The sequence below is a fragment of the Solanum verrucosum genome, unplaced genomic scaffold, assembly GCF_900185275.1.
Source record: "Solanum verrucosum unplaced genomic scaffold, falcon-dt-bn FXZP01000284.1, whole genome shotgun sequence".
NCBI classification, from domain to species: Eukaryota; Viridiplantae; Streptophyta; class Magnoliopsida; order Solanales; family Solanaceae; genus Solanum; species Solanum verrucosum.
The window spans coordinates 355327-643684 of NW_026019936.1; the positions used below are offsets into that span (position 1 = coordinate 355327).

General features: G+C 32.6%; 29 protein-coding genes and 1 long non-coding RNA gene across 35 annotated transcripts; 14 read left to right on the top strand and 16 right to left on the bottom strand.

Moving 5' to 3' along the window:
• Positions 1 to 1918: 1918 nt before the first annotated feature.
• Positions 1919 to 6232, bottom strand: LOC125838528 (uncharacterized protein At4g14100-like). The gene is made up of 3 exons (XM_049517580.1): positions 5865 to 6232; positions 4609 to 4857; positions 1919 to 2389 (listed from the first exon to the last, which is right to left on the bottom strand). Exons 1-3 carry the CDS (start codon positions 6097 to 6099, stop codon positions 2223 to 2225), a joined length of 651 nt encoding a protein of 216 aa, XP_049373537.1. The 5' UTR covers positions 6100 to 6232; the 3' UTR covers positions 1919 to 2222.
• Positions 6233 to 11264: 5032 nt separating this feature from the next.
• LOC125838582 (40S ribosomal protein S27-2) lies at positions 11265 to 17789 on the top strand. The gene is made up of 5 exons (XM_049517642.1): positions 11265 to 11366; positions 11777 to 11878; positions 11983 to 12011; positions 12909 to 13006; positions 17756 to 17789. Exons 1-5 carry the CDS (start codon positions 11364 to 11366, stop codon positions 17782 to 17784), a joined length of 261 nt encoding a protein of 86 aa, XP_049373599.1. The 5' UTR covers positions 11265 to 11363; the 3' UTR covers positions 17785 to 17789.
• Positions 11265 to 18002, top strand: LOC125838566 (40S ribosomal protein S27-2). Of its 2 annotated transcripts, none has more exons than XM_049517622.1 (4): positions 11265 to 11366; positions 16686 to 16787; positions 16890 to 16918; positions 17658 to 18002. In XM_049517622.1, exons 1-4 carry the CDS (start codon positions 11364 to 11366, stop codon positions 17782 to 17784), a joined length of 261 nt encoding a protein of 86 aa, XP_049373579.1. In that variant the 5' UTR covers positions 11265 to 11363; the 3' UTR covers positions 17785 to 18002. The 2 variants fall into 2 exon arrangements, with proteins under 2 accessions (XP_049373579.1, XP_049373587.1); XM_049517630.1 differs by lacking the exon at positions 11265 to 11366 and adding an exon at positions 15885 to 15970.
• A 1306-nt stretch (positions 18003 to 19308) lies between these two features.
• LOC125838413 (uncharacterized) lies at positions 19309 to 26842 on the bottom strand. Its single transcript, XM_049517478.1, has 10 exons — positions 26598 to 26842; positions 24607 to 24673; positions 23983 to 24107; positions 22996 to 23104; positions 22856 to 22919; positions 22715 to 22770; positions 21458 to 21565; positions 20733 to 20882; positions 19970 to 20140; positions 19309 to 19694 (listed from the first exon to the last, which is right to left on the bottom strand). Exons 1-10 carry the CDS (start codon positions 26822 to 26824, stop codon positions 19461 to 19463), a joined length of 1311 nt encoding a protein of 436 aa, XP_049373435.1. The 5' UTR covers positions 26825 to 26842; the 3' UTR covers positions 19309 to 19460.
• Positions 26843 to 27590: 748 nt separating this feature from the next.
• LOC125838481 (uncharacterized) lies at positions 27591 to 36314 on the bottom strand. 4 transcript variants are annotated; one of them, XM_049517528.1, is made up of 10 exons: positions 36271 to 36314; positions 34275 to 34635; positions 33465 to 33623; positions 32252 to 32332; positions 29942 to 30037; positions 29616 to 29756; positions 29393 to 29536; positions 28325 to 28432; positions 27998 to 28049; positions 27591 to 27909 (listed from the first exon to the last, which is right to left on the bottom strand). In XM_049517528.1, exons 2-10 carry the CDS (start codon positions 34371 to 34373, stop codon positions 27878 to 27880), a joined length of 912 nt encoding a protein of 303 aa, XP_049373485.1. In that variant the 5' UTR covers positions 34374 to 34635; positions 36271 to 36314; the 3' UTR covers positions 27591 to 27877. The 4 variants fall into 4 exon arrangements, with proteins under 4 accessions (XP_049373485.1, XP_049373480.1, XP_049373504.1 ...); XM_049517523.1 differs by lacking the exon at positions 36271 to 36314 and adding an exon at positions 35949 to 36188; XM_049517547.1 differs by lacking the exon at positions 36271 to 36314 and adding an exon at positions 35949 to 36090 and having other exon boundaries at positions 34275 to 34627.
• Positions 36315 to 37542: 1228 nt separating this feature from the next.
• LOC125835571 (xyloglucan O-acetyltransferase 1) lies at positions 37543 to 39569 on the bottom strand. The gene is made up of 2 exons (XM_049514688.1): positions 39290 to 39569; positions 37543 to 38636 (listed from the first exon to the last, which is right to left on the bottom strand). The coding sequence occupies exons 1-2, from the start codon at positions 39477 to 39479 to the stop codon at positions 37543 to 37545; spliced, it is 1284 nt and encodes a 427-aa protein (XP_049370645.1). The 5' UTR covers positions 39480 to 39569.
• Positions 39570 to 40625: 1056 nt separating this feature from the next.
• Positions 40626 to 41873, top strand: LOC125838438 (F-box/kelch-repeat protein At3g23880-like). The gene has a single exon (XM_049517497.1). It carries the CDS (start codon positions 40626 to 40628, stop codon positions 41871 to 41873), a length of 1248 nt encoding a protein of 415 aa, XP_049373454.1.
• Positions 41874 to 43510: 1637 nt separating this feature from the next.
• On the bottom strand, positions 43511 to 44468 carry LOC125838615 (uncharacterized). Its single transcript, XR_007443586.1, has 3 exons — positions 44394 to 44468; positions 44184 to 44241; positions 43511 to 43549 (listed from the first exon to the last, which is right to left on the bottom strand). It is a non-coding gene; the product is annotated as an uncharacterized LOC125838615 (long non-coding RNA).
• A 6707-nt stretch (positions 44469 to 51175) lies between these two features.
• On the top strand, positions 51176 to 55094 carry LOC125838430 (equilibrative nucleotide transporter 1). Its single transcript, XM_049517492.1, has 2 exons — positions 51176 to 51753; positions 54222 to 55094. The coding sequence occupies exons 1-2, from the start codon at positions 51234 to 51236 to the stop codon at positions 54947 to 54949; spliced, it is 1248 nt and encodes a 415-aa protein (XP_049373449.1). The 5' UTR covers positions 51176 to 51233; the 3' UTR covers positions 54950 to 55094.
• A 402-nt stretch (positions 55095 to 55496) lies between these two features.
• LOC125838464 (uncharacterized) lies at positions 55497 to 59335 on the bottom strand. Its single transcript, XM_049517514.1, has 6 exons — positions 59096 to 59335; positions 58538 to 58678; positions 58306 to 58458; positions 57753 to 57875; positions 57415 to 57558; positions 55497 to 55980 (listed from the first exon to the last, which is right to left on the bottom strand). The coding sequence occupies exons 2-6, from the start codon at positions 58661 to 58663 to the stop codon at positions 55531 to 55533; spliced, it is 996 nt and encodes a 331-aa protein (XP_049373471.1). The 5' UTR covers positions 58664 to 58678; positions 59096 to 59335; the 3' UTR covers positions 55497 to 55530.
• Positions 59336 to 64052: 4717 nt separating this feature from the next.
• LOC125835580 (TATA-box-binding protein-like) lies at positions 64053 to 64625 on the top strand. Its single transcript, XM_049514699.1, has one exon. The coding sequence runs from the start codon at positions 64053 to 64055 to the stop codon at positions 64623 to 64625; it is 573 nt and encodes a 190-aa protein (XP_049370656.1).
• A 148-nt stretch (positions 64626 to 64773) lies between these two features.
• On the bottom strand, positions 64774 to 68733 carry LOC125838550 (ADP-ribosylation factor 2-like). The gene is made up of 7 exons (XM_049517598.1): positions 68632 to 68733; positions 67677 to 67846; positions 66617 to 66687; positions 66361 to 66480; positions 65223 to 65341; positions 65061 to 65142; positions 64774 to 64978 (listed from the first exon to the last, which is right to left on the bottom strand). Exons 2-7 carry the CDS (start codon positions 67822 to 67824, stop codon positions 64973 to 64975), a joined length of 546 nt encoding a protein of 181 aa, XP_049373555.1. The 5' UTR covers positions 67825 to 67846; positions 68632 to 68733; the 3' UTR covers positions 64774 to 64972.
• An 888-nt stretch (positions 68734 to 69621) lies between these two features.
• On the bottom strand, positions 69622 to 104252 carry LOC125838303 (cysteine-rich receptor-like protein kinase 2). 2 transcript variants are annotated; one of them, XM_049517375.1, is made up of 8 exons: positions 104237 to 104252; positions 71957 to 72721; positions 71735 to 71848; positions 71365 to 71504; positions 71050 to 71260; positions 70582 to 70816; positions 70347 to 70497; positions 69622 to 70248 (listed from the first exon to the last, which is right to left on the bottom strand). In XM_049517375.1, the coding sequence occupies exons 2-8, from the start codon at positions 72705 to 72707 to the stop codon at positions 69913 to 69915; spliced, it is 1938 nt and encodes a 645-aa protein (XP_049373332.1). In that variant the 5' UTR covers positions 72708 to 72721; positions 104237 to 104252; the 3' UTR covers positions 69622 to 69912. The 2 variants fall into 2 exon arrangements, with proteins under 2 accessions (XP_049373332.1, XP_049373330.1); XM_049517373.1 differs by lacking the exon at positions 104237 to 104252 and adding an exon at positions 73925 to 74083.
• LOC125838335 (cysteine-rich receptor-like protein kinase 2) lies at positions 84584 to 132982 on the bottom strand. The gene is made up of 8 exons (XM_049517398.1): positions 132273 to 132982; positions 132050 to 132163; positions 131670 to 131809; positions 131454 to 131578; positions 95290 to 95375; positions 94865 to 95099; positions 94630 to 94780; positions 84584 to 85061 (listed from the first exon to the last, which is right to left on the bottom strand). The coding sequence occupies exons 1-8, from the start codon at positions 132976 to 132978 to the stop codon at positions 84726 to 84728; spliced, it is 1893 nt and encodes a 630-aa protein (XP_049373355.1). The 5' UTR covers positions 132979 to 132982; the 3' UTR covers positions 84584 to 84725.
• On the bottom strand, positions 89712 to 92403 carry LOC125838323 (cysteine-rich receptor-like protein kinase 2). Its single transcript, XM_049517388.1, has 7 exons — positions 91650 to 92403; positions 91455 to 91571; positions 91162 to 91301; positions 90886 to 91096; positions 90430 to 90664; positions 90184 to 90334; positions 89712 to 90086 (listed from the first exon to the last, which is right to left on the bottom strand). Exons 1-7 carry the CDS (start codon positions 92398 to 92400, stop codon positions 89751 to 89753), a joined length of 1941 nt encoding a protein of 646 aa, XP_049373345.1. The 5' UTR covers positions 92401 to 92403; the 3' UTR covers positions 89712 to 89750.
• LOC125838343 (cysteine-rich receptor-like protein kinase 2) lies at positions 118047 to 120686 on the bottom strand. The gene is made up of 5 exons (XM_049517408.1): positions 119906 to 120686; positions 119191 to 119401; positions 118766 to 119000; positions 118531 to 118681; positions 118047 to 118433 (listed from the first exon to the last, which is right to left on the bottom strand). The coding sequence occupies exons 1-5, from the start codon at positions 120677 to 120679 to the stop codon at positions 118098 to 118100; spliced, it is 1707 nt and encodes a 568-aa protein (XP_049373365.1). The 5' UTR covers positions 120680 to 120686; the 3' UTR covers positions 118047 to 118097.
• Positions 123346 to 125965, bottom strand: LOC125838316 (cysteine-rich receptor-like protein kinase 2). Its single transcript, XM_049517382.1, has 7 exons — positions 125205 to 125965; positions 125008 to 125118; positions 124766 to 124905; positions 124469 to 124679; positions 124044 to 124278; positions 123809 to 123959; positions 123346 to 123711 (listed from the first exon to the last, which is right to left on the bottom strand). Exons 1-7 carry the CDS (start codon positions 125956 to 125958, stop codon positions 123376 to 123378), a joined length of 1938 nt encoding a protein of 645 aa, XP_049373339.1. The 5' UTR covers positions 125959 to 125965; the 3' UTR covers positions 123346 to 123375.
• A 4247-nt stretch (positions 132983 to 137229) lies between the features above and the next one.
• On the bottom strand, positions 137230 to 141692 carry LOC125838297 (cysteine-rich receptor-like protein kinase 2). Its single transcript, XM_049517369.1, has 8 exons — positions 141588 to 141692; positions 139148 to 139926; positions 138929 to 139042; positions 138588 to 138727; positions 138298 to 138508; positions 137930 to 138164; positions 137702 to 137852; positions 137230 to 137619 (listed from the first exon to the last, which is right to left on the bottom strand). The coding sequence occupies exons 2-8, from the start codon at positions 139911 to 139913 to the stop codon at positions 137284 to 137286; spliced, it is 1953 nt and encodes a 650-aa protein (XP_049373326.1). The 5' UTR covers positions 139914 to 139926; positions 141588 to 141692; the 3' UTR covers positions 137230 to 137283.
• Positions 141693 to 149161: 7469 nt separating this feature from the next.
• On the top strand, positions 149162 to 154283 carry LOC125838393 (uncharacterized). The gene is made up of 8 exons (XM_049517461.1): positions 149162 to 149576; positions 150626 to 150720; positions 151097 to 151200; positions 151490 to 151590; positions 151672 to 151775; positions 152124 to 152561; positions 153166 to 153297; positions 153982 to 154283. The coding sequence occupies exons 1-8, from the start codon at positions 149343 to 149345 to the stop codon at positions 154139 to 154141; spliced, it is 1368 nt and encodes a 455-aa protein (XP_049373418.1). The 5' UTR covers positions 149162 to 149342; the 3' UTR covers positions 154142 to 154283.
• A 1089-nt stretch (positions 154284 to 155372) lies between these two features.
• Positions 155373 to 157629, top strand: LOC125838402 (peroxidase 57-like). The gene is made up of 2 exons (XM_049517470.1): positions 155373 to 155966; positions 156798 to 157629. The coding sequence occupies exons 1-2, from the start codon at positions 155394 to 155396 to the stop codon at positions 157545 to 157547; spliced, it is 1323 nt and encodes a 440-aa protein (XP_049373427.1). The 5' UTR covers positions 155373 to 155393; the 3' UTR covers positions 157548 to 157629.
• Positions 157630 to 165752: 8123 nt separating this feature from the next.
• On the top strand, positions 165753 to 171028 carry LOC125838592 (glutamate--glyoxylate aminotransferase 2-like). Its single transcript, XM_049517653.1, has 13 exons — positions 165753 to 165902; positions 166452 to 166517; positions 166601 to 166718; positions 167284 to 167365; positions 167455 to 167542; positions 167660 to 167818; positions 168285 to 168458; positions 168554 to 168685; positions 169160 to 169225; positions 169432 to 169496; positions 169895 to 169986; positions 170078 to 170234; positions 170746 to 171028. The coding sequence occupies exons 1-13, from the start codon at positions 165786 to 165788 to the stop codon at positions 170849 to 170851; spliced, it is 1422 nt and encodes a 473-aa protein (XP_049373610.1). The 5' UTR covers positions 165753 to 165785; the 3' UTR covers positions 170852 to 171028.
• Positions 171029 to 175672: 4644 nt separating this feature from the next.
• On the top strand, positions 175673 to 179759 carry LOC125838448 (F-box protein At1g70590-like). Its single transcript, XM_049517500.1, has 4 exons — positions 175673 to 176296; positions 178413 to 178546; positions 178660 to 178842; positions 179481 to 179759. The coding sequence occupies exons 1-4, from the start codon at positions 175714 to 175716 to the stop codon at positions 179646 to 179648; spliced, it is 1068 nt and encodes a 355-aa protein (XP_049373457.1). The 5' UTR covers positions 175673 to 175713; the 3' UTR covers positions 179649 to 179759.
• A 1117-nt stretch (positions 179760 to 180876) lies between these two features.
• Positions 180877 to 182193, top strand: LOC125835591 (stemmadenine O-acetyltransferase-like). Its single transcript, XM_049514710.1, has one exon. It carries the CDS (start codon positions 180877 to 180879, stop codon positions 182191 to 182193), a length of 1317 nt encoding a protein of 438 aa, XP_049370667.1.
• A 2471-nt stretch (positions 182194 to 184664) lies between these two features.
• On the bottom strand, positions 184665 to 187619 carry LOC125838540 (nicotinamidase 2-like). Its single transcript, XM_049517588.1, has 3 exons — positions 187214 to 187619; positions 185890 to 186156; positions 184665 to 184960 (listed from the first exon to the last, which is right to left on the bottom strand). The coding sequence occupies exons 1-2, from the start codon at positions 187554 to 187556 to the stop codon at positions 185906 to 185908; spliced, it is 594 nt and encodes a 197-aa protein (XP_049373545.1). The 5' UTR covers positions 187557 to 187619; the 3' UTR covers positions 184665 to 184960; positions 185890 to 185905.
• Positions 187620 to 188237: 618 nt separating this feature from the next.
• On the bottom strand, positions 188238 to 195882 carry LOC125838456 (succinate--CoA ligase [ADP-forming] subunit alpha-1, mitochondrial). Its single transcript, XM_049517508.1, has 7 exons — positions 195433 to 195882; positions 194091 to 194300; positions 192571 to 192741; positions 191712 to 191835; positions 191016 to 191077; positions 189432 to 189513; positions 188238 to 188690 (listed from the first exon to the last, which is right to left on the bottom strand). Exons 1-7 carry the CDS (start codon positions 195643 to 195645, stop codon positions 188554 to 188556), a joined length of 999 nt encoding a protein of 332 aa, XP_049373465.1. The 5' UTR covers positions 195646 to 195882; the 3' UTR covers positions 188238 to 188553.
• Positions 195883 to 197914: 2032 nt separating this feature from the next.
• On the bottom strand, positions 197915 to 199771 carry LOC125838384 (sugar transport protein 8-like). Its single transcript, XM_049517456.1, has 2 exons — positions 199428 to 199771; positions 197915 to 199028 (listed from the first exon to the last, which is right to left on the bottom strand). The coding sequence occupies exons 1-2, from the start codon at positions 199769 to 199771 to the stop codon at positions 197915 to 197917; spliced, it is 1458 nt and encodes a 485-aa protein (XP_049373413.1).
• Positions 199772 to 207503: 7732 nt separating this feature from the next.
• Positions 207504 to 213920, top strand: LOC125838517 (tobamovirus multiplication protein 3). Its single transcript, XM_049517568.1, has 11 exons — positions 207504 to 207757; positions 209165 to 209255; positions 209413 to 209465; positions 209544 to 209636; positions 209714 to 209785; positions 210435 to 210501; positions 210585 to 210636; positions 211851 to 211914; positions 211998 to 212051; positions 212385 to 212462; positions 213331 to 213920. Exons 1-11 carry the CDS (start codon positions 207584 to 207586, stop codon positions 213421 to 213423), a joined length of 891 nt encoding a protein of 296 aa, XP_049373525.1. The 5' UTR covers positions 207504 to 207583; the 3' UTR covers positions 213424 to 213920.
• An 8142-nt stretch (positions 213921 to 222062) lies between these two features.
• On the top strand, positions 222063 to 227524 carry LOC125838421 (transcription factor bHLH111). Its single transcript, XM_049517485.1, has 7 exons — positions 222063 to 222508; positions 223840 to 224272; positions 224863 to 225027; positions 225533 to 225604; positions 226090 to 226155; positions 226639 to 226677; positions 227220 to 227524. Exons 1-7 carry the CDS (start codon positions 222141 to 222143, stop codon positions 227373 to 227375), a joined length of 1299 nt encoding a protein of 432 aa, XP_049373442.1. The 5' UTR covers positions 222063 to 222140; the 3' UTR covers positions 227376 to 227524.
• An 11535-nt stretch (positions 227525 to 239059) lies between these two features.
• LOC125838605 (protein indeterminate-domain 5, chloroplastic-like) lies at positions 239060 to 244379 on the top strand. Its single transcript, XM_049517663.1, has 4 exons — positions 239060 to 239216; positions 239912 to 240308; positions 242540 to 243519; positions 244036 to 244379. Exons 2-4 carry the CDS (start codon positions 239953 to 239955, stop codon positions 244371 to 244373), a joined length of 1674 nt encoding a protein of 557 aa, XP_049373620.1. The 5' UTR covers positions 239060 to 239216; positions 239912 to 239952; the 3' UTR covers positions 244374 to 244379.
• A 6750-nt stretch (positions 244380 to 251129) lies between these two features.
• LOC125838262 (protein ACCUMULATION AND REPLICATION OF CHLOROPLASTS 3, chloroplastic) lies at positions 251130 to 270433 on the top strand. The gene is made up of 16 exons (XM_049517345.1): positions 251130 to 251483; positions 254867 to 254925; positions 255817 to 255881; positions 257231 to 257365; positions 258491 to 258539; positions 259034 to 259146; positions 259311 to 259382; positions 260069 to 260179; positions 260451 to 260632; positions 263941 to 264198; positions 264298 to 264362; positions 264547 to 264944; positions 266737 to 266841; positions 267173 to 267310; positions 268982 to 269148; positions 270040 to 270433. The coding sequence occupies exons 1-16, from the start codon at positions 251140 to 251142 to the stop codon at positions 270110 to 270112; spliced, it is 2334 nt and encodes a 777-aa protein (XP_049373302.1). The 5' UTR covers positions 251130 to 251139; the 3' UTR covers positions 270113 to 270433.
• The last annotated feature ends 17925 nt before the right edge of the window (positions 270434 to 288358 follow it).

The window sequence follows — 288358 nt, forward strand, 5'->3', positions numbered from 1 at the left end:
TTTGATATCATATATTTGAGATACATGCATATGAATATATCTGGAGATATCAGAATTTGGTAAGATACGTAATATAGCAAACTAGAGTATCTAAGTAATTAATTATTAAACTGGTGATATTTATGCAAGTTCCCCTTATTTATTCACTTTTAATTTTGCATGTTTCTTAAGAAATACTTTCTCTATTTTAATTTATACGAGTTAGTTAGGGCTTGACACAAAGTTTAAGAAAGGAAAAAAAGATTTTTGAAACTTATAATCTAAAATAAGTCATAGATATTTGTGTGGTTATAAATAATTTCATCAAGCGTAAAATAGATATTTTAAAGTTAAATTGTTACTAAATATAGAAATGTGTCATATAAATTAAGAGAGAGAAATATTTTAGATGTCGAAATTGTGTTTGAACATGCATCTTACTTTAGAAAAAAATACCTAGTTTTTGAGTGAAAGTCCTAAAAACCCAAAATCGGGTTTGTGTACGTTTTTTTTGGAACTTAAAAATCAAAATTTCAAAATCTAATTAAATTTAATGGCAAAACAAATACTTGAAGATAATTTTTAAAAATATGATCCAAAATTTATGATCAAACGCTAACGATCCTTTGTTTGGATGGTTGTTTCTCGTATTGTATTATTAGTTTAAGTACAACGTTTGTTTTGACTATTAATTAAATTATAATATATCGTATCGTTTAAATTCATTGTTAAGTAACGAAAGAAAATCTTATTTTACGTAACGACTTATTTGGTGCAATCATGTCGTTACTCTAATATTTTTATTTTTATTTTGTCTTTACTTTTATCAAATTTGTTGTGGCTTGTTAGGTCTTTTCATTTTGTCTTTACTTATTATTTAGTAATTATGTTTATTCTTTACCCTACCTTTTCATAATAGTTCTACTTTTTATCTTACTTTTCTTGTAAGTGGGTCATTCTAATAATTGGTGTATATAAGACATTAAGTAATGACACAAAATAATAGAATATTTAAATATTATATATATTAAAATAATACAGTACGATACAATACAATATATTATAACAACCATCCAAACATAATGTAAATGGTAGGTGGAAGGAAATATTTAGTTTGGTTCTGACTGAGAAAGGAATCATAAATCATTAAAGATTTGAAATGTCAGATTAAAATTAATTAGGCACTAAATTAAACAAGGAAGAAAAAAGAAAAAATAATAATTGTGGCCATACCTCATTTAATTGGAAAGGAAATATAATGGCATGTGCTCTGCACCGGTGCGAATTTAGAATAGTAGAATTTCAATATAAATATCACAGATTGAATAAAAAAAATATAATCTCATTTAATTGGAAAGGAAATATAATGGCATGTGCTCTGTGCCGGTGCGAATTTAGAATAGTAAAATTTCAATATAAATATCACATATTGAATAAAAAAAATATAATGACATGGAGAAGATATCTTTACCTTCAAGAATTACAGAGTTCCAAATGTGATTTTTTATTTTTTAACCCTTCGGGGTGGCCCAGTGATTTGGGCTTGAGATTTCTACGTTGGAGGTCTCAAGTTCAAAACATCTTGACAACAAAAGTAAGGGGTTTGCCTTCTGGGTCGAGCTTGTCATACCGGACTTGCCTAGTGCAGGTTACCTCTCCCATGTGGTTTGTGAGCTATTGCATAGGAGAGGGGGTTTTACCCTGTGCGCACCTGGAGGGTAGAGTCTGTGGATTTTCCTAGTCATAAAAAAAATGTGATTTTTCTTTCTTTCTTTGTTTGGTAAGGATAACGTTTACGTACACTCAATCTTCTTCCGACTCTACTTATGAAATTCTATAGAAAATCAATTGAGACTCACTCCATAGTCCCACGAAGATCTTTACATACTTCTCAAGAATGTGAATGGTTATAATTTAACTTACTCAGTTTGATCCATCATTTTTACAATTTCAAACTTACATTTTGATTGCGCCGCTAATACAATAAAAAAGACCTTGTAGCATTAATACAATGGAGATTGTCTATGTTGATCGGACTCTCTAAAAATGCTACCACATATGTGCGGCCTATCGCCATTTATGAACGGTCTGAGCAACATAGGTTATTGTAATACACAACACATACATAGGGGGATGAAACTGGTTATTTCTATCATGTCAACTTCTGATTCAGGCAGAGGCAGCAAAACAAGGCAAATACATTACTAAGAACATCTAGCTGAGCTATTTATATAATTGCGCGGCTATATGAACTCTCTTAAAATACCTTTTGAGCCAATTTCCAGAATATCGTTGTCTGATGCAGGGTGATCGTGAACCTGTTTTTTATCGAAACAATATACAGGGGCTTGCCATTTTGCGTCCTCAAGAACTGCTCCCACTTCGAAAGTCATTACATGAATAGACCTTCCTGCAACATTAAACTTGTTACTCCTATAACACGAGCATTATTTATAAAGAGTATAGAAACAATGAGATCAATCTTGCAACAAGATTCTTTTGCACAGGTTTGTGAAGAAAAGGACTCAACTATCCAGAACACGTTAGGTAGCTGTACATACGCGAAGGACTTCAGAAAGCTAGTTGAGCTTTATATGTCAGGATGTACATAGACTAGATCTTATGTTTAGTGTAAAAAGATCAGATTTCTTCAACTCGAGTTTGCCTTTAATTAGTAGTTCCATCAAATGCAGATAGATATTATTGTGTCTGGTTACACCTAGTGACTAATCCATGCTGTTGGTCTGTCGGTTCATTTATAGCTGAATGAAGCTATGACTTTATGGGATATGGTTACGAATACTAGAGCTGATTGAGTTAAGATACAAGAAACATTGCATGAACTCGAGTTCTGACTTCTCGTAACAAGAACATGGTTGATGTAACAATCCATTTAGGTTGATGTAACAAGGCTGATGTCTATATATATGTGCAAAAAAATATGTTATCATTTCGAAAAACAAAAAAGAATATCGTTTGTACAGAAGCTGTGAGCAATGGCCACCAGTAGCTTTTCAGCTAAATCCCAACTACAAGTTATAGCAAATTCACCAGCTAAACTTTAGCCACTTTTGATAGTCTTGGGAACAACTAAAGCAGAGCTAGAGAAGACTAACGAACTCATACGCTGCACAAACAAATTAAGGGATATTCTAATACCTTCATGTTAATGTGCTAAGAGACTAGATTGAGAGAAATACAATTTGATCTCTCTATAACAGTCGTCCTCTGCAACAACATTTCATTATAATGACAGTTTTTTTTTTTTTATAACCGAGAAATTTGTCTGTGACCCGCCCTTTGGACCAATCACACCCTCGGTGGATAATGAGCCCGCCCCTCTACCCTTCTCCACTTAAATACCGGGCTTCGCTTTGCATGGTGTTGGGCTTGAACCTGCGACCTAAGCCACAAATCCTCCACCTTTTGCCACTTTGAGCTAGGCCTTGGGGGCATAATAACAGTTTGTTTTGAAATCAAATTTTCATCTTATGTTATATTATATGTTCTCTATAACATCATTTCACTATAGCAGCCAAAAAGTATCCAAACAAATGACGTCGTTATAGAGAGGTTAGACTTTAATATGTATGTGAATATGAAAGGAGTAAGTTAATGTTTGATTCCAAGCAATTTAACAAGTTAACCCCCAGCTTTCGTCGTTCCTTATTTTGTTGGTGGGATGGTGAAGAATTGGACAGTTATTGTCTCTCCTTGATAGGATGAAAAGAATGAAATATCACAACAAGGCAAGTCTCAGTTGACAGACCACTTTTAGGGAAGCGTCTACTTCAGCGAAGGCAGTAACAGAAACTGCATACATCTCGCCTAATAGAACAATGACGGCATAGTAGGAGGAAATAGAAGAACTAAGAATCTTGAAAGCTTGAATTTTCAAATAATGTGATTGAACTTGTCGATGACCACAAACAACTTGATGAGTCTTAACGACTACCCGAGCCCCTGAACATGCTGAACTTCATGATAACTCGATAGGAAAGCTTCAAACACCTCTCCATCCAAAGACTTCATAAGAAAGAACATTCCTCTATTTCAATTTATGTCTCTTACTTTACTTTTTAGTTTGTTTCACAGCGAATGCCACTTTCTATAGGCAGTAACTCTTTAGTTTCAATCTCCCATGTCATGTTTAAGACCATAAATTCAAAGGCTATTTTAATATATTTTTCACATCTTCAGTTTAACACTACAATATTTAAAAATCTCCTTTACTTTCTTAAACTTTGTGCCAAATCAAGTCCCAAAATGAAACAGAGAGAGTAGCAAACAAGTACCTACACCACCAAAGCCTCTTCCCGAAACGGAGAGAGTAGCAAACAAGCACCTACACCTCCTTTATTTGGCGAGTATTTCAATTAAGTGTTTATCAAATTTGTTCATTATTTCAACTTCAAACATGAAATATGGAATTCAAAGTTGAAACATAGTTTTTAGGAGTTCTTCAAGTTTTCACTCATGAAAATATCGATTGTGTTCTACTAATACAACCTCAAATGCTCTTTTTCAACTTAGCTTCATGCTACATTCTTTTTAAATATCAAACGATTCATGTCCAAACGTCATAAAATGGAAGATTAAAAAAAGAGGGATGGAGGGGATGAAGAGTACCAGTATAGAAAACCCAATGGACGGGTCTCTTTGTCACGATGTCTTCGTAATACCAAATGAAATCCACCTTCTGCCATACATTACAGTGAAATCCATCGATGAATTGTTGACCAAGATAAGTAGCACCATCAAGCCAATTTGGTCGAAGAATCCCAACATCAATCAGCGTTGAACTACATTTCTTCTTATCGTCTAGAGTGTAGCGGAATACAGTGCCATTGTTCCATTCGAGATCATAGAGAAGCTCACCTACAGAAGCGAAGCTAGGATTTTGAATTATTTCTGAAGATCCTATAAAAGCATCTTGACAAATTATCTGTACATATTACTCTTTGTACCAAATACCAATATATGTGATATATTTTGCTTCTCCATATTCAAATTATGTGAATTTGGATCAATATTTCAAAATGTATCTTTTCATTGAGAAAAATTACAAACTTATAATACTTTTTATATAGCTACTGAATAACCAGATTTTAATTAAGATATCAAATGAATCTTCAAAAGTTCAACATTGACTCTTGATAAGCGAAAAGCCACATATATTGAGATGGATAGAGACAGATATAAAATTTAAGTTTAAGCTATTGAATTCTGTCAAATCCATAGACAAAGGAGATGTAGTCTTTCATATCAAATTCATCTAAACCCATTACTATTGGCACAACATATAAATTCATACGTTTAAATTCCACTAAAAAACTAAATAGTATATATGAACTCATAAATTTAAAGATGTAACGCGTTCAATACTATTCTCTCTGTATCAATTTATGTGCCACAATTATTTTTTTAGCAGTCCCCAAAAAAGTCGCATTTCTATAAGTGGAAACAATTTAACTTCAAATAAAACAATTATTTTTTTCTAACAATCTTAATAATATAATTTACAATCACACAAATTATCAAAAAGTGTTTTAGACCACAAATTTCAAAGTATATTTTTTTTCTTAAATTGTATGTCTAAATCAAATTGTGTCACATAAATTGAAATATAGAAATTAAAAACTTAGGATCGTTTAGTACGATGGACAAGCATAAATAGTCATGAAACAAAAATGTACTCATAATTCCTTATCCCTTATTTAATTATTAATTGTGAGATTTTATAAAAACATTAGTAATTAATATTAAAAGGATGAAATAATAATATCAGATTAATTATACTAACTTATCTTCAAATCAAACGAGCCCCTAAAAAATTGAAATCATAAAATTTAAAATCCTAAATCCGTCTCTGCCCCCTTGCTTACCTAGCTGGTCTTGTATGATGTTGAAATTGCGGCCGTTGGTCCAATCGTACCAAAGGTCGATTAGGCTTAGAGATCCGGTGAAATTGACGAACAGTATCGAGTGGAATTGATGAGGCCACGGGGCCGGCGTCGGGTCTGAATTTGATTCTGCCGACGAGACATCGGAATAGTAAGAAATTAGTATTGCGGCAACAACAAATAGTACAGTGATCGGCGACACCGAACTCTTCTTCATACTCGACCTGAAATTGCCTCGAAATTTTGCAATGGCGGTTGTGAATCTGCTCTCTGAGAAGAAGATAAGGCTCAAAGAAGGGGAAAAATGTTGTGTAGTTTGTAAGTGAGTAGGTAGTGACACTCTCTTTGGATGGGTGATAGGTCGGTTAGGTTAGGTTTTGTTTTTCATTAAAAAAAATCTAAATCAATTATATTGGTTTATTAAATCTAAAAATCAAATCAAATTATGTAAAGTTGATTTTTTTGGTTTTGGTTTTAGTTGGGTCTTTCGATTTTTTTTTGGTTTTTTGGTTTTTTATAACTATATGATGTTTGAAAATATGATCAAATATATTTTTACTTATCTGTGTGATAAGCTAAACTTAAGAAATGTTAAATGAATAGAAATTTTCATAAAATTGGTAAAATTTACATGAGTACAAAATATTTAAAAAAAAATATCAACGTTCATTATATTAAATTAATAAGATTAAAGGATACAGTCAAATTGAATACAAAACGAAATATTTACAAAGTAAATTGTTAACTTCGAATTTGAAAAACTATAACAATATAATTGTAACTTCGGATCTTAATACAAAATAAAATATTTACAAATTTTACAAGCCCAAATTTGAAATAAAATGTATAAATATGAAAACTATAAACTAACTAAAAATATATTAACAAAGTAGATTATAAATAACATTTTTTTATCTATAAATAAAATAAAATTATATATATATATATATATATATATATTATGTCGGTTTGATTTGGGTTCGGTTTGACTTTTTTTCTTTTAATACCAAACCAAACCTTGTGGTCAGTTTTTTTTTCAACCGCCAAATCAACCAAACCAAACCACAAATCGATATTTTTTTTTTCGGTTTGATTTGGTTCGTCGGTTCGGTTTGACTTGTACACCCCTAGTTGTCATTATGGAAAAAAATAAACTTCCGTCGTTCAACTATAGTTGTCCATTAGTATTATTTTACTATATTGTCTTTTAAATATAATAAATATAGTGTCAGAGAAATGAGTATAATCATATATATATATATAGAAGGAGAACCCTAGGCCTACCTACGTGGCGCCACCACAAACCAGGATTCCCTTTCAATTTATTTATTTCCAAAATTAGTCTTCCTCTTTTATGAAAAATTGTGACTTTTATGAAAAGTTGTGACTTTTCTAAAACGCTGTAACGTTTATGAAAAGTTGGGACTTTTATGAAGAATTGCGACTTTTATGAAAGGTTGTGATGTTTATGAAAGATTGTGACATTTCTGAAGGGTTGTGACTTTTTCAAAGAGCTGTGACATTTCCAATAAGGCACAATACACATTTGTTCACACTACCCTTTGTTGTATATAAATAAAGGGATTTTCTCTCATTTTAAAACAAAGAAAATGCTAAACTTCTTCTTCTACTGCACAATTAAATATTTGTGTATTTTGCTCTTGTTGAGTGGCTTACTGACACCATTGGTTTTGTATTAATACGTTGGTGAATAAAATTGTCCATCCTGAGAGGATCTAATTCTTTAAACCTCAGGTATTAGAAGGGAATAATTTTCTTTAAGGGGACCCTGTGCATTTCGTGGACTCGGTTTTTTCCTTTCTATTTCATTCTATTTTTACATATCCTGGTATGTTTTTTACAGTCATTAATTTATGCTTATGATATTAATTGTTGCTTTTGAGTACATGTTTTAAACTCTATTGTTTGTGTTTGTGCAAAACTATTGTCTCCAATTATATTGAATGTATACACATATAGTAGATATATTTATTGTGTAGAAAATAATTATTGTACTCAGTTCCAAGAATTCATGTTTTAATATTCTATATAAAATTCTATAACTTAAAAGTATTATATATAAGCTTACATATTATCTATTTTTACATAGATATGAAGTTTCTCACTTATCAATTGTAGAAATTTATTATGCAAGTTCAAAAGTTATAATTACTTTCATGTTCAAGAGTATTTTATTTTTTTTGAATTTGTTAGCAAATTTTTGAATTTTTTCCTAAGACATATATCACAATTGTATGATCTATGCAACTTAAATGTGTTCTTTTTCTTACGAAATGCCTTTGTATATATATTCTTATTTTCCTTTTAATGTTGATTAAAGAACCAATGATTTATTATTTCCTGAATAATTCAGTCATTAGAAGTTTTTGAGTTATGTGATAATGACAAATAATCAAATTCATGTTGGAATATTGCTAATGTTTTTTTAAGAACCTATTTTTTCCATTATTTTTAATGTATGGATATTAGTAAAGGATTATTTGCAAGTTCAATGCAATTATTATTTATGACCGTGCGAAGCGCGGACAAATTACCTAGTTAATAATAAGGGTAAATTGGAAACTAAATGTAAAATTATCAATTAATTCCATAAAGTAGATAATTATTGTTGAACATTTCAAAATCGTATAGTGGACAACTATTGTTAGATAGAGGGATACTTATTAAATTTATCGATATTGAATTAATGATTTTATAATTTGGTTTTATTGAGTTATTAGTTTGGTTTTTTATTTTACGATTTTAGTTAATAGTTAAATTGATAATTCAATAAGATTAAATTTAAATTACTCTTTTATTTGTAAATATGTAATAGCGACTTTAATAATTTACAGATTATATTTTCTAAGTATTAGTATTACTTTCGGTAATAAGTCATACAAACTAGACTTGTTGTCTCTTTATTGTAATATATTTTCTCTTCTCGATAATGAGAATTAATCTCTTTTCTTTCAATTTTAGATTTGTTTGTGACAAAGAAAGACTAATGATATTGTTTTTGCAGTTTATTGTAGGAGTATTTAGAAGGAATTCAAACAAAGTGATCAATGTAAAATCAAATATCATGTTCTATTTTTGCTACTTTTTTTATTTTGTGAATGTCATGTAAATATTATTATATGAATATTTTTTTATAGGTTAAACCAAATATCGATTAATCAAAAATCAATTATCAATATTCTTATTGATTTAATTATGGAATTAGCGTGCTCATAAATCGAAAGTTGATAATACATAAAATTAAATCGAATTAATTGATAGTCAATATTATTTCACAATATATCATGTTGTATTGTTTTAATAAATATTTCTTTATCTAAAATTTATATTACACAGTTTTTTAGTAAGTTAAAAAAATACGTTTTTTATTTGACAAATATTCAATTACATTTTCAATATTTTATTCATATTAAGCCTTATTTATTTGACCAAAAAAGTCCACAAACAGTATACCTTTTTTTAAGGATAATTTTAACCATTAGCATGATTGGGAATAAATTAGTAGATGATAGAAGTATAATTTAATCTTATTTTTATGTTTTCTTACGTATTTCTCTGTTTTATTTTTATCTTTAAACTCATTTCTTCAACTCTTGTGTCCCTTCAGACGGTTGTATATCTTCGATTGTGTCACTTCAAAGAACTACCTATAAAAACTAGGCAAATTATACTAACTATTGTATCTTTTTCTTCGTGACAAATTTCATCCCTAGTTTTTGTGAAACTTCGTCAATTCCTTGGAAGTCTACTTTGGATCATCGCCCAAAATATAATGAAACAAAACTATAATTTCTTTGTAGTTTTTTCCTTCATTCAACATGTCAAAAGAAAACTATTTCAACTGGTCTATTCTCAAACAACTGAGTACAACCACATTTTTTGGTTCGTACCTACTTTTTGTGGGATTTTTCCATATGTAATCACTTTTGTTAAAAGGTGTATGCTTTTAATATATTTTTACAATTTAAATATTTAAATAAATATAATATAATATAAAATATAAAAGATATACTAAATTGGATGTTTTAAGTTAAGGCTATGATAATAATTTGATATTCAAGTTAAATAGTTTATACTTTTAAGGTACTATAGATAGATAGATAGAAAGAATCATGTATTTTTCACATATTTTCTTATCCTTTCATATTCGTTATTCATAAAAGATTAAATGTTTCAATTACTACTTTTCTATTCCTTATTAATGTCTATTACAAAAAAGTGGGGAAGTCTCAATTATTAAAACTACTGGTACTTGTAACCTTTTCTGAATTCTCCAAATTACTTGTAATTATTTTTATTTCCAATATTTTTTCCAGCTGGTCCCCTCTAGAATAATAAATATGTGATTTGGTCTGTTCATATATAAATATGATTTAAAAAGTTTTTAAAATCTTAACGAGATCTTTTTCTGATTTATTAGCTCTAGAATAATCAAAGAACACACTTTTGAGAATACGAGAGGCTGATATCATTGATATTATTCACATAATAAATTTAATATGACATATTTAGGGGTGTTTATGGACAATGACATGAAAGAGCAAGAAAAACTAATTGTTACTGGCTAAAGAATGAATAATAGGGCATCAAATTGAATATCTTATAATTTGCATGCACATGTACCAAACAATAGATAAAGTGATAATTGACTAATCTATGAAAAATCATTCAATATTGAGAAACCAATTATATCAAAGAACAAATATTATAATTGAAATATGTATAAGATAAAATCTTTAAAGAGTAAGAATTTTACAACCTTTCATGTTCTTAATATATGTGACAATACCAAATTTCTAATATTCAGATATTAAAAAATGATCATTCATAATTTTAATGAGATAATGAATTACCGCGCGAATCGCGGTTATATTATCTAGTGTTGATAGAAAACAGAGGGTGTTACCCTCCTAATGCATTTTCAAGCTTAATTATTCTTACCCATATGATATTTTATTAGATAAGTCAAAGATAATTTCCTTTTATCATTTTTTTTAATTGAATTTTTTGTACTTGATTTTTCTAATCTAATTTACATCTCTAATATAATTTAAAAACAATTACACAAAAATAAATTTACCAAATATACATTCAAAAAATAGTTGGTTATCTATTTTTTTCCCTAGATTTTTTTTTTTAAAAAAAATTATTCTTGAACTTAAAGCTTGAAGTTTTCATCAAAGAAAATAACAAAAGAAAGTAGATAAACATTATAGGGAAGAATTTTGTGAATGGACAATCCTACCCTCGGATCCCTACTGAATCTAATAGACCTTTAACGGACGGCCAAGATTAAAACACTTCTACTGGATCCAACGGTCCATAACATTCCTAATTCCCTTTATAAGCTTCGCGAAAAACCCTAGAAAAACCATACCGCTTCCAGCGTCTTCATCTCGGCTGCCTCCGACGCTCTTCCTCCATCGCTGCCGGCCGGAATTTCCTGTTAACCTCGCGAAAATGGTGAGTTTTTAGCTATGCCGATTCGAATTCCGTTCAAATGTTCTTTGTATTAATGTAATAACTGTTTAAAATTGGAGCGAAAACGGCGAGTTTTTAGTTATTGCGATTCGAATTTCGTTCTAATGCTCTTAACGTAATCTGTTAAAAGTTAGAGCTAAATCGGTGAGTTTTTAGTTATGGCGATGTGGAACTTATTCTAATGTTCTGTATTAATGTAATCTGTTAAAAGTTGGAGCGGAAATGGTGAATTTTTAGCTGTAGAGATTTGGATTTCGTTCTAATGTTCTTTGTAATAACGTTATCTGTTAAAAACTGGAGTGATAATGTTGAGTTTTTAGCTATGGAGATTTGAATTTTGTTCTAATGTTATTTGTATTAACATGATCTCTGTTCAAAATTGGATTTGTAAGGTTCTTCCAAATGATGTTGACTTGTTGAACCCACCAGCTGAGCAGGAAAAGAGAAAGCACAAGCTCAAGCGTTTGGTTCAATCTCCTAACTCTTTCTTCATGGTAAAGGAAACAGTTTGTCAATGTATCTGTGTATGCATTTGTGGTTTGAATTTATATATATTGTTTTTGAAATTAATCGGTGATTTGTTTCCTGTGTTGTTTAGGATGTGAAGTGCCAGGGTTGCTTCAACATGTAAGTTTTTTTTTTTTGTTGTTCATTTATCTTAGTTGGTGCTTTTGACATGAATTTAGTGATATTTGGAAAAAAGTAATATTTGAAGTTGAGATATGGTAATGAAAAAGTAAAGTTGATGAATTTAGTGATATTTGGAAAGTAGTATTTGAGATTGAAAATTGATATTTGGAAATTAAAGTCGATCAACTTAGTGATATTTTAGTATTTAGAAAAAGTAGTATATTTGAAGTTGAAATATAGTATTTGGTGATTAAAGCTTGGAAAAATGTATAGTTGAAGAATGGTTATTGAAAAGTAAAGTTGATGAAATCATTAACATTCCATATTAAGTAGTATTTGAAGCTGAAAAGTTGTATTTGAAAATTTTATTTGAGTTTCGGCATACATTGCACTTGGTTAGAAGGTTCCAACTTTTTGGCTGGAAAAACAAGTTTGGAGATGTCATCCTCGAAAATTAGTTGAAAAGTCATTCTAATCTATATAGCCAAACAATGTTTTCAATGCTTTTTGAAAAAAGGAAAAAAAAAAATGTCCAAACCTATGTGTTGCTCATACTCTTCAAAAAATGTCAATATGTGCGTGTTGTATTCGCCAAAAGTAGTCTATTTTTGGAGAATCCGACACGGGTGAGGCATCAAAAGTAAAGAGTCCGTGCAATTAAGGTCCAAACAGTAGTGTTTGATGAACAGAATTCTTCTGTTAAGGCAAGAAAGTCGCCTTAGGGAAGTAGAAGTCTGTGCACACTAACTGAATCTTTGGGGAAAGATTGTGGGACATTCAATCCTGAGTTTGTTTCAGTTTCGACTTCACCTTTAATGACACCTTACAGATTAGTCTCAGTCATACAAATATAACTTGGTTCATTTCTTAGTCTTTCTCTCTATATGTGTGCAGAACAACGGTGTTTAGCCACTCGCAGACAGTGGTGGTGTGTGGTAACTGCCAGACGGTCTTGTGCCAACCAACTGGTGGACGTGCTAGACTCACTGAGGGTTGTTCTTTCAGGAGAAAGGGAGACTAGAAAAGATGAGTAAACTATTTGCTTTTAGAGTTGGGAAGTGATAAAGTTAATATGGGTAACAAATTAAGTTATGGTGTAATCCTGTTTTTGTTTTAGAACAAAGGATTTTGGGTTTACAATGACTAGTTATGCTATGTTTTTCAATTAAATTGGATTTTGAATTTTTGCTATGTATTAGCTCTTTGTGGTGCCTTAACTGTATTTCCCCATCAATATCTTTTGAACCCCTTGATTGTTATTTACTTGTTAGGAAATAAGTCACATTTGAACTCGTAGATATTATGTTTTAGGAGATATCTTTGTATCTCACCGGTGGAGGTGAGAGATGCTTATCATTTGAGCAATCGTTTTGGTTGTTAACTTGAATTGGTTGGCTTTCGTGATAGGCCACTCTAATCTCCAAAATGTGTAGAGCATTAATTTTACCATTTATCTATAAACCATACAATACGAAAGAGATATATACATCAAAATCCTAAAATCTGCTCATTTTAGAAAATGTATTTTATTATAACTGCTCTTTGGGAGAATGACGTTGTGTTTAAATAATTCATTTTTGTCAATAATAGAACAATAATTCGTGTTTTTCCATAATTCCCAAAGTGCTCCATTTTAGCTTCTTTTACAATTCAAATCACTTGGTATAAATGTGATTATACATTTCAAACTCTCTAAAATAAGCATTTGCTTCTTAAGAAAAAGCATTTACCCCAATTTGTTTTTATTAAGATTGGTTTGATTTTATGATTTTGGTTAATGGTTAAATAGATAATTCAATAACATTAAATTTAAATTACTATTCTATTTGTAATTACATAAAAGTGACTTTAATATTTTATGTATTAGTGTTACTTTCGTTAATAGGCAATACAAACTAGACTTGTCGTCTTTTTTTTTTTTTATAGTAAAAAAGGAGCAAAGCTTTTATTTATTTATTGCACGACCTTAGTCCTTACAAAGTTTAAATTGTGATTGCGCCACTACAGGCACAATCGAACAAGCAGGTGGTCATGCACAGTGGCGTAGCCACCCTTATGTCAAGGTGTAATTGGACACCCTTCGTCGGAAAATTATACCGTATATAGAAGTAAAATGATAAATAAAGTGACTAAATAACATATTTTGAACACTCTTGACACAACAATATGATGCAGCCTAGTGGTTTCAGGTGTCTTGAAAGAGTAAAGGCCCGCGAACTTAAAATATTCGTGTGTTCGAATCTCACTAGTAGCAATTTTTTTCCACTTTTTAAGAAGAACAGGTTCACTTTAGCACTTGAACACCCTTCGTGAAATTTCTTGCGGATAGATACATTGGGGAGCAATTTCAAGAGGCTATTTAACCAATTAACTATTGTTATACCTTTTATCTTTTCGATGCAAACTAGTATTACTTTCTTCCTTTTCAATTTTAAAATTGATTGTAATAAATGCAAACTATTAATGTTATTTTTTGCAATTTATTGTAGGAGTTTTAGAAGGCATTCGAACAATTATGTCTTAAGCAAATGCTATTAATGTAAAATTTGTGTTGCAGTAATTTAATTTTGTGAACATGATTATATGAGCATTTTCTTATTTGTTAAACCAAAAATTGATTAATCGAAAAATAATTATAAATATCTTATTGATTTGATAATCGGATTAGCGTGCTCACAAATTGAAAGTTGATGATACATACAACTGAATTGAACTGATCAACAATGAGTATTATTTCATGGTGTATCATGTTGTATTGTTTTGATAAATACTTCTTTGTGTCAATTGATTATTCACAAATTTCTTTTTAAATAGTAAAAAAAATGATACATTTTTATTTGATAAATATTTAATAATACTATAATTAGCATTAAGGTTGTGTATCAGTCGGTTTGGTTTGATTTTGAAGTTTATCGGTTTGACTTTTCGATTATTGATTTGTAGACATACTAAACTTTTATAGAACTATTAAGGTATTGACTTATTGATTATTGGTTTATCAGTTATTAATCGTTATCAGTTTAACCGATAAGATTTGATACAATTTTTTATTTATTGAAAATCACTTAGAAACAAGGTGAACCAAATATACCATGCACATGAGTTGACAGATTATATCTTGCTCAAAAACAACACATTCACTTTGTATAATAACCGAAAGTTTGAGACAGTCAGAAATAACAGTATGAAACCGAATTCTAAGTCAAGGATTTTATACACTAAATGCTAAATATATAATTATTTAATTTACTATCAGGTTATCGGTTAACCTGTTAAGAAAAAACTTCAAACTTCTAAGAACCGATAATCCGATAATAAAAAAAATCAAAACCATTATCGAAATGGCTAAACCAATAACAAATTATCGATAAACCAATAACTTTTTATCAGTTTATATTATCAGTTTTGATTCAATTTTGAACGACCCTAATTAGCATGGTTAGAAAGGTATTAGTATAGGATAAAAGTAAAATTTGGAAATGTTGATAGAAAACAAAGGGAAATCTCTCATCAAGTTTCCCCCCCTCTTATGCATTCTCAAGTTTCATTATTCTTACCTATAAATTGAGTTTATGCATCATATGATATTTTATAAGAGAAGTTAGAGATTATTTCTTTTATCAAAACCTTTTTAATTGAATTTGTCGCATTTGATTTTTCTAGTTTAATCTACATTTCTAATATAGTTTCAAAATTATGCACAAGCATTAAAAGGAAAAAAATTGTGAATGGACAATCCTACCCTTTGGATCCCTACTGAATCTAAAAGACCTTAAACAGACGGCCAAGATCAAAACTCTTCTACTAAATCCAACGGCCCATAACATTCCTAAATCCCTTTATAATCTTCGCGAAAAAACCCTAGAATAACTCTTCCAGCGTCTTCATTTCAGCTGCCTCCGACTCTCTTCCTCCTCCGCCGCCGTCCGGAATCTCCCGTTAGCCTCGCGAAAATGGTGAGTTTTTAGCTATGGCGATTCGAATTCCGTTCTAGTGTTCTTTGTATTAACGTAATAATCTGTTAGAAGTGGTAGTGCAAATGGTGAGTTTTTAGCCATGGTGATTCGAATTCCGTTCTAGTGTTCTTTGTATTAAAGTAATAATCTGTTAAAAATTGTAGCGCAAATGGTGAGTTTTTAGATGTGATGATTCGAATTCCGTTCTAGTGTTCTTTGTATTAACGTAATAATCTGTTAAAAATTGGAGCGCAAATGGTTAGTTTTTAGCCATGGAGATTTGAATTTTGTTCTTATATGTTTTGTATCAACGCAATCTGTTAAAAGTTGGAGCGAAAATGGTGAGTTGCAATTAGAATTTCGTTGTAATGTTCTTAACCTAACCTGTTATAAGTTGGACGGAAATATGGTGAGAATTTTGCTGTAGATATTTGGATTTCGTTCTAATGGTCTTTGTAGTAACGTAATCTGTTATAAATTGGAGTGAAACTGGTGATATTTTAGTTATAGTTTTTCAAATTTCGTTCTAATGCTCTTTACGTTATGTGCTAAAAGATGGAGCAAAAATAGTGAGTTTTTAGCTATGGCGATTTGAAACTTGTTCTAATGTTCTTTGTATTAACGTAATCTGTTACAAATTGTAGAGCTTTTAGCTATGGAGATTTGGATTTTTTTCTAATGTTTTTTGTATTAACGTAAAAATCTGATTTGTCAGGTTCTTCCAAATGATGTTGACTTGTTGAACCCACCAGCTGAGCAGGAGAAGAGAAAGCACAAGCTCAAGCGTTTGGTTCAATCTCCCAACTCTTTCTTCATGGTAAAGGAAACAGTTTGTCAATGTATTTGTATATGCATTTGTGGTTTGAATTTTTTATTCTTGGAATTAATCTGTGATTTATTTGTTTTTTTGGTTTTCTAGGATGTGAAGTGCCAGGGTTGCTTTAACATGTAAGTTTTTTTTTCTCCTTTTGTTCATTTTTCTTAGTTGGTGCTTTTGACATGAATTTAGTGATATTCGGGAAAAGAAACTAGTAATTGAAGTTGAGAAACGGTAATGGAAAACTTAGGTTGATGAATTTTGTGATATTTGGAGAAGTAATAGTAATTGAAGTTGAAAAATGTTAATTGAAAAATTGAAGTTGATAACTTTAGGGATATTTGAAAAAAAAGAGTAGTATTTGAATGTGAAATGGTATTTGAACATTTGAGTTTGTAAAAAAATATAGCATTTGAAGTTGAATAATGGTATTTGATAATTAAACTTGTGTTTGGGATACATTTCACTTTGTTATGTTATAAAGCTCCCTGCTTTCTTTGGCTGGAAAAATAGTCCAACTAGTTTTATCAAGTTTGGAGAACTCATCCTAAATAATTAACAGAAAAGTCATTCTAATGTATATAATAACCAAACAAGTTTTTATGTACTTTTTGAATAAATGGAAACAAACTTCATGTCCAAACAGGGTTTGTAATGTGTGATGAACTAGTTAGCATCTGCAATTCTTTTCTCAAAGTAAAAAGTAGAAGTTTATGCACACTAACTGATTGTTTTCGGAAGGATGGTGGGACATCCAATCCTCACCTTGGTTCAGTTTCAACCTCACCTGCAATTACATCTCTCAAATTAGTCTCTTGTCATACAATGATAATTCAGTTCATCTAAGTCTCGTTCTCTCTTTACGTGCAGAACAACGGTGTTCAGCCACTCGCAGACTGTGGTGGTGTGCGGGAACTGCCAGACGGTCTTGTGCCAGCCAACTGGTGGACGTGCTAGACTCACTGAAGGTTGTTCTTTCAGGAGAAAGGGAGATTAGAGAAGAACAGGCAACTATTTGCTTTTAGAGTGGGAAGTGAAAAAGTTTATATGGGTAACAAAGTCAGTTTTGGTGTCCTGTTTTTTTTTCTTCTTTTTTGATCTTTTAAGAACAAAGGATTTTTAGGTTACCATGTCTGGTTATGCTATGTTTTTCAATTAAATTGGGTTTCAATTCACTTATGGATTTTGAATTTTGCTATATATTAGCTCTATGTTGTTCTACCTATGATATTCCCCATCAATTTCTTTGAATTCCTTGATAGAAATTTCGTCTGAGCTTTTATTCCCATTATGAGTGCCTTTTTCGGCTTCTTTCTCTGTGTTTGGTTTGTGTTTGTGTACATCCTATCTTCTCTCATCTTCGTGGGATCACACTGAGTACGTTGTTGAATTGTGGTATACAGCTGCTATGATCGGAAATTTATTAATGGATTGAAGTTAACTTGAGTGAGTATTATTAGCTTAGTCTTCCAATTCTAATATTGACCAAACATTAGACAACTTTGTTGTTTGTCTTAGGTCATGGGATTGTTTTGGTATTTAAGTGAAGAAGGGTGGAGTGGGGTGGGTTCATTTTCGTGTTTTGGACAGTGCGTCACTGGCCTGTGGATTGGCTCATTTATAAAATAGGCTCTCCTCTTTTTAGCAGTGTGTCGTGGTTGCATATTTTAGAGATAGAGGTAATCTTGATTATAAAATATGTAAAAACATAGACTATATGAGCTGTTGGTTTCTTTGTTAAAGAGTGTTTTACCTCCCCCAATGTGGGACACTTTTTGGTGTGAAATGTGAATTTAGATTTAGTTGGGCTCCAATCTGGATAACCAAACACCAAATGGAAACTAAAAAAGAATTGGTTGATTCCAAATCACTGTTACTATATTGTTTCACTTGCTAAGTGTCATTATAATTTGTACAAAAAGCAATGAAAAGTGATGTGTTTTCAGAACGTGAGAAGTAAAAACATTGGAGAAGGGCATGTCATATCCTTTCCTTCTTCAAGTGCTCCTTTTTTGTCTGATCTTAAGAGCGGAGGTGAGCAATGCTTATCATCTGAGCAATTTCTCTTGTCGTAACTTGAATTGCTTAAGCTGCGATTCGTTGGCTTTTGTGATAGGCCGTTCTAGACCAAAATGCGTCATATTCATTTCACCATTTATCCTTTATTCACATCATGTACGACAAAGATACGTACATCAAATTTCTAAACTCTGATTTATTTTTTAAAATGTATTATTACTGCTTTTAAACAAATACATTTCGAGAATAACATTTTGTGTTTGAATAATCCATTTAAAAATCACTTTCGTCAATAATAGAGCAACAAATCGTGCTTTGCCAAAATTCCAAAAGTGCTCGATTCCAGCTTCAGTTACTACTCAAAATCACTTACAATTCCATTTTCGTTCTAAAAATATGACTAAACACATCAATTCTCTAAAATAAACATATATTCTTTAAATAAAACAGTTGCTCCAATTTTATCGATCGTACACAGGTCATGATCAATCCAATACACAGATTACAATTGACATTACTAGTTACAAATAATTGACCTTTTTATACCAAAAATCCAAGTATACATTATACATGAGCATGACCAAATGTCAATCAAGTATATACAATCATTACAAATTATTAGGAGGGTTCATATACATACATTTTTTTAGCATATCACTGTAAAAGTCTTGGGCCTGTGTTAGAGTACATCCATGATGTTATTGTCTCCACAAGCATATCCAAGTCCTTTGAATTCCCAGAGTTAAGAATTATAGAGTCTACATTACCAAGTGTATTGCTGACTTCCTTCGTGACGTTTTCCCATGGTGTTCCTGCTGTCAAATTCGCCAATAGCTCGCTGCTCCTGTTAACAGCGTCCGTCATTCCTGGAGGAACATTTGGTAGAGCCTGAAAAATGAAAGAAAGGTAAGATATGGTGTACATTGTTTCAATCTCTAGAAAATGCACCTATTTGCAGAACAAGTTGGCCTGACATGAATGTGCCAGCAGAGTCACCCTCCGTCCCGTCCCAATTTATGTAGCTATAAATCGTCTCATTAAAGGTAAATGAGAAGATATATCTTTCTTTTTGGACAAACTAAAAAGGAAAATGCATCACATAAATTGTCGAAACTAGATGAGATGTACTTTCATTTCACTGAGTTTCGTAGTTTAAGGTGAACCTGCTGTAGAGGAAGCGCATGGTCTCCAGGAAGAGTGCGGATAGACATGTCCAGCATTGAGCTGATGGCAGAACCTGAGCTGAGCACCTGAGCTAGTGTTGAAGTTTCATCAATTGTATCATCTTTGAACTTTACTAAGAGATTCCTCGAAATCCCGTAGTAGGACCTTATCTGTAATATATATATATTAGATAAGAAAACTAACAAAATTTTGGACAACGAAGATAGATATTTTGTGTAGGCTACTCTATTATCCCATTTCCTATGACATTATTGCTACTTGGGAAAGTAAAATAATTTTATCCTCTAACTATGATTTTGAACATTTTTTTTTCATGAAGTTTAAATCACGAAAAAATCAGACCTGCCATTCTTTTAGGAATTGGGTTGGGGGCGGGGTGTGTGGGTGGGTAGGGATTTTGTTAAGAAACTGATTTGTGAAACCCGCAACCCGTCCTGCACAAGATGTTCAAAATTTTGTTTCAACCCGCAACCTGCCTTGCACAAGATGTTCAAAATTTTGTTTCAACCCGCCCCACCCCATACCTTCCCCACAAAAGGACAAGCCCACCCCGCCCCATTGCCATCCCTACATGTATCTGCTCTACATTTGCATAGTAGTCATTGAATTGGTCATACAAATAAACACTACACAAGTTACACCAGAAAATAGCAACAAAGTAAACTAAAAATGTTCATGATATGTACCTAGTTAATATGTAGCTACAGTTAATGAGCATTAAGATCTCAAAATTTTCCATACCAGTCTTTGAGTTTCTTCGGGCCTTGGAGTGAAATTTTCTTTTCCATTAATCAAGTCCGTGTATAGAGGAGTCAGTTGCTCAACCAGTGGAAAAACCTGCTTCATAATTGAGGGGCTAAGGTTCTCTATTTGCTTCATAGTCATCTCCGCCTGTAGATATAGAACATATGAGTGGAGTAAAAGATGGTATCCTCTTATTCAGTTCCATGTGAAATTTTATGAAAAAGTGACTTACAAGACTACAACAGTGACATAATGTTTGAACCTAGAAAACATTTAATACCTACCAACCATTACAACATCCCACAAAAAATGAAGGTCAACCGAAGGCACAAAAGAATGAGCAAAACCTTCAAGAAAGTGAAATCAGTTCAAAAGAAAATACTTCAAATAAAAGATGAATAGGACACTGTGAAGAGTTCAAAGAAGAGGATACTCTTGATCAATTAGCATTTTTTCAAGAGACAGTTAGAGTAAACATGGATACAAGTTAGATTAGAAATTCTAGTAACAAAGTCTATTATTGTTTGTGTTTGAGCAATTACACATGACACAATTATGTAGAGGCAATTTTACTAGTCTTGGCATCCATCCATCTGATGACTCAAAAATGGTCTCGATCCAACCCGTTCATCCAGGAAAAAACATCTATAATGTCACATGTGAAAGTCATCTAACAAGAACATTGAACAGAAGCTGGGTAGTTGGTGAATTAAGCTACTTACCCCAAGACGAATGGTTGGTGATGATGCGATCTGTGATAAAACTGGTCCAAAGTTTTGCATCATTGGAACAAGAACAGACGAGAACAACGGCACTGCAAGGCTGGCATCCTGGGAAAAGAAAGTAATAGGAAACTTGTTAAGAGTTCCAATTATTATATGCTAAGATGGTGATAGATTACCCAGGCCGCAGGGCTTCAGCACACATATATTATTGTGCACATTAAAATGTCCAGAAACTCAAACTCCTAGTGGTCTAACAGGAGCAGACCTAAAACATGTACACATATTACTGTTTTTTACTTGCATGAACATCTACAGGATGACTATAAAAACAGTAATTTGGATTCTTTTTATAAGGTAAACAATTTTATTAATGATGGGGAGATCCTCGTATAACAAGCCGTATATAAAAAAAAAACAGAACCTACACCAAAATATGGTTCTCCACAAATGAAAACCAATAAAAGCAGAAACTTTGATTCAACCAATTTGCAATATTTTCATAGCTAGGTCCATCAAAATTTTCTATTTTCCTTTTCCTACAAGTTTTAGAATTTAAATGGGGAACACGCTCACTCAGTGAGGATTCATATAGATGACCCCAACTTATTTGGGACTAAGGCATAGATGTTGTTGTATAAGACTTGGACTTTAGAAGTTCAAACTAAGGACAAGTTTCCACCATTCAAACAAGAGAGAGTGCAAAATATTTACCCTTTATATGATAAGTTGCCTAAAAGCAAATTACACATAAACTTCTAACTCTGCCACTCAATGTAACTGAAGCATAACGAACTCTAAAGAAGCCTCATTTAGCTCAGGCCAGATGAAACTAGAATTGTAACAGGGTTGAGGATAAGCCACACATTTTAAGATGCTATACCTAGGTTTAGTCATAAAGCTAGAAGTTAATATAAAAGGTGTCACAGAAGAAATTAATTCAGACTGGTACAGATTGTTCCTGCAATTCTGGAAAGACATACAATGATCCCATATCACCCATGAACATGCAGCAACTTGACCACCCTGAGCTTATGAAGCTGAATCTAATTTGATACAGTTGCTTGCAGCCCCTACCCTGTCCCACCATCCAAAAAAAGTAACGAAAAAAGAAAAAAAAGACAGACAAATGAAAGCAAAATATGGGAAATAAAGCCTGTATGCGTCAGTTCCATTTGTGTCTGTCTTTGCATTCCTAAAACTGATTTTGAAGTTGTACGAGTTCAGGATAAAGCTGAAAATAAATCCATCAAGTACCTTGTTGTTGAAAGCCATCAATACATTCCCGTTTCTTTTCACAGCATATCTAGCTCCTGATCATCAAGCATCAAACGTTGTGGACCAAGTTGACCAAATTTACCTCTATGTAAAAAATATTACCGAGATACAGTAACTTACCAATCAAAAGGTGAATTACAGATCCTAAAGAGTGCCCAATGCCAAATACAGGAAGGTCTTGTACCTATGTCACCAATGGACATTCATAAGAAACAAAGCATGATAAAACAGTCTCATCTTAGGTAAAAGCTGAAACTCACTCTTTCTTGGAGAAATCTAAGGCACCTATCAAACTTAAACTGCACTTCATCTGCAATGTAGAAATGGTCAAATCCACTAGCATAAGGTGTAGCAATCACCAAGACATCCCTGTCTCAGAATGTAATAAAAGTAAGTTGTTGCAACACCAACATATCCCTGTCTCACAATGTTAATAAGACTAAGCACTATATTTACCCCACTTAACAGATGAGACAAGAACAGGACAAGGATTATAGCTACCATCATCAGGTATATTAGCATACTAGTTTATAAAATAATACTGCTGGAATGGGTATCAGGTAATCTAATACAACTAATAGCATAAGAATTTTAGCTTCTTAAAGTCCGATAAAACAGTTGGAAATCCCTTTACCAAACTACTCAAGTAAAACATGACCATTTAACTTACAATAGGGGCTGACATGGGCTATAAAATGACACTGCTGGAATGGACATCAGGTAGGCTAATACAGCCAATAGCATAAATATCTTTGCTTCGAAAGTATGATTAAACATTTTGCACAAGTCTGATTAAACAGTTGGAGATCTCTTAAACCAACTACTGAAGTAAAACATGCCTTCAGTTGGTAAAGCACCGGATAAAGTTCGGTGCACTTCTACGAGAAAGTGAATGATTGTTACTGAATCATCTAGCAAGATACTATTTAAAAATAGGATCACTTCTCTTGCTTACTGAAAATCTGAGAGGTCAACCTTCAAGCTTTATATACAGCGAAAGAGAGAATGGAAGAAATTTATAGTACCGTCACCCCATTGGTGCAGTAATAAGTTAAAGTCTTCTACTTTTCTTATCCTGCTTATCAATAATGCGAAAAAGAGAGAAAAACTAACTATAATTCAGAATGATTTTAAGGTGTGTATACATCACAAATATAATAAAGAAGAGATGCTGCTTTCAAATAATAAGCACATAATTAACATAGATAGAATAAGATGGACTCTAGCATCAAGATCAAACAACTCACTTCTGTCTGAGCCGCTCAAGGAACAGGCGGTAAGAAAGCTGCGGAGCAGCCCCTACAAAAACACCTCCAACAAAATGTACGACTAACTTCGGCTTTGAGGTTTTTGGTTGCAATACCCATGCTCCCTGTAATAGCACAGTGAGTTTATTTCATTTATAATTCATCAAAGTATTTCAACATGTATATAGGACATGGATATGTGGGCCACCGTCCTTGTTCTCCTTCATAAGCGACCTACTGTCTTATTTACTGTCATGTCACAGTTGAGATTGTATCATATAAACGTCCATTCCAGACATACATTATAATGGCAAAACATACATTGATCCAACATTATGCTTACGAAGCAAGTTGCATAATGACCGATTCCTTCAAACTTAACAGTAATTTTGTGCCCTCTCAAACTAGATACTTCTTTTTTGTCTTTAAGCTTATTTGGAAGACAGAGAAGTTGTTTAAAGGTTACAACCCAAAAATGGTTTAAGTAACGCAAAATTGGGGTAAGAGATAAAGGAAGCAAGTTGCATATCAATACACACTTGTAAATTTACACAAAAGGAAAGAAGTTTCTTGATTCAATTCTTCTGAAACTAAAGCATATTTTTAGGGAATTCCTTTAGTAACCTCAATTTCATCCCAGTCCTGTGAGCTTCCCCAATCTTGAGATTGCTTCACTGTCTCTGTAAGTAATCTGTGAATAAACATGATCAGTAGTTACTTTTTAGGTTTGATGAGCGAAAAAAGACACTGTTTAACTGACAACGCTAAGCAAGAATCACCAATCATCTGATTAGTACTCCAAATTCACAATCATATATGGCCGTGTATAATTGACATTATGGATAGATTAGGTTAGACAAACACAACAATTCATACCAATGAATTTTCATCTTCTGATTAGCTAAAAAAGTAAGTTCAACAGTTTCCCACATTCATCATCAAGATTCCAATTATATACATATCCAAGTGCATGCGTCCATCAGTTTGTGCGTACACATACAAAATATAGTTGCTAACAACAGTTTACATAATTGTAGCACTGCTTTCAATTTATTTTTCTTGCTGTAGGGCCATCATTGGAAGTGTTAAAGGTATTTTTTATTTTATTTTATGGAACAAACAGATAATAGCACACACAACTGATCCATAAAAAGGGTTAAGAGCCTTGATAGTAAGTCAACGTGTAGAAGACATAAGGTTCATTAAGAGTGAGATTATATTCAAAGTGTCACCTTTCCTTGAAATGCCAACTTTGGCATGTACAATTCCTTTTTTTGTCTTCTTTCTTGTTCTGATTCTTACCTCTTAACAGTTATTCTTGCTTCAAAAGACAATTTATGGGGGCTGTCCTGGGTTTTGTGTCAATGCTTTTAGTCCTACTGCGCAACTACCTTAGGCACAAGGAGGAACCTATGGCTAATCTATAAGCTGTCGAGCTCACTTTGCACAGCTCAATTATAATGTATTTGTGCTGCTTATTAGGGACAGAGAGATGGAAGAGGAAGAATATGTCGCAAACTATATTTAGCGACATTCTTTTCCAATTTGAAGTTTGTCGTCGTTATATGATTCATTTTTTTATTATCATTATATGAATCATATTAGGGACAGAGAGATGGAAGAGGAAGAATATGTCGCAAACTATATTTATCGACATTCTTTTCCAATTTGAAGTTTGTCGTCGTTATATGACTCATTTTTTTATTATCGTTATATGAATCATATTAGGGACAGAGAGATGGAGGAGGAAGAATATGTCGCAAACTATATTTATCGACATTCTTTTTTATCCAACTTGAAGTTTGTCATCGTTATATGATTCATTTTTTTAAAACAAAAAAGAAAAAAGAGCAGCAGTCTTTTGGTATAGCGACTCATTCCATTTAACTACAAATATTGCCTCTGTTCCACCTTCTATCACCACAATTTTTTTAAATACTTTTAATTGTTAACTTTTAGTCAACTACTCTTTCAGTTGTTTCTAATTATGTAGATCTTATGAACTCAAGGGTGTGACCTAGTGGTCAATGAAGTGGACGAGAACCATGAGGTTGAGTTCAAATATCTACGAAGACAAAAACACTAGGTGACTTCTTCCCACATGTCCTAGCCTTGGTGGATACATTTACCTTGGTGGGAGGTGACAAGTATTGATCAAAATAATCAAGATAATGTTTAGATCTTATTTCAAAAAAATTGAATATTTTAAGTCAAATTCACACCGAAAATTAGGTAATTTCAGAATTCAGATCTCTGAATCATACCACATAAAGTGGAACAGAGGGAGTACTTTGCATGTTAATCATTTTTTTATAACGCACTTGACTAATTCCACACAATACTTCATACTTGCTACCTTCCACCAATAATATATGTAACTCTGTCGACTAAGACTAGAACAAATGAAAAGATATCACCTATTGCTTTGTCTTGCAGGGAATTGAACATGTTAATTTTGCTCGATAGAAGACAAGTTACACCAAGCAGTCACAGAAAAAGAAAAGGCAGCACATTCAATCAAACCACTTGATTTCACAAAGTCGGGATAATCTAAGTTCCGCAAAAATTACTAGAAATATCGACTAGTAGGTAATCGAGCGATTAGGGCAACAGACCTCTCAATATCTCTATATAACTGGATTCCAGTACTTGTTTCCGGCTGATTGTTGCTGTTGCTGCTGCTGCTGCCGGTATCTTTCAAGTCGCATCTGATTCTGCTGAACTTCCGGTTTCCGGGATAGAAGCGGATGCTGCTCCGATTGTAGTATTTAGTGGAATCGGAGTAGAAGGAAATCGCCGGCGAACATCGCCAATTCGCCTTGGGAGCAGTGACGCAGTTCATTGCAACTTCGCAAATTAGAAGAAACGATAAATACGTACGCCACTATATATATATGTGATATGTATTGTAACAACATGTAACTGTTACCCGACGTGTTTCCGGGTCGGGTATGGATTCGGGTCGGAACACATCTCTGTGCATTTTTGCTTAGAAGTTCAGACAAAAATAGTTGAAACTTCAGTCATTTTTGCGTGATTTTCAGTCATATGGGAGCTTCGAAATAGTAGTTAAGCCGAAATTCAAGCAAAACATAATACAACTGAAGTGACCTTCAACTTATGTATCTGAATTTCGATCATATAAAACTTCAGACATTGATTTGAGTTCGTCAAGATTAACTTCATCACTAAATAACAATAAAAAGTTTCATTTGTGTAACAATCTATTTTTTTCCCCTCATTTTGACTTCATAATAATTTATCATACTTTTTACGTAATTTTCAAATATATAGCAGAACAAAAGTATAATAAATTGAAAGAAAGAGAAAAATGAATTTCCAGAAATAGAGCACACACGTCGACAAATAGATATTTGCTTCTAGCCGCTTCTATATAGTAGTAAAGTAAAGTAACCAACATGGGTTGTGGTGCACTAGTGAGAGTTTCACCCTTAACCAGAGGTCTCGAGTTCGAGCCCTGGGTATGGAGAAAATCCTGTTGGGAGCGCCACCCCCAAATGGGCCCTGCAGAGCGCAATTCGAATTTAGTGAGAGCTCCAATGTGGGCTCCGAACACTGGGTGGGAAACCAAAAAAAAAAAAAAGTAAAGTAAAGTAATAATACTCATCGTACTAAAAATTATTACAATCTGTCAAAAGAAGCATGAAATTTGTTGTTACACGCATATTGTGTTACTAATAATACAAGTTAAATAAATTATCGTGCCATAGCTCAATACGATTTGCATCAATCAGTTCCCTCATCGGTCTTCGAGTTTCAGGTAAAACATATTGTACTATCCACCGACTTACAGGCCAAACGGGATGCTCGGTGGTTAGCACGATGAAATCTTCGTTAGCACCACGTTTAGAGTCGTCGTCTACATCCCCGTTTGTCATTTCTCTATCTCCTCCTGGACATGACCATCTGCAGTAAGAGATGAAGTAGGATAAAACATTGATGACAAGTCAAATATAACCAAACCACATGCCTGGAATAAAAACTAAACTCTAACCGGGAAGTTCAATAGCCAAGTTCGCCTGCTGATCTGCATCACAGTTTGATTCCTATGAAGACGAGAGTTGGAAAACTTTTACATCTCCGAAAATCAGCAAGGTAAGAACTAGGTAAAGGGCTCTAACTAATTCAATTTTGGTGCTATTACAGACCAGAGGCACCGTATGGACATGATTTGAAATCATGATTCTAAACCGCATGTCCAAATACTGATTTGGAATCATGATTCCAAATAGCATGTCCAAACACCTACTAAGTCTGATTAATAAAGTGAGACAAGCATATGAATCAAGAGTGTAGGTGTAGAGGAGATTTATTAAATTACCCGAAGAACATGAATGATGCGGAAAGAAAAAAACCTATCCTTCAGTTGTTTTGCCTGCTGAAATAGCGTAGAGATGTTTTGATTTTTAACTTTCCATAGACCCTGGATCTGTTTGGAAGGATACACTTCATGAATCAAAATCAATCAGATAAAGAAAAAAAGAAAATAAGAAAACAACATAAAATAAGCTCAATCAACTTGACATGAGACCAATTTCTTTGGAACAGGTAAGTAATGTCATGAGACCAACTTTAGAAGCTGTGATAAAGCATCTTGGAGTTATAACTAAGCTCGTCAAAGACACTACTGAGTTCATTGAGCGACCAAATGTATGCTGATTATATTTCCAACCAAGAAAATCTTCTTGCATGGACAAGAACTATTTGCTGTCCTCTACCTTTTCCTTCTCTATCTTTACCCAAGAGAAGGAAAAGATAGGGACTCTTTGACGAGCTTAGTTATATGATTTACCCATTATTAAACTTACCGAACTTACACTCTCTTTCAGCCGAGAAACTTTAGTTGGATTGCAAATTAATTGTTACTCCTCAGAAAATCAAGAAAAATTGTTCACTTCATTTTTGGTGTAAAGAAGAATTCCGGATGATTTGGATCTACTGTTAGACACAATAGATTCCTTGAAAGAATTGAGGATATACTTTGCTCTTGTGGTATGTAAATATATCTATGGGCACAGCCGTTGTGGATTAAAGATAATAAGATTGTTACCTTCTAAAACAAATTTAATTTTTAGTTTGTTACTACCTTATCCTAGAAAGGTCGTGTACATCACAAAAAAGTTTTATCCTATAAAACAAAGAAACTACGTCGAAGGGACTTGAGAAATGGGTTCACAACTTGAAAAGATTGTCAGACCTCCTTGACCTTAAAAAAATATGCAAATAACGATCCTATTCATCTAGGTGAAGTTGAAAAGAACAAGTAAAACTTTGCTAGAAGTACACAACTCCAGGTACAACATTGATTGTGCAGAGACATAAAGGAGAAGTGTGATATCAAGAAATTAAAAAAAAATAGAACAACAAACAAATAATATGGGAAACGAACCTGCATACAAACAAGTTTAGAGTCACCCTGAGCACGAATACTTGTAAACCCTTTGCTATGTGCATATTTCAAACCCAAGATAAAACCTCGATATTCAGCAACACTGGTTGTTGCTATTCCTAAACCTTCACGCAGCCTACAGATCTATTAATCGCAAAGTTGTCATATAAGTGCAGCAAAGAACAAGGAAAAGGAAATACAAACCCAAAATAGTAATTATTACCAAACTTCCATCGTCAGCTCGTACTACAGCTCCTGCACCAGCTTGTCCTGGGTTTCCTTTTGAAGTACCATCAAATTCAAGAGTACAAGACCGCTGCTGAGGATAACCACGATCAGCTTCCTTCATTCCAACAGCATAAACCTTTAAGAGAATTTAAAAGAACTCAACCTGATAGTTGCCGTAAGTTCATCATAGATTCGCTAAATTAAGATTGATTAGCTTCGCCGACTTCCCATTAAGTATAAAGACAATTTACTTTTTAATCATATATACTGAAATCATTTATGTTTTTTTCATAAGAAGCCATCGTTTTAACAGCCACTCACACTGGATGATAGAGCTTGCTGGTCACCCTTAGGAGGTTCTAACTTGATATGCTTTCTTAGGGAATCATTTGAAGTAACAGCTGATCCAACAGCATCCTGCAAATTAACATGCCAATGAACAAGATATATTCCAAAGTGTGGCAAGCCAAATAGATCGTATAGGTGTGAACAAAAGAAACTAGTATAGCATTTTGTAACTAGTACTTTTTTCGTAAGTGTAAGTATTCAGTACTACTTTGAGCCCAAATTTACATTATATACCTCTCCAAGAGCCAGGTAGAAGAATGCAGTACAGCAACAAAATATTGCAAAGAATATGGTTTGACAATCGCAACTATACCTACTTTGCGCACAAAAAGATGTCAGAACTCATCAAATTGTAACACTTAATTAACCTAAATATGTCTTCGATCAACCAATAGGTGGTATTAGTTCCCCTTTAATGCTCAATGCAAACTTTGCAGAAAACAGGAAGTCTTTCGTCAGAGCTAAGGCAAGCACAGTAATTACTCAGCTAATTATCCAGACCTCAGCTCGATCAAAGAGAAGATAAAGGTTATCCATCTGGTTCATTTAAACTACTCAGCACTCCCGAAAAGTCATCCCATGCAACGGTTCGGGAAAAAAGGTTTCCTATCTTGCTATTAAGCCTAGCCCGCAGTCGCAGAAGTTGAAGATTATAGCTCTTAATTATATTTATTACCAACATCAGAATAGTAATAGGGAATTTTTTATCCATATTTGAGAGTGCCATTGAAACTGTTAGTCAATTAGGGAAATTTCAGTCAGAAACATTTTTTCTTTTTCCATTTCCACCATTCTTTCTTCTTTATCAAAACACAGACGTGGTAAACTGGGATCATCCTGTCATCTAATGAAAATACTTGATACACAGGTCACATGTAATAAACTAGACGACAAATATATTGTTTGTCAATTTTCGCTGAGAGAAAAAAATTCTAGACAGGAAGGATACTGATATCTATTGTTTGCTGTTCCTTCCACATTATAAATGTTTTTCATCACAATAACTTACTGGAATCTTTTTTTTTTTTTTTTTTTTTTGATGACAAGGGAAACCCGTAGCCACTACCCTTTGGGTGCGTACAGGGTAAAACCCCCGCTCCTATGCAATAGCTCGCAAACCACATAGGAGAGGTAACCCGCACTAGGCAAGCCCGGTGCGACGAGCTCGACCCAGAAGGCAAACCTCTTGCTTTCGCTGGCAAGGGGTTTCAAACTTGAGACCTCCAACAAGGAAGTCCCAAGCCCAAACCACTGAGCCACCCCGAAGGGTAACTTACTGGAATCTTCTTAATCAGAAGAACTATTGCAATCTGTAACAGGGAAAGACACCTTTTACTAGAAATAGTATTTTCAGATCTCTTGCTACATTTACTAGGATGTGGCTCCTTGAATAGATTCTCAGAACTATATAATCCTTTGTTATGAAGTTCAATCTTATAAAGTCCAATACCTTACATGAGTTTTTATTAAGTAGAGAAAAGCAAAGATAACAACAGCTGCAAGAACTTGCTGGCAAGCTACTTTTCTTATAAGCCACCCGGCATGACCTATTTTTAAAATACTACTTCTATTTTCAATATTTTGTAAGCAGCCAGCACCATAAGGTATCATTTAGAGCCAAAGAAAAGCACAAAACTACGGAAACATGTCAACAATCTACTCACTACTGTTCTTATACATGGCCCACTCTGACCTATTCTTAGTTTTAGTTTTATTTATACACAACTACAATAGCTGCGGAGACTTGTCAACAACAACTTCTGCTACTGCTATATCCAGATATTTCTAAAAACAGCTGTAGAAACCTATTAACAAGCTACTAGTATTCCGTTTAAACAGATTTAGCTCATTAACAGGTACCGTATTGGAGACTTTCAACCTCCTTACATAATCATTTCTTCAAAAAGGGCTACTCAGACATAATAGAAAAATACTGATATTTCGCTCACAATGGATAAGTATCCAGTCTTCAAATTCCAAGTAGATCTACTTTAGGAAAGGAAATTGCCTTCCAGCTGAATAAGTAGCTTTCTCATGTAAGTTGTAAGACCATTTACTATGGCATCTTAAGGAAAATTCAGCAAACAAGCCCCTACTGTTATAATCATGCTTCTATATCCAGAGAGGTGCAAATTGAAGAATGTACTCACTTCGTAAGATAACCAAAAACTGTAGGCACATTAGTTAGCTCTCTCTGTAGAACAAGAAACAAGATATACTTCAAAAGCAACTGCTGTAAACGCTGACCGACTTACACAATAACCTAATATAACCCTAACTTACCGCATATTCTGACCACATTGCTTCCTGAGACCTCTTCTTCGGCGTATGCTCAGACGCTCCACCTTTGGAAGAAGATTGATGCTGCAAAAATTTAGTGCTGATAAAATTGTATGACAATGACTGGTTCAAAAGATGAGACGTAAGCAACTTTCAGCAATTTTTACAAGTACTACTGATAACAAGAGTATTCACATCAATAAGTAGGAAACTTAACTTAATTTAGTACAAAATAAATAACTGGATCAGCTGCATTTAGAGATCATCTTTTTTTTTTTGAAAAGGTAACTTGTATTATAAACACAGGAATACTCAGGATGTATTCCAGTAATACTTACAATCAGAAATACAAAAGTGTTGCTATTTTCCTATGAACTCCTTAAGGATTCTAACATACCAGTGATATCCTCATCTTCATGAGGATATTCATGTTTACACCAAAAATAGAAAAGAGCAAAACATTTCAGCAAAAATAGAGATCATCTTTGATAATATTGATATGTAGAAGAACAGCTATGTGGTATCTGTCCCATGTATAATGTAATTTAAAGCACACTTTCTCCTTTTTATCATTTGTTCATATGGTAAGGGATCAGCACAAAATTTGTAATCTTTTCCTTAATTAGGGAACTGTGAGGACCGAGGTAATAAGTCTTCATCCCTTCCATATCATAAAGGCAGAAGTCGAGTTTTAAAGTTAAAAAATATTCTCCCAACGCAAACACCATGGCAGGACTCTGCAAATTCTGCTAATGACATCAAGAGCTCAACTTTAACTTTTTTCTTTACGCAACAAAATCAGATGGGGATATCATGGCTTTACTTCCAAAGATGAATTGTAATCAATACATCCGAATTCTATTATTTCACTTTTGGTTTTACCCCTAGTTTAGGATTCTTTCTTGGGTAGTGTGAACTGTATAATAAGTGGAAGGGAGAGTTATTAGTAATTAAGTAGTGCTAGAAAGGAACCCACATGTTCAAATAGTCTTGCATCAAACTCACAACATGATCAATAAGTCAAAATTTATGTCAGAAGGACAAATTTTAACTCTATCCTTTGTTCCTTTTCTTATTTTTGGAAGTCCTGTGTGTCTCCTGGAAAAGAAAGCTGATGTGAACAAGGATTGCCTTCTTCCAAAAGTTCTGAGATGACATACTTCAATTATAAAAGACAAACAGACAATTTTGCACACAATTTAGTACAATGTTTTACCTGAAAAGGGCATGGTACTAGAGCCCCAAAGAGACTTTCAGTCAGATCTGCGGCTCTGATAGAATAAAGTGCATTTTTAAGTCCACAAGATAGAAGATATTCCTCCGTGTCCTTTGGCATGGAGTAGCCTTTATACACACTAACCGGAGGATCACATATCTGTCAAAGCAAGGGGCAGGGGGAACCGATTAACGCACTGCAAGTTTGATATATTTCCCATTTCATGCACATTGCTATATAATCATTGCTGGACACAGATAACAGAACTGCCTTTACCACCCCTATTCTGTAAGAGGAATTCCTACACCACTATAACTTTATCATTGATTAAGAAAAACCAAGTTGAAGCTGTAATAAATATTATTCCTTTTGAAAAATAATTTTATTCATACAAGGAAAGCATCAAGGAAATGCTGACATCTGCAGATAAATTAGGCACCAGGTTCCTGTTGACCTATGTAAATGAAGCTGTAGCAAATAAATATGGTCTAACTTTTTTTATGAAGTTCTTGCAGTGCAACTACATCTGCATAAATTCACGAGGAAAAGACCAGATAAGATAAATGTGGTGTAGCATTCGCCTATAATATATATATATTGACTACAAGTTGACAAGTGAAGTTTATCCAGTGGAAAGAGCACTCCAGTGCCAACCAATGGATTGGGAGTACAAGCCACCAAGGGGAAAAAGTGAAAAAAGTCACAGTTGATACCATATCAATACACAAACAACATACATATATCTAGCTTTGTATATATATACACACATTATATAATATAAATGCAGATTAAAATTCCTCCAATAGTTACCGAGGATCCGACTTGAGTCTGGCAGTCACCCAAGTTTCTGTAGACTCCAACAATATCTCCTTTCTTAACAACAAAGAAACCATCTCTCTCTTCCTTCATTATTGGAATGGGATCAAACTTCCGTGAAAGAGAACTATCACCACTACACTTGTTAGATGCTAATTCTATCCAGAAACAAGTCAAAATCAACTTTCTAATTCAAGCATGTGCAAAAGCTCATCCTCCAAGATATCACCAGAATTCGACAAATTGAACTCTTCAAGGCAGATATGTAGTGCTTGTCAATATTGCAACAGAACATGCATGAAACAAGCTATTCATTACATGGGACTTCCCTCAGGCCTGACGCATTCCTGTAAAACTAAAAAGTAAGAAAACACTAAAAAGCTTTCTTTAATTTTTTAACTCAAATGAACCATGCATGCATGTATATACATAACTTCCCCAAATATTCTAACACGAAACATGTATTAGTTGGATCAAGAAACATGAAGCTAAAAGTTAAGTTAGTTGTACGGAAAACACTTTTTACCAGGGAAATCATTTCCCCTTTTGAAGAAAAACATTTTCTGGTAACCAGACACTAGAAAAATCAATTATTATGGAAAATGACTTCCATCATGCTGATACCAAACACAGCCAATAACAACTCCATATTCTGCTCTATTTTTAAACAATATACTCCCTCCATTTCAATTTGTTTATCTTACTTTCCCTTTTAGTCCATTTCAAAAAGAATGCCTCTTTCCTTTTTTAGCAACTCCTTAATTCTACCCTTCCACATGACATGTTCAAAATAACAAGATTAAAGGGAATTTTTGGTACATCTACATATCTTTAGCTTAAGACCATAAGATTCAAAAGTCTTCTATATTTTTTAAACTCCATATCAAAGTCAAAATCAGATAAAACAAATTAAAACGGAAAGAGTATTCCTTTTCTTCCCATTGTTGAGCATATCAACAACAACAAACCCACTGTAATCCCAGTATCCCACAAGTGAGTGTGGGGAGGGTAGGATATAGGCAAACTTTACCCCTACCTTTGTGGGGTAGAGATGTAGTTTCCCATAGACCTTCAATTCAAAAGAAATGTTATCAAAGCAAGAATGCAAAGAGGGCAGCCTAGTGCACTAAAGCTCGAGGGAAGGGCTGATCACAAGGATCTATTGTAAATTATTTACTTTGGAGCCACTTATTATGGAACAAAAAGCAAAACACCATAATTCCAGCTCGAAACTTGGACACTCAAGAGCGGTACACTGGATTCTTCTTCTTTTTTGACTCAAAAAATCCAAACTTTGAGTAAAAAGCTAAATTAATTTCTTAAACTCCGTGTCAAGTCAATATCAGACAAACCAATTGAAACGGAGGGAGATTTCTTTCTCTCCCCATTGTTGAGCAGCATAACAACAACAACAAGTCAACAACAACAAACGTCATGTAATCCGACAAGTGAGACGGAGGAGGGTAGGATGTACGCAAACTTTACCACTGTCTTAGTATTTGTGAGGCAGAGATGCTGTTTCTCATAGACCCTCGATTCAAAAGAAACATTACCAAAGCAAGAATGCAAAAAGGGCAGCCCCATACACTAAACTCCGAAGAAGGCCAGTCACAGTTACTAAATTATTTACTTTGGAGACACTTATTATGGAACAAAAAAGTAAAATACCTTAATTCCAGCTCAAGACTAACATACTCAGCAATGTTACACTGGATTCTTCTTCCCTTTTGCTTTAAAAATCCAACCTTTCGAGTAAAAATAGCTAAATTAATTCCTCCTACTGTGTTCCCAGACAAATCAAGAATCTCCGCTGCATAAAGAGATGATAAAATCAAAGAATAGAAGCTTCAATAACATTAAAATGCAGAAAAATCAAAATGCTACACCAATATTAGAACCCTAATTTTGAAAAAAAAAAACAAAAAATGGGTAATTTAATTCAAAATTGTTGTGTTTAATATATATATATACAGAAATGAAAATGACATACATTCAATTAGTTGATGAAATTGCGCCAAATCTTGAACCGCAAAATGAAGAACAAAGTGCGAAGAGCGTTTGTAGAAAAAAGAGGATTTTTTATGGGGGTGAAGTGCAGAAATAGCCACTTTTAGGATGTATTTAAGGCATAGCCAAAGTTACAATTTTAGCTGCTTTAAATGAACTTTTCACACGTCTCAGACTAAGACTGAAGTTATTTATAATATATACATATCTAAAGTTTGAATTGTTAAAGTCTAACTTCACATAAGTTTGAAAGCAAGCAAATTTCGTATTTTTTATATGAAGTTTAGTGAGATAATATCGAAGTTTTGATATTTTTATCTGAAATTTAATTAATATCAAATTGATCTGATAATTTAAAATATTTTAAATTTTTATTTAAAATTTGACATGACAATCATTAAAGTACATGAATACAAATAAAATAATTAGGAAGAAGAGGAGATGTGCTACAATTCCGACTTATTAGAAAACAATATAGTCTTAAGTGGTGTGATGTGCTACAATTCCGACTAACATTGTTGCATGATCATCAACTAATAGAACTATTTAGCTAGTCCTTCTGACTCTTCAATTCATGTCAAAATACTTGATCGAATTTTTGTGGTAAAAAAGTAGAACTAATGATCCATCCCACTTGTGACAAGATTAGAGGTTGAGTACTAACATAGTCAAAAAATTCACCAAAGGGATTCAATTTTATTTTATTAATTTTTTTAAAAAAAGAAGTCATAGTATGACTCTTGAATATACAATATAATTTTCCGATGGGTTCCTAGTTCCTTCCTTGAGCTGCAATTTATTGTAACTCACTTGTTTAACAACATGATATTCAGAATCTTTAAAGCAAACAATAATGCACAACTTTAACATCATGGTGTTAAAATGTGACCAACTAATAGTGTTACAATGACATGAATGAGTTGCAAATTTGAGACTCCTTTTCAAGAAAATCATAATACATAAAACAAATCTCTAGATTCTACATTTCTTCAAAATCTAAATCTTCTATTCAATTCTTTCACATTATTCTATCCAAGTAATAAAAAAATCACACGGATGTAGTGGAATGGATGAGAGGAGATCTCTCAACTCTGAACCAGAAGTCTGATAGCGTGCGTTTCTCCTAAGTGACACAAATCTGAATTCCTTTCTTTGGCTCTCCAAGGGAAACAAAAAAAATTACTCAATGGACAAGAATCTGGAAAAATCAACATACATATAGTGACTAGTAAAAGTAAAAACTTTCTTCACTAAACTATCTTAGCTTGTCCATTTTCTTGATCATGACTTGCATCAAAATCTCATTCCATGTATCAATAGGCCCTGGCAAACACCAATGAACACAATCATTCTGAACGCGTTCTTGAATCCCATTAGCAAATGGAAAAGGATGCATATAAGGTCCAGGATGACCATCAGGTCTCAAATATGCCAACTTAGTCACATCCACTGCCTCAAACCTCACCACATTCTTCTCATCATGACCTTCCTTTTTGGCAATACTCACTTGTTTAATGGATGTTTCCCTCATCTCCGCGTCCATCCATTCAAGTTTCTCCTTCTCCTTAGCATCATAAGGCTTTGTCTTAGAACATGCCCCATATTTATCCCATTCACCTTCAAAATGTGCTGGTGAAAATGTTGTCACAATCACATCAAGTTTGTCTTTGCCACCACCCCTCCTATCAAGAATTGTCTTAAAAGTTGTCTCAAATGCCTTACCATAAACATCATAAAATCCAACCTCAGTGTAATTCAAACCAGGACAAGAATGACAACCTAGTACTTTGTCACCATAAAAATAAATTGCTGAAAGCAAATACCAATGTCCAATTGAAAACACAACCAAATCCATTTGTCCTAAATCTTTAGCCCATTTCTCATCAACAGAGTCCAAGTACAAAGTATTATAATATGTCTTGTCTGATTTTTCAACCCCTTTAACTAGAAAAGGTGACCAATAAATTGATATATTAACATTATGTGAAGGAAAATGCCATTTCCTAAACTTATTTTCCTCACCATGACTAAAAACTAAGTCATGAGGACTAAAAGTGGATAACATACAAAGTAATGATTCCAATTGATTTCTAGCTAGTGAATCACCAACAAATGCTAAATTCTTGTTTTTGAAGAGTTGAAGAAATTTTTTTGGATCAAATCTTGGAAGTTGACAATTATTTGGCTTCCATCTCCAATAAAGATAGTCATTATCAAGTCTACCATGTGTTATACAATTTTGGCCCTCTTTGATAGTGTTGCATTTTGTGTATAAAGGGCCTAATTTGTCTTGAATCCAATTGCCATTGCTATAGTCACATGAAATTTCTACACTAGCATTTCCTATTTCTGCACAAAAAGAATGAGGTTTTGATGATTATCAATAAAAGTGCATGCAAATATGGGAAATCATATATATAGTATCGAAATCAGAAATTCATACCATACGAGATTCAAAAAAATAATAGGAGTGTCAAACCTACGATTTAAACTCATGACCTAAAGCAATTTTGAACTCCCTTTATGTCAAGAGGATTAAATATGGTTCATATATAAACAAAAAATATTTTTACCGCAGTATAATTTTCCGATGATAATTGAACCTTTTTGACTCCTTTTAGCTCTAACACGGCATATGCAACAATAACTATGCCTCAATTCCAAATAAGTTGGGATCGATTATATGAATCTTCATTGATCATGTTACTCTATTTGAACTTATCTCAAACTGATATTATAATATACAAATAAAAGTACTAATAGTTCTCTATATTTTCTACACGTATAAATCTTTGAAAGGGTAAACGACTCCTAGAAAGCTTAGGATCTCAAATTCATCCTCTATATTTTTCACACGTATAAATCTTTAAAAGTCTAAATGACTCATCAAAGCATATGATCTATCGTAAAAATGCCAACACGATTATTAAAACATATTTTCAACTAATAGATATCTCATGTATAAATCTGAAAAACATAAATAAGTACAAAAATACCCTTACCTTTTGATGGAGTTGAAGATGATGTGGTGATGACTGGTGATTGTTTAGATTGAGAAAGTGAGTGAGGAAAAGGAAAGGCAATTAAGTGATAAAAAGTTACTATAGGAAGAAGAGCATACAAAGCCCAAAGCAATAACTTCCTCAAGGGAATTGAATGAGGTTGGTCTTTCAATGGATTTATTGTATCCATTTCTCATTCCAAACCTTTTTTTTTCCTTTTCCCTCAAAGAACTTTTACATAATAAAGGATTTTTTTTTGGTTTTAGTAGTTTTCTCCATTCTTTTTTTGTTAGTATTTTTTTTATTGTTTTTTTGTCAAGGCGGTGATGGTGGTAGTAGTTGAAAAATGGAGAATTTTGTGGGAGGATTAAGTCAAAGTAATGCATAGGATCCCATTTTATTTGGTTGGCCAACCAATCTTTTGTTTCATTACACACTTCATTTTCATTTGTGGTGGGATAATATTTAATTTTTTAATGTCAATATTAATTTTTTATGTAAAGTTTAGTCAGTATGATTTGTATAATAATCAAACTTTTGTCATTATGTTCTTTTTATTTTTATTTTTTTCCTTTTTGAACTGCTTTGATATGCGTAATTTAAGCTAAGAATTGTTTAAAACAGTCTCTCTATCTCTATGAGAGATAGGATAAGATCTACTTATAGTCTGCCTTCTTCAAATTCCTACTTTGGAATTACATTGAATATGTTATTGTTGTTGTTATGAATTAGTGAAGACTATAAAGGAATATGGTTTGAACGGTTAGACGGACGATTTTTTTTAGCATGAACAGAAATATTAAGATCTCTTAAAAAAATAAATAGTTTAATATCCAAACTTACTAACCTAATTAATTTAAATTCTCATGACATAAGATTCTTTACTCGCTCTCTTATCACAACTCGAATCCGATTAAAAGATAAACACTTTAAATCGTATTATTCCTTTGCACCTTTTTAAATAATAATGATCACTTTCCTCCAAAAGTTTTTTTTTGTTGTTGGTATAATTATGAATTATCCAATTTAACGTTGAAATTGTTGTCTCCCTTACATTTGTCATACAACAAGAAATTAATTTCATAGCCTCACATAATTAGTAATATCAACAAGAAACATTTTGCTTAAAACTTACCTTAAAACTCAACAAAAGAAAGCTAAAATTAAGCAAAGCCAGTATTCTCCCCACAAATCTTTTTTTAGTTTTGTGAATTTCATAATATTCCAACTAATCTTCTTTTTTCCCCCAAAAAAGTTTTTACCATATTGGTAATAATTAATTTATCGAGACGTTAAATCTGGAGGAACCAAATAATCTTTTATGAAGGTGACAAAGATGAAGAAACCATTATACACGGATCAAATCATAAACAAGATTTTATTGCATTTACCCGTGAGTTCTCTCGTTCGATTTCGATCAGTTTGTAAATCATGGCGTTCTCTAATCAACGATCCAATTTTCATCGATACACATTTGAAGAAAATGGAATTTGTTAGCAACCATTTGCGTCTTTTCCAAATCGTGTACCAATTATATCCTAACGAGGGGCTTCGATCGTGGTGTTACGCGGGCGGCCCGTGTGATGAGCTAATTCACCCGGGCTTCCCCGTAACAAACACGAAACAATGTACCTATGAATTATTGGGTTCGTGTAACGGATTAATTTGTTATATCACTAAGTTCTTACACGGTAAAGAAGAAATCAATTTATGGAATCCGTCAATGAGGAAAAATAGGGTGCTGCCCCATTCTAAGTTCTCCCCGGAACGTCAGAGACACGCCCCTAATTACGGGTTCGGTTTCGATGGTCATGGTGATCACAAATTGATAAAAATTACTTACATCGACGATAGATTAAAAAACGAAAAGAAACAATGGTCAGAAGTTGAGGTGTACAGTTTAAAACTCGATTCCTGGAAAAAAATTGGGGATTGTTTTCCTTCACAATATTATTATGTCCGGGGGGACACAGTTTTCTTCAACGGGTGCATCCATTGGCTTACGCAGCGCGAATACGGAAAAATCAGGCCGAGGAGATTGCCGATCGTTTCGTTCAACGTGGCGAACGAGGTGTTTCAGGAATATTGGCTCCCAAACCCTACAGAGCAGGAAGCGAATTGTATAAGCTCGTTGCATGGATCGTTATCGGTTTGTGCAAAATCAACTTCATCAGTTGATAATAGTGTATTGAATATCGAGGTATGGTTAATGAAAGATTATGGTATAGAAGAAACGTGGACGAAGTTATACGTGACAAGGATGGATGAAGAGTTGTCCGGGCCAATAATACCATTGAGAGTGTTGGATTATGATGCTGAGGCAATTGTGTATATAAATAAAAATGTGTTTTTGTATGATCATGAAAATGAAGAATTTGAGGATTTTGGAATTTGGGCCAATGGAATTGGAGTTCCATATGTAACATCTTATATGGAGAGTTTAGTTTGGGTTGAATCAACTACTCCAATAATTGGACAAAATGTGGCTACAATTGCAAATATTGAAATTGAGTCAAATACAAAGCTAGTGAATACAACTAGCAAAAAGGATACTAAGCAAGATGGTAATTGTATAATCCTATGATACAATTTTCTTATTATGTTGTATTTTTTTTATTTTTAGGATTAATCTTATTGTAATTGTATGTATAGTGGAATTTAATGTTGAAATATAATTAATTTATCTATTTAAGTGGTTTTCGCTCTTCCTGATTGATATTTATACTTTTCCTTTTTTATGTGATTGAAAAGTTTTTTTCGATAAAAATTTATTTGCACCAGATGTTTGCATGGCATCAATATAGTTTACTATGATTTTAGGTAATAAATGAGGTGAAAATGCATATTGTTGATGAATGATGACTATAGTTTCAGACTTCAGCCAACAACAATAATTGACACATATATTTGGACAAAAATACATATTGTAAGTTGTAAGGTATATAGTTGAAATTGAATAATGAAAACTTGAATAAAATATGTAGTAATTCCAAATCTTTATTGTAGGGAAAACATCTCATTTGGGAAAGGGGTGGCCAATGATGCTTTTTAGGGTGGACGTAGCATACAAGATGTATGTTTATCTGTACTCAATATTTTTAGCTGAAATATTGTATATATACGAATATTTCACTAAACACGTTATACATATTAAAGATCTTGAACTCAATAAATCAACTAGATTCTGATAAGATTTTGAATTCGAATCCATATAATTCAAATCTTGAATCTATCTCGAAATAGATTTACATTATATTATTAAAAACAAACAATCACCAGGGCCAGAAAGGGCGCCATTTAGGTGGTTGATCATTGACCTTTTTTCCTCCCCACCTTTGCGCCTCTTTAGAACTATGAAAATAACAATGACAACAACAACAAAGTAAGAAAAAGAAAAGGTAAATGGTAATGCATATAAATGTTAGAAAGAAAATGAGAGTACAAAGTACTCCTAAATATTCTCAAATAATACATTTTAAAGGAATTATAATGCTACCACAATTTAGTCCATCTAAAATCTAAACTTATACCACAGTGAGCTTTTTAGTCACCTGTTATTTGATATTTGTTTTGAATTTTTCGTTGCATATGGTTCACTAAAGAACTGTAATAACTTTCCTACTTGAATTTTTTCATTGAATCTGTTTTGACTCTGATTCTAAATCATGATTTTTGTAATCAAGATGATTTGAAGTTGATGTTTTATTTGCTCATATAATTCAACTATCAAAAGTTATTTTTTTCCTCATAATCATGAAAACCTTACAATTTGGGAAAAATGAAAACTATTAAAACTTCACATATTCTTACAATCTTAATTACCAAACAATCAAATTATATTCATAAACAAAGTATTAAAATATTCCATTAGATTAACAAATCACATACTTTCATGCCCCTTTTATTATAAAAGTAATTGCACTTAAATATCATTACTGACTTTCAAATATTATCTCATCCTAAATGAAATGGCTCAATTAGTTAAGTTGCACCATCTAATAGTTTAGAAGGGATGCAAGGTCAGGAAATTGAATGTAATTTTATAAAGATCTATTAATCTAATAATTCAACAATAATAGTAATTAATTGTTCTTTAATATAGATCTTTCACATGATACGGACATTCTCTTCATGTCGAGCAAGAATATGTGTATTTATAAAATAAATAAATAATTTACGAGTTTATATGATTATAACTTAAAAGTTTTAGATGGATTGTACCTCACTATAGCAAGTCTCCTCATCTCATGATTATAGAACCTGCCATAACACAAATTGCACCAACAAAATAAGATTTTACTGGACTTTTTTTGGTGTTTTTATAATTTATATTAATAAAAGAAATAAAATCACAGGTTTTATAAAATCTAATAGAGTTTGTGTTAAAAATATTTAATACTAATAAACTTAGAGGACTAAAACTTCTTTTAAAGAGCAATTTTGAATCTATACTCCCTACAACATAAGGTCACTTTTATCATTATTTTACCAATAGAACAAATAATAATTACATAAAAATCAAATTAACGTATAATAGTAATAATAATAATATATTTAATAAAAATTTTATAAGTGAAATCTGAGGAGGGTATGTGTATGTTGTCTTACTCTTTATATTGAGAAGGTAGAGATATATTTTCGATAAATCATCGGCTCAAAGTATAAAAGTATATCAAGAATCAGATATGTTAACTAAATACAGTAGTGAAAAAATAGATAAACAATAGTCAAATATAAAGACAATAAAAATAAAAATAAAAGATATCAGGAAAGTAATAAAAGAAAATTAGTAATCTTTTTTTTTTAAATGTAGATTATATCCTCGATAAACTGTAAATATAACCAGTAAAATTCTCGATCTACAAAGCAAAATCAGAGAAATGAGGAAATGTACCAGCGTCCAGTTCTGTATGCAACATATCCTGCTGTAGTATACACCGGAGCCATAACAACTGTCATAACACCAGATCGAAAAAATTAGAATTTTTACATAAAAAATTCAAAATATAAAAAAGTAAATATTCAAATATAAAAAAAAAAATACATATATCAACATATAATAATATATATAAATCAAAAAAAATATCAATAGATCAAAGCTTACGAGTTCGTATTATAGTTTTGATTAGATTTCTCCCAAAATCAGCCATCTTCAGAGAGAAAAATAAAACAAAACTAAGGAGAATGTTAGTGGAAGAGAGTCTAGTGTTTTAATGGAGTAATACTATTTATATTACAAAGTTGGAAAAGATTCCTTGGTATAATAACATATAGTAATATAGCAGGGTGAGACTGCTTCATTCGTAATAAGAAGTCTCGGGTTGAAATTTTAGATATATAGAAAATTTTATTCGAAGCATCACCCTCAAATGAGCTCTGCATTGTGCAATTCAGGAAACCAAAAAAAAAAAATAGCAGGCCAGAGTCAGGTAGGATCAAGGGTTTATCAAAAAAAATCGGAGAAAATTATAATATTTATTTTTATGATTAAAATTTATTTTTTATGTGTATATAATAAATATTTAACACTCTTTTGTTTTTGCATGTGTGTATATATATTTTGAAATTATTTAACACTAATGAGTACTTGTATAATAAAATAACACCCCACGCCTTCCACTAATTTAGATTAGAAATGGATTTAAGATTTTCGCATGTATGATAATAATTGGGTTTATGATTTAAATTATAATTTATAATACTGAGTGAATTTCTAAAAATACATATAAATTTTGAACGGAAATTATTAAGTTTATGTGAATTCGTATATCACATGTTAGATCTACCTCTAAATTATAGATAGAACTAGTGTTTCGTTTACGAATTCAGCCAAATTCAATAGTTTTAATTTAGTCGAATTATGTATTTGTATTACTCTATCTGTTTCAGTTTGTTTGTACTACTTTTTAATTTTAATTTTCCACATGACATGTTTATTAAGATAATAAAATTTAAAAATATTTTTATATTGACATAAAATTTAATTTAAGACTATAAAATAAAAAAAAATCTTAAAATTTTGTTGAATAAACAAATTTAAACAGAGGGAATATAAAATATGTAAAGGTAATGGGAAAACAGGAAAGTTCAGATCAAATGCTTTACAACTATTAATTAGATTTTTATATTGCCACACGCAAACCCATGTGAAGCACATCATTCTATACTATGGTGAATGTGTATTTTACTCTTGTAAAATATAAAAATAATTTAACATTAAATCCTGTCAATTATTCAGAATTGTAAAATTATATAATTTTACACATAAATAATAATTTTGAATAAGAACACTTATTTGAATTCATGATAATTAAGCTCTACTACAAATTCATTCAAACTTAAGGAACTTATTTAAATAGTATAATTATATTAAAAATTTATTAAGTATATTGTATCTACATTGATATTTAAGTAAAAAATCTTTTGAAATTAATTTTCTATTATCTTTATAAAATAAAAATAAGATATAAATACACTCTATCATTTTCAATTTATCGCTAATTTCTTTTATTATTATTATTATTATTATTATTATTATTATTATTATATATTAAATTTAAAACTCAATTATTAACCCTTATAATTATCACATTTTAAAATTCAAAACTTAAAGACGAAGACAAGTTTCTTCCACAATTTTTTTGTTTGTTTATCATTGTTTGCGTATGAATTAAAGACATATTAGTCAATGCCTAGAGGGTCTTCTATTTTATTTTATTTTTGTTCCCATGTGATTTTTTATTTTTATATTATGGGTGTGTTTGGTATGAAGGAAGAAAATGTTTTTCAATTTTCTCATGTTTGGTTGGGTAAAATATTTTGGAAAATATTTTCCAAATCAACTCATTTTTCCCAAATTCAAAGAAAATGACTTCCCTTCAAAACTTAAGGAAAACATTTTTCAAAACTTTCATCCAACTTCAAATTACAATTTTTTTGTTAAAAAAATTAAATTTATAACTTATTTTTAAAAAATATTTTTCAACTTCAATTTTTTTATTTTTTTTACCCACCCTCACCCTAACCCCCCCCCCCCCCCAAAATAAAAAATAAAAAATTAATATTTGTTTTTAAAAAAATATTTCAATTTCAAAATTTTATTTTCACCCCATCTCTACCCTCGACACCCCCATCCCCCCAAAATAATAATAAATTTAAAGTTTGTTTTATAAAAAATAGGGATAATGGTTTGAAAAATATCCCAACTTTGGTCGGATTTGCTGTTGCAATACTAAACTTTCATGAGGACCTATTACCTCCCTAGACTATTTAATACTGTATTTTAAACATATATATTTGCCCACATGGACATAAAAAATAATGCAAAAATATAAATAGTAATGTGTCCACGTGACACATATATACCTTTAAAATACACTATTAAATAGTTCAGGGGATAAAAAATACGATATTAAATAGTCTAGGGAGGTAATAGGTCCTTATGAAAGTTTAGTATCGCAACATCAAATCCGACCAAAGTTGGGGTTTTTTCAAACCCTTATCTTTCAATTTCAATTTTTTGTTTTTCACTCCCACCCGCCTATCTTGACCCCCCCCCCCCCCCCCCAAAAAAAATAAAAATAAATTAAAGTTTGTTTTTAAAAAATATTTCCAATTTCCAATTTTTATTTTTTCACCCCCACCCCCTACCACCCCCCCAAAAAAAGTTTGTTTTTAAAAAATATTTTCAATTTCAAATTTTTATTTTTTCACCCCTACCCCCTGACCCCCCCCCCCCCCAAAAAAAAATAAAAAAATTAAAGTTTATTTTTAAAAAATATTTCCAATTTCAAATTTTTATTTTTTCACCCCACCGCATCCCTACCCGCGACCCCCCCCCCCCCCCCAAATCATCCCCACCCCCGAAAAAAATATTAAGTTTGTTTTTAAAAAATATTTTTAATTTCAAATATTTATTTTTTTACCCTATCTAACCCCTACCCCCCACCCCCAAAAAAAAATTAAGTTTATTTTTTAAAAAATATTTTCAATTTTAATTCGAAAATTATTTTCTACTCTCTAGTAAAAAAAAGAGATATTTTCTCAAAAATAATTTTCATTCATAAATCAAACACTAAAAAATCTTTTCCGGAAAATATTTTTTACTCACCAACCAAACATGAGAAAATAAGTCAAAAATCTACTTGTTTTCCAGGAAAACATTTTCCTTCATACCAAACATAATATAACTCGATTGAGTTTAGATATATATTAGAAAGGATAAAAAGTTTCTTAACGAAGATAATTTCATACACAAAATTCAAATTTAATATATGAATTACAAAATTCTATTACAATTTCAAAATTTCGCTAGTTATTAATAGTAATTCCAATTCAAAATGGACCGTATGACCAAAAACATAGAACATGGATAATTTGCGCAAAGAAAATATTTCAGTATCAATATTTTAATTTTAACCAAACTTTTAACTGATTATCATGATCTTTTCAATATTTCTGGTCTAATTATGACGGTTTATTGTGATAATTGTGTAGAAATACATAAATAAGTTTTCCTTCAAAATATTTGTTAATCAACTTCAAATGACTCCAAATTCGATATATTCACTTCAAATTCTATGATAATGATACTCTTGAATACTTATCTTGTCACATATTTGATATGGTATTTAATATTTGATATTTTTGTATTTTGATATTCAATATGATATTTTGATTTAAGTATTATGATAATTTATTAAATCTCAAATATAACAGATAGTGTCATTTTTATGCCATCACTCGATGAATCTCATAGGAAATATTGTGACGATGAGAAATTAAATTAGAATTTTCTTTAAAAATTAAATCTTTTTCCCCTTAATGTAATAAAAGTTCAATTCAATTTGATAAATTTAATTTACATAATTTTTCAGATTTTCATATTTATCATAGAACTGATGATTGCCTAATGCAAAAGCTCATACATGACCACATATTTCTTTACTCTAACTTCGGAGTGTAAATGGTATGGTTCGGTCGGTTATTTAATTTTTTTTTTATATCATCTCAATTATTTTTGGGTATTTTATAATATATAACCAAAATTAGACTTTTTAAAACCATCTCAATCATATCGGTACGGTCCAGTTAATATTTTTATTTTTATTTTTTACTTTCAAAATATCACCTCAAAATATACTACTGTTAATATATTTCTTTCACAAATATGTTCTTAAAGAATCACTTTAATTCTTCACCAAAAAGACAAGAATGTAAAACCTTGTTGCCGTATTGTTTGATCATAAATATTTAATAGGAGTGTTTGGACACGTTTTGTTGTATTGTTGATAGAGTATCTATTACAATATCTTTCAATTTTCAACCTAATTAAGTAAGGCTAATTAAAGAGCAAAAACTCAAAGTCGTCTAGTCACCAGAGGCCTAAGACCTAAGTTATATTTATATTTGAAAAATGTTATAAAATATATTTATATATTTAATTTATATTTACATACTATTCAGTTCGGTTTGAAAAATTTTCAATTTTTTTCATAAATTAAAAAGATCATCCCAATTGTTCGGCACAGTTATACACTTAAATAAAAGTCCACGATTTTATTAAAAAATAACATAAATCGATTCAGTTCGATCGGTTTTTCAAAAGAAATTAAAAGTTCCAATTTTATTTTTTTTTGTTCTAGTATTTTGTCCTTTTTTTTATTAAAGACAAAAAAAAAAAAAAAAGTTACAATTCTCTATACAAATCTAACCAAACAAAAGTTATGAAATCGAATATGTTGAAACCAAAAAGAGAAAAATCGAATCATATCAACAACTCTTGATTGATCAGTTGATGAATAATGACATTAATTTTAACTTAGATCGAGTAATTACAATAATTCGAGTGTATAAGCAGCATTTATAGTGGAAATTAGATTGAATACAAGTAGGGAAAATGCAAATACTTTAGTATAATATAATCTTAAAGTAATTGCTTCCTTATATCACACTCATTTGTCATGAACTAATACAAAATATAGATTTCATATGACATAAATGTGAATTATAATCGTTGTGAAGTTAAACAAGAAATCTCAAATATTTGAGAGTTTGATTGCTTGAGAAAAATTATCATATTCGAACGTTGATGATTAATAGAATACTTCGACTTATATTCTTTAACATAATCTTAATAAGCGAGTAAAATCTTACACATGTTTTAATTGATGCTAATGTATATATAATATGATTAACTTATTTATATACTGATATTTATGAACATATACCTAATTTTATTTCTTTCAAAATATAATTCGAAAGTGTTTTATAAAAGGTATCGATAAGTCAACATCACCAAACTTTGCTTTGAAGTCTCACTTTCCTTGCTCCAACACCAAATACAATTCTTAATTAATATTCTTTTAATTATAATGTTAAGAAATATTCAAACTCATCACTAAAACGATATCGTACCGTTCGTTTTACTTCTATATTTACAATTAATTATTGCCTTCATCCCCTCCACTATGCTAAATAATTAAATATTTAACTCCTTGTTATTGGAATGTCTGTTTCCTCACTTATTCCTCACATGGGACATTAAATAAATACTTATGGACTTTATTTTACGAAAGATGATGAGAACGTGAATTCATAATCATTTACACCTACCAAACTTTATATTAAATCAAATAAGTTAATTTTGACTATTAAGAATTTAAGTATAAATTAATGTCATTTAATCATAATTAAATAATAAATATATAGTATCTTATATTTATTAATTTAATATAAGTACTAATTAGGTGTGTGATAAAAACACATTTACTAAATTTTATTTTATTTTTGAAAATGAAGTGATTTTTTAAATTTATTTTCTAGAATTTAAAAAAAATAAGCAATCTATATATTCTCAAAAAATTTCTACATAATCTAGATAAATATTATAGAAGAAACTTAACGTTAGAATTTCATTTATAAAACTTAATTTCCTTATACCAAAAAGATATTTCCCCTAATTTTTGAAGTTTTTTTGTTAAAAAATATTGGTTAACTAAATATAAAAATATTAAACAGTATACAAAGTGCTAGTAATATTTTTTACCTCAACACTCAAGGGCATAACCATTATGTTGCGATGATAGTTACGTATTAGTTTATATTGTATTATGTTGTATTATATCATACTATATTATTTAAATAAATAGTTTATTTGAATAGTTAATATCGTTGTCTATCGTTAAATAAGGTAACATATCAACAATTTGAATGATAATTCTATTAAAGAAGTATGATATGCGGTAGAACTACTACGAAAAAGTAGAGTAAATGGTAAGATTATTAAATAATAAAAAAAGATAAAATGGAAAAAAAAAATATTAAGACAATGAATTTAAATGGCACGATACAACAACAACAACAACAATAACATACTTAGTAAAATCACTAATTGAAGTTTGGGGAGGGTAAATTATATGCATACCTCACCTTTACCTCATGGAGGTAGATAAATTATTTCTGAAAGACCCTCAGCTCAAATACAACAAACTCAAGTAAAAGAAGAAGAAAATAATGAAAGAAATAGATCAATTGATTAAAATTGATTAAAAAAGACAGTGTTGAGTTTACAAGAAATAAACAATAACAACATCATAATAGTGTGATAATTGAAATATAACAAACACTATACGAGTACGACTAATACTACGTAACAAGCCTAAATCTTTGCAAAGCAAGATAACACTCTACTCCTACTAACCTTCACACCTATCTAAAATCATGTCTCGATAATATAAAATTACGCTATATCTTATAAAATTTAAATAATAATTAAAATAAATATTATATTTAAACTAACAATAAAGAAACATCATCCAAACATGTTATGCTATTAAAGGTAGTTGAGAATTATGAAATTAAAATATCTCACTAACCACTACGGAAGTACAATTCATTATTATCCACAGAAAAAGTAAAATTATACCGGAAAAAACCACCGGCGATGGGTGCAACCACCGTGAACGGCGGCGGTTCAGAATCGACATCACTGTTAACTCCTTCAAATCCTAAAATTCCGAAAGACACGTTCCATATAGCTTACATAATCTACTTTACTCTCGGTGCCGGTTATCTCCTCCCATGGAATGCATTCATCACCGCCGTCGATTACTTCACTTACCTATACCCGGACGTTATGGTAGATCGTATCTTCGCCATTGTTTACATGGTCGTTGGATTGATTTGTTTGCTCTTGATTGTTGCCTTTTCTAATAAGACTAGTGCTTTTGTGAGGATTAATGTTGGAATGTTTTTATTTGTGGTTGCGCTTGTTGCGGTGCCGTTGATGGATGTGTTTTATGTGGATGGGAGAGTTGGAGTGTATGCTGGTTTTGGTGTTACTGTTGGTTTGGTTGGAATTTGTGGATTTGCTGATGCGTTGGTTCAGGGTGGAGTTATTGGAGCTGCCGGAGAGTTGCCGGATCGGTATATGCAGGCTACTGTCGCCGGAACTGCTTTTTCTGGTATTGAAAATTCCTCTTTTGCTCTTTGATTTTCAGTATTTGACCTGAATTGGCTCTTATGTGGTTAATTTGAGTCTGATGTTGATGATATTGCATCTGATCTTCTATGTATTGGAATGGATTGACCTGAATTGACTGATGATTCATATAGTGATCTAAGTTTTTATTTTGGGATTGAGGCTTAGTTGATTTTAAAGTTATAGTTGATGCAACTCAATTTCATCAATGTGTATTACTATCGGTTGCTTCATTTGCTTTGTGTCTTTTTATTATGCTGTCATATTTTTCTTGCAATATGTTTAGTGTATTTCTCTTTTGAGCCGAAAATTTATCACAAACAACCTCTGGAATAAGGTTTGTGTATACCCTACCCTCCTCAGACCAAACTTGCGGAATTACATTGGGTATGGTGTTGTTGTTGTTCATGTTAAAGCTGCAGTAGATATTCAAACAGTTGTTCAGGGGAAGTATCTGGCCATGAGTCAATGCAAATCTTCACTAGATTTGCTAGAGAACTTTGTTTCCTCAACCGTTCAGAATTTGGGGAACTTCAACATATTCTTCTCCCTTATCTGCTAAAACTGTTGCAACTTGTGTTTCTGATTGTCCAACCTGTTATCTTGTCTTCCGGATGATTTCTATTCACATTTGCCACTGGAATAGGATAATTCAATTGAATTGATATCTACTAGTCCATATTATCTTCACCCTAGATTGGGATTTAGTTAAAGCTGGTAGTGTAGCTAGTTAAATATAAGTCAAACCCACTTAATATTTCAGACTCTTTAGCTGATGAAGTGTTCTATCAGGCACTATGTAATCTGATATCATTTGTTTGTCAAGGTGGTCAATAGATCAAATTCTTCATGACTTTGTAAAGGAAAATTTGGTTTAACCATTTAGTTGTTGAATATATTTTGCTGCTCTTCATGATGGAAGATGGTATGTAATGAAACAAAAACATGATGCTTACTATTTTTTCAGCAAATATTATTTCTTGCTGGACACCTCTGTGCTCCTTGTAGCAATGTCACACTGGAAGATATTACGTGCAATGTCTTGTGAGTTCCACTATCAAGTTTTCAGTATGTCATAAAAAGAGAGAACGTTGTACAATTGGCTATGAAGAACAAGCAAGACTTTCCTTATGCAGGTGTATAGGTACTAGATTAAGGAAGTTAGGACTAATAGAAATAAGAAATGTCATTAAATAGGAGAAGTTACTTACATTCAGGATTCTTAAATATGACGGAATTAGGAATAATCTATAGTATTAATATAAGCACATATAATGATTCTAGAGCATTCTAACATATAACTGCACAAATTTTCTTGACTTTCAACGTGCTCCTTCTCACACTCAAGCTACTGAGGCAAATATGATTTTACAAATCAAAATTTGATGGTCAAATCAAGTAACCCGAAAGAAGTTACTGTTGATGACATGGCAGTGAATGTGATGATGGGACAATGATACGACAACTGATTGGGCTGGTGTGTGACTACCGATTAGATAGTGAGGTGGCACTGATTTGATAGTAATGCGTTGTTGGATGATGATGTAGAGCAAACTGGATAGTGACAGATCATTGGACGGTGATATGATGCTGAATAGGATAGTGTTGCTAGATGGCGACATAACACTGACTTGACAAATATAAAGCATTAGCTTGATTGGTGAACATGTATATACTGCTAAATTGACAGGTAATAGGTCAACTGACATACACTATCAGATAAATTCCTTGATAAACATGAGACGTGATGTTAAAACAAAGGTCAAAATAGTAGCTGGAACAGTGGACGATGATGTTGAACGGTCACAAGAAAGAGGCCAGCCTAGTAAAATTATGAGGGGAGATAGAAATACTTTAAATGCATGCTGCATAAGGCTTCCCACCGCTAAACTACTAGGTTGTAACAAGTGATGCTGATACCTTGCCGAAAGAGAAAATAAGCAAAAATATTATATTGCAATTTGGTTGTAACTTGTAAGCAATTTACAGGAAGCTCCTTATATAGAAGTTTAGGCTATTAGAGAAAAAAGGTAAGTGGAAACTATAGGAATTAATGAAAACAATTAAACAAGGAGAGATATCTAAGTACCGAGATTCCTAATTATAAGTTACAACAGTAGAAAGAAGAGTATGGCATTCCATGAGGCCTAGTGTGGCTAGGGATTGGCCTTTCCCTTGACATATCACTGGCATTGGTCTTGTACTTGACACCCTGAAAAACTTCTTGTTGTGACATATTGACATTTTCTGTGTCATTAACCTTAACTCATTAGGGTGAATCTAGAAAAGAGCATCCTAATATAACTTCCCCAAATCTATTGGCTTTTAACATTTGTATTCCCTCTCTTTATCAAAAAAAAAGCATTTGTATTCCCTCTCTTTTTGTCCAATCAGCACATTAAGATCAGAAAGTTGGGATAACAATCTTAAGACTCTTGTTCTATGTTGCAGGTGTCCTTGTTTCGTTGCTAAGAATATTAACCAAATCTGTATATCCACAAGATGCTAATGGGCTGAGAAAGAGTGCAAACCTTTATTTTATTTTCAGCATCGCTGTGATGGTTTTGTGCATAGTCTTTTACAATGTTGCACATAGGCTTCCAGTAATTAAGTACTACAATGATCTCAAAATTCAGGCAGTGAACGAGGAGAGAGAGGATAAGGGTGACTTAACTCCGGAATTATGGAGATCAACTCTGGACATTGTTGGGACTGTGAAATGGTATGGTTTTGGCATCATCAGTCTTTATGTGGTCACCTTGTCTATATTTCCAGGATATATCACAGAAGACGTGCATTCTCAACTTCTGACGGATTGGTATCCGATCTTGTTGATTACCGGCTACAATGTGTTTGATCTGGTCGGGAAGTCTCTGACTCCTGTATTATTTCTTGATAATGCCAAGGTTGCTATTGGTGCCTGCTTCGCAAGGCTGTTGTTTTTGCCTCTATTCTACGCTTGCTTACATGGGCCTAAATTCTTTAGGACGGAGCTTCCTGTCACAATACTAACCTGTCTACTGGGATTAACTAACGGCTACCTGACTAGTTTGTTATTGATCTTGGGTCCAAAAACTGTCCAACTGCAACATGCAGAGATTGCTGGGACCTTACTCGTTTTGTTCTTGGTGATGGGTCTGGCAATTGGTTCCATTGTATCATGGTTCTGGATTATATAGTTTCTCAGCAGCTTGTAAGATATCAGTTCCCCTTAAACCAATTGCTACTCGAAAACTGTGAAAACTTCTTTATTCATGCCATTTCAAATGTTTATCCCCTGACAAGTTGTAACTTATAAACCGTTGACTCGAATTGTTAATGTATTATTGTATATTGTTGTGAATTTTACAAATTTCTGATGATACTGCTTTCTCTGCTTTATGATCACACAAAAGTTCAGATTCATTTTTGAATAGGCAGATGAGCCATAAACCAGTATAGATACTGAGCTATAGATTGTTATACACTTTCTTTCTATCTGACTTTTGTGTGGCTATAAATCATCTCATTAAAGTGTAAAATGAGACGTTCGAAGTGTTGATACGATATTCTTTTTGGAATAGATTGAAAAGAAAAGTATATAACATATAATGGGAGAGATAAGAGTAATTCCCTATACCGTATCACACATTTGGAATAGATTGAAAAGAAAAGTATATAACATATAATGGGAGAGATAAGAGTAATTCCCTATACCGTATCACACATTAATAGAGTATATCTATCAGCTATGATACAACAAAGAATGTACTCTCAACAATTACTTGGCAATCGAAGATGATCTTCGATGATGCCTTGATGTTCTCCTTCTTAAGGCCCACCTTTCTTTTATATCACGAATATCGCTTACTTGAGATTCAATGGAGGATTCTTCGTTTACCTTCAAACCCTGGGAACCATCGTTACTGGAAGATCCTCGTATTCTAGCTGCTTCAGCAACCAAGTCTGTTATAATCATCTCCGTTGTCTTGGCGGTTATTCCTCTAAGATACCATGAAATGGGAGGAGGAGGTACAATAGCTGGTTGAATGAGTTGCTCCAAGCTAACCGTTGATCCAATCCTTCCTTTTCCTTTAGTATATGAAATGTAATCCGCTAACGTCTTAGGTTTGAAGGGATGGCAAAGATGTTCATCAACAAGCAGGGGTTCTACTTTCCAACGACCTTCAAATCTTTCCATGAATCCAGTTTTCACTTGGTTGAACTTCATCTAAACAAACAAACATAAAAAAATCAAAAGTCAAGTATGTAGGAGAAATACAATAAGCTATTCTTTTCCATAGCAGTTTTGCAAACTGGCATCAGTCCGAAGTATGGTGAACCGTGATGCTAGTCGTTGTTAGATACTGTTGTTGCTTGAAAGAAGCACCTAACGTGAAGCTAAAATCTTTAGGCACAAAGAAGTTCTTTTGTCTAAAAGAACCAGTCCTCAACACTTTTTTTATTCTGTAACTATGCTTTGCATTTACAGTCAAAGGCTCAAATCTACTTACAAATTACTTGGAGACTCGGGATGGTAAACAAGATTTTGCAATTTCGTGCTGGACAAGGATATAGGTTCGCTATATATCAAGATGAGACAAATGGTTCCAATTTGCGTAGTCACTTATGCAAGCTGTCAGGTTCGTCCAACAGATAGGTATATATGCTGCTCACGGACCTGATATTTTTTTCAGCAACTAATACAGAAATTTACTGTACTACTCAAAGTTCAAATACTATTCTCCGAACTTATACTCGTATGATGGGTTGTGTTTCACTAAATGTGGACTGAATTGACTTCTCACGTTTTCCTTTAATTCACGACACAACATAAGAAGCAGGCAGCAGGGGCGGCTCAACGTAATCGGAGGCCTAAAGCGAAATCTTAATTAGAGGCCTAAAATCTAAATAAACTTCACATGCATTTATTTAAAGTTTATTTTTCTTACATTTTTAAATGCAAAGTATTACCTAATATTTTTTTTTATATATAAATGATTTATTCGATTTCTTTTTCAATTATTAGTTTTAAATAAGATTTTATTAATTCAACATTGAAAAATATTATTTTACTCGGGCAATCATTATATGAATTGTTAACATAGTTCTACAAGTAATAAGTTGACAAATTTCAAATAAATATAAGAGTGAGAACCATAGCTTTGATGAAGTTGATAATTTGGTTACCCCACATTTTACTATGGTTGTTGTAATGCTTGAAAATCTAAGAAGAAATGGAAAAAGAATTTACAATTCAATTTGTTCAATACTTTTTTACTATTAATTGATATTTTTGACAGAATATTACTCTAACTTATCAACAATTTAAAGAAGAGAGTGTAAAAGGAGTTAAAAAGAAAATAATGTGAGTATAAGTAGAGAGAGTGTAAGAAAATAAAACAATACTTTCTTGATCTTTTCTATTTGAATTGGGTTGAAGAGAATAAAATAATAATTTTAAATATATACTTTTTATCATAAATAATTAATGTTTTTCTTTAAAAAATTAACACATAATTTATTCTTGATAAAAAATTGAGGCCCCCTAAAATTGGGGGCCTAAGGCCAATGCCTTATTTTTGTATACATAGAGCCGGCCTTGGCAGGCAGTATGGTACATGTAAAAAAACAGCAATTAATCAGTGATCAGGTTGGTCATTACCGTGTAGTCTTCTCTGTTTTGGTCAACTAATACATGAACAGATATTGTTCCTGACCACCAAAGAAATCTCCATATTGCGGCTTGGTCTAATTCCACTACTTGCCTTGAACCTTCATCAACCAACACCTTCCTTGATAATACTTCCTGAAATTATATGTAGAAACTTCAGATCATATTTAGAAGTGAAAAGGCAAATGATAATAAAGCTTAAGAGAAGAAAAGCGTAACATATGAGATATAAATGGAAAGAAATTTTACACCTTCGATGGATGATACTACTTCCGTTGAAAAGATTGTGATGAGACAAGGTGTTTTAACATAGTAATGAGATATCTTACCTTGATATTCTTGAAGACTCTTCTATTTTCAGGGTCGGTTACAATGTCAAACACGGTATCTGGGGGCAGTCCAATATTAACTTTCACATTCAGGTTGCAAAGAGAACCTTTGGGTACACTTACCTGCAAGGATTAAAGTTCACAAATCATAATGCCTCATAACAAAATCAAACAACATAACTAAGCTCTACTAAGTACAACAAATGCGGTGGTCACATCTGAACATGTGACTTCTCAAAAAAAAAAAAAAGAACTTTGAAAAGATCAATCTGTTATGATCCTCCTTACTTCCTTGTTTGGTAAAACTGAATAAGTACCCTACGGAATAGCTGAAAAAGTTGGAATAATCAAGAGAAGATTAACAAGGCTCGTGCACAAGAGCAACATGCACTAATCAACATAACGTTGAAATCATCCTTTTTAGGTATAGCACAAGAAATAGGAGGTCATATCCCCATTAAGTGCTATGAGGGAATAGCTTCAGCAGTCCATTGACTGTAAAGTTTGGCAATAGGAAATTTACATCCTACAAAAAATTTCACTATAGTATTACCTTTACATTTGGCGGGGGATCAACCCAACTCGGGTTCTCTTTCCAAGATTGTAATTGCTTCTCTTTATCCACATCTATGACTACAGCTGCTCCTCTGTTATTACCTCTCATGATTGATTTATCATGAGCGATTTTCAATCTTTTGAAATTTGACTGCAGCAACGAAGAAAATTTGTGAATATATATAGATCATATATACATCGAAAAGCATATTGAAGAGAGAGGAACAAACCTTAACACACTCTTGGACCTTTTCCTGGAATCCTGAGAAAATAGACTGGATCATTGGACGAGGCAATCTATTATGTGCATCGCTCGTATTCTCCAGTACATCTATTCCCTGACCCTCTGTCTTCATTGAGCTAATCAGAACCTGCATAATTTCAAGTATTAGTTTATCCAACATTTTTATATCATCATATACAACAGAATGCTTGTGGGATTGATTTAAATATCGACCACAAAATTTCCAAAAGAAGAAAACACGTTTATATTGTACTCAATCTCGACAGATTTATCACACTGACACAAGAAACATTCTTTCACAAACTTCTTAGTTCCATTTTGGAGTTGGAAAAACTGAAACTTTGGAATCAACACTTTATAAAACAGAGGAAGCAGATAAAAATTGTATTCCATACAATAACAACTAAGCCCTCAGTCCCAAACAAGTTGGGGTCGGCAATATGAATCCTTTACTAGCCATGTTTCTCCATCAAAGTTGTATTCCATATTGAAATCATTATCAAACCACACAACTCCTAAAAGAAGAAAGCAGATTGTAATGTACTCAATCTCGAGACAGATTTACCACATCAACACGAGATGCATTCTTTCACAGATTCCTTGTTTCCATTTTGGAGTCGGAAAAACCAAAGCTTTTGGAATCAATATGCTCTTAAAGTAAAGAGAGCCAACTTTTTGGCCTCTTTCAAATAACGCCTCGAGTAACTAAAAGTTTGGCCAAACAACTCAACTTTCTAAAGCAAACTCTTGAAAAACAGTTTCTGTTGCTACTCAGAAAACACTTCTTTTCCCCTAAAAGATTGGCCAAACAACACAAGTCTCTATGATAAGTTCTTACCAGAAGTTTGGCCAAACACCTCACCTTTCTTCAAAAAACTAAACTCTTAAAAAGCAGTTTCTGCTACTTACTCAAAAACACATTTTTTTCTCTAAAAATTTGGCCAAATACTTTTTTTCCTCTAAAAAGCAGATTCTGCTACTAACTCAATTCTCTAAAATAAGCATTTTATTTACCTAATATTTATAAAAACACATTGGCTTCCTAGAAGTTTGGCCAAACACCTCAACTTTCTTAAGAAAAATTCCTAAAAAAACAGTTTTGGCTACTACTCAAAAACACTTTTTCCTTCTAAAAGTTTGATTAAACACCTCAATTCTCCAAAATAAGTACACTTTTCCTCTTTCTAAAAGTTTGGCCAAACACGCAATTATAAGCCCGTCCACCCACTACCAACAGCAGAGAAACACTGTTAAACCTATTCAAATTCCCATCAACACATAAAATTTCATCCAATTTCGTAAAAATGAACTGCAGTAACCACAAAAAATCAAAATAAAAATGAAAAAAAATGGATCCACAAATAGGTCGAGCTGAAACTAAAAAATTTAGATAGTAAATCAAACATCCAGCAACAAATCATCTGTATTATGAATTCAGATCGCTAATTTTAAGTACAAATACAAGCAAAAAATGATAATTAATAACTCAAAATACCACAAAAGGGACAGGAAGAACAGATTTAGCTAAAAAATACTTCAAGCTTATCAAGTTGAGAAATTGCTCAGAATTTGTGCACTTCGATTATTAATTTTTTGTCAAATGAATCTGAGTGGCGTTCCGTTTTTTGAGTTTGTTATATGAGAAGTTCATTTTACGTTTAATAATAGTGTTCTTGAAGCACGTGAGCCACGCGTTGAGTATGGATAGATGGTAATTCCACCATTCCTTTTTCTCCTCTCGTGGACAATGGCGTAGCCAGAAATTTCATGAAGGGTGTCTAAATTTTTTCTTAAAAAATGATGATTTAAATTACCAAAACAAATAATCAAGTTAAGCAATATTTTAAATAGAATTATAAGTGTATAATTCAAAACTAACATAAAGACAAAATAAACTACTATGGAAAACATAATTTAAATATATTATTACAATTGTACTCGACGAAGTTCCATATCCTGAAACGTTTTTATAACTGAAGTTCTTTTTGTTGGATCAACTTCTAGAGTATTTATATCAATGCTTTGTTTTTGAGAAGAATGTGACAATATCTCTAATTGATCTACCGTTGTTTCTTTATTTGGTTGACTTAGAGAAGTTGAACTTTTTTTTGGTACTTTATTATAATAATTCCTCATGTCCATTGAAACTTGAAACTAAAATATTAAGTTGGTTATTTTTGTTATAAAATAGGGAAAATACATTAAAAAAAAAACCTCTGAACTTGACACAAAAACCTACTTTAATACTTAACCTACACGTGTGTTTATATACCCCCTTAACATCTTTTAAGTGATTTTTTCAAGCCTCTCATCACCAGCCCAGTTGAAGGTTGAGTGTTGTTGAGTCACACACGTTTTTATTCGTCCACGTGTACATTAACGAAATTCCTAATTAATTGCTTAAATCTCCATAATAATTGTTTTTTTTAATATTGAGCCAAAAATTACACCCATCAATTAATTTACTCCTCAATATACAAACTATAATTCAAATTTCAATTGCATTTTCAGTTTAGTTATACGATACCACCTTCTTCAAAAATTTTAAAATTATTTGCATAAAAATGAAAAATTATTAATGAATTGGGCGAAATCTCCATAGTTAATCTTTTGCCAACAATATCTTCGATTTTTTTTTAATGGAAGTCAACTTCATTCTGATAACGCTTTAAACTGATAGATCTAATAATCTTCTTTGATGTAAAAAATGGTGGGTGAATCAAACACCAAAAAATTTGTAAAAAAAAGAAAGAAACGATTAAAAATAAAAAAGAAAAGAAGAAGAAAAAATGTGGAAGAAGTTATATTTGGAAGTAAATGTTTACTTGAACTAAATGAAAAGAATAAAAAAGAGAAAGAGTTATGAGAAGAGGAAAAAAAATGAAGAAGAAGATGCAGAAAAAGAACAAAACTGGAAAAAATAATAAAGAAGAAGATGCAGAAAAAGAAATATAGAGGGAGAAAAGTTAATTCAAAATAAAATATTTAAAAATTAGTAAAATAAGTTATTAAGTATGTTATCCAATAAAAAGATGACATGTATCAGTTTTTTGGTGTCTTTTCCTTTCTCACGTGCTTATGAAAAGTTGGTGATACAAATTTTGCCACGTCACTCTTTAAGGGGTAATTAAATTAGGGGGTAAAGAAACACTTGTATAGTTAAAGTGCTAAAGTAAGTTGTGCGGACAAGTTCAGGAGGGATTTTATGTCTTTTCCCTATAAAATAAGAGAAAGAGAAGAAAAAATAGAGAGAGAATTATTGAGATTCTACTCTTAATAATATTGTGATATAATTTGGGTAAATGAGTCTCTTATTTATAGAGAAAGAAAACCTTATCCCACAAGGAAAAAATATTAAAATTTAAGGAAATCTTATTCCACAAAGAAAAGGTATTAAAATTTAAGGAAATAATTCAATTTTAATTGAAAAAATCCACAGGAAAAAGTATTAAATTTAAGGAAATCTTATTCCACAAGGAAAAGGTATTAAAATTTAAGGAAATAATTCAATTTTAATTGGAAAAAAATAGTTAAATTTAAGGAAATCTTATTCCACAAGGAAAAGGTATTAAAATTTAAGGAAATAATTCAATTTTAATTGAGAAAAAAATAGTTAGGGGAGGTAAGATTCGAACTTGGGTTTCCTAAAACAAATCATGACACTGTTAACCACCAAGCTACTAAACATTTATGTTGAAATTACGCATATTTATTTACTTAATTAAATTCAAGAAGTCAAAATAATTACAGAAAAATGAAACACTACTGTGGGGAATTGAATCGGGGCAGAGAATAGGTTCGCGACGGCTATTGCCAACTCCACTACACATTACTTTGTTCTTTTAGGGTGTCCAAATGCTATATATACCAATAAAGTCAAATTTTTACGTGTATATATAGTATTATTTTTCGATGAAGGGTGTCCAATTGAACACCCTGGAGCCTACGTGGCTCCGCCCTTGCTTGTGGGCCCGTTGAGGCAGAACTAGAATTTTGACTTTTTGAGTGACCCCATTGAAGCGAAATTAAGATTTCGACTTTTTGAGTGGCCCCGTTGAGGCGGAGCTAGGATTTTGACTTTTTGAGTGGCCCCGTTGAGGTGGAACTAGGATTTCGACTTTTTGAGTGGCCCCGTTGAGGTGGAACTAGGATTTTGACTTTTTGAGCGGCCCCATTGAGGCGTAACTAGAATTTCTACTTTTTGAGTGGCCCCGTTGAGGCGGAACTAGGTTTCAACTTTTTGAGTGGCTCTGTTAAGGCGGAACTAGGATTTTGACTCTTTGAGTTTTGAATTTAGTGATAATGGATGTTAAGTGATAGTAGTTGTGTTTTAAAGTTCATATTTGCTTATATTTGATGTATTTGTTAAAAATATAAATATGATGTTTGTGCAAAATTTACTGAATTTGGCTGAACTAGCATTCTGTCGATGGGAGGTCCTTGTTTATGTTATCATATTATTTGTGGTTGTCATCGTTCTTTTCTTCTTTGTATTTGAGGTTAGTCAGAAATAACATTTTTTTTCTTACAAAGTAGGAGTAAAGTTATATATACACTATTCTCTTCATACTTCAACATTACATTATTTATTGTTATTTTGATGTTTAATACTCATATTAAAGTTTGACTAATATAAATTTACAAGCAAGCGTAATTTATTTCTTAAGACTAACCATCCTAATCAAAAAAATTTAGGCTTGAAATCTCACCCATCATACTGCAACTAATGGATGATATTCTACTATTCAACTTTAAGTAAATTAGTTTTCATATAACAAATTCTCTATAAAAATAAAGAAAACAAATCAAATTGTCATCGAATCACTTGAACAGATCTCTCGCAACACAATTCCAATAATATAATCATTACCATAACAAAGCCAAAAACTCTCTTATAAAATTAAACAAAAAAAATAATTATAAATACATTTCATTTTACTCTAGATTGATCCATGAAAAATCTTGTTAAAATATTTTCAAAAATATTTTTATTATTTGATATATTATAGGTAGTTATAATAAAGAACCAATAATTTTATTAAGTACTAAAAATTATAAAATAACAAATAAAACAAAAAATGAATGAGTTAAATTTTGACTCGCATTTTAGTCCATTTCAACCCAAATAATTTTCGGACAGGTCATTTATTAACTTAAACCATCTTAACTCTCCCAATATCAGTCTATTTACTACCTCTCGTTGGAAATTGGGATCGCTCTAGAAGTCTCAATTTTGAGTCCACGAGAGTAGAGAAAATTTCTATTGGGAATACCAATTACCACCTCCAGAAATATAAATAAATTTAATCGAACTCTAACATGGATATCAGATACAAAAGGGTTCTACTTTAGGGATATAAAAGAAGAATTGTCCCACACCGGAAAGTTAATAATAATAACCGAGATTCACCCTCTATAAAAGGACCCCTCGTCCAAATTTAAATTATTTTTTACCGCTTTATTTCCTTTTTCCTTTCTTCTGCAACTGAAGAACAACAACAATGGCGGATCACTCTTCTGCAATAATCCCTACTCTCCAGAACATCGCGGCGACGCTATCTCTAAACTGCGGTAAATTAGACCTCAAAGCCATTGCACTTAAAGCTCAAAACGCAGAGTATAATCCGAAACGTTTACCTGCAGTGATCATGAGAATTAGAGAACCAAAAACTACAGCATTGATCTTTGCTACTGGGAAAATTGTTTGTACAGGAGCCAAAAGTGAACACGATTCGAAGTTAGCAGCTCGAAAATACGCTAGAATTGTACAAAAGCTTGGTTATCCTGGAGTCAAGTTTAAGGATTTCAAAATCCAGAATATTGTTGCTTCTTGTGATGTTAAATTTCCTATTCGACTTGAAGGACTTGCCATTGCTCACAGTGCTTTCTCGAGTTACGAACCAGAAATATTTCCTGGATTGGTGTATCGTATGAAGAAACCGAAAATCGTGCTGCTAGTTTTTGCTTCTGGGAAAATTGTTATCACTGGAGCCAAGGTTAGGGATGACACATATGCTGCATTTGACAACATATACCCTGTCCTTACTCAGTTCAGAAAGAAGAGTCGGCAATGAGTTGATAGTAACGAATTATCATATTGAATTGAAATTTTTGATACCATAGTTTTGTATTATGGTATTTGATATGCATTTTAAATTGACTGCAAATAACCAGAAAAGAGCTAGCATTTGTTACAAGTTAATAACGTTTATACTCTAACCTAAACAATCAGCAGATTACATACATTCAAACATTGTATTACAAAAACATTTCAAAAGTGACCTCCTAAGAAGCAAATGCCATAACCACACAAATTCAGAAAATGTTTGAAAAAAGAAGAAGAAAGACGTAATAAAAGAAAATGGAATTAGATAAAAACCCGCCTGCATCCAGGATCAATCCGCAACAACGCTACTTCGACTTAGGCCTGTAAATGGAGGATGTTAGGAAAAAAAGAGGAAATTCAATTGTGTACATAGAGAATTTGTGACAGGAACTTTAATCAGTACCTTGTTGGCAATGTTGTTAGAAAGCCAATCAAGCCCCTCGTAGAGTCCCTCGCCAGAAGTTGCACAAGTGCTCTGGATGTACCTGAATATAGCAAAGGGGAAACATTTCAGAATGTCTTTAACAGGAAGGGATGTTGTCACATGTTCTGGCAGAGCGTTTACCAGTGACGCTGCCTGAGGGAGTGGAGTCCAAGCTTATCGGTTATTTCAGCAGCATTCATTGCATTAGGAAGATCTTGTTTGTTAGCAAAAACAAGCAGCACAGCATCCCGAAGCTCATCCTGAGACATATAGGAACAACAAAGGTTAAACTCAATTCAAAGTATCTAGTTCTTTATGCACTTTCTGGTTTGATGAATAACGAATGGTAGATATCTGAAAATAAGATAAAAGGGGGTGTAAGCAGCAAAGAGAACTTGGACTGTGGTTTCCACGTGCATTCCTCCTATATCCTACCTCCCCGTACCCTTTTTTCCTGTGTTCTTTTCAAGCAACAATGGAATCATACACGCACATTGTCGAGTGAAAAGTTGTGCAAAGTATTATAAAGCTTTTTGTTTAGCCTGTTTGTTTAAAAGATGAGGTAGAAGGAATAAGTTCTCTTTTCCACACCCATTTATTCCCAAATTCTCTAGATACATCACTAACTACTTAATTGCCAATCTGGAGTTCTCACATTCTCCTATCAAGGATGAAGGTTGTTGAACTTTGTCTCAGTTACGTGATACATTCCACCAATGGTAGCTTTTAGCTTGTGCATCTTTCAACCTTAACAACCAAAAGTTTATGATTCAGTCTAATATGGCACAAAATCTAACCAAAAATACGAAACAGACGCAACTACCTGTACCTACAATGAAGCTCACATCAAAATTGAAAATTCTTAATCTATATTTTACCAGGAACCTTTTGAAGATTAATTTTCTTAGTGATCTTAATGTTAAAACGGTCTCATCACCAACTCAGGAGTTTTAGTTCAAGAGGATGTGTGACAGAAGATCATAAGCAGTAACCACTTCCCTGCTCAAAGAAGATGACACACAAATGCTTGAGAAGCAGTTGCAGAGTGGTTTCAAGGTCATTGAAAATATCAGCCTTTAAGTAACTAAGTAGTACATAATGAACGCAGAATAACAGCCACCTAGATGATGTGTTGCATACATAGAACTGATCTAGTTAAACTTATAGACTAGAGAGGCTATTATCATATACCATTTAGTATATTTAGCTCTTGAGTTGTAGAAGTCAAATTTGAGCCAGCAAGAAGAACACAAATTACAAAGAGGGCGAGGATTATTACCTCATTCAACATCCTGTGCAATTCATCTCTTGCCTCCCCTACACGGTCTCTGTCATTGCTATCAACCACAAAAATGAGACCCTGAGTGTTCTGGAAATAGTGCCTCCACAATGGACGGATCTGCCAAAGCAAACATAAATAAGATGCAACATAAGTAGAGAGGGAAGTTGAGGCAAGACTAATTTTGTCTAACAGAGACCAGAACTTTATGCAGAGGATAAGTCTTTGGATTAAAAATTTAAAACAAAGAGTATACCTTGTCCTGACCCCCGACATCCCAAACGGTGAAGCTGATGTTCTTGTATTCAACAGTTTCCACATTGAAACCTGAAAATTATCAATTATTATTGATGGCTCATCATAGCAGCTATGTTATCAACATCTTATTAAACTGATAACAGGCAGACAATACAAGATAAAATCTTCAGTAACACTAGGCTTTTGCTAATCAGAGCAGAGGAAATAAATCATTAATCAGAATTAACACTTCCCTTTTTATTTAGTGCATTTTAAAGGAAAGTTCTGAGAATTATAAACAACACACACTACTAAACAACTAAAGACAATCACATCGACTAAATATTGGTTTCACTCTTACCTGTGCAAAGGCGCGGGGGGGGGGGGGGGATTGTGTTATTTCACCAGAAAATGTACTCTTAGTCAATATTCTTAAAAATGATATTCACGAGTGATCCAAAAGGAAATAGCTGTCTGAAACACAGGTATTTCTACAATACCGATAATCTAAGCTTCTTTTTAGGAGCCTTTACATTTGCATATTTTACAATCATAAAGAGATCATCACACAAGCAGTCATCAAGAATCAAGATCACATATTTAGAAGTTCAAAATAATTATTTTTGATTATAGACCACATGCCCCTGATTAGACATTGCTTTCCCTGGATCAACAGAAAGAGCTGAGACAGATGAAGGATAACCAAGTCATAACAAACTAATCAATTGCAGCAAACAGTAAAAGTAGAGGGACAGTTATAGTACTAGTTCTATGCACATTTTCTGTCTCCTTATCAAAATGATAGGTTAGTCTTTCTTTGGGGCAACTTAGTAGCTCAGTTGGTTAGGTACCTAAACTTTAACATTGTTGGTGACTGGTGAGGGTCCGATTCCCCACCTTGTAATCCCCTCCCCCTCCTTTTCCACTTCCCCTATCCCCATTTTCTTTTTATCTTTTTTAAGAAGCAATAGGTTCGTCTTTTGAGTCATAATTGCAACAGAACTAGTCATACTTATACAGCTTAAAACTGTAGAAATGTTATTGCCAGGCATTTTGCTGCATGTCAGTAAAGTACATACCAATAGTTGGAATGGTGGTGACAATTTCTCCCAGCTTGAGCTTGTACAATATGGTGGTCTTACCAGCTGCATCGAGTCCAACCATGAGGATGCGCATTTCCTTCTTGGCAAATAGCCGACTGAAAAGCTTGGTGAATGTCAACCCCATTTCTCTTTCTTCTTAATGATCCCTGCATACATTACAACATTTAATTACACGAATCAAAAACCATAGTTCACCATCTAAGATCAAATGATACAACAGTACCAAAGATGTATCAAAATGAACAGATGACCTGACATCTCTTAGAAGATGGACAGTAAAATTAACAAAATAGGACAGCCCGGTGCAAAACACATGCCGCATTCCCCGAGGGTATGAAAAAAGTCTGTCTACCCTGATGCATGCATCACTAGTTTTACTCTCTTTTTTTGATAACCATGTTGTCTGGACCACCTTGACTAATACCACGAAATGCCTACCACTCCCACCAGCAACAATTACCAGATATGAGATAACTATATCCACCAAGGCTAGGAAAAAGGGAAAAAATCATCTAGCGTTTTTCTCTCTTCTTGGATTTGAACTTGATCACTACGTCACACCTTGGATGTGCATGTATAGCTAATTCTAGGACTCAAACCCTATGATCTACCGGTCATATAGGTCATACAGAGACAACTTTACCTAATTCCAATTCCAATGCTCATTTTGGACATAAAATAAACAAAACAAAACAAAAATCTAACCAATATAGTTAAGTATTGATAACTCTGCCTAACAAAACTTAAGATCTAGATCAATAATTCACGAATCAAATCATCAAATTAGCACAATTTCTCAGAGCACGAAGCAAGTTTCATGTATCAATCTTCAGATCACATCATAACAACAGAAATTCACAGAAAAAATTGAATCAAAAGCTAAGAAAACGTAAATCTGAGATTGATAAATCGAACAAATAGAAGATTTTACCTGAAGAACAGTTTGGGAAAGAGGGATCTAGTGAGAGAAAGCACGAGAGGACAGAGAGAGAGCTTGAGAATAACGCGAAATATGGTAATATTTCGGGGGAAGGAGAGGCGATAAATAAGTAAAGGATACCAAACTGCAATTTAATTCAATTGGAATGACGGAAATGCCCCCACGGTTTGATGTTGGTGTCCGTTGAACATTCTTCATCGAAAAATTATATTTTAGTATAGGGAAAAAGGATAAATATATCCCCGAATTATCGTAAATGGCATGCAGATACCCTCCGTCATACTTTTGGGACATTGATGCCCCTGCCGTCCAAAAATTAGAGCAGATATCCCCTTCACTCTAACTGAAGATTAAATAGGGACACGTGACACAATCTTATCCGTCGATTTGATATTTAATAAATGTTGAGTCGGTGGATAAGATTATGACATGTGTATGTCCGTTAATTTAAAGGGTATATATGTTCTAGTTTTTGGACGGCAAGGGCACCAATATCCCAAAAGTATGACAGAGTATATGCATACCATTTACGATAGTTCGGGATATATTTGTCCTTTATATATAAAAGTTAAAATTACTTTCTAATTTCTATACATACATAATATGAACACCTCTTGACAAATTTTCTGATTTCGCCATTAAACAATAATATTTCTAGTGTGATTCATAAATGGAGTGTGAAAAAGTCGGTGTAGGTAAGCCTTATTACTATCTTGGAAGAAGTGGATGGTTTGTTTTTTCTCGATAAGATGTTCGGCTCACGAAAACATTTTCAATGAAAAAAGACACATTTAAAAACATGAGGGGCTAATTTATAAACAAAACATATGCTCTCAAAGACACAAGGGAGAATTGAACTATCAAGCTGTATAACTAATGCCTACTTATAGAAATGTCATTGTTCAACTTGATGCACAGTGACTGTTCAACTTTGTTTTTCCCCCAAATATTTCTCACCAAAGCTCTGATACCATATAAGAAATAAACACTCGAAAAATATTATTAAGACAAATAAACTATGCTATTACACTTAGCCCTATTTATACATACTACATTACAATCCTTTTCCATGAAGGAGATCCTATACAATCATATTCCTGTTCTAACGAAGCTTAAATGGAATTGAGAATTCAGATAGCCGACCCCAACTTTTGTTTGGAACTGATACACAATTGTTGTTATAACTAACTTCTCGATCATGATGATCGTCAAGAGCACGAGGCGAAATGATGCTTATAATTTTTGCATCAGTTTCAGGGCATTGGAATATCATCATCTGGGGTAAAAAGAACTATGAGATAAGTTGGCAATCGAACTAGAATCACCTTGACTAAGCGAATACTTCTCCCAAGGCCCATGAAGTTCCATGGTGTTCTCATCAACAAATGGTGGATTAGTAGGAGCCGGCAACTCTTCTTCTTTCTCGAGGATCATCTGTAATGCCATAGACATGGATGGACGTAGTGTTTGGATCTCTTGAGTGCACAGAAGCCCCACATGCAAAACTCTCGCGACCTCATTTTTCACATTGATGGTGTTGTAGTTGTGCAACATGAGATTCGGATCGAATAGTTCCTCCACTATGCCGCGTTGATAGTATTCCCACACCTGTTAATTTCAACCAATATAAGAGTTGAGAAAAATATGCAAAAAGTTCTTCAAGATTGAAAACTTTGGTAAGAAAAAAAATGGCGATGAACAATTACAATGGAAACTAAGCTTGCTGTATTTTCATCATTTATGCTCCTGTTATTTTGCCTTCCAGTAACAATTTCCATTAGAAGAACTCCAAAGCTGTAAACATCTGCTTTTTCTGTCAATTGGCCATGTGCCAAGTATTCTGGAGCCATATATCCTCTGCATATTAGACCATCTTAGTTTTCATGTTTTTGTGTACTTTTACGCAAAAAAAAGTAGAAGACGAGATGAAGAAATACTAACAATGTGCCAGCAATGGCAGTGCTTATATGACTTATGTCTTCTTGGAATGACCTGGCCAACCCAAAATCAGCAATCTTTGCACGGAGCTTCGAGTCCAACAGAATATTGCTTGCTTTTATGTCTCTATGAATTATTCGTGTCTTTGTGTTCTCGTGTAGGTATGCCAAACCTTCTGCAGTCCCTATAATTATCTTAAATCTTTTCTCCCAATTTAGATCTTTACCTTTGATAGGGTCTGTCAATTTTAAAGATAAAATCAAGATATGTGACAAAATAATTCTGATGTGGTTATGTGAAAACTGTAAGCAAAGGTGGTTACTTATATTCAACTTATTTTCACATCTATTTTTAGTTGGTGCAATGACGACAAGAATATAGCTTAAATAGAAGTGAGGATTCATATAGCAGACCCCTGACTTGTTTGGGGATGACGCGTAGTAGTTGTTGTTGCAAAATCTGGTTACTTACCAAATATAAAGCGATCAAGACTCTGGTTAGGGAGGAACTCGTATACAAGAAGGCTTTCCGGTCCTGAGCAGCAGCATCCCAATAATCTTATCAAATTTTGGTGCTCAACGCTACTGATTATGTTAACCTCGTTATAAAAATCTGCAGCTCTGTGTTTGTTGTTGAAGAATAGCCTTTTGACGGCAATCTCTCTCCCATCTGCCAAAACACCCTGCAACAAATCAGGCCTCAGACTCTATTTAATAGCCAATACTGCTAGTATTGCATTACTGTTACGGACAATCAACGAATTCAAACAATTCAACCATTACGTACCTTATAAACCGTGCCAAATCCACCTTGCCCAAGCTTGTTGGCCTCATCAAATGACCCTGTGGCTTTGTCAAGAGTCGAATACTTGAAGTTTAAGCTGATGTCATGAAGGATCTTCACTAATTTCTCAGCATCATTTGCCCCTAATAAATTCAAAATTTCCCAGGAAAAAGCACGAGTAGGCCATAATGCCACAAGTTAATTCTTGAAAATTGTCTTCAGTACAGTGTGTGCATTTCACAAGATATATGGTCAGCCAATTCTTTTTGCTATTCTGATTTTTCCGAACCAGTTTTAGCAAAAGATACAATATATGTTCATCAACAATATCCTAATGACTTTAATAATTAATTTTTGGCAGAAAAGGATTCACCTTTTCTCTTCTTCTGGATTTGTTTGTTCTTCCAGACACCAATACCAATGAAAGCACCTACTCCCAAAACGACAAAGGAACTAACAACAACAATGACAATGACTGCAACTTTTCCTGCAATGTGGTGATTTGAAAGTTAAAAAAAAGATCACTTATCGGCAAAATTGAGTGTTTTGTCGATAAATAACAGGCAAATCAGGACGAAAAAAGAGTAAGGATTACCTCTTGACGAGCCTCTACTGGTAGAAATAGCATTGAGAAAATTTGTATCAGAATACCTAATGAAGCATCCAGTGTACAGAGCTCTACCTTCTGACCAAGGCAAGCATCCCAGCATGGATGCAGATGCATTTTGCAAACACGCTGCGCAGGAGTTTGCACTCAGAGTCTTCCAACAATCAGCGAGAACATAAGCTGTCGTGGTGGAAGACCCGGGCACTGACACTTGAGCATGTGCATAACCATTGTTACTCGGTGCATTTGCAATTGCTTGCTGAATGGCTCTCCTAGCATTCTGCTGGAACAATGAACCCTTTGTCGTCCTGTTTCCGCATACATGCCTGTCCTCTGGACCAAAATACTGGTCATAGAAGTTGTAATTGTCCGCTCGCATAAAGCAGCCATCAAGATAAATTCGCGCCTTGTTACTAGGGAAGCACTTGGGAAAAACAGTTCGCGCTTCAGAGAAACATAAGACACAGTCGGGTAATGAAAGATCACCATAGCATTGGCCAAGTCCATAGCTAGCATTTGGTCCAGTGCCTGTAGCTGCTACTCCATTTCCTCTAGTTCTCATTTCTTCACTTATAGTTTCCATTGTATTGACAAAATTTGAGACAGAAACTGTCGTTCCATTTTCACATATGAGCTGGACTATCTGGGATCTTGGTTCAGCCACTGATGTATCTGGTAGAAGTAGGATCAACAAAATAACAAAGTGACTACACAACATTGAAGGGGTTGCTCTTTCCATTTTTGCCAAATGAGCTGTACAACATAGAAACAATGTGAGAGGATTAATTGAAGTACTATTAGAGAAGAAACTAGCTTTGTTATGAGCATTTAGAGAAGAACAAAAGAAAATAGTTTGTTTTGGACTGTGATAGTTCGGACATTGTTTTAAAACACCTTTTTTGTGCGCACGCTTGTGTGTCTGTGAGTTTGTTTAGTTGAGTTTCTATTTTAAGCCAATACGAGTCAGTAAAACGACCGTGCTAGAACCATGATACTTGAGGGCTGCCCAACTCCTTCACCTCGGTCAACAAAACTCCTTAACCGAATCCCGGTTGATGATGAGTCATTTGTAGACTGGAGTCGGACTTGTTTTAGAAACACAATTTTGTCACTTTCAATCTTGAAAAATATGAAAATCTTTTTTAAAAAAGGGTGGGACAACTGCTAATCGTTGTCATCATTGTTGTCCACCAATATCAATTATCACAACCCCACAATCACCGTCCTCAGCCACAACTACCATCCCCTCAATCACCACTGTCCGTCATCATCCACCATCATCCATCATTTACAACCATCACAACCAACTAGCATTACCACAATAACCACCAATCATTACGGGCAATCGCCACCATATCCAATCACCGCTATTAGTCACCACCCCTATTAACTATTATTACCATCCATCACAATTATCCGTAACCACCATTGTTAACCACTCTACCAGAAACCAGCCACCAGCATCACTAGCTACTACCCACCATCACCACTAAGGATGACAAAATTAGCCCATGAAATCATAATCCGCCTATTTCAGCCCAAGTGAGCAACTAAATCTTATCTATCCTGAAAGTTGCACTAAAAGAAAATAAGAAAAAAATTTAAACATTGCAAAATTCATAACAGGAAGATTAAACAATTATCAAATCCTATTCACATTTACAAAAACAAAACAATACCAGATATCATATGCTATTTTTATATATAACACCATAGTATGTGAGTTTGAAATTTGTACAAGTAATAGGTCAAGTTGGACGAATTGGACTATGACCCATTGTTTAGCCCATCACATAACCCATTTATTGATTCAACCCAAATTCAGCTCAAATTAAAGAGCTCACTATCAAAAGAACTTCATTTCTAAAGCTCAAACTCGATACCTCGAAGGATTACTTACCTCCTCCCACAACCGTTGAATCTCAGTGAAAATAGAAAGAAGAAAAGAATACTCACAACGTCCTTCTGAACTCTGAACGGTCTGAATTCGCCGGATTTTGAGTCGGAAAAAGAGATCGCCGGTGCAAACTGATCAGCTGCTGCCAAAATTGTAGAAACAGAGAAAAAGGGAAAAATGAAAGGGAAATTTTATATTCATTAATGGGTCGTTTGGTGAGGGAAGTCTTTTTTTTTTTTTAACTTCCAATTTTTTTTTTTTTTTTGAGATCAGGTATCCGATGTTTATATTGAGGTAGACTAAATTTGAATGATTTTTGAGTTAGTGTTCGATATTTATATTGGAGTAGATTAAATTTGAATTCATACTAAAAAAAATAATTTATGTTAGAGTGAAGAAAATATTTACTAACAAAGACGTATACTTAATAAATAAAGAGTTCGAATTCAATTTTTTTTATTATCAATTAAAAATGTTTATTACTTTACCATATATATATATTTTTTGTGTGTGAACAAGAGAAAAGAATTGTGGAAGAATTTGATGGAAGGATTATTTGTTTGATTTTTTCAAAATAAAGACTTGGAAGTCAACAAGGGTCTTTTTCTACTTTACTTGCACTGCCCAAAGCCCAAAGGAGAAGAAAAAATATATTCTTTAGTTCTAATTTACGTGACAAAGTTTGATTTGGTACAAAAATTAACAAGAAAATAATATTTTTGTGATCTTTGATATGTTATAATTCTTTGTATGGAGGTAAATTTTTGACGTTTGTCTTTAAAAAAGATATACTAATATTTGTGGTACTAAAAAGGTTTCTCATGCATCCTTACTAAAAAATGATCTAACTTTCTATTTATAAAAGGTAAAAAAGAGCAAGGCTTTTTAGGAAGTTGTAAAACTTTTAAATTTATTTACAAGTTGCTTACTTGACTGTAAATTACTATATATTAGAAGAGTCTAGGATTTACTATCATTGTTCCAATTAAATCATTACAAATGTCCAATACTTACTATATAAAATATATAAGTGGGCCTCACCTCCTTCCCCTTAAATAATATTTTTCAACCTTATTATGGTAAAAGTTGAATTTATTATCCTTTTCATTTAATTTTATATGATATTATTTTTTTCTATAAAATCATTATATATGTTTTAATAATTTAAATTTCAAAAACATCATAATTTAACTTTAAAGATTTTATTTTATCAAAATCTTGTACATTGAAATATATAGTTATGAATTTAAAATATTTTTAAAATCATATAAAAATTTCAATAACTTCTCAAATTCCATAATATAACACTTAAATACTACATATTATATATTAATTACTATACTATAAATGACTTAAATACTCCATATTATCTATTACAATAATTAACAATTATTTGACACTTTAAATTCTATCAATGCCATATAAATTAGGATAAAAAACCTAACATATAATATTTAAATATATTTAAAAATAATATAAGTAATACTATACATTACAATAATTAACAGCTTAATTATTTAAAACTTATATAAAAATTTTAATTGAGTCTCTAAATTCTATTGGTACCACATAAAATAGATTATATAATAAACATATATTGTTTGAAATTGACGAAAAAGAAACAATAAATTACAATAATTAATAAAAAAATAGTCCACTCCAAAAAATCTATCAATTAACTACATATATTGTTTGAAATTGATGAAAAAGAAACTATAAACTACAATAATTAACAAAATAAATCTCTCGACTCCAACAAATCTATCAATTAATGCCACATAAATTGGGACATGGCAAATAACATATAGTATTAAAAAATTAGGTTCAAAATGTACTAAAAAATACAATAATTAACAACTTAATATATCAAAGAGACATAAAAAAGGGTTAATATTTAAAATTCTGCATGTGCCACATAAATTAGAACAAATAGAGTAATAAATATTACTTTCAAAATTATGTTAAAAAAAAGTACTACAAATCCCAATAGCTAACAATTTAAAATATTTTTAAAATCATATAAAAATTTCAATAACTTCTCAAATTCCATAATATGACATAATTTTTTTTTAAAAGTGTTATAAATCATAATAAATAGTACAATATTTAAACTACTTTAAAAGCATTATAAATTGTAATAAATAATACAACAATTTAAATTACTTAAAATTTAACGACTTAAAAATATTTTTTTAAATGTATTAAAATTTTGGTTAATTGTCAAAACTTTACATGTGCCACATAAATTGGGACATGGACAGTCACACATATTTTTTAAAAAAAATTACATTAAAGGTATTCTATCAATTAACAACATATATTGTTTGAAATTGACGAAAAAGAAACTATAAACTACAATAATTAACAAAATAAATCTCTCGACTCCAACAAATCTATCAATTAATGCCACATAAATTGGGACATGGCAAATAACATATATTATTAAAAAATTAGGTTCAAAATGTACTATAAAATACAATAATTAACAACTTAATATATTAAAGAGACATATAAAAAATGGTTAATATTTGAAATTCTGCATGTGCCACATAAATTAGAACAAATAGAGTAATAAATATTATTTTAAAAACTATGTAAAAAAAAAGTACTACAAATCACAATAGCTAACAATTTAAAATATTTTTAAAATCATACAAAAATTTCAATAACTTCTCAAATTCCATAATATAACACTTAAATACTACATATTATATATTAATTATACTATACTATAAATGACTTAAATACTCCATATTATCTATTACAATAATTAACAATTATTTGACACTTTAAATTCTATCAATGTCATATAAATTAGGATAAAAAACCTAACATATAATATTTAAATATATTTAAAAATACTATAAGTAATACTATACATTACAATAATTAACAGCTTAATTATTTAAAACTTATATAAAAAATTTAATTGACTCTCTAAATTCTATTGGTACCACATAAAATGGATTATATGATAAACATATATTGTTTGAAATTGACGAAAAGGAAACAATAAATTACAATAATTAATAAAAAAAATAGTCGACGAAATTGACGAAAAACAAATTATAAATTACAATAATTAACAAAATAAATCTCTCGACTCCAATAAATCTATCAATTAATGCCACATAAATTGGGACATGGCAAATAACATATATTATTAAAAAATTAGGTTCAAAATGTACTATAAAATACAATAATTAACAACTTAATATATTAAAGAGACATATAAAAAAGGGTTAATATTTGAAATTCTGCATCTGCCACATAAATTAGAACAAATAGATTAATAAATATTATTTTCAAAATTATGTTAAAAAAAGTACTACAAATCACAATAGCTAACAATTTAAAATATTTTTAAAATCATATAAAAATTTCAATAACTTCTCAAATTCCATAATATGACATAAATTTTTTTAAAAAAGTGTTATAAATCATAATAAATTGTACAATATTTTAACTACTTTAAAAGTATTATAAATTGTAATAAATAATACAACAATTTAAATTACTTATTACTTAAAATTTAACGACTTAAAAATATTTTTTAAAATGTATTAAAATTTTGGTTAATTGTCAAAATTTACATGTGCCACATAAATTGGGACATGGAGAGTCACACATTTTTTTTTTTTAAAATTACATTAAAAGTATTCTATCAATTAACAACATATATTGTTTGAAATTGACGGAAAAAAACTATAAATTACAATAATTAACAAAATAAATCTCTCGACTCCAACAAATCTATCAATTAATGTCACATAAATTGGGACATGGCAAATAACATATATTATTAAAAAATTAGGTTCAAAATGTACAATAAAATACAATAATTAACAACTTAATATATTAAAGAGACATATAAAAAATGCTTAATTTTTAAAATTTTGCCTGTGCCACATAAATTAGAACAAACAGAGTGATAAATATTTTTTTCAAAATTATATTAAAAAAAAGTACTACAAATCACAATAGCTAAAAATTTAAAATATTTTTAAAATCATATAAAAATTTCAATAACTTCTCAAATTCCATAATATGACATAAATTAAAATAAAAAAATATATATATATTGGGCCCCGTGCTGGCACGGGATCCTATATCTAGTCTTTTTAGAAAGTTGTTACAAAGCTTTTCAAAAAATGGGTCGTATGAGAGAAAATCAGAGTAGCTACATATATTATATTTGCAATTTTAAAAAATAAATAAAGTCGATATAAATAACTGAGCCTATAAAACACTCACAAAAGTTATGAGGTCTCAATGTTTGGTATATTTTATATGATATTCAAAATTCACAAATTCAATTGATTTAAATTTGCACCTTTGTAATATGGGCTTCTCCAACCCTAACCTCTATTTTACTCTTCAAATATAAAGTTTTCTATTTTTTCAGACAATCAACTCCAACCCAATTTTCAATTTTACTCTCTAAAAAGGAATCTTTTTCTTTCTCCTTAATATTATATTATTATTTCTATTTCATTCTTATTTTCTTATTTCATAATATACGTAATTTTTTTCTTCAAATAATCGCTTTATAGATTTTTCATGTAATATAAAAATTTATTTTTTCAAATTATTTACTTAATATAAAATTATATTTTTCTAAATTTCTAAATAACATAAATTGCAAGTTAATATTATATAATATACAAATTAATGAAAAATTCAAATAAAAGTGAAATTATTAATGAAATATAATTACATAAATACTCTACTTTCAAAATTATTACATTGCTCTCATAAATTCTCTATGAATGCATTACGGAGTTCAAAATGAGCATTTTTATCCTTAATTATTTTATGTCTAGCTAAAGATTGTTCAAATCAGATATTTTCATGCAACAAGAACAACTATGAATAATTAAAGAAAGAATTCAACAAGCACAATCGCAATCACAACTACACTAATTAAGTGGATCATACACTAATTTTTTCCGAATATTGTTAAATCTGAAAATGACCATTACTAAATTATCGTTGTGATAAAATTATAATGTTATGTATTCTCATCTTGTATTTAAATTATTATGTTATGTATTATATTTTTAAATTAAAATTTTCATCTTATCATTTTAATTTTTTGCATTCGTCATAGTGAAAATTAATGATGATATCAAACTATATTAAAGTGACAAAAATTAAAAAAAATTGAGACATTATTAATTCGGGATGAAAGTAGTATAAATTAAATAATATAATTTTTAAAATGTTATATAACATTAAAATGAATTACTATAATTAGAGATATAATTAATGGTCTTATATGAAAAATAATATGTTAATTACAAAATAGTAGAAATAATAATAAAATATTGAAAAAAGTGAAATAGAGAGGTTGAATAGTAGTTCTCCAAATTTGGAGAACTACTATTCACCTCTCTATAAATGGAGAATAGAGAGTCATTTAGAGAAAGGTTGGAGAGAGCATTTTCTATTTTACTCTCCAAATTTGGAAAATGGAGAGTAGAATAACTGTGGGTTGGAGATGGAAGGATTATTAAAGTAATACTAACTAATCTTGCAAAAGAGGAAAGGTTGTGAGATGCAATATGGTATCTTGGAGAAGTCAAATACTTTATTTAATACTCTCCCTATTCTTATTTATGTGATATTTTTTGGTTTTCGTGATTCGAACTTTTTAATTTTGATAATATATTTGGACATATAGTTTTTTCTAGATAAAATATATATATATATATATATATATATGGAGACTACATAAAAAAAATGTAAGTTACAATAATTAATAATTTGTTTGATTCTCAAAATCTGATCACATAAATTAGGACAAAGAGAATAATATTATGTAACTTTAAAAAATTGAGATATAAGTACATACGTAAAGCATGTATCGTAAGACTAGTTCTTATTAAAGACAACTCAAAAATTAATCTACCTCAAGGTGGCAGGGATTTTAGTTAGACTCCTAACTTGTATATTTTAAGCTTGTACTCTGTCAAATTATAATTAGTTTTATGCATCATTCTATAGAGAATCGTTTATCTAAATTACCTACATTTTTGTTCCAATTACTATTTGAGAGATTCAAAATGAGTTGTTTCAACAATTAATAGAATTATCAATGTACAAAAGTTCTTAGGAATACAAGTATTTACACACACATCAAAATTGTAGCATTAGATTCTAGGCATAATCACCACCATATGTCAAATCCAAACAACTCTAGCTAGGAACAAATTATTAAAGCAACTAACGATTGGTGTAATATATCACAAATACAATAAATTATAGTTGAAAATAAAATGACAAAAATGAATAAACAAATCTTTAGGCTGAGACGCATGATATCTCACTCTCTTTAAGGAGATTCAAGGCCACTGTGGCATAATCTACACTGATCCAGCAGTATCACTCTTGATTTGTCCCCTCCAGGATAGAACAACCCAACAACGTTGTATAATTCAAACAACTCCGGATTAGTTGAAGAGTCCAAACCTCCATATAAGAATACTTTCCTTCAACATATTATTGCTCTCTTTTATATAGTGAATATAGTTTAAGACTTAGAATATTATTCATTGTCTCAACTATCTCTTTCACTGTACTAACTCAATATATACACAATACAACACTTCTCATATTTGGCTAACACACTTTCTTATATTCCCAACACAAAGTAAGACCACACTATTTATAAGTGAGGAATTCTTCCTTGCAATAAATAGCAAGATAATAGGTAGTAAATTGGGTAAATGAATAGCCCAAAGGTTACATAAGTTACAACCATAATGAGGTAGAATAATAGGTGAAGAATGAGTTAGAGGTTACAAAAGTTAGGGGAAATTATAGCCACATTCTACCATATTGACTCATGTGAGTAATGGACATAAAATGTTGTCAATACTCACGTATAGAGCCAATGCATCAAATTAAGATTTAGGCATAATACATAAACATGACCCTTAACTTGGCTTCAACGGAAAACTATGCCTTCCAACTTTGAGTGTGCACAAATATACACTTAAACTTGTATAAAATTAAACAAACAGACACACGTGTCCTACATGACATAATACATGTAGGATGCCATGTATGCCACAAAATTGTCATGTAGGGTGCCACGTAGGACGAATGTGTCAAGTTGTTCAATTTTATACAAGTTTAAGTGCATACTTGTGCACACCCAAAGTTAAAGGTCATAGTTGCCAGCTGACGCCAAGTTAATGGTCATGTTTATGTATTATGTCAATATGCACCATTAAGGTACATGCATAATACATAAATGTGCCCTTTAACTTGGCTTCAAATCACATTTATGCTCTACAACTTTGGGTATGCACAAGTAGGCACTTAAACTTGTATAAATTTGAAAAAGTAGACACATGAGTCCTACGTGGCATAATACACGTAGGACACCACGTAGGACAAAAAATTACATGTAGGATGCCATATAGGACATGTGTGTGTATTTGTTTAACTTTATACAAGTTTAAGTGTCTACTTGTGCACACCCAAAGTTGAAGAGCATAAACGTGATTTGAAGCCAAGTTAAAGAGCATATTTATTTATTATGCCTTAAGGTACATGGGCCACTTTAATAATATTAAAATGCTCACAATCACTAACACTAACTAATCGATCATGACTTGAGATTTAATGAAATAGTGAGGATTCATATAATTGATGATTCAAACTTATTTGGACTGAGGTGGTGTTGTTGTACCTAACAACTCGAGCATGATTAAATCTAAGCAACAAGTGAATATAGACTTCAACAAACATACAAGGATTAAACTCTTAATCCTGCAACCTGCAACACCCTATTACATAGAGAGCCAAAACAATACCTCTATTTCCCACTATCAACTAACTGTAGTTAATACACACTTCGATCACATGCTACACATTTAACTCTAACTATGCTCATTGTTCACTGAAATAATAAAGATACGATCCGTTCCTTTATAGATTAGACTCGTACCTTACAAGCTAAATCGCACAAGACACAAGCTTTAATTAACAACAAAAGACATAATTGATAACTTTATTAGGTCCCTTAAAGTTCTTGAAGGCTTGTATTCTCGAGAGACAAAATACACTATTTTCTTGATTATGCTCAAATGTGTTTGCTAGGTTGTTTCATATCAACAAAGATATATTATCCTCTGAACAAAACAACCTAGTGTCCTCCCATTGGTTGAGGACTCTGTCCTCTTTTCCCATGCTCACCAACCATGATAGTTTGTCAGCTTTACAGTTGTTCCCCATTTCAACATAGAGACATGCACAACTCATGGAACTAGGTCCATTGTTTGTTAAAACCATCAAAACAACAGAGTTACAAGATCAATTAGTCTTTCTAAGGATCAATTCGATTTGGGTTGCTATCCTGTCAAATACCTCAAACTGACTAGTTCAAAGAGCCTATATAAGATGCCATCAGAGGTCAAAGAAAATATACAATTGCCAAAACCTCCTCAAACATTTTTGTTCTACTCTTAACAAACATTGTATTTTCTATTTGATTTACTGTGTAATCAAGAGAGAGAGGGGAAAAATATTGTTGTGAGGCACTGGATCTATCAAGAGAAAAAAAGATAGAGTATATATAGGGGTGGCAAAATCAAACCCAACTTGTCAGTTCTCCTAATTCGTTTAAGTTTGAGCGAGTTATTGACTCGCCCATTTATTAGTTCAATCCATTTCAACCCATTAAAAATTGAGTTGATAGGTAATCCGAACTGACTCATGACAAATCTTGTCAAAATATTTTTAATTTTTTTTTTGAATTTGATATGTTATATATAGTCATAATAAAGAAAAAGATTAATTTATTAGGTACTGAATTAGTTTAAAATAACAAATAAACAACTAAACTTAGTAAAAAATGGGTTGAGTTGGGTCTTGACCCAATTGTTGTCTTAACCCATTATGACCCGCTCAATATTTAATCCAACCCGTCCAATTACCACCCCTAAATATATACGTAGGAACTACACTTCACATGTCCTATAAAAGACAAACTTCAAGAACTTACAGAGAACTTGCAACCTAAGGGGACTAGACTAAAACCTCATTTGTTTGCACTTAATGGACGTCTGAATCTGAATGGTTCAGACATTAAGACCATTAAGTGTATTTGTTTTCATTAAGATTTAAGCACTTAATTGGTCTGGATAGGTGTTAATCAATAAGATATAAAGCAAGGTCTTAATATCATCAAGATGTATTAACCATTACTCTATCCACAATCACCAGCCACCTCTGTCATTACAACCACTACAATTGGTAATCACTACTAACAAATGCTACCATACTTACCCCATCTCTGTAATCACCTCCACCTCCACTATCACTATCAATCACTACCACCACTATAATCAATTCCTACTACCAATAAACGTACTATGTTATCACAACTAGCACCGCCACAGACTATCACCACATCATAACTAGCACCGCAACCAACTACCACCACTATGGTCAGTCTTTACCAATCACCTCCATCATCATAACTAGCACTGCAACCAACTACCACAAACACATCATCAACCACAACATATTCTTCAGCCGCCACCATCATTATGTCTAATTACAAACACCAACCAACTTCACCATTACAACCATCAACACCACTACCAATGACCATCATTATGACAAACACCACAACACCAACCACCTCCACCATCACAATTATCACTACCATCATTACTAGACACTAACAACAACTATTACTAACACCACCACCACTACAAAGTATCTTCACCATCACTAGCAAGCATAAGTCTGTCATTTTTAAAAATAAAATAGTGATTTTATTTTATTATTAATTTTAGGCTAAAGTATTCATTACCCCCCCTGAACTTGAAGCTTTTTATTCGGTGTACACCTAAACTATGTTCCGTTTTAATTACCCCCGAACTTGTTTATTCCTCATCACGTACACCTTTTTTGTCCACCTGCTCCTATTGTGACTACACGCGTGCGACAACTGACAAAAATGGTGATGTGGATTTCCACCTGGATAAATAATAGCCACCTAGATAGATTAATATGTCAAAAAATAAATATCAAACATTCATTGTTTAAAAGTTATTTTTGAATAGAGGCTTATTTCACGGAACTCCTTCTGGATTTGGGTTTTCTAGACGTGAAGTTGGTCGATTAAATTTCAAATTTGTCTGAAATTCTTACCAAGTAAGTGTTAATCTTTGTTTCCTTTACCTTTCATATACATTTTGCCCTATTTTTCGTTTAAAATATGCCAAATATTAAAGAAAAATGGAGATTTTACGTTTTTTTTTACCGTTGTAGCTTTATGATGTGGCAAAAAAACACTTTCTCACGCGCTTAGTAGAGTGTGTTGTCAATTTCTACGCCAGGTGGACAATAAAGGTGTACGCAATGGAGGAATAAACAAGTTCGGGGTGGTAATTAAAATGAAATATAGTTTAGGTGTACACCGAATAAAAAACTTCAAGTTCAGGGGGTAATGAATACTTTAGCCTTAATTTTATTTGGATTGTATATTTATTATGTACACTCAAATATTGAAACAAACAATCTTAATCATTCAAATATGCATTTAGATTCAAACGTCTAAATCTTAACGAAATAAATGAGGCCTGAGATCCACATTGGATCCCAAACAATATAAGAACATTTGGATCATTTACTTTGTCTTCACTCACTAATCATTCTCTTATTTACTAGGCAGTACACCCCCCCCACCCCCCCCACCCCTCTGTACTTTTAGAGTTGAGGTGTCTATATGTACACAATCAAAGTTGGAGTGTTTAGTTTCCCAATTGAGGTCAATTTTAAGTGTCTATATATGTATCATGCCTATAATTTATACTTCAGTTTCAGGGCATTGAGATATCATCATCTGGGGTAAAATGAACTGTGAGATAAGTTGGCAATCGTAGCAGAATCGCCTTGTTTAAGCGAGTACATCTCCCAAGGGTCATGAAGTTCCATGGTTTTCTCATCCACGAATGGCGGCTTAGTTGGAGGAGGCAACTCTTCGTCTTTCTTGACAAACATCTGTAATGCCTTAGACATGGATGGACGTAACGTTGGGATCTCTTGAGTGCACAAAAGTCCCACAATTAACACTCTCGCAACCTCATTTCTTACATTGATTGTATGGTAGTTATGCAACATGAGATTTGGATCGAAGAGTTCCTCCACTATCCCGCGTTTATAGTGCTCCCACACCTGTTAATTTCATCCAATAAAGTCAAGTTCAATGAACAAAAATGTTTCAAGATTGAAATTTTGGTTCAAGAGAGAAGTGATTGATCAGAAATTACATCGGAAACTAAGCTGACAGTATATTCAGTGTTTTTTCTCTTGTTATTTTGTCTTCCAGTAACAATCTCTAGTAAAAGAACTCCAAAGCTGTAAACGTCTGCTTTTTCTGTTAGCTGACCGCGTGCTAAGTACTCTGGAGCCATATATCCTCTGCATAAATTGGGTAAATCATCCATTATAGGACGATATTAGTCTCTGTGTTTTTGTGTACTTTTACGCGAAGAATTAAAAGATGAGATGAAGAAATACTGACAATGTGCCAGCAAGTACAGTGCTTATGTGACTCTTGTCTTCTTGGAATGACCTGGCCAACCCAAAATCAGCAATCTTTGCACGGAGCCTCAAGTCCAACAGGATGTTGCTTGCTTTTATGTCTCTGTGAATTATTCGTGTCTTTGTGTTCTCGTGTAGGTATACCAATCCTTCTGCTGTCCCTACAATTATCTCAAATCTGTTCTTCCAATTTAGATCTTTACCTTTGATAGCGTCTGTCAAATTTTAAAGTTTGAATCAATACACGTGACAAAATCATTCAGGCATGCTTATGTGAAAACACACTACTTAGTCTTAATGCAAAGTCGGTTACCTATTAACTTATTTGTACTTTGATTTTTAGTTGGTGCAATGATGAGATGAGTTCAGCTTAAATAGAATAGTGAGGGTTCGTATAGCTGACCCCTAACTTGTTTGGGACTAACACGTAGTTGTAGTAAAGTTTGGTTACTTACCAAATATGTAGCGATCAAGACTCTGGTTAGGGAGGAACTCGTATACAAGAAGGCTTTCCGGTCCTGAGCAGCTGTATCCCAATAACCTTGTCAAATTTTTGTGCTGGACACTACTGATTATGTTCACCTCATTATAAAAATCTGCAGTTCTGTGTTTGTTGTTAAAGAACAACCTTTTGACGGCGATCTCTCTCCCGTCTGCCAAAACTCCCTGCAACAAAATGCGCCTCAGAGTCTGTCTAATTGCCAACACTTCTAGTATTGCATTGCTGTTAACATAATCACACTACAGTCAGCCATTACATACCCTATAAACTGTGCCAAATCCACCTTGCCCAAGCTTGTTGGCCTCATCAAATGACCCAGTGGCTTTGACAAGTGTTGAATACTTGAAGTTCAAGCTGTTTTGAGAAAGGATCTTCACTAATTTCTCTACATCATTTGCACCTAACAAGTTCAAATTTCCCAGGAAAAGCACAAGTAGGTCATAATGCCTCAAGTTAATTCTTGAAAGTTGTGTTCGGTACAGTTGTGTGCAAATCGCAAGATATATACTCAGCAATATGTACAACATTGATATCCTAATGACTTTTATAACTAATTTTTGGCACAAAAGTATTTACCTTTTCTCTTCTTCTTGATTTGTTTGTGCTTCCAGACACCAAAACCAATGAAAGCACCTACTCCCAAAACGACAACGGAGCTAACAACAACAACGACAATGACTACAACTTTTCCTGCAATATGGTGATTTGAAAGTAGAAATTCGTTTATAAATAACCAGTAAACCAGGACGAAATAAGAGCAAAACGTACCCCTTGATGACGAGCCTCCACTGGTAGAAATAGCATTGAGAAAATTTGTATCAGAATACCTCATGAAACATCCAGTGTAAAGAGCTCTACCTTCTGACCAAGGCAAGCATCCCAACATGGATGCAGATGCATTTTGCAAACACGCTGCGCAGGAGTTTGCACTTAGCGTCTTCCAGCAATCAGCGAGAACATAAGCTGTCATGGTGGAAGACACTTGAGCACGCGCATAACCATTATTACTTGGTGCATTTGCAACTGCTTGCTGAACGGCTCGTCTAGCATTCTGTTGGAACAATGAACCCTTTGCTGTCCTGTTTCCGCATACATGTCTGTCTTCTGGACCTAAATACTGGTCATAGAAATTGTAATTGTAATTGGACGTTCGGATAAAGCAGCCATCAAGATAAATTCGGCCCTCGTTACTAGGGAAGCACCGGGAAATAACGGTTCGCGCTTCAGAGTAGCATAAGGCACAGTCGAGTAATGAAAGATCACCATAGCATTGGGCAAGACCATAGCTAGTATCTGGTCCAGTGCCAGTAGCTGCTACTCCATATCCTCTACTTCTAATTTGTTCACTTACAATTTCCATTGTAGCAGCAAAATTTGGAGCGGCAACTATCGTTCCGTTTCCACATATGAGCTGGAGTATCTGGGATCTTGGTTCAGCCACTGATGTATGTGGTAGAAGTAGGATCAACATAATAACAAAGTGACTACACAACATTGAAGGGGTTCCTCTTTCCATTTTTGCCAAATGAGCTGTACAACATAGAAACAATGTGAGATGACTAATTGAAGTACTATTAGAGAAGAAACTAGTTTTGTTATCAGTATTTATAGTTTTGGACTGTAATAGTTCGGACATTATTTTAAAACACCTTTATTGTGCGTACACTTGTGTGTCTGTGAGTTTGTTTGGTTGAGTTTCTATTTTTAGCCAATACGAGTCAGTAAAGCGAACGTGCTAGAACCATGATACAAGTGCTGCCCAACACCTTCTCCTCGGTCAACAAAATTCCTTAACCGGAATCCTTGTTGATGATCAGTCAGTCTTTTGGAGTCGGACTTGTTTTAGAAACACAATTTTGTCACTTTCAATCTTGACTATTTCGTCACCACTCCTATTAACTATTATTACTATCCATCACAATTATCGGTAGCCACCACCATCACTAGCTACTACCCACCATCACCACTAAGGATTGGCAAAATTAGCCCATGAAATCATAACCCACCCAACCTCATAAAGTTTGGACGGATTATTGACCCGCCCATTTCAGCCCAAGGGAGTAACATTAAAAGAAAATACGAGAAAATATAAACATAGCACAATTCATAACAGGAAGATTAAGCAATTATCAAATCCTATTCACATTTACAACAACAAAACAATACCAGATATCAAATGCTACTCTTATTTATATATATAAAACACCATAGAATGTAAGTTTGAAATTTGTACAAGTAAGATGAATTGAGCCATGACCCATTGTTTAGCCCAGACAATAACCCATTCATTGATTCACCCCACCCAAATTCAGCTCAAATTAAAGAGTTTACTATCAAAAGAACTTCATTTCTAAAGCTCGAACTCGATACCTCTAACTTATTTAATACGAAGGATTTTTCGCCTGCCACAATCATTGAATCTTAGTGAAAATAGAAAGAATACTCACAAAGTCCTTTTGAGCACTGAACGGTTTGAATTCGCCGGATTTTGAGTCGGAAAAGAGAGATATCGCCGGTGCAAAACTGATCAGCTGCTGTCAAAGTCGTAGAAACAGAGAAAAGAGGGAAAATGAAGGGCAATTTTTAACTTCCAACTTTTTATTTGTCTCGCGGCGGTTTTCTAGAGTGGACTAAAATTTGAACGCATGTTAAAAACATTTATAGTGGGGAAAGGAAGTAAGCTGGTGTTCGATAGCTATATTGGAGAGGATTAAATTTGAGCTCATACCGAAAAACATTATATTGGAGGTGAAGAAAATATTTTTTTAACAAAAACATACCGTACTTAATAAAGAGCTTGAATTCAAAATATCTGATTAAAAATAAAAAATATTTATTACTCTACCATATATATATATTTTTTTGTGTGGGACTAGAGGAAAAATTGTGGAAGGATTATTTGTTTGAATTTTCAAAATAAAGGCTTGGAAGTCTACAAGAGTCTTTTTCTAATGTAAATTCACTGCCAAAGGAGAAGAAAAAAATAAGAAGAAAGAAATATATTCTTGTGTTCAAATTTATATGATACGAAAATTAACAAGAAAATAAATATATTTGTGATCTTTGACATGTTATAATTTTTTGTGTGGATGTAATTTTTTTGAAGTTCGTCTTTAAAAAAGATATAACATTTATGGTACTATAAAGGTTTCACATGCGTCCTTATTAAAATTTGATTTAATTTTCTATTTATAGAAGGAAAAAAAAGTGCAGGACTTTCTAAGATGTTGATGTACGACTTTTTAGAAAGATATTTATTTACAAGTTGCTTGCTTGATTGCAATCTTTTTTAGAAAGTCGTTGTTATAAAGCTTTTCACGAAGTTGTAAGACTTTTAAAGAAACTGCTTGCATGAGCTATTTGTAAGCTACTTGTCTGATTTCAAGTTTCTTTCTTCAAAAATATGTTATTATGAGAGCAAATCAGAGTAGCTACATTATCATTTGCAATTTTAATTTTTTAAAAATAAAGTCGATGTAAATAATCGAGGCTGAAACTCTCACAAAAAATTATGAGGTCACAATGTTAGGTATATTTTAGGTTATTAAAGTGCACAATTGTATATATAATCTTAATCATTCAAATGTGCCATATCGCCTCAAGCGTGATTTCCAATATTTTCCAACACAAACAATCTTAATCATTCAAATGTGCATTCAGATTCAAACGTCTAAATCTTAATGAAAACAAATGAGGCCTCAGATCCACATTAGATTCCCAACTCACAGCTGTTTAGTTGCCAGTTGAGGCCAATTTAAAGAGTCTATCTTATATCATGCCTATAATTTATAATTCAGTTTCAGGGCATTGGTATATCATCATCTGGGGTAAAATGAACTGTGAGATAAGTGGGCAGTCGTAGCAGAATCGCCTTGTTTAAGCGAGTACATCTCCCAAGGGTCATGAAGTTCCATGGTTTTCTCATCCACGAATGGCGGCTTAGTTGGAGGAGGCAACTCTTCGTCTTTCTTGACAAACATCTGTAATGCCTTAGACATGGATGGACGTAACGTTGGGATCTCTTGAGTGCACAAAAGTCCCACATGCAACACTCTTGCAACCTCATTTTTCACATTGATTGTATGGTAGTTATGCAACATGAGATTGGGATCAAAGAGTTCCTCTACTATCCCGCGTTGAAAGTGCTCCCACACCTGTTAATTTCATCCATAAAGTTAAGATCAATGAACGTAAATGTTGGTTCAAGATTAAAAATTTGGTTCAAGAGAGAAGTGATTGATCAGAAATTACATTGGAAACTAAGCTGACTGTATATTCGGCGTTTTTTCTCTTGTTATTTTGACTTCCAGTAACAATCTCTAGTAGAAGAACTCCAAAGCTGTAGACGTCTGCCTTTTCTGTTAGCTGACCGTGTGCTAAGTATTCTGGAGCCATATATCCTCTGCATAAAAATGGTAAATCATCCATTATGTTAGTCTTGGCATTTTTGTGTACTTTTACGCGAAAAATTAGAAGATGAGGTGAAGAAATACTTACAATGTGCCAGCAATGGCAGTGCTTATGTGACTCTTGTCGGCTTGGAATGACCTGGCCAACCCAAAATCAGCAATCTTTGCACGGAGCCTCGAGTCCAACAGGATGTTGCTTGCCTTAATGTCTCTGTGAATAATTCGTGTATTTGTGTTCTCGTGTAGGTATACCATTCCTTCTGCTGTCCCTATAATTATCTCAAATCTTTTCTCCCAATTTAGAGCTTTACCTTTGATAGGGTCTGTCAAAAAGGTTAGAATCAATATACATGACAAAGTCATTCCACTTAGTCTTAATGCAAAGTCGGTTACTTAAGTTTAACTTATTTCCACTTTTATTTTTAGTTGGAGTAATGATGACATGAGTTTAGCATAAATAGAATAGCGAGGATTCATAAAGCCGACCCCTAACTTGTTTGGGACTGAGGTATAGTAATTGTTGTTGCAATGTCGGGTTACTTACTAAATATGAAGCGATCAAGACTCTGGTTAGGGAGTAACTCGTATACAAGAAGGCTTTCCTGTCCTGAGCAGCTGCATCCCAATAACCTTGTCAAATTTTTGTGCTGGACACTACTGATTATGTTAACCTCGCTATAAAAATCTGCAGCTCTGTGTTTGTTGTTGAAGAACAGCCTTTTGACTGCGATCTCTCTTCCGTCTGCCAAAACACCCTGCAACAAATTGTGTATCAAACTCTGTTTAATTGCTTTGCTGATAACATTCAGCCTTTACATACCCTATAAACTGTGCCAAATCCACCTTGCCCGAGCTTGTTGGCCTCATCAAATGACCCCGTGGCTTTGTCAAGTGTCGAATACTTGAAGTTTAAGCTGTTTTGATGAAGGATCTTCACCAATTTCTCCACATCATTTGCACCTAACAAGTTCAAATTTCCGAGGAAAAGCATGAGTAGGCCACAACGCCTCAAGTTAATTCTTGAAAGTTGTCTCGGTACAGTTGTGTGCAAATCACAAGATATATACTCAGCAATATGTACATCATTGATATTTTTGGCACAAAAGTAATTACCTTTTCTCTTCTTCTGGATTTGTTTGTTCTCCCAAACACCAAAACCAACGAAAGCAGCTGCTCCCAAAACGACAACGGAACTAATTACAACAACTATGACAATGACTATAACTTTTCCTGCATTATGGTGATTTGAAAGTAAAAATTAGTTCATAAATAACCGGTAAACCAGGACGAAAAAAGAGCAAAACGTACCCCTTGATGACGAACCTCCACTGGTAGAAGTATCATTGAGAAAAATTGTATCAGAATACCTCATGAAGCATCCAGTGTAAAGGGCTCTACCTTCTGACCAAGGTAAGCATCCCAACATAGATGCAGATGCATTTTGCAAACACGCTGCACAGGAATTCGCGCTTAGTGTCTTCCAACAATCAGCGAGAACATAAGCTGTCTCGTTGGAAGGACCGGGTACTGACGCTTCGGCACATGCATAACCATCATTACTCGGTGCATTTGCAACTGCTTGCTGCACTTGCCTAGCATTCTGTTGGAACAATGTACCCTTTATCGTCCTGTTTCCGCATACATGCCTGTCCTCTGGACCTAAATACTGGTCATAGAACATGTAATTATCCACTCGAAAAAAGCAACCATAAAGATAAATTCTCCGTCCGTTAAAAGGGTAGCATTGGGGCAGGAGAGTTTCCGCTTCAGAGAAGCATAAGACGCAGTCGACTAAAGAAAGATTACTATAGCATTGGGCAAGTGCATAGTTAGTATCTAGCCCAGTACCGGTAACTGCTACTCCATATCCTCTAGTTCTCATTTGTTGACTTATGTTTTTAGTTGTATCCATCTGATTTGTGACGGAAGCCCCCGTTTCATTTCCACATATGATCTGGACTATCTGAGATATTGATTCAGCCACTGATGTATCTGATAGAAGTAGAATCAACACAATAACAAAGAGACTACACAAAATTGAAGGGCTTGCTCTCTCCATTTCTCCAGATGAGCTGTATAACATAGAATGAGAAAAATATCATTGACATTGAAATAATAATCAATTTTCACTCGGCATAAGTTCAGTTCAGAACCCACAAGACAAAAGTTATGTCGTAAAAGACATAACTAGTTCCTACAAAACTTATTCTGAGCAAGCTTCCGAAGTAGCGACTTGATGAAAAACTCTTGAATCCCTTAGCTTGGCCATAACTACAGTTAGCCATCATTCACAATAACCATCAATCATTACGAACAATCACCAGCATATACCTATCACCGTTATATATCATCAATCACTATTAGTCACCACTCCTATTAGCTATTACTATCCTCCACCACAATTATCAGTAGCCACCGCTACTACCATCAACCGATTTTATTAACCACCACCATCACTAGCCACTATCCCCCCCCCCCCCCCCCCAACCCCCCATTGGAAACCACAACTAATATCTCGAAAACAATTTGGATAACTGTTTTATGCTAATACTAAGACATAATCATAGCATCTTAATAAAAACAGAAAGAACAGAAAACTCACATTTTCCGGATTTCGAGTTGGAAAAAGAGATCACCAGTGCAAACTGTCAGCTGCTGTCAAAGATAAAGACAACTTTGTACCAAACTACACTCGAACTCGAACTCGAACTTCTGATTATAGATGAAAGAGTATACTTACCACTCCACCACGACTTTTTATTGATTTTTTTGTGAGAGAGGTCAACAGAAGAGATGAGGCAGATAGATAGTGGGAAGAAAATGATGGAAAAAAAGAGAAAAATGGAATTTTTTAATTAATGGGTCAAACTGGAAATGGTAAGAATGATTTTGTAATAGAAGTCTTCTTTTCAGTCCAGTGTCCGGTATTCATATTGAAGCCAAATTAAATTTGAATTCGTATCAGGAAGTAGTTCCTCATTAGGGGTAATACGTTTTCTAACAAAGACAATTATATACCTAAGAAGGCTCGAACTCGAACCTTCTGATTATAGATGAAGTAGTTACTACTCCACCACAATTTTTTTTGTTTTTTTTTTTTATAAGAGAGAAGTCAACAAGGGGAAATAATTTGTGGAAAAGATCATTTGTTTGAATTTTTCAAAGAGTAACAGTAACTGCCTATTTGATTATTGGATTTATATATGAAAATTCCCATTACTGCCTAAACCAAAAAAAAGAGGAGAAGACAGAAGATACATTCCTGTTTAAATTTATGTGACACAATTTGATTTGATACGGGTTTAAGAATGAAAAATATTTTTAAAATTTGTGATCTTAACAAGCATTATAATTTCTGTTTGATTTATTGTGTAATCAAAAGAGAGAAGAGAGGGAAAATGCATTATACATAAATATGCCCTTTAACTTGGCGTCATTTCATATTTATGTTCTCCGACTTTTGGTGTGCATAAGTAGGTACTTAAATCTATATACAATTGAACAAATACACACACATCCTACATGGCATCCTACATGAAAATTTATGTCCTACGTGTATCTATTTATTCAACTTTATACAAATTTAAGTGTCTGATTATAGACTTAGAAATTACACTTCACATATCTTGTACAATACAAACTTCAAGAACTTACATAGAACACCCTTGCATCCCAAGGGGACTAGACTAAGATCAACACTGAATCCCAAACAGTATAAAAATACAACCCCCCCCCCCTCCGGTCATTTCAGAGTTGAGGTGTCTAGATGTGCATACTCAAAGTTGGAATGTTTAGTTGCTATTGAGGCCAATATGCCTATAATCTATGCTTCAATTTCAGGGCACTAAGATATCATCATTTGGGGTAAAAAGTACTGTGAGATAAGTTGGCAATTGAAGAAGAATTGCCTTGTTTAAGTGAGTACTCCTCCCAAGGGTCATGAAGCTACATGGTTTTCTCATCCACGAATGGCGGATTAGTAGGAGGAGGCAACTCTTCGTCTTTCTTGACGAGCATTTTTAATGCCTTAGACATGAATGGACGTAACGTTGGGATCTCTTGAGTGCACAAAAGTCCAACATGTAACACTCTCGCTACCTCATTTTGTACATTGATTGTATGGCAGTTATGCAACATGAGATTCGGATCGAACAGCTCCTCCACTATCCCGCGTTCAAAGTGCTCCCACACCTGTGAATTTCATCCAATAAAGTTAAGATCAATGAACAGAAATGTTTTCCTAGATTTAAAATTTGGTTCAAGAGAGAAATTATTGATCAGAAATTACATCGGAAACTAAGCTGACTGTATCTTCGTCGTTTTTTCTCATGTTATTTTGTCTTCCAGTAACAATCTCTAGTAGAAGAACTCCAAAGCTGTAAACATCTGCCTTTTCTGTTAATTGACCATGTGCTAAGTATTTTGGAGCCATATATCCCCTGCATTATTGGGCCATATTAGTCTTTGCATTTTTTGTGTACTTTTACGCGAAAAAATAGAAGACGAGACGAAGAAATACTGACAATGTGCCAGCAAGGACAGTGCTTATATGACTCTTGTCTTCTTGGAATGACCTGGCCAACCCAAAATCAGCAATCTTTGCACGGAGCCTCGAGTCCAACAGGATGTTGCTTGCCTTTATGTCTCTGTGAATTATTCGTGTCTTTGTGTTCTCGTGAAGGTATACTAATCCTTCTGCTGTACCTATAATTATCTCAAATCTTTTCTCCCATTTTAGAGCTTTACCTTTGATAGGGTCTGTCAAATTTTAAAGTTAGAATCAAGATACGCAACAAAATCATTCTGGCGTTGTTATGTGAAAACGCAGCATTTAGTCTTAACGCGATGGTGGTTACTTATTTTCACTTCTATTTTTAGTTTGTGTGATGATGACATGAGTTTAGGATAAATAGAATAGTGATGATTCATATAGCCGACCCTTACTTACCAAATATGAAGCGATCCAGGCTCTGGTTAGGGAGGAACTCGTATACAAGAAGGCTTTCCGGTCCTGAGCAGCTGCATCCCAATAACCTTATCAAATTTTTGTGCTCAATGCTGCTGACTATGTTAACCTCGTTATAAAAATCTGCAACTCTGTGTTTGTTGTTGAAGAACAGCCTTTTGACGGCGAGTTCTCTCCCATCTGCCAAAACACCCTGCAACAAATCGCACCTCAGACTCGGTTTAATTGCTAACACTTCAACTATTGCATTGAATTGCACTACATTCAGCTATTACATACCTTATAAACCGTGCCAAATCCACCTTGCCCGAGCTTGTTGACCTCATCAAATGACCCTGTGGCTTTGTTAAGTGCCGAATACTTGAAGTTCAAGCACTTGTCATGAAGTATCTTCACTAATTTCTTGGCATCATTTGCACCTAACAATTTCAATTTTTTTTATTCTAAGTTTTAGAATAAAGATACAATATATGTACATTGATATCGTCGTAATGACTTACATAACTAATTTTTAGCACAAAAGTATTTACCTTTTCTCTTCTTCTGGATTAGTTTATTCTTCCAGACACCAATACCAATGAAAGCACCTACTCCCAAAACGACAACAGCACTAACAACAATGATAGTAATCACAACTTTTCCTGCAATATGGTGATTTGCAAGTAAAATTTACGTGTTTAGTTGATAAATAACACGTAAACCAAGATGAAAAAAGAGCAAAAAGTACCCCTTGATGACGAGCCTCCATTGGTAGTAATAGCATTGAGAAAATTGGTATCGGAATACCTCATGAAACATCCAGTGAAAAGGGCTCTACCTTCTGACCATGGCAAGCATCCCAACATGGATGCAGACGCATATTGCAAACACACTGCGCAGAAGTTTGCACTTAGCGTCTTCCAGCAATCAGCGAGAACATAAGCTGTCATAATGGAAGACACTTGAGCACGCGCGTAACCATTATTACTCGGTGCATTTGCAACTGCTTGCTGAACGGCTCGCCTAGCATTCTGTTGGAACAATGAACCCTTTGTCGTCCTGTTTCCGCATACATGCCTGTCTTCTGGACCTAAATACTGGTCATAGAAATTGTAATTGTAATTGGATGCTCGGATAAAGCAGCCATCAAGATAAATTCGGCCCTCGTTACTGGGGAAGCACCCGGGAATAACGGTTCGCGCTTCAGAGTAGCACAAGGCACAGTCGAGTAATGAAAGATCACCATAGCATTGGGCAAGTCCATAGCTAGTATCTGGTCCAGTGCCAGTAGCTGCTACTCCATATCCCCTACTTCTAATTTGTTCACTTACAATTTCCATTGTAGCAGCAAAATTTGGAGCGGCAACTATCGTTCCATTTCCACATATGAGCTGGAGTATCTGGGATCTTGGTTCAGCCACTGATGTATCTGGTAGAAGTATGATCAACACAATAACAAAGTGACTACACAACATTGAAGGGGTTGCTCTTTCCATTTTTGCCAAATGAGCTGTACAACATAGAAACAATGTGAGAGGACTAATTGAAGTACTATTAGAGAAGAAACTAGTTTTGTTATGAGTATATATAGAAGAACAAAAGAAAATAGTTCGGACATTGTTTTAAAACACAAGCGCACACTTGTGTGTCTGTGAGTTTGTTTAGTTGCTTTTCTATTTTTAGCCAATACGAGTATGTAAAGCGACCATGCCAGAACCATGATACTTGAGGGTGCCCATCACCTTCCCCTCGGTAAACAAAATTTCTTAACCGAAATTCCTGTTGATGATCAGTCATTTGGAGTTGGACTTGTTTTAGAAACACAATTTTGTCACTTTCAAGGTTGAAAACCCTTTTAATCTTGAAAAATATTTTTTAACAAAGGGTGGGACAACTGCTAATCGTTGTCATCGTTGTTGTCCAGCCATATCAATTATCACAACTCCACAATCACCATCCTCATCCACAACTACCATTCCCTCAATCACTGCAGTTAGTCATCATCCACCATCAGCCATCATTTACAACCATCACCACCAACTAGCATTACCATAATAACCACCAATCTTTATGGGCAATCGCCACCATCACCAATCACTGCTATTAGTCACCACCCCTATTAACTATTATTACCATCCATCACAATTATCCGTAACCATCAATTACCATTGTTAACCACCCCACCATCCACCACCATCACTAGCTACTACCCGCCATCACTAAGGATGACAGAATTATTCCATGAAATCATAACCCGCCAAACCTCCTGAAGTTTGGACTGATTATTGACCCGCCCATTTCAGTCTAAAGAAGTAACTAAATCTCATCTATCTTGAAAGTTGCACTAAAAGAAAATAAGAAAAAAAATTAAACATAACACAATTCACAACATGAAGATTAAGCAATTATCAAATCTTATTCACTACAAAAACAAAACAATACCAGATATCAAATGCTATTCTTATTTATATATATATATATAACACCATAGAAATACCATAGAATTTGAGTTTGAAATTTGTACAAGTAATGGGTCAAGTAAGACGAATTGAGCTATGACCCATTGTTTAGCCCAAACAATAACCCATTCATTGATTCAACCCGCCCATATTCAGCACAAATTAAAGAGATTACTATCAAAAGAACTTCATTTCTAAAGCTCGAACTCCATACCTCTTACTTATTATTTACTGAGTACGAAGGATATGTCCACTTAGTTGGTTTGTTGGTTTGGAGGGTGGTTATCCACACGAGGTCGCAAGAGATTCGGTAGAGGAGATAGAGCTGGTAAAGATGACCAGCAGAAGCCTCAACAGAGGAAGAATTCCGCACGATCCGGATCGATCTCCCCTCAATGTCTTCTGAGTCGAGTCTGTCGCATAAGACTTGCTTAGTGCGGTTTAAATTTCTTTTGTGGTTTGCAGGCTATTACACAGTGAGAGTTTACCAGTGCTCACCATAAAATGCTCACCCGAAGACAGAGGTTGTAGTGACTACGGGTTATGTTGGGTTAAAAAAAAAAGTACTAATGATCTTTTACCGCCAGCCACAATCATTGAATCTCAGTGAGAGCACTGAACGGCTTGAATTCGCCGGATTTTGAGTCGGAAAAGAGAGATATCGCCGTCGCCGGTGCAAACTGATCAGCTGCTGTAGAAGTTGTAGAAACAGAGAAAACAGGAAAAAAGGAAGGGCAATTTATACTCACTTCATCCACTTTTATCTGTCCGCTTTTGAAAGTCAGCTTATTTTTAAAGTTAAATTAAATTAAACTAATTGCATATTTTGAACAAAAAAATTAGATATTCTAAAACTTGCCTATCAATGTGATGAGAAAATATATTGTAAAATATTAGTCAAAGTTTTTATAATTTAATTCTAAAGAAAGAAATTATGACAATTAAAAATGGACGAATGTAGTATTGATTAGTGGATCGTTTTGTGAGGGAAGTTTTTCTACTTCCAACTTTTTTTTTTCGAGGCGAAGTTATTTGCTATCTATATTAGAGTGGATTAAATTTGAATGCATGCTGAAAATTTTTATATTGTGGAAAGGAAACAAGCTGGTGTCCCATATCTATATTTATATCGGAGTGGATTAATTTGAAATCATGCCGAAAAACTTTATATTGAGGGTAAAGAAAATATTCTCTAACAAAAATGATGCTAGTTTCAATTCAAAATATCTGATTAAAAATAAAAAATATTTATTACTGTACCATAATTTTTTTATTTTTTTTTTGTGTGTGAACAAGAGGAAAAATTGTGGAAGAATTTGTTGGAAGGATTATTTGTTTGAATTTTTCAAAATAAAAACTTGGAAGTCTACAAGGGTCTTTTTCTACCGTACATTCACTGCCAAAGGAGAAGAAAGAAAGATATTGGCCCTGTTCAAATTTATAGGGAAAACGCATAAGTTTTATATATAATTTAAAACTTATAAACCGTGTCATACAGTATCATCACACTAAAACAAACCACTATATAATTTTTTAAAAATATCTTATTGATATAGTATTAGATTAAGGATCCCTGAAATTAATTAACTATCAGTCTTTGGGCGTTAAACCACCGGTTCAAGAGATGTTTTAGCACATTATACAAATATTTAATTTATGATTACTATATTTTGTAAGAAATAATCTTGCATTATTAAATTTTATGCCCAATAAAAATTAAAATACATAAAATAAAGGACGTAAGAGCATGTTTGGATTGAATTAAAAATTGGTCAAACCTACTTTTAAGTAATTTTTAGCTTTTGGAAGTGTTTGACAAGGTTAAAAATAACTTAAAATAAGTTTAAAATGACTTTAAAAACCAAAAATAGATCTCCCCATACTTTTTATTATTTGACTTAAAAGTCATTTTAATTTGACTTTTTTATTGGGAAAATGCATAAGAACCCCCAACCTATGCCCGAAATCCCAGAGACACACTTGTACTATACCATGGTCCCATTACGACCCTAAACTTATTTTATAAATAATTTTCTACCCCTTTTCGGCCTACGTGGCACTATCAACCAGATAACTTGAAAAAATTGTCAACACGCGCTGGGCCCAAAAGATAGTGCCACATAGGCTGAAAAGGGGTAGAGAATTATTTATAAAATAAGTTCGAGGGGTAATATGACCTTAGTATAGTATAAGTGTGTCTCTGAAATTTCGGGCATAGATTGGAGGATACTTATGCATTTTCCCTTTTTTATTTTTTAACTTAAAAACAACTTATTTTTTGTAATGACCCGAAAGGTCATTTTGGTAATTTTTCATGGAAATGACTATTTTGCCCTTTCGGTAGTTGCCCCGAGTCCCATGTTTTGTGGTTGTAAAGTTGGTTTGAGGAAAAGTTGGTAAAAAGTTGAGTTTTTATGAGTTAAAGTTGGTTAAAAAGTGCTTTTTCGAGTCATTTGGAGTTTCGAGACTTGGATCAGATTTTCGTCGATTCCGGCAGTTTTAGAATGTCGAAACGGGTCTGTGTGAAGTTACGGAGTTGAATTTGGAGTTGAAACGAAGAATTGAGGTCCTAAGTTGCTAAAGTTGTGAAATTTTGATAAAGAGTTGACTTTGGTCAACATATGAGGTTCCGAGGCTCAGATTGAAATTCCGAGAGTACCGTTGGTTTCGGGAGGCGATTCTAAGTCTAGAATGAGCCTTGGTTGAATTTTTAGACGCTCCGTTTGAGTTTCGAATTTTTTTAGGCGTTAAACTAGTTTCTTGGCATCTTATTGAATTTCGGGTCAAGGAGTCCTCGAATTCAAATTCCGACGGTTCCATTGAGTCCGGAACGTCGAATTTAGTGGGGGTACATATTTAGTTTGTGTGCACGAAATTCCGAACGAATCCCGAGGGTCCAACGGGGACTTAAACTTTGGTGTTATTGCTGTGTTTCAGCTGCTGCGTTTTAGCTGCAACAGTAGTTTTTTTTTTTTAAGTCAAAATCAGTAGCTATTTTTCCACAACTTGAGAATACCTATTTCTCCATTTTTAGACTTTGAGAGCTCAAAAATAGGCGATTTCAAGTGGTTTTTCGCAAGGAATTCATTGGGTAAGTTATTTCCAACTTATATCTTTGATTTCCATCGATTATTTGTGGATTTTAACATCAAAATTTGAGATTTCAAGTGTAAAATTTGGGGGTTTTTGCCTAATCCGAATTTAATAGAAAAATTGAGTTTGTCCATTTTTGACCATTTTACCCATTTTCTCCAAATTTCACGATATTGGTGTTGTTAGATTTGTATTGATTGTGGGATTCCATTTATGAATAGATTGTGGTGATTTGCAGCGTGCTCAGAAGGGCAAAACTCAAATTTGAGTTACTAGTTGAAGTGTTTTGAGGCAAGTGACTTCTAAACTTTGTTAAACTCTTAGACTACGCATGACTACTTTCCTAATTGTGTTGGGGAGTAATGGGGATTGAGGATGTGTTTTATTTGTTGATTGAAATTGTTGTAAATGAAAGATGGGGAATAAAACGAGCTAAATGTGTTATATGTGACTTGAATTTGTTGAATAAGTCATGTGATAACTGATATTGAGGGGATAGAAGAGCATGAGTAGGCTATGATTGATACAAACATTGATGTTGAGACAAATGATGTGTAATACTATGATTTGGTCGTTATATGGTTGTGATTGAGACAGATGATGTGTAATACTATGATGTGGTCGTGATATGGTTGTGAGTGAGACAGATGATGTGTAATACTATGATGTGGTCGTGATTGAGACAGATGATGTGTAATACTATGATGTGGGTGATATGGTTGTGAGTGAGATAGATGATGTGTAATACTATGATGTGATCGTGATATGATTGTGATTGATGACATGTGCATATTCATTATTCATCCCATGTGTGAACTATCTGTTGCATGAGTTTTGAGACACTGATATGAGGATGGATGGATATGAGACACAGTTGAGACTAGCTCCGGCTAGAGATATATGAGATGGACTAGCTCCGGCTAGCGATTTGGATGCCGATGGGATCTGGTTCCGGCGGTGATACATGGTCCATGTGTGGCCCCCATGGGTTCTGATTTGAGTATTCAGCGCGGTCTGATTATGTCAACAAATGTGTATCTTAGGACAGACATGCATCACGACTACATGACATCATTATTGCATTTGTATCACATTTGACTTCATCTTTGTCTGTGGTGTGTGGATTTTACCTATTTGCCCCTCTTCATGTGATATATGATCTATTTGCTCTTATATGAGGATATGAGGTTGATGTTGAGATACTGTTGGATATATCTGTTGATTATGAATTGTGTAGTATAGGTTGTTGGTTCGCTGTTAGAATGAAGTTTTGGTGGTTCGGTTGGGATTGAAAGGAGTTGTTTGTAGCTGCTAGTTTAGCTTAGTTTAGTGTTACTTGCAAGTATCTGTTGCTTTTGGTACTCACCCTTGCTTCTACACAGTTATGTAGGTTGACAGCTCTATCAGATCCGACTTATTACTCATCTTTAGATTAGAGCTTCCAGACTTACTTGAGAGGTAGCGGTTCATTCCAGACGTGCCCTCAAGTTATCTATATTTACTGTTCTGTTCTATTCTAGAACTTTACTATGAGACTTGTATATTTTATTCAGATTATGTATTAGAGGTTTGTACATGTGACAACCAATTCTGGGGTTATGTTGAGTTTATTTAAAGACTTCCGCTTATCTTTCTATCTTATTCTTGTTTTATAAATTATGTATCGTCGGGTTTTTGGGTGTTAGGCTGACGTGTCCGGTGGGGTTTGGGCACGTGCCATCACATCCGGTTTTGGGGTGTGTCATTTTTAAATCAATCCAAATGGGCTCTAAATATTATTCCATTCTTTTTTTATCAACTTAATTTACACGTTAGTTGTAGAATCCATAAACTTCAAATACTGTTTTCGTCTTTGGAGGAAAGCGTCTCTATCTGGGCCTTCTTCATTTTCAGAACTTGAATTTGAAATCTCTAACTGAAGGTGGAGGAAATCCAATAATTAAAATGAGCTATGAATTTTGTGGCAAGCTCAAAATTCATAATTAACTTCAGATCCTGACATCCCTGAAGGGGAAGTGCTTTCTACCAGGGCTTTCACAGGACTTGAGACCAATACTTCTAGTTAAGGTGAAGGAATTCCCCTACACCCTTAGTGGTAACATGGACGGAGCTAGGGTATCGACCTCCTTTTTGTCGAGAAATTATACTATATATATAGGGATAAAATTATATTTTATGTACAGAAAAGGATAAAAAATGTCCTTAAACTATGTAAATGAACAAAAATGTCCTCAGTTGATAGTTTGGTCCCAAAATGCCCTTATTGTTACTTAATGAGTCAAAAATGCCCTTTTCCAAATAAATATTTTAGTTATTTTAATTCTAATTCATAACAAACACTTTGTCATTTAATTCTAATTCATAACAAACACTTTGTCATTTGCTTCTATCCCTTGAATCTCGCTCGCCACTCTCCCTCGCCTCTCTCACTTTATATAAACACAAATGTATAAATTATGTTTGTGTTTCTATAAAGCGAGAGAGTATACAAATCATATATCTTCGTCCTATACACTTATAATTATACAAATACAAATCTTCCCCTGCTCAGTTCTCTTTTGCCTCTCGATTATACAAAATACAATATATGATTTGTGTTTGTATAAAGCGAGAGATATTTGATATACAAATACAATTGTTTTAACTTGATTCAATTGTATATGAATTCAAATTTTATGCAGATATACAAACACAAAGAACATGTACATATACAAACGCAATTTTCATAGACACAAATGCCCGATTTATATAAATCGTTGTGATTTATACAAATACGATGCCTGCAATTTTATACAAATCTAATGTTCCATAGCAACGCAAATAGCAAAACTGTAGCTATAGAACGCTATTATGATTTTTATGTTTGCTAAACCTAAAATTTACTCTTCTTTATAAGTAATATTTTTATTAGTATTCCCTCGTAGTAATTATTTTATGCTCACATAGCAGCCCTGTCATCACTTTTATTTAGATAACCATAAAAAAATTCTAGTAAAATAGAAAAAAATTCATTCTTAATTATTTTCAAATTAAAGTAGGATGAATATTTTCTAATTAAAAAAATCATCATTAGGAAAAGAATGTATTCAAAAAGGAAAAAAATAATATATTTATTTGAAAAAAGATATTTTTAACTCATTAAGTAACAATAAAGATATTTTTGGATCAAATTATTAGCTGACTATATTTTTATTCATTTCACATAATTTAAGAGCATTTTGACCCTTTTGCATTTTATTAATTAATTTTCACCTGCCCAAATTCAGCTCAGATTAAAGAGTTCACTAAGAATTTCATTTCTTAAGCTCGAACTCGATACCTCTTAACACGAATCATTACTTACCATCCCCCACAACATCGAATCTCAGTGAAAATAGAAAGAAGAAAAGAATACTCACAAAGTTTTTCTGAACTCTGAACTCGCCGGATTTTGAGTTGAGAAAAGAGATCGCCGGTGCAAACTGATCAGCTGCTGCCAAAGTTGTAGAAACAGAGAGAAAAAGGGGAAAATGAAAGGGAAATTTTATATTGATTAATGGGGTCATTTTGTGAGGGAAGTCTTTTCTACTTCCAACTTTTGTTGGTTTTTCGAGTTGGCGTCCGATATTTATATTGGAGTGCTCTAAATTTGAACCATGTTGAAAAAATTATATTGCGGAAAGAAAGTAACTCGATCTGATATCTATATTGGAGTGGACTAAATTTAAACTCAAGCTGAAAATAATTATATTGGGGAAAGAAATATTTTCTAAGAAAGAGCTTGAATTCAAAATTTCTAATACTACCGATTCTTTTTTTTTTTTGTGTGAACTGTGAAGTGTGAACCAGAGGAAAATTTGTTGGAAGGATTATTTGTTGGATATTTTCAGAATAACGGCAAGTCAACAAGGGTCTTTTTCTACTGTAACAAAGTTTGATTTGAAATAAAAATTAACAAGAAAATAAATATTTTTGTGATCTTTGACATGTGATAATTCTCTGTGTGGATGCAATTTTTTTGAAGTTTGTCTTTAAAAAAATACTACTATAATATTTGTGGTACTATAAGGGGTCGTTTGGTTTGACTATAAGTTATGTTGAAACTAATTACGCTGGGATGAGTTATACTATGATAAATTATACTGAGATTAGTTATGCTGAGATTAATTTTTATTGCTTGTTTGGTTTGTCATATTCAAATTATATTCATTGCATAATTTCTAAGAATAAGTTGTTTGTTTACAAAAAAGCCCTTCACCTTATTTAGATTTTTTGTTTTTTTACATTTTCTATGTGAGTTTTAGTTAATCTTTCTTAAAAATAAAATTTTCATCTTATTTAGCTTAAATATTTTTGGGAGTGCATTTTCATGATTGTGCCGTGTGTTTTTTAAATTAAAATTTCATCTTATTTAACTTAAAAATAAAACTTCCATCTTGTTTAGGTTAAAAATAAATTCCATCTTATTTAGTTTAAAAATTAAACTTTCATCTTATTTATCTTAAAAATAAGACTTCCATTTTAAGTTTATTAAAAGTAAAAGAAAATTTATTATTAAAGTTATCTACATTTTAATTGATATATAAAACATAATTTTTAAGTGAGTAATAAACTATTTAATTAAAAATATGCAATTTAGTAGTGAAGTGAACATTTTGAGAGAAATCATAATATAAATAAACATAAGAATTAGGAAAATAAATTCAACTTATATTATATTCATAAATAAAAATTATATTTATAAAATGTAATTTTTAATAGAAAAATATATTATCATAAGAGCAACGGATAATTAAGGTTGTGAATGCTATTATAAATGGTGTTAAAAATTATGTTAATATACATGAATGTAAAGTGGTGTATGAAAGTGGGGTTTAAGTAGGGTATTTTTGTTATTTTACCTACCTAATCCCAGGATATGTTATCCTAAGATTTTTATCCCACCCCTAAGGAGGGATAACTTATCCCAGGACTAATTGTTAATCCTGGAATAAGTTATCTCACTCTTGGCAACCAAACAACATATTAAAGACCACTTAAAAATTATCCCTAAATTAAATCCTCTTGTCCATCACACCAAACGACCCCTAAAGGTTTCTCATGCATCCTTACTAGAGATTGATGACTTTCTATTTACAAAAATAGAAAAAAGAGTAAGGCTTTTTAGGAAGTTGTTTTAAAACTCTTTAAATTTATTTACAAGTTGCTTGCTTGATTGCAAATCTTTTTAGAAAGTTGTTACAAAGCTTAACTTTGAGTGTGTACAAGTAAGCACTTAAACTTGTATAAAATTGAATAAGTAGACACACATGTCCTACATGGCATAATACACGTAGAACGTCATGTAGGATACAAAATTGCCATGTTGGGTGCCATGTAGGACAAATGTGTCTGTTTGTTCAATTTTATAAAAGTTTAAGTACCTACTTGTGCATACCCAAAGTTAAAGGTCATAGTTGTTAACTGATACCAAGTTAAGAGTCATGTTTATGTATTATGCCTTCTCTTTAAGAAGCTGTTGTAAGACTTTTCAAGAAGTTACTTGCCATAGGCGTTGCATGAGTTATCTATTAGCTACTTGTCTGTTTGCAAGTTTTTTTCTTCAAAAAGTTTGTCACGAGGGAAAATCAAAATAGCTACATTATCATTTGTAATTTATTTTAAACAAAGTCGAGGTAAATAACCGAGTCTAAAACTCTCACAAAAATTATGGGGAAAATGTATAAGTACCCCCAGCCTATGCCCAAAATCCCTGAGATACACCTAACCTTTACTAAGGTCTTATTACCCCCGAACTTATTTTATATATAATTTTCTACCCCTTTTCGTCCTATGTGACACTATCTTGTGGGCCCAACGCGTGTTGACAATTTTTTCAAGGATAGTGAGTGCCACGTAGGTCCAGTGCCAGTAACTGCAACTCCATATCCTCTAGTTATCATTTGTTTGCTTATAGTTTCCATAACTTCAACCAAATTTGGGACGAAAATCATCGTATTATGCTCGAGTTGATTTCCACATATGACCTGGACTGTCTGAGATCTTGGTTCACACACTGATACATCTGGTAGAAGTAGGATAAACACACCAACAAAGAGACTATATAAAATTGAAGGGGGTGGTATCTCCATTTTGCCAAAATGAACTGTACGACAGACAAAACAGATAAAATTGTGACTTGTGAGGACTAATTGAAGTAACATTAAAATGAAAAATAATGCACTTGAAGCAATACATGCGTTCTTGAAATACTTCATTAAAATCTTGAACATACATCTTACATGAAAACATTGCAACAATCAAAGATCATTAATAATATTTATTAATGATCTTGCTAGTTGAAATCGTAGATGTAGGGCATGTGAAGAATTTAATCCCTCACTATGATAGCCTCAGAAGCTCTTGAGCGTAGGAATTTAGGAGTGAATGAGAGGGTTTAATTATGAAAAACTGATTTCATACATGTTTAGGGCCATTTAAAAGATAACTCCCAAATTCTTTAGGACAAAAATACCCTAAAAAATTAAAAATTGGAGAATTTTTGGCCCAGCTCCGCATTGGCTCTGTGTCACGGAGCTGGGAAGACAAAATTTTATTCAAATGAAAAATGAGGTCTGCTTCTTTTCGGTGACACAAACCTAGTCGTAGACCGGTCAACCAGGTTGGAGCATCTCTGGTAAATCAACCATAACTTTTTACTTCGGACTCCGATTAACAAACAATTAGTAGCGTTGGAAAAAGCGCCAGTAGTTGTAGCTGTGGTCACACCAACCCTTTCGTTCTTATCGCTCCGGATTCCGATCTATATGACCTCCGGGCGGTACAAAGTAAACCTCTCGGCGAGCCAGTCTTAGTAGTTGCCCGGGTCTTCCGGGGCGGGGTGGACAGATGTGGGCTAGGGGGATCTGTCTTTTCTTTCTACTACGAAAGAAGTCTTAACTCCGGGAGAAAAAGACTCCTAGACATTTAATTTGACAGGTCATGAGTCACACATCTCTTTATAATCTAAGAGATATGGTTGTTTGAAGTCAACCCTTATATGAACTTATGCGAAAACTAAGCTTATAGAAATGTTTTGAAAAACTGATTTCCTACATGTTTAGGGCCATTTAAAAGATAACTCCCCAAATTCTTTAGGACAAAAATACCCTAAAAATTTAAAAATGGGCGAATTTTTGGCCCAGCTCCACATTGGCTATGTGTCACGTAGCTGGGAAGATGAAATTTTATTCAAGTGAACAAGGAGGTCTGCTTCTTTTCGGTGACACAAACCTGATCGTGGACCAGTCAACCAGGTTAGAGACTGTGTCTCTGGTAAATCAACCATAACTTTTTACTTCGGACTCCGATTGACAAACAGTCAGTAGCGTTGGAAAAAAGACTCGTAGACATTTAATTTGACGGGTCATGAGTCACACAACTCTTTATAATCTAAGAGATATGGTTGTTTGAAGTAGACACTTGTATGAACTTATTCGAAAACTTAGCTGATAGAAATGTTTTGAACTTTGACTTGGTTTTTGAGGTACCTTACAACCCTAAACCACATCTGATACACTTACTACATTCAATAATGGACCTTAACACACATCTACAAGTGGGATATCATCCGATCCTATTTGATACGCTCATGACCAATAATTCAAATCCTTAAGAGTAGAATTGTGAGGTGTTCAACTATAACCACCAATCACTACCAACTTATGCTACAATAGATATCAATCACTACAGACAATTATCACCATTAGTCACTGCTATATATCGACAATCACCGGTACTATGCGTCACCATCGTTAACTATCTTTACCATCAACCACAATTAGCAGTAGCCACCACCATTTACCATTATCAATTGACATCGTTAACCACTACTGTCACCCAGTAGCATCACCTACTACCCACCACCACCACAAACCACTTCACTTGGTTGATACCCATAACTACTACTGTTAGCCACACTACCACCCATCAATATATAATTTTTTACAAATATATTTTATTAATTTTTAAATATAGACAAATTTTGTATATTCAGTTTTTTTTTTTTTGTGAATTTATCACTAAATAGTGTCTAGCAGTCTTTTATTTTAATAATATAATTAAAAGAAAACCTCAACAGAGATAAGTACAAGCAAGGGGACTAGACCTTACTGTACCAATTATATTCAGTTGTTGAGCAAACGAATAGTACAAAGTTTTAATATTCAGAGGGAAAATTGGTCCTCTTTCTTTAAGTCAACCGTATCATAGTTAATCTTAAATTTTACAGTTTTTTTGAAAAAAAAAATTCAATACCAATGAACTGAGCAATTGTTTTTCACACAGCTGAACAAATTTATCTTTTGTTCTCTCTTCATTCTTTTATATTTTGGTTTTCTACCGATGTCGGGACTCGGGTACCCATTTTAAGGCCAGACTAATTCGAATTCATGTAGGAAGTTTCACTTTAAGGATCAGTATCAAAATTCATAGGAACTTTGATTTCTAAAGTTCAAAATTCAAGACCTCTGGTTAAAGTTAGAGGGAGTATAGAGTACTTACCATCCACCGAAAACATGGTTTCCTCTTATGTTTATTTACTCCTTACAAAAATTTCAAGTAAATTTTCGTACTAAACCAATATCAACAACAACATATTCAATGTAATTCCACGAGTGGATCTGAGGAGGATAGCGTTCACACAACCTTACCCCTACCTCACAAAAGTATGTAGTAGAGAGAGTCTGGGGAAATTAGAGTGTACACAACCTTATTGTTGGCTTGTATGAATCCACCAAGCGTCAAGGGACTAGGTGATTGATGCAGAATTATTATATATTACTAAAATGGGAACAAAAATGTTGAAAGTTGAAATACCAAAATAACCCTATGTTGAGTTACTACAATAGTGCCATTAAAAAAAAGAAATAAGTTGTTCCTTTAAACTCTAAAAAATAAATTATTCATTTATGCCAATGTACAAAAATGTTTCATGATAAATACTGCATATAATCACTATAATAATAAATTAATAATTCAGTTACATCTCTTCTACTTCTTCTCATTTTCATATTAGCCTCATTCTACCCCTACACTTAATAAAATATATCATAAGATGTTTAATTAATTAAACAATAATTATATCATATTATTATACTAAATATGTAATCATCCTCCAGGTCATTTTCTCCATTTTCCGATCTTTTCAGCATTTAGAGCTTTCCTATAGCTACTCCAACTCATTTATGACTTGCTAAGACTGATAGTTCGATCGCCAGGTCGTTCGTTTGGGTTTTGTGCAAGTTTCCGTGTTTTGAAGCCTTTGAAACTTGAACGGTTGACTTCGATCAAAAGTTCAAGAAGACGATCTCAGAATGAAATTTTGATGGTTTCACTAGCTTTGGAAGGACTTTTTAGGTCAGGGGCATGGTTGATTCGGGTCCTGAGACTTATAGTGTGAGTTGTGTCGTTAGGCGTTTTAACTTTGAAGCTTAAGCCAAGGTTTGACTTCAGTCAATATTCTTAGTAAACATGCTCGTATGAGAATTTCGTCAGCACGATTAGCTCTGAAATGTCGAGTTTGGTCTAGAACGACCGTTCGTGCTGTTCTTGAGGCTTCCATTCTCATTTTGATCCTTCTTGTGGATTTTAGCCTCAAACGTAACTTGGGTGTGGGACCCACATTTTATCGAAATGACCTCGAATGAAAGTTTCGATAGTTTCGTTGAGCTTGGAATGCCAAATTTAATGGGATAGGATATTTCGTTTGCATGCACGGGGTTCCGAATGAATCCCGGGCACCCCGTTGGAAAATTCGAAATTTGAGCAAACCAACTCAAGTGCTGATATTTGGTGCAAGCTTTTAGCGACCAAAATTTAGGCCTTTAGCGACCGGATTAGACTATTAGCGACCATTTTCGGCTATTTATATTCCCCAAATTTCCGCTTTAGCCCTCATTTTTAAAGTGCGATATCTCAAGCTTGGAAGCTCTGATTGAGCTGATTCAAAATCGTGGACATTTGGAATCTTTGTGGCTACACGTTGAAGTGTTCGAGAAGTGTTAGGGGCTCTCCATTTGAGGTATATTCTCCCCCGAAGGGGCTGCCAACTCTCTTTTGTATTCTTTAATTAATGATTATATTATTGGGCCTGAGGCAGAGTGCGAGGACCTGTTGGATCCCAGTTAGTACTCTACACCTTGATAGTGTGGTTTGGTTGGCTGTGTATTTATTTGAATCGGAGTGCCTTGTTTAGATGCTGGTGATGACATGCATTGCATTGTTTGTTCATTTTCATAGATTTGTGGTACGATCCCAGTGCATACATTGGCATAATTATCTTTCACGTTGAAACACTATTTTTCTCGGCTCTATTCTAAATTGGTTTTAACGAGAGACGTACCACCTGAATCACTTGATTTCTAAGTTTTGAGATTACGAGGCGTTAGGAATGTGCTCCTTTGCTACTTGAGATATTAGAGGCATCTGGGATGTGCTCAGTTTTCACTTCACTACCCAACGCGTCGATGCTCTTTCTTGCATACTTTGGTATTACATACGCCCTCGGGTTACTCTTGCTAGCTAGGTTTGGAGTTTACTGTCTAGATGAGCGGCCCTGATTCGCATGAGATCCTCTTCGGAGTCGATACACCCCCGAGTCACTCTTGTTAGATAGGCGGCTTATGTCCATTGGAGTGGACTGACTGGTTGGGCGGCCTGGATTGATTTGTCACTCTTGCTAGTTAGGTTAGGAGTTGACTGGAGTCCTATGGTTATGGTTTCAGATGGTCACTAATGGTTCTACTGCTCACCCTGCATTTATATACATTGCATGTATACTTGTTTGCTGATTGTACCCTCCAATTTTATGGGGACGGTTGGGTTATGTTTGTTGGTTGTACCTTCCGGGATTATGGGAGTTCAATTAGGTTGTTGTTTGACTATATTCTATCTTTGTTATTGCTTTCTTTGTTAGTTGATAGGCCTGACTTTAGAATTGTGGTTGTGGGTCCTCGTGACCCTAGGTAGTTGACTTGGTATCTTAGTTATTTGTGAATAGGTTGTTGGCTTGCATTCCAGATACGTTCTTGACTCGACTTCTTACCTCTTGTATCCTGTTTCTATTTTGTATTGCCTGTCTACTTTAGTATCTCATGTTTAGTTGTTTTTGCTATGCTTTTCTTATTATTTGTTGTTTATGCTTGTGTTATCTTTTGAGCTCAGTCAGTCGATGCCTATTGAGTACCATTTTTGGTACTCATGCTACACTTCTGGTCCCCGCAGATCCTAGTTCGAGTTATCTCAATTGATTTGGAGTCGTATGGAGCAACTTGGAGTCTCGAAAACTACGGTGAGCTCCTAGCAATATTTGGAGTTGTCAGTTTTCATCTATTTTTTGCTAGGCTTAATCTTTATATTGTACTCTGAGACAGTTTGTGCCTATCTAGTATTTGTAAAAGCCTTGTACTCTTACTTATATTAGATGCTCGATTACTGACTGATATCGAGTCTTGGGATGGTTTCTTGTGTTGCATTTATATTGATTACCCTTTCTTAGCTTTGTTATAAGTTTTATGTTCTTATTGTTGATTTTTGCTTGGTAGTCTATTGCGTATGGCTTCAGGCAAAGGGTTAGACTTACATATTGGTAGGGTATAGTACGTGTCATCATGACCTAAAAAATCGGATTGTGACAAAATACTAAAAGTGAAAAGGTCTTAAAATATTACAAATTAAGATTTTTATCCATTAGGTGCATTACTCATATATAATTACACCCTAAATATATAACGGACATATCATTAATCCTCCCGGGCGTAGCTACAGTCATGTGAGTAAAGACAAGTAAAATGATAAACAAAGTGGTTAAATTACATATTCTGGACACCCTTGACACACGCCTTGAAAGAGTAAAGACACACAAACTTAAAGTTTTCGTGTGTTTGAATCTCACTAGTAGCAACTCTTTTTTTCACTTTTTAAGATGAGTAGGCTCACTTTAGCACCTGAACACCCTTCGTGAAATTTTTGGCTCCACTACTGCATGTGAAGAACTGAAAGTTTAAGAAGAGCAAGCTCACTTTAGCACCTGAACACCCTTCGTAAAAAATTTGGCTCCGCTACTTCTTCCCACCCACCCCACCCCCTCTGTTTTCTTAGTTTTTAGTGTATCTTTCTTCCTTTGTTGGTTATTAATCTTTTTCTCTTATTTATTTATTTTATTGTTTTTATTTTTATTTTAAATATTTACCTTCATAACTCATATCTAATTATTTATTCAATTGCTACTCTTAATATTCATAACTCTCATATTTTTCATATTCATAACCTCCAACTATTTAATTTAAGACTTTAAGATATCTTTTGGTATTCTTCAATTTTTCTTTATGTAATCCATCTTTTTTGTTTCATGAGACCTTCTCCCAAGGTCATCATATTCATTATGTAGTTAAAATAGTGAAGCATTTATCACTATTGTATTTTTCGATTCATGTTTTAGGTTGATTTGATGAAGAAGAGTCTTAGATTTAAATTGGTACTCGGAGAAGTTGTCACGAAGAACTCATAAAACTTATATGTATGTTGTATCTTTATACCTCTATTTTTCCCCCTCTCTATTAGACTTATTTAATTTAATTTCTACAAATTTCTGATTGTTGTAAGTATTCCGATTGGGCTCAAATTAGTCATTTGTAACTTCATTGAAAGTTTGCTAACTAGTAACCAAAGTTCAAACCACACATGTTTTCAAAATTGAATTTTAATTGTCCTAACAAGTCTAGAAAAAATTACATGGGACACACGTGCAACGCATGTATTCAGAAACTAGTAGTTAGTAACAGTAAAGAACAACAAAGAATAATCTAAAGTAGAGATGATGTTTTCAATAGAACCTCAGCTCGATAACATAGACTTATTTAATTTAATTTCTACAAATTTGCTGAATATTGAGTCAGCAAAGAGTGACTGTCGAGGCAAACTGATCCGTTGCTGTCAAAGTTGTAGAAATAGAGTGATATAATACAGAGAGAAAATGAAGCAACAAAAATTAATGGATTTTTTTTTTATTTTTATGAATGAATCAAAATGGAAATGATAAGATGGATTATATTACTCCATCTGTTCCAATTTATGTGACTTACTTTTCTTTTTAGTAAGTCTCAAAAAGAATGACACATTTCTATATTAAGTAACAATTTAATTATAAAATGTCTATTTTACCTTTAATGAAATAATTTACAGCCACACAAATTTCTATCATTCATTTTGAACCACAAATTTTAAAAGTCTTTACTTCTTTCTTAAATTTCGTGTTGAATCAAACTGCCTCACATAAATTGAACGGAGGGAGTAATAAAATTTGTGAAAGAATTCAACAAATTTTGAAAGGACGGGACTTTTTTAACATAAACTTCCATATTGGTATGGTGGGGTTACACGTTTTAAATGAGTGGATCAAAATAGAATGAGTTAAAAGATGGATTAATAACAATCCAAAAGTTATTTGTTTTGAAATGAGAAATTTCATGTAAATAAATTTGTTTTGTCTGGTCTTTGATTTTGCCCTTTAGCAATAATCGAACTATTGTTCACTGGCATATAAGTTCTTTAGAAATTGAAGTCGTGTTTGAACATAACTATGTTGTGATACGAAAATATAAACTTACGTTATTTGTTAAGTAGAGCTTAAATTAGACACCGGCACAAAATATCTCAAAGTAAGGATCTCATGACTGTTATACCAACTTTATTTCTAAAGCTCGAACACTATATCTTTTATTATAGATGAAGGATTACTTACCGTCCACAGTAACCTAAAGACTTTTTTTTTGTTCACTTACTTTTACCGAAATTCCAAGTAAACTAAATGGGAGAATGGAACTCTTACCAATGAGGTGAAAGTGGTCGGTAATCAACGGAACTATTAAAAATTTCCAAAATTGGACACCTTGAAGAATCAATCAAATTATTTATATGTTTTCAAATATATATACATTAACGTTTTTGATAATATAATAGGGATAAGACATAAGTATCTCCCTAGATTATGATCGAAATTCCAGAGACACACCTTAACTAAACTAATGTCTTATTACCCTTGAACTCATTTTTTATATAATTTTGTACACCTTTTGGTTTATGTGTCACACTTCGTGACTCCCCGCCATTTAAGCGTGTGGGAGATATTTGGATGCCACATAAGCCAAAAAGGTGTACAAAATTACAAAAAAAAAAATGTATTCGGGGGTAATCGGACCTTAGTTTAGTTAATGTGTGTCTCTGGAATTTCGATAATAATCTAGGAGGATACTTGTACCTTTTCCCAATATAATACTTATCTTACCTTTTTAAAATATGAAACTTATAATAAAGATCAACAAATTTTATTTTATCAGGGGTAAATATATATTTATTTAATTATAAGTAGACATTGCCTAATTATATTTGTTTCTTAAGGTATTATTCCTTTTTTTTAAAAAACCATACTACTATGCAGGAGTCATTTTACTGGAGCTCTGTTGTGAATGAGTCAGTTTAAAAGAGATGCAGATAAAACACGTGTCATAATGAGGTGCGTAGCATAAATGTTACCGAGTGAAATAATTTAATTTGACACAGAATTCAAGAAAATATTTAATTTTATAATCTTAAATTAAAGTCATGTAAAATATATCAAAAATTTATTTAATCTTATAATTTTAAGCATAACACGTGAAAAACTAAAAATATTGTTATCAAAAAAGAAAAATAAGTCATTATTTTTTTTTCTAACGGAGGAGACATTTTTTACCGAGGACAAATAAATAAATATGCTCCGACAGAGCAATAATATAACAATAACAAACATTTGGTACAAAACAGTCAAAGCAATTAATTTTGAATATACCAAAATTGCCTCTTCTATAGACATTTATAATCTCTCTGTCCTTTTTTATTTGTCTAATTTTAACTTTTTATTTTTTAAATTATTTTTACTTTATCATTTTTCATAAATCAAGAATTTTTTTTATTTTTTTTACCTATTATACCCTTAATTTTTTAAGAAAGTTATCGTTTTGAAAAAGGTAGAAACTCTTTAATGAGTAAATTGATTTTAAAATTCTATCAATTAATAGAGGTAAAATGGTAAACTAACTATATAAATTATTATTTTCTTAATAGGTGTGTCAATTCAAAAATGAACAAATAAATAGAAACAAGTATATAATAGTAATAATTTGTTGGAAAGATTATTTGTGTTGATTTTTCAAAAGGAAGATAGAGTCACATAGGCCGAAAAGGGGTAGAAAATTATTTATAAAATAAGTTCGAAAGGTAATAAAACCTTAATATAGTATAAGTGTATCTCTGAAATTTCGAACATATGTTGAGGATACTTATGCATTTTCCCTTGATTTTTTTGTGAGAGAAGTCAATAGAAAAGATGAGGCTGATAGATAATGAGAAGAAAATGATGGAATAAAAGAGAAAAATGGAATTTTTTTAATTAGTCGGTCAAACAGGAAATGGTAATTTAGAGCAGTTTTGTAATAGAAGTCTTTTTTTCTTTTCCTTTTGTTTTTTGGTTTTCAGTCTAGTGTCCGGTATTCATATTGATTGAATTTGAATTTGTATCGGAAAATAATTCCTCACAATTATATACCTAAGAAGGCTCAAACTTAAACCTTCTAATTATGGATAAAATAGTTACCACTCCATGGCAATTTTTATTGATTTTTCTTTGTGAGAGAGAAGTCAACAAGAGGAAATAATTTGTGGAAAAGATCATTTGTTTGAATTAGTAACTGCCTATTTGATTGTTGGATTTATATATAAGAATACCCATTACTCCCTGTGTTGGGTTTTGGACCTTTTTTCCTTTCTACGTGGATAAATAAAAGTCCAATGTTTTGAGTCTTCCTTCTTTTTTTTTGTGGATAAATATAGCCCAAATTTGACTAGTCCACTTTTGCCCATAAGCTCAATATTATGGTGCATATGTAAGACTTTTTTTTAGGTCTTATTTGAGGAGAATATCACAAGAGATTGAGAGCAGTCATATAGAGAGAAAAGTGAGAAAGTGCAGATTTTCGCACAAGCCCTAGCAGCCAATTTCAAATCGCGATTCCCGCTTCGTTTCTTGTCCGATTGAGCTGATTTTTAGACAACTTGTTCTTTTCAACTTAATCCTTGATTGGGAACTGAGAGAGGTGATTTGGAGTCATAGCTCCAGATTTTAGCTCGTGAACAGTAACTGCGGGTTTGGTGATTTTGCTTCTTTATTTCTCTAGTTTTTGGTGTTATCTTGTAGTTGTGTTGCTCATTGCTTGGCACTTTGTTGGTGTCCATTTTGGAGAACACTTTTGTAGCTCTTGTTGATTTTAGTGGAGCTTTGGCCTTGTGGTTTTTACTCTTCACACCGAAAAGGTTTTCCACGTTAAACTTTGGTGTCTCGTGTGTTGATTTATTTTCTTGCTTGGTTGATTTGTTTGCTGCCCAAACAGTTTGTTCTTGCATTATTTTGTCTTCTCTTGGTTTTAATAGAAGGGAAAGTTTTGACTTGGGTTTTCTTCCGCTATCGCCATGTAGTGCACATTTATTTTGTGCTTGCCTTTCCCAACACCCTATTTAAATTAATGTGACACAGTTCGATTTGATACGGGTTTAAGAATGAAAAATATTTTTAAAATTTGTGATCTTCGACATGTTATTACTTCTTCAGGATAAAATACATTGATTTAAAATAAAAACTACATACAAACGTGAATTTTGACCTTATTATTACTTAACCATGATAAATACAAGGCTTAAGTCAACCAATAATGTTACGGTTCAACTGGTACAGTGGAAACGAGTTGAAGTGTTTAGATGCGCATACTCACAGTTGTCATCTCTGTCTAAGACCTCAAATGACTAGTTCAAAGAAACTATATAAGAAGCCATGAAAGGTAGGGCACAATACATAAATATGTCATTTAACTGGCATCATTTCACATTTATGCCCTTTAACTTTTTGTGTGCACAAGTAGGTACTTAAACGTGTATCAAGTTGAACAAATACACACACATCTAATGGGACATCCTACATGAAAATTTGTGTCCTACGTGTATTATGCCACATAAAACACACGTGTCTACTTATTCAACTTTATACAAATTTAAGTATCTGAGTATAGACTTAGGAACTACACTTCACATATCTTGTACACGACAAACTTCACGAACTTACATAGAACACCCTTGCAACCCAAGGGACTAGACTGTGTCTATCTATGTATATGCCTATAATCTATGCTTCAATTTCAGGACACTGAGATATCATCATCTGGGGTAAAAAGAACTATGAGATAAGTTGGCAACTGAAGAAGAATTGCCTTGTTTAATTGAGTAATCCTCCCAAGGGTCATGAAGATCCATGGTTTTCTCATCCACGAATGGCGGCTTAGTAGGAGGAGGCAACTCTTCGTCTTTCATCACGAGCATTTTTAATGCCTTAGACATGAATGGACGTAACCTTGGGATCTCTTGAGTGCACAAAAGTCCAACATGTAACACTCTCGCTACCTCATTTTGTACATTGATTGTATGGCAGTTATGCAACATGAGATTAGGATCGAACAGCTCCTCCACTATCCCGCGTTCAAAGTGCTCCCACACCTGTGAATTTCATCCATTAAAGTTAAGATCAATGAACAGAAATGTTTTCCTAGATTTAAAATTTGGTTCAAGAGAGAAATGACTGATCAGAAATTACATCGGAAACTATGCTGACTGTATCTTCGTCTTTTTTTCTCTTGTTATTTTGTCTTCCAGTAACAATCTCCAGTAGAAGAACTCCAAAGCTGTAAACATCTGCTTTTTCTGTTAATTGACCATGTGCCAAGTATTCTGGAGCCATATATCCCCTGCATTATTGGACCATATTAGTCTTTGCATTTTTTGTGTACTTTTATGCGAAAAATTAGAAGATGAGACGAAGAAATACTGACAATGTGCCAGCAAGGACAGTGCTTATGTGACTCTTGTCTTCTTGGAATGACCTGGCCAACCCAAAATCAGCAATCTTTGCACGGAGCCTCGAGTCCAACAGGATGTTGCTTGCCTTTATGTCTCTGTGTATTATTCGTGTCTTTGTGTTCTCGTGAAGGTATACCAATCCTTCTGCTGTACCTATAATTATCTCAAATCTTTTCTCCCAGTTTAGAGCTTTACCTTTGATAGGGTCTGTCAAATTTTAAAGTTAGAATCAAGATACGCGACAAAATCATTCTAGCATTGTTATGTGAAAACACAGCATTTAGTCTTAACGCGATGGCGTTTACTTATTTTCACTTCTATTTTTAGTTTGTGTGATGATGACATGAGTTTAGTGTAAATAGAATAATGAGGATTCATATAGCCGACCCTTACTTACCAAATATGAAGCGATCAAGACTCTGGTTAGGGAGGAACTCGTATACAAGAAGGCTTTCCGGTCCTGAGCAGCTGCATCCCAATAACCTTATCAAATTTTTGTGCTCAATGCTGCTGACTATGTTAACCTCGTTATAAAAACCTGCAACTCTGTGTTTGTTGTTGAAGAACAGCCTTTTGACGGCGATCTCTCTCCCATCTGCCAAAACACCCTGCAACAAATCACGCCTCAGACTCGGATTAATTGCCAACACTTCAAGTATTATATTGAATTGCACTACATTCAGCTATTACATACTTTATAAACCGTGCCAAATCCACCTTGCCCAAGTTTGTTGGCCTCATCAAATGACCCCGTGGCTTTGTCAAGCGTCGAATACTTGAAGTTCAAGCTGATGTCATGAAGTATCTTCACTAATTTCTCGGCATCATTTGCACCTAACAAATTCAAATTTTTTTATTCCAAGTTTTCGAATAAAGATGCAATATATCTACATCATTGATATCTAATGACTAATTTTTGGCACAAAAGTATTTACCTTTTCTCTTCTTCTGGATTAGTTTATTCTTCCAGACACCAATACCAATGAAAGCACCTACTCCCAAAACGACAACAGAACTAACAACAATGATAGTGACTACAACTTTTCCTGCAATATGGTGATTTGCAAGTAACATTTACGTGTTCAACCAATAAATAACAGGTAAACCAGGACGAAAAAAGAGAAAAAAGTACCCCTTGATGACGAGCCTCCGTTGGTAGTAATAGCATTGAGAAAATTGGTATCGGAATACCTCATGAAGCATCCGGTGTACAGAGCTCTACCTTTTGACCAAGGCAAGCATCTCAACATAGAGGCAGATGCATTTTGCAAACACGCTGCACAGGAATTCGCACTCAGCGTCTTCCAGCAATCAGCGAGAACATAAGCTGTATCATTGGAATCCCTGGGAAATGACACTTGGGAACGCGCATAGCCATTATTACTCGGTGCATTTGCAACTGCTTGCTGAACAGCTGCCCTAGCATTCTGTTGGAACAATGAACCCTTTGTCGTCCTGTTTCCGCATACTCGCCTGTCCTCTGGACCTAAATACTTGTCATAGAAGCTGTAATTCTCCGCTCGCATAAAGCAGCCATCAAGATAAATTCGCGCTCCGTTATAAGGGAAGCACTGGGGAAAAAGGGTTCGCGCTTCAGAGAAGCATAAGACACAGTCAATTAATGAAAGATCACCATAGCATTGGCTAATTCCATAAGTAGCATCTGGTCCAGTGCCAGTAACGGCTACTCCATATCCTCTAGCTCTCACTTGTTCACTTAACGTTTCCATTGTACCAACAAAATTTGGGACGGAAACCGTCGATTTGTTTCCACATATGAGCTGGATTATCTGGGATCTTGGTTCAGCCACTGATGTATCTGGTAGAAGTAGGATCAACATGACAACAAAGTGACTACATAACACTAAAGGAGTTGCTCCTTCCATTTTGCTAGATGAGCGCGCGCTGTACAAGTACAACATAGAAAACAATGTGAGTATTATTGAGCACCATCCATAACCACAACTGACGTCGTCACCAATCACCACTAGTCATCATTTACGATCATCACCACCAATCACTACCGACAGTCTCCACTATATATCATCAATCATTGTGATCACTCATCATCACCATTAACTATTATTCTCATCCACCGGCCACCATCTACAACCATTATTAGCCACTACTATCACCAGAGCCAGAGTTAGAATTTTGAGTTTACGAATTTTAGATTCCACAACAAGAAAGTTACTGCGTCCTTGATAAGTTATTTATACATATTAAGTAATTTTTTAACACAAATACGGGATCTATGTTAAAACCTTCTATGTTCTGCCAAACGCATAATCGGAATGTTAGCTCTGCCCCTAACTTTTAGCCACCATTATCACTAGCCTCAACCCACAACAACTGACATCAACCAACATCAATCATCACCAACCACAATCATCACTATCAGCCATCCATCACCACCAATAATCAGATTAAATTTCTAAAATAATTTGATGATACTGTATTAGATTACTCAGTATTTTATTTGAATTTTATATTTATTAGTTTGTAATTAAGGACAAATTTTGTACATTAAGATATTGAAAAAAGGAACAATCTTAATTATTTAGTATTCAGATCTCAATACAGCAGTTTTATATTCATATAGATATATATATTCATATTCAGTTATCTTAAGATTAATACACTAAAATTGAGATGTGTGTTCAAATTTGGACGTCTGAATATTAGTAAAAACATATGGGGCCATAAGTTATAAGTCCATCCAAACAGGCTCAAAACATTTTTAAAAGTTTGATGAACATTAATTGCTGCTCAAGTTATTTTTTTAATTTTATTGCCTGAACTCTAACTGTTAATCACCAATTTTTATTTTTATTTTGAAAAACACTTTTCAATATAAGCTGATTTTAGAAATTTGATCAAATAACTTAATAATTAGTGAAAAAAGGAAAAAAAAAACACTCACAAAACTCCTTCTGATCACTAAACAGTCTGAATTCGCCGGATTTTCGAGTCGGCACAGAGAGATCGCCGGTGAAAACTGATCAGCTACTGTCAAAGTTGTAGAAACAGAGAGAAAAGAGAAGAAAAATTGTTTTATTGATGAAAAATGAATCAAAGTGGCTTTGAAGTAATGGGTCGCTTTGTGAGAGAAGTCCTTTTATACTATTTTTGGTTTCCTAATCTGGTGTCAAGTATAATGATATCCGTATTGAAGCCGACTAAATTTGAATTCGTGTTGAAAATTTTTATATTGGGGTAAAATGTTTAAGGCTCAAATCTGGAATTTTTAGCTTAAGGATGAAAGAGTATAGATGATTTTGGGGCAACTCTCATTATTTTATAATTTCTTCGTTTTAATTTGTTTGTACTATTTTCTATTTTACTCCGACAACTCTTTATTTCTAACATACTATATGTCATGTTTAAGACCATAAGATTAAACAGTATTTGGTATCATAATATTCAAAATAATAATTTAAATTTAATGTTAAATCAAAACTAGACGAATAAATTAATACGGAGGAAGTAATTTTATTTTATTTTTTTGTTGAGAGAAGTCAACAAGAGGAAAGACATTGTTGTTTGAATTTTTCAAACGGACTTAAAACAGTACAATAGAAGAATTTAATAGATATTTGTGGGGCCTTTTTTTGTAATTACTTTACGTACTGCCCAATCCAGAATAATAAAGAAGGGGAGAAGAAAAAAGATACTTCTCCTCTTTCAATTTGCGTGATACGGTTTTGATTTGACATGAAATTTTAAAATGAAATTAATATGTTGAATACATATTTTGATAAAGTGACTAGGGATGGAAATACATTGTTCACTATCTACGGTATATACCTTAAACAAATAAAAATTTAAACATGTATAAATAGTACTCCCTCCATTTCAATTGTTTTCCTATCAAGTCGGTTTGAAAAAGAATGACCCTTTTCTTTTTTTTGGTAACACTTTGATTTCAGCTTTCACGTGACATGTTTATGTCCACAAGATTAAGGGACATTTTGATACATTTGACATAACTTTAATTTAAAATCACAAGATTGAGAAGTCTTCTTTATTTTTTAAACTCCGTGTCAAGTGAAACGAAGTCATTCTTTTCTAAATGGAGGATGTATAATTTTCCATCAAAGGGGATTCAGATGAACACCTACGACCCTACCTACCTCTGCCCTTGCACTTATGCAACAAAGAAGTGGAAACAATTAAAGCAACAAAAAAAAAAAGACATTTGGAAGTCAACATAGTTGGGATGTCACTTGCGAAACTCGTTTTCTCAACTTTCATTAGGAAAATCATTTTTTCCTCCTTTTTAAAGAACTTGTTTTCCGAGACAAAATGTTTTCCAAATTGATAAATAATACATGAAAAAATTGAAAAATGTATTCTGAAGTTTTAAACTTACAACTAACCGCTTAAATGGAATACTGAGAATTCATATAGCCGACCTCAACTTGTTTGAGACAGAAACATAGTTGCTGTGGTTGTTGTAACAAACTGCTCGATCGATCACGATAAAGTCTCCTTCAAGAACACGAGGCGAAAGGATATGCTTGACAGCTTGAGATAACTATAATTTTTACATCACTTTCAGTTCAGGAGCACTGAGATATCATCATCTGGGGTAAAAAGAACTGTGAGATAAGTTGGCAATCGAAGCAGAATCGCCATGTTTGAGCAAGTTCTTCTCCCAAGGGTCGTGAAGTTCCATGGTTTTCTCATCCACGAATGGCGGTTTAGTAGGAGGAGGCAACTCTTCGTCTTTCTTCACGAGCATTTTTAATGCCTTAGGCATGAATGGACGTAACGTTGGGATCTCTTGAGTGCACAATAGTCCCACATGTAACACTCTCGCAACCTCATTTTGTACATTGATTGTATGGCAGTTATGCAACATGAGATTTGGATCGAACAGTTCCTCCACTATCCCGCGTTCAAAGTGCTTCCACACCTGTTAATTTCATCCGATAAAATTAAGATCAATGAACAGAAATGTTTTCCTAGATTTAAAATTTGGTTCAAGAGAGAAGTGATTGATCAGAAATTACATCGGAAACTAAGCTGACTGTATCTTCGTCGTTTTTTCTCTTGTTATTTTGTTTTCCAGTAACAATCTCTAGTAGAAGAACCCCAAAGCTGTAAACATCTGCTTTTTCTGTTAATTGGCCATGTGCTAAGTATTCTGGAGCCATATATCCCCTGCATTATTGGACCATATTAGTCTTTGCATTTTTTGTGTACTTTTACTCGAAAAAATAGAAGACGAGACGAAGAAATACTGACAATGTGCCAGCAAGGACAGTGCTTATGTGACTCTTGTCTTCTTGGAATGACCTGGCCAGCCCAAAATCAGCAATCTTTGCACGGAGCCTCGAGTCCAACAGGATGTTGCTTGCCTTTATGTCTCTGTGTATTATTCGTGTCTTTGTGTTCTCGTGAAGGTATACCAATCCTTCTGCTGTACCAATAATTATCTCAAATCTTTTCTCCCAGTTTAGAGCTTTACCTTTGATAGGGTCTGTCAAATTTTAAAGTTAGAATCAAGATACGCGACAAAATCATTCTAGCATTGTTATGTGAAAACACAGCATTTAGTCTTAACGCGATGGCGTTTACTTATTTTCACTTCTATTTTTAGTTTGTGTGATGATGACATGAGTTTAGCATAAATAGAATAGTGAGGATTCATATAGCCGACCCTTACTTACCAAATATGAAGCGATCCAGACTCTGGTTAGGGAGGAACTCGTATACAAGAAGGCTTTCCGGTCCTGAGCTGCTGCATCCCAATAACCTTATCAAATTTTTGTGCTCGATGCTGCTGACTATGTTAACCTCGTTATAAAAATCTGCAACTCTGTGTTTGTTGTTGAAGAACAGCCTTTTGACGGCGATCTCTCTCCCATCTGCCAAAACACCCTGCAACAAATCACGCCTCAGACTCGGATTAATTGCCAACACTTCAAGTATTATATTGAATTGCATTACATTCAGCTATTACATACTTTATAAACTGTGCCAAATCCACCTTGCCCGAGCTTGTTGGCCTCATCAAATGACCCCGTGGCTTTGTCAAGCGTCGAATACTTGAAGTTCAAGCTGATGTCATGAAGTATCTTCACTAATTTCTCGGCATCATTTGCACCTAACAAGTTCAAATTTTTTTATTCTAAGTTTTCGAATAAAGCTGCAATATATGTACATCATTGATATCCTAATGACTATTTTTTGGCACAAAAGTATTTACCTTTTCTCTTCTTCTGGATTAGTTTATTCTTCCAGACACCAAAAGCAATGAAAGCACCTACTCCCAAAACGACAACGGAACTAACAACAATGATAGTGACTACAACTTTTCCTGCAATATGGTGATTTGCAAGTAAAATCTACGTGTTCAGCCGATAAATAACAGGTAAACCAGGACGAAAAAAGAGAAAAAAGTACCCCTTGATGACGAGCCTCCGCTGGTAGTAATAGCATTGAGAAAATTGGTATCGGAATACCTCATGAAGCATCCGGTGTACAGAGCTCTACCTTCTGACCAAGGCAAGCATCCCAACATGGATGCAGATGCATTTTGCAAACACGCTGAGCAGGAATTTGCACTCAGCGTCTTCCAGCAATCAGCTAGAACATAAGCTGTATCATTGGAATCCCTGGGAAATGACACTTGGGAACGCGCATAGCCATTATTACTCGGTGCATTTGCAACTGCTTGCTGAACAGCTGCCCTAGCATTCTGTTGGAACAATGAACCCTTTGTCGTCCTATTTCCGCATACTCGCCTGTCCTCTGGACCTAAATACTCGTCATAGAAACTGTAATTCTCTGCTCGCATAAAGCAGCCATCAAGATAAATTCGTGCTCCGTTATAAGGGAAGCACTGAGGAATAAGGGTTCGCACTTCAGAAAAGCATAAGACACAGTCGATTAATGATAGATCACCATAGCATTGGCTAATTCCATAGGTAGCATCTGGTCTAGTGCCAGTAACTGCTACTCCATATCCTCTAGCTCTCACTTGTTCACTCAACGTTTCCATTGTACCGACAAAATTTGGGACGGAAACCGTCGATTTGTTTCCACATATGAGCTGGATTATCTGGGATCTTGGTTCAGCCACTGATGTATCTGGTAGAAGTAGGATCAACATGACAACAAATTGACTACATAACACTGAAGGAGTTGCTCCTTCCATTTTGCTAGATGAGCTGTACAACATAGAAAACAATGTAAGAAAATCAACATAGGCCGCGTTTGTTTGTATTTAATGAATGTCTGAGTCTTAATTCTTCATCTTTTAGTCATTATATGTGCCTTTTAATGGCTAAATCTTAATCAATCGTTAAGTGCATTTGTTCTTTTGTTTTGTCACCGCTTAACGAGTCTGAGTATATCTAAATAACTAAGACCTATAACGAAATTTTAATATCATTAAGAGGTTAAGAATTTCTGCAAAGATGGTATTCCAACACTACTCCATCCACTTTCACTCCTAATCGCGCTACATTTCTAGGCGGGAACTTTTATTTGAATGGACTTTCAACTATTTTTTCTTTAACGGATTTGGTTTGAAGAAGAAGAAATACACAACTCAAACAAATGTCATTGCATCTAGAGAAGAAATAAATAGTTGAAAATCATAATTTTGGCTTAAAACATATTATTTGACTAAATTATAACTTTTTGCTACTTTCATACTTAAATTATTGGGTGTTCACAGTACCGTTACAACTGTTAATGTAGGGAGTACTTACCGTCCACCACAACTGCTGAGTTCTCCAGTGTAACAGAAGCTATTTTTCAGAAGCTAAAAAAAAGTAGTTTTTCCATAAAGTAATTTTTGGAAAATACTTTTGAGGAAAACTTACTATAGAGCTTATTTGGATTGACTTATTTAGGTGTTTTAAAGTGAAAATAGTCTTTAAACACTTTTATAATAGGCATAATACATAAATACCCTTTAACTTAGCCTCAGGGAACGCGTGTCTACTTATTCAATTTTATACAAGTTTAAGTGTCTACTTGTGCATACTCAAATTTGGAGGGCATAGTTGTCCGCTGAAGGCAAGTTAAGGGTCATGTTTATGTACTATGCTTTACATATCTATGCCCCCAACTTAACACTACAACTTGTATAGAGTTGAACAAATAGACACATACGTCTTATGTGACGTCCTACATGACAATATGTGTCCTAAGTGGTTGTACGTGTATTAAGTCACATACGACCCATTTGTCTATTTGTTCAATTTTATACACGTTTAAGCGACTCTTTGTGCACACTCAAAGTTAAAAGGGCACAAATGTGAAATAAGACCTAGTTAAAGAGCATATCTATGTATTATGTCTTTATAATAGTGTATAAACGAAGTGATTTTAAGTTCCTTTTTAAAGCCAAATAACAAAAATAAATCAAAAAGTCATAAATTAAGTTAGGCTTATAAGTTTAAAAACACTTTTAAAAGTTTGATGAATATTAATGGGAAAATACATAAGTACCCCCAAGCCTATGCCCGAAATCCCAGAGACACACCTAACCTTTACTAAGGTCCTATTACCCCTCGAACTTATTTTATATGTAATATTCTACCCCTTTTTGGTCTACATGGCACTATCTTGTGGGCCCAGCACATGTTGACAAATTTTTCAAGGATAGTGTCACGTAGGCCGAAAAGGGGTAAAATATTATAGATAAATTAAGTTCGAGGGTAATAGGACCTTAGTAAAGGTTAGGTGTGTCTCTGGAATTTCGGGTATAGGCTAGGGGGTACTTATGCATTTTCCCAATATTAATTGTTGCTCAAGTTATTTTTATGAAACACAAATTATTTCTCACCAAAAAATAATTTTTTGAAAAAACACTTTTCCATACCAGCTAATTTTAGAAATTTGATCAAACAACTTAATAATTAGTGAAAACAGAAGAAGAAGGAAAAAAAAAAAGAAACACTCACAAAACTCCTTGTGATAACTAAACAGTCTGAATTCACCCGATTTTCGAGTCGAAACTGAAAGATCGCCGGTGAAAATTGATCAGTTGCTGTCAAAGTTGTAGAAACGGAGTGTTGAAGAAACAGAGAGAAAAGAGAAGAAAATGAAAGGAACAAATAAAGAAACAGTTGCTGTCAAAGTTGTAGAAACAGAGCGTTGAAGAAAATGAAAGGAACAAATAAAGAAATAAAATTTGTTTTATTGATGAAAATGAATCAAAGGTGGCTTTGTGAAGAAGTCTTTTATACTATTTTTGGTTTCCGAATCTGGTGTACGATATCTATATTGAAGCTCATTAAATTTGATTTATGTTGAAATTTTTTATATTGGGCTAAAATATTTTCTAACAAGGATAAATTTATATCCAAGAAAACTCGAACAAGAAACTTCTAGTTAAAGATGAAAAAGTATTCATCATTTTGAACTCTCTGTTTTAATTTTAATTTGTTTGTCTAACTTTCTGTTTTAGTCTGTCAACTCTTTATTTCTAATTTTCTATACGATATGTATAAGACCACAAGATTAAACAGTATTTTGGTATGTTTTATATATTTTTAATTTAAGTTTATAATATTCACAATACTTTAAATTTGGTAGGCGTTTGGACATGCGATTTCACGTTGATTTCATCTCCAGATGAAATCTCAAATTTTCAAAAAATCAAAATTTGAGATTTTTCAAATACAAGTTTATATTTTGTAAAACATCACATTTATATCTACTAACAATTTATTTCATATGTAAATAAAATTTATAATTCATATCATTACTTTTTAAATCATATACATCTCATATAATGATTATTCTCACTAACATATAATTTATTACTACTTCAAATCAGTTTCAACTTTACCATTTATGTTCACCAAATTCATTATTTTTTATCAAATTAATTTACCAACCAAATTGACCATAAATGACTCAAAGTAACAATGTTGGTTCGTCTTATCAGTCATATGAATGAGAAATGCAAGTTCAACTGAGAAGATTGAATGTACTATGTGGCAGAACTATATTTAAGACTAGTACACCACAACTTGTATATGTTTAATTTTATTTTTTTAATTGTATTAAAGTTTGATCAATAAATACTGTATTTTTAAAAATATCTTTGCGATAGTGTATTATGGAATTTTATAAACTTTACTTATTTGGTAAGATTGAATAAAGAATCGGGACAATTTTAATAGTTTTATAACTTATAAGATTTTTATGTTTATGATAAAATATACAACATAAAAAATCCAAATCACATGTCCAAACAAAACTTCGACTCTATTTAATGATTTCAGATCATAATTTATATCGCATGGCCAAGTGGACCCTTAATGTGAAGTCAAAACTAAACGAACAAATTAATACGGAGAAAGTAAAAATAAAATTGAGAAGAAGTCAACAAGAGGAAAGACATTGTTGTTTGAATACTACTTTGAAGACTTTAATAGGGCCGGTTTCCTAACTACTTTACTTACGTAAAAATAAAATTGAGAGAAGTCAACAAGAGGAAAGACATTGTTGTTTGAATACTACTTTGAAGACTTTAATAGGGCCGGTTTCCTAACTACTTTACTTACTGCCCATACCAAAATAATAAAGAGGGGAGAAGAAAAAAGATACTTCTCCTTTTAATTTGCGTTACGTTGTTTGATTTGACACGAAATTAACATGTAAGGATATACGTTTTGATAAAGTGATTAGGAATATGGATATCTCACTTATTAGGCAATGGCGGAGCTAGCATTTTCATCCAAGAATTCAAAATATAAAAAAAGTAAATACATGAAGAATTTATTACAGAGACGGAGCTAGAATTAGGAGTTGGGAGGTTCTAAACTTTTTGTTGATAGTGGATTTGAGCCCACAACTCTAGTGTAAAAAACATTTTCACGGCCTCTTCCTTACCACTAAGTTGTCAATCAGTTTTGTTAGAGGTTCACAAGTTAATATACATATATATATATATATATATATTAAATTTTCTGTTACAAATACAGGATCTACGAAAAAGCTACTGGGTTCTTCCAAACCCAAGAACCCCCACCTAGCTCCGCCCATGTGAAGAAATCGAAAAGGGTTCACCATTTATTGTATATATAAAAAAATAAAAAAATTAAACATGTATAAATAGAATAACTTTCTATTGAAGGGGTTCAGATGAACACCTTCGACCCTACCTACCTCTGCCCTTGCACTTACAAATAATACATGAAAAAATTGAAAAATGTATCATGAAGTTTTGAACTTACAACTAACTGTTCGATCATGAGTTCAGCTTAAAATGGGATACTGAGAATTCATATTGCCGACCTCAACTTGTTTGGGACAGAAACATAGTTGTCATTGTTGTTGTAACTAACTGCTCGATAACGATGAAGTCTCCTTCATGAACACGAGGCGAAATGATATGTATGCTTGAGATAACTATAATTTCTAAATCACTTTCAGTTCAGGAGCATAGAGATATCAACATCTGGGGTAAAAAGAACTGTGAGATATGTTGGCAATCGAAGCAGAATCACCTTGTTTAAGCAAGTACCTCTCCCAAGGGTCGTGAAGTTCCATGGTTTTCTCATCCACGAATGGCGGATTAGTAGGAGGAGGCAACTCTTCGTCTTTCTTGACGAACATTTGTAATGCCTTAGACATGGCTGGCCGTAATGATGGAATCTCTTGAGTGCACAAAAGTCCCACATGTAACACTCTCGCAACCTCATTTTTCACATTGATTGTATGGTAGTTATGCAACATGAGATTCAAATCGAACAGTTCCTCCACTATACCGCGTTGAAAGTGCTCCCACACCTGTTGAATTCATCCAATAAAGTTAAGATCAATGAACAAAAATGTTCTCCAAGATTGAAATTTTGGTTCTTCGGAGAAGTGATTGATCAGAAATTACATCGGAAACTAAGCTGACTGTATATTCGGCATTTTTTCTCTTGTTATTTTGTCTTCCAGTAACAATCTCTAGTAGAAGAACTCCAAAGCTGTAAACGTCTGCTTTTTCTGTTAGCTGACCGCGTGCTAAGTATTCTGGAGCCATATATCCTCTGCATAAAAAGGGTAAATTATCCATTATTTGTTTTTGTGTACTTTTTACGCGAAAAAAATAAACAATGAGACGAAGAAATACTAACAATGTGCCAGCAATGACAGTGCTTATGTGACTCTTGTCTTCTTGGAATGACCTTGCCAACCCAAAATCAGCAATCTTTGCACGGAGCCTCGAGTCCAACAGGATGTTGCTTGCTTTTATGTCTCTGTGAATTATTCGTGTCTCTGTGTTCTCGTGAAGGTATACCAATCCTTCTGCTGTCCCTATAATTATCTCAAATCTTTTCTTCCAATTTAGAGCTTTACCTTTAATAGGGTCTGTCAAATTTTAAGGTTAGAATCAATATACATGACAAAGTCATGTGCTGGTTATGTGAAAACACACCACTTAGTCTTAGCTTAATGCAAAGTCGGTTACCTATGTTTAACTTATTTGTACTTTTTTTTTTAGTTGGTGCAATGATAGACATGAGTTTAGCTTAAATAGAATAGTGAGGGTTTGTTTAGCTAAACCCTAACTTGTTTGGGACGGACACGTAGTTAAAGTCCAGTTACTTACCAAATATGAAGCGATCAAGACTCTGGTTAGGGAGTAACTCGTATACAAGAAGGTTTTCCGTTCCTGAGCAGCTGCATCCCAATAACCTTGTCAAATTTTTGTGCTGGACGCTACTGATTATGTTAACCTCGTTATAAAAATCTGCAGCTGTGTGTTTGTTGTTGAAGAACAGCCTTTTGACAGCGATCTCTCTCCCGTCTGCCAAAACACCCTGCAACAAAATGTGACTCAGACTCTATCTAATTGCCAACACTTTTTGCATTGCTGTTAACATAATCACACTACATTCAACCATTACATACCTTATAAACCGTGCCAAATCCACCCTGTCCGAGCTTGTTGGCCTCGTCAAATGAACCCGTGGCTTTGTCAAGTGTCGAATACTTGAAGTTCAAGTTGTTTTGATCAAGGATCTTCACTAATTTCTTAACATCATTTGCACCTAAAAAGTTCAATTTTTTAATTCTAAGTTTTAGAATAAAGATAGACGAGAGGGAGTTGCTCGGATGGTAAGCACCCCTCACTTCCAACCCGAAGGTTGCGAGTTCGAGTCACTAAGGGAGCAAAAGGGGTGGGAGCTCCTAGGGAGGGTTAAAAAAAAATTAGAAAAAATACAATATATGTGCATCATTTAACTATCCTAATGACTTTTATAACTAAATTTTGGCATAAAAGTATTTACCTTTTCTCTTCTTCTGGATTTGTTTGTTCTTCCAGATACTAAAACCAACGAAAGCAGCTGCTCCCAAAACGACAACGGAACTAACAACAACAATGACAATGACTACAACTTTTCCTGCATTATGGTGATTTGAACGTAAAAAAAAAAAAACCATTTATCAGCAAAATTACAGTTCAGTCGGTAAATAACGGACAAACCAGGACAAAAAAAGAGTAAAAATTACCCCTTGATGACGAGCCTCCACTGGCAGAAATAGCATTGAGAAAATTTGTATCAGAATACCTCATGAAGCATCCAGTGTAAAGGGCTCTACCTTCTGACCAAGGTAAGCATCCCAACATGGATGCAGATGCATTTTGCAAACACGCTGCGCAGGAATTCGCGCTCAGTGTCTTCCAACAATTGGCGAGAACATAAGCTGTCTCATTGGAAGGACCAGGCACTGACGCTTGAGCACGTGCAGTACCATTATTAGTCGGTGCATTTACAACTGCTTGCTGAATGGCTTGCCTAGCGTTCTGTTGGAACAATGTACCCTTGGTCGTCCTGTTTCCACATACATGCATGTCCTCTGGACCTAAATACTGGTCATAGAACATGTAATTCTCCACTCGCATAAAGCAGCCATCAAGATAAATTCGCCCGTTATAAGGGAAGCACTTGGGCAGAACCGTTCGCGCTTCAGAGAAGCATAAGACACAGTCGAGTAATGATAGATCACCATAGCATTGGCTAATTCCATAGGTAGCATCTCGTCTAGTGCCAGTAACTGCTACTCCATATCCTCTAGCTCTCACTTGTTCACTCAACGTTTCCATTGTACCAACAAAATTTGGGACGGAAGCTGTCAATCTGTTGCCACGTATAAGCTGGATTATCTGGGATCTTGGTTCAGCCACTGATGTATCTGGTATAAGTAGGATCAACATGATAACAAAGAGACTACATAAAACTGAAGGGGTAGCTCCCTCCATTTTGCCAGATGAGCTGTAAAGCATAGAAAACAGTGTAAGAAAAACAACATAGGCCGCGTCTGTTTGCATTTAATGAATGTCTGAGTCTTAATCCTTTGGATTTTAGTCATTATATGTGCCTTTATTGCCACCATCATCACTAGCATCAACCAACATTATCGCCAATGACAATCCGTAATTGACACCCACAATCACCACTATTAGCCATCACCTGATCACCATCACCACCAACAATCATATAAAGTTTCTAAAATAATTTGATCATATAGTATTAGATTAATCAACATTTTATTTGAATTTTATATTTATTAATTTTTAATTAAAGACAAATTTTATAAATTCAGTTATTTAGTATTCATATCTCAATACAACATTATATATTTATATTCAAACATCTTAATCTTAATACATATCTTAATATTGAGATGTGTATTCAAATTTGGATGTCTTAATATTAGTAAAAAGTCTTAATATTAGTAAAAGCAGACGGGGTAATTCAAATGGCATAATACCTCAAAACTTCGCCTAAACTTTGAACTCCATTGTTTAGGCTAGAAATTTTACTTGACTAAATGTAATGGAGTTTCTTTTACATTGTTGGTTCGAAGAAGATGTAATACACAACTCAAAATAGTTGATGGCTAATAAATATTCTTTTTCCAAGGTAGAATATTTGTGGCCCCTTAAACTTTACACAAATTATTAGTTGCACCCTGAACTATTAGAATTCTAAATCACCCCCAAACTTGGCTATTTGATAGTTTTTATCCCGCACAATCCCATCCTTTTAGGGTAATTAAGACTACTGATAGTTTAGGCATTCAACTAATTCATGCTTAGTTTAGGTTGGTCTTTAGGTGTTCCACCAAATTTCAAGTAAACTGAATAAGAAAAAAGAAAAGAAACGAGCAGATTTGGAAGGTCAAAATTGCTTATTTTAAAAAGGCATATACATAAACATGACTCTTAACTTGACTTCAGTCAACAACTATGACCTTTAACTTTGGTTGTGCACAAGTAGACACTTATACTTGTATAAAATTAAACAAATAGACGCATTCGTCCTACATGGCGTCCTATATGGCAATTTTGTCCTACATGGCGTCCTATGTGTATTATGCTACAAAGACACGTGTGTCTACTTGTTCAATTTTATACAAGTTTAAGTGTCTTTTATATAACTGAAGTAATTGACCAAACTTTTAGAAGAAAAAAAGTGTTTTCGAGGAGCAACAGAAGTTGTTTTTCGAAAATTAAAAAAAAAGTTTTAAATTTAAACTACTTTTTTGAAAAACACTCTTGAGAAAACTTACTTACAACATGTGTGTATTGACTTATTTCAGGTGATTTTAAGCCAAAATAACTTTTAAACAAGGGATAAGGTACAAGTATCCCTAGACTATGACCGAAATTTCATAGACAAACCTTAACTAAACTAACGTCCTATTACCCCTAAACTCATTTTTTTTGTAATTTTGTACACCTTTTGACTTACATGGCATCCAAATATCTCTCACGCGCCTCAACTGTGTGGAGTCTCTGAGATTTCGGTCATAGGCTAGGGGTACTTGTACTTTTTCCCTTGAAACAATAAAAGGTTTTAGAAAGATAACTTCATCCAAGAAACACTTCTTGATCAACATTAATTGGCCAAAAACAAATGATTTCTCATCAAAATTACTCTTTAAAAAAAAAAAAAACAATAAGGCACAATTATTCTCAAAATCTCATAAACACACCTTACACCTTAACTAAACTAAGGTAAAAGATCATATTACCTTGAACCCATTTTTTTTGTAATTTTGTACACCTTTTTTGCTTACGTGGCATCCAAACATCTCCCCCATGTCTCAACTACGTAGAATCACGGAGTGTGCCATGTAAGCTAAAAAGTTAAAATTACAAAAAAATTAGTATGGAGGTAATAGGACCATAGTTTAGTTAAAGTGTTTCTTTGAGATTTCGATCATAATTGAAAACATAATAAGTAGGAAGCAACAAAACTTACAAAGTCCTTCGGAGCACTGGACGATCTGATTTCGCCGGAATTTTGAATCGGAAAACAAAGATCGCCGGTGAAAACTGATCAGTTGCTGTCAAAGTTGTAGAAACAGAGAGAAAAGAGTAGAAGATGAAGGAAGAAAAAAGAAAGTAAAATTTGTTTTATTGATGAAAATGATCAAAGTGGCTTTTTATACTATTTTTGGCTTCCCAATTTGGTGTCAGTATGACGCTATCGGTACGGAAAGTCGGAGACCGACTAAATTTGAATTCATATTTAAATTTTTTCTATTGTGGATTTGTGGTAAAATATTTTCTAATAAAAGATTGATTTTATACTCAATAAAATTCGAACAAGAAGCTTTGAACTCTCTTGGTTTCAATTTCAATTTGTTCATCCAACTTTTCATTTTATTCCGTCAATTCTTTATTTGGTACTATATTTTAGGGAAAGACTCAAATATGTCATCAAATTTTGAGAAAATGTTTATCTATGTCATTTTCGTTCAATTCTGTAAAACTATTTTTTACACATGGTTGATTATGATTCAACACGTCACTAATTAAATTATTTTTTAAAAGAGATAAAAAATGCTCAAATATGTCATCAAACTTTGAGAAAAGACTCATCTATATCATTTGTTAAAAGTTAAGTTCATTTATGTCATTTCGGATAACAAATAATGACATGGATAGCCTTTTCTCAAACGGAAATAACATAAATAAATCAATTTTTTAACGGATGGTATATATGAGTTTTTTTCTCAAAATTTGATGACATATTTTAGTCTTTTACCTCTATCTATTTATTTTTAATTTAAAATCATAATATTCTTAATTTTTTTTTTATATTTCGTATCAAGTCAAAATCAATGATCAAATTAAAATGGAGGAAGTAATTTTTATTTTTGTTGAGAAAAGTCAACAGGTGGCAAGACTTTGTTGTTAGAAAATTTCCAACTCAAGACTTAAAAACGTACTACTTTGAAAGACTTCAAAAGATATTTGTGGGGCTGCTTTCGTAATCTACTTTGCTTACTGCCCAAACAAATTAGGTAAAGAGGAGAAGAAAAAAGATACTTCTCCTCTTTCAATTAGCGTGACACTGTTTGATTTAATACGAAATTTTAAAATGAAATTAATATGTTGGATATATGTTTTGATAAAGAGTCAGTGTTTTCAAAATCGTTTTTGGGGCAAGTGTCGGGGCGAGGTGTACCAAAAATGCCGCGGGGCGTATATTAAAAACGTAGATCCATAAGGCGTAAGTCCTAAAATTTGAGGTGTAAGCCCCGAGCATAAAAACGTAAGTCCTGGGCGTAAAAAACGTACTCCCGGGCGTTTTTAATTTATTTTTTTGAACTTTTTTTTGCTTTAAATCATATTTTTTTATTGGTGTAATTATATTTCTCAAATATTAATTATAATACTTTTTTTTTCATTATTGATTATTAATACTTATCTCAAATAAAAATCATAAATCATTAAAATGTTTACTTTTGCTTATTTTATTAGTAATAAAACTATAAAATTGAATATATATGAGACTACGCCCCGTAGATCCATGGGACTTACATATCTCGGGGCTTACGCCTCGCTCTGTACTATATAAAACGTCTCGCCTCATGCCCCCGCCTTTTAAAATACTGGATAAAGTGATTAGGGATCGAGGTATGTCATTTATTAGGCAGTAGTAGAGCTAGCATTTTCGCTCAAGGATTCAAAATATGAAAACATAAATAAAAAAGGAAAATAAAACATGTATAAATAGTATAATTTTCCGCCGAAGGAGGTTCAGATGAACTCCTTCAACCCTACTTATCTCTACCCTTCCACTTAGACAACAAAGAAGTGGAAGCAATAAAAGCAACAAAAAAAAAAAGAGACATGTGGAAGGCAACATAGTTGGGATGTCATTTGCGGAACTCGTTTTCTCAAATTCCACTAGGAAAGTCGTTTTCCTAAATAAAATATTTTCCAAATCGCGACAAATAAAATATGAAAAAATTGAAAAATGTATTATGAAGTTTTGAACTTACAACTAACTGCTCGATCATGAGTTGAGCTTAAAATGGAATATTGAGAATTCATATAGCCGAGCTCAACTTGTTTGGGATAGAAACATAGTTGTCGTTGTTGTTGTAACTAACTGCTCGATAACGATGAAGTCTCCTTCAAGAACACGAGGCGAAATGATATATATGCTTGAGATAACTATAATCTTTACATCACTTTCAGTTCAGGAGCACAGAGATATCATCATCTGGGGTAAAAAGAACTGTGAGATAAGTTGGCAATCGAAGCAGAATCGCCTTGTTTAAGCAAGTACTTATCCCAAGGGTCGTGAAGTTCCATGGTTTTCTCATCCACGAATGGCGGATTAGTAGGAGGAGGCAACTCTTCATCTTTCTTGACGAACATTTGTAATGCCTTAGACATGGATGGACGTAACGTTGGGATCTCTTGAGTGCACAAAAGTCCGACATGTAAGACTCTCGTGACCTCATTTTTCACATTGATTGTATGGTTGTTATTCAACATGAGATTCGGATCAAACAGCTTCTCCATTATCCCGCGTTGAAAGTGCTCCCACGCCTGTTAATTTCATCGAATATAAGAGTTAAGACCAATATGCAATAAGTTCTTCAAGATTGAAAATAGTGTGATAAAAAATTACAATGGAAACTAAGCTGTCTGTGTATTCGACGTGTTTGCTCCTGTTATTTTGCCTTCCAGTAACGATTTCGAGTAGAAGAATTCCAAAGCTGTAAACATCTGCTTTTTCTGTTAATTGGCCATGTGCTAGGTACTCTGGAGCCATATATCCTCTGCACATATTGTACAATATTGGTTTTCATGTACTTTTACGCGACAAAAGTAGAAAACGAGACGAAGAAATACTAACAATGTGCCAGCAATGGCAGTGCTTATGTGACTCTTGTCTTCTTGGAATGACCTTGCCAACCCAAAATCAGCAATCTTTGCACGGAACCTCGAGTCCAACAGGATGTTGCTTGCTTTTATGTCTCTGTGAATTATTCGTGTCTTTGTGTTTTCGTGGAGGTATACCAAACCTTCCGCGGTCCCTATGATTATCTCAAATCTTTTCTCCCAGTTTAGAGCTTTACCTTTGATAGAATCTGTCAATTTAAAGATTTAAATCAAATATGAAATGAGTTTTGCTTAAATGGAATAGTGTAGATTCATATAGCTGATCCCAACTTTTTTTGAGACCGAGGAGTAGTTGTGTTGTTGCAAAGTCCGGTTACTTACCAAATATGAAGCGATCAAGACTCTGGTTAGGGAGGAACTCGTATACAAGAAGACTTTCCGGTCCTGAGCAGCTGCATCCCAATAACCTTACCAAATTCTTGTGCTCAACGCTACTGATTATGTTAACCTCATTATAAAAATCTGCAGCTCTGTGTTTGTTGTTGAAGAACAGCCTTTTGACAGCAATCTCTCTGCCATCTGCCAAAACACCCTGCAATAAACCGTGCCTCAGACTTTGTTTAACATGAACACTTCTAGTATTGCATTACAACTTTTCAACCATTTCGTACCTTATAAACGGTGCCAAATCCACCTTGCCCGAGCTTATTGGCCTCATCAAATGACCCTGTGGCTTTTTCAAGTGTAGAATACTTGAAGTTCAAGCTGTTGTCATTAAGGATCTTCACTAATTTCTCCGCGTCATTTGCACCTACAAAGTTCAAATTTTCCCGGAAAAGCACAAGTAGACCATAATGCCTCGAGTTAGTTCTTGAAAATTGCTTTCAGTACAGTTGTGTGCAAATGATCGCGCGATATATTCTCAGGTGAATATTATCATAAAGATACAATACATGTTCATCATTGATATCCTAATGACTTTATCACTAGTATTTGACACAAAAGGATTTACCTTTTCTCTTCTTCTGGATTTGTTTGTTCTTCCAGACATAAATACCAATGACAGCACCTACTCCCAATACGACCACGGAGCTAACAACAACGATTACAATGACAACAACGTTTCCTACAATATCGTCATTTGAAAGAAAAAAAGACCATTTATCAGCTAAATTACGCGTTGAGTCAATAAATAACTGGCAAACCAGGACGAGAAAAGAGCAAAGATTACCTCCTGATGACGAGCCTTCACTGACAGAAATAGCATTGAGAAAATTTGTATCAGAATACCTCATGAAGCATCCAGTGTACAGAGCTCTACCTTCTGACCAAGGCAAGCATCCCAACATGGATGCAGATGCATTTTGCAGACATGCTGCACAGGAATTCGCGCTCAGTGTCTTCCAACAATCAGCTAGAACATAAGCTGTCTCGTTGGAAGGACCAGACACCGACACTTGAACACGTGCAGTACCATTATTAGTCGGTGCATTTACAACTGCTTGCTGAATGGCTTGCCTAGCGTTCTGTTGGAACAATGTACTCTTTGTCGTCCTGTTTCCACATACATGTCTGTCCTCTGGACCTAAATACTGATCATAGAACGTGTAATTCTCCGCTCTCATAAAGCATCCATCAAGATAAATTCGCCCTCCGTTATAAGGGAAGCACTGGGGCAGAACCGTTCGTGCTTCAGCATAGCATAACACGCAGTCGAGTAAAGAAAGATCACCATAGCATTGGGCAAGTCCAAAGTTAGTGTCTGGTCCAGTGCCAGAAACTGCAACTCCATATCCTCTAGTTCTCATTTGTTGGCTTATAGTTTCCATAACTGCAACAAAATTTGGGACAAAAACTGTCGTATTATGCTCGAGTTGAGTACTACATGTGATCTGGACGGTCTGCGATCTTGGTTCACACACTGATGTATCTGGTAGAAGTAGGATCAACACAATAACAAAGAGGCTACATAAAATTGAAGGGGCTGGTATCTCCATTTTGCCAAATGAACTGTACAACAGAGAAAACAATGTAAGAGGACTAATTGATGTAACATTAAACTGACAAAAATAGACACCAATCACTACAGATAATCCCACCACCATCAGTCACTACTATATATCGTCAATCACCGTATCAGTCACTACCATCATTAGCTATCATTACTATCAACCACAATTATCTGTAGCCACCACCAACTACCACCATCAACTGACAACCACTACTGTCAGCTACTACCCACCACCACCACAAACTGCTTCTCTTCTTGATATAGTATTAAATGAATTACGTAATTGTCAAATTAGGCCTTGGGCTTAACTCACACTCCAAAAGCTAGCTCAAAGGGAGGAGGATTGTTCACGCCTTACAAGGACCCCAACCAAATCCGGTGCGGGCACATTCATGGATTAGGCTTTGGGCCTAACTCACACCCCAAAAACTAGATCAAAGGGAGGAGATTGTTCAAGCCTTATAACGGGCCCAACCCAGTTCGGTATGTGCACATTCTTGGACCGAGGCACATTGATTGGGGAATAGACTAGTGATGTTTATATGGATTTGGCCAATCATCTCCTCTTGAGCTAGCTTTTGGGATTAAGTTAAGCCCAGATGTCATAATTTAACATGGTAACGAAGTCATATTCATTCATGTTCGGGCACCTGATCCACACTCCAGTTTGGGCCCAGGCATGAAGGGGATATTAGAATCCTACATTGAGCTAGACCTGTTTATATGGACTTGGATAATACTTTCTGCTTGAGCTGACTTTTGGGGTTGAGTTAGATCCAACAGTAATATCGTTTATTAATTTTTAAATATTGACAAGGTTTATATATTCAGGTGTTGAGCAAACAAACAATATTAAATATTTAGCATTCACATGGAAAATTGGTTCTATTTATTTTAAGTCAAAACTGTATTATTGTTAATCTTCATTTTTGCAGATTTTATACAAAAATCTTCAATACCAGTGAAATGAGCAATCGTTTTTTCACACAGCTGAACAGATTTCTCTTTTATTTCCTAAAGTTCAAAATCCGAGACCTCTGGTTAAAGACAAAACATCCACCGGAAACATGGTTTTCTCTTATGTTCATTTACTCCTTAGGAAAATTTCAAGTATTTTTTTTATTAACAAATATTAAAGGGAAAATGCATAAGTACCCCCAACCTATGCTCGAAATCTCAAAAATACACTTATACTATACTAAGGTCTTATTACCCCGAACTTATTTTATAAATAATTTTCTACCCCTTTTCGGCCTATGTGTCACTATTTTCTGGGCCCAGCGCGTTTGACAATTTTTTCAAGTTACCTGGTGGATAGTGCCACGTAGGACGAAAAGGGGTAAAAAATTATTTATTAAATAAGTTCAAGGGTAATAGGACCTTAGTATAGTATAAGTGTGGGATTTCGGGCATAGGTTGGGGGTACTTATGCATTTTCCCAATATTAAATAACGGTTCTGCACTAAAACAACAACAACAACATATTCGATGTAATCCCACAAGTGGAGTCTAGTGATGGTAGAATGTATCCAGCCTTACTCTTAACTAACGAAAGTAGAGAAACTATTTCCGATAGACCATCAGCTCAGAAACTAAGACATAATTTGCATATCAGTGATAAAAACAGAATAAGGAAGAAAAAAAAAAAAGGAACACTCACAAAGTTTGATCCTCTGAGCACTGAGCGCTCAGAATTTGTCGAATTTAGACTCGACGAAGAGAGATCGTCGAGGCAAACTGATCAGCTGTTGTCAAAGTTGTAGAAACAGAGTAATGAAGAAACAGAGAGAAAATGAAGGTACAAAAAAGAAGGGAATTTTTTTAATTTTTTATTTTTTGATGAATGAATCAAAATGGAAATGAAAATGTCGATTATATTAATAAATTTGTGAGAGAAGTCAACTAGAAAAAAGAAGAAGATTATTTGTGTTCATTTTTTTCTAAAGAAAAGACTAAAAAAAAAAAACAGTTGCAAATCAGCTATGAAGACTTTGAAAGGACGCGCCTCTTTTAACTGAAACTTCCCCTCTTAACATATTGGTACGGTGAGGCCAGTGGCGGAGTCAGAACTTTGACTAAGAAGTGTCAAAATATAAAGAAGTAAAATCACGTAGAAGTTAAGGAGTGTCAATATTTAATATATATATATATACATAAAAAATATTTTCACTCTAGCTACATAGTGTAATTTTGAGACGAAGGGATGTCGGTCGACACCCCTCAACTACATGTGGCTCCGCCACTGGGTGGGCTCTACAAGTGTTATACTGTCGAATCAAAATAGATCGAGTTAATAAATTGGGTTAAATCCTGCTTTAACAAAAAAAAAGTTAAACTTAGTCTTTCCTTTAGGAAATTTTAATTTTTGTCCATAAGGCAAATGTTAAGGATATTTCAAGACAATAAATTTACTTGAATGACCAAAAATCCTACCATATGCAACACTTAGAACTTAGGAACATCCCATTAGACATAAGTGGGATTATGTGGGAATGAGTTGAGATGTCTAATCGTGCAATCTAAAAGTTGGATCTAAGCCCTTTAACTTAACTTTATTTTGTATTTATGCTCTCCTATTTTGAGTATGCACAAGTAGACAATTAAATTTATATAAGATTGAACAAATAGACATTCGTCTTATGTGGCATCCTACATGGAAATTTTGTGTCTACATGGTGTACTACGTGCATTATGCCACATAGGATGTGTATGTCTACTTCTTCAATTTTATACAAATTTAAGTGTTTACTTATGCACATCCAAAGTTGGAGGGCATAGATGTCAAATGAAGCCAAGTTAAATGTCATATTATAAAGGCATAATACATAATAACATAAACATAACTCTTAACTTGGCATCAACTGACAACTATGACCTTTAGTTTTTGATATGCACAAGTAGGCACTTAACTTGTATAAAATTGAACAAATAGACTCATTCGTCCTACATGACAATTTGTGTCCTACATGCATTATGTCACGTAGGACACATGTGTCTACTTGTTCAGTTTTATACAAGTTTAAGTGTCTACTTGTGCACACTCAAAGTTGGAGGGCATAATTGTCCGCTAAAAATAAGTTACGGATCATGTTTATGTATTATGCCTATTATAAATATGTGTTAGTTATTAATTAAGGTCAAGTTAAGACATCTATCAATGTAGTAGGAAAAGAAAACAAGATACTCCCTTTTAATTAACCTGACATAGTTTGTCTCAACATAAAAAAAAAAATTAAACAATGAGTAGTTTTTAAGGCATAATACATAAATATGTCCTTTAACTTGGCTTCAAATCACATTTATGCCCTTCAATTTTGGGTGTGCAAATAGACACTTGAATTTGTATAAAGTTGAGCAAATAGACACTCATGCCCTAAATGACATCCTACATATCATTTTTTATCCTACGTGGTGTCTTACGTGTATTTTATCATGTCGTACTCATGTGTCTACTTGTTCAATTTTATACAAGTTTAAGTGTCTACTTGTGTATACCAAAGCTGGAGGACATAATTGTAAAATGAGACCAAGTTAAAGGGCACATTTATGTATTATGCCTTTTTAAAATTTGTGATCTAAAAATATTTTGTGAGGCTATAAGCTTTTTGAAATTGGTGTATTTAAATATGTCATAAATATTTATGTGTTTATAAAAAATTCTCTACTTGTCAAAAGAGAGCTCTTTGACCAAGAAGAAATTTTGGTAGAAAGACAAACCATTACCTAAGTTGTCATCCATCTCAACTAAACTTCAATATATTAGTAGTATAATATAATATAATATAGATATTTTTTATTTAATTATGTCTCTAGCATGTCATTTTCATATGTAAAATGGTTTTTTTTCTATGCTTTAAATCATAGATAAATCTCTTTTTGTTAGACAACCTCAAGACTTATGATGTAATGATCTTTAGCGGTAATTATTTAACGGCAATAACTGAATTGTCGTTAAAAACATATTTTTAATGTTGGTAAAAAATTTATCACTATTTGATAATGTGTATATTTGTTGCCGCTAAAAGCTATTTTTGTTATAGTGTCTAATTTAATACCATATTAAAGGTGTATAATCATTCGCTTAAGATTTTCGCTTTAAGAAGGTATTATCTAACTATGATCAATTAGTTTGTGTTTTGGCCTTAATTATTTATTAGTTAATCATGATAAAGTGCATTAATGTTGAACAACTATATTTTGTTTTTGTAGAAAACTAAGATTAATAACTATTCAAAGTAAACTATTTTTGTGGGGACTAGAAAATAATATTTTCAAAGTCTTCCACTTTAGGACTTTTTGTTTCAATTTACGTGTTTTTTTTTTTTGTTTTAAAAAATAAGATCATGTTTATACTTGAAGAATGTTTGGCTAAGTTTTTAGAAAATTAAAGGTGCTTATTTTAAAGAGTTAGAATGTTTTTTTAAACTTTTAGGGAAAAAAATAAATGTTATTGAGAAGAGAAGAAGTTGAAAAAGTGTATTTTCTCTGGAAATACTAGTAAATATCTTTGGAATCTTCGCCAAACACAAACTCGACAACGGTATTGATAAATGTGTTTTTTCAAATTGATTAGTTAAAAACAAATTGCTACTCTATGGAAATACTTATTTGGAAATCACTTCTTACAAAGAAAAATAGTTAGCATCTCACTATATTATTCAAGATCACGAATTCAAGAAATATTTTGATACATTATACAAATGTTTAATTTATGATTACAATTTTTTTTTAAAGTATTTTGTGGTCAATCAAATAAAAATACCTAGAATGAAATGAAGGAAGTAAATATTATTCCATTTGATGGTCCAAGGAATTGCATTTAATTAGGTCATTACATGCATGTTGTAGAAAGTCAAGAAGTTTTTGTTGATAATAGAAGTTTCTTTTATCAACTTAATTTACATGTTAGTCATAGAATTCATAAACTTCATATATTGACTTCGTCTTTGGAGGACAGTGTCCTTATCAGAGTATTGTTCATTCTCAAAACTTGAATTCGAGATCTCTTACTGAAGGTGGAGGGAACCCAATAATTAAATCATGCTATGAATTTGATGGCAAGTTCAAAATTCATAATTAACTTCAAATCCTGACATTACCGAAGGGAAAACGCTCTGTACCAGGGTTTTCTTATCCACAAGACTTGAGACCAATACTTCTAATTAAGGGCAAGGGAATTTCACCAAATCCTTGGTGGTAACGGAGCTAGTCGAGAAATTACACTGTATACATAGGAATAAAATTATATATATAAATATATATATATATATATATATATATATATATATATATATATATATATATATATATATTACATTTTTGAACTTTTTATTCTTTTGCTTGAAATTTGAAACCCCTTTGAAACCTGCTTTGATTTTGGTATGGACTGGCCCACTTGATTTTGGGCTCAATTAAGAGAAGCCCAACTAGAGGTCCAAGAACAAACTCAAAGTCTGACTACCAAATGTTGATAATTCGTCATATTTTTCTTGTCATAAATCTCAACGATCGTCAAATATTAACTATCAAATCTTGAACAATTGATTAATAATATAATTAGTTTCAAACAATACTAGGAGAATCTATTGATTAGTTAATGTAGATTGACTTAAATAGTAATTATACTATGAATAAAAAACAATTTTTCTTATGATTATCATTTTATATTGTTATTTAATAAAATCACATGCTACATATGCATAAAGTGGTATGACTTCAACAATGTCAGCCAATTAGACTTGGATTCAATCATCCATTTTTTTTGGTTAATGTGTTTGACTTATATATAAATCGTAGTATAAGAAAATGTTTATATTGTCAAATTATTTTTATTTATTATCTGCACTTAATGATAATCATAATCTTAATTATTATGAGCTCAGTCATTAGATTTATTTATTTTTAGATCTATATCAAAATATTAGTTTCATTAAGATGTGTTTTCAAAAATTTCTACAAAGGTAACAATTCATCAATTCCATTTGTTTATACTATTGTCATCGTTCGTTATTATCAACTATTATGTACCACTATCACTAACCATCATCATTCACCACTATGCATCATCCACAACCACCACCATTTTTGCTATCAAATATCAATCACTACAATCCGTCATCATCATCATTAGCTACCATTTACAATCATCACATTGATCATTATTGCCACAACAATCACCAATCACTACTGACAATTATCACCATTATTAACTATTACTATCATCCATTACATACAACTATTAATCACTATTTCCAACCACCAGTACCACTAGCTATTACATAACTATAATAACATCATTAGCCAACACCATCCCAATCCAGCACCCACAAGAACCACTACCGCTACCCCTTACCATCTCCAACCTCCATATAATTATTAAAAAATATTTTTATTAATATTATATTAGATTAATTTAGTATTTATTAAATTTAATATTTATTAATTTCTCTTAAAAAGATAAAATTTATATATTCAAATGTTTACAAACAATTTTGATTATACAATATTCAGATCTTAATATAATATCTCAATATTAAAATAGTTATATTTAGATATCTAAATCTTTATGTACATCGTAATATTTAAATATGTATTCAAATTCAGACGTCTAAATCTTATTAAAAAAGATACATGATGAGACCTAAGACTTTTGATATGTATGCCAAATTTACAAAAAAATATCATGAAGAATTCCACATATTTTTTTGTTTTAAATGAGACCTAAGACTTTTGATATGTATGCCAAATTTACAAAAAAATATCATGAAGAATTCCACATATTTTTTTTGTTTTAAATGAGACCTAAGACTTTTAATATGTATGCCAAATTTACAAAAATATATCATGAAGAATTCCACATGTTTTTTTGTTTTAAATGAGTGGTATTGATCGGGTAAAATTTCAACCAATCATGTCATTAAAGATGAGATGACTTGCAAAAATTATATAATTTTTAAAAGAAAAAATATATCATATAAATTGAAATTAAAAAAAATGTCCACAATTTTAGGCAGCTCTTTACCACACTCATAAATTTCCTTTGCTTTCCTTATGTATTTTTTTTAGGTCAACTAATTTTAGGATCATTCAAATTTCATTTTGATTTGGCCAAGTTGATAACTTGAAGTAGATTAATTGAATTACTCAAAATCAAAGTTGAATTCTCCTTCGTATTCACAAAAAAAGATAAGTATCAATTTAGTGTACAAGTATAACAATGGTATTTCAACGACCAAATATTTTTTGATCTTAACTAAATTTATATATTTATTGATTTATTGTAAATATTGTATATAATTAAAAAAAATTACGCTACTAATTTCAATTTAGTTTAATTTGGGATGGTTACTCAATTAAAATGCTTCATGAGCTTTGATACATGAGTCAAGATGTAAGTTTCGAGACACATTGACATAAACTTTATGAATATTTAATTTTTAATATTTTATAATTATTAAAATATTAGTATAATTATATTAATGTGAGGTTGTTGTAAAAATCGATGAAGTTCACATTTTGATGCGCCTCTTATGAGTAAACTTTGGATAGGTATAATATATAAACGTATTCTTTAATTTGGCTTCAGATGATATTTATATTATCTAATTTTGGATATGCACAAGTAAACACTTAAACTTGTATAAACAAATAGACACATTTATCCTACGTAACGTCCTACATGATAATTTTGTGTCACCTGTGGTGTTCTACGTGTATTATGCAGAGGCATATTCAGGATCTCGGCTAGATGGGTGGGTGACGATTACGAAAAAATGTATCTCTAATATAAATTTGTTCGATTTGACTTTTAGTTCGTAATATGAATCATTAAAGTTTAAAAATTATAGATCCAAAATATATAATACTACTAGTTTTAAATTTTAATATACACATTTGATTTAATTATATAAAAAATTTACAATGCTAAATTTTTTAGGAATTCTCAATGTAACACACTTGAAAATTTTGAAAGAATAAAGGAAAAAAACAAAAGAAAAATTAGTTGAAACGACAAAAGTGTAACTGATAACCACTTGGAAAAGTGTTATTCAAAGAAACAAGATAGATATAAGATTTAAATTTCTATCTCTCACTTAGAGAAGTGCACCCAATCATCATCGCATTTTTGTATGATACTTTGAACATGAGTTCACACATCTATATTTAAATATTTTTAAAAAAATATAACACTACTATATATGATCTAGAGAGGGGAGCATGGGTTCACGTGAACCCACGTCACCCCCTATAGATACGCCTCTAGTATTATGTCACGTAGGACGCGTGTGTCTACTTATTCAATTTTATATAAATTTAAGTATCGACTTATGCATATCAAATGTGTCAATTGAAGCCAAGTAAAAAAACGTGTTTATGTATGGTGTCTTTTGGATAATGCAAAAACTATAAACCTAAAAATCAATCATTGCACTAGATTTTAGGCATAATCTTTGGATTGTAATCCAAATCTATAACTAATAATTTGGTTCTCTTTGTTATTGTGTTTCCCTCCCTAAATATTAAAAGGGAAAATAAAAATTTCAAAATATTTTATCCGTCTTAACTTACGTAATAATATTTAAATTTTGAGAGTCAAATGAGTATTTCTAAATTTTATTAATAAGTTTAACTCTCAAAATTCAAATTATGACACATGAATTGAGACAAATAAAGTACTAACTAGTGGCAGAGCCACCAATACTTAAGGTGTCTCAATCGACATCTCTTCGTCGAAAAATTATACTATATAGCTTGATAAAATACTTCCACCCCTTGACTTCTTCATATATTTACTTCTTTATATTTTGACATCTCTTAGTGAAAAATCTTACTCTACCGCTAGTTCAAACAAATAAGACAAGATGAGAAAAAAACAGGAGAACAGCGTGGTCATTCCATATAATGACTTTTTTTTTTTTTTTTTTTTATCATTACACAATATCAAATTTAACAACAATAATATATTTAGTGTTATCACACAAGTGGGATATGATGAGGATACTGTATAGAGCAACTATTTTTGAATGACGCTCGCGTCAAGTAAAACGTATCAAAATAACAAGAGATCTACACACACGTTATATTCACAATAATAACAATACAATGCGATACAATATAACACGACAATCCAAACAAATGCAAGGATTTGATAGGTCAATTTTGGAAACGTGAAAGTGGTGGAAACAATTCTCAACAAACTCTATAAAACCCCAAAGAAATGGAAACCCAAACGTGTTTTTCTTCATTTCTTTCTCCTCTTTCCAAGAATCACCATTTTTGAAGAAACAAAAGCTCCATTTTTTTCTGTTTTAATTCATTCTAGGGGCTTCAAAAAGTTGTGGGGTGTTCTTTTTTTCTCTCAATTTGAGCATTTTTACAACTTTTTTTTGAGAAATTTCCACGAAGGATTTGTAGAATGATAGTGAAATGGTGGGTAACAGCATTTCAACTGACAGAGCTATTTGTGAGTTCTTTGGTTCATTTGAGTTATGGGTTTTACTTATTTAGCACAGCCGTCGCCGGTGATGTTTCTCAGTCAGTGAACAATTGGATTTTCAAGCCAAAATTTGAGGGTAACAAAGAGATAAAGAGTTCAAATGATTTGCCTCCTATTGTTTTGGTTCATGGAATCTTTGGTTTTGGCAAAGGGGTAAATGCCCAATTTCACATTTGGGGTTTTCCTCTATTACTAATATTTTTCGATTTTAGTGTTACCTGTTGTTTTCTTTGCTTTGTTTGTTGTACTATTTGTGGCTGCTAGTGTTCTTTTCTCTTTTTTGCTTCACTTGAGATGAGGGTCTATTGGCAATAACCTCTCTATCTTCGCAAGGTAGGGGTAAGGCTACGGATACATCATCTTCTCCAGGCTCCACTTGTGAGATTATACTTTGTTTTGTTTAGGTTTTCCCCTAATTTGTCCTTGTAGAATAGGAAATTAATCAATTTTTTAATCCGTTTGCACGTTTGGTTCATTCATAGTCTTGTCATTAACAAATCGTTTCGTATTTGCTATTGTCATTAATGGAGTTTCAGCTTGAAATGAGTGGACTCCACTTGTGAGATTATACTGTGTATGTTGTTGTTTTGTTTGGGTTTTCCCCTAATTTGTCCTTGTAGAAAAGGAAATTGATCAATTTTGTTATTCGTTTGCACGTTTGGTTCATTCATAGTCTTGTCATTAACAAATCAGTCTCGTATTTGCAATTGTCATTAATGGACTTTCAGCTTGAAATGAGTTGACTCCACGCGTTCAAATTCTTTGATAAAAAGGATCAAAATTTAATCAGCCTTTTTCCTAATTTTTCCATGTACAAAGGAAATTGATCAATTTTATTATCCGTTCGCATGTTTGGTTTATTCATAGTCTTGTCATTAACAAATCAGTCTCGTATTTGCCATCGTCATTAACGGAGCTTCAGCTTGAAATGAGTGGAATCCACATGTTCAAGTTATTCGAGAAAAATGGTCAAAATTTATGCTTCAAACTTTTGATTATGGTTTTAAATTACTCGAGTTGGAGTTCCGTTAGGGGTTAAGGGTAAAACTCAAACCTTTTTATAGCTCCAGAGTATAAAGTTGCTTGATTTCGAATAATATAGAGGGAACTCTCACCCTTTTTCTTCCCTATGCTAATGTTACACTTTTTTGTTCTAATTGTCATGTGGGCCTGGAAATGTAATTTTTTTTTTCATTTTGTAGCGATTGGGAGGACTGTCATATTTTGCTGGTGCAGAGAAAAAGGATGACAGGGTTCTTGTTCCAGATTTGGGTTCGCTAACTAGCATATACGACAGGTGAATATTTTCTATTTTTTTTGGTTTAATGCTTAATTATCTTCTCTTTGCTATATTGTGTTATTGTTAAGGGTCGCATACTGGTTGAGGATGAGCTGTTCAGTTCATGAGTTAGTTTTTGAGGATGAGCTATTCACTTCATATGAATAATAATACATCTAACCAAACGGGTTTTCATACTAACCTTACGAGGGAATAATTGTTTGAACGACGAGTTCTCGTACATGAGGGGCATTTTGAAAACACAGTTAAATAAATAAAAATGTGCTTTCCATAATTGCTTAAACTTTTAGATGAGATTGTCACTTATGTCAATCGTTATACTGTTTTTCTTGTTCTATAGTTTTTGCAACAATTGATGGATTTTAGATTTCAGGGCTCGTGGATTGTTCTATTATTTGAAAGGAGGGCAAGTTGATTATGGGGAGGAACACAGCAAGGCTTGTGGACATTCCCAATTTGGACGAGTTTATGAACAAGGTCAAAATCTTTTACTTCATCTATATAACTCAGTCCCAATGATATTATTTCCTTATAAGTCCGTTTTGAAAATGACTACACATTTGTAAATTTTGAAACCTTGAACTTTTCACTTTATACTAATAAATGACAAGGTTTTATAGATACACAAGTGTTATGACATGTTTAAGATTGCATATTTCAAAAATCGTTCTTTCTTTCTTAAACTTTGTGTCAAACTAAGCCATTAAAGAACTATCGCATTTCCATCTTTCTGGATCAATGCTTCACTTAACAAAAAATGAAGCAGGGCACTACCCCGAGTGGGATGAAGATCACCCTATTCATTTTGTGGGGCATTCAGCTGGAGCACAGGTTGTTCGAGTTCTGCACCAGATGCTGGCTGACAAGGTAAATTAGTGCACATTCAATTGAAAAATTGTGACACCTAAAATAACCTGTTCGATGTTAACCTCAAGCTTACTGTGATAGGCATTCAAGGGTTATGAGAACACTTCAGAGAACTGGATCTTAAGCATAACATCATTATCTGGAGCACTTAACGGGACAACCAGGACATACTTCGATGGAATGCAGTAAGTTTCTGATAGTTCTTAGTTATTGCAGTTTAACCTTTTTTTGATCAATTATTGCCATGTGAACAATTCCAGGGAAGTGATACCTCAGCTATAAATTTGATCGAGCTCTGAGTTAATATATCAAGTTTTTAGCTTTGATCTCCTATATGATTTTTGAGTACATAGTTCTTGAGGAGGGACCCAATGCACAGAACATGTAATTACTCCATTACATTATGGTGATTTGCATGAATTCTACAGTCAGCGCTATCATCTGTGTTTAGCTTTCTTAAATTTTATATTTTTACCAGTTTACTTAGACTTGTAAAACTGCAGTTTGCTGAATTTGACTGAATTCTTCTACAGACCTGAAGACGAGAAGTCAATAATGCCTGTAAGTTTGCTCCAACTTTGCCGCATTGGAGTAATAGTTTATGAGTGGCTCGACATTCCTTGGATGAAGGACTATTACAACTTTGGGTTTGATCACTTCGGTATGACCTGGAGGAAAGTTGGTATCCGGGGTCTTCTTGATTACCTTTTAGGGAATGCTGGTCCATTTGCTTCAGGGGACTGGATACTTCCTGATCTTACCATCCAGGGGTCAATCAAGTTGAACAGACACTTGCGTACATTTCCGCAAACATACTACTTCAGCTATGCTACCAAGCATACCACAAAAGTAACAGGTTTTGCAGTTCCTTCTGGCATTCGAGGGATACATCCTCTGCTATTCATTAGAGTCCTGCAAATGAGCCAATGGCGGCATCCTCAAGATGTTTCTCCTCCGTATAAGGGCTATAGGTTCGTGTCTATTACTCCTCTGTTTCCACTCTACTTAGATAGATGAAGATACATTATAGTACAAGCCCTATTCACTTGAGTCTTATTTCTAATTAGTCAGCAAGATTTTGAAACTCCGTTAGTAAAAAATTTCTGAAGCATCGAGTATTGTAATTGAGGAACTGTGTGTTATGCCTTGCTGCTTTACACTGAGATCCTGCCCCCATCGGGTTATATTCTCATGACAAGTTCTTGTGGGTTGTTAGACTAGTTCGTAGATTTACATGAATGACTGATGTACACTGTGGCAAAATAGAGATCTTGTAACATCACTTTCAGTTGATTTCCGTGCTCCTAATTTTAGTACCTCAAGACTTTTTGCTTAAATTCCTTGGTAAAATGTAGATTTCCATCCTTTGAACAATCTGTTTATGATCAGTTTAGAGTCATGAGTTTATTATCTGACAATTTTCAAATCCAGTTACTCAAATGCACCATTAAGTACTCAATCAAAATTATATAAGTATCACATGCGGAAGCATTCTGGAGCGACAAATAACTGATTCAATACTAGCAATAACTTGTTTCATCATCTCATTGTTTTTATTTCATCTAATACATGCAGGGATGAAGATTGGTGGGACAATGACGGTGCTCTCAACACCATATCTATGACACACCCTCGTTTGCCAGTTGAACACCCTAGTTGCCTTGTTATTAAAGATTCTGATTGCCAGCCGTTGCAACCTGGCATCTGGTAGGTGACCAGTCAGATTCTGCTCTTGCATTTATTTAGCCAAATTACCAATAGAGTTCCTCTTCTAATTCTGTGTCCATAGATAAACTAGACAGTTCTCATTGTTATTGTCTTCATTCATGTCATAGTTTTTCTGGTTATCAAGAATTGAGGTTATGGAAATTTGGAATTTTGTTTTATGATAAGCCATTGTTATAGCCATCTTTTCATTGTGAGAGGAATCTTAACTCGAATGTGATCCTTTCTTCTCATTAGGATTCAATGTAGCATCGATCATACTTCTATAGAATTCCAGAGCAGAATCTAGTAATATGATATCATGTGAAGGTGGCATTAGTTTTGTGACCTTACTCATTTTGGTGTCAGATTTTAGTGAACATTTATGCCGAGGGTTATCAGAAACAACTTCTCTACCTCCCCAGGTAGGGGTAAGGTCTGCGTACACTCTACCCTCCCCATAGGTACCGAAATCAATTAGATGGTTACATCCTATGTTGCTCAGACTCTTTAAAAAGGATGGCTTGGATGTGTGGCGGGTCTTCCATAAGTAGTGCATTTTTAAGGATCCAATATGGGTACAACAACATTTTGGAGAGTCCGAGCAACACATGTCAATCAGGTTATCACTCGTGTTGATATGATGGTGTTTAAGGCAGCAGTATTGATAGTTCCTCTCATGTGCAGGTACTATAAAATTATAGAAGGCGACCACATTCTTTTCGTTGTGAATCGCGAAAGAGCTGGAGTTCAATTTGATTTGATCTACGACAGCATATTCGAGCGCTGCAGGAAACATGTCTTAAGAAAGACAACAACACCGCCAAACCAAGTACCTCCTGAATAGTCAGCAAGATACTTCTCTCATTTGTTTATGAAATACTGCATTACACATTCTTTGTAATTCTTTTACACACTGACGAAAATCTATTTCGCAAATGAAATGGATTTTACGGTCAATGTCTCTCACATTGTTCTTGTCTGTATGTGTGTGTTGTTGGGGGGGGGGGGGGGGGATGTGACTTGAATAGAGATGTAAGTGACACTTGATTTGCTGTAAAAAGATGAATATAGAATTCCACAAGGAAAAATTTCTACTCACTATGAACTCAATGATTTTGTTCATCTCAATCGTGTAAATGTCTTGTAAGTTTTCAAGTATGTGATGCATATTACCAGTACTAATAATAGTAGAATATCACTTTCTCGCCAGTTTCACACCTCAACTATCAATTGTTCCCCTTTTCCCCTTTACTATTTGAAGTTTGAACTATTTCACTGTTATAAACACCTAGTTGAGTAGATGGTGATAGTTCAGGTCGGAAAAGGGAACAATTGATAGTTAATGTGTGAAACCTGTGAAAAAACGATAGTTGAGGTGTGTTTTTGACCATTATGTCTACCCTCCGCATCCACACGCGGCGGGTGGTGGATGTATTCATAATGCTACGGGTTCGATCAACACCAATATTTATGAGCGCGTGAAACAACATAAGTTCAACAAATATTAGATTCCAAACTCATAATTTTAAAAGTATAGCGAGTCCAGTAATAAAAAAATCGAACCCATAAAGTTAAAATCTTGAATTTTCTTCTCAATAAAAGGGAGAGAGAAGGAGACCTTTAGAGGACTTGACTGAATAAAAACGATTTTTTTTCCTTATTTTGGAGCAACCGTTAGTATAATCATATATTTTTCAACTATTTGACTAGTTTGAGAGCATTTTTAAGCTAGTTGACCAACAACAAGATCATTTTTGAGTAAAAAAACATAACGAAGGGTAAAATTAACCTAATTTGAATAGTTCATAAGTATTTTCCGCCCTTTTACTTTCTAATAAAAAACTTTAAAGAAGTTTATAAGGAACTCCCTATTGTGAGGGTGAAATTTTTCTTTAATTAGTTAAATTGAATTCATTGGTTCTCAAAATTTTAACCATTTATTTCCTTAACTGAAATAACTACCAAGAAAGATCTTTACCACCAATAACCTAAAAAGCCTTTTTTTTTTTTGTTCTCTGAAATTTATTTATTTATAAGATCATCCAAAAAAGCTCAAATTGAACAAACATTTATCATCATATCACCTTAAACAAATTATGGCAGCTAAGGTTGGGATTTTTGCAGCTATTTTACTAGTTTGCGCGATCCTATTACCTTTGCTAGCCTCATCATGTCCCAATCATCGTCCTGAATTTCTAGAACATGATTCTAGTAAGACAGACATAACGATCCATGGTGACAATAACAATGTTGTTCATGCCAATGTCAATGACATCGCGATTCCTAGCTCAAATTATGAGACAAGGAATGAAAGGTCCTTAAAGGAAAAGAAAAAGTCGAATAAGAACAAGAATAAGAATAAGAACAAGAAGAACAAAAAGGAAATGAAGTCTCATGAACACGGTTTTGAGGCTTTCAATTTTGAGCATCCCCTAATAGGAGGTGGCCACCATGGATATCCACATGTTTTTCCTGGATATAACGTAGATCCGATTACAGAAGAACACGAACAACTAGAGATTTTAGGGGGATTAAGAGAGGGATTTTATCAAAATACATGTCCTCAAGCAGAGCAAATTATCAAAAATGGCCTAACTAGAGCCTTTCAAAATGACTCTACTATTGCTGCTGCCATCCCTAGACTTTTCTTGCATGATTGCTTTGTCAAGGTAAGTTCCTCACCACTCTATGCAATTATTCATAAATTCTAAAAAAATATTTTGCACATTTTTTTGGAAAATGAAAAACAATATTTTCAGGTGTTTGGTTAGAGAGAGCGAAAAATTGATAAGTATATTAGCATTCGAGAGAATTGATGAAGAAAAGTAAATGATTTTTCTTTTATATTTAGGTGAAAAATAGTTTAGGACTACCAAACACCACAAAATGACTATTATGTTTCAAAAAATATTTTATTATAGGGAAAAGGGTTAAATATACCCTCGAACTATTGTAAATGGTATGCAGATACCCTCCGTTATACTTTTGGTACATTGGTGTTCCTGCCGTCCAAAAACTAGAACATATATACCCTTTATACTAACGAACATACACGTGTCATAATCTTATCCACCGACCCGACATTTATTAAATATTGGATCAACAGATAAGATTGTGCCATGTGTCCCTATTTAGTGTCTTCCGTTAGTGTGAAGGACATATATGCTCTAATTTTTGAACGGCAAGGGCGCCAATGTCCCAAAAGTATGACGAAAGATATCTACATACTATTTACAATAGTTCGAGATATATTTGTCCTTTTTCCCTTTATTATATACCAAACATATCCTAAGACAATCTTTAATCTTGATGTTTGCAACCATGAAAATAGAGTTTAAGTTTTATACACAGAAGATGTAAGAAATATTTAGGTCATCTAAATGACAACTTAAGACTTAATAAAAATTCATTGATAACTTACAACAAAAACATATTAAATTACACAGATGATCATAAAAATTCTTTATACTATCAGTGTATGTAACTTATCGTATAAACAGGGTTGCGATGGGTCAATATTTCTCGATACAACACCAAGTGGTGGGAAAGTAGAGAAGTTATCTCCGTCAAATGGTGTTACAGTCAAGGGATTTGAACTCATTGACGAGATCAAAGCAGAACTCGAAGAGAACTGCCCGGGCATTGTCTCGTGCTCTGATGTTTTAGCCTATTTATCTCGTGACGCCTTTGTTGCATCGGGACTCCCGCATTACGAGGTGTCTGGTGGCCGACGTGATGGCATGGAATCGCGCGTAGAAAACGTCGTTGGCAACCTCCCATTGCCTGATGATACAGTAGACCAAATGATTCAGCTTTTCAACAGAAAAGGCCTAAATGCTGAAGATTTAGTTGTCTTAATTGGTGCACACTCAATTGGTGTAGCTCATTGTTTCAACTTTCTTTATAGAATGGACACACCCGAGAAGGCGCAAATGGTTGATCCGCGACTTGGTGGTGTTATGAAATTTACATGTACTAGCCAAATGAGTACAATAGCGTTTGATGCAACAACACAATACAAAATGGACTCAGTATTTTACAAGCAATTGTTGATGAAAAAAGGCTTACTCGAATCCGATCAAGTTTTGACACAAGATATAAGAACAAGGGGATTTGTCCAAAGATTTAGTAATGATGAAGTGGGGTGGTTTAACAAATTCGGTGTGGCCATGAACAAGCTTGGGGCGGTAGAAGTGCTCACCGGAAACCAAGGGGAAATCAGGAAACAATGTCGAGCTATTAACTTATAATAAGAGTTTAACTTGTATACACTGACTGACTCTGATTTGACAATGCTCTAAATATGTATCACAATTTGGATGATTAATTTTTAAACATCATCATAGACAAAAAAAAAGGACCTAGTCGAACGAGAAATGAAGAATTTTTTGTTATACTTTCCTATTTCACTTGAGAACTTTTTCGTTTTATTTGTATTTTTCTTGTTGCATCCTCTCATGTGTGGTTTTTATTTATTTATTTGGGTGGCGGTGAAATTTGATCTCAGGATCTGTCTGCTCTGATACCATGTTGAAGTGTGTGACCATCTCATCTAAAAGCTTAAGCTGTTAGAGAAAGCACACTTCTATTATTTGATTATATTCTCAACAAATGGGACTAGGAGTAACTTTCGCGTATATATGATATGGTTTAGTCTTGACAAATCGAGGGAATATCAGAAAATAATGTCGATCTGATAGTGTAATTTTTTTTTTTACATTGTTGGTTTATATAAGTTGAAGTCGACTGAAAACTCAATATATGTAGTGCAGATCATGGACTTGGTGCATCGCAAATGCGATCACCAGATTTAAAACAAAAATATAGAGTTTGAGCCTAACACTCTGTTTGGATCATTGTTACCCATTGACAATTGTATTGTATTGTATTGTATTGTTACTATACCTACAATATTTGTTTTGATTGTTACTTAAAATGTATTGTATTGTATTGTATTGTTAAATTCCGTTGTTACGTAACAATGAAAACCCCCATTTTATGGAACAACCAATTTGGTGTGTTTCCATTGTTACTTAATTTCTTTTTTCAATTATATCTTTACATAATATTTCATAATATTATTTTACCCTTTACCTTATATTATTTAATTCTAGTCAAACCTCCTACCCTAGAATAATTAAGGATATTTTAGTAAACTTATAAATTACAATACAATACGATACAGTCAAACCAAACAATAAAAATGTTATTAAACAACAACAAACAATACACTCTAGCCAAACATTGTATCTACCATACAATACAATACAATACATTATGAAACAATAAATAACAATGATTCAAACAGAGTGTAAAAGTTACTAGGTTCTGCCAAATCCGTAACCACAATGTTGGCTCCACCCCTGAGTCTTGCCTAACTAGTGTAGAAATTCTTAACAAATTCGAAAGCCTTAAGTTTTTGTTATTTCATGATGTAGATCTTGAGCATTGGGAAGCTAGCAGCGATAACTTCCCAAATCTAAGACGCCTTGTTCTGAAGAAATGCAACTATAATGGTCAAAAGTATTGTGATTTTCGAGTTTCATATCTAAATTATCATCAACTATTTAGCAAAACACGCTGTTCCCTTTTCCTTCCTGAAATATCACCATTGATAGGTAGGAAAAGGAAACAATTGGTAGTTGTGATGAGTTTTGATAAATAGTTGGTGATAGTTCAGATAGGATACTCATACACCTGATATATAGTTCAAGTATGAAATTCGATTGACATACTATTGGTGCCTTTTCAATTAAGTAAAAGTTTTTCATCAGAAGAGAAGAAAGGGAATATATTATGAAATAACAAATAAAATGGAAGAGTTATTATATTATTACAACAAGTTGATGGATTAAATTTTTGTAACAAAAGTAGTTAAAGAGCTGAGCAGCTTATTCATATTGTGATACTTGTGAATACTAAATTTCAAATCTTTGTGTTTTTTCGTTGCTTATTATCTCGTCCGATTTTGTGATCTCCGTAATACAGTAAAAAAAAAAAGAGTATTTGATATCTTTAGTAGTCGATGGCGACTTATACAGCTGCTAAAATACTCGAATCCCTTCGTGATACTGTTGAATATTTTCAAAATGTTATTGAAGAAGCTAGTAAAAGTAGATTTGATCTCGAAAAAATCAAATCTTTGGAGGAAATGATATCGTGCACGGACTTGATGACGATTTGGAGATAATAGTTGAAAGATTGAAAGAAGAGTTGTCGGATCTAGATATTGTCACAATATCAGGCATGGGTTGGAAAAAACAACACTCGCTAGAAAAACTCATGATCATCTAACAATCAGGTATCATTTTGACATTCGTGTTTGGATCGGATTACAATAACTCGAGAATATGTATGTGTAGAAATGTATTGTTAGAAGCTTTAACACATTGCATTTCAAAGCAAACAACAATTGATATCGGAAAAAATTATGATAAGAAGGATGACAACGAGTTAGCCGACTTGGTGCAGAAAAAACTAAAGTGTTCCAAGATACCTTCTTCTTGTTGTTGATATTTGGAGTACGGGTGTTTGGGATAGCATAAGAGGAATATTTCCCGATTACAACAATAGGAGTCGAATCTTATTGACTACTAGGGAAACAAAGGTAGCAATGTATCCATGAGATAAACCTCTTGAATTTATAGAACAGTTTGAAGTTACTTTGCGATAACGTGTTGATAAGGTGTTTGGACCGAAACATGATTGTTATTTCATGATGTAGATCTTGAGCATTGGGAAGCTAGCAGCGATAACTTCCCAAATCTAAAATACCTTGTTCTGAAGAAATGCAACTACCTTAATGAAATTCCAACAGATTTTGGAGAAATTTGTACTTTCGAGTCGATTGAGTTATATCAGTGCCACTACAAAAAAAAGCATATATTGCTACAAAATTCACCATAGCTAAATATGGAATTTTTCGTGGCTAAACACTTTAGCTATGATATTATTTTTCGTAGCATTCATGGCAAGATGTAGCGTGGCTAAAAGTTAGCTACAAACTTTACATGGTCCGTGGCTAAGAACAAACATCTATTGCTACAGATTTTTTGTGTTGTAGTTATGCTGGTAAAAAAAAATTGCCACAAAAAATATATTTTTAGCAAGTAATTTTATTTTTTTGCCACAACATACAATATTTGTAACTGTCTACATCAATGTTGCCACAAAGGTATTCCACTGTAGCAAAATATTTAGTTTGTTTGCCATGTAAACTTAAATTTTATAGCTATTTCTGTAGCTTAGTCTCGTAGCAATAATACTCGTATATAGTTACGAATAATAAAATTCATGGCTATGACATAAAGTATTTGCCATAGAAATTTTTGTATTGTAGCTAACAATTCATATCTTTAGCCATGAAATATATTGAATTATAGCGAAAAACTCATTTGCTACGGAAAGTGAAAATCTATAGATCTACTCTTATTATGTGATATATATATACAAACGCATTCTATAATTTCATTACTATTTAAGAATTTTTGCAAGCTTTTTTAGTCACAAGAGTTGCATAATGTAGATACAAATCTATTTCAAAATATTTCTCTAAGTTATCAATAATTGTGTATTACAATTTTGAAAATAGCTACAATATACAATTCTTTTAAGAGATCATCTTGTTTGAATCTAAAGCATCATAGTCTTTCCTTATCACTTCTTCCACAGTCTTCAATTGCGCCTTAATTTGATCAACATCATCTTGATTTGTCATTGATATGCTTTAATTTCATTAACATACCTGTAAATAATAAAAACGGATTTTAGCACCAAGAATTGTGTATTACATAGAATTTATATTCTAAGGAGAAACAAATATGTCTAGATAATTCGTTTACTACAATTTTAATAGATAAAATCAAGGAAAAATGCAAAGCAACAGTAAAAGTAAACAAACCTACAAACTTTTTAAACTTCTTAAAAGGATCTTCATCCCAATATAATCACAACACTTTGTTGTTGTAGTCAGCAAATTATGGCTCCTTGAAACTCCATTGATCAAACTTTGAAATCTTAAAATTCATTCATAAGACACAATTTATTAAAATTCCAAAATAAGTATAAATTAAAAAAATATTACATAAATTTTTTAAGTTGAGCAAGAAAGTAAGGTAAATGAACAGTGAGGGGAGGCGATAGTGGAAAAGGGAGTAGGTTATTAATATTCTAATTGGGCTTAAAAAAAAATGGGGGGAATTTTGACTTTTACAATTTTTCATTTTGGGGGGGAATTTTGGGTTTGGATCTAAATATGGAAGAGTTTTAAATCCTTATAATTTATTTTTCTTTCAATACTTAGTATGACATAATATAAAAAAATTATAAAAAATTAATATGAATAATAATGTTACTGACGGAAATTCCGTCTCAAAATCTTTTGCATGTGTTATCACAAAAATTAGCTACAAATTTCATTTTAATCAAATATACCTTTTAAATTTAGTACTGATGCAATTATTAACTCATCATTACTTTATGGTTGTATAGCTATAAAGTGTTTTTGTTATTAAAATTACGGAAAATAGTCGTTCTTGAACTATAAAAAATTGAATAAAAATGTCCTCATTTATTAATTTGGTCTAAAAATGTCCTCGTCGTTTATAGTTTGATCCACAAATTTCTCTATTATTACTTAATTAGTCAATAATATTCTTTTTCATATAAATATATTATTTTATTTTTTTAAACACATTATTTTCCAAATAATAATAGTTTTTCATTAGGAAATATTTATCCTACTTCAATTCTAAAAGATTAAGAAATAAAAATAATCTCCATTTTTATTAGATTTTCTTTTATCATTATCGAAATGAATTTTACTAATGAGGTTACTATGTTCTTATGTATATGACCTATATACTTAGTTAAAAAGATACATGTAGTTGAAATATTTTAATTGATAAAATGAGATTAAGAAGGAGAAAAGATCATTTCCTACTTAATTATTATTTAAAGTGATTTAAAAATATAGGATTCTTTAAAAGTAATATATTTATTAGAAAATAAATTGTGTTTAAAAAGAAAAGAAACATTTTATTTTTTATTTGACCCATTAGGTAATAATAGAGACACTTTTAGATCAAATTATTAGCGATAGGGACATTTTTGGGTCATACCATTGACGTTAGGGGTATTTTTAGACGAAAATATCAATTATCGACATTTTAAATCAATTTTACATAATTTAGAAATATTTTTGACCCCTTTTCGTTAAAATTATTATTACAAATTTATCGAAAGCAGATGTACAATAACAATTGCAATATTTTTTTCTCTATATATATATATATGAGCACTTACGAAAAATCAATTTTTTTTATATACAAAATTAATATAATTACTTATTAAGAATAATAAAGGTCATATACATAATATCTCTACAATTATTAAAAATTGCATAAATACTTTTTAAAAATAATAATAAGTGCTTATATAAAAAATATATATCTTAAACACTTATTTTAAAATAGTAATAAAATACCAAAATAATTAAATATATAAATATATTTATGACTCTTAATTTTTCTTAAAATTGATTATACATTTAAAAAGGTGAAATTAATATTAAAAATAATATGTTTCATAATATATAAAATACAAGATTGGTAAATTTGAGGCTGCAAGTAATTATACAAATCAATAATTTTTGAAGATTGCCTTCTTCTTCTTTTTTGTATTTTTTTTTAAAATTAATTGGTTCTTTTCTTTTTATACACTAATTATATAATAATGTATTTATTTATTTATTTAAACTATATATAAGTAATTGAGTCAAATGATGGACACCTCTAATTATATAAAATTAATAATTAAAGATAATTGTCTCAATAAATCAGGTATGAATCAAAATAATATTTATAAATAGATTTAGTCGGGATGAAGTTTGAATTAGACTCGTAGAAGTTTGCTAGAATTTGATCTAATTAGTTAATTGAAGTAAATATAACGACTTATTTATTAATTTAAGTCGTATTTAAGATTTGTAAATTATATTGTATAGTAGACTTGAGTCGAACAATTAACACCTCCAATAACACTGGATCAGTAAACATATTATTATGGTGAAATTATTTAATCAAAATTAATTAGATATAAGTATGTATTTATTAAAAGTATATTTGAAATTTACAAGTAGGTCTATAAAAGTAAATCAATTCAAACAATTAACACCTCTAGAATAGATCAATATCATTATAACACATTCCAACACATATATAGATTTTGGAGAAATTTGTACTTTCAAGTCGATTGAGTTATATCAGTGCAGCATTGGTGCTGAGGAGTCTGCAAGAAAGATTGAACAAGAACAAGAGGACATGGGAAACAATTGTCTTTAAGGTCTTCATCCAAATATAACACTCCATGTAAGTTTTTGAACGATCCATCCATTGTTCTATTTACCTATCTAAACTATTACTTTTTCACGAGTTTCCTACCTTAATTATCACTCTCCTTCGATGATCTGTTGTCGATTGGGAAGAAGTCTTGGTCAACTCAACATCGATGTGTGTTATTCTAATACGAAGGGAGTGATAGTTGAGTTGTTGAGGTACTATAGTTTAGATGTGTGGTTTTTACTATTAACTCTATTTATAATCACACTGTCTTTGCTACATTTTACCTCCTTGAAATTAAGATGATAAATTCTACTTTTTATCTTGTATATATATGTGGACACTATCTTCCAAATGCAGAACCTTTGTTAATTTTTTGTTTTAGGAATAACCATGTTTAATGATGTCTTGCCAATTTGTGATTTAGTATTTTAATTATAAACCATAGCTATTTGAAGTACTATAATTGTAGTATTTATCCGGTCTTATGTGATAGTTTGGAATGAATAAGGTTATTATGATGCATATCCAAGGTTTCATAATACTTGTGTGGGTATAATAGGAAGAGACAAAGATTAGAATCAAAGATATACAAATCAATGTGAGAGTGACCTTTGTGATGGATAAGATGCGGGAAACGAGATTGAAATGGTTCAAATATGTGAAGTGAAGGAGCATAAATAGTAATACGATAGATTTACGGAGAGGTACACAAAACATATCACATCTAACCTGAAAACATGACCCTAGATAGGAGAGCATGGAGATCGAGAATTAGAACAAATAGTTAGTAAATAGTTGAGCGATTTTTTTCTTCCCTGATTCTAGCCACCATATTATTATTCTTCATCAATATTGTTATTTCTTTTATTTTGATTATCTTTACTATTTTTTATGTTGATACAATGTTTTCATCATAATTTTTACTTTTACATTTTTTTCAAAAATCTTCTGAAAAATATTTTTAGGGTCCATCAGAAACCACTCACAATAACCTAAAAACCTTATAAAAAACAATTTATTTCATGAAAAAAAATCTAAAATCTAATCAGATACTCCCTCTATTCCAATTTATATAACTCACTTTTCTTTTCATTAACCAGTCCCAAGAAAATAACATTTTTCTATATTAAGTAACAATTTATCTTTAAAATATCAATTCTTTCATCAAACTAATTTATTTTTTTTACCCAAAGACAAGTAATGAACTAATCTGGTTGGGCACACATCTCAATAAAATGGGTCCCATCAGTTTATATGATAACAATCATCATACCTGCATGCCTGTCACGTGGAGAAAAGAATATGACAAAAAACACCCACAGAAAAATAATACAATAAAATCATGTTAAACTGCACAAAACCCATTGTGTTTTTCCATTTCTTGAAATTTCCCTTGTTAAAGAGCTAGAATTATTGAGGTAATTATTTTTGTTGAGCTAATTATTTTGGTGGTATTGGTGATCATTGTATTAGTGGTTAAATGTTGTTTATATAATCTTCGTAGTATAATTTCCACTAAAAATTAACTACGAACTTCGTAGCTAATCTGTTGCTAAATAGCTTGTAATGATCAAAGATAATTTGTGTTAATTTCGCGTTAAATAGGATTAGTGATGAATTTTGATTTTTGAATCTTTCTTAATTCCTTTGTTCAAGATCTAGAATTGTTGTATTTGTGGTCACTAGATTAGTATAGTTAAAATGATGTTTATATAGTTCTTTAATTTGCTTGTTTTCAACTAGAAAAATTGAAATTACCTACGAATTTCATGGCTGATTTATTGCTAAGTAGCTTTTAATTATTAGATTTTTTTGATAATTTGTTGCTAAATAGGATTAGTGATGACTTTTGTTGTTTAGATATAAAATTTTGTCTGTCGCTAATTCCTGACTTTTAATAGTAGTAGTAGTAGTACTCTTACCATTAATTATATTGTTTCTTTTTACACACTGTGTCGTGGCTGATTTGTCGCTAAATAGCTTGTAATTAGTAGAATTTTTGATAATTTGTCATTGAATAGGATTAGTGATGACTTTTGTTGTTTCGATATACTTTTAGTAGTAGTAGTAGTAGTACACTTACCATTAGTTATATTGTTTCTTTTTACATGTTGTAGGTTAAGGAGGTGCTATTTTTAGTTGTTTATAATGTCGTCTAAGCCGTTGGACTATGAGAATTTGAATGAGAATGTGAAGAAGTGTCAATATGCTGTACGAGGTGAGCTCTATCTTCGAGCTTCTCAACTTCAGAAGGAAGGAAAGAAGGTACAATTAAACTCTTTTGCATCCCGGAAAGATTTAATTGTAGTGTGGCAAATGTGGTTCAAAATTGCTGCTTTTTTTTCGGTTGATGTTTTGTTAATTGTTTATGTTTAAAATATTGGTTATGACAATGTGAATGTTCAATTGAAAAAATGTGTAGCATTTACATAGTGGGAAAATGATTATGTGGCAATGACATGTCTTTTGCCTGTGTCGGAAATTTGACTTTTTGATGACTTGTATTTTGGGCATAACCACATAGTTTAGGGACTTTACGTTACGAGTTCAAAAACATACCTCAACTAACAATTTTTCGCTTTTCCTACCTAAACGATAGTGATATTTCAGGTAGGAAAAGGGAGAAATTGATAGTTGAGGTGTGTTTCGATAACCATTTGGTGATACTTCATGTAGAAAACTTGCACATCTCATAGTTTAGGTATGAAACTCTAAAAAAGGGGATACTTCAAGTGTGTTTTTGACTTATAAATACTTAGTTTAGTTACTCTACTATACTTGTGTAACAATCTCATGATTCCTCTTGCTCTGCAGACTATATTCACAAATGTAGGTAATCCTCATGCCCTCGGACAGAAGCCGCTGACGTTTCCGCGCCAGGTTTGTTGTAGTCGTTGAATGCCACTTCTATGAGAGGCTTATGGTTTTGGCATACGTAAAGCATTGGCGCTCTTTATTTTCAGGTCATTGCTCTCTGCCAAGCTCCATTTTTACTGGATGATCCTAATGTTGGACAATTATTCCCTGCTGATGCAATCACAAAAGCTAAACATTATCTTTCGTTGAATTCCGGAGGTCTAGGTATCCTTTCCTACCTAAACTATATTATTTTAGGAATGGAGTAGTTTTTATCATCCATATACTCGGACACTTGGAAAATGTTGTCGCACCCATGTCAGATACTCTGACAATGCATAGCTTTTGGAGGATCTGATCCGACACACATCCGACGGTATTTTTCATGAGTCGAAGCAACATAGATTTTATGTGGCACTCTACTCTACTTGTTATGCCTCTTTGACTCCGTGTTTATTTCCTTTAACTGTCTCTTCCATAGAGAAGCACAAACATAAATTTTCTTCAAGAGCTACTATCCCCTTTTTGTGTTTAAGTGAACATCGGATTATAGTTGTCATCGTTTATTACTTTTGTGAATTAAAACTATAGTTCCTTCTTTGTGCTTAAAGATCTATTCTGTTATCTCGTATAGAAAGCCCTGCATTTATCATCCCTGCTTTTTGAGTTCTATCGATAAGCAACTACTTGTCCACGTCGTTGTTATAGGTCTTTTTGCCTCAATTCTCCAACTTTACTATGATCTTTTGTCTTGAGAAATGACAGTAACTTTATATTGCTGGTTAATTAGGTGCTTATAGCGACTCCCGTGGCATTCCCGGTGTAAGGAAAGAAATTGCAGATTTCATTGAGAGACGTGATGGATATCCGAGGTTATATCTCTTTTTTCATTTTAACTGGTTTCTTTTTGGTGACTTCAATTTAGTTACTAAGGTTACAATTCTGGTTGTTCTTTTGACAGTGATCCGGAACACATATTTCTCACGGATGGTGCCAGCAAAGGAATAATGCAGATATTACATACTATCATTCGGGGGCCCAATGACGGGGTAACTATATAACCAAAAAGAGGGGGAAAAGGCTAACTAATATGTTCCCGAAAATTCGTTCAGGTTCTTCATTTTACACGCTTCGTATATTCCTTACGGTTACATACTTGTTGTTAGGTGTTGGTTCCTGTTCCGCAGTATCCGCTTTACTCTGCTACAATATCATTGTATGGGGGTTCTCTTGTTCCGTACTATCTTGAAGAGACTGCAGACTGGGGTCTTGATATCAATGACCTTCGGCAATCTATTGAACAAGCCCGACAGAACGGAATAACTGTGAGTATATATGCCTAAATTTTGCTTTCCAGATACGTGCAGACACATCCTCGTCTGTATGGTTGGTTCTGTACATTTCCAAATTTTGAGCGAGTTTTAGGCTGCGTTGCTCAAACTATTCAAAAAATATCAATGTGTGTGTCGGATCCTCCTAAAGTAAGGCATTTTTGGAGGATCCAACATATTAGGAGAGTCCGAGCAATAGGTTTTAGGTTGTGCCAGAGTCCACATTTCGTAGATAAAAGGGACCGTTACAGCACATCCGAAACTTGGCACTAACAAATATTTTCCGGGATTGGCAACTTGAAGGCTTTTTATAGGGTTGAGTCTCTTCATATTGACACATATTTACGAGGATTTAAGTTATTTACACGGATAGTGTAGTCAATTTTTTACACAACCAGTGTAAATAATTAGCATATCCGATGGTAACATGCATTCATCTTATGTTTATATTATTGCCTAGGTACGAGCAATGGTGATTATAAACCCCGGAAATCCTACTGGACAGTGTCTTAGTGAACAAAATCTAAGACAAATAATACAATTCTGTCACGAAGAAAATTTGGTATTACTTGGAGACGAAGTTTATCAACAAAATATTTACCAAGATGCGCATCCCTTCATAAGTGCACGAAAGGTAATATACAAATATAGTTTTCACTTTAAGAATTTGTTAACCTCTAAATATTATATTGTATCTCGAATAACATCCATGTTCACCAAAATTCGTAGGTTTTATTCGATATGGGTCCGCCCATAAGCAAGGAGCTTCAACTAGTTTCATTTCATACGGTCTCCAAAGGTTATTGGGGTGAATGTGGACAGCGTGGTGGATACTTTGAGATGACCAACATTCCTCCCAAGGTTTGTATCGTCGTCCCCAATTCTTTGTCATGAGAGTTAAAGATGTATCGATCACATCATTTATTTTGCTTTTCATTTATTTATTTATTTGGGTGGGTTTGGGGGGGGGGGGGGGGGGGGCTGCCAAGGTGTGCGCTTTGTTTATCCTGGCTATATGCACTACGTTGCTCAGACTCTTCAAAAATGTTGACGTGTTCATGTCGGATCCTCCAAAAAATGTTGCATTTTTTGAGGATCCGACAGGGTTGTGGCAACATTCTTGGAGTGTCCGAGCAACATACTGTCTTAGTATATAGAGATGAACTTGAGTGAAATTTGAAAGGAATTTTGTTCGATCAAATGACGTTCTTTTTCGACTAGACATCAATTTGAACTAAAAGGCTCTTATGTTATAAAACATTCGAGGGTCGTGTTATTTCCCAAGCATAATCGATGTACTACTGAGACGTGGCCTTTCTCTATTTGATGTTGCAGTCGGTTGAAGAGATATACAAGGTTGCTTCGATATCGCTCAGTCCAAATGTACCTGCACAAATATTTGTGAGTAACGACTTTTGTTCATTTCCTTGAAAATTTATCCTTCCAGAAAGGAAATCTTATTGTGTTATAGAGTTGGCAATCAACTTTTTCCGACGTCTCGAATTTTACCTTATTTTTATGTTACCTAAAAGTTGCTGCCAGTTTATTCTGTTTAATCGTAAGCCTGTGCTGACAAGAAATGCTTGTATTCTTTCTCGTTTCAACAGTTAGGATTACTGGCGAACCCACCTAAGCCCGGAGATATCTCGTACGAGCAATTTACCAGAGAAAAGTACTAATTACAGCCGACACATCTCTACTTACATGAAATACTTGAACTTCATCTGTGGAATTGTCGGAATTAGAGTAGAAAGTCTCATTCTTTTCACTCGGTTTTGAACTTATATTGCTCCGACTCTTGAAAATGCCAATGTGTGCGTGTCGGACCCTCTAAAAGTACGGCATTTTGGAGGATTTGATACGGGTGCAGCAACACTTTTGGACAGTCTAAACAACATAGGACTTTTGAGTAACATTGTTATATTGATGTTGAACTTTGTGTCGTTAACTTCGTGAATACAGAGAAAGCTCAAAATTAGTCTGTTCATCTTATGATCTTCTACTCGTTTAATGATCTTGTCGAAACATTTTTACGAATTCATGACAAATAGTAGTTGATGCTTTTTGCAGCAAAGGCATCCTTGAGTCGCTAAGACGGAGGGCGCATATAATGACTGACGGGTTCAACAACTGCAAAAATGTTGTTTGTAATTTCACAGAAGGCAAGTCATTTCCCATGTTTTCATATTCTATTAGACGTTGAAACGCGACCAATCATTGACATTTCGCGAGGAAATTGAATGTTTATAACAGGTGCTATGTATTCCTTCCCGCAAATTCAATTGCCTCCTGGAGCGATAGACGCTGCAAAGAAGCTCGAGAAAGCTCCTGATGTTTTCTATTGTCTCAAGTTGTTGGAAGCAACTGGCATCTCTACTGTCCCGGGTTCGGGTTTTGGCCAAAAAGAAGGGTGAGTGAGTTCAATCCAAGGGTCTTTCGACTCTTTTTATCTCAAATATAACGATAAAATTCACATATAGCTACTTTTCCGTCCTTGTAATTGAAAAATAGACATTGTCGTGGAGTTGCACATTCCCCGGGTGTAACACCGAGACATTGTCATGGAACTCTATGACGGTGTCTATTTTCCAAAGACATGGCCAAATTTTTATTATTGTAACTGGTTATAGGAGATCATTTCATGTTAATTAACGCTACACGTTGTTACAATTATTTCACATATAGTTACTTTTCAGTCCTTGTAATTGAAAAATAGACATTGTCGTGGTGTTGCACATTCCCCGGGTGTAACATCATGACATTGTCATATAACGTTATGACGGTGTCTATTTTCCAAAGACATGGCAAAAAGTGGTTAGTTGACGGTATTTTTATTATTCTAACTGGTTATAGGAGATCATTTCCTGTTACGCTACACGTTGTTACAATTATTGAAAGTGGCTGATGATTTCTGTATGTAGGGTGTTCCACCTAAGGACAACTATTTTGCCAGCTGAAGAGGAGATGCCTTCGATAATGGCGAGTTTCAAAAAGTTCAACGATGAATTCATGGTGCAATATGAATAGCGCGACCATGAATTCATCGAGCAATATGAATAGCGCACGGTGGCGCGCTATTCGATAATGTAGAAGAAAAAAATTATGATTTCAATCTTTGTTTTCCATCTTTACTCATCTTTTTGTTGATGAATTCTCTCTCAAAATTGAACAATAACTAGTGTTTAAATGTGTCTTTTCCTCTTAGAAGTGTGTTTTTTCAAAAAAATATCTTGAAATTTTTTCATTTTTTTAAGTTTGTGTTTTTTTGGACATATTTATTTTCTTCTAAAAGCACCTTATTTTAAAAAGTACTAGCTTTTTAGAAATGCTTTTTGAAAAAATAGTCCTAGGGAGGAACAATTTGTATTTGACTAATTATTTTAGTATGATCAACAACATAATTAAGTTTTTGTAAGGGTCTGTTTGGAAAGCCACCTGGTAATTAGAATTGGTGTAATTACTAGGGTAGTAATTACCAGTCTAGTAATTACAATGTCTAGTAATTACACTGACATGTTTGGTTGTCACACTGTAATTACACATATCCTGTTTGGATGCCATAGTGTAATTACACATGTTCTGTGTTTGGATGCACAATTGCAATCATAAAATTATAATAAATTTTAAAAATAAAATTAATTATTTAAAATTTATACTAGACAAATAAGAAACTTTATAAATGACATTACATTAAATATTTAAGATATATTTTTTTTTTGAAAATATATTAATTAATAAATATATTTTCTTTAACTAATATTATGAAAAGATAATTGATTTATATTTTTTCATATTAATATATTTCAATTGAATTGATCGTAACAACTAAAAGTATGAAGTTTCTACGAACATTGTGAAATGCATGTTTGATAAAAAGAATAATATATAAATAAAATGTCATAAATTATTAAATGTTTGACAAAAATATAATCTATCAACTCTAATTAAAATATGATGTGTAATGTAGATTCAATATTACTAAAACAAATGAAACTGAAAATATAACATAAGTTATAAATTCAAAACAAAAATTTTAACATAATACTCTTATAACAATTTTCAACATAGCAATAAATATAATTTATTTTTATCTTTTCTTAATAAAGAAAACATAAGTCTATAACCTTACTTAACAATAAATTCCATTTTAATTTAAAAATTAGAATATAATAAAATTATGCTAATGAGAAAATAAGCATGGCATAAAGAAATAGATAATACGAAAAAATTACATAGAATCATGTAAAAGTAAAATTGAGAATAAGAAGAAAATGAAATATAATAATATAAAATAAAAAATAAACTTTTACAAATTTTTAGAATAATAAAATTTAAAAAAGAACTTAAAATAATAGAAGTAAAAAAAATTAAAATAGAAATTAAAAAAAAAAAAAGTAATCTGGTGGTAATTACACTATGTAATTATCAGCAATTCACAGTCTCTGCCTGTGAATTGTAGAGTGTAATTACCTCCTGCCAATTACACCAATTACCTGCTGACCAAGTAATTACATGTCCTTTCAAACAGGACAAGACAGTGTAATTACACCAAATTCAATTATCAGGATGTCCTTCCAAACAGGCCCTTAAGTGTTTTTTTCTTAGAAATGTTCTTTAAAAACGTACTTTTGAAGAAAAAATAATTAGTTTATTAAAAACAGCATCTGCTGTTTTTTAGAAAATATTTATTTTCTTTCGGAAGCTTGACAAATTTATCATTTTTTTTTTTAAAAAAAAAAGCACTTTTAGAAATAAATATACACTTTTAATCTCTCAACAATTGAGCCAAGAAAGTCAATAATTTTTTTTTTATCTTTGTTCTTTTTAACAAAAATCCACATCAAACAATATTTCCCACTATAATATGGTTAAGTTTGCTTTATACACGAAGCTTCCTCTATTGTCTTCATTCTGTTATTTTAATTTCGTTAATAAGTACTTTAGCTGTCCCAATTTATGTGACACGTTTTGGATTTCGAGATTCAAATAAGTTTATCGTAAATTTTTCATATATCTTTTAATTATTTTGAATTGCTTATTATTGTGACTTATAGTACTTTTTATGTAGTTAACAAATATAAAATTTCATTTCAAAAAATTGAAGATTTCTTGTGTAAATTTTTGATTAAACTTAAACTGTTTAACTCTCGAAAAATAAAAAATACCACACAAATTGAGATAGAGGGAGTATATACTTTTTCTTTTTATCTCCTTCCTAGTATATTTACAGACTTGTTAAATTGAGAATGAGTTATTTAGTGATTAATTATTTCGAGTATAGTTATTTCATTTTTAATATGAGATAAAAATAATACTATAATTTTGAGATATGCTATTTTTTTTTATCAAACATGAAATAAATTTATCTTAAATTAATGGGAAAATGCATAAGTATCCCCCAGCCTATGCCCGAAATCCCAGAGACACACCTAACATTTACTAAGGTCCTATTACCCCCCCGAACTTATTTTATATGTAATATTCTACCCCTTTTTGGCTTACATGGCACTATCTTGTGGGCCCAACGTATGTTGACAAAATTTTCAAGGATAGTGCCACGTAGGCAGGGCCGGCTCTATGTATAAAAAATAAGGCATTGGCCTTAGGCCCCCAATATTAGGGGGCCTCAATTTTTTACCAAAAATAAATTATGTGTTAATTTTTTAAAGAAAAACATTAATTATTTATGACAAAAAGTATATATTTAAAATTATTATTTTATTCTCTTCAAACCCATTCAAATAGAAGAAATCAAGAAAATATTGTTTTATTTTCTTACACTCTCTCTACTAATACTCACATTATTTTCTTTTTAACTCCTTTTACACTCTCTTCTTTAAATTGTTGATAAGTTAGAGTAGTATTCTGTCAAAAATCAATTAATAGTCGAAAAGTGTTGAACAAATTGAATTGTAAATTCTTTTTCCATTTCTTCTTAGATTTTCAAGCATTACAACAACCATAGTAAAATGTGGGGTAACCAAATTATCAACTTCATCAAAGCTATGGTTCTAACTCTTATATTTATTTGAAATTTGTCAACTTATTACTTGTAGAACTATGTTAACAATTCATATAATGATTGCCGGAGTAAAATAATATTTTTCAATGTTGAATTAATAAAATCTTATTTAAAACTAATAATTGAAAAAGAAATCGAATAAATCATTTATATATATAAAAAAATATTAGGTAATACTTTGCATTTAAAAATGTAAGAGAAATAAATTTTAAATAAATGCATGTGAAGTTTATTTAGATTTTAGGCCTCTAATTAAGATTTCGCTTTAGGCCTCCGATTACGTTGAGCCGCCCCTGCACGTAGGCCAAAAAGGGGTAGAATATTATAGATAAATTAAGTTCGGGGGGTAATAGGACATTAGTAAAGGTTAGATGTGTCTCTGGGATTTCGGGTATAGGCTGAGGGGTACTTATGCATTTTCCCTAAATTAATTCCAAAATTAGCTATTCATTATTTCTTTTACCAAACGAGCCCTTAAAGTTTCTAGTCTTCATGTGTCACGACCTCTTATTCAATCTTTATATAAAGACAGAATGGATATGCTCTGTGTTAAACTATAAATAAATAAATATATATATATATATATATATATATATATATATTATTTAAAAAAAAATTACCTCACTTAATTTTTATCACTTCAGATCAAACCCATTAGAAAAAGAAAAAATATATAGTTACCCAAATATTTCTACCATATTTATCAACTCTCCCTATAGTTTGAAAGAATAACATAGTGTTGCACTAATTAATAATTTTCTATCAGATTTTAAGTTAGATACATAATTTTTGCCACTAGATATATGAAATAGGGAGAGATGCGAGCGAGAGAAGAGGAAAGAGGAGCGAGATAGGAGGGAGGCAAGCGAGATAGTCTATGTATTTCAAATACGTGTGAATCACACTAGATATACTCTAGATACATTTTGAAATATAGATACTTAGAGAGAGAAGCAAAGCGAGAAAGAAGAGACACATTCCGAAATATAGATACTTAGGGAGAGAGGCAAACGGCCATAGAAGAGAAACGAGCAAGAGAATCAGATACATGTGAATATACCTGAATATCGTGTACAACAACTATTACAACATACCTAGTGGAATTCCACAACTGGGTCTGGAGAGGGTGCACGCATACCCTCTACCCTCCCCAGACAGAGGTGAACCCAGGATTTGAAAAATTTGAGTGCACCAATATTAAGCTAAAAAAAGTTATTAAAAAGAGGTCAGACAGAGGCAAACCCAAGATTTAAAAATCCGGGTACACCAATATTAAGCTAAAAAAAGTTATAAAAAAAGAGGTTTACTTGGGATTGAGCCCTGGTCATTTAGATGGATTTGTTAGATTATACCACTGGTACAAAGCACCGTTTCATACTTTTTATGGGGCACTATTAAATATATTTAGTTTTTGTCAGTTTTTCAATATAGATATACATATGATTTTATTCAGAAGTTAACGGGTGCACGTGCACCCTCATAATAGCATGTGGGTCCGCCTCTGTCCCCAGACCCTACTTGTGAAATTCTATTGGGTATATTATTGTTGTTGTTATACACCGTATCTAAGTGGATTCACATGTAATTGTCTCTCTCGCTCACTTCTTTCCCTAAGTATCTATATTTCATAATATATATATTAAATAAAAACTTGTGTGAAGAAAAATAATTTACATTGTATTATTTGCCTTTAGAAAAAATTAAATCCCTCTTTTAATCAACTTTATAAATATTTAAAAAAAATTAAAAAATATTACCAGGAATCCTTTTTAAACGAATATTACTTATACAAAATTTAATATAGGCATAACTCAGCCTTTCCACCTCCGATTTTTCTCTCTTCCTTGCTTTCCTTCCTTCCACCGGAATGAATCAGAAAACATGGCCGCCGACCAAGTCCAATTCCGACGGCCTTCGTCGTTTCACCGCTTTCCCTTTCATCAGAAAACAGACCCATCTTCAAAATCGTCCATCGGAAAACCCCTTTTTCAATCACTCCAAAAAGATCACTCCAACAACTCCTTCATCATCATCCAATTCTAGTTGTAGTAGTAGTAGTAATCAGTACTGCTACAATCAGGACTTTTCTCAGCTTCCCTACGATATTATCTTGAAAATTGCTGCTACTTTTTCGCTGTCGAATGTACGGGCATCTTCTCTAGTATGCAAGTCTTGGTGCGATGCACTTCGACCGTTGAGAGAATCTATGGTTTTTCTCAGATGGGGTAAGAGATTTAAGCATGGACGAGGTGGGGTTAAGCGTAATTTGAGTAAAGCCCTTGATTCTTTCCTTAAAGGAGCTGCTCGTGGGTCTACACTAGCTATGGTGGATGCTGGGTTACTTTATTGGGAGATGGGGAAAAGAGAAGAAGGGATTGGTTTGTATAGAAAAGCTGCTGAACTTGGTGACCCTGCTGGTCAGTGCAATTTGGGGATTTCTCTCTTGCAAGGTATTCAGATTGTTGCATTATCTTCTTTTTTTTTCGTAAAAACATAAACTTTGATGCTCAATAGCTAAATTATACATGGAAATCTAGATTCAAGGTCGGAAGAATCGGAAACAGGCTCGAAAACGGAACCACAACAGCTTGGGTGAACTTCCATCACCAACTGAGATGGTCAAAGACTCTGTTAACTAGTAATAGTTACTGCCTTTCGCTTTTTAGGGTGGAATTACTTCATAATCATGGCCAACTATGGTGTCGGGCTAGGTTGCACGCACCTTGACTATTTGATTAAGTCCATGCTAACTCATACTAGCAAAAGAAAACGTAGGGAGAGGGATAGAATCACTACACTATCAAGGCCAACTATAGTGTCGGGCTAGGTTGCACTCACCTCGACTGTTTGGTTAAGTCCATGCTAACTCATACTAGCACATGTATTGGTGCGGATTATGTGCTACATACTTCCTTCGTTTACTTTTACTTGCAAGGTATTCAGATTGTTGCATTGTCTTTTTATTTAGAGTTAATAGTCAAAAACATACTTTAGATAGGAAAAGAGAATTAACTGAATAGTTAAGGTGTGTTTTGTATAAATAATTCGTGATTGTTAGGTAGAAAACTCAAAAAATCAGGATTAGGTGTGATTTTGATCCTTCACCCTTCTTTTTTTATTTTAATGACGGTGGTGCCGTGGTAGGTTGCAGACACTTCGACTATTTCATTAGGTGACTGGTAATTCTGCGATACTGAGAATTGAACTTAAGGCCTCATGGTTCTTCTTGACCATTAGGTGCTGAGATTGTTGCATTATTTTATTTATGCTTAATGTGTTCAGTTGCTTCTGTGGATCGGATGAATGTCTTTTGTTGGGGCTGTTGACTAAGTGAAAGAACTAGCTTTGCAGTGTTGATAGCATCATATTTTCTGGACTCACGATCTATGGTCCCTGAGTTATATTCATTCAATTAAGTCTAGGCCTAGGAATTCAGCTGTGTTAGAAGCAATATAGGCTTTTAGGGTTCAGAAGGGAGCGTGAGTTAGTTAGCCTGTAAGTTGTGCATAATAGATATTTGTATCACACTAAGCTGAATATGTGGAAGATAGCAACCTTAACTGCGTGAATTAATGCTAACGAATAATGAGGAGGAAGTTGATAGCTTTGAAAGGTTTAGTGAGTAAGCTCCTTGCCTTTTTCTTCCTACTCTGACTGACCTTTCCTTTTGTGCTTCTTTTCTATTTTTTATTTGATGTGGCTGACTTGTTTTGGAAGTGTGTGCTTTTTATGTTAAAAAACATTTGCATCTGTCAAAATATTAATGTTCGTTCATGTTAGTATTCTTTTTGCTCTTGTTGTTATTGTTTTTTAGAACCTTGTTGCCTTGCTCACAATTGTTGACATTGCTCCTACCAAATTGATAGAAATAGATATATTCATGTGAAATCATTGCCGTCTTAACCTTTTTGACATGGCTCCTACGCAGTTGGCTCATATGCAATTGTTGTGAAATCATTGCCGTCTCAAATCATTGTCTGCCCTGCCTATTACTGGCGAGGCGAGGCAACGTCGAAAAGGCGATGTGGCGAGGCAACAGAGGTGTCGCCTTTTGTAAAAAAAAACACAGACTCAGCAATTTAAAACTTAAATACATAAAATTAGGGTTTATTAGGCGTCGACTTCATGTTAATCTTCTTCTCCTTCTTTCTTCTCGTTACTTTTTCTTTCTCCTCTGTTTCAACTTGAGCAACTGTCTTTCTTCTTTCTTCTCGTTCCTTCTTCTTCCTCATTAACCAGTAAGACAGTTTTTTGGTTCTTTCTCAATCTGCAATCTGCCCAGTTTCTTCTTTCTCATTCCTCTGTTTAGTATTTTCTTGGCTCATGAAGTATTGAGTCGTTCAAGTTCTAAACTTTTAGTATCTTCTATCTACTTAGTTTTTGAATTGATTGAGATTTTGGTTATTTATATATGCAATTAAATATTTTAAGTTTTTGGTATTAATTGACGCCTCACTTCAAAAAGGTGAGCTCCTCCTGCGAGGTGAGGCAGATGGTCTTATGTCGCCTTCCGCAGACCCTTGTCACCTTTCTGTCCAAAACACTGACTCTTATCTTCTTATGTAGTGAATCCTCTGGACCCCGAGGAAGCTGTTAAATGGCTTTATAAAGCTTCCGTTGCTGGTCATGTTCGTGCTCAGTACCAGCTTGCACTTACTTTACATAAAAGTCATGGTCCGAAGAGAAATCTCCAGGAAACGGTATGAAAAGTGTACCTCATTTAAGTTATTTAGTTAGTTTCAACTGTCTGTTTATATTGCAGAAATATGCCTAATGAGAACTATACTTAAAAGGTTTCCTCTTAATTGCATAGGCAAAGTGGTACTTGAGGGCAGCAGAAGGTGGATATGTCCGTGCTATGTATAACACAGCATTATGCTACTCGGTGGGAGAAGGTTTAATGCAGTCTCATGAGTTAGCAAAAAAATGGATGAAGAGAGCAGCTGATCGAGGTCATAGCAAAGCCCAGCTTGAGCATGGGTTGAGTCTGTCTTCAGTAAGTAGTGCCTAAATTGCTCCTCCACTCTTTTTCTAGTTCAATTTCCTCATACATAAGTATAAGCGTGGAATAAAACCCAAATCTCATTCCTTTTTATTCCCAGTAGCCAGTGAACATGTAGTATTATTCGGAGATGAGTTGAAAATATTGTCAGTTAGGATTTATATAGCGGAACCCAACTTATCTGGGACTGAAGCATAGTTGTTGTTTGTTTGTATATTGTGAACTTTCAACCACTCGTGCTCACCTTGTTCTTTTTTTTCGGGGTACATTTGAAAAGACTAAATAAACTAATTAGTATCTTTCATAAACTACTTGGATTGAACCTGCTAGGAGAAGAGACTCCATTTCCAACAACTTCCCGGATTATCAAATCTCTCCTATATGTTTGTGACCTTCATTTTCTAGGAAGTCAGCGGAGTTGTTTGCCTCTCTCCAAATATGAACAATAGAAGCCTTACTAGTTTCTAGCAAAAATTTACGGTCTTCAATAAGAACCCAAAGAGGATACTGTATAAGCTGGATCTCAAGTAGACAATCTGTTTCCACTTGTAGTTCTTTATATCTCATTTATTCTGCCTCTGTAGTTAGGCTTGAAAGTAGATTTCATAACCACTCGCGCTCACATTGAACAGGATGGGGAGAGGATGCAAGCTGTGGTATATCTGGAACTTGCTGCTCGCGCTGGTGAAGCTACAGCTCATCCCGTGAAAAATGTTATACTTCAACAGATGTCCACTTTTTCTCGAGATCACGCTATGCTTCTTGTCAATAGCTGGCGCACTTTACCTTCATCGCATTGATACCTTATTATCGTCAACTTCATACAGCTTAATGTATGTATCACTTAACTTCTTGAAGTAATAAAAGTGTAATATAAGAATTCATTTTCCCCTGCAGTTACATGTTTCCAACTTCTGTGCTAATGCAATAACTGTTGGAAGAGAGTTTGAACAGCTGACTTAAAGGTAAGTAGATGTTCATCGTAAACTCGACGTGACATTCATGTTCTTTCGATGATGTTGTTACATCGTTGAGATCGTCTTTTGAAGTCTCTATCAACGTGACATGCCACACAGGCATATCGCAACATATTTTAGCTAGAAAACACTCTCTAAACTTTTGAATTTCTCAAAAAAAACATTTGGAGTTTTTGCACTTTCTTCTTCCCATTTGATGATATACTTCATATTTGAAGGTATTATAGGTCTAGAAATAATTTAAATATTTACTACTCTCTCTGTCCCAATTTATGTGACACTTTTTGTTTTTCGAGAGTCAAAAAGTTTAAGTTTGACCGGCAATTTGCGCATGAAATATTCAATTTTTTTAAAATGAAATTTATATATTTGTAAACTACGTAAAAAGTATTATAAGTCACAATAATTGATAATTCAAAATGTTTAAAAGATCTATGAAAAACATACGGTCAAAAATAGACTTGATTGAATCTCGAATTTCGAAAAGTGTCACGTAAAATGGGACAGAGAGTATATATTATGGATTGGAAACACACATTTTCAATTAATCAAGATGTAATATGCTTAGTAAAATATCATAAGGACCAAATCAAAGTTTAAGCATTTTTAATTAACTATCTTGTTTGTTATTGCTTGTTGCTTGCATTTATCATTTTGTTTGCCTTTCTATTTAGTTATTTTTACCATAAAATTACTATTTATTTATTTGAAAATGACAAGGGATCAAATCATATTGCTTGTTCTTTTGTTGTATAGACAAAAAAATAAAAATAAAGGAGCATTTTCATCTTTTTCTTCCAAGTGGAGAGATTTAATTTCTTCATACTTGAAGTTCAAAAATATAATGACAAGAGAAAACTACATTTTCACAGTAGTCTATTTAAATGCACATTAGAGATTCAATTTCTTCATACTTGGTTTTTCTTCTTTTCAATCTATATCAGATCCTCCATTACTTCTTCGTCAACACCTTTTCGCTTTGGTATTTTTTGCCACAAAAAAGAGCTTTTGGAATTTAGGGTTATATTTCGCTTGGTAAGAAAAAAGACAAATGAAGATCGAAATAGAAGTAATCTCCAAGGAAACATTAATCAAGCCATGTAGTCCAACTCCAATCGAATTACGCCATTATAGTCTTTCATATCTTGATCAAATAATTCCATCTATCTTCATGCCCCTCATTTATTTTTACCCTGCGAATGACCTAATTTCCAACACAGAGCGTTCAGACAAGATAAAGTTATCGCTATCTCAAGCCTTAACCAAATTCTACCCTCTAGCAGGGCGTGTCGTGGACAACCTATATGTTGATTGCAACGACGAGGGTGTCCCCTACGTTGAAGTTATAGTGAAGTGTAACCTCGCGGATATAATTTCCGATCCAATTCCTAATGAACTCAACAAATTTATTCCTTATGAATTGGATGATGTGAAAGATCTTGGATTAGTCGTACAAGTGAATTTTTTCGAATGTGGAGGAATGGCTATTGGCATAGGCATTTCTCATAAGCTAGCTGACGCTGCGTCATGTTTCATGTTTATCAACACGTGGGCATCCATTGCGCGTTGTGATTATGATGACACGTGTCATTTCTCCCCCTCTTTTGACTCTTCAACACTTTTTCCACCCAAGGACGCATCCCTAGTTAGGGATGCATGCTTGGAAATTCGAAAGGAAAACATCGTGACCAAAAAGTTTGTGTTTTCTAACTCCAATATATTAACTCTCAGAGATGAATATGCGGATCAAAGGATGAAGGGCAGTGTATTCGAGAGAATAGGACAACGCCCTTCGAGGATTCTAGCTTTATCAGCGTTTTTGTGGAGCCGTTTCATGGCGACCGTTCATTCCGAAAGGGACCCGGACAAGATTTATGCGGTGACACATACAGTCAATTTGCGGGGGCGGACAGATCCGACCCTGCATGAATTTTTATTCGGGAACATAATGCGGTCTGCCCTTGTGGTCCCATTTTTCGATAAAGGTAGTGAAAACGAAGTTTTTGAGTTCATGAATAAAGTAAGAGAATCTATACAAGAAATTAATAATAATTTTGTGTCACAATTCAAGAAAAATGATCAACAACATTTGAATTTGCTACAAGAAAGAGCAAACGAAAAAAGAAAAGGGCACATGGAATTGCTTTGTTTTTCAAGTTTGTGTAAATTTCCCCTTTATGAAGCTGATTTTGGGTGGGGCAAGCCCATTTGGGTCGGGTCGGGTCGACTCGCTACGAAGAATATTATTGGATTTATGGATACAAAATTAGGTGATGGAGTGGAAGCTTGGGTGAATCTCGAAGCCCATGACATGGCTAAATTCGAAGCTGATAAGAAATTGCTAGCCTTTTGTAGAAACAAGATATGAAAGTCATTTTTTGATGTTTTATTTATACTGATTTTCTCTGTATTGTTACAATTTTATCGAGTCTTTTTATAGGGATCGATTTCTTTCTTAAACCAAGTTTCGTGAACTAGACAAGTTTTGTATCTCTACTTTCTTGTAATGAATTGTCTTTCGTGAACAATTAATCACAATTTGAATTTGAATAGGTTTTGATTTTTAGAAAAGATAACATATTACATTCTGATTAAATTATTTATGCATATAAATTAACAGAATTACTACAAATATAAAATATACGTCGTCAAAATTTCTGTCAAATTTATATATGGCTTCATCCCTATCCATAAATCAACATTGTAAAAAAAATGTTTATACAAGAAAATCGGTTATAAAATAATTTTTTAGAACTATCAACTAATTAAGATAAATTAACGTGCTATAATAAGTTAAAAACTACATTGATCATATTGAAAAAAAATTATGTTGTGCCAATGCATATAATTTTAAATTCAAAAGATACTTATTGGAACAAGGAATATGAATGATTAGAAAAAGGCTTCAAGCCTGCAACCATCAACCAATTAGATTTATACATTATAAATTAACAACTACTGACCAGACAAGGATAAATCGTAAACAATATCTTTACCCTCATAATGTAGAAATAAAATTACGTATATCTTATCTTCTTCATATTCCATTTTTGAGGTGTTATTGGGTATGATCATCCCGATTTTTGAGATGTTACTGAGGATGTTGTTGTTAATGATATTTATCTTCTTCACATTATGACACAATGCTTTTAGATCATTAAATTATTTTATTATTGGAGCTCTCATACTATATTAAGTAAAAATAGCTAAAAGGTTTTTATAAATAAATGCTAGTCTCAATTGATATGATCACCTTTTTGCATAGTTTTTGATAGGACTAAACAACAACCACCACCACTTATTCAGTATGATTTCATAAGTGAAATTTAGAGAGAAAATGATGTATAATTTTTATTCCTATCTTTTTTGGAGTAGAGAGATTGCTCCAATAGACTTTCGACTCAAAAGAAAAAAGAAGAATTTCTATCAGGGTAGCACAAAAATATGATAGAAAAATAACAAGATACAAGGCAAATGACAAGCGACAAATAGAATACACATTGATGAAAAAGAAGCTGAGTGATTACTAATTAATAACACTATTAATTATAAAAAAAAACGGAGAGGATTTTAGCCCCAAACAAATGTGACAACACTCGACTAACTACTAATCTTCAAACCTAATCTTTACCCTCTACACCTTGTTATCTAGGGTCATGTCTTAGTTAAGCTAAAACTACACCATATTCTATCGACTATCTAACCACCTCCTCTCAAATCTTCTTCGGCGTATCTCTACTTCTCTTACTCCTTTTATATATATGCATCTCAGGGCAATGTGATGATATTCCAGTTAGTTGTGATTTCCATTAAATGAAAATAAAGACCCTTATTTTAGTGTATAAAATTCAAGTTTTCTAAAATTTAATTTGACCAATAAAGGCATTTATAAGTTGAATTTAAGTAACGATAATAAGAAAGACTAGAGACCCCTTTTTATGGATATATAAAAAAGGCATAAAAGTTAAAGTATTAATCGGAACTATAGGTGAGATTTATTCTTGACAATGTAGGTTCAACAATAACAATAATATATCGAGTGTAATTTCACAAGTGAAGTCTAAAAAAGGTAAAATATATACGTTAGTTTTATCCATATCTTTATGACATGAAGAGACTGTTCTGATAGATCTTGATCATATAAAATATCTACTCCAAGGACATGTTTTGTGATTCTATTAATTTAACTAAGTTTTTATAATTATATATGAAATAGTCGTAAGAGCCACAAGTATGTTACAACTCAATTATCAGTTATATTCTTCCATATAAAAAATCTATTGCTAAATTTATTTTTCTTATCATACTATAAGAATTTTCACCAGATGGATGAATTTTTTTCTACGGTTTACATAAAAATATGTTCTAAGTGTGACAAAAATATTCCTTTATTACTCAAAAAAAGCATAGTCACTACTTGTGTCCAACTAGAAATGTACAAAATATTATTTTTTTTCTTACACATATAATGGTATCTATCTTTAGATAATCAATAAATTTTAGGTGAAAAATAAATTAACAGACTAATCAATACAACTTATGAGAGGACTTATCAATATTAATATTTCAACATATATACCAACTAAAATATAAGTAAAATCATTCATGAGATATATTAATAAGGAAATACAAATATATATTTTTTTTAAAAAGCATTCTATAGACATGTACGAGATCTTCTTACCATAAGTCATATTCTTTTACTTTTTACATGAGAAAGTATTAAGTAAAACAATTAAATATAGTACTTCATTTTTTGGTCATAAATCTGGCAAAATTAATTTAATTTCCAAAGCATATTATATGGGAAATAATTTACATAAAATCAGCCTATAGAAATATAGTGAAAATAATTGAATTTCCAAAACATATAATATAGAAAATAATGTATATAAAACCAGCCTATAGACATATATGAGATTTAGGCATTTAGCTACCATAACCATATCTTTTCAAGGTAAATTACATTTTTTCAATGTAAACACTCGATGCAGATAAGTACTCACCTTTGACATGAGAAGGTAAATTTTGTCATGTATTCATTTTATCTTACATCTGCTTATTCTAAAATATTTACTCACTAAAGTACTTCTCCATAGTTCCTCCCTTACTAGTTTCGTCTGCTACAATATTACCTGCAAATTGCATACACCATGAAACCTCATCATGAGTATTACTACACTATAACAAAGACGATCTTTAACCACGAAAATATTAGCTACGACAAAAAATTAATCACTTATTTATTTACTTTCCGTGACAAGACACGAAGCAACAGTGTAACCTAAAGGGTTATTCAGGTTTTGAAATATTATTTAACAAAAAGGAAGCGGAAAAAACTAATGTCTAAACGAACTTAGACCACAAGTCTCAAATGTTTTTTTTTTTAAAACTCTGTTCGTAGTCAAAGTGCATCACATAAGTTGGGATGACATGACTAATATTTTGTCATAGTTGTCGTCTATGTTACTCATACTCTCCAAAATGTTGTCACACCCATGTTGGATCCTAAAAAATACACTACTTTTAAAGGAAGCATAGGTCATTGTACCCGACTCTTGAGTGCTCAGGATCCAACACACCTATAAACATTTTTTGAAGAGTTCGAGCAACATATGTTGTTGTTGTTGTACTTGACTCCTTAGTGCTCAGGATCCAACACACACCTATCGGCATTTTTTGAAGAGACAGAGCAACATAGATCATAGTACCCGACTCTTGAGTTCTAAGGATCCAACACACACCTATAAACATTTTTTTGAAGAATTCAAGCTACATATGTTGTTGTACTTGACTCCTGAGTGCTCAGGATCCAACACACACCTATCGGCATAACTCCTAAGTGCTCAGGATCCAACACTCGCATATCAACATTTTTTGAAAAGTTCGAGCAACATAGATTGTTGTACCTTAACTCTCGAGTGTTCAGGATCCAACACACACCTACCGGCATTTTTTAAAGAGTCCGAGCCACACAGGTTTAGTACCCTACTCCTAAGTTCTCAGGATCCAACACGCACTTATCGATATTTTTGAAGAAATCAAGTACAATAGATTATCATACCTCGACTCTTGAGTGCTCAGGGAATTGAGAAGGCAGCTTGAATCCTTTTGCAATCAACCAAATAAGTGAAACCATAAGCTAAGTTCTTCAATGTAGCATCATGTAGTTCTGCTGAGGAAGTTGCAGTTGCATCTGTGGAAAAGAAGACTCTAAACCCTCTAACAAATGCCTCTCTGGCTGTGGTCTCACAGCACAGATTGGTCATTACTCCAGTCACTATTACCTCCTTTATCCCCATTTCCAACAATTTCTCCTCTAAGTTTGTATCTGCAAAGGTATGCAAATATATTCCTTATAAAGTTACCTTTTCAGATAAGGTTAGATTCAAGTCTAATGTTTGCTCGTATATTGAATAACTTTACGTACAAAACATTAGATTGTGATCTAACATGTACAATAATTTGCAAAATATAAGATTGAGACATTTTCGGTTTACTCAAAAAAAATCCTTAGACAGTACTTTAAAAGGTCCATAAAATCATTTGCTAAAAGAGGTAATGGTCAATAACACACATTAACTATCAATTTTCTCGTGAGTTTCATACGTCAACTATTCCTTGTTATCTTTACTGACCCAAGCTCTTTGTATTAAAAGACACATGAATGTTGAGTTGACCAAGTAACACCCAGTTATTTACCAAAACAGACCTCAACTATTTGTTGTTCCTTGTCCTACCTAAACAATATTGATATTTTAAGTACGAAAAGAAAAGAACTTATAGTTGAGGTGTGTTTCGATAAACATTTGGTAATAGTTCATATGAAAAACTTATGAAACTCGAAAAACCAAATACTTCAGGTATGTTTTTTGACCTTTCACTTAAAATGGACAATATCTAGTTGAGGTCTCAAATTGGCATAATACATAAGCATGTCATTTATCTCGACCTCAGTTAGCATCTACGTCCAATAATTTTGTGTGCACACAAGAAGACACTTAAACTTGTATAAAATTGAATAAATAGACACATAATACAAATCAGTTTCCATGTAAGACAAGTGTATTTCATGTGAATTACAATGTAGGATACACGTATGTAGTAGGACGAGCGTATTTCAGGTGAATTACAATGTAGGATGTGTTTATCTATTTATTCAATATTATACAAGTTTAAATGTCTACTTGTCTAGACATTTGTATATTATGCCAATGAAATTCACAAAATGTGACAGTTTAATTATGTTTTTTGACAACTTTTGGCTAAAACAACCAGCTAAAATTTCATCAAAAAGTTATAAGTAAACAAAAAAAAAGTAACTACAGAGTACAGAGCAACCAGAAGAAAATGACTGTAAAAACAAAATTAGTGGAAAAAAAAAATACCTCTGAAGGCACTGTAAGTGTGTTTTTCGACCACCAAATCACCGTCTCTCCGATCTAACTCCGGTATAAGTTCAGCTTCAACGGTTCCATCTCTGATAATATCACCGTTCCACCACTCGTAAATCAAGCCGTAATCCTCCGGTGACTTATGACGGTGGCGCGTGAATATCACCGGCACGGAATTCCGCCGGCAGAGATCGATTGTGGTTTTGATTGCTGGTAGAATCGGTTTACCCATGGAGTAGAAGTAGTTCTGCATATCAATCACCAATAGAACAGCGGATTTTGGGTCTGGATCTCGTTTTCGGGTCTCGAATTTTTTGTATGATGAAGAAGAAGCCATTGTTAGAGAATTTTTGTGCTCTAAACAGGGAAGTGAGTTTATCCACTTTCTAGTTTCCAGTACCTTCTATATGCTACTGATGTTTCATTTATTTATTTGAGTTTTTGTATATGAACCATATGATGTACGAGTTTTTTATTTGAACTATCACCAATTATTTATTAGAATACATCTTAATTATCCGTTGTTCTCACTTCTTTATCTAAAATGTATCATTGTTTAGACTTTAGACAGAAAAAATGAATAATGGATAATTGATATGTATTTTGATTAATAGTTGATAATAATTCATATACTTCCTATGTCCCAATTTATGTTGACACATTCAGAGTTCAACATTTAAACAAATTTATCTTTGATCATAAATTTTTCATATATATATATATATTTTAAATATTTTGAATTGTCAATTGTTGTAACTTATCATACTTTTTACATAGTTTAAGAGCATTTTTTAAATCTTTTTTCGTACTTTCTTTAGTAGTTGCTATATCTCCTTTGCTTCTATAGTCTTTTTTAATCATGTGTTACACAAGCCATCGGAAAAAGTCTCTCCATGAGATAGGAATAAAATTTGCATATATTTTGTCTCTCCATACTGCACCTATTCAACATAAAATTTATTATATAGCAACTGAAGGCCAAAAGAGCAAGGGTAGAAAACAGCAAGTCAATCAGAGGAAGGATAATAAGAGTCTTGTATTATGAATTTGCTTTGGTCCAAAAGCATGCTCTCAATACATACAATACAAACATATATGTATTTGCATTGTTGCAACATCTTGTCATAACATGAAAATTCAGACCTAAATAACAATAAACCATCACAGTTTATTGATGGTTCTTGGATAATGTTTCATATCCCATCAAATTCTCTTTGTTATTATCTGCAAAAAATGGGTTATGGTGGGATAACAGGGCATCATAATTTCGCGCATGCCCGCGAACAAAACAAGCAAAAACAATTTTCAAATGAAGATATTGTTGCGCCACAGGCTTACACGAGACCCCTCTGTTTGAACACTTCGAGCATTGAAACTCCAATTTTCGCGGGAGATTCACATACTGTAACCCCAGCTTCTTTTAGTGCCTTGATTTTGTCTTGGGCTGTTCCCTTTCCCCCCGATACAATAGCTGCAATTCAAAAAATTCAGGATTAAACTATTTCTCTAGGCGTGACAGCAGGTAAACTGAAGCATCTTTTTATAGTTCATGCAATATTCAATCATCGACATGATAATGCAGCAAAGCAACACAGTAGAAGAGTGACCATTCCCCTTCCTGGTAATTTCCAAGAAAAGATACTAACGGGAATGGGACGAGGAAAAGAGAATGAACCCAGGTATCACAAAAGTATCCTCAATAATTGTGGATATCAATAATTAGCAGATAGTTTCCATTAGTATCAATAACAAGCAATTCTGATGCATTCTTTTATTTTCTTCCATTATTTTTGGTTTGAGGGACCATGGAAATGGAAAGCATAGTTCATTATTCACATAGAATCCCATCATATGACTTTCACCAAATATAGGTATATAAGAAATTCGACAATAAAACTTCTGATCAAACATTATAAAATGACAAAAAAAAATATGGAGGGGAGATTTCTTTTTAAGGGCACGTAGAACAACATAAACTAAACATGGAACATCATCCCCTTATACTTCTTTGTATGTAACTAGAATGGATTTAATAAAATTCCAGATCATTTGGTTAGCCCAGGGTTGGGGGAGGTGGGGGGTGTAATCAAAAGTTGAAATATTTTATGAACAACAGTACCTCTAATAAAATTCCAGATCATTTGGTTAGCCCAGGGTTGGGGGAGGTGGAGGGTGTAATCAAAAGTTGAAATATTTTATGAACAACAAGTACCTCCAGCATGACCCATTCGCCGTCCAGGGGGAGCAGTCAATCCAGCAATAAAAGCAACTACAGGCTTTTGAGTTCCACTTTCCTGTTCAGTAGCAAAATACATAAGCAATAGTGAAAACTAAACATTATTCAGCACAACTAAAAATGCTATCAACCTCAGAAACATGGCTAGGAACAGGATGTTTAGAAATTTCTGACATGATAATAGGCCAAAGTTCTGGATATCCTCTCAAAAATAGAAGCAGCTAAAGGAGCATCTTGTCCTTTACTTTAGGGGCAACAACATTAACTTTCTTAAAACTCCCATATAGGAATCATGGATCAGTGCAAGCAGATGCAGGATCAAAAGCTTAAAATTAAAGACATGGATGATAACTGAAACACTGCTTATTCGTGGAATGAAGGTCAAAGTGATGAACCACAAAACAAGATTCAACAAAGAGCCAGGCAAAGAAAGCGAAAATACATCTGGTCTAAGTGGTCTTAAGAATGTTCTCTTTTTCACAGGTTGAAGTCAAAAACATAAAGGCGTAGAATTAGAATTCCACCTCAAGAGGTACTTTAGCCCTTTCAAGGGAAAGTTTCAAAATCCAAGTGGAGTATATAAGAAGTACAATAAGAAAAAGACAGAAATCGACATTCCCAATAGAAGTGGGACAACAATCTTCAGTCAAGAGAGAAATGTGCTCACTGGTAGTTTTACCCAGTTGGGAAGGTAAACCTAAAACTAGGGGATATATTTTTGGGGAAAAAGTGACAGCTGAAAAGATAACAGGTGTGAATTTTTGGGACATGGGAAGGTCAAAGGTGTCAAATCTCACATGCAGTTGTGGGACTAAAGCAAGAGATCAAGAAGAATGATAGAGGTGCAGTTATTTTACTAGTTTTACCTTGACAACATGTACGGCCATAACATACCTGCCAGAAGGAATTTTGTACCTATTGGAACAACTACCATCTCATCCAGTTTCTTACAACACTGAATTTTATTAGATGGAGTACAACCTTGACATGGATAACAACAGATCATGTTTGTTCGAAAGATGTTTTCTCTTTTGAAATAAAACAAAGATCAAATGACTTGTCAAAAAAGAAAAAATATATATTGTACTCCTATTCTACTAGACTTATGTGGTCATGAAATAAAAAAATGAAAAAAAAAAAACTAAAACAAATATACTGCCTAAATCTGACCAATTGTGGAATTTTGATAAATAAACCATCGCTAATAATTATTTCAACAAATAAGAATAAACTTTAGTAGAGACAAAATATAACCCCTATACCGCATTTTTCCTTGACTGATAAAAGTCCTTCTTACCCAATAGCAAAACATGCCTCATTTAAATTATATAGTGCCATATTTGAAAGAAATTATAATATTTACCAATAAGATTAATGTTACTCTTGACTGTATGCCCCTCAAAAATACGGCTTGGACTCTATCATAAACAATTTTCCAAACCAAGATGGAGAGAAATTCACATCACCACAAAAGAACTAAAATGAGGCCTCTTATACAACAGTTTAAACCAGACATTTGGAATACTTTTCTCTGACATAGGTATTTAAATCATCACGAACCTTTATGAGGGCTGCAGCATCTTCTTCTGCTGTGCCACCAATTTCACCAATAAGAACAATACCTGGCAAACAACAAGCACGTGTATTTAGATAGGATGTTCTTAATCTTCTTTCAAGATGGTGCATAGATCTTCTAACTTCTGGTATCACCTCATTCCCAATTCCGTACAAATGGACTATATATAGGTTAAAGGAAACATACAAGTCTGGGAAAAGCAGAAACATTTGTGAACCGAACAAATTTCAGTAAAGAGTAGAGAGTAATAAAGTAAAAAGTCTAAAGGTCCAACAACGATAATGACAAAAGGAAGAATCCATTTCTGGAGACGATGAATCTGATAAGAAACTGCAAACAGTTCTTTCTCTCGGTTGGACACTTGTGGAAGGTCACCAAGGTAAATGGTAAGAAATTTATGTTCTTCCCATTTTTTGGTGGCTTGGCAGGCTCATCTCCACTGATAGAAGCCCTTTAGCAAATTTTCTCCTACAAAGTCTTGTTGTTTACTACACTATTGCACTATGGCAGCAACAAATTTTAAGTAACTTAGAAATCTGATATTTCTTAAATAGATTATTATCTTATTGTTGTCTATCAATAAAAGTTCACCACACACACACACACACAGAAGAAATAAATGCCATTGTAATCATGTTTTACACTAAGCTTAGCTAAATTAATCCTTCAATAAGGTTTACCTTCCGTTTGTGGATCAGCAATAAATTTCTCTAAGCAATCAACAAAGTTTGTACCATTGAAAGGATCACCACCAATCCCTACACAGGTTGATTGCCCAAGGCCAACAGCAGTAGTTTGGAAAACCTAGAAATCACAGAACAATAAAAGAATAAATCAGAAAATCAGAAAAACCAAAAGAAAAAATTCACAACCGAACTTTAGTGTACAGCAAATATTAACATCAAGGACCACATATAAAGTAGATACTATTCCTCAGGATTCAGATCTGATCATTCCCGGTGCCATATTTTAAGAGAATATCTAATTTATATGAGACGCAGGAACCAGATTCAAGAAAAAACTTTTTGACTTCTATTATCTATATCTTCCCAACATTCAAGGTGTCGGCGTTGGGACGCATATACACATTCATAATTCAATGATGAGAACCTCAAATCTCATTAGTAAAAAAAACATAGAAAAGTAACAAATTGACCTGTGTATGGCTAACACATCACAACAGCATAATTGAGCCAGAAATTATATTTCAAGGATTGATTTTCTTCCTAGATATAGCAAGCCTATTAGCATTTCAAAAGATAAACTTCTAGGACCAATGTGGTGAAAGGGGAAAGCCATAGAAATGCAACAACAATAACAACAACAACATACCCAAGTAAAAGACAAAAAAGGTCTACAAACGTGGTGTTACGATGAACAGGTAGGGTTTTGAAAAAAGGAAATATGTAATGGAATCCTTTTTTCCCCGGATGTATTCAAGAGAATCTTCTAAGCTTCAAAATCTTTAGTGGCTCGTCATGAGTATGTAAAATTTAAACAAGTTCTATATACCACATGTTTCCAGAGAATAAATCTTACTGCTTCATATGTCAGTGTGCCAGATCGAGAAACAATTCCGATACGTCCTGGTTTGTGAATGTATCCAGGCATAATACCAATTTTGCACTCTCCTGGTTTTATGATACCTGGACAATTCGGACCAATCAGCCGAGTTCTTGATTGCTTCTTAAGAGCAGCTTTTACACGAACCTATATTGCATGGAAAAAAAACCAAACAAAGAAAACAAGCTAGTGAGAGAATAACAGAGTGAAAACAGAAAGGTGCAAGTTCACCTAACAAGCTTATCCCAATTGTAACATTTATTGAATCAACCCAAAAACAAAAGAAAGAAGCCCCCCCCGCAAAAAAACAGAAACAATTTATGATAACACAAAAAAAAAACTCATCTAGGGGATGATGACTTGCAATCAGCATAAGCTTATCATAGTTTTTCCTCTATTCCGTATCTTTTTGTTGGATCAAGCAGCTCACAACTAGAGTTCCAACCCATATAATAGTGCTAGTGCCTCAATTCAAGTTTATTATCATCCATTTAGGTCCCAAGTTTACTATTACAAAACTACCAAGAATGTGATACAATGAAGAAATAGTCTATAATGCACAGTTCTTGAGAAACCTTGTCCTATTCAGTTGTCATTTCCATCTTGATGCATTCATTACCTTAGAATGCAGTTTCCAGGCTACAAGATCTCAATATTGTTGACTCAAAACAAGCTTGTTGAAAAATAGCTGAAAGACTTATGTAACTATGTAAGCATAATATGGAAGATCCATTTCGAAATGCATATTATGAAAGATAAAAAAAACGCAGATCATGACTAAGGTTCAGCAGAATCCCTAGAAGATCTAATGATTGAAACTTCAATTATAAGATTACTCTCTCCTCAAGTTACTCATCCAAAGCTCAGATGGTTGTTTCAAATTGTCAAATCATTCAACGCAACAAAAGCAACAATTGACAGGGTTGACACTTAGATAGCATAAAACAAATATTACAAATGTCTTATGGCCAGGCCAACACATTTCTTTTTAAATCTTGAATGGGCATTCTAAGGCAAAATAATATTATAAAAATCTGGCCAAAACGTTCTTTTAGAAATTCTAAGGGACATTTAAAGGGCTTTAATCCCTTGCATCATTTCATTTTCTGCACAATGAAGAAAAATAGTGTGCTTGACTATGATAATAAATAAATACCAGGATCAAACAGTGGCCTTGGAAGATGATATGGGGGACAAAAATTCCATACAAGGTCAATTTTTTCACATGGCTGCTGACCAGAGAAGTAGTACCGACACAGGAAAACATGAAGAAGATGAAATACCAATTGTGTTCCAGGTGCTACTTATGTGAAGAACAAACAGAGACAGTCAACCATAAATGATTATATTTATGTGTCTCAGAGACAGGTGCTCCTTCTATTTCTTTTACGTGTCTTAGTTTGTTTGGGCACGAAATTTCAGAAGAGGTGTACAATTCTCTAACCTATAATAAGGGGGAAACGAGAAAATTCCAATAGAAGGGATTTGTATCTTACCATATCATGCTGAGGAATTCCCTCTGTGATGCAAACAATTAAGTCCAATTCAGCCTCCAATCCCTCCATAATAGCAGCTGCAGCAAAAGGAGGAGGTACATAGATCACCGAAGCATTAGCTTTCGTCTCTGCTTTTGCCTCTGCAACAGTGTTGAAGACAGGAAGACCCAAGTGTTCTGTTCCACCCTTCTTGGGTGTCACTCCACCAACCTATTTAACCAAATGAAAGTAATAATGAGAAACAGATATTATCTCTTTTCAGATGTCTATCATTATGCCCAAAGTAAAAAAGAGCAAATCCATAATAAAAACAAGAACAAAACTTCCCAAATCATTTTCATTAAAGAGTAGACTTTTTTCAATAGAAGCATATCATACACAAATTAGCATTTTCTTCATAGGATACAAATAGAGAAGGAACATAACAATAGAAATGAATGCAAATACTTGTTCAAATGAAATCAACCTGATGGCTGCAAATAGCAACAAACTCTAAAACATTTAGCAGCATTACTGGCAGTGACAATTTTAAGGAAAATTCGGAAAACAAAATATGAAGAGAAGACCTTGAAGACACAAGGAGTTCAAAACATCCAAAAAGAACCTTTTTGGGTAATGGTGTCATGTACGTTAGCTTGCCCACCTCAACTATACCAGCAGGTATCGCTATCTGACACATACCAGATATATTTTCCCCCAATACATAGATACGACAGATAGGAAAATATTACCAGCATTTTCTACCTCTACAAGGAATTGAAGTTTAGTTTCTCATGATTTTCACCCACCTCATTGGCCACAAGGACATACCGTTGGGTGCACATCATACAAAGACTTTTGACATGAGTATTAGCAAAAGAACTATTATACTAACATATGCAATAACTATAAAAAGCAGACATATAGGGAAAAAATACCAGCATTTTCTACCACTACCAGAAATGAAGCCTAGTTTCTCGTGATTTTCACCCACCTGATTGACCACACAATGACATACCGTTGGGTGCACATCATACAATGAGTTTTTTGACATGAGTATGAGCAAAACAACTATTATGCCAACATATGCAGTAACTATAAATGAAGCAAAGCACGCATACCACTGTTATCAACCAAAAACAAAAAAATACAGCCTAGCCTAACACAAGCATTAGTAGTTATTCCACCTCTCAAACTCATGACATATAGATCACACAGTGACAACTTTTCCATTGCACCTAGGCTTCCCTTACAGTCAAACTATAAATGATAATTATATTAAATTTTGACGTATTGTACTTATTTGTGCATCCTTCTAAAATTTTGGATCCACATCTATTACCAAGAAAAAAGCATCACTTACCATTTTGGTGCCATACTCGATGGCCTGCTCGGTATGGAAGGTACCGTTCTTCCCCGTAATGCCTTGACAGATGACACGTGTGTTCTTATCAACGAACACAGCCGGCTGAGGCGGTGCCGATCCAAACAACCTGTTCTGAGCAGCGAATGTTGGATTGCTAGAACTCAGCTTTGTTGACAGATTTACGATCAGTTTGGTCGCTTGGCGAGCCATTTGATCGATGATTTTCCTATATCTCTACTAAATCCTCTCTATTTCTCGGCGACTTACAGAGGATTTTCCGGTGGCGTTCGGTTTGTAATGTAAAAGCTTGAGAGCGGCAAAAGTAAGAGGAAAAGTCTTCTGAATCGGAAAAGTATGAAAGGGCGAGCGAGGAATGTTCGTCGGATTCGGGGCGGAAGTGATGGGTCACATTTCAAATCGGGTCATGCATTCGGATCAACCCAAAATTGGGGAGGGTATAAATCATCGAAAATCGAACTATCACCAACAAGGATTGTGGAGTGGTAAGTACTCTGTCATCCTTGACCAGGAGGTCTCGGGGAAAAAAAGGACTCCACGGCTCCAATGTGGGACTACAGGACACCGGGTGGGAAATAAAAAAAAAAAGATTTCCTAGCACAAATTCAAATTTAGTCGGGCTCCAATGTGAGTAACGAACACCGAATGAAAAATTAAAAAATAAAATCAAATTATTGAATCGAGATTTATTTCATTTCAAACTAGCATAATACATAAACATGTCATTTAACTTCACATATGCATTTAATAAATATTTAGAGATTTATTTCATTTCAAACTAGCATAATACATAAACGTCACATTTAACTTCGCCTATGCATTTAATAAATGTGTTAGGAGTATTTAATTTGGTTTCAATATAAGATGGAATTAATGTACATCAAATTTTTGTGGGGAATATTTTGCTCTTACCAAATTTGGAGAGTAGTTTTTCAAAATTTGTTGACTTAATTATGGTTATAATATTTGTTAATGTAATTTTAACCTTTAAAAATTAAATAGGACACATGTCTCTGTATACTTGATAGAATGGAGGGGAGTCAAATCCGAAATTGCGAAATTCTTTTGGATTTTGGAATCTCCAGCGATCGAGCGGGCGGAGATGGTTGTAGGCCCGTCGGAGAAGGTGGTGTACCATCTGAATGAGGCAAGCAATTGGTGGGAACTATTTTATTTTTTAAGATCAAGTATAAGATATGTGGATCGATTTAACTTATTAGCTTATTGTTAAGCAAATAGTATATATAGTTAAATAAGCGTAATTGAAAATGAAAATATAAAAATATAAATTAATGACATAATAATGCTTGATTTTAACTCAACGGAGCTAACTTCGTGCAACAAATTCCGAAATCGAATACATATTTGTGTTCTTGAGAGCTAAGTATATTACTTAGTATTGCCAAAAATTAATCTTTTACGAGTGAATAATATTACAATTTATAGATTAAAAAAAATACATCAATCAATGAATACGCTCTATTCGAGCTACGCTGCTTAATGAAGACGTTCCACCTGGAAATATCATTACGTGTGCTAGCTATATATTATTATCTTGTTATTAGCAGAGGCGTATCCAGGAGGGGGTCACCGGGTTCACGTGAACCCATGCTCCCCAGTAGTGTTATATTTTTTTAAAATATTAAATTATAGATATGTGAACCCACACTTGAAGTATTATACCATGCGATTATGTTGGGTGCACCTCTCTAAGTGAGGTTAGAAATTTGAATATTTTAGTTATCTTGTTTTATTTTCCTTTTTAAAATTGAGTAATGTCTCTCTAAGTGGTTTGGATAGGTAAAAATAACTTTGGACCTATAATTTTAAAATTTTAATTATTTTTAGTGATAAGAACCTAAATGTTAAATCAATTAAATTTATATCTTAGATCCACCTTTTTATAATAGTGCACCCATCATCTCAAAATCCTGGATACACCTCTGGTTATTAGCTAGCGAGATATTGTATATTGGACTTGGTTGATATGTATATCCTTTTAATACGACTTTGAGCCACGGGTCCTTTTCTTCCTCTTTTATGACTTCGGACACGAGTTCTCACTTTTTTCTCTAACAACAATTATTGGAGTGATCAACAATAAGACAAAAGCAAATAAATTGGACAAGTTTAATTCATCTTGATTTTATAGTAAAAGTTCAAATTTTATTTTTTTTATCTTCATACTTGCCATCTTCATAGGAGGAAATATCTGATTGTGGATCTTCTTAATGTTTCAACATAAAAGCAAGAGATGATCAGTTTATAAATTTCTAATTTGAATGATATGTGAACATTAATGAAGCAAATAGAAAACAAAAATGCAGCTACAGACCATCAAATAAGAAACTAACAGACTACTTTTGATGACAAAAAAAAAACTGATATTCTAATCCATATGATAAAACTGAACCTACAAACAAAAGCTAAATGTTGATCACAAAAAACTACTTAATACATTTTAGAATAGTCTCTTCCAAATAGGGTGTTGCATCCACACTCTTTCGACCATGGAATCAATCGGAACTCCCTTCGTTTCAGGCAAGAAGAAGTAGACGAATAATCCCATGACAACGATCCATCCAGAGAAAAAGAAGAAAATGTAGGCTTTCATAGTGCAAAGCATAGTTAAGAAAAGTTGTGCAATGATAGAAGTGAAGAGCATGTTTGTGCTGACCGCGAATGCAAAACCAGTTGTCCTTGTTTCCAATGGAAATGTCTCACTAGGAATTAACCAACCAAGAGGTCCCCATGACCACGCGAACGACATTACATACGTACACACGAGCAGCACCACTACTGCTGCAAGTGTCCTGTTCAACGTTCCTGTCTCCGATAAACTTGTCACCAAAATTGCTCCGATTGCCAACTGAGAAATTAACATCTGACAACAAGCTTGAAGGAGCAATTTTCTCCTTCCAACCTTGTCAACAAGGTAGATCGAAACGAATGTGCTGCCAACATTAACAATTCCGGTAATGATAGAGGATAGAAGCGAGGCATTGGCCTTGAATCCCATAGTCTGAAACAGAACAGGCGCATAAAACATAATGGCGTTGATTCCAGTAAATTGCTGAAAGATTTGCAACAACACACCAATCACAAGAGGCGGAATGCTAGCAGGCTTCAGTAAGTTCTTCAACGAATGCTGCTTAACTTGCTTGGCTTGTTCACACGCTGCCATGATTTCTTTGTACTCAGCCTCAACATCACTGACACCCCTAATCTTCATGAGCGTGGACTTCCCCTGTTCCTCATTACCACGCTCAACTAGACTCGTAGGGGTGTCAGTGATCACAAAACTACCAATAAACAGAATCACCGCGGGAATAGCTGCAAATCCAAGTGACATTCTCCAACCATTTGGATGTATCATTGAAGTTCCATAGTTAACAAGATTTGCTATGAATATTCCTATAGTCACAAATAATTGAAACATGATATTCACAGCTCCTCTGTGCTGGATTGGTGCAACTTCAGTTAAAAACAACGGAACAGTCTCGTTTCCGAATCCAACACCAATACCAAACAAAATTCTACCAAAAATAAGCATCAACTTGTTCTCCGCGACAGCTCTCAATACATAGAGGCGTATTCAGGATTTTGAGATGATGGGTGCACTATTACAAAAAAGTGAATCTAAGATATAAATTTAATCGATTTAACATTTAGATTTTTATCACTAAAAATAATTAAAATTTTAAAATTATAGGTCCAAAGTTATTTTTACCTATCCAAACCACTTAGAGAGACATTGCCCAAATTTAAAAAGAAAAATAAAACAAGATAACTAAAAGATTCAAATTTCTAACCTCACTTAGAGAGATGCACCAAACATAATCGCATAGTATAATACTTTAAGTGTGGGTTCACATATCTATATTTAAATATTTTTAAAAAATATAACACTACTATATATGATTTCAGGAGGGGAGCATGGGTTCACGTGAACCCGGTGACCCCCTCCTGGATACGCCTCTGTCAATACAGCTCCAACAATGAAAAAGATTGACGCAGTCAAAATAGTTATCTTTCTTCCTAATTTAGTAGCGGCTTTTGAAGCAAAAAAACTCGCGAAAAGAGCGGATATGTATAAGGATGAAGTGAAGAGTTGGAGAAGCCAATTATCATATTTGCAATAGTTATTTTCTTTAGCATGTAACTTTGTTTGATAAACATGTGGGAAGAATTTAATCAAGAAATCATCCATAGCAGAAACTCCACCAGAAATACCAATATCGTAACCAAACATCAATCCACCAAAAGCAGCAAAAATCCAACAAGATACCACGTATACTGTGATCTTAGAATTATTCATTCTAACGTTCAGCATTTTCGCAATGAAAAACTTTTTTTCCTGAAGAAAGATATTTTATTTATAAAGTTATGAACTCTCTACTATTTGTTAATAGAAAATAGCCACCAAACTACGTTTATTTATAATGGTATAAGACCTAATTTAGGTAGGATTAGAAATTGTAATCCTATATTATTTAGACTAAAGTTTTATTTAGTCGATTCTTTTTCCTAAAGTTTTATACATTTAGCACAATATTACCGCTATAAACATCATTGTTTCAATTGGAATCCTAGGAAGATAAGGAAACTATTTAGGTAATTTTTTTTAGGAAAGGTGTGATATTATTTCAATTCCTATTTTCTTGTAATTTTATTTGAATCTATTGAAATTTTCTCTTTATTTTTTGCTTATATTTTTTTGTGTCTTTTGATAACTAGACGTGTGTATAGGCCTAAATAGTCATGATCTTTAAATTAAGACCCTTGATTTTAAGTGTTAATGACATTCGTAGATATAATTTCAAAACGAAAAGGAATATAAGTAAAGTGATCACGATCTAGACTGAGATATAAGTAGTTATTATTGTTGTATTGAGTCATGATGTGCAAAGCCTCGTTTTGAAATATGGTTTTGATTCCCGCTTTAGGGTTCAAAAGTTGACATTCTTTACTTGAGTTGGTGGTTAAAAACATACTTAAAATATCTGATTTTTGAGTTTCATATCTGATTTATCACCAACACTATTTATCAAAAACATGCATCAACTATAAGTTGTTCCATTTTCCTAGTGTTTTTGGGAACAGTTGATGTATATATAATTTGATAAATAGTTGAGATTAGAAACTCGTATACCTAATAGTACTAGAATTTTCTTGTAGATATTCTAGAGTAGAAGATAAAATAACTAGAATTTTCTTGTAGATATTCTAGAGATAATAATATTTGTAAAAAAAATCATAGAATAGTCTAGATCTTGTAATATTCTATAACCATCCATAGATGAGTATAAATAGGGGGATGGTCTTGTACGTTTGTATTCTACCCAAATCGAAAAGTTTTCTTTTCTCTTATCCAAAATGCCCATCCTCTTCTTTAATTGACTCTTTCGATCTTAATTAACGATCTTGAACTAGCAGAAGGTCTTCCCGACTAAATTTTTCTCTACAAGACTATTCAACGTAAAAGTATTTTACGAAAGCTGGCATCCTTGGGCCTTGATGCGTGATAGCTAGCTACGTAATATCCTCTTTTTATAGATACATACCAATAACCAAAATGAAATTAATTGTTTTATTACGAAAGTTGGAATCCCACACGTACGCTGGTTAACCATTAAGGTCTTTGAAGTTGGATGGGGTATGCACTTGTAATACTAAATAAATACAATTATTTCTATTGGATTGTATATTTTTCCTCATGTTAAATCATCTAAGTTTGACTATATATAATTTTGAGAGTCAAAGTACTTCACTTTGCAACATAATGAAGAAGTATATCAAACTAGAAGTAAGATTATAAGCAATGCAACATATAAAAGTAAAAATCTGATCAAAAGCCTTTTGAAGGTTGCAGAGTAGTTTTGATCACAAAATAAAAGCCAATACATTTTAGAAGAGTTTCTTCCAAATAAGGTGCTGCATCCACACTCTTTCGACCATGGAAACAGACGAACCATGATGGCACAGAAATATACAGTCGTTTATCATCTTGCATCCAAAAGTTCATCATATTTCAACAATTTACTATGGACGATCATGAATCAAGCACGACGTAAAGGCACCATAAATATATACTAGTTTCTGGACGCATGTGTTCCTATATAATACTCTATTCAAATATGTGTAGAATGAGCAATTGAAAATCTGAACGGAAAAAATATAATTTCAAACAATCAAGCTAGTTGCATGACTTCATTCGTGAATGTAAAATCATTTGACATCTCCTGAACCTGCAAAGTTGAACAATAATTCAGTTAGGATAGGAAGTAGATTCAAATACGATATATATTTGTAATGCTAGATTACCTTTTTTGTCATGTAACAAAATGAGATACATGCTCAGACGCGGTTAAAATACATAACCTAATTTTAAAATAACAACGGAACAGTCTCGTTTCCGAATCCAACACCAACACCAAACAAAATTCTACCAAAAATAAGCATCAACTTGTTCTCCGCGACAGCACTCAATACAGCTCCAACAATGAAAAAGATTGACGCGATCAAAATAGTTATCTTTCTTCCTAATTTAGTAGAAGCTTTTGAAGCAAAAAAACCCACGAAAAGAGTGGATATGTATAAGGATGAAGTGAAGAGTTGGAGAAGCCAATTATCATATTTGCAATAGTTATTTTCTTTAGCATGTAACTTTGTTTGATAAACATGTGGGAAGAATTTAATCAAGAAATCGTCCATAGCAGAAACTCCTCCAGAAATACCAATATCATAACCAAACATCAATCCACCAAAAGCAGCAAAAATCCAACAAGAAACCACGTATATTGTGATACCACTGATAGAGAATTTAGAAGGAGAAAAACAAAGAATACGTAAGAAGAGAAAGGAATTTGCTGGAGAACTTAGTCGTTTTATTCATAACTTCAAGCCTATATATAGGCAAATACTTAACAGATAATCCATTTAAACAGGACACATATCAGTCCTATTATCAACTTACTCCAAAAAAATAAAGCACATGACTCCTAAAGCAAGCATAACTCTTTACTCCACTAATTCCTAAAAATCAAAACAACCTGCAAACTGCTGCAATTAAAAAGAATTAAAACTCCTAAAGACTAGGTCAACTGCCAACAGAAAACTACGACTAAACTTTCAACAGTTCCCCCTTAAACTGATGTTTGCTAACAGTCAGTTTACGTCTTTGATTGTACATACACCTAGCAGCCTTCTAAGTTTCATGAATGACTCCGTCTTCAAAGCCTTGGTGAAAATATCGGCAACTTGATCTTCGCTCCTGCAGTAAATCAGATCAATTGTTCCATTATTGCTAAGATCTCTTAAGAAATAAAACTTCACATCAATGTGCTTGCTTCTTCCATGTAGCACCGGATTCTTGGATAGCTGAATTGCTGAATCATTGTCACAAAAAATCTTAGTGGCTTCTGCTTGCTTGAATTTTAACTCCTCCAAAAGTCTCCTCAACCAAATAGCTTGACAAGCACAAGCAGTCACAGCTACAAACTCGACCTCTGTAGTAGACAAAGTGACAATTGGTTGCTTCTTAGCCGACCATGAAATAGCACCGGACCCGAACATAAAAGCATAGCCTGAAGTGTTTTTCCTGTCACCGCGATCACCAGCATAATCACTGTCCGTATACCCAAGAAGATTGGACTTTTCACTCTTCTTATAAACTAGTCCAAAGTCTCGCGTTCCTTGCAAGTAACGGAGAATTCTCTTGGCTGCCAGCAAGTGCATTTCTGTGGGATTCTCCATGTACCTGCTGATTAAACTCACAGAGTACATTATGTCAGGCCTTGTAGCAGTGAGATACATCAAACTGCCTACAATTTGTTTGTAAAGTGTGCTGTCAACTTTCTTTCCAGTAGGATCTTTGTGCAGCTTCAAACCAAGTTCAACAGGAGTGTTAACTGGATTGCAATCCATCATCTGAAATCTTTCTAGAATTTCCTTTATATACTTCTTCTGAGAAATGAAGATCCCTTTCCCAGATTGCACTACCTCTATGCCAAGAAAGTAATGCATCAATCCGAGATCGGACATTTCAAACTCATCCATCATTGACTTCTTGAATTCCTTAAACATGGCATCACAATTTCCAGTAAAAATGAGATCATCAACATACAAACAGATAATGAGCATTTTTCCTTCATCCCCAATCTTAACAAAAAGTGTATGCTCATAAGGACATTTCGAAGAACCAACTTTTAGAAAATAGCCCTCAATGCGACTATACCAAGCTCGAGGAGCTTGTTTTAGACCATAGAGGGCCTTTTTTAATCTATAAACCTTATGCTCATTTCCAATTTCAATATAACCAGGGGATTGTTCAACAAATACCTGTTCCTCCAAGTGTCTATGTAAGAACGCCGACTTGACATCTAGCTGGAAAATAGGCCAAGAATTTTGAGCTGCCAATGCGATAACCAATATGATTGTATCATGCTTAGCAACAGGAAAAAATACTTCTGTATAAGTCGATTCCATATTGTTGCTTATACCCCTTGGCCACTAAACGTGCCTTGTACCTATCAACTTCGTCATTTTCCTTCAACTTTGTTTTGAACACCCACTTCAGTCCAATGGTTTTCTGTCCCTTTGGAAGATCAGACAACTCCCAAGTATCATTTCGTTTGATGGCATCAATTTCATCATCCATTGCTTTTCTCCAATTTTCTTCCTTTACAGCACTCTCAAAACATGTAGGATCGCAATCTGAAAACAAAGCAAAGTGAGTAATTGGATCTTCAATTCCAGTTACCTTGTAATCCTTCATCCAAACAGGCCTTCTTCTAACACGCCCAAGAGTTTGAGTTGTTTCTTCATTTGCTACAGCATCTGGTGGTGGAGTTATAGGGGCTGAATCTGATAAATTTTCAAACGTACAAGGTGTTGAAAATTGCTCTTGTTCTGCGTCACTATCACAGAGGATTTGGGAAGTAGGCTGCTGCCTATTCTATTCCCAAGTGTTTTCCTCATCAAAAGTAACATCCCTGCTAATAACAATCTTCTTAGTCAACGGATTAAACAACTTATATGCTTTGGAAGACTCACTTACACCAAGAAAGACACATTTTTCAGCCTTATCGTCAAGTTTCTTCCTTCTTTCATCCGGCACATGGGCATATGCAATGCATCCAAAAATTCTAAAATGATCTACTGTTGGTTTTCTCCCATTCCATGCCTCCTCCGGTGTCATATTTTTAACAGAAAAAGTTAGGCTTCTGTTTAAAATATGAACGCTCCAATTCACTGACTCTGGCCAGAAAGTTTTTTGAATGCTTCCTCTCAATAGCATACTTCTCACCATATTGAGGATGGTTCTGTTCTTCCTTTCTGACACACCATTTTGCTGTGGTGTATATGCAGTTGTAAGCTCTCTCCGAATGCCATGATCTGCACAGAATACTTCAAATTCTTTTGAGCAATATTCACCACCACGATCAGTTCGGAAAGCCTTAATGGTTTTTCCTGCTTCATTTTCCACACGTACTTTGAAGCTTTTAAATGTTGAAAAAACTTTAGACTTTTCTTCCATAAAATAAACCCATGTTTTTCTCGAAAAATCATCTGTAAAAGTGATTAAATACCGTTTACCTCTATTAGACGTTGGGTTTATCGGACCACAAAGATCTGAATGTACCAGCTCCAGAACATCCTTTGCTCTCCATGACTTTCCTTTGGGAAATTGAGAGCGAGGTTGTTTGCCAACAACACATTCTTCACAAAATTTGGAGGGTGCTGTAATTTGAGGAAGACCACTGACCATGTTTTTCTGTTGGAGTGTCTTCAAGCCTCCAAAACTCAAGTGACCATATCGGAAGTGCCACAGCCATGATGAATCATTTACTTCAGCCATCAAACAAGATTGAATGTTATCAATCCTCAGTGGAAACAATTTATTGGAGCTCATTTGAACTAGTGCAATAGCTCATCTCTCAGGATCATAAATTTCACACTCTCCCTTCTTGATAGTGATGACATAACCTTTTTCTTGCAACTGACCAGCACTAAGTAAATTACTTTTCAAGTCAGGAACATACAACACATTAGAAATTGTTTCCACAAAACCATTCTTGGTTTTAATCTTGATGTCACATTTCCCCATCACTTCTACAGTTGAACAATCACCAAAAGCCACAGTAGAACGAAACTTTTCATCCAAAGATGAAAAAGAAAATTTGCTTCCGCACATGTGATTACTGCATCCAGTATCTACATACCAAATATCAGATTCATGTTCTGTTCTAGCATGGACAGCCATTAACAATGTTTCTACTTCCTTATTTTCGATAAAATTGGCACTCTCATCTCTTTCTTTGTCATTAGGAAGTCTAGTGTAACAATCTGATGCATAGTGACCAAATTTGTGACATCTGTAACACTCTACCTTGGATTTGTCATGGTTTCGACCTCTGCCTTGAGACTGATCAGTGTTGGTTTTGAAATTTCTACTGAAATCTCTTTCTCCACGATCTCCTCCTCCTCCTCCTCCTCCTCTTCCTCTTCCTCTTCCTCGGCCTCTATCTCTACCTCTTCCTCTATAGTTGCTGGAATAAGTATTAGTAAAAGCCTTCAATGCATGCTCCTGTGCTCCAGAACTTCTGTTCATCTTCTGTTCATGAACTAGTAAAGAACTTTGCAGTTCATCAAGAGATAATTCATCTATATCCTTTGATTCTTCGATTGAGCAGACAACATAATTATATTTTGATGTAAGAGATCATAAAATTTTCTCCACAATGGCTACATCATTTATCTTCTCACCGTGGAATCGCATCTTATTAGTTATTTCCATGGTTCTAGCACAATAGTTTGTGACAGATTCTCCTTCCTTCATCTCCAGTGTTTCAAAATCCTTTCTCAAAGCTTGAAGTTGTGCGCGCTTCACCCTGCTTGAGCCTTGATACTTCTTCTTCATGGAATCCCAAATATCCTTGGAAGTTTCTTTGCAAAGAATAGTTTCAAGATGGGACGATCAATTGCCTGAAAGAGATAATTCTTCGCTTTCAGATCTTTTAGCTTTTTCGCTTCCAACTCTGCCTTTTGAGCATTTGTCAAAACTTCGCCTTCCATCGGAGTGCCAATGCCATCCTGAATGATTGGCCAATACTCTTTTGACCGTAAGAAGTTTTCCATCAACATGCTCCAATGGTCATAGTGACCATCAAAGCGAGGAATTGCTGCTTGCACAAAATTATTTTCAGTAGCCATGAGATAATCTGAAAAGAAATATATGGCTACCTCACTTGTTGTCACTCTTAGGATAACCTGGCACTAATACCACTGATACCACTGATAGAGAATTTAGAAGGAGAAAAACAAAGAATACGTAAGAAGAGAAAGGAATTTGCTGGAGAACTTAGTCGTTTTATTCATAACTTCAAGCCTATATATAGGCAAATACTTAACAGATAATCCATTTAAACAGGACACATATCAGTCCTATTATCAACTTACTCCAAAAAAATAGAGCACATGACTCCTAAAGCAAGCATAACTCTTTACTCCACTAATTCCTAAAAATCAAAACAACCTGCAAACTGCTGCAATTAAAAAGAATTAAAACTCCTAAAGACTAGGTCAACTGCCAACAGAAAACTACGACTAAACTTTCAACATATTGTGATCTTAGAATTGTTCATAACGTTCAGCATTTTCGGAAAGAAAGATATTTTACTCTCTATTGTTTCTCGCAATAGAAAATAGCTAATAAATCACCTCTATTTATTATAATGTGAAACTTAATTTAGGTAGGAATAGAAATCCTAATCCTATATTATTTAGACTAAAGTTTTTATTAGTCGATTCCTTTTTCTAATGCATTAAGGATATATTAGGACAATATTACCCCTATAAACGTCAATTTTTTTCAATTGGAATCCGACAAAAATAAGAAAATGTGGCTAATATTTATACATTTATTTATTTGATAATAATAATACCTCTCTTTCTAGCCGGCCATTTTGAAAAAGGAAAAAAAGGAAACAAATTTAAATAAACAAAAATAGTAAATAATTTTTTTAAAAAAATTAATTTCGGTACTGAAAAAGGAAATTACCAATTTTGGTGTTTGATTTTTTTTGGGGGGATTTTGGATTTGGTGAGTTTGATTTTGGAATCTCCGGTGATGGGACGGGCGGAGATGGTTGTAGGCCCGTCGGAGAAGGCGGTGGCGGTGGTGGCGTATCATGTGAACGATACGATCAATTGGTGGGACGATGTGAACAGGTCTCTTGATTGGCAAAACCGTATATTCCATGTCCTTGCTGTTCTCTACGGCGTTGTCGCCGTCGTTGCTCTTGTAAATTCTCTCTCTCTCTCTTTACGTCTCAAGCGTTTTGAATTTTGTGAGTTAATTTTACCATAATTGTTATGTTGATTGGGATAAGAGGGGTTCCATCAGGTAAAGCATCCTTCCATGTGAATTAGAAGAAAGGAGGTCTAGGCGGTAAAGTTGTTGTCATGTTAGTAAGATGTGATAGGTTTGAGCGGTGTAAATAGGCTTTTTGCATCCAATAGACCTTTGTGGTTCAGTGCATAGCGGGAGCTTAGTATAAAAGAAAGGAGGTCTAGGCGGTAAAGTTGTTGTCATGTTAGTAGGATGTGACAGGTTCGAGCTATGTGAATTGGCTTTTTGTATCCAATAGACCTTTGTGGTTCAATGCATAGTATACTGGGTTGCACTTTTTATTTTGTTATGTTGATTGGTAAAGTAAGCTTGGGCTCGTATATGTGTTGGAGATGTATGAAGAATCTGATAATTTGTTTTGTGTTTGCTTGTTAGTTGTTTGAATTGAATGTCATGTGCATCATGTAACTTCAAAATTTGATGTTTTCGTCAAGGGAAGAATTCTAGGCGGAACTTTCGAATTTGAGGCATTTTAGACTTGTTTTTGATGGTCCTTCAAACGGGGATATATAACTCATAGAGTTTGCATCAAGCTTTCAAGGGGTTCATTAAAGGCTTACTAGAACTATTACTCAACAGAGCTTTAGTTTCGGCTCATATGGATAGGGATAGGAAAACGAGAGATTTTCGTCGGTTGGGGATCATTCGGATAAACACAGTAATTTGCGAAAGGGGAGTATTCTATAGTTATAGTAGATTAATACATGATTTGTACAAGAGACAATTGCTTTTTAACCCTAAAATACTTGCTTAAATAGATATATCAAATAGGAATTGTCTTTGTATGATTTCGTATAGACACTTGAAAGTTATTAAAACTGAAATTTGAAACTAAAAACGGAAGTTGTTGAAGTAGGTAAAACTTTTAACAGCCTGCACCTTTTCCTCCCTGCAAGTTCATGATTATTATTTCCGGTATGGCGGGTAGTTGTTGTTGGGGTTCTGGTATTTAGTCATGGCAAAACTATAATATGTTACCAGGGAGCTATTGCACTTATAGTATGCATATTTTTGGCAATAGTTGAAACTGTTTCTAATTTCCACATATTGGTTTATGTATGCAAAAAAGAGGGGAACATGGCCTGGAGTTTGAAATTTAAAGTTTTGCCAAGTTGGTTTTGTTTGTGTCTCATTGATTGATTTTGGTATACTTGTTTAAATTTTCATGCATGTTCTTGCGCATTGGATGATCATATTGTTATTCTGTTATTGCTCTAGAAAACTATTATCACCAGTACCAATACTTCAATTTATGTGCGGCTCTGGAATTAGTTTCTGACTTTGCAACTTGGCAATCAGGTACAATTAATTCGCATTCAAATGAGAGTTCCTGAATATGGCTGGACCACTCAAAAAGTCTTCCACTTTCTCAATTTCTTTGTGAATGGAGGTCAGTATCTTTCTTTTCTTTACTTCTAATTTTTTTTTTGAACATCCTGATGGGGAGTTTCATTACGCGTGCTTTTCAAATGATTGGTCCTGTACACTCCACTTTGTTTTGACGTGTTGGCTTTGTTATTTAACTGTGTCTTCATGCTCTTTTGCAGTTCGCTCACTAGTTTTTACATTTCGTCGGGATGTTCAGAAGTTGCAACCGGAGGTTAGGCAACAGACTATCTTGATGTTTTTTGTCTTTACACTCCTTTAATTCCTAACGTTGTATGCTACATTTTTGCAGATTGTCCAACATATTATGCTTGATATGCCCAGTCTTACATTCTTCACAACTTATGCTCTGCTAGTATTATTCTGGGCTGAGATATACTACCAGGTTCTTGTGGTCTCTGTCTCAGTTTTGTGTAGATATATATCTTCTCAAGGTTAACATATCTGTTTTTCCTATGACAGGCACGTGCTGTGTCCACGGATGGGCTTAGACCTAGTTTCTTCACAATCAACGGAGTGGTTTATGCTATTCAGGTAAATATGTGACAGTTATGCAATACTCATATAAACACCTTCCATTTCAATTTGTTTGTCTTACTTTCCTTTTTGGTCCATTTCAAAAAGAACCTTGGCAGGAGCATCAATTTATTTTGGTGCTTGCTAGAAATAAACTCTGGTCTGGTAGTTTTGACATCAATATATTTCTAAAAATGACCAGAAGTTTCATCTGATCGGATTTTTTCTCAACATTCTTAAACATGTCGTTCATAGGGTAGTTCACTCAGTGCCCTGGCAATCCTCTCTAACTCCCAAACATAAAAGGATGCCCTCCATCTGAGCATCAGTAATGACTAAAATTTTCCCTTCTTAAGTATTCTATTAGCAGAAATGAGAGCACAGTGCCTAGTATTTCGCCAAATGTTGAGACCACTCATAAATCTTAGGGGTATATCAAACAAAGTGTCATTGATAAGAAAATATGTTTCTGTCATTTGGAGATACTTTATCAAGACTACATTTTGTTTGATGAGATGTTCAGTGTCACAGTTAGGCATGCAAATTTATGTTTTCTCGTGGAACTGTTGCATGAAACATGTGAAACAAGGGTTTACTCTTTTAAATTGCTGTACCTATTTGGTGGATGTTCATTGTTGATTTTCTTTGTTTCTTATATATCTTGCAGATTATATTATGGCTGATAATGTGGTGGAAACCTATTCGAGTACTCGTCATCTTATCCAAGATGTTTTTTTGCAGGTTCTTGTTTTAGATTTAACTTATTTTAAGTGTTTTCCAATGCATGGATCTGTTGCAAAGTACTAACACAATGTACTTGCAGGTGTATCCCTATTTGCAGCATTGGGGTTTCTCCTTTATGGTGGAAGGTAAAATCTGATTTTTAGTACCAGTTGCTCTGTCACTGACATTAATTACCCAATGTACATTTGTTGAATGACTTACAGAATGGGTATAAACCAAGCACACAAGCATAAATCTAGCACTTGTTTCTATCATTCGTATAAAGGATGCTTTATCTTCTGATTTGTTGCTATCACTTCTTTAGAAGGTAGAGTTGGATATGTTGTCGATTGTTGTTTGCTTTGTTCAAAAGCCAAAGTTTTTGGACTAAACGGTGATCTGCTTCCTAGCCTATACATCCACAGATCTAAACCTTCATGAGATGAATTCTGTCGAGTCCTAAGCTTCACCATTTTCTGAAGTTAAGTATCTTGTATATTGGCATGTATCTTATGCGAATCTTCAGTTACTTTCAGTGACCCGTACTTCATTAGTTTGATACCAGGAGCACACATTGACAAAGAGGACAAAAGTAAAGAAGAAGATGAAGAAGGAAAATGAAAGAAAACATACCCTAATATGGTGAATTAGAGAAGCGAGGAGAAAATTGGAAGCTTCGAGAAATGACTGGAGAGCTCTTTAGGAGGAGAGATGAGTGGAGGAGTATCCCATTCTTGACCAACTAGTTTGACAATGCTACCATTAACCTCTGCATTACCCTTGTCGCATTCGAATCTGCTATATTAATCATCTTTATCCTCCTAGCTGAAAAGTGGAAGATTCCCCATTGAAGTCTTCTCTCATCTCTAAAGAGTACTCTAGAGTGAAGTTCCTAATACATAGGAAAGAAATTGGCAGGTGTTAGATTGAATGAATGCAGCAATATCACGGCAGTAATGGATGTCAAACATATAAAAGAGTAAAATATCTTCAATTACACTTACTTTTAGTGAAAGTTCATGTGACCTTTTATTGCCCTGCCTAATGAAAGTTTAAAGTCTTCTCAAGCATGATCTTAGTTCATCGGTACGGTCGTAGAAAGATGCATAGTATTGTTGAACATGCTGTTAAAAAATAAAAGTAGCAATTTAAATATTAAGATACTGCAAAAAAAGTTCTTACTGTACTGCGTATAGCACATGTTTGTTTAGTTTGTGGATTGACCTTTGCTATATCACACTTGACTACCTTGTTTACTCTTATGTTTGAATAATTGGGTCCCTGCAACTTGTATGTCATTCATATTTATCCTTCAATATCACCTTACTATTTGGCTTGATATTCTTTCACTTCCTTCCAGGCTTTTCCTTATGTTACAGCGGTTTCCAGTAGAATCAAGAGGGAGACGCAAGAAGCTACAGGAGGTATATTATTAGTATTTTTTGTTTCTTGGTATTTTTCATTCTAATTAGGTCTTTTGACTTCTCCGACATTTTGGCTTCTGTAGGTTGGCTATGTAACGACAATATGTTTTTCATGCTTCCTCATTAGATGCGTTATGGTAAGTCCATATTCCTTGTGAACTAACCAATTTTTACCTGATCATAACTAACCCATGTTTGTAGTGTGTGAATGATATCTATGTTTTGCTTTATATGGTTTCTTTTTTGTCTAAAACCTTTCTTGATACAATAAGGTACTCTTAGCTGAGATGCATGCAAGCTGGGCCAGACACCCTTTTTTTCAAAAAAAAAAGTCTTAGCTGATGCATTGATTTTCTTTCTATAGGGCATCCTTTCTCAAATTTTTTCCTTTCTTTCTATAGGGCATAAAGCCTATTTGGTTATTCTATATGGCTTAATTGTTAGTCTCTCTCTTATTATCTTTGCTACAGATGTGCTTCAATGCATTTGATAAAGCTGCAGATCTTGATGTGTTGGATCATCCGATTTTGAATTTGATATATTACCTAGTGAGTTCCATATCGCTGAACTTTTATTAGTACTTCTTTAGGTAAACATATTGGTTGTTGTGCCATAATCAAAAGAAGTATTGGCAGTCAGTATAATGTATATAATTATTGCCAAATCACGACTAAATTGGATAATTCACATGATATGTCAGCTTGTGGCATCTTACAATCAGTTTTATGCGCCAAAATTCTGTTTGGCTCCTTTTCTATCTAGTCTTTTGAGTTGGGATGGGAGTTTCTTACTTGTGCCATGAATTCAGGTTTCTTTCTCTTTGTTGACATTTTGTTTAAATTGAAAATTGGATTCAAAATCTTAAGATTATGGTGAAATATTTGATTACACAAGGAGTGGGAATCCTGTTCTGAAATTAAAGCATGGTTATTATTTCGGCATAATACATAAACCGGCACTTAAACTTGGCCTCAACAGGCAAGTAAGCAATTCAACTTTGAGAGTGTACATCTAGACACCTCAACTGGCAACTAAACACTCCAACTCGTCCCCACTATATTTTGTGGACACCCTAATGTGGCACATAAATTTTGGAGGTGTCTAGATGATCATTTTGTAAGTTGGAGTGTTCAACTGACACAATGGAGACGAGTTGAGGTGTCTTGTGTGCATACTCAAAGTTGGAGTGGTTACTTGCCAGCTAAGGCCAAGTTTGAGTGTCTGCTTATGTATTATGCCTATTATTTCATTTGATCGTGTCCTATCTAAACCTTAGTTTGATCCAAATTTCAAATCATGAGTATATACTTAGACATGGTGTTTTTTACTTTGCACTTGGGGGTAGAAAGTGGAGAAAATGGAGTAATACTTTTCTATATGTTTTGAGACTAAGCAAACCTTTTAAACTCTTTGCAGTTAGTGGAGATACTGCCTTCTTCGCTTGTCCTTTTTATTTTGAGAAAGTTGCCTCCAAAGCGAGGGATCACACAATACCACCCTATTCACTAATACGTTAAGAGGGGTAGATAATGATGAAAAAATCAAGCTCCGGGATCAGGTATTGAGTAAGTTGGCTTTTACCTGGATGTGATTTGCTAGCAAGAAATACGAGGAGTGATAATGTAAATTGGAGTATGGTTCGTGTATACTGAAATATCCATCTGTCCTCACACTAGGCAGATTGTAGCTCTGTTTTGTATTACTAGTTATAGAAGGAATTGTGAAGTATTTTACGATCTTTAGTGTATTATTTCGCCTTTGTATGTGTCAGATTTCAATTGAATTCATTTTTTCTCCTGAAATTTCATGTTGTTCACAGTTTGGGCTCTGTAATCATTTGACTCGGTTATGAGTTAGTACAGAAATCCTCATTGTTGGTTACTTCCAGTAATTGTCGGTTACATCGACTACAATTGTAGCAAGATCAATATTTGTTGTTGTATCCTGTGTGATTCATAGTAGACGATGTTTTACTGATTCATCGAACGAGTAAAGATTTCGTAGTACATACCTGGGACAGAAATGTTGTGCTTCGATCTCTCGTTATGTACAGTCGTGCTTGCTGATTTCTCGATTATCGATCGAAATATAGCTTGGTTGAATGGATGGATGTATCTCCTTTTTGTTCTTTTGCAATTCTGCATTTCCAACATTTGTTTGCAAGGCATTTTTGACTGTTAGTTATTACTATTAGAAAGGTTGTTGATATAAGTTGGATCATTTCTGGCTAATGATTTTGCCTCTAATTTTTGTGACTTTGTCTTTAAGTTAGATTGCACTTGATTAGGGATGATGAATGATTTTTCAAGCTTACTATGCATTTGGTTGTAGGATTTGGGACCCCAATAACAACTTCAACATATTCCGTGTAATTTTATAAGTGGGATATATTTGTTTGAAGAATGTAGAGTGTACGTAAACATTATTTCTATTTGAAATTTGCCTTTGTGTTTATAAAATTAACTTCAATTTCAAATTCCAAATTTTCAATGAAGTAGGATTTCAAATTTCAAGATATGATTCCAATATTTTTTAAATATAGAACTCGACTCATAAGTTTATGTTTTATAAAATAAATTATGCTTGACGTGAAGATATTGTTGGTATCATGTGGAGAATTATATGGAAGAATAGCTAATTACTAATACTATTATTGATTTATTGGATTATGAATTACTATAAAATTATGTGTATTTGAAAATTTAGAAACACCTTAATTGCAAACATTTATTTTTAAAAGGATTATGGAGATATGTAAATTAATTCAGTGTCTTAGAATATTTCGATACCTTGTTTATGAACTGTGATTTTATCTTTGGTAAGATTGTATAGGAATTGAGAAAGATTTTATAGTTTTCACAAATTATGAAGTTTTCATGTTTATGAGAAGAAATACAACTTAAAAAATTCAAATTACATATTCAAAAAAGATCTCACTAATACTTGCTCTGCTATTCTGCCCAAGCCTAGCTGAGGAAGAGTTACGGGGCGTAAAACAAAAAAATACGCCAATCGGGCATACTATGTGTAATGATTCCCCCATTCACGATAAATAAAAAGATAAAAAGAAAAGCCATTCCATTTCGACAAAAGACCCACACCCAAGTTCCATAGCTTTTGGTTCGCTATCCCGATCATGATTTTCCTACCCCCAGAGGGAAAGGTACTTCCCTTTTGGGCCGGTTGTGGGCGAGGAACTTCAAATCAATTTGATTTGAAATCACATCCAAATGTGTTCCCAATGAAAACAAGGGTTGTGGTGGAGTGGGTAAGCACTCCTTCATCTTTAATCAAATGTCTTGGATTCGAGTCCTCTTGTATATAAAATCACCTTTATTAGGGAGCGTTTTACCCCAATATGCGGAGAAAAAAATTGTTCCATAATGGTAGTTACGGATGGATAAAATCTAATAAGTTCGATTTAAACTTTATATTTTATTAAAATAAATTATTTAATATATAAGTAATCTGGAATTCAGTTTTTTATCCTTTTAATTTGGTAATACTTACTCCCTCCGTATTAGTTTATGTGACATTATTAATTATTTGTTAAAAATAATATATTTCTATAATTATAAATAAATATTAATTTGATCATTAATAAGAGAATTTTGCAATCATGCAATTATTATAATTTATATTTAAGATCACAAATTCAGAAGTTTTATAACTAAATAAGCACAAATTTCATTTTTTTTTTTTTAAAAAAATTGTGTATTAAATCTGTATTGATTCAAATTATATATATGAACAAAAATGAAGAAATGATAAGTTATGAGTTTTTTTTTCTTTGTTTCTGAATATTCATATTAGAGCACGACAAACTACGGTGAGACCATGGTTATAAGTTATGAGTTGGTGTGGTGTATGTGAAGATGCATGCATCTTTATTCTTTACTAGTTTAATCTAAATTTTCTAATTTTTATATGATGAGATAAAATGATTTCTCACCCTTTTTTTTTTCTTTTTTTAAAATTTGACATTTTTTTTTAAAAAATAAATTGTTTATTTGGACATCTTTATTAGGAAACTTTCTTGAATTTCCACTAAAAGAAAGTAAGGGACCACAATTCCGAGTGGATTTACACAAGGAAAAAAGTTAAAATTATAAAATACGTTTCCTCTTGTATAATATATATTGTACTATATAACCAAAAAGATTGTTTTTATTTTTTATTTTTATAAAAAAAAAGAAGGTCATTTTGAATTGTCTTAAATAATTATTTTTTTCTGTTATATATCACATGAGTCTCTGTCTCTATATATATGATGCACTTTCCGTTTCGATCTATTTCAAAAGAACATAGCTTTTTATATTTTAAAAAATAAAAAATAACTAGAACCTTTTCATAATTCTATACATTTACAAATGAGAAGATTCACAAATATACAAAATTTATGACTTATTTTGAGTCATAATTCTTTTTATAAAAAATCTTTCTTAAATTATGTGCATGCATAGTTAAATGTATAATATAAAATGAGACAAAATCTAGTATGATTTTAGTCAAAAATCAAGTTTTAAAAAAAAAAATCATAAAAGTATAATATGCTTTTGGTAAAAAATTTCCTTGGATTTTTAAATATAATTTGAGATGCTGAATACTATAAGCACTCTTCGTTCACTTTTATGGTTTAATTTTATAAAAAAAATATATCTTTTTTAAGAATATATGTTGTGTATAAGTAAAAGTGAAGAAGAGAATATGATTTCTTACAAATTTAGTAATTATACACATGGATGAAGCCACCTTATAATGCAGAGGGTTTGTTTGATATACAATCTTTGTTAGAAAATTATGTGATGTATTGAAGTTGTATGCTTACCTATTACAAATGAATTTAATTTTACACATTTTTAATATAATTTGAAAATTTAAATTTATTTTTCATCAAATTCCACTTCATATCTCCAAAGGCACTCCAATATTCTTCTTGATTTTCCTCCTTTCAATTACCGGCCACCCACTCAAAAGCCAAAAAATTAAAAAGGTCAACATCTATATTAATTACTAGTACTATATTTATGTGGCCACTCAAAAGACTACTTATAAAAATTAAATAGGGTCAACATCTATATTAATTTAGTATATTTATGTGGTTATTGCTGGTTTATAAGTTAACAAGAAAAAATTCCAACTTTAGTACACAACTTTCCACATAAAAAAAAAAAAAACTTTCCACATAGTATACGAAGAGAAAATGAACTCTTATACTCACAAATTAAATCAAAAGAAAATAATTTTATTAGATTTCTTATAAAAAGATAACAACAACAATTTACCAATCTAATCTTGTTAGGGTTTGAGGAGGATGATATATACGCAGCCTTACTCCTATCTTATGATGATAAAGAGACTGTTTTCGATAAACTCAGAAAAAGAACCTCATTTTACAAATTGGTAATTAGGTGTTTTTTGCCATTGGATATGCCTAGTCTCATAGTATATTCATTTTTCACAAAGTTTGTGCACATTCTTTTGACACATGTCTACAAAGGTTGTACTAATAACTAAGTTGATTATAATTTTCTTGCAACTAAGAGGCATATATCATATGATTGGACAGCAATTCCACTAAGCTAATGGAGATATAAATTTGTCTTATTGCTTTCTTGTTTTAGGTTTTGATTTGTTTGTATTATATATATTTTTTTCACCTATCTTTAATATGATTATATTAATATTGCATCTATGGTGTTCTGCTCGTGAGGAAAGAAATGTTGGAAAGTGGAATCCTTTTATTGGTGAGAGTTTAATATTTGAAAATTTAGAGAAGATCAAATCAGAATTTAAAATCTATGAGTTCGTGATTTTTATCTCTTTAAAGTTATTGAATTTGAAATTAATAAGTTCAAAAGATTTCAAATATAAATATAAGATTGCAACTAATGCTATTGAGTTCAGCCGAACTTATAGTCAAAACACTAATTTCACCATTATTGAAAATCCTAAAGAAAGCTCGTATTTTCTCTAAGTTCCCTATGTTTAACATGACGCATCCAGTCCCCCTCCCTTGAAAGCTCATGGTGCTGCGACTATCACCGGTAAGTTGTGTCGGATCAATAACGGGGTTAAAATAAACTGTAAAAGCAACTAAGTCAACGCCTATTTGTTGTGGATCTACTAGTCCAGACACTTGAATCTATTGTATCGCAAACAACCAAATATATTATTGCAATTCTACAAGGTATAATTATTCTAAAAATCAGTGTTTACAAAAATAATATTAATCATATGCTTATCATTAATTTGCTCTTCGAATAACAATTCATGTGCATAGGGTGATAATTATATCTTCATTTTAATCCATAGGAGTAGATCAATCATAAAAGCAATGGGGCAACTAGTAGCTTTGTTCCAAATTTCATAGTTATATTAAAAAATTTACTTTAATATGTATATATATAATCGAATCATAATACATATATCGATCAACATGAAAAATAAAATAAAAATATAAGCAATCCTAAAATACTTTTTGGAAAAAGAGAGTTTCGTGGATGGGGTACAAATTTTGTTTATTTCACTTCTTTTGTCGACTTTCTATTGGATATATTTAAGTTATAAAGAAAATAAAGTATGTCATATATTTTATTGCAATCCACAAACTTTCCCCCTTCTTTTGTCTTTGGAGAAAGACAAGCATAACCTACTACTCCATTCGTTTCAAAATATTTATCATATTTAAAAGAATATTTAACCATTTTACTTTTATTTATATTTAAAAAAATATTTTTTCTTTATTAAATATTAAATATTCTATATTGAGGTATTTGTAGTTTTTAAAAATAATTACGTACTAATAAATAAGTTTTCTTGAGGAAATTTGGATAAAATTCTAGTATTAATTTTCAAATTAAAATTTTGTTATTAAATCCACGTATTACGAGTATTATTAACTCAATATATCCAATAATACTCGATTGCCTTCGATGATGATTTGAATTATAGCACAATTCGATGGACTATTACATGAAATTACTTTTTTTCAATTTTATTAAGAGTTACCTAATTATCGCGATTTTTATTAATAATTATATAATTCATACTTTTGCAAAAATACTAAAATATATATATATATACAAAGAGAAAAATTGTTCATTACTGTAGAAATAAAATATTGATTAGACAGATGACTTCCAAATCGAAACAAAGTAAAGTGGAAAAACTAAAGGCAGAAAGCAACATAAACAATTTTTTTTAAAAAAAATTAATATATATAGCACCAAAGTAATATAAAGTGTATTTTATTATTTTACTTTTTGATTAATCAATTATTTAATTATTTCGTTTTTTTTTTGGATTTATATACACCACAAAAAAATTCTAAAACTATTCCACCAATAGTAAGTCAAAGTTAGTCATCCCTCAATTCCAAATTGGACGTCTTACTATGTTTTTAATTTCAAGAATTCAGCATTTACAATATTGTTACAACAATGTGCTACATAATTAAAACGGTACGTGAGCTGGATTCAGAATTTTTGTAAAATGATTCGGTCCATATTCAGTATAAGCGTTAGAGCATTTAAAAGGCTTTCCCATAGTGAAAGAGGATTGAGAAAAATACAACTATAGTATATCAACCACAATAAACGTTGATCAATAAAGTGTGAATCGAACAAATAAATATTGAAAACATCTAAATAGTAAGTCCTTACTCCAAAATGAGTGCTATTCTATTTTGTTCTGATAGCACAATCGAAACGACAGTTTTTCTGCCCATGTGAAAATGAAGCGATATAATTTTTTATTTTTTTTTAAATTCAAGTGAAGATTCACGATTATGACAACTTTTTAAAATTAATGATAAATCTTGTGGCTGCAGTATCATAATTTAGATTCAAATATCTAAGTTGTTTTATTGCTAATATTAATTTAATCTACTAATCATTTTCACTCAAAGGATTTGACGAAATGAATCTCATATGTAGACATACGCTATATAACAAAATGTAAAACATGTCAACTTTTTTTTATGGTGATAATCCAAACATTCTTTTAAGTATTTTAATTATAAAATAATGATTTAGATACAATACTTTTCTATGTTGTCTTATATATTATAAGGAAAATAGTTTGATATATTTTTTTAATTTTGCAATTTAGAATTGATATATTCTTGGTCAGAAAAACATTGATATATTCTTTGTTAGAAAAGTAGCTTGTATATACATTTACTATTACATAAATGGTCCAAATATATTCTTTCCGTTTAATGAAAAATTAAATTTTTTTTATATATATACTTTTTTGAGAATCAAATCTAGAGGAGTTTTGGGGGTATATTTTATAATGTTTTTTTATTATAAAAGGTGATTTAAAGTCAAAGAAATTAGAAGGAAACAGAAAGAGGGTGAAAAGTAATTAAAGGAATATGAGGACTAGGGGTAATTACAAGTGACAATCAAATTATAATCATTTGGTACGAGGGATAATGATAATAATTTTGGAATAAAATATTAAATTAATTTATTCTGCATTTGATTAGGAGTATTTATTAATGACAAAATTATTTATTTCACTATTTATACTATTAATGATATGATAATTAGCTATTTCATATATATATGGTGGGATAACTAATCTCATTGAATATCTTATATTTCTATGAATGAGATAACTTTGTTTATCGATCTCATCTCTTGTACCAAACGACAATAAATTGATTGTGGTGGAAAGCTAACTAGCTAAGTTATCTTCTTCTTGTTTTTTAATGATAAAATTCTCACTTCGTTCACCATTACTTGTTCATTTTAGTATTTTTAAAAAAAATTATATTTCAAGTTTAATATCCTAAGGTTTTAACATTAATTTTCCATTCCAACCCACTTTTCAAGTTCATTGAGATTATACGCGAATTAAGTAGAAGTAGGGAAAACAATTTTTTTATTGAATGTGTCCTTACCCTTCAACACATCTCTTCTGCGTTCCAATATTTGTAGCCTCCATTCCCACCGCTCCACACACCCTACACCTCCTATAACATTTGTTGATGACATATAAATGATTCACAATAATATTTTCTTACTTACATACCAAACACAAAAAAAAATAAGAAATTCACTTATTTGAGAACACGCGCTTTTATTGACTCCAACTTAACTAACGACTAAATTGGCTTCTTTCATCGTGGTCCAATTATTTTTAGAACGTTCTCTATCATAATATTCAAAAAGGAAAGCGTTACTTTTAGCCCTTTCAAGAAGGAAGGTTCAAACGGGTTTTTTATGAATAATTTCAATGAAAATTTATTGATTGTAGCTAGTGATTGCCTGAGTGTGATTACTAAAGGTGACAATTCTTTTTCCAGAATTCAAATGAAAAGTGTCTAGTCTAATACTTTCTTCATCCAAAATAAGTGTACATATTAGTAAAATTAATCGTCCCAAAATAAGTATCACCTTAAAAATTCAAGACAAATTTTTCTATGTATTTTTAACAATACCCTTATACTCCTGCTTCTTAATAATGTCCAATTTCAAGAAACGTTTGTTAAATATGAGTATAGTATAATAAACAACTCATTGTATTTCTTGATTCCTTAATGGACATGATGATATTTACTAAGACAATACATATTTTAAGACGACAAAAATACAACGTAAAAACAATTTATCATGTGTTCAGAGACCTGTCAATGTATTAAGCCCGTTTGGATTGGCTTAAAAAAGTAGTTTTTAAGTTAAAAATAAAAAGTCAAACTGAAATGACTTTAAGTCAAAAAATAAAAAGTAGGGGGAGAACTACTTTTGGTTTCTGACTTATTTTAAGTCATTTTTTACCTTGTCAAACACTTCGTAACTTATTTTAAGTTATTTTTGACTTATTTTAAGTTATTTTTTTTATATTTGTCAAACACTTCCAGAAGTCAAAAAATAGATTTGACCAACTTTTAAGTCAATCCAAACACCCTCAAGTTTTTAAAAGATTTCATGTCCCTCATACCCCTCCCCACCCCTTCCCCCCAACTATATAAATTATAATAATTGCCCACAAACTCTTAGTGCTAAAAAGCTAGAAACATTTAATATTGTCCACCCCAAAATTGTTCTAATACCTACCAAAATACGTCACCAAAAAAAAAAAAAAAAACCCCACAAAAACATCTCTTTAAATTCCATTCATTCCCCCATTGGCTTAAAGAAAGAAAAAAAAAGTTTTAAAAACATTGTCCACCCATTGTTAGAAATTAAGAAAAATCAAAGCATATAGTATAAACCATGTCTAGTGAAAAATCTATTCTTGAATACTCCAATTTAGCCAACAACAATAATCCAAATTGCTATTTGATGTCACAAAATTGGTGGCCACAAGTAGACAATAATAACAATAATACAATTTTTCATCCAATTTCTACTAATTCATCTTTGTCTTCATGTAATACAAATAGAAGTTCATCATGTGAAGAAGATGTTATATCTATTTCTAATAATAATAATGGAAATAGTGTAACAAATAATAATAATAATCTTCATCAATATCAATTTCTACTTGGTGTTGATGAGATTAATAATAGTTCTTTGATTAGTGGAGAAATTGCTGCTAATTCTCATGATCACAATCAACATATTTGGAGCCAACTTCTCTTGTGAGTTTTGATTATCTCTATCTCTTTTATGATAATTACATGTAACTGTTCATAATAAGTAAAGTCGGTTATGTATCTGAAACAATTCTATTTCATATTATTTTGTTTTGCCCATATTCGAGTCGTCTCTCTTTTTATGATAATTACATGTAATTGTTTATAATAAGTAAAGTCGGTTATGTATCTGAAACTATTCTACAATATATTGTTTTGTTATACGATACCTGAGTCAAGGGTATTTTGATAACATCTTCTCTATCTTCACAAAGTAGGAATAAAATCTTGCATACACGGACTTCATCTCAGAAATTTGGGGGGGGGGGGGGGGGGGGTTTGAGTATGTTATTGTTATTATTATTCATGTACCTGCGACATGTTTAAATTATGTTGATAATATAAGAATTGTTTAAAATATATTAAACTAATTTCTCATGTGGGTTTGATTATCTTTCTTTTATTATCTCCTAATTTTTGAGATAAATCAGTATGACTATGTTATAATTACTTCATTCACCTTGTTTTAGGTCTTAATTTTATTAGGCACGAAGTTTAATTACGTTAAGTAGACTTGTAATATCATTTGCCTTTTTATTAATAATTTGTATATATAACACATATAGAAATATTATTTGAATTTTATGTTCTTAAATCATATCATTTCTATAAATTAAAGGAGTTGAGTACATTAAGGCTGAAAAAAAAGAATGTTGGAATTAAAACTTATTAAATGTAGAAAGGTATTCTTTTTTCATAGGTTAAAAAAAAGGGCCGAATGAACCTCTTACCGTTACTTGACCCCGCCCCTGACTATATTTATCTTGTCGGGGTATAGGGGAGTGTTAATAATTAGTAGAAGAGAAAATTTGATTTTATCACTTATCCCAAAACCTAGTTTTTTTTTTTTGGATATGTGATATATGAAAAGTAAGATCATTGTTGAAAGTGGAGCACTAATATATATAATAAATATAATCAATGATTTTTTTTAATTTTTCATCGATGACTATCTATATTCATGTTGATATCTGATTAATTTGAAGTCATGTCATGTAAGAACTATTCGGAAATAGCTCCCAATAGCTATCAAAAAAGATTTCATATCCAGAACTCAAAATCGTAATCTCTCTTCTCTATTTGTTTTCTCAATGGAAACTAACACCATCTTTGAGTCATTTTTAAAACACTTCATATCTAGTTAGGGAAGAATATTTATGAAATATCCAACAAGTAGGTATATGTTGTATAATTTGGATGTATATATAATCACATAATGTATAATTTTTATTTTTGTATATTTTCTACTCATTTGAATCTATTAACCAAATATGCAGAAGCAACAGTACTACTAGTGGAACAAGTGGGAGCATTAATACTAAAAATCTATTGGAAAACAATATGGAGATGAGTTTATTAGATGGTGGATCAACAACAACCTTAATCACCTCTAAATCTTGTTTTAATCACAATCAATTAGCTAATACTGATGATGATGATGATGATTATACATTTCATCCTTATAGTAATCTTCTTGGAAGGCCACTTAATTATTATACAAATAATAATAATAATGATACGGACTCTATGTTTCCAATGAGAAGTGATCAAATTGCTCATCATCAAGAAGTGGATAATTCAAGAAACTTGGCTAGTATTTGTTTTGGTGATTATTTAAGCAATAAGCCATTGGTGGACTTCAAACCAAGTCTCAAAACTTTGAATTTGGCACAACATAAGAAGAATATTGGGCTACAACAACCTTATATAGTAAGAAACACTCTTTCTCTCTCACTCTCTAGAATTATATTACATGAAAAAAAATAGTATAAAATACACATTATTTGGATATAAAAGAAAAATATTTGTACAAGTTTTGGGGTAGAAACACTAAAACAACAGGAATTAGCGACAGACAACTTCTATTGCTGAATTATGAAATGCATTGCTAATTCTATTTAATCATTAATTATAAAAAATCAGGTTAGCTACGAGCTATTTAGCGATAATTTTCGTAGTAATTCTTTCTCTTAGTATAATAGAGGATTTTTGTGTTTAAAAGTGTAATTTGGAAATTATGTTAAAATTATATGTAAAAACAACCTCTTACAGAAATACGATAATGTAAATCTGCATATATACATGAGACCTAATGTGAATTGTGATATGGCTCTTCCACGGATCGCACTTCCACACATAATGGACCAAAACTTAGTGTACCGTACCGTCTTTTTACTTAAGTTTTAAGTTAAAAACCAAAGTATCTACAAGTCAATATTTGCTTAAAGTTAGTCTATTTACTTTTTTACCCCTTTAAAGTTTCATTTACTCAAACTAATACTACTTGTTTTTGTTCAAAGAGCAAGTCTAGGGGTACAATATCAACATGCAACACATTGAAGAGAAGCAATGGAAGATCACAAGAATATAATCCAAGTGAGGGAAAAAAGAGGAAATTAGAAGATAATTTAGAGACTAATTCAAAAAGGCAAAAGAATGAAAATTCTGCAGTTACATCTACAAAGGTATGGGTAAAATTTTATCATTACATGTTGTTTCATTGCTTTAGTTATCATATTATTTATTGTTGCTACTTGGTTTTTTTTCTTAGTTGATTCCATCATAACTTCTTCCCTACTGTATCTGCTTTACGTATACTTGATTTTTGTTATGCATGAGTCGAAGGTCTATCGAAAACAGTCTCGATCGATTACGAACCTTCCTAGATCCCACTTGATAGATTACATTGTGTATGTAGTTGTAGATTTGATATTATTCCTTATTTGATAGTATTTTCAGTCTATATATATATACCCTATTAAGTATTATTCGTATCCATATATTGTAAAACCATGATATTACTAATAGGAGGTACCATTCATACTTTAATATACTTTATTTCTATTCTTATTATAAATAATAAATCATAGCATTAACAATACATAATATTATTCTCTATTTTAATTGGTATGAAGTTCTATTTTTATTTATTATATATTATTTTTATAATAACTCATTTATGATTTATAGACACAAGTTCCTAAAGTGAAGCTTGCAGACAAAATTACAGCTCTCCAACAAATTGTCTCTCCATTTGGAAAGGTTAGTCTTTTTTTCTTCCAAAAATTTCGTATTCAATCAAACAATCGCTGAGGTTTAATCGTGCTATTAAACAGGGTCGAAAATAATTGTATTTTAAAATCAAGGGAGAAATTTATTTTTTAAAAATAATAATTAAATGATGTAAATAATTTTCATTCAAGAACATATTAATATATTATCATATATATGTAAAATGCAAAAAACAAGTAGCCTTATTTCACCCATTTTAACGTATTTTTTTTCTTCATCTTTTGTTGCTATTTTTATGTTCATCATTGTTACTAATAATAACAACTTAATGTTGTGCTTAAATAAATAAGATAACTTTTTTTACGATTAATTTATTTATAATATTGATCGCATGCATTGAGCGGATTTTAAAATTAATTTATATATTATTATAATTAATATTATCAGTGTTGTTATTATTTCAACTCGAGGATTAATTATTTCTAATCGAAAAAATTGTCTTTATTTGTGTATAGACTGATACCGCATCCGTTTTGTGGGAAACAATCAACTATGTTAGATTCTTACAAGAGCAAATACAGGTATGATTTAATTTAGATCACAAGTTCAAATTTTAACGTACGATACAAATTAGTTTTTCTCGGAATCCCTTTTAAAGGATCCATCAATCGACACTGATTATCGAGAAACATTTTCATATGTTTGTCTCATGAAAAAAGTAGCCTGATCGATTATCTTTCATATGTTTGTTTCATGAAAAAGAAGGAACTATGTCATCACGTGAGAGGATGTGTTCAAAACATAATTCAGTTGAAAAATATATGTTTTATAATATATAATTAATTTTTTTACGTAAGATGATCACACACGTCAAACATTCATCACATGAGAGGATATGTTTAAAACATAATTCAGTTGAAAAATATATGTTTTATAATATATAAATAAGTTTTTTACGTAAGATGATCACACACGTCAAACATTTCATTTCTCTTATGCTTAATTCATATAATACTATATAATATGATGTTTTCATATTTTTTTCTCTTTTGTATCCTATGCAGCTACTGAGCCATGCCTACATGAAGAACAATACATGCAAGGTGAGCTATTTAACAAATTTAAATACAATTATTAGAAATGTAAAAATCTAGTAAATTAATTATTATTTTGGCTAATCATACTAAATTAATACGATTAAGTATTTAATAAGTACATTCTAATAATAGAGAAACTCACATCATAAGATGATATATCGACTAATAAAAGATGGGGAAATTTCGTAAATAGTGCTATTTGTGCCTAGATTTTCAAAAAATAGCGAACTCTTTGCTTAATTACAAAGCATATAGCAATATTTTGATTTTAATAAAACATAGCGAAATACATTTTATCCGCGTCCATAACAATAGTGAAATATATTATATTCGTACATATAATAAGTATATTTATGCGTATATAATATTTTTACTTTAACTATATTTTACCACTAAAATTCTCAAAAATAAGTTGATTTTTTGTTCTTAATTTTGTTGGATTCTTGTGTAGTGTAAATATCCATAATATTATAATATACTAAAATAGTATAAATATTTATTATGCAAAGTTAATACTAACATTAATTTTTATTTTTTTGATAATTTAGGAAAGGTATTGGGGAGGATTTGATAGAAAAGAAGTTGATTTAAGGAGCAAAGGACTTTGTTTAGTTCCCATTTCATGTACCCCTCAAATATATCATGAGACTAATAATGGATCTGATTATTTAATCCCATCATATAGAGGATGTTTGTATAGATAATTAAGTATTTAAGTTATATATCATTATGTCATCAGTGTAAGAAATTTTTATATATTATGATCAGGACATATAACTGATATTTATAGCTAGGTAAGCTTCTTTAAAATGTAAGTTAATTATGTTATCTTGAAAATGAATCAGATTAATTATTTGTTATGGTTATAACAAGAAAAGTTGATGGTGTAATTTTTTTTTTATAATAACGATGTATCTAACTTAAATTCAATGTATGAACAACGAATTTAACCATGAGTATTCTTCTTCCGATATGTATTCGATTTCTTTTCAATGTTTTGTGGGGGATGTGATACGAAAAAGGAGTGTGTAGTTTTATGGGAGATAGAGATTATTTACAGAAGCGAATTCAAGATTAAAAATTTATGGATTCCAACATAGATTTCAAGTTTATATATAGTAAAATTAGGTTTCAGAGAACTCGAGATAACTATATTTGTTACTCACATACAACTTGTGAAGATTTTTGGAATCTTATTCTTTGAAAATGTATATGTTATACATATTCCTAGATCATGAAATATACTAGGTACTATTTTTGACTCGTCATTGTTATAAGGATAGTTCAAACACATTAGTGGCCTAAAATCAAAATCAAACAGAATCCTTAAACTTTTTCTTTTTAAAAAAAAAAAAAATCCTCTTGCTATTTAAGATGCAAGTTGTTAGTAACTTTTTAATAATCAATTTCAAGTTGTTAGTGATCTTTTATTGAGACACAATACTCCAATTTGTCAAACTTTTTATAATAATTCTTTCTTCTTATATGAAAAGTTCACTTTTTCTATTAATAATACTCAATATAATTTTACACTATCAAGTCATTTAAAAGATAAACATACATAATTATTCATGAATCATAATATATATATATATATATTAAGAAAAATCAGTCACACACCTGAAAAATAAAATAAGAAATATATATATACACACACATCTTCTTGGACAAAAGTAAATGACGATCGGAATATATACAAAATTTACACTATTAAATTATTTAAAAGATAATTATATATAACTGTTCATAACTAATAATAAATAATATTAGCTACACACCTGCAAAAATTAAAATTAAAATTAATATTGAAGTCTTTTTTGGACAAAAGTAATTGACTAGCATACGTTACAATATATACAAAAAGATAAACGTCAATGAGACCGTCCAATTGTTGACTTGAAAATAAGTCTTCAAGTCTTTTTTGGCAACATCCAGAAAAAGTCACTTAAAATATTAACGGGATATTTGATTCGTGAATAAAGTTATCTCGAGATTATAGTTTTAGAATTATAGTTTTTGGACTAATTTATTTTCACCTGAGAGGTAGGATAAAATAATGGAAAAATTATATGACATACACAATTTAAGACATCATAATTTCTAAAATTTCCTACCATTTAAAAAAAATTACAAACATTCTCTCTCAGATACGTCTTTATCCCCTCTCGAATACATACTTATCTCCTCTTGGATACATCTCTCATTTGCAATGTATCGGACAACCAAAAAATGTATCCAACAACAATGAAAAATTCACGATTTTAGTATTTGGGGAAACTTCTGAGATAGGATGCAATTAGCCTCCAAATGTATGGAATTTATGTACTTTATACTAAAATAATTTCAAGTTGAATGAGATAAGGTGGATATTCAGAATTAAGGCAGAGATTAAATGTATATGTTCAACCAAATAGAGTATAATTTTAATTACAAACATAATCATAGAATATTTCATCTTATCCTTCGTATCAAACGATTCCTAAAGGACGAACGGACGGATGACGACTAGACAAAACAAAGGGAATGGCATAGCAAAGCTATCTTGTATTTTTGACGGAATATTTTTTCCATAATATTCTCACGTATATATGATGATATGATATAAATTTAAATAACGAAATATGAATTCATATAGTTGATCCCAACTTATTTAAAATTGAGGCATAATTATTATACTACACCAATTTTGAATTACAAGATGAATAATTTTATTATATATAAACCCAAACATATCCCAATATCGTCCATATCATGTGTATATTTGTTAATACAAAGTTACAACTTTAAGTAATTACACTATCAATTAGTTACGAATATTGTCATTAATTCATCGCTAAATTGCTCATAATTTATAAAAAAAATATTGTTAACTAACACTAGGAACAAATTTTATTTCTTAATTATAAAATTTATCTATTGTTAATTCATGATTTTTTTTTTAAGCCCCATTTACTAGATTCACCCTATTGGGCTTCCTCCTATGATGACATATATGTCCTCTATTAAGTGGATTGTCACCAAAATGGCTAGAAAGGGCAACTTGCTTTTTTTTTCTTTTTTTTTTCCTTTTGATATATTTGATTGTTCGATAAAAAATAATTATAATCACTGATTAATATATAAAAAGATATATACTAATTATACATAGTATATATTCAAATTAATGTACTATCCAGTGTATCATATTTTTTAGTGTAATCTTTTAATTGAACAACTTAACACGCAATAATATACTATATTTCATTTCAGTACTCTTAACATTTTTCATTTGACTTGAAAATGTATTCACGTTACTATCACCTTGTTGTTGTTACATAGATAAGACAAATTGGAGGCCACTTTAATAAAGTTGGATAAACAGGATTAATTCCAAAAATTGCATTTCAGAATCTTGAGTGGTCCTTCACCACTAATTACTTATTTAGGCAAATTAATCTTTTAGCTCTTTCATCTATATATTTTTACTTATTATTGCATAATAGAAATTGCTTTGGCAAAATAGTGTTGGTTTAATGGATTATTACTTTGTAGAACTTACCTTTAAGTCTCTATGATCGTTTTTGTCAGGGTTGTCAAACAGTATCCAAGAGACGAGTCTCCACTTCACCCATCATCCAACTCTAATGTGATATGTGATATCATCGTCAATTGTCGTGTCTCCATATATTATAAATTCAAGATACTTGAAGTTTTTTTTCTCTTGGATATGACTAGTGCATTGATCTTCACTTTCGTGTCTGCAACATGCATCACGTCACTGAACTTACATTCCATTTACTATATATATGTCTTAGTCATGCTTAACATGAAGCATTAGTCGCCAATCTTTCAGCCTATCATTTACTCTATCGTGCGTCTATTCAATTAATACTATATCATCTGAGACTAACATACACCACAACACCTCCTTTTGGATATGTTGTGTCAAACCATTCATCACTAAGGCAAAAAAGAACTAGCCCTGGTGCAACCAAAGTCTTACGAGTCTTCTCCAATTGCTTACCTCGGATTTTGATCTATCATGCATGTCCTTAATAGTCCTAATGTAAGCCACATGCATGCACACCTCTATACTCCAAACATCTCCAAAGGACGACATTCCTAAGGACTTTATCATGTCTTCTCCAGGTCAATAAACCTTGTGTGTAAGTCCTTCTTACTGTCTTTATAACTACCCTATATTGCTCCAACGATCTCTTTATAAGACATATGACTTCTATAGTCAAACGCCCCGAACGAATCCGAATTGATTCTCAAAGATAGACACGCATCTCCTCGTCTTTATCTCAATCACCTTTTTCATACTTTCATAGCTGACTTAGTATCTTGATACCCATATAGTTATTACAATTCCGAATATTACAATTATTCCTCTGATATTTTAACCATCCTAAATATAACATTAAACAACTCAGTCAACCGCGCTATACATGCCTCACTTGCATTCTTCCAAAAGTCCAATCTATTAAAAAAAATCAAACATAGCAAAAACAAAAAACAAAACCGTCCAAATTCAAGTATATAAATAATTTTAAAAGTAAAAAGGGAAAAGTGTTTGAAAAATACCTCAATTTTGGTCGGAATTGTTGTTACGATACCAAACTTTAATGAGGACCTATTACTCCCCTAGACTATTTAATTCCATATTTTAAACATATATATTTGTCCATACTCAATTTATGTTAGTTGAGTGTGTCACACACACGTTTTAATTCATTAAATTAATTAAATTAGTCATTTCGTTCCCTTTAATAAACATATTTGAAAAAGTCAAAAAAAGGGAAATCAATAGTCACTTCACTGTCACTCCGTCTCTTTCCCAGAACTCTCTTTCACTTCATTGCCAAAGAAGAAATCAAAGATCAAAATCATGCTGAAAATCAAGGAAAGAAATTAGAAGCCCTAAATAACAATAGAACAAATAAGACCAAGAAAAAAATTTGAAATTAAAGAAAATAATTTGTTCCCTACAAAGCTTACTTGGCCCTTCAATGGTGGTCTTTTGGATTTAGAAAATAATCTCCAGCGAAGGAGAAAGGGTGTAAAATGAATTAGAATTATAGGTAAAAAGAAATAGATATAGTTTAATCCCTGTAGTGATACGTGGCATTTAATGATTGGCCTAAAAAAAATTATTTGCTGCCCTACGCGCCTATGCATCGTGTTTTCACGCACTTGACCAGTTGGGCAAATATATATGTTTAAAATACGATATTAAATAGTCTAGGGGTAATAGGTCCTCATTAAAGTTTGGTATCGTAACAGCAATTTCAACCAAAGTTGAGATATTTTTCAGACCTTTTTCCCAAAGTAAAATAAAAAGATATTAATTATTAAATCTTTGCAAACTATATGGCCTATTTGCTGGTGTATTTTGACAATAATAATTAATAAAGGCCTGTGTGACAAGTTGAGATGTCATTGTACTTTCTTTTCTTCAAATGAATAACCAATACAAAGCCTTTGCCTTAATAAAAGCTGGAACTAAACTTGTTTCTTCTGTTCTTTTAGAATGGAAAGTCACAATCATAAGATTCAACTAAATCATATAAACTAGTGACATGTCACAATAGTTAATGTAACTTTTGATAAGTAAACACATGTAGCTAACCCGCAGTGGTTCAAAATCGAATCGAAATCGATAATTCGAACATAAAAGAAGTTATTGATTTATCAATAATGAGTTATTGGTTTAGCAGTTTAGATTTATTTTTGTTATCGGGTTTTAACGGGTTAACCGATAACCCAATAGTAAATTAAATAATTATAGTTATACCATCTTTGTGTATAAAGTCCTTGACTTAGAGTTTAGTTTCCTACTGTATTTCTGGCTGTCTCAAACTCTTGGTTATTCTACAATGTAAAAGTGTTTGCATTTGAGCAAGATGCAATTTGTGAACTCATGTGCATGGTTTATTTGGTTTGTCACCTAGTTTCTAAGTTATTTTTAATGATTTTTTCTTTGTGTCAAATCTTAATGGTTAAACCGATAACGATCAATAAACGATAGGCCAATATCATAATGATTATGTAACGGTTTAGCATCTCTATAAACCGATAGCCAATAAGTCAAATCGATAAACTTCAAAATTGAACCGAACTGACCGATACGCAGCCCTACCTTAAAAATATTAATTTTTCATAATTGATAAATAATTGTGTAAAACTCCTTCTTCTTTTCCTATTGTATTCTTGCGTGTTTTAGACGATCCCAACTTGTTTGACATTGAGGTGTAGTTTATTATTGTTCCTGTATTTCTGTGTAGAGGGATTTTTTAATCTAACACTAAAAGGGTAATTTTTTATTGACAATTTAATTGAATTTGTTGAGAATAAAAGAGGACGTTAAAAGTGCAAATTAGGTCATTTTCGAGGTTAATTTAGTAAACCGTTATAATTTTTGTTAAAGCATGTGACTTTTAGCGCGATTTTAATTGAATTTACTAGCAATGGATGCTAAATGTGCAAATTAAATCATTTTAAAAATGAATTTAACAATTATCATAATTATCAATAAACAATTGTTGTTGAAGCTTGTGACTTTTAGCGGCAATAGAAATCACCTAATGTACAATAGTCAAAGTTTAATTTTTGCCGATAAATGATTTTATATCAACAATTTCTATTGTCGTTAAAAGCCTTTTATTATTATCGCTAAAAATCATATTAGCTTCTTCTTTTTTAGTAATTTCTATTTTTTGTGTGTGCGTCTCTACAATGAAATATTACTTTTCAGACTTAATATATAAGTTTCATTATGTATCTATTTATTAAAGTTCGATTAAATTCGTATTCGCGCATTGCAAAGACAACACTCTCATTTTTAAAAAAAAATTCAAACTCGAAACATCTGATTAAAGATGGAGGAATAAAGGTTAAAAGAGAAGTACATTATTATCATTCCATTAATTCCTCTAACGTTCTTGCATATCTTGACCATGCATGATGATGATTTGGTTGTCATTACATTATAAATTCAACCTATTTTCTTGCTAACTTTTGGTAACTTTATAGAAAATACCAATTATTTAATTTTAAGCCTCTTAAGATAAAGTATGATTGTTACATACTAATAATTTATTTATTTTTAAATTCCAAGTGGTTGGATTAGGTCTTTTTAGTGGGTCCTATATATGATTGTGATATCCACTTTCTTTATATAATATATAACATTCTTAACCTTTTTTATTCCTTTGATGCGACTCTCCCACCATAACACAAACTTCTTGTTGGTTAATTTATATACATTATAACTATTTCAAGATTCTCTTCTATTTTTTCTCTTCCTCAAACAATAACACGATAGTAATATATTTAGTATAATTTAAGAACGATCTAGAGATCTAGAATGAGTTTCTGCAGATGTTATCTTTATCTTTATGGGTTGGAAGTTGTTTTCGATAAACAAATTTCGTCATCGTCTTAAATTGAAATATGGTTGGTGAATTTAGCAGGTGCTTGATATCCTTTTGGAAAAATATATATTTAAAGTTGAAAAATGATATTTGAAAATTAAAGTTATATTTGAACTCTGACACACTATTAAAAAAATATTATTTTTTCATTGAAATATGTTTAGTGGCTATTTTCGTAGATATTTTGATTGAATCGGTGAGGAAAAAAAAACTACTGGTGTTTTAATACAAAAATGAAAAAGCTTCCCAATTGTTTAGTAAGAATCTGTTTTCAACCATTCATTTTCCTAGTAAGCTAATTCAATAAAAAAAATTATATTTTATAATATATTTTCTATTAATTCGCGGGAAAAAACCTCTATTTTTAATAGTGACTACATAGAGAAAAAAATAATGCTTTGTTAGTGAGAAAAAAACATCACTTGGAAAATTGGTCTCTCTAATGTATAATATAACCAAACAATATTTCAAAAATATACTTTGAAAAAAATAAAGAGAAGAAAAAACACCATGATCTAAACGAGCCTTTAATTACATATGTTAACTAAAGTATTTATGAGGTTTATTTATTTTTTTCAAAAAAATAATATTATATATTAAAAGAAAGAATAAAAAAATATAAATATAATTTTATGGTTTAAAAAATATAAGTATTTAGAAAAATATATTCTCAATTATTAATTTTAGTTTGTGTATTATGGGAGGGGGTGGGACAGTGAACTTCAGTAGACCCATTCTTATCCAATAATGGAAATATGTCTTATTTTATGAGGACTGCTTCAAAAATTGAGTTAAAATTAAAATAATTGGTGACGGTGAAATTCGAACTTTTGAAAGAAAAATATTCTCTTTTATTATAATGAAATATGTGGTCGTCTTATTTAAAAGTTTAAGTAACAATAGAGAATAATTTTTATTTACTTCATTATGTATTAAATAACGATAAGACTATATATATATATATATATATATATATATATATATATTTGTTACAAATTACAATAAGGGAACAAAAAAATAGAAGCAAAAGTCATCCTTCTATCTTGGAGAACGTAATATAATTTTGTAACTGATGAGGTATGTGACTTGTTAATTTTTTTTTGTTTGTTTGTTTGTTGTTTAGTTGGTGTGTTAGATATTTTTTTGACGTTCGACTAATCTAAATTCGTATTAAAAGTTCTACTTTAAGAGAAAATGATGTTTTATATTCATATCAATACCATAGTTAGAACTCAATCACAGTAAAAAAATATGTAAACATGATTTGTTACTTGCATTATTTACTTATATATGAAGAATTCATGAAATTCTTTTGTTCTTTACTATAACTTAACAAATTAAAACAAAGTTTTTATATATATATTAGTTAATTAATGGTTCCACAAAGTATATAGCCTCCTCAATTAAGTGAAATTTCTTAAAATAAAATATAGATTTTAATAAAAATTATTAAGTTCAATCAAACCAGACATTAATTCTAGTTTTGTTTCTTCTGTTTTTTTAAAAAAAATTTATGTCGAAAAAAAAGAAGAAGATTAGAAACAGAAAATAGACAAGAATATTTCTCAGGCTCCACAATAACATATCTTAAAAAAACCTCATGTGAGTTCAGTGACATAAAGTGGAAAATGAAAATAGACAAAAGATTTCATATATAATATGCATTTGGAATATTTATTTTTGACTATTAGCTAATTAAATAAAAATATTAAATATAAGGAAAATTTATTACTATATATAGTTAGCGTTGTTAAAAATAGGCTTTTCTCACCACGAATTAATAAAAAAATTATGTTATAAAATATAATTTCTCCATCCCCCTCCCCTCCCTCATTTTTCATCGGATCATCTCAATGAAAAAAATAATGACGGACAACAGATTTTCACTGAAATACTGAAAAGCTTCTTAATTATTATTTTTGTGTGAAAATATTGCTCCAAATTTATGTGATTGATCGTGACAGCTCTTCAAATCTTATTCAGTCTGATTAGATATGTCACTAAAACAAAGTGATTCCGTTCCGTCTCTCTTTTCTTTTCGGATTCCGAGGATGAGCCGGCCGATCCTAAAATCAGAACTGGACGACGAAGCCTCCTCCTCAGATAAAGATGTCTCCGACGCTACTCTCCCAGTAAGAAGACCTTTTTCTATTGTGATTTTTTTTTTGGCGAGTTTTGTCAGGAGGGACAAAAGAAAGATGCTTTCTATCAGTCAAAAACATATATAGTCCCATGCTCCCACGGTCCGTGATAATAGGCACTAAACATGATTTAATCAAAGGTCTTGAATATAATTTCATCTCTTTTTGAATGTGTCTTGCCGTTAAATAAATTTTACATAACATATATTCAAATTAATCGAGACCTCGATACGAATACCAAACATCGAAAATAACAAAAAGGTGACGAAGGAAGGGTTTTGGCATGAAGTGATTAGAAGGATACGAAATGAGAGAAAGAGAAACAAGTTGGTGGACCCAATCCGACGTCGTATATGGACACGTTACGGGTTGTGGGCTCCAATGACAGCACCATCATCTTCCTCTCCTCACCCCTCCTCCGTCATACGATATTCGAAGTTCACTGACCTGACTAATTTAATTTATTATAAATTTTCATCAATTTTTCATTTAGGGAATTGTTGTTTAGAAAATTATTTAATAACTTATGAATCTTTTTTAATCACAATTTAATGATTTCTTTAGATCAAACAGACGAGAAAACATTAGATTACGATCTAAAATTTTATAAATTTGTTCAAATCTATGAGAAATATTAGAGAATTTAGTTTAACGTTGTCCGGAAGAATAAAATGATGGCAAGATTTTTTGTTTAGCGACAATTGAGTTAATGTCATCCTTAGGCGATTTTTATATAGAGTGTTAATTATAAATATGTATATTTATTGTTGTCGCCATATATAATATAGCGATAATTATATTATTGATGCTAAATAATCATTGCAAAATTATTTATTTATTTGAGTATTGCATAAATTAACTTAAATTTGTGTTGTATATGCTCATTTAAAGAAAAGACGTTTCGTATGAGATTTTTTTTAATTTTCAAAATTCGAACATAAAATTTATAATTAAGGACAAAAGAAATCTCATATATCCCACTTTGATGGTCCCTTCCTCTACTTCCACCTCTTCCCCTTTTGAGAATTTTTTTTAAAAGGAAATCCTTTTGTGTAAATTTTGTAAAAAAAAAAAATAGAATAGGAAAATTGTTTCAAGTCATCAACTTTTGCTCTAAAATTGATTAATTTAAATTCGCCTCAAAATTGATTTAAAACATACAAAATATATAAGAAAATTATGATAAAACAAAAAAAATGGTACGTAATTTTCCAAAATAGTATCTAGCTTTAAGTAATTTTGGCTATTTAGAATTCATTAGTAATTTTTATCATAATTACTTCTGAATCATTATTCGCCACATAAATAATTTATTTCATTATACTCTTTGTATATTTAAATTGTAAATCAAATGTCGCTCAATCTTACTTTTGAAAGTTTCAATTTCCTCTTTTGATAATTAGTTATCACTTCAAAAAAAATAATCAAAATATACATAATAATCCCTAAATAATTATTCATTATATAATATAAAGTATCCCTACATTATTTTATTTATAATATAAACAATTTATTTCATTACTCTTTGAGAGTTCTAATTCCCTCCTTCGATAATTACTTATCTTTTCATTTTTGCAATCTCTACATAATAATTCTAAAATCATTATTCACCACATAATAATTATTCACGTATCATATTATTCACCATATAAATAATTATAATAATTTGTGCTTTTTATAATTCATTAGTAATTTTTACAAATTTCTCTTTCTAAACTTCTCAAAGGTATACACTTTAAAAGTCGTTTGGTCTAAAGTATAAGAAGATTTAATTTTTTAATAAAGCATTGTATTATTACATACCAATTGATCTACAATATAAAATCAATAACCAATATAATTTCCGTATAATTACTACATTATTTGTTTTCCATTATAAACTTCACATAAATTAAGTGAATTGTTTAATTATGAAAATCAAAAGTTGTATTACTAACTCATTTAACTTAAAGAAGAATCAACTTATATATTTATTTTATATAAAATAGAATGTAGGATAATAATAACTTATTTATGTATTATTATTATTCATCATATAAATAATTTATTTATTTCATTAATTATATTCTTGTATAATCAAATCATAAACCATACAATCCCTAAACTTACTCTTTAAAAGTTTCAGTTCCCTCTTTTGATAATTAGTTATCTTTTCATTATTTTTTTTCAATCTTTATATAATAATCCTTGAATTATATTCGCCACATATCTAATTTATTTCATTACACTCCCCGTATAGTTATATTATAAACTATACGATCCCTAAACTTACTCTTTCAAAGTTATGATTCCCTCTTTTGACATTTATGTTATTTTTCTTTTTGGCATTTAAACTTGGGATATAAGAGGCAAAAAATGAGAAGGAAAAATAGTTATAGAGAGAGAAGAAAACCAAAACCAAAAACAAAATCATATTATATTATATTATATATATATATATATATATATATATATATATATATATATATATATATATATATATATATATATATTTATATATATGACACCTAGAAGAAAAAACCTCATTGGCATCTTTTTAGAAAAATTTCATTTATAGCAAGTAGCTCTCTCACCATGGGATAATTCTTGCTCTTTTTTTTTTTTCCTCTCACTCTCACTCACTCATTCACTCATTTTCATTAGCTCAAAAAAAAAAAGTTTTGCTAATTAATTAGCAATAATTTATTTATTTTTGTTCTTGTTTTTGAAGATAAGGTTTTTAAGGGGAATTTTTTTTTTTCTTGAATTCATATTTGGGTGAATTCAAGAAAAGAAAGAAAGAATTCAAGAAAGATGTCAGGAGAACCTTCATCGGTTATGTTTCTTGCAATGAGAGAAGAAGAACAGATAAAACAACAACAACAGCAACAACAACACGAAATTCTTCTTCATCAACAACAACAACAACAACATGGCGAACCGCCTTCTTCATCAACAACTCAATCACAACAAGCAACAAAAAAGAGAAGAAATCAGCCTGGAACACCAAGCAAGTATCTTATATATATATATACACTAAATTTATGTATTTTTATCAAAAAAATAAAAATAAAAGGGGGTTTGAATTTTCCTTTTTTTCATCAAAAAGCAAAGGACTAATAAAAGGTGATTTGATTGTAAATTCAACTTTACAAAGAAGAAAAACAAACCCTAGTCAATCTTGAAAGGGAATTCATGAATTTTATGCAAAGAAAAAAAAAGAAATCACTTTATTCACTTTTTGATCTAAAGTTTTGTGAAGTAAAATTCATCTATTTTTGTTCAGACTCTTCAAAAGTACTTATCTCAGTTATGTATCGAATTCCTCAAAATGAAGATTTGTTATGGTGGCGGTGCTATTTTTAAAGAATTCCAGCAATATAAATTTTCTAGATATATGATGCTCGAAATCTTCAACTATTGAATTTTTGAAGGATTTGATACATTTATGTCAAACATTTATTAAAGGGTTCGAACAACAACCTAACAACATAAATTTTCTAAATTTATCCTGCTCGAAATCTTCAACAACAAAAAAATAGTTGAGTGTAATTTGTTGAATTAACCCTCTCAAACCTTTACATTTTTTTTTATCAATTTGATACTCATATGACAACATTTTTTTTTTTTGAAGTATCTGAACAACATAACTTAATTTCTCTCTTGATTATTTATTTATTTATTTTTGTTAATTTTTTTTTTCAGATCCAGATGCAGAAATAATAGCACTATCTCCCAAGACCCTAATGGCAACAAATAGGTTTGTATGTGAGGTATGCAACAAAGGTTTTCAAAGAGAACAAAATTTACAACTACATAGAAGAGGACACAATTTGCCTTGGAAATTAAAACAAAAGAGTACAAAAGAGGTTAAGAGAAAAGTTTATTTGTGCCCTGAGCCTAGTTGTGTACATCATGAACCTTCAAGAGCACTTGGTGATCTTACTGGGATTAAGAAACATTATTCAAGAAAACATGGTGAAAAAAAATACAAATGTGAGAAGTGTTCCAAGAAGTATGCTGTCCAATCTGATTGGAAAGCTCATACTAAGACTTGCGGTACGCGCGAATATCGATGTGATTGTGGCACCCTTTTCTCAAGGTATGTAGTAATCGTCTCGTCTAAAAGTTTATGTGTTGATATGTGATTGTGGCACCCTTTTTTCAAGGTATGTAGTAATCGTCTCGTCTAAAAATTTAAGTTATGATATGTGATTGTGGCACCCTTTTTTCAAGGTATGTAGTAATCGTCTCGTCTAAAATTTTAAGTGCTGATATGTGATTGTGGCACCCTTTTTTCAAGGTATGTAGTAATCGTCTGTCTAAAAATTTAAGTACTCATATATAGGAAGGATATAAATGGGTAAAAATGAGGTTATTTTTTGGACCCCCATTTTGGTACTTAGTAGCAATCATGTTGTTGTGGCATTCTTTTCTTTAAGGTTTATAGTATTTACTGTCTCGTCTAAAAGTTTTAAATGTTGATAAGACAACTATGAATAACAATGAGTTTTTAAAAAAATAATTGATTTATATATGGACATCTATTTTGGTTCTAATTAACAATCATGTGATTGTGGCACCTCTTTTTCTCAAAGTTTGTGTATATGTTCGTCATTTCATTTGAAAGATTAAATCGTATTATAGATAAAGTTCAAAAATACGTCATCACTAAAATCGTGGGAAATGTGATAGGAATTTATGTGAAAAAATTTGCGAATTTCTAGTAATGAAAAGAGGATTTCTTGATTCTTGTTTATTTTGGTACTTCTGATTTTGTGGTACTAAAATTATTGTATTCGCAATACCCTTTTTTGAAGATATATACAATCATTTCATCTGAAAATTTAAATTGTTAGAAAAAATATTACGATCAAGGTTAATTTTTTGTTTTTTAATTATTTCTACACACCTAATTTGGTACTAACAATGATGAGGATTATAGTAACTAAAAGTGAAAATATATAGCTATGACTATCTTCTTTGATTTTAGGGCTTTTAGATTCCCCAGAAGTGATAAAAAGTCATAAAAAGAGACTTGAATTAATGGAAAAAGTTATTTCCAGCTTTTCCAACAGTTACATATTCTTTTTGGACTATCAATTTATTTTTTTATTTTACCTTTTTGTCTGTTTTCTAATAGGTTTTGTTTCTGTCTTTGGATCTTTTTATTTGCTTGTACTACTACTAAAGTATTATTATTTTTATCCCAATTTATATCCATATTTTTCTTTACCCATTTTTAAAAAAATGTCATTTTCCTATAATAAAATTACTATTTTTTCACTGAAAAATTAGAAAGTTTTTTTGGTATTTCATGAGATTTTTCATCATGTATTTTTTTAGTGTTGTTTATTGCGGGAATAAGGTGGGAAAATCATGTTGTATCAAACGATTTTTCCGTTGAAAGCTTCTGTTTAATTGTTTCTTAAATTTTATGTCAAGTGACATATAATTCGAGACGAGAAATAGTAGGGTAGAAAAAGTTGTACTAATGAAGTAATACTTAAATTTATTTTTATTTTTTTGTCTGAATTTTTCAGTCATTTTTTTTCCTAGGAATTATCGTCCTTTTGCCGTTACTGCTATCTGTTTTTTCTTATTCACGTGTTGCTATGCCATGTTGTAAAAAATGTTTTGTCTTTTTTCATGTTTTTTTGTTTGTTTTTTTGTCTGAGTTGTATAGATGCTTTAAGTGTTTTTTCAGAATTCTTTCAACCACACCCCTTTTCATGATAATGTTTTATTTTATTGCCGATATAGGTGCAACGAATGAAGTTATTTCTTTTTTAATTAGAGGTTTTGAGGTTGAGTTTGAGTATAGATAAATTCTTGAGGTCCTATATGGCACAAATTTAAAATAGTCGGACTCTAATATGGAGGCGGACACTAAGTGGAAAATTTTTTTATTTATATTTTTAGATTAAATTAATTATTATCTTAGAATTTTTCTCTTACTCACTATACTGGGCGGATTTTATATTGAGTATGTTATTATTGTTGTTGAAGGCAGTGTAAAGCTTTTTCCATTATTAATTATATTTTTTGTATTATTATTAGTTGATTCTTAATTGCCATAATCATCTCTAGTATGGGACCACTTTGTACAAAATTATATTATTCAACTCTTTTTAAAGTCCCCATATATGTTTATTATTGACGTTTTTGGTAAGTTTCAATGGTGTAATCATTTGTCTAAAAAAAAATTCTACTAGCTACTTGACTAAAAACATTCTTTTCACAAGACTCTACTTCTTTAATTAATAATCCAAAGTCTAGATTGATTATTATAAAATACGATATATTGATAGTGTATATAACTTAAACATGCAGGCGTGACAGTTTCATCACTCATAGAGCCTTTTGTGATGCATTGGCACAAGAAAGTGCAAGAAATCCACCAAGTTTGAGTAGCATTGGGAGTCATTTATATGGAAGTAGCAACAATAATAATATGAGTTTAGGCGGCCTCTCGAAATTAAATTCCCAAATTCCAGATCATCATGAAATGCTTCACTTCGGAGGCGGCAACAACAACAACAATAATAACAACACTAGTGGCGGGGCCCACCACCATCATCATCACAACCAGTTTGACAACAACAACAACCTCATTGGCTCGTCAGCTTTTCGTCCTTCAACTTCCTTCTTCCAACTTCCAGCTGATCAAACAAGTCATCAAGACTACGGGGTGATGAATAATAACAAACCATCAATCCATGGACTAATGCAACTTCCCAATCTCCACAACAACAATGCGAATGTTGCTACTGGTTCTTCTAGTATGTTTAACCTGAATTTCTTCCAGAATAACAACAACAACAATAACAACAACGTCGTTGATAACGATCATAATAGCAATATTTCTGGAGGTCTTGGTGGATTATTACTTCCTAGTCCTCATCAATTTAGCAACAACACTAGTGGTGAAGGTTCAAATAATTCATCGAACATTTTCTCAAGTGGTACCCTTCTAAACGATCATCATCACCATCATCATCATCATATGAGTTCATCAATTCCTTCTCTTTATGTCTCATCATCACCGGCCCCACCTATGTCAGCCACCGCGCTCCTCCAAAAAGCGGCTCAGATGGGTTCTACTACTAGTTGCAACAATAGTACTAGTGCTTCATTGCTTAAAGCATTTGGTTCTGTTGTTAGTGTTGGTGCTGGTGTTGGTGGTTCATCATCTAGCGCGATGAAATCTGATCTTCATCCACCGCCAGCTGTCAACTTTGGCGGTGTTTACGGCCATGAGGACCCTATGAGTGCTGGGAATCATCTTCATGACCTAGTCGTTAATGCTTATGGTGAGTACTAATGCTTGAAATATGTGATTATCTCGTCAAAATATTAAAATATTTTTATTTATTTAATAGTATCTTCATTACACCTTTGTACGTGCTAGTCTAATTCTTTTTCTATAAGCCAAAAACATGAAAAAAATGGATAAAATTATAAATAACCGCTTTTCAACTCCTGAAATTGAAAAATAATCATTGTCGTCGTTGTAGAGTTTGAAATTCCATTCCATTACCATGTAAGTTTAATGATGAAATTATTTCAAACTCGATGATATTGACTATTTTTTTTCAATTATAGGGGTTGAAGATGGCTAGACCTCGTTATTACTATTGAAATTTTGTTCATGTTTTTTATATGATTCAAGTACGTACAAATTCTTTTTTCATAATGTATGATAGTAAAACTCGAAACCAAAATATCTACCTCACTCCTACATGCTCCTAACATATACCATGCTAACATATTCAATCAAACATCTCATTTATTTGATACTTAATTATGTCTTCAACATACGTTTACAGGTGCACAAGATCAAAATCAGGACTATGGAGGAGTGATAGGAGGGTACAACACCAACAACAAGATGAATAATTATGATCAACCACCACCACAAAAGAAGCAAATGATTAGTAACAACTTTTCAATGGACATTGGGATGCGTGAAGAAGCTAATAGGTTAACTAGAGATTTTCTTGGAGTTGGAGAAATTGTAAGAAGTATGAGTAGTGGTGGTGGAGGATTTAGTAGCAGCCAACAACAAATGAGTTCATTGGATGATAATAATAATAATAATTCTGAGAGTAGAAAAAATCAAAGTCATCATCATCAACAACCTTTTGGAGGTGGCACTTTTCAATGAGTAAATTAAGAGATACATGCACCAAAAAGTACAGGTAATGTTAAAATACAACTATTCTTTCTATTTCATTTTACGTGTCGATTGATCACTTGCGAAATTTTTACATATAAAGATATATTTTCATTTTTAAGCATAGTTGAGACATTGTTACTTTTATGTGTTTCATTTTAATGTGTCTTAATTTGATTGATCGTGAGAAATGTTAAAATATAAAAAATTATCTTTTGAATCGTGTGATTTTTGATGTTGTATATGGTGGAATGGATGAGATAATTTCTTCCTTGAGCATAGTTAAAATATTAGTTTGTATGTGTTTCAGTTTGACTGATTACGTACATAGTTTGAAGATATATATGAAGAAGATTTTTGAATTAAAGTCGTGATTTTAAATTAAAAGTTATAATATGTAAAAGAAAAAGGGTAAAGAGTCGGCGTGATGTAGACAGTCTACCTTAATGCAAGCAGTATTACTGACTGCTTACACTACTCAAATTTTTTGTGACATATAAGACATACAGAAACAACTTTACGATTGCTTCAAGACTCCCTTTCATAAAAATAAAAAGTTATATATGTATATCATATTAAAAATAGTTTTCAAATCTTATAATTTTAAACATGTCGTGTCTTATGTAATTTTTTGAAAAGTAGTTCTTTCCTTTGATAGAAATATGACTGTCTGAATGTCAATCTGTATTTCTGTTACTTTCCTTTTGGCTGCAATCTATTTGTTCTTTTTTTGGTTGAATAGTTGCTCTTTTGTCTAATTCTGTAGATTATACTTCACAGCACACCATTTTCAAAAGTACTATATAACTACTCTATTAAATAATTAATTTATCTAATATTTTTTTAAAAAAAATTACATATAAATTAAATATCTTTTAAATGACCTAATATATTTTTAAAAATGTAAACTTTAATCGACATGATAAAGATACGTTAATACTTGCTCCAACATATACAATATCCTGTAAAAATTTCTTATACTATCAGTATATGTAACTTAAAACTCTGTGAAGTATTTTTAATCTATTTTAAAATTTCTATATTTTCATAAAAGAATTCTGCAACTTTACTTTCTTCTAGGTCAAAGTAATCTATCTTAATTTAATCAATTATGAAATACAAAATTTTGTAAGCTCATTTTTTTTAATATGATTTTCTCCAGAATTCAGTAAAATTAATTCTGAAAACTCAATTATATGACTATATGGGTAGTGGAGCCTTGAGAGCAATAATGTTATGACATCTTTGTATAATAATTAAAAATTGTGGTGAAGTGGTAAGTACATTTTAGGTTTGAGTATCTGGATACATAATCATTTTTGGTAGAAAATGTTTTATCCTTTATCTTAAAATGAGACTTTTCGATATGAATCTGAATTAGTCAAATGCATAATAATAGACGTCGAACACAGAATGAAAAAACAAAAAAACATATTTCAGAATATGTGGGGAGTGAAGGTCACATGTACATGTATAGGTAATAATAATAATAATATTCCTTTGTTGTTTACATGTCTTGTCCCTCTCCAATTGCCCCCCTTCGTGCTGTCCTTCTTCATGTGAATGCATGTACTAAGTCACGGGGTGCTGCCTTATTGGCACTTTGGATACTCTAATAATATATATAATATATGAAATAGTTTTTCTATCAGTATAATTATAATTACAATTCGTAGCTACATGTTAGAACGGGAGAGAGGCGAGTGAGATGGAAAGAGGGAGGAAAAAGGCGGGAGAGAGAGAGGGGGCTAAGAAAGGAGAGAGAGACGAGTGAGATGGAGAGAGAGGAGAGAGGGAAATTATCCTTTTTAGATTTTTATTTGTGATATTATAATGTGTTCGTTATTATTATTTGCTTATTTGTTTGTTTGTTCTGAATAATTTAATTTGCTTTATACATGGATGTCAAATAATGGATGGTTGAACTGAATTTAAGCAGATTCAAAAGAGATGAGTTAGTGACTCCCAACTCGTCCAAGGGTTACTAGTGTTAAGATGATTGGGTTAAGATGGGCTAAATAAGAAGTTATATCCCAATATGTCGAAATCTTATCAAAGTTTTTTTTTCTTTTTTTATCGATTCAAATTTTGCTCAAATCAACTCAAGTTTTGAATATACTGAATATGAGAGGATCGAAATGTTTGAGTTGTTGTATTTATTGGTCATTAATCTGCCCAAATTTTAACGAGTTGAACGCGTCATATTGTGTCATCTGCATCTTTCAAAACACCTCATATTCTCTTCTCATTCCCGTAGCTTCCATCCCCACCACCCTCCACCCCTGGCCTTCCACTTTCACCTCCCATCGTATTTGTCTAAATTTTATATAAATATTTTCAGAATAATATATTTTGTTTAAGTACTATACACAAGAAAACAAATAAAAAAATTATTTATTTTTCTGAAAAACATTTTCCTTCATACCGAAACACACCAATAGTCCTCTCTTGCTTCTATTAATTATTATTATTTTATTAATAAATTTTTATGGATATTCTTGCAGGGATCCAAGATAGCTGTAGATTAATGAAGAAGTTCTCTTGAAGATTTTAGCTGGAAATTAGAAATACCTTTATTTTAGAGATAAACTTAAATTAGAAGAAAAAAAAAACTTTGGGAGTTTTTTATATTTTATTTAGTTGTTGAATTTCTTTTTTTGTTTTATATTTTGGTTGGATAGGCCAAGATACACGTATTAACTGCACAATTTTTTTAGAACTTCAAACTTTGTTTATCTGATGATAGATTTACATAAATGGTTCTTTAATTAGGTTTTACATGTTTAATAAGTAATTATTAAGTAGAGAGTTAAGCATGAACAAAGAATTATAATGAAAGTTGTCGAAATCAATTATGTTTCTAGTGAAGATATAATTCAATTTTCACGAATTAAATGTCCTATTATTTATTTGTGTCCTTTTTGAGAAAGCGAAAGCTAAGAGTAGGAACAAAAATTTGTGTACATATTAACACAATGAAAATTAATAGAAAATCATGGCACAAAAAAATTTGTTTATGATCTTTAAAATGTATAATTCAAAGAGAAATATAATTTAATTAATTTCATGAACTTAATGTCCTATTTGTTTGTGTCCTATTTTGGAAAGGAAACAAAGAGCATGTACAAAAATTTGTGTACCTACACAATGAAGGTTTGTAAAAAAGCACCATAGAGAAATTAGTTATCAAAATCAATTTTGTTTATGATTTTTGAAATATATAATTCAACAAGAAACATAATTCAATTAATTTCACAAACTTAGTGTCTTATTTGTTTGTGCGCCCTTTTTTGAGAAAGAAAGTGGAGAGTAGGTATAAAAATTGTGTACCTATTAACGTCATGTAAGTTTATAGAAAAACATTATAGAAAAAATTGTCTTAATCGATCAATTATATTTATCTCTGAAACATATATATAATTTAAAAAGAAACATATAATTCAATTAATTTCACGGACTTAATATCCTATTTATTTGTGTGCCCTTTTTGGGAAAGAAAGCTTAGAGAGCGGGAATAAAAATTTGTGGACCTATTAACACAATAAAAGTATATTCATAGAAAATCACCATAGAAAAAGTTGTCCAAATCACTTATGTTTATCTTAAAATAGATAATTTAGAGACAAACATAATTTAATTAATTTCACAAACTTAATACCTTATTTATTTGTTCAATTATTTGTACACACCTAAAGTTAAAGATATAAATATTATCTTAAACAAAGTTAAAAGATATATTTATGTATTATGCCTAATTAAATCGAAGACATTTGTAAGCTTATGCATTATTGACAATGATATAATAGAAATATTCAAGAAAATTTTCTAAAGATTTAATATGATTTATCATTGTAAACAACCTGGCAGATCCACAAATATTTGGTTGATTACATCCAACCAAATACAAGTAGCTGCATGGCTCATCCAAAAAGCCATATACACATATATTATAATAATATATATAAATATAGTATATGATATATACATCAAGTGGACCTAATATTTTACACGTTATATATATATTAAAAACTACAAATGATATATGTCAAGTGGACCTTCTATTTGTGTAGGGTTTCCAATTATCACCCTCATGTATAGTACATGTTTGGATTTTCAAATGAAATGATATTGATAGAGTAACATGATTGGCAATTTTCATCGGAATTCATAGTGGAATGAATAGAATTTCTCCGTTTTTAGTCCCTTAAATGAAATATTTTAAGGAAAAATTATAGAAATCCACATTTAAGTTTACTTATTACCATTATCCCCTATAAGTTTTACAAATCTCCGAAATCCCTTATTTTCGCGCATCAGATTAGTGTATCAGCGCTTATATTATTGTATCTCGCGCATCAGATTAATGTATCAGCGCTTATATTATTGTATCTCGCGCATCAAATTAATGTATCAGAGCTATATAAGTGTTGATACATGCACGAGATACAATAATATAAGCGCTGATACATTAATCTGATGCACGTGATACAATAATATAAGCGCTGATACTTTAATCTGATGCGCGAGATACAATAATATAAGCACTGATACACTAATCTGATGCACGAAAATGAGAGATTTCTGTAATTATAAACTTTTAAGGGATAAATTGTAATTTTACCTTAAAAGTATGTGATTTCTGTAATTTGCCCATATTTTAATAGGAAGCATCTTTTCCTTTAATAGGCTAGCTTTGTACATTATAAATTCAGGTTAGTCTGTATGAAGAAATGTGTGATCATTTAATTTAAAAGGTTAAGTTTATTAGAGATCAGAACACATTTTTTTTAATTTACTGAATCATATTCTCATGCCATTGAAATTACAAAGTGAATAATAAATACCGACTAAAAAAAAGTAATTGAAAATTATAATTTAGTATAAATTACTACTAGCTAACCTAGGTAGTTCTCATGGAATGTTTGGACATAAGTACACACGACATGTGCAACAAATATATGCTTGAGAAAAGTGGTAGAACTAGTATTTTTAATGAAGGGGTTCAAAATTTGAAGAACTAAACGCATGAAAAAAAATAATTTTAATTATGTTTAAATAATAATATTTTCCACCGATGAGGGTTCATCAGAAGGCTGGCTCTGCCCCTGCTTGAGATATATTATGTTTCACGTTATGATATTTGAGGAACATTTGTTGTAATGTTTAGGGTGTGTTTGGTATAGTGGAAAATAATTTTAATTTTTTTTTATGTTCGATTGGTCAAAAAAATTTTAAAAATCTTTTCTCTAGAAAACAAGTTTCTTAAAATGAGAAAAATGATTTTCCTAACGAAAGTAGGGGAAAAAGTTCCACAAATAACATTCCACATTAATTATAGTTTTTACTCTCCAACACTCCTCATCTTCACCCCACACTCGTAGAAAGCAGTGGTTCCTCCCGTTCTACTTCTACGATAAATGTGTAGGATCATCCGATACAAATTCAGTTCTAGTTGGACAGGATATCATAACCCCTATCATCATCGATCTTCACCTTTTATATCTTCATAGTATTTATCTAAATTATATACAAATAAATTTAAAATATTGTTTTTACCGACCAAACTCATAAAAATATACGTAACAAACTCACTTATCTAGTTATCTTTCTAAAAAATATTTTCTATATATAAAAAAAAAATATTTTCCTTTGCCGAATATACTCCATGCAATATTCAGGATCACTGACCATTTATACTAGTTAGTATCACTTTCACTTGTGATACATTTATTTTATTTATTTGTCTCTATTCTATTTCACTCATGTGCTTATCGATTGAGTTGATTTAGTCATGAATGTTATTAATTTGATTTATTGATTATCGGATTTGTAATTGCAAAAATGATAATATAATCAATAAGATTTTGATTATCGAGTTATCAATTATTAATCGTTAATAATTTGATTAGCGAGTTGTCTTGATCATTTTCTACACAAAATTGTTGATTATTATTTTTTGAGGAACTTTTTAAAATGACTATAATTTGGGCAAACTAGAGATATATATCTATAGTTTACTTAATTATGATTCATATATACATGTTAGACGGAGAAGAGAGGCAATCGAGAATGAGAGGGGGAGGAAAGAGGTGATCGAGATTTGGAAGAGAGAGGTGAGAGAGGGGATAAACACATATTATATTCGTTGTACCAAGTGTATATAATTTGTACCAACAAATACAATTGTATCAAGTTATATCAGGTTATATCAATGAATACAATTATGTCAAGTGTATTTATTCCTTGTGTATTTACTCTGTATAAGTGTATCAAGTGTGTATATATATTCTTTGTGCATTCATTTTATATCAAGTGTATCAATAAATATAATTGTATCAAGTATATCAACAAATATAATTGTATCAAGTGTATCAACGAATATAACTATATTAACTGTGAATGAATACACTTGTATCAAGTGTATGCATTCTATATCACACGTTGTATGCTCTTTTCAGAATACGATTAATACAATATTATATTTCTTCTTCATTCATGCATACCGAGAGTTTAAATATGAAATCGAATAGACAAAAGGAAGAAGAGAGGTTTCCACCATCTCTCGCCAAATTTGTATACGGCGAGAGATAGAAAGGGAGGGGACGAGAAAGGGAGAGAGGGGAGATCGAGGCGAGAGTTAAGGGACTAAATCGTATTTGTTAATAGTTTGAGGACCACACTAGCATTTATTTCTAGATTTTTTTACCACCTTTTTCTTCTTCTTCCCCAATTTTCCAATTGCTCTCTGCTTACTGCTATGGACCTTCTCCTTCCGATTCCGGCGAGGCTTACCACATTTTCACGCGCCTCCGTGTGTACTATTTCTCCGGCCAATCCTTTCAATTCCAACTCACTTACATACCGAAGGGTTAGAACTAGAGTGAATCCAGTGCGAGTGGTAACGAACTCGAATTTCAACAGTAGAGATAGTAATAATTGTGAAGTGAATTGTGAAGATGATGATATTGAGGAGGGAGACGGTTTGAAGAATGTGTGGGAAGAGACTGAGTTTGTGGAGGTATTTGGAATTGGAAGCAGGAAAGATGCTCTGCTTGAATTTTGCTTGGCTTCACCTTCTCTTTCTCCGGCTTTGAGATTTTGGTATGCTTTTTGAATTATTAATTTTCGACTATTATATTTTTTTCCCCGATTATTGTTAAGGTAGTATTAAATTATGCGCCGTGCATATACACTATCCTCATCAGACACCACTTGTAGGATTGTTGTTGTTTGTTTCTGAATTGTTTTAGCCTATTTGAAAAGCATATTTTTTTACCAATGTTAGAGCATCAATTTGTAATTTGTCAACAACATACCCAGTGTAATCCACTTGTGGGGTGTGGGAAGGGTTGAGTGTACGCAAAACTTATCCCTACTTTTGAGATGTAAAGAGGTAGTTTTAGATAGACCCTTGACTCGAGGAAAAACATTTCAAAGCAGGTCGAAGAAAGAAATAGTGGAAGTGCTGATTTACCAAGGTTCCAAAAGTGATTTAAGGAAAAAACATACGTTTTCAGCTTCTAAAAAACAACTTCTACTACTACTGCAAATCACTTTACTTTTTTCCTAAAAGCTTGGGCAGATGCCTCAACTCGATTTCCTAAAAGCTTGGGCTATTAATTTGATTGTGGTTTGGAAAATATTGGAGTAATGGATGAGAAGGTAACTTGATGGAGAAAATATTCCATCAAAGTTTGAAAGTTGAATACTTTAATGAATTTTGATTCTTGAAAGCTGTGAAAATGGGGTAGAAGTGGAATGGTGTTTACATTTTGCGCGTTCCATAATGGAAAGAGTTTCATAGTTGGACCGAAGGGAGTGGTAAATACAATTGATAGTTTATACATCCTCTCGTCTATAAGTTGTTAGAATAGGAATAGGTTTATACAATCCTATTAGAATAAGAATATGTTTATACAATTCTATTAGAATAGGAATAGGTTTATACAATCCTATTAGAATAGGAATAGTAATAGAAATAGAAATAGGAATACTAAATAGTATCCTACTTGGTAAAGGATTGTATTCTAGGGTCTATAAATAGGGTCTCAATGTAATAATGTACACAACAACAATTCAATAATATTCTTTTCCTATATTTCTCACATGGTATCAGAGCCTCTACGAACTTGGTAGAGAATTAAAGAGCTTCCGCTGCCGGCGGGTGGCACCCATAGATGCTACCCGTCTGGCCAATGATTATGTTAACAAAAGTTGGGTCACCGTGTATCTATCCGGTGACTATTTTCTTATATCTAATTTGTGTAGCACCGTGCTATCATTCCGGTGACTACTTTTTCATATTTAATTTTTGTAGCACCGTGCCATCATTCTGGTGTCTACTTTTTTGTGTAGCACTGTGTCATCATTCTAGTGACTACTTTTTCATATATAATATGTGTAGCACCGTGACATCCTTCCGGTGACTACCTTTTTTGCATATCTTATTTGTGTAGCACCGTGCATCTTTTCGGACTACTTTTCATATTTAATTTGTGTAGTACCGTGGATTTTTTCGAACTATTTTCTCATATCTGAGTTGCATAGCATCATGTGTCTTTTCAGTGACTCCTCAGATTTGATTTGCATAGTTCCATTCGTCTTTCCGGTGACTCCTCAAATCTGATTTGCGTAGGGTTGTGCCATCATTCCAACCCTACCCGTTTCTTTTTCAGTAGGGTCGTGCCAACATTCTGACCCTACCCATATTATTTCTCTTTTTCAATGGGGTCGTTCCATAAATTCAAACTATCCTATATAATTTATATTTTCTAGTTGGGTTGTGACATCATTCCGACTCTACCCATATAATTTTATTTCTTAGATTGTGACCACTTTTAGCCATCAAATCTAATACTCCGGCATATGAGCATGTTCTGGCTAGTTTTTCGGTGACTTGTCTGATATCAACTCGTCTAGTGATTCCAACATGATCCATATACTTTACACTAGATTTTGAGCACTTACGACCGTTGCATTGTGAAGAAGTCTATATGGAGCAACCACCTAATTTTGTTGCTCAGGGGGAGTTTAGTAGCCTTGTATGTTGATTACGTAAGTCACTCTATGGTCTGAAACAGTCTTTGCAAGTTTGGTTTGGAAAGTTCCAACACTGTAATTTTATCACTCTGTGTTTTATCGGCATTATGCATCAAATTCAGTATTTCATGAGAAGACCAAGCACATTGAGATTGATTGTCAATTTTGTGAAGTCGAGTGATCAACTTGCAGATTTCACCAAGCCCTTCATCAGTCCTCGTGTTAATTACATTTGTAACAAGCTAGGTACATGAATTGTATGCACTAGCTTGAGGGGGAGTGTTAGAATAGGAATAGGTTTATACAATCCTATTAGAATAAGAATATGTTTATACAATTCTATTAGAATAGGAATAGGTTTATACAATCCTATTAGAATAGGAATAGTAATAGAAATAGAAATAGGAATACTAAATAGTATCCTACTTGGTAAAGGATTGTATTCTAGGGTCTATAAATAGGGTCTCAATGTAATAATGTACACAACAACAATTCAATAATATTCTTTTCCTATATTTCTCACATAAGTTATAGGAGATTTGAGCTGGGTGGTAAAGTCTGCGTTTTGATGCTTCAGAATTACATTTGTCTGATACACGACTTACATGTAAGCTGAACATCAATTAATTACTTTCATGGCCTTTCCACCCTTGTTTTAACATTAAGAAGTTCAATGTTGTTAGGAACTTCTCGTATACTTAAGGAACACTAGTATGAAGTAAGTTTGACCCACTTCTCGCCCTAACATACATGATACACCAGTTGTCCAATAAGTAGAAAAGGAGAGAAGTAGTACTTACCCGTTCAACAAAAAAGTAGCAAATGAGTAAAATGTGCAGTGTTTCTATTTATTTTTGTTATAGTGATGGTTCAGTTGTTCTAACCTCAGTGGCATTCTGTTAGTTGGATGTTGGGATTAAATGGATTGAGTTTCATTGTATAATGTCAATAATTGTGAAAGGGGAGGAATGCCAATGGACCAGAGTGCAATTTGCATGAAACTCTTTGCTAGTCAACAAGTGATGGGGGAGAGAGTTGAGCCATGTGGAGAATAAATATTGGGTAATTGCTGAAAGTATTAGTAGTGCTTGGAAAGTTGGAAGAGAAAAAATGTAGGAGCATTTGACGAAGTGGAGTACCCAAATCATAATATAGGAAAAATAATGTTCTTCTAGTTCCATTCATTTTGGTCCAAGGAAGCAATTCCTATTGGAATCTCTATTTAGTCATGTTTTTGGGAGGATCTTTGTGCTTTTTATGACATTTTTTGGAATTATCGAAAAAAGTAAAAGATAAATTGCCCTTTTTTTTGAGATAAGTAACAAGCTAAATTGGCTTCATTTTGTCCTAGAACGTAATGCTTTCTCAAAGCTAATCATGTGAAACATAATTATGCAGTATTAATTTCTGAAATGTTGCCGATGTTCTTGTGATGATATGTACAGGAATATTCTCGTGAAAGACTCAGAGAAGGTGCTATTACAAGAGAAAGTGCCTATAGAAGGTGAAATGTTTTTTTTTTTTCCTTTTTTCCTTTTTGTTCTCCCTCTTCCATCTTCTTGCTCAAAATAGTATCTATCTTCACTCTTCTTGATATGGAAGTTGTCTGGGGATTAGTTGGTTGTTTTCTAGCACTTAATGAGAAGAAAAGTACAAGTCGCTAACCCAGTTGTTTCCATTGTAATTATATAGTTATCCCACGTATATCACCTACTCTTACATTGCCGGGTAGCATCTTTGTTGGGGGGAGCTGATGAGATGGTTGGTTTTGAGTGGGTAATGCCGAGAACTGTGAAAGAAAATATGTTTAGCTGGGCTAGTAGAAGACAGGAGGAGATGCTGGGCATGTGAAGTTGCACCTTTAGCACTGGTGTGAACCATATGGAGAGAGGAGAACAGGAGAGCTTTTGATGGAATAGAGCAAGATGTCGTACACTTGAGAAATAGCCTCTTTTCCCTTGGTTCATTTTGGTGCACCCATGAAGTTACTTTTTGTATATATGATTGGGTGGCTTTCGTAGAAAATCATGTATTTTTGCAAGATTTTTTATTTGTTGGTGATACTTTTGTATACGGGCTAGTTAATGCTCTTTTGTTAATAATATTCTTACTTCATCTAAAAAAATTAGTTATCCCACATGGGTTATGCAAGAGTTCTCAAAGAACTTCATAAACATCTTGAGCAATTTCACCCAATGCCCTAAGGTGGTGGGTTGGATGCTTAGATTCTTCCCCATGCCAAGAGATCCTTACGCAGCTTTAAATTTCTTGATAACTTTTAAGATGAGTCAAGCTCTTAGATTGTCCAACTACTGTTCTGTCTATCTTATTCTTTGCTACCTCCTCCCATTCTATCTGTTATGAACTTAAGCTTTTCTCATAACTTCTTTTGCAGATGTTCCTGCAAGAATTGTGGAAGTTCCATCAGCAATAAATTCATGTTCCAAAGCAGTTATACTTGTTTGTACATTCCTCAACTCTTATCCCTAAGATCTTTTATTACCAGTGATTATTGAGTAAAGGTACTAGCTAATGTGAATTTAATGAAAACATTCACTTGGATGGGTAACAAAGGACGGTGTTCCTTTGTTTTCTGATAAGGCAGTCATGAGTAGAGGACAAGAGTCAGGAAATGCGTAGGTGGTCATGAATTAGATCAGGGACCAAGGATTGCTCTGTTCTTGAACAAAATTTTGTGTCTATATCTTGAGTTTAGTATCTATTACTTCCCTGCTTGTGAAAGTAACTTCAGCATCTATATATATAGAGGGTTAAAGTATTGTGGTATTAGAATGGCATTAGAGCAAACACATGCATGATATGCAGTGGCTACAATGATTTTCTAGTTTAGAGGATACTACTTAGACTTCAACATAAGGTTTAGTTGTATGAATATCTAAGAAATCATATCTGAAGTCTGTCCAGCATTGCAGCAGATGAGTAACAAAGAGGTGAAAGAAGAGAAACATTAGGAATCTTCCCTTGAGTTCTTCCTTAAGGTATTTGCAGAAGCTGCAGCACTAGAAACTAATTTTATAAATCTTAGAACATGTTTCAAAGAGTAAGCAATTAGACATATATGCTTCGCCTTACTTCCTCCTGTCTACCTAAGTTAACAAGTGCCTTTTAAACCTTCACGAATGTTGGAATATGTACTGTAGCCATAACCTGATCAATCCTCCCTTTTGAGTTGCTGAGAAGTACCTTGATAAACCACTAAACCAAGTACTGGCATAATTTACGTCACAAGCTACACAGTGCTACTATGACCAACGATGCTTGAACCATTAAGCTCCTATAAAGATATTGTTGCTTTTGAATGTCTTTAGCTACAATGCTACTTTATGTTTAGGGTCAGATCCTTTCTTACAAAGAAATGTGGATGATTTCTACCTTAAGAGACCTCAAGTTTTTGTAGCTAAAGAGATGCAGAAATCTGTTTTGCCTCTGATTTACCTTTGCTTTCAAATAGATACTGTCCTATCGAACAGTTTGATAGATAAGTCAGAATTGTATTTTTTTCAAATTTTTGAGAGTATTGAATGAAACCTTTAGCAAAATAAGAACGGAAGAAGTTGAATTGGCTTCACTTAGTAATGATAAAGTCAACTGAAATATCAGTCTGGAGTCTTACAACTTTTAATTACGGCTGATAATTTTTTTGAGAAACTATGCCTGTGCTAGTATAAAAGGAAATGAAAATTTGGAAGACCTGTAAAGGAACATTTTCTTTTTGACCATCTCAATTTCAGTTGCTTTAATTATTTTTTTTATAGCCGAAATTGTTGTTTTCCTTGTTGCTTCTTTAGGTGGCTAGTGCAGCTTATGGCACCGATCATGTCCCAGCACTTGATATTATAAGGAAATTAAAGTCCACAAATGGACTAGCCATCGGCATCATCCTGAAACCTTTCAGCTTTGAAGGACGAAGCCGCTATGATGAGGTATTATACTTTTTTTTTTGGTAAATGATGCTTCTGAATAAATCTTTTCGTGGAAGGATATTAGGAGAAAAAAGACGAAGAACGAAATTGATTCATGAACGAAGCAATTTTATTTTAAAATCCTCATTGGTTGTATAGAATACGAGCCATTTGACCAGTGTTCGGGAAAGCGAGCACTTCATTGCTTTAAGCGGTGAAGCGAAGCGAGGGTTCAGCGCTTCAGCTGGCGAGGCATGTGAAAAGAAGTGGCCGCTTCTGGGATAGAAGCGCGATGCGACCAGAAGCAGCAAAGCAAGAAAAGCAGCGCTTTTATTTTTTTTAAAATTATAAGTGATCGATTTTAAAGAATAAAAAGAGTCGCAACTTACCTGGTCCTTAAGAAATCAGAATAATTAGGTTTCAGTGTACTCTTTCCTTCCAGTACTTTTTCTCTTTTCTTTCTTCTTGGTCTTCTTCTTTCTGGTGCAGTGACACTGCTAGCCTAGGATTTTTCTTCTTTCTTTCTACTCTGTTCATTACTCTGTTTTCCTTTTTCCTGTTTAGTTTGAATATTAAAATTATATGTTGCTGATTATTTTTTTCTCAGATTAAAATATATATCGCTGAATTGTTTTGTTTCTTAACAATGACTGAAATGTTGCTAAATTTTTTCTTAACAGTGATAAAAATATAATGTTGATTATTTTTCTTAAATCTTATCTGCGATTAAAAATGGCTGACCCGGCATGAAAATACGGGGAAAAAAGTTAGGGAGACCAATAGGACAACAGTTGTATGTCTGTTTTGTGACAAGACAACTAAAGGGGAACCTTCTTTTAGTTTTTAATATGAATTTTTGCTTATATATTTTTGTCTTTTTTTAAAATTGTGCTTCACTTCAATGAAGTGAGCGCGCTTCGCTTCACTTAAAGCCTGAAGCAAGACCTTGTCGGTTTTTTCCGCTTCGTTCTCCCCTAAACACTGCATTTGACAATGTTGTATGGACTAACAATTTGTTGTCCTACTTTAAAGTAATGAAGATACCCGAGATACACATATTGTACATGTCATACCTGTCAAAACATTTTCACAATATTACCAGCCTTGTCTTCGACCAATATTTTTTATGGTTCATCCTATTTACAGGTCACAGATTTGATTGACAGGCTTCAAAAGCATGCAACCATTTGTATAGGTCAGTTGAACTTTGCATATTACTGTTTTAGCTTATCTGCAGTTCATACAAATTGATGATACTAATAACATAGGAGGTCGTTGCTTCTACACTGTTCATTTAGTGCACACTCATCCATTCGAAGTTTTAACGAGCACATGTCTACTTCACCATTACTTTAATTACATGCTGTTAAAGCTTTGCATGGCTACAAAAGTTATTGAGATCAATTTAATTGATTATTTGTGAAAATTAACAGCTTTGCTAGTAATGGTTCAACTATTCTGAAATTGAGCTTTAATTCCTGAATGCATAATATGATGTTTTTTGAAGATTGGGTGTTGTTTGTAGAGAATCATATCTTTTTTTAGGTTTTACTACTTATTGGTACACTTGTATGCGGGCATTTTTATGCCCAAACTTCTAACAAAATTTATTACTTTATAGAAAGAAGAGTTTGTTAGCAACTCTGCCATTGTTCCAAAATTGTGATGTTTGTTTATTTGGGTTTGCAGTTATTGACACTGATGGTCTCCTCAAAAAAGATCTTTTAACTCTTGATGAAGCTTTGAAGACTTCATATAATGCTGTTCTGATGGCTGTTAATGCCATTTCAATTCTTATGTCTGTAAGTTGTTTTTTTCTTCCAATAAATCTCTTGAGGATTTTTTCCTCTCTTTTCCTTTTCTTCTTTTTACTGCTTTCTGGCTCTTGTTTTCTTAGTTCTTTTACAACTTTTGATTAATGAATTTATCTAATATCTGTCTCTCTGTAAACTTGCAACAATAACAGGAGGACCACATAAAGCTTTTAGATGCGACAAATTGTGGTACAAAAGAACTGAGTGGTCCAGAGCTAATAAAAGTAAGAACTATAGTCTTATTTTGCATAATTAAGTTGAACTGCTGATAAAATGGATTTTTATTTGGAGTGTGTTATCTCTAGTAGTTCATGTACAATAAGTTCTTATCCTTGGAAATCGCGGTTATGTACAACTTAGTGAATTTCTTCACTCTTGAGGCAATATTTTTGGTTGTCTTTCAACTTTTGTAAAGGTTGAAAATTGCACCTTCTGTTAGTTCTTAGTAAAGGTGTCACTTAATAGGAGTTTAGATGACTTCATAAAAAAATAAGAGTTGAAATGAATTTTCTTGGAAGAATGGAAAGAAGGAAGAAAAAAATGAAGAAAAGGAGAAGAAAATTCATGAGTAGGAGAAGGAACAGAAAGTAAATTCATTCACCTTGTATTCAGACAACAACAGCATACCCATTGTAGTCCCACAAGTGTGGAGAAAGTAAATTCATTCACCTTGTATTCAGACAAATTGAATTAGATCTTATTGGTGAGTAGAAGAAGAAATTAGTGGATGTTGAAGTAATATACTCTAGATAAAAAAATTGGACCATTTCAATCCAAAAGTTCTTTAAAGTGGACCCCTTTCTCTTGGTGCATTGAACCAAATGAATTTTGAAGATTCTGTTGCGGAACTTCATACATTTTCTTAAGTTTTTTGTCTGCTCAAATTAAAGGCTAAAGTGATTATTTTCAGATTCTTGAGAGCTACAAAGAGGCAAAAACTGGATTTGGAGCTGGCTACAATGTTGAAACTTCAATTCTGCGAGCTGTATACGACTGCCCATTCCTTGGTTTGGGAGTAAAGGTCAGAAATAGTTCAACTACTTGTTAGCGTATATGCTTTCCTTTCCCATCCATCCACATACTTGACAGCTAGTTATTCCTGCTTTGAACTTATGACTTCAATCAAGTTTATTATATCCTTTTAAATTAATCACTTCTTTCACAAGTTTTATTGAAGGTATTTCCTGTAAACTATTATGATTTCTCTCTCTATCTCTGTCTCTCTCTCAACCTTGTGGTCTTTTGGCCTCCATTTTGATGCCTTTATCCTTTTTGCTTATGTTCTTTGTCAGGGGTCAAATGGTGTGGTTATATGCATCATTGCAAGTTCAGGTGTTGTAAGTTCCAGTGATGTGTGTAGCATCTTGCGCACGTTTCGCCAAACTACTGGATGTAATGGAGACATTGTGATATCAATTGTCCAGGAAGCCAATATGGAGCCAAATTTAATAGTTACTACTATAGTGACATGTGGGTAAGTTGTCTTAACGAATGCTGAGCCAAATTCTATCCTCATCTTTTTGTTAGAGTTGTTATAGCTGTTTTATGAGATCTATCTTGTTTTGGACTTGCTACTCTACAAATAGATCCTCCTGTACTTTGCTTCTGGCACTTGATGAATGTGCATTATATGAATTGATCTCCTCATTATAGGGTAGTCACCTGGGACACGTGGGTGGTGGGATGATGATGACGATTGTGAACTGAGCTGTAATTGTTCTGTACAAAATGGTTAAGAGGAGTAACTTATCAAAGGGACACCAACAACATAACCAGTGTAATCCCATAGGTGGGGTCTTGCCGTCTTGGAAGGGTAGAGCGTATGTAGACCTTACTCTTACCTCGTGGAGGTAGAGAGGCTGTTTTAGAAAGATCCTTAGCTCAAGTATCACATATCAAAGTAGTTTGAAAAAAATATTTACGAAAGTAAAAAGGACATAACAAATAATCGGGAAAACATTATATAGCTTTTAAAAAACAAGGAATAGTAACAATAGCCATATAATGCGATAAACAAAGCACAGGAAGCAATGGGTAGTAACAGAAATCGTAGGAGTTAGGACAAGAAACTACGAGAATAATGCTACTACTACTGGTATGAATGTAAAAATAGGTATGGTGCACCAAACTGCCATCAGATCTATCTTGATGGAAAGCGAGACAACACTCAACTACCTACTAACCTTCTACCCCAATATGTGACTTCCATATCCTCCTATCTAAGGTCATGTCCTCGCCTCCTCGGCAAGCTGAAGATGTCACGTATCACCTCTACCCATACTTCTTTCGTCTATCTCTACCTCTCAAATCTACCAGTCAACCTGTCACACTTCCTCACTAGGGCATCTGTGCATCTCCTCTTCACATGCTCAAACCATATCAGCCTAGCTTTCCTCGTCTTGTCTACCACGGAGGTCACTCCCTCCTTGTCCCGGAACCTTCATTCCTAATCTTATCTCTGCTAGTATGACCACACATTCACCTCATTTCCCTAACTCTCATCTTTTGAAAACGAGAGTTCTTAACTGGTCAACACTTTGCACTGTACAACATAGTCGGCCTAACCACTACTATGTAGAACTTATCTTTAAGTTTTAGTGGTACATTCTTATCACACAGGACTCCAGGACTCCAGGGGCGAGCCTTGATTTCATGCACCCTGCACCAATACGATATGTGACATCATCAACTTATCAAAGGGAAAAACTAAGAAAATTGCTTTAAGATATCAATAGCAGTTAACTACATATGTTGTTGACATCATTAAAAATGTTACTATTCAGAGACCACTATAGGAGAGATATCTGGAGTTACTTATTGTACTAGAGACCTTCATAGTTTCAAGCTGCAGGAAGTTCCTCTTAGTTCCAGTTAGATGGAGAGGATGTTAATGCCAGCTACTTATGCATCTTACATTATATTTTGAAGTATCAGAAGAATGTTGTAAACACATCGCTGTCAATCAAACTGATGGCATGAGCTGTAAGAGTAGATACTAAAGTTTCCTTTGAATAAAGGATATATCTCATCTTTTAGCGCATAGTACATTAACAGCGCGTTAGAGAAGTGTAGAGTGACTAGTATACATATATCAGGTACACGAGGAGGAACCATAAGATTGCTTCCATTATTCTCTAAATTCCTCATATGTATTGTCAAGGATCTTAGAGTTTTTTTTCAATCTGTCCACACGCCACGACTTTAGTAGTTAAGCATCATTAGTACCAGAGGATGTAGGATCTTTAAATCTATAGAAGCTTAGAAACTCTTTAATATTTATATTGTTGTTTGTTGGACCATCAGTGTTGTAGAATTTTCCTTTTCCAGTGGGCAAAGTGGCAAACTACAGCACCAAGTTGACCGGAAATGTTCATACTTTCTGTGGTCTAATTTCTTTGGACACGTAGGAGTCTATGAAGTCCCTGTACATTGTCAAAGTCATTTACAAAAAGTCCTAAGCTAAGGATAATGCCGTATCCGTAAAGCATCTATAATTTCTTTTTTGTACAAATTGTCAGAAATATATATAAAAGGATAGTCCTTCCTCTCCCCTTGTGTCTCTGACCCTTGCAATAGGTTACTGCAGCATTCAAACTGTCTGTCGTTGGTCATTTTACCGCAAATCAGTTTTAAGAACACGCCATATCTGACATATATAACTATATTGCAGCTCTGATTTTTTCTTGGTGCTTTGGTTAAAAAAAAATGTTGCCGGCAAAATATATTTTCAAATTTTTTTCACCTGTTTCTGAAACAAACACCACTTGATCCTCTGTCGCCTGCGTCACTTCCATCACATCCCCATTCCTGTCCAATAAATATATGGTTTCTTTTTATTTCTTTTAAGGAAATTATCCTTACATAAGGGCCCTATTAATGATAAATGGAGCTAGCTAGAACTTCTGAAACAAGTAGTATTCTAGCTCTAAATAAAAATTAAGACTCTCTAACTAGAAAAATGATAAGAAATAGTGATAATGTCTTTTATGGTTCAGTATAATTTTCTTTTAACTGAATGATACCAGGATTCTGTGTTCTTGCCTTATAGGTAAGTGTAATGTATAGTCTTTTTTTTTTTGATGACAAGGGAAACCCGCAGCCGCTACCCTTTGGGTGCGCACAGGGTAAAAGCCCCGCTCCTATGCAATAGCTCGCAAACCACATAGGAGAGGTAATCCGCACTAGGCAAGCCCGGTGCGACGAGCTCGACCCAAAAGGCAAACCCCTTGCTTTCGCTGTCAAGGGGTTTCGAACCTGAGACCTCCAACATGGAAGTCCCAAGCCCAAACCACTGGGCCGCCCCGAAGGGTGTAATGTACAGTCTTTTATTCACTACAAATGCATGTTGATACTGTAATTCTTGGAATATGATATCCTAACTTGGCTCAAATATGTATTAAGCTCTATTTCCTTGCTTATTATAGAATGCGATCAACTGATCAAAGAAGAATATGCATTTGGAATTTTCCTGCTAGGTGCAAATTTTCCTTTTATTGAGAGGAAGTCTTTCTTTATTTTATGTGCTTTACTGACTAATCAGTGAATGTCTAGTGCCTGCTATTGGTTGATATCAGATACTGGAATTGTATCCTCTTGCCTTTTTTTGTTTTTGTTTGTGTGCATGTATACTGTGTGTTTCTTTCCGTCTGGTTCCATTATTTGTTGGCACACTATTCACTTCAGATGTTATATCAAATGATTTGCTATGGAGTTCAACCTGTTCTTTTAGCGAATTCGCACTACTATCTAAAATCCTAATTCTTGAGTATTTATTATTTGTAGGTATGCTACACAGGAACCATCTGAAAAAAGTAGCTTATTGTCTAGACTAGCGCAACATATTCCTTTCATTTTTAATATCCTTAAGAAGCCAGACCCACCACTTCAAACTGCCAAAGAAAGTGAAATTGATGAGAGTCCAGAAACTTCTGATATGGCAGAAATTGTTTCTATGGATAATGCACCTGAGGATATGTCCATCTATTCTGGGGAACTGTCGGCATTATTTCCTACCAATGGTGAAGAAACATCCTTTTTGAGGTCTTCTTCTACTCTTTTAGAACTATCTAAATTCACCTTTGAAATCATTCTTGGACGTCTTATTGTGCTTGCTCTTAGAGAAATTTTGTTGCTATGCAGAGATTATAATAATGTCTCTGATGAAAGGAAGATTGAACTGTCAAATATTGACATTGCAACTGAAGGTACATAATTATTTTTGTTTTAGGTAGACTCAGTTTTTCATGCAGTAGCATCTTGACATGAATGCAATAAATATTCATCAACTGCAATAAGATTAAAGTGGACAACAAGTTTTATTAGATAAGCGAATCAAAGTTATGAGCTTATAATGGAATAGTGAAATCTTGACCAGACTGAATTTTGCAGCACCTCTTGTTTTCAAAAGAGAGCTGCTCACAAGATGGAATCCGGGGCCAGGAAAAGACAGTTCAGAAGGCTTAGCTACAGAAGGGACCGAGAACTTGGAAGCCAAAACCACTGTTGACAATACCAGCACCTACAAACTTCCAGTTGGTGTAAAGCATAAAGAACAGTTGCAAACTAGTCCAGGTTCCTCAAACTCAAGAAATTCAGGGAGGAAATCTGAAGAAAGTAAAGGTGCACAGCCTAGAGATGTCTCAAATCTATCTCAGGATGAAGTGGATGAAGAATACAGTGAAATTATTTCAGATGGTTACAACTCTAACCTTTCCTTAATTGAAAAAAGCTATGCCAGTGCCCCAAAAAGGAAAGGAGTTCTGTCTACTCGGGCAGCCTCTATGCTGGTAAATAGCCAATTTTTTTTCGTAACTATCATTTTATTAATCACCAAGTGTAACAAATTACAAAGTCATAGCTCACTATCACAGCAGCTATCAACAGTATCTATGCTCTATAACCTTACTCCAATTAACTAGAAAAGTAAACACTGTACTATATGTCTAGTTCTAATTGTAGCTCTCACGTTACTTACAAAAGCTATTTCTCTTGCTATTCAATCTGGCATCCTACACTTTCTCTAAAAAATCCTTTGGTTCCTCTCAATCCAAATGGCATGTATGACTTCAGTGCTAATCATCTTGAATAACTGAGCCTCTTTGGATTTCCCGTTGGACTTCCTGATTATTCAATCTTGGTAGTGATCCCAGTTGGTAGCAGTGAAGGTGTTTCTTTTCATCGATCTCATTACATCAGCCCACAGCTGCTTAGTAATTGACAGTGAACAAATAGATGCTCCCTGGTTTCCTCAAAAGCTTGACAGAGATTACATGTTGTGTCCACAGTCGGACCCCATTTGAGTAGTCTATCTGCTCTGAGTATCTGAGTAATCTCCCCTAAACCTGCATCCATAGTGTAAACCTAGCCTTTGGTCTCGCGTTGTTGTCAAACATCAGACATTCCATGTTGCTCTAGGACAGTCACCTAGCATCTGAAGATACACCTGTTTTGTTAAGCTGCCATTCTTGGAAATCCTCTGAACAGAGTGCATGTATTGCTTCATTTCCACAATTTTCCTTAACAGCCAGCTTGCTTGAGCTGGAATTCTTAGGTCATTCCATTGTTGTCCTTTCATGTAGTAAGAATGGATCCACTTTATCCACATCTTATCTGCCGTATGGGCCAGGTCCCAACAAGCTATGGTCAGTGCTGCCTTATTCCACAAAGCCGGGTTGATCAGCCCCAAACCTCCTGCAGACTTAAGAAAACAGCTCTTTTCCCAGCCTCCCGGGATACCAAAGCAATCGTAGTGATGATATTAGTGCCATACCAAAGATTACTCCTAAATAAGATTCAATAGCCTAATTTTAGTGCTGTACATAATCAAATTTAACTTTATCATAAAAAAACTTGCCAATTTAGATAGTTTATAAGTTGCTTAGAAATAGTTCAGTAGATAATTACACAAACTTCTTTCTACATTATAGTTTATAATCAATTGTCTCAAGTTTCTTTAAATTTGATAATTTTGATGGAGTGTTAGATTAGCTGGTGGAATTGTGCATTTTTTCCCCACTTATCTAACTGATCTATGTGCAACAGATACCTTATGAATTAGAAATGATGGATACTGTTTCTAATTATGAAGAAAATTAGAGGTGTTATATCAACTTCTGCTGTTGATTATTTACAAATGCAAATTTATGTTCTGGTAAATGGGCCTCAATACAAGTAGAAATCAAGAAAAGGAAAAGTAAATGTTAATGACTTACTGGATCTTATTCATTTTTCTTTACTCAATCATAAGGGTAGGTTGTCTATGTCACACCCCTTGGGGTGCCGCCTTCCCCGGACCCTGCTAACGCAAGATGCTTTGTGTACCGGGCTGTCCTTTTTACGCAATCATAAATCACTTGTGGGTCCATGATTTCACTGAGCAAATATGAATTTGTGTTTTGGTGCTTGTCCATAGTTGAAGCTGTAGGACACCAGATCCATTTTCTTCTCCCTCCACCTCAAATTTATCCATGTATAGAGGAAGCTAGACATCTTAGTGTGTTGGTTGGTTATATGACAAGGTACAATTACATTGGAGAGTTTTGATGCCAAGTTAAATATATTTTTTATCATCATACTCAGGAAGCTGAACGGGATTCAAAAAAGAAGTGGATTCCTGTAGTTGAAATGAAATACAGGGGAGGTATATACAGAGGTCGCATTGAAGGAGGCCTTCCAGAAGGAAAGGTACTTTGATCTATCTATTACAGTCTCAGAAGACCTGTTTTCCGGGTTGCTTTTTTTTTTCGACATACAGTGCAAAACAGTTTTTTTCTTTTACCAAAGTATTATGAAACATCTTTTTGAATAATTTCAACATAAAATTTTATGATTTCTAGTACTTTTAATATACTTTAGCAGTACGTAAACTTTATTTTAAAAAAATCGTTATCTGAATTTACACTGTAGATTAGATGCATTGACCTTCATGCTCTGAACCCTGCCGCTCAACTTTGGGATGATGAGTATATTTTTTTTCTTGTGTTTGTCCGGATGAAGTGAATTTTGAATTCTATAGGGCTGCCTATCTCTTGAGGATGGAAGCAAATACGATGGTATGTGGCGCTACGGGAAGAAGTCAGGGTTGGGTACATTTTACTTCAATAACGGTGATACTTATCGGGGTTCATGGAGAGATGATCTCATGCATGGAAAGGTACTAATAATCCTTAAGTGCTTTTCAGAGTTTGATAGTTCTCTATTAATTTACTATACAAAAACTAGTGTGGGTGCACTTCTGCTGCACGTTATCAGCTTCTCATTCTATATTTCCTGATGTTTCAGAAAGTTATAGTATTTCAACACATCATGGATTCCGTCAGTTAATGAAAAAATTCTGTTACCTTTATTTTAAAAAAAAACACCATGGATAGTGCAACACCTTTTCGAAATATACCAACCAGCATGCAAAAGAGGCTTCCTTGGCACACACGTGGACTATAGTAGAAAAAGAACCCGAGAGCTTTTTGAGAATGTGGATACTCGTTTGTGCATTAGAAGAGCGTGTTGGTTTTTGGTCAAACTTTTTACCTACTATATTTACGTTTGGAAGACTGGGTGTCTCTTTTAAGGATCATGTTTGAGATTATCCACCTTCTGCATATTGGTTTTGTATATCATACTCCCATTTACATCAATAAATTCTTACTTCATCAAAAAACAAACCAGACTCTATCCAAATTATTCCCATTATTTGCTTTTCAAGCATCAATTGAGTTGAACTTGATAACAATTGTTTTCAAGAATTCTGAAGTATTTTGGAGAAATACTTTGTATTTGTGGTATCTTTCGTGTAACTTCTGGATCTGTGCCAATTCATCCATGTTTGGTTTCATAATGAGAATTGGTGAAGTTGATTCTTTGAGAATGGTAGCAGGTATTATAAACTTCAGCAGAAAGGCAGTGATGGGTGCCATATTTACAAACACAAGACAGCACTATTGCATCCTTGATTCTTCTTTCAAGGATTCTAAAACTTCCAAAAATGATACTGAATGATCTGTATAATTTTCATTACACCAAAAGTGAAAAAATAAAATACAATTCAACTCGGATCTTTTGGGTAGAATTATATCTATTCCGAAACATCTAGAGTTTCTTTCCTTCCAGATGGTCCACCATATGCATGTAGGAATTATTCTCCATCTACTTGTGGCTGATACATCTGCCCGAACTGTTTCAACATGCCAACAACTCACTAGTTGATCTTGGCATTATCCATTGAACGCCTATCAATTAAGGAAGATCTGACGCAGCTAGCTAGTGATGACATCTTCGTTTATCATTCCATTCTCTTGGAACAACAGCCTAAATGTATAAATTGTTTGCATCTTGGCACCGCAATCCTATCTAGTCTCTTTTACCTCAACATCGCTCTTCTCATGCTTACTAAGCTAGCAGTACATGTATTCAGCCATACTCTACTTGTCCTAAAACCACTACTCTCAGAAATGATTCTCCATAGTTCAATTTTTTGGTCGACAACCTTGTTGATTTCGTCAATTAACTTAATATGGTCAGCAAATAACATGCATCATGAGACCTCATCTTGTGTTGTGTTGAACAAATAGGGGTTCAATGCCGATCCCTATTGTAGACAACTATTATGGAAAACTCCTTTGTATCTCCTACTACTGTTCTCATGCTAGTGACGATTCCTTTGTGTTTCGGTCTATGATAGTTTATTTAGTAATGTTCAAATAAAAAATTGTAGATGCCGTGGATATCACTTGTCAAGCAGATTTTGCACACTTTCCTTTCTCTGGAAAAGTTTGGATCGTCCTAGCTGTCATTGTCTAAACAAATAACATTCTTTAACTGTATATAGGGATGGTTTTACTTTCATACTGGGGATCGATGGTTTGCGAACTTCTGGAAGGGAAAGGCTAATGGAGAAGGCCGTTTCTATTCCAAACTTGGTGATGTTTTCTTTGGTCACTTTAAAGATGGATTGCGCCATGGTCAATTTCTTTGTATCAACATTGATGGGACGAGGTATGTATGTTTAGTTCTCAACTTTTCTAATTCAGGCATCGTTTTTACACCTTAAAATACAAAAGCTGAACTGGAATTTAAAGTTGGGTTAACACTGAAATAATGTTCATTTCCTAATTGAAATAGGCAACATTGTGTGATTTACCGTCTTAAATCTTACATCTTTTGAAGTTCCTAGGCTTGCATGACTCAAATATCTGCAGTACATCTGTCCGTCATAAAAACAGAGTTAAGGCTCCATAGTTCTTCCAATTATAAACCTAGGATATAAGGTGAAGAGAGGTCATGCTAATACCTGCCGATTGCAGAAATTTGTCTCATCCTTCATTCCTTGAACTCCCGTCTGTGCCAAATGTGCTACCTTATGTTTTTATTTTTCAGAATTTGATGCACGTTTCATTCTGCATATTTACGTTTACATGAACTAGTTCTCTGATATCTGCATATAAATTTCATTTAAATTGGGAATAGTGCAATGCTTAGACACTCGATATTGATATACAATGGCTGTGGGTTTAGGAGGAGTTAGTGAAGGGACTAATGCAGAGTCACAGACTATTCTCCTAATCGATAACCTATAAGACAAATGTATCAAGCACCCTGTTAGGTTGCTAACTCGTTACATGTCTGAGGTGGATGAACCACCCCCTTGGCACCAGATGAACCAAGTTGATTGTACATCTGTATGGGGTTTCACCTTTTTTTTACCGGTAGTGCTAGCTGAATTTTGATCTGTTTGACTCGTTGTGACCAAGAAACTGGTCCACTAATTCGACTTATCTTTCTCGATCTTCATGATTTCTGGGCTCTTCTATGATGCTTACCCAAGTACTCTTTTTCTATTGTTAAGTACACTTCTTATGTTATTAATGTAATCCTCATGTTCTATAGGAGTATTGAGGAATGGGATGAAGGCCTTCTTCAAAGCCGAAAGAATTTGGATTCTGATGCAGAAACCGGGTAGACTATCTGGCGTATCTGTGAAAATATGTGATCCTTCGTCTGTTCATGGTGTCCTTGAGAAACAAATGCAGAAGAATAGCAACCAAGGGCGGGTGCCTCTTACGAAGAGTTCTCTTCAACAAGCTTCAATGATCATAACAACCATGCTTTAGCAGTAGCAGCAGCAGCAGCAGCAGCTCAAAATATTATATGACATTATCAGTACAATGCTATATGAACATCCTCTAAGCATTTGGTTCTTTATGTGTAGTGGTGAAATCCAAATTGAAAATCTCCAATTCTAACAGATCTTGTATATTATGTAAATAGTAATTTAAGTATCTTTTTACATCAAGGGGCATTATCTCTTGTTGATTTTTATTTTTTTTGTTTTTATTTGCAGCACCTTGTATATTTTGGAGTTTCATGTTGTTAATTCTTATCGAAACAGAGTCGATAGCATATAATTCAAATAATTCGTGGACTAATAATACCATGAAAACTAAGATAATTTTAAATTCTTATTTCGTGACATATAAATTTCAATACAAAAAATAGTGAGTATCATTTGATGTATTGTCACTAAGGGATCCACAAAATTTTGAGCCTAAATAGAGCTAGTTACACATATTTTGAATAATTTATGAACTAATACAAATGAAAAATAAAGATAATTTTGAATTTTGAATTCTTGTTTCATGACACAAACTCCAAAAAAGGGACGTCCGCCTTTTGTGTGTTAATACTCACGAAAATTTGAGACAATTCTAAATTTCAATTTCGTGATAGGATTTTAGGCCCTTTTTTAGAAAATTTGTACAGGATAATGATTTGTGCCACTTTTTAGCATTTAGGGGTCACTAAATAGTAATTAGGCAATTTTTATTTTTATTTTCGTTTTTCGCGTGTTAAGTACATGAACTTTTGGGTGATATGAATTTCAGACATTTTTTGCAAAAACTTTATAAGACCCTCCATAATGACTTGAGGGAATAACACCTAGTCTCACTATGATTCACACCACTTTTTTAGCATTTAGGGTCCACTCAACAGGAGTTATGCGATTTTCTCCGTTTTTTCGTGTGTGTTAGTACATGAATTTCAGGCACTTTTTTTGCAAAAATTTAAAGGACTCTCTGTAATGACCTAGGGAACAATACCTACAGCCTCACCATGATTCACATCACTTTTTTGGCATTTAAGGGTCACTCAACAAAAGTTGAGCGAATTTCTCAGTTTTTCATATATGTTAATACATGAATTTTTTTGTGATACAGATTTTGGGCACTTTTTTGCAAAAACTTTACATGACCACCCGTAATGACCTAGCGGAACAATACCTATAGCCTCGCCATGATTTACACCATTTTTTTAATCATTTAGGTCTCATTCAATAGAAATTAGACGATTATTTCAATTTTTCGTGTATTAGTACATAAATTTTACGGTGATATGAATTTCGTACACTTGCAAAAACTTTACACGACCTTCTGTAATGACTTGGGGAAACAGTATTTATAGCCTCACTATAATTCACGCCACTTGTTTAGCATTTAAGGGTCACCCAATAAGAATTATGTGATTTTCTCAGTTTTTCGTGTATGTTAGTACATGAACTTTTTTATGATATGAATTTCAGACACTTTTTTTTTACAAAAACTATACAAATCCTCCATAATGACTTGAAAAAACAATACATATAACCTCACCATAATTCACGTCACTTCGAGTTATAATTTTTTTTTATAAGAAAACAACATCAAGTTGCACATATATATATTAAGAAAAAAAATTTAGCACTACCTGTTAGATAAAATTTTAAAGCAAACAAAAAAACAGAGAAAGTTTAGAAAAATATCTAGTAATATTTTTGAAAAGAAAAAATTAGAATGAAAATCATTTTCCCATTCCAAGTTTAAAATTTCTCTTTTGTACATCTTGTTTTGTCAAACTTTATGGCAACAGAATGTCTTTAATATTAGGTGGATTTTGATGAAGAAAAAAAGGAGGAGGAGAAATACCCAAAGTGGCCCAGTAGTTTGGACTTGAGACTTCCATGTTGGAGGTCTCAAGTTCGAATCCCTTGCCAGCGAAAGCAAGGGGTTTGTCTTCTGGATTGAGATCGTCGCACCAGGCTTACCTAGTGCGGGTTACCTCTCCTATGTGATTTGCGAGCTATTGCATAGGAGCGGGGGTTTACCCTGTAGTTTTCCTTGTCATCAAAAAAAAAAAAGGAGGAGAAATTAACTTAGATAGATAAGGTTGTAATTTTTCAACGAAGTCAATTGACACCCCTTGAATAAGGTTAACATCGTCAATCTTGTGATACGATATACCTCTAAATTTTATATTAGAATGATATACTAATACGATCATCAAGGTTTTTCAACAAACAAAATATGGATCAGAGTAGCAACAAATCTTTTCTTTTTTTTTTGTTTCCACCCGATGTTTGGAATCCACATTAGAGCTACGATTAAATTTGAATCGCTCTTTGCAAGACTCATTAGGGAGTGATGTTCTCAACAAGATATTCTCCATACCAAGAGCTCAAACTCGAGACCTTTGTCAAGACTAAAAGAGTCTCACCACTGTACCACAACCGATATTGATCTACGGAATTATCGTTAATCTATCAACTTGTGTTAAATAGTTCATAACTAATATAATTTTTTTTAAATTCTATCAAAAAATTGTCATTAGATAATATGTCGCTAATTCATTTTTTTCTTTTCTATGAAGTGTGTTACAATAGTATCAATATTTGTGTTAACTATATATAGCTAGTCATATTATAAGTTATGTTGTAGGATTTGCATTAATTTTTATCTGCTTTAAATTTCATAGAAAATGAATTCAACCACTAAATTTATAACTATCTAATTTGATGAAAGAGGAAATTAATTGAATTCAACCCACCATCTCATTAATTGAATATTTGCATTCAAAAGCATTAACTAATATAGCTCCAGAATTAGGGTTCTTAATTAATATGGAGAAATGACTACTCAAAGAGTTGCATTCAAGAGAACCTATTTAAGATTAGGAGCGGATCTATGGTGTAATTTATGAATTTACGTGAACTTAAAAAACTTTAATTTACTTATTTTGTATGTATATTAAAAATAATAATTAAATATCGTCTAAGGATAATATCACGTTTGATCGTTTAGTTGTTGATAATTAGGATTTTAATTATTGTAATAACTAGTAATATTACCCGCGCTTCATGTGGGAATTTAATATCACGGAATTTATAAAATAATACTTAAAATCTATCAGTCATTAAAACTAAACAACTATATTATCTTACATACAAAATTACATAGTAACAAACATTAATAATGTAAAGGAAAATGACAATTATTACATCTTATCATTTATCTTTAATAACATAAGCATAAATTAATGACTGTAAAAATACATATCAGGATCTGTAACATAAGCAATGGTGTCAGTGAGCCACTCAACATGAGCAAAGTAAGCAAATATTGAATTGTGAAGAAGAAGAAGAGGAGGTTCAGATTTTTTGTTGTTTTAAAATGAGAAGAAATTCCTCTATTTATAGACAACAAAGGGTAGTGTGAACAAATATTTATTGTGCCTTATCGGAAAGGTTACAACTATTTGAAAAAGTTGTAATCCTTCGGAAAGGTCACAACCTTTCGTAAAAGTCACAACTTTTCATAAAAGTTGCAACTCTTCATTAAAGTCACAACTTTTCATAAAAATCGCAACTTTTCATGAAAAGGGAAGGCTAGTTTTGGAAATAAATAAATTAAAAGGGAATTCTGGTTTGTGGTGGCGCCACGTAGGCGGGTTTAAGGTTCTCTTATATATATATATATGATTGATTAAACATTTTTGTCTTCAATTAATTGAAATGTGTACTTCTGATCCCATTTAAAATTAGGGGAGAATCTACAATGGGTTCACTTGAATATAGAAGTTTTTCTAAAAAAAAATTATTAAATTTTCTAGAAATATTTGACTTAATGCTAAAAAATGGAAATTTCTAACGAACACCTCGTATTGAAATTTAGCTTGTTGATAATATTTTCGCTCGATTCTGTTGGAAATTCTCGTTTTTAATAGTGACTGTGAACTCAATTCTTGCTGAATGAATTCAAGAACATATTTGAAGAAATTCTAACCCCTGATCGGAATGGTTTGTGAATTCTTATTTTGGTCAACCGGTCATGGTAGCTTTTACTTGTGGGGGTGCTCTCGGCCTAGTGAAGATTGCTTATATATATTCTATTGTTTATCAACGGTGGTATACAATGAGTTTATGCACTAATGAAGATCTTTATATTGACGCTCTTTTTCTATTATTTCTTTCTGTCATATCCTTAATAGCAGGTTGGTTACACCTACAATCGAAATGAAAATCAAGTGCTTCCTGGTTCAAAAAAGTTGAATCTCGTCTGAATCATCATCTGTCAGGTATTGTTGGCATAAGTTCCTTGATTTGGACAAAACATTTAGTCCATATTATTATTCATGTTGATTATTATAATAATTCATGAACTTTAGATCCTGAATTTAATTGTACTTAAAAGAGTTTTTGGCTAAAATCATCTATGAAGTATGACTTAAACCTAAAGTACATCTCTGTGTTATATAAGTGAACAAAAAACGTCCTTGCATTATCCAAAAAGTTGCAAGATTCATCCTTTTGTCTATTTCTTTAAGAAACTCACTCCACCAACCAGTGGCGGATCCAGGATTTAGAGTCCGTAGGTGCCAAATAGACTTATCGATTAAATTAATTTTATATTTGATTGAATTATTCGTCTTTTCGATATATATCATAAATCAATCAATAAAATATAAATAATAAGATATTACACTTTTATTGAGTATTTAATCAAATAAAAGAAAAGTCAAAAGAGTAATAATGTAATTAATTTAATTTAAGTCAATAACAATTATAAAAAAAAATAAAAAATTGTGCCAACTGTTTTTCCTTAAAAAAATGTGCTTGGAGCTTTCTTTTTTCTTAAAAACCGTATGCAGCAAATTTCTCAAAAAAATAGGTACAAATGGGATTCAAACCCGCAACATCAGCCTTCTAGTTGCCCTCCTACCGTGGCACCACAAGCCAATTTTGTTCTGTGGGTGACACGCTTTATATTTATATAAATATTATATGTATATACCTATGTATATATAGAGTTTCCGTCGAAGTTCGGGGGTGGCGTGGCACCCCCACAACCCTTCATAGATCCGCCACTGCCACCAACAAAAAAAATGTGTCAAGTCAAATGAATATATGTACACATGGTTAAGCTAGTCAAGTTGGGTGATTTTCTAATTCTTAGAAATTGAAGGTTTAAATCATATTCAGACAAAATATATTCAAATTCTAAATATTCTTTGTAAAAAGTATGGCCAAATACAACTCCAACTTCAAAAATTTCAAATAAAGTAATTATTTTTTTATATTCATAACTAAACGTCTACGTAATTTCGCTATATTCCAATATTTATGTACAATGTATATAATGTGAATTGTATTGTATATAACATACATACGTACCAAATATTTTATTAAAGGAAAACTCTAAATAGTTGGACATAATATTTTTAAAATGATTTTTTTTGCATAATCTTTCTAACCATCGGAACATACTGTATAAATATTTCAAGACTTATGGATTGTTGCAAGTCAATTTACTTGATGAAGCAAAATCATATAAACTAACTACACACAAAATTTCAATTCTGAGAATGAAAAATTCATTTCGTATCCATATCTTTATTCTTTTTAGGTAACTTTGATCTTCTCTTCGTGACTAAGGCATGATCAAATTAAAAAATATATATTTTTATTGGTTCAATCAGTTTCTTAACAAAAATAGACTGAATGATGATTCTTGCTATTTTTTGGATAGTGTACAGATATTTTTTGCTCACTTAAATAATATAAAGATGTAAATTAGATTTGAGTCACCGTTGAACGATAATTTTAGCCAAAAACTCTACTTAAAACATATCACACCTCTTTATGCCAACCAATATTTACCCCAACAAGAATTCAATGAATTAATTGAATATTAAAGAGCAGTACTCCCCAAAGTTTATTTATGTTTATACATTAAAATTAAAAATATAGTTAAAATTGTACTGGGAATATATTCTAATTAAATGTGAAAATTTAAGGCAAGAGCCCATCTGTAATTAAGTCTTGGATGCATTTTCCTATGAGGTCCTTCAATGCCTTACAATTAATAAATAAAAAAAACTTACAAACTGTACTAATAGTTTTTATTTTTATTTTATTTATTTATTCATTAATACTCTACTTTAATTTACTTCTAAGATCAGGCAGAGAGCAAATTGGATTCACTACATCACGTGCCATGACATACTATCATTGTTGGTCCTCGGTATGAGTGTTCATGATTCGATTTGAATTGGTTATTGGTTAAATAAGCGGATGATTCATGTTCACATTGTAATTATTTCAATTAGTACGAGTCACTTTATACAGATTAAAGTGTTAAAGATGACAAAATTGATTTTCTTACCTATATCGAAACTCCAGATGCTTCATACGCTTATGTTGAAAGTTTAACTTGGTAAAATCGAAAGTTTGACTTAAACAAGTGAAATCTAAAATGAACATGTGAAAAGTGTGCTCGCATAAATAATATTGTATGTTAAACTTTAAATAAATTTATAATTTCAAATGCAAATTTTTGTAACTTCAATAACATTGGTCTGAAGTTATTTCTTAAGTAATTAAATTTGTAAAATAATTATGAACTTAGATTAAAATAAATTAGAATTTTTTTTTTTTTTTAATAAAATGAGAAAAACAATATTTCTAGTAGAAGTAAAAAAACTAAATTTCACAAGTAACACTCCAAATATTTTTCTTCATACCGAATACACCTCAAAACTTGGTAGTACTATTTTATCAACTTGGAAAATTAGATGAATTCGTTACAAAAATTATAATTCTGAAATAACTTTATCCGCAAAACAAACTATATATATTTTTATTAGGGAGAAGGCACAAGTACTCCCTAGACTATGACCGAAATCTCAGAGACACACATTAACTAAACTAAGATTCTATTACCCCTGAACTCATTTTATATATAATATTGTACAACTTTTAGCTTATGTGGCACACCCCGTGACTCCACGCAATTGAGGCGTGGGAGATATTTGAATGCCACGTAAGCCGAAAAGGTATACAAAATTACAAAAAAATGAGTTCAGGCGGTAATAGTACCTTAGCTTAGTGAAAGTGCGTCTTTGGGATTTGGGTCATAGTCTACGGAGGTACTTCTACCTTTTCCCTTTTTATTATTTGTCAACATTAATTGTTCATTGTCAAAGCAACACACTCATTTCGTAGAAATCAAGAATTGAATTATACAACTTTTCATCTATATATATGTATAGAAACCAAATTGAATAATAAAATTAACTTTGACCCGCAGTTTCCTATTTTAGTTTAAAATAGTTAGATTAAGATATATATATATATATATAATTATTGGACTAATTTTGCTTTTCAATTCCCCTCCTTTTCACGTTTTCTTTCTAGAGGACTAAAGAAAAATATATAAAATATCAATATATTAACGGACAAGGATCGTGGTGGAGTGGTAAGTACTAGAGGTCTTGGGTTCGAGTCTTCCTAAGTTGAAGTTGTCTTTATTAGGAATCGTTTTACCTTCAATGTAGAACTTTCCAGCGTGAATTCAAATTTTAGTCGGACTCCAATATGGAAAAAATAAAAATAAATCAAACCCTTTCTTTTAGGTAGAGTACTAGTACGCCATATTTTTTTTCTTGTAAAATCTATTAATAGTAAAAATCATTAAAGGTCTATAATTAATTATGGTCACAAACATTGCATCTCTAACAACAACAGTTGACATATGAACATGGATCATAATAATTTTTATTGACTAATATAAAAATATATTTAAATCTTGGTTGTGAATAATTGTATTTCCAACGTGATATTACTTAAAGAGGATGCATAATTTACTAGTCAAAGAAAATTTGTCCAATTATTTTGAGAGACTGCAATTATTGTTTTTTTAACACTATTGTTATTGTTGACTTTGACTAGAAAAGGAAAAATGAATTATTACTATAGTTTTTGGAAAATAGTTTTTGAGAAAGTCAATATTATTTAGTTGTTCTCGTGTGTTGTATGCATTGTGTTTAAGTTCACAATGAAAAATAATAAAATATATAGGCCTTTTTTAATCTTATATGAACGCGAGGTACTTTATGTATCAGACTATCCCTTTACTTATATATTCTTTATCATATATAGGCCTTTTCCTCTCCAATACAATATATTTTTTTCTATATATATATACTTGAAAGGTGATAATTAATAAACATAAGTTTAAGTTATGATTCTTGAAATTCATAATTTGAAACAACTAATAATTAGAAATAATTTGTAAAATTTCAGGTTAAGTCATAGATATTTTCAATGTCCAACTTGTTTATTGAGTAGTAGAAAATCCTGATTGATACCGTCTTGGTAAGAATGCATGTCAACTAATTAATCGATCTTTTGACTTCACAAATAAAAATTGAATAATTTTATCTTTGAGTTTTTTTATGATAAAAATGTCGATGAAATAAAAATCATCTTACAAAACCTGATTCAACACATTATCCACAATACGTCAACAATACAAATTGTATATTTAAGTCAATTAATAATACTCCATAAATCATTTGTACCATTTGTTAATCGTCAAAACATAACATGAATAATAGTTATATATGTTCAAGTTGATTAAAGGTTCGACGTCCTTATCCTTTTGAATCCTTGATAAATAAATTAAAACAGAAAGAACTAAAAAAAACTGGGATATCTACTTTTTCACAGATCAGCAATTGTCTACGTTTAGTCGATAGATAATTTTAGATTTTTAAAATTGTTTGATGATATTTTATGCAACTTCACTACTAAGGCAACATTGATTAATTTCTTTTCAAGAATTATAAAGTATGCAACATATATATTTGTTGTTTGACTATCAATTGCGTAAGCTTTAATATTACTTTTTTATATATATATATATATTTCCCATGGAGAGTTTAATTACACAATTTAGCTCCCAACTTCCTCTAGACTTTAATACAAACTTGTATACATGCATTCATCTATATTTATTGATAAAAATCCATAAATTATGAAGACATACATGACCTTGATGAGGTGAGGAATAACAAACAAAAATGGATAAGAAAACAAACTATTAAATATACGTAGTTTCACATGTGGGATATAAGGAAGATAGAGTGTATACAGTCGTATTCATATATCATAGAGATAGAAAAACTATTCTCGAAAATCCGTAGACATATGTATATCATCAATTAAATTTCTAGATGATTTTAACATAAGGTGATATAAATTTTTAGGTGGGAAAAAAAACTTAATGCTTTTGTCATCACCATTAATTTCATTTAGAATCTTGAGCTTTTGAATATTTAGTCGTACTTGACTATATGTGCATGAATGACACAATTAATATATACATACACACAATCCCCTCCTCCTCCCTAAAAAATCCCAACTATCTCTTTTTTCCAAATTATTTTATTGCAGGGTAAAAACGAGTTAATTCATTTATTAAAATTTTAGATGAGTAAGTTGAACATGAGTCGATTGACGGGCGAATCAATTAAATATGAATGAAATTAATCATAAATAAAACGAGAATATAAATACACATCTAGTGTTCATGACATTCTAAATAGAAAATTATTAAAGGAAGTGGCATATATCACTTAGTCATGATACCTAATAAACATCTATTTACTTAAAACACATCTTACATTAATTAATTTGGTATAAACTATATTTTTTTATTTTTTTTTGGGGGGGGGGGTAGAGGGGGTAGGGTAGCAAGTAGGCATTTGAATTATTTTTTTCTTGATTTTCATTAAAATTGACAGCTAATTAGTATTAATTCATAATCAAAATATGTGAACTCTTAACATTATATAAGTTCAACAAATATATTAAGCTTGCAATTAATACTATTCAATACTAAACTTGAAAATTAAGTTGGGGCGATATATACGTTAAAATTAAATAATGATAATAAGTAGGTGACATAAAAGTATTTTCATAAATTTAAAACCATTACTTATTATATATATATTTTAAAAAAAGTCTCTTTTTCTTCTTTCCCTTTCAATTTTTTCTTTGAAAATTCATAGGGAAAAAATAATTGTGTCTTTTTTTTCTTTGTAATGTTATGTTTATACAATTAATATTTACTAAAAATATCCACAGACAAAAAAAATAAAATAAAAAATTGTTGGTTGCTTCTAATTTCTCGTTCCAAAGGGTCCACATTTACATTTTGTTTTTATGTCCAAAAATCGTGTAAATATAGCCCTTTAAGAATTATTTTTTCGGATAATGTTAGACTCGATTCTAATGTATGTTCATAAATTTCTCAACTTTGAAAACAAAGATCATATTGTCGTCTAACGTTTACAATAACTTATAAAATTTTATAATTTCTTTATAATAAAAATCATTTAATAAATTGGTACTTAGAAAGGAACAACCGGTGAAAATTGCACATTGAAAATAGGTGGCGTGATGCAAAAAATTGCACGATTTGCTTTTAAATAGATTAATCTCTAATTTTTATTTTTTTATCGATTGAACTAGTAAATTATGTCCAATATAACTTATAAACTATTATATATAAAAATATAAACTTATGAACCATAATTTTATTTATTTATTACTAAGAACATAAATTAAAAGATTAGTGCAAAATTGGGTCAAAAGTGCAAATGAGGCATAATGCTCTCATTCATTTCCTTAACTAAATATACAGAAGCCCATCATAACTAATTCATGAATTTATTATAGATATTGAAATTAATAAGTATGTGGTTGGATTTGTTAGAAAATTTAGTTTTGAGCTTTAAAGGCCACAATGTATTTTTCTACGCTTTGTTACGTATAGTTTCATAACATAACATATCGTATTGTATTGTACTATACTATTTTAATGAATACAGTGTTTGAATAGATTGTATCTTTTTCCGTCATTACATAATGTTACACAATCATAATTTGAATGATAAACCTACAAGAAAAGTAGGGTACGTGGTAGAGCTACTATGAAAATGTAGAATAAAAAATAACATATGATTATTAAATAATAAATAAAGACAAAATGAGAAGGAAAACTATTAAAGTAACAATGCAATCACACCAAATAGGTCGTTACATAAAATGAGTCTTTTCATCATTACCTAACATTATAATTTAAGTAATAATCAAAACAAACATTGTATTTAAACTAACAATATAATACAATACACTACATTACAGCGGGTAACAACCATCCAAACATGGTATTAGTGAAAATTACAGATATATATAGTTCGATCAACTAATTTATTAATCTGATCAAAATAGATATTGTGTATAAGTATGTATATAATATGTATATTTAGTAAAAGTCCACACAATCTATACTATTTTGTAAACTAGCTGGTCGAAGTGATTAGAATCGTAATTATCCTTTTTGGTTATATATATTTGTACATGTACAATGTACATATTATATATACATGTATTTATGTTGTATGTATATATTTCACCACACCGACTCTCTTAAGCAATGAATGAAAGACCTCTCCCCACCCCCCAACCAACCCCCTACCCTTCCACCCCCACCCCCACCCCCACCCCCTAACCCCTTTACACTGCATGCACTAATTAGTTGTAATTGCAATATTTACTCCAATTTTCCTTTTTCTGCAAACTTTCTTGGGATTTTTCGAACAATTAATACATTTTCTGCCTCTCTATTTACAACTATCTATTGTACTGTTCCTCCTTCAATTCAATTAAATTCCTATTTAAGACTCTTCTCTCCCCCCCCTCCCCCCCCCCCCCCCCCCAATTGTAATTTAATTAACTTTTAATGTAATCCCATTTCTACCCTCTAAAATTCCCTTTATATATAATGAGGTTTTACAAGTCCAAAAGTTCATAATCATCATCAACAACTTCTTCTTGAAATCATTTTTTTTACATCATCTTAGTTGTGGAGCAACAAGAACATCTTTAAGGTATAGTACTTATTAACAAATCTTGTCAAGAATAATCACTTAAGAACAATAGCGGAGTCAGAAATTTCACTGATACATAAGAGCAATTGGTGAAAAAGGTGTTCAGTTGACCATCCTTGCATAGTTATAGCTTTGTCCAAGGATTATTTGTGTTTGACATGAGAAAGGGGTGTAGAAAAATCCTTTTTTTCTCATGTTGAAACGAAAGAGTAATGATTCTTGATATATACTATTTTTGTTAAACATTTTCTTATGTTTTTTTTTTTTTTTTTGGTTATTTGATTTCAGGATTAATCAAATAACAAAAAAACATGAGTAGGAGGAATGGAAATGGTCCTAAACTTGACTTGAAGTTGAATTTATCACCACCAAGGGTTGTTAACGAACACCACCAACACCAGCACCAACACCAACACCAGTACCAATACGAGCACCACATTGATCAACAAGAGTCGTTATCGCCTAATAGATCATTGACAACATCACCAACAAGCTCATGTGTGTCCTCAGAGGATTCACCATCTTATCAACGCCGCGGTCCCAATAGCCCGGAAACAACAACATCCATGGTGCTAGTTGGATGTCCAAGGTGTTTGATGTATGTCATGTTAGCTGAGGTTGATCCAAGATGCCCTAAATGCAAGAGCACTTGTTTGCTTGATGTCATTCATGAATCCAACAATTGTACTACTAGGAGAAGGATCACTTAAAGTTTTTCTCAATCATTTCAAGAAAATCCCCCCCCCCCTACCCCCACCCCACCCCTGTTTTCCCCTGTTTGTTTTAGTTTCCTATAAATAGCACTAGTACTTGAGCTCCATTTTGACTTGAAATGTTAGCCATATGATGAAATTAGAAATGGGGTTTGGAGCTTAATTAGTACTATTTTGTTTGTTAATCCGTCTCATGTGGCACTGTTTGACTTGGCTCGGTGTTTAAAGTAAAAATGAATTCGAAACTTCTGGTCTAAAACAATCCTTACATATTTGTATGATTGAAAATCATTTCATTAGGGTAAAAATGGAATTTTAAAGTTATATTGCTTCTAATTATAGTACTGTTTGACTTGGCAATTGCTTCTGATTATAGTAAGATGATGTTCTTTTTGGGACGGACTAAAAAAAAAAAGAGTGCCCCGTATGTTTCTGTTATGTTTGTTGATCCCTTTTGTAGGAAAAGTAGTAGTAGTTGTGGCCTTAGATATTTGTATGGTTGAAAATTATTTCATTTAGCGTAAAAGTGGAATTTTAAAATTAAATTGCTTCAGATTACAGTAAGATGATATTTTTTATTTAAATGGACTAAAAAGAAAAGAATGTCACGTATATTTCTGTTATGTTTGTTGATCCATTTTGTAGGAAAAGTAGTAGTAGTAGTTGTGGGGTTAGTGAGTTCTAAGGAATGTTACATCTTTTTCAGAAGAAGAAGACTTTGTAAATGGGCCAACTAAAAGTGTCCACATTTTTCTTATGAAAAAAAAGAAAAGAAAAATATATTAGGTAAAAAATTTCATTCATTTGTAATGACTTTTTGGCTATTGTCCAATCAAAGCATGACACATAGGCATTGTCAGTAGATCTTAATTTGTCAATTATTAATCTCTTGAAAGGGAAAATGTTAGTTTAACAAGCAATTTGGAAACTTCTAGATTATTTTTTTTGTTTAGCATAGAAAAAAATAGAGGTTTTGCAACTTATCTTTGGCAAAGTAGAGTATATAGCAATTATGCAAAAGGATATTCTTGTAAACTTTGACCCTCTAATAATAATGTGGTCGCACTCGCGTCGGAAGGATCAGATTTATCGTAATAGTTTTAAAAAGTTCGAGCAATATGGACAAAACTATAAATTTGTTTGAATCGAATGGCTAATATTTTAGGAATATTAATAACTATACCCCTAATGGCTTTTGTTTTCCTCTTGAGCATATTGATACTTCATTTTACAGATGCATCGGTTTGAGAATTGACTCACTGGATTGACCACTAAGACAGAGAGTTCCTCACGCATTTCATTCATCAAATTTCTTATGTGGGCAAATGTTCGAGTTACCTAAAGCGATAATAGCAATGTCATAGTAATATTATGTACGCCACCATAAATTGTGTTGGGATGGAGAAGAGTATTTCATTCAGAATTGAGCTATGAAACAAGACGAAAAATCTTGAGATCAGAAACAGATATCAAACACCGAATTGAAGAAGTAAAAAAGGAAACATGGTGTATATTAAGATAACATATTAAAGGGTTCAATTCAAAGTAGTTCAATGTCTATACTGTAATAAATCCAAATAATCAATGTGATGATATGCATGTGATGTTTTAATTATTTAGGTAAAGACCTAGAATAATACATAAACGTGTCTATTAACTTGATATTAACTGTTATTTATGCCCGTCAATTTTGGATATGCACAAATAGACACTTAAACTTGTATAAAATTGAACAAATAGACACACTCATCCTTACATGACAATAATACAAATTAGATCGAGTGAATTGTCATATTGAATGTGTGTCTATTTGTTAACTTTATACAAGTTTAAGTGTCTACTTGTGCACTATCAAAATTGAAAAACATGAATATCAGCTAAAAGTCAATTTAAAGAACACATTTATTTATCAAAGACGTTTATATTGATGCATCAGAAGAAGAAAAAAGGGTAATATTGGTAAATTGAAATATATTGAGGTTGGGTAGTTAGAGCATTAAAAAACAAGAGGATAGCAGTTATATTTCATATATATTTGATTGAGAGAACAATTAATAAAATCAAATAAATGCAAATAGTAATTGAGACAGTTGAGAATAATGAGGCCTTTACGTCATATGATAAATACAAATTAAATGTTTGTGTTCATCTTCTACTAGACTACTACCATATTCAATTATAAACCTTCTTTTAATTTTTTTGTTGGAAAATAGTAATAGATAATTATCATTTATATCGGAAATAACCTCTTCATCTGGTACACTTTATCTTTTTTCAATTTCATTTATGGGATCAATTTGGTATGTTATTATTGGTAAGTTCTGATTTTGATTTTTGCGATATGTGACTCATCATATATAATTTTTAATTAATAAGATAAGTGTTTTTGTTCCTTAATATAAAAATATATTATATTAAAATTATATTACCGTCAAATATAGAGTAATAGCACAAACGTGACATAATATATGGATAATAAAGTGATACCGACAATTAATAGTCATGGTAAATTTGTGGATATCCATAAGCAAAGACGTCAAATGAACACAATTTAATTAATTGTAGGTAAAATGTATTTGTCAGATACTCTGCTAGTCTCATTGACTCAATTTGTGTGGCATTTTTTTCTTTTTTTTAGCCAGTTTCAAACAAAAAAAATTACATTTTTATATTTAGTATTCTCTAGTTGTCTACTTTTCCATTTACATACCCTTTAATAAATTATAAAGGGAAAATACATTAAAAAAAAAAAACCCCTGAACTTGGCACGAAAACTTACTTTAGTACTTCAACTACACGGGTGTTTATATACCCCCCTAATCTCATTTAAAGTGAATAAATACCCCCCTAAGAATACAAAACCAGTCTCACAGTGGCAAGTATATTACACACGCGCCAAGTCATTGTCATATCAACGCCACATCATTGCCACGTCAGAATCGTGTTGGAAATCAATTTTAAAAAATTGTTTTTTTCCTTCCCTTCTTCTTCTCTCTCCCATGTCAGAAATCAATTTTTAAAATTTATTTTTTTTCCCTTCTCTCTCCAATGGATGCACTACCTTCCACCTCCATTAGTGTTTTCTCATTTCTTGCTTGATTATCATTAATTTTCACTAATGACTTCTCTATTTTCAACCTTAATATCTTCTAACAATTTCACTAATTTCTTTTGAGAAAATTCTCATACATTTTCTATCAATATCCATTGATGTGGATTGCAACAAATATGGACCTACATTGAATTTTTTACCGATTTATTGCTCTCTTTGGTAGTTGAGGACAAATAAATCAACTGAAAATGTAGATGAATTCGACCCTTTAGTAAAAAAAAAAAACAATCCTTTCCAATATTCCATCTTCAAAAACCCTTATTTTTTCATGACATACAACAATCATAATTTTTGAAATCATAAAAATGTGCTAATGAAATTTTCTTTTGTTTGACAGAAATCTCAAGTTTGATCGGAACGAAGTTTAATGATTTTTCTCTCTTTAGTAGATCTGAAAACAAAAAAAAAAAGAGATGAAGATTAAGATGCAGGTGAAGTAGGGTACAATGGGAGTGTTCGAAGAAGGAGAAAGGGCGAGATAACGGGGTTCAAAATAAGTGAAAAGGGCTCTTTGGGGGGGGGGGGGGTGGGGGGTAGGGGTTTGCAGAAGAAGAAAAAGGGGATTGGGGGTGGGTGGGTTTGGAGAAGATGAAAGAAGGGGTGGCCGGGTGGATGATTTTTTTTCTTTTTTAATTATATAATACATATATTAGTGGGACCAATTTTTTAATAAAAAAGAAAGACGCGCTTAACTATTTTCTTTATGCCACGTCAGCATTAAGGGGGGGTATTTATTCACTTTAAATGAGATTAGGGGATATATAAACACCCGTGTAGTTGAAGTATTAAAGTAAGATTTCGTGTCAAGTTCAGGGGGGTTTTTATGTATTTTCCCAATTATAAATAAATAAGAAGGGTAATTTTATTAATTTATCTCTTAAAAATCTTTTTTAGTACTTTACAAACTTGCTTACAAGTTACAAAAAGAATTAATTTTAATGATAAAATTTTAAAACAAATATTTTTCTCTTGATTTTGTATATTGACAAGTAATTTAAAACAACTATTTTAGTAATGTGTATAACTAATATGGGACTAACATCAGAACACGATAAAATATTTATATACTACGTATCAAATTAAATATTATTACATAAATTAGAACATAAGAAATATCACAAAAACTAAAATCAAAATTATCAATAATTGAAGGACCAAACAATAATATTAGCCCTTTCATTTTTTAAATTTTTTTTTTTTTGTGATTTCCTTTTTAGTTTATTTTAAAACTTTTTTCTCACTAAATGACCTATTTTACTGCCTTTCCCAAATAGGATATTTCTCCTTCCTTCCATGTTCCCTTATTCAATTCTGAATTTAACTCTCTTCACCTTTTTCCCACCCCTTCTTTAACTCATACACATGCAAAGCCCCATTTATTTCCCCTTCCCTTAAATTGCAATCCTCTCTTCTAGCTATATTTAAACTATCCCTAATTTTGAAAATATCTTAATTTCAATGGCTCCCACCTAAACCTAGCATAAAATTATACATTCTGCAATGCTTAGGTGGAGGAATTAGTTAATGTTATGTTGTTGTTGAAATATTATCAAAATTAATGATCTCATAATTCAGTGGGAACCCTAGTTGATAATGTTTAGGTGAAGGAATTAGTCTCACTTAATTTGTCACATCACTAAAAAATTGGATCATTAACTCTTGAGGATATTTTTTGGTCTCTTGGGATAACGACGGGAATTTTTTTTTATCTCAAAATGTAACGGAGGGAATAAGTGGTCTATTTCACATAATTTAAGAGCATATTATTTAATAATCGAACTTATGCCTAGCGAGGCTTAAGTTCTTTAGAAACTTAATTAATTTACTTAAGCATAACTTGTGAGATATTATCATAAAAACATAAAAATATATGTCTCACAATTTATTTTTTTGTTATGGAATATATTAAAGATAGTATAAAATTGGGGGAGGGGGTAAAAGTACAAATGACCATAAACCTAGGGATATTATATAAGCGGGTTGAATTAAATAGACAAATCACAGTAAATATTTTAGTGAATGAGTGAAATGGGTAAGTTGACGTAGGCTAAAAATGAGTCATAATTTAATTTGTTCAATTCTTACGATAAACAAAATGATTTATTTGTTTATAATATATTTAACTACTTGATTAAAAAAATATTATGATTACATGACACATATCAAACCAAAAGGAGTTTTTATTAGAAAAAAATGATATTTTTTAATGAGTCAATCTAAGCTATATATACAATTTGATATCTGCTTGAGATAGGAAATTGAAGAGTTAGATGATTGAATGGGAGGTAACAGGTACTTTGAAGAACAATTGAGGTTTGCACAAATTAACTCAAATATA

Bases quoted from the DNA above. Each gene is read 5' to 3' on its own strand.
- LOC125838528 (XM_049517580.1), bottom strand. From the start codon at position 6,099: ATGAAGAAGAGTTCGGTGTCGCCGATCACTGTACTATTTGTTGTTGCC. The intron at 4,858-5,864 runs GTAAGCAAGGGG...TCGCTTCTGTAG, and splicing joins CATCATACAAGACCAGCTAG to GTGAGCTTCTCTATGATCTC. The intron at 2,390-4,608 runs GTACTCTTCATC...TTAATGTTGCAG, and splicing joins CCATTGGGTTTTCTATACTG to GAAGGTCTATTCATGTAATG.
- LOC125838566 (XM_049517622.1), top strand. The intron at 16,788-16,889 runs GTAAAGGAAACA...TTGGTTTTCTAG, and splicing joins CTCCCAACTCTTTCTTCATG to GATGTGAAGTGCCAGGGTTG. The intron at 16,919-17,657 runs GTAAGTTTTTTT...CTTTACGTGCAG, and splicing joins TGCCAGGGTTGCTTTAACAT to AACAACGGTGTTCAGCCACT.
- LOC125838582 (XM_049517642.1), top strand. The intron at 12,012-12,908 runs GTAAGTTTTTTT...ATATGTGTGCAG, and splicing joins TGCCAGGGTTGCTTCAACAT to AACAACGGTGTTTAGCCACT. The intron at 13,007-17,755 runs GTTGTTCTTTCA...GACTCACTGAAG, and splicing joins ACGTGCTAGACTCACTGAGG to GTTGTTCTTTCAGGAGAAAG.
- LOC125838413 (XM_049517478.1), bottom strand. From the start codon at position 26,824: ATGAACTGCGTCACTGCTCCCAAGGCGAATTGGCGATGTTCGCCGGCG. The intron at 23,105-23,982 runs GTGAGTTGTTTG...ATTCTGAGACAG, and splicing joins CTTGAGCGGCTCAGACAGAA to GGATGTCTTGGTGATTGCTA. The intron at 21,566-22,714 runs GTACTTGATGGA...TTCTTTTCCCAG, and splicing joins TGATGGCTTTCAACAACAAG to GATGCCAGCCTTGCAGTGCC.
- LOC125838481 (XM_049517528.1), bottom strand. From the start codon at position 34,373: ATGAAGGAAGAGAGAGATGGTTTCTTTGTTGTTAAGAAAGGAGATATT. The intron at 29,537-29,615 runs GTAATAATTACT...TGCGATTAATAG, and splicing joins GAGCTGACGATGGAAGTTTG to ATCTGTAGGCTGCGTGAAGG. The intron at 27,910-27,997 runs GTTAGAGTTTAG...CTCTTACTGCAG, and splicing joins CTTGGCTATTGAACTTCCCG to ATGGTCATGTCCAGGAGGAG.
- LOC125835571 (XM_049514688.1), bottom strand. From the start codon at position 39,479: ATGGATACAATAAATCCATTGAAAGACCAACCTCATTCAATTCCCTTG. The intron at 38,637-39,289 runs GTAAGGGTATTT...CTTTTTGTGCAG, and splicing joins ATCTTCAACTCCATCAAAAG to AAATAGGAAATGCTAGTGTA.
- LOC125838438 (XM_049517497.1), top strand. From the start codon at position 40,626: ATGAAGAAACCATTATACACGGATCAAATCATAAACAAGATTTTATTG.
- LOC125838430 (XM_049517492.1), top strand. From the start codon at position 51,234: ATGGGTGCAACCACCGTGAACGGCGGCGGTTCAGAATCGACATCACTG. The intron at 51,754-54,221 runs GTATTGAAAATT...TCTATGTTGCAG, and splicing joins CGCCGGAACTGCTTTTTCTG to GTGTCCTTGTTTCGTTGCTA.
- LOC125838464 (XM_049517514.1), bottom strand. From the start codon at position 58,663: ATGAAGACAGAGGGTCAGGGAATAGATGTACTGGAGAATACGAGCGAT. The intron at 57,876-58,305 runs GTAATACTATAG...TAATCCTTGCAG, and splicing joins ATCCCCCGCCAAATGTAAAG to GTAAGTGTACCCAAAGGTTC. The intron at 57,559-57,752 runs GTAAGATATCTC...ATATAATTTCAG, and splicing joins GAGTCTTCAAGAATATCAAG to GAAGTATTATCAAGGAAGGT.
- LOC125835580 (XM_049514699.1), top strand. From the start codon at position 64,053: ATGGCGGATCACTCTTCTGCAATAATCCCTACTCTCCAGAACATCGCG.
- LOC125838550 (XM_049517598.1), bottom strand. From the start codon at position 67,824: ATGGGGTTGACATTCACCAAGCTTTTCAGTCGGCTATTTGCCAAGAAG. The intron at 65,342-66,360 runs GTAATAATCCTC...TATATGTCTCAG, and splicing joins TGCACAGGATGTTGAATGAG to GATGAGCTTCGGGATGCTGT. The intron at 65,143-65,222 runs GTAAACGCTCTG...TGCTATATTCAG, and splicing joins TCCCTCAGGCAGCGTCACTG to GTACATCCAGAGCACTTGTG.
- LOC125838303 (XM_049517375.1), bottom strand. From the start codon at position 72,707: ATGGAAAGAGCAACCCCTTCAATGTTGTGTAGTCACTTTGTTATTTTG. The intron at 71,505-71,734 runs GTGAATCCTTTT...TGAATTTATTAG, and splicing joins AATCCAGAAGAAGAGAAAAG to GGGCAAATGATGCTGAGAAA. The intron at 71,261-71,364 runs GTACGTAATGGT...GATTTGTTGCAG, and splicing joins GATTTGGCACGGTTTATAAG to GGTGTTTTGGCAGATGGGAG.
- LOC125838323 (XM_049517388.1), bottom strand. From the start codon at position 92,400: ATGGAGAGAGCAAGCCCTTCAATTTTGTGTAGTCTCTTTGTTATTGTG. The intron at 91,572-91,649 runs GTACGTTTTGCT...ACCATAATGCAG, and splicing joins TGGAGGTTCGTCATCAAGGG to GAAAAGTTATAGTCATTGTC. The intron at 91,097-91,161 runs GTATGTAAAGGC...AATTTGTTGCAG, and splicing joins GATTTGGCACAGTTTATAGG to GGTGTTTTGGCAGACGGAAG.
- LOC125838343 (XM_049517408.1), bottom strand. From the start codon at position 120,679: ATGGAAGGAGCAACTCCTTTAGTGTTATGTAGTCACTTTGTTGTCATG. The intron at 119,001-119,190 runs GTAAGTAAGGGT...AAAATTTGACAG, and splicing joins TCTTGATCGCTTCATATTTG to ACCCTATCAAAGGTAAAGCT. The intron at 118,682-118,765 runs GTCAGTATTTCT...CCAATAATGCAG, and splicing joins ACTGTCCTTGCTGGCACATT to GGGATATATGGCTCCAGAAT.
- LOC125838316 (XM_049517382.1), bottom strand. From the start codon at position 125,958: ATGGAAGGAGCAACTCCTTCAGTGTTATGTAGTCAATTTGTTGTCATG. The intron at 124,680-124,765 runs GTATGTAATAGC...GATTTGTTGCAG, and splicing joins GATTTGGCACAGTTTATAAA to GGTGTTTTGGCAGATGGGAG. The intron at 123,712-123,808 runs GTAATTTCTGAT...TGAAATTAACAG, and splicing joins CAGTCAGCTTAGTTTCCGAT to GTGTGGAAGCACTTTGAACG.
- LOC125838335 (XM_049517398.1), bottom strand. From the start codon at position 132,978: ATGTTGATCCTACTTATACCAGATACATCAGTGGCTGAACCAAGATCC. The intron at 132,164-132,272 runs GTAATTTTTACT...ACCATAATGCAG, and splicing joins TGGAGGCTCGTCATCAAGGG to GAAAAGTTGTAGTCATTGTC. The intron at 131,810-132,049 runs GTAAATACTTTT...TGAACTTTTTAG, and splicing joins AATCCAGAAGAAGAGAAAAG to GTGCAAATGATGTTAAGAAA.
- LOC125838297 (XM_049517369.1), bottom strand. From the start codon at position 139,913: ATGGAGATACCAGCCCCTTCAATTTTATGTAGCCTCTTTGTTATTGTG. The intron at 139,043-139,147 runs GTAATCTTTGCT...ACGATATTGTAG, and splicing joins TGAAGGCTCGTCATCAGGAG to GAAACGTTGTTGTCATTGTA. The intron at 137,620-137,701 runs GTAATTTTTTAT...TGAAATTAACAG, and splicing joins CAGACAGCTTAGTTTCCATT to GCGTGGGAGCACTTTCAACG.
- LOC125838393 (XM_049517461.1), top strand. From the start codon at position 149,343: ATGATAGTGAAATGGTGGGTAACAGCATTTCAACTGACAGAGCTATTT. The intron at 151,201-151,489 runs GTCAAAATCTTT...AAAATGAAGCAG, and splicing joins TGGACGAGTTTATGAACAAG to GGCACTACCCCGAGTGGGAT. The intron at 153,298-153,981 runs GTAGGTGACCAG...TCTCATGTGCAG, and splicing joins CCGTTGCAACCTGGCATCTG to GTACTATAAAATTATAGAAG.
- LOC125838402 (XM_049517470.1), top strand. From the start codon at position 155,394: ATGGCAGCTAAGGTTGGGATTTTTGCAGCTATTTTACTAGTTTGCGCG. The intron at 155,967-156,797 runs GTAAGTTCCTCA...TCGTATAAACAG, and splicing joins TGCATGATTGCTTTGTCAAG to GGTTGCGATGGGTCAATATT.
- LOC125838592 (XM_049517653.1), top strand. From the start codon at position 165,786: ATGTCGTCTAAGCCGTTGGACTATGAGAATTTGAATGAGAATGTGAAG. The intron at 169,497-169,894 runs GTACTAATTACA...TGCTTTTTGCAG, and splicing joins GAGCAATTTACCAGAGAAAA to CAAAGGCATCCTTGAGTCGC. The intron at 169,987-170,077 runs GCAAGTCATTTC...TGTTTATAACAG, and splicing joins TGTTTGTAATTTCACAGAAG to GTGCTATGTATTCCTTCCCG.
- LOC125838448 (XM_049517500.1), top strand. From the start codon at position 175,714: ATGAATCAGAAAACATGGCCGCCGACCAAGTCCAATTCCGACGGCCTT. The intron at 176,297-178,412 runs GTATTCAGATTG...CTTCTTATGTAG, and splicing joins GGGGATTTCTCTCTTGCAAG to TGAATCCTCTGGACCCCGAG. The intron at 178,843-179,480 runs GTAAGTAGTGCC...CACATTGAACAG, and splicing joins ATGGGTTGAGTCTGTCTTCA to GATGGGGAGAGGATGCAAGC.
- LOC125835591 (XM_049514710.1), top strand. From the start codon at position 180,877: ATGAAGATCGAAATAGAAGTAATCTCCAAGGAAACATTAATCAAGCCA.
- LOC125838540 (XM_049517588.1), bottom strand. From the start codon at position 187,556: ATGGCTTCTTCTTCATCATACAAAAAATTCGAGACCCGAAAACGAGAT. The intron at 186,157-187,213 runs GTATTTTTTTTT...ATACCTTTGCAG, and splicing joins CACTTACAGTGCCTTCAGAG to ATACAAACTTAGAGGAGAAA.
- LOC125838456 (XM_049517508.1), bottom strand. From the start codon at position 195,645: ATGGCTCGCCAAGCGACCAAACTGATCGTAAATCTGTCAACAAAGCTG. The intron at 192,742-194,090 runs GTAAGATACAAA...CATGCAATATAG, and splicing joins GAATTCCTCAGCATGATATG to GTTCGTGTAAAAGCTGCTCT. The intron at 191,078-191,711 runs GTAAACCTTATT...GTTGTTTGCCAG, and splicing joins TGCTGATCCACAAACGGAAG to GTATTGTTCTTATTGGTGAA.
- LOC125838384 (XM_049517456.1), bottom strand. From the start codon at position 199,771: ATGAATAATTCTAAGATCACAGTATACGTGGTATCTTGTTGGATTTTT. The intron at 199,029-199,427 runs GTATCCAGGAGG...CTATGTATTGAG, and splicing joins GGAGCTGTATTGACAGAGGC to AGCTGTCGCGGAGAACAAGT.
- LOC125838517 (XM_049517568.1), top strand. From the start codon at position 207,584: ATGGGACGGGCGGAGATGGTTGTAGGCCCGTCGGAGAAGGCGGTGGCG. The intron at 209,466-209,543 runs GTTAGGCAACAG...ACATTTTTGCAG, and splicing joins TTCAGAAGTTGCAACCGGAG to ATTGTCCAACATATTATGCT. The intron at 211,915-211,997 runs GTATATTATTAG...TGGCTTCTGTAG, and splicing joins GACGCAAGAAGCTACAGGAG to GTTGGCTATGTAACGACAAT.
- LOC125838421 (XM_049517485.1), top strand. From the start codon at position 222,141: ATGTCTAGTGAAAAATCTATTCTTGAATACTCCAATTTAGCCAACAAC. The intron at 222,509-223,839 runs GTGAGTTTTGAT...CCAAATATGCAG, and splicing joins ATTTGGAGCCAACTTCTCTT to AAGCAACAGTACTACTAGTG. The intron at 225,605-226,089 runs GTTAGTCTTTTT...ATTTGTGTATAG, and splicing joins TTGTCTCTCCATTTGGAAAG to ACTGATACCGCATCCGTTTT.
- LOC125838605 (XM_049517663.1), top strand. From the start codon at position 239,953: ATGGCAACAAATAGGTTTGTATGTGAGGTATGCAACAAAGGTTTTCAA. The intron at 240,309-242,539 runs GTATGTAGTAAT...TTAAACATGCAG, and splicing joins TGTGGCACCCTTTTCTCAAG to GCGTGACAGTTTCATCACTC. The intron at 243,520-244,035 runs GTGAGTACTAAT...ATACGTTTACAG, and splicing joins CCTAGTCGTTAATGCTTATG to GTGCACAAGATCAAAATCAG.
- LOC125838262 (XM_049517345.1), top strand. From the start codon at position 251,140: ATGGACCTTCTCCTTCCGATTCCGGCGAGGCTTACCACATTTTCACGC. The intron at 255,882-257,230 runs GTTTGTACATTC...TTGCTTCTTTAG, and splicing joins GTTCCAAAGCAGTTATACTT to GTGGCTAGTGCAGCTTATGG. The intron at 267,311-268,981 runs GTACTAATAATC...AACTGTATATAG, and splicing joins ATGATCTCATGCATGGAAAG to GGATGGTTTTACTTTCATAC.